The 254,972-nt window shown below is 46.3% G+C and overlaps 4 protein-coding genes, 1 non-coding gene and 1 pseudogene across 12 annotated transcripts; 3 read left to right on the top strand and 3 right to left on the bottom strand.

Annotated features, from left to right (window-relative positions):
* Positions 1 to 6,376: 6,376 nt before the first annotated feature.
* Positions 6,377 to 7,188, bottom strand: LOC112839887 (small ribosomal subunit protein uS5 pseudogene; annotated as a pseudogene).
* Positions 7,189 to 20,075: 12,887 nt separating this feature from the next.
* ABHD2 (abhydrolase domain containing 2, acylglycerol lipase) lies at positions 20,076 to 116,162 on the top strand. Of its 3 annotated transcripts, none has more exons than XM_025893269.2 (11): positions 20,076 to 20,232; positions 44,195 to 44,295; positions 46,534 to 46,733; positions 77,679 to 77,854; positions 80,310 to 80,477; positions 92,843 to 93,026; positions 101,605 to 101,697; positions 104,632 to 104,742; positions 107,165 to 107,234; positions 108,752 to 108,836; positions 110,685 to 116,162. In XM_025893269.2, exons 3-11 carry the CDS (start codon positions 46,540 to 46,542, stop codon positions 110,879 to 110,881), a joined length of 1,278 nt encoding a protein of 425 aa, XP_025749054.1. In that variant the 5' UTR covers positions 20,076 to 20,232; positions 44,195 to 44,295; positions 46,534 to 46,539; the 3' UTR covers positions 110,882 to 116,162. The 3 variants fall into 3 exon arrangements, with proteins under 3 accessions (XP_025749054.1, XP_073738365.1, XP_073738366.1); XM_073882265.1 differs by lacking the exon at positions 20,076 to 20,232 and adding an exon at positions 42,248 to 42,400; XM_073882264.1 differs by lacking the exon at positions 44,195 to 44,295 and having other exon boundaries at positions 20,083 to 20,232.
* A 5,477-nt stretch (positions 116,163 to 121,639) lies between these two features.
* On the bottom strand, positions 121,640 to 133,056 carry RLBP1 (retinaldehyde binding protein 1). Its single transcript, XM_025893260.2, has 8 exons — positions 132,907 to 133,056; positions 130,127 to 130,218; positions 129,721 to 129,849; positions 128,269 to 128,473; positions 126,589 to 126,767; positions 123,408 to 123,566; positions 122,400 to 122,510; positions 121,640 to 122,099 (listed from the first exon to the last, which is right to left on the bottom strand). Exons 2-8 carry the CDS (start codon positions 130,136 to 130,138, stop codon positions 121,941 to 121,943), a joined length of 954 nt encoding a protein of 317 aa, XP_025749045.1. The 5' UTR covers positions 130,139 to 130,218; positions 132,907 to 133,056; the 3' UTR covers positions 121,640 to 121,940.
* An 8,080-nt stretch (positions 133,057 to 141,136) lies between these two features.
* Positions 141,137 to 224,380, top strand: FANCI (FA complementation group I). 5 transcript variants are annotated; one of them, XM_025892949.2, is made up of 39 exons: positions 141,168 to 141,236; positions 142,900 to 142,932; positions 144,657 to 144,759; positions 156,333 to 156,405; positions 161,882 to 162,012; positions 162,430 to 162,586; positions 162,666 to 162,723; positions 166,561 to 166,602; positions 166,978 to 167,101; positions 167,597 to 167,682; positions 169,244 to 169,370; positions 172,759 to 172,851; positions 173,885 to 174,021; positions 179,473 to 179,653; positions 181,323 to 181,410; positions 190,674 to 190,804; positions 191,294 to 191,364; positions 192,533 to 192,647; positions 193,711 to 193,833; positions 195,692 to 195,760; positions 201,630 to 201,731; positions 202,901 to 203,065; positions 203,266 to 203,387; positions 203,894 to 204,055; positions 204,649 to 204,828; positions 209,782 to 209,948; positions 210,514 to 210,590; positions 211,536 to 211,652; positions 214,093 to 214,144; positions 214,984 to 215,111; positions 215,207 to 215,275; positions 215,461 to 215,554; positions 215,852 to 216,039; positions 217,115 to 217,168; positions 217,251 to 217,310; positions 221,061 to 221,132; positions 222,486 to 222,581; positions 222,857 to 222,964; positions 223,713 to 224,380. In XM_025892949.2, exons 3-39 carry the CDS (start codon positions 144,676 to 144,678, stop codon positions 223,791 to 223,793), a joined length of 3,984 nt encoding a protein of 1,327 aa, XP_025748734.1. In that variant the 5' UTR covers positions 141,168 to 141,236; positions 142,900 to 142,932; positions 144,657 to 144,675; the 3' UTR covers positions 223,794 to 224,380. The 5 variants fall into 5 exon arrangements, with proteins under 5 accessions (XP_025748733.1, XP_025748736.1, XP_025748734.1 ...); XM_025892948.2 differs by lacking the exon at positions 142,900 to 142,932 and having other exon boundaries at positions 141,137 to 141,236; XM_025892951.2 differs by lacking the exon at positions 142,900 to 142,932 and having other exon boundaries at positions 141,137 to 141,236; positions 223,570 to 223,784.
* POLG (DNA polymerase gamma, catalytic subunit) lies at positions 223,949 to 240,936 on the bottom strand. Of its 2 annotated transcripts, none has more exons than XM_025892952.2 (23): positions 240,765 to 240,936; positions 239,204 to 239,983; positions 236,231 to 236,426; positions 235,229 to 235,393; positions 234,977 to 235,123; positions 234,750 to 234,829; positions 233,762 to 233,944; positions 233,522 to 233,676; positions 233,229 to 233,355; positions 232,038 to 232,274; positions 231,079 to 231,199; positions 230,816 to 230,908; positions 230,405 to 230,512; positions 229,369 to 229,529; positions 228,649 to 228,702; positions 228,427 to 228,544; positions 227,815 to 227,950; positions 227,436 to 227,682; positions 226,128 to 226,250; positions 225,830 to 225,998; positions 225,492 to 225,700; positions 224,605 to 224,765; positions 223,949 to 224,144 (listed from the first exon to the last, which is right to left on the bottom strand). In XM_025892952.2, the coding sequence occupies exons 2-23, from the start codon at positions 239,821 to 239,823 to the stop codon at positions 224,086 to 224,088; spliced, it is 3,669 nt and encodes a 1,222-aa protein (XP_025748737.1). In that variant the 5' UTR covers positions 239,824 to 239,983; positions 240,765 to 240,936; the 3' UTR covers positions 223,949 to 224,085. The 2 variants fall into 2 exon arrangements, with proteins under 2 accessions (XP_025748737.1, XP_073738364.1); XM_073882263.1 differs by having other exon boundaries at positions 223,991 to 224,144; positions 233,576 to 233,676.
* Positions 240,937 to 241,162: 226 nt separating this feature from the next.
* Positions 241,163 to 241,235, top strand: TRNAR-UCG (transfer RNA arginine (anticodon UCG)). The gene has a single exon. It is a non-coding gene; the product is annotated as a tRNA-Arg (tRNA).
* The last annotated feature ends 13,737 nt before the right edge of the window (positions 241,236 to 254,972 follow it).

Below are 254,972 nucleotides of genomic sequence, written 5' to 3'. Positions count from 1 at the left end.
GCTCCCCAAGCTGAGCTGTGCCGCAGTCACTCCTTGCTGGTGTGGCTTTGGCCTTAATACCTGGTGGGGCTTAGACTTAGGTCTTGCAGAGACTGCCGTTTACTCATCTCCATCATCGGTGTGATTTTCCACCTCCTTCAAGGAAGCCCCCCCCCCCAACTAGGGTGGTTTCACCTTAGAATCCCTCCACCTTCCACCGCCATTCCCGTTAGGGCAAATCCATAGGAACAATAATTTCCCAGAGTATATTTTCCTGAGATCTGAATGATGGGTCTAGAACAACACTGTGCTGGAGGGCTTCAGCAGAATTGCCCAGGGTGGACTCTGGCATCCCCTAACTCATCACTTTGGAGACCCCTCCTCTTGGGTAGGACAGCCCTCCTCCTTCCTGCTGAGGTCCTCCTGATTCTTTTCCTGACAACCTGTAGATAACTCTAGGGTAAAATGAATACACAAACACTCCTAAGAATAGTATCCCAGACACTATATTTTTTAATGCACATTGAGGAGATATTTAATTAAAAACAACACAACATGGAGCACCTGGGGAGCTCCGTCGGTTAAGCATCTGCCTTCGGATCAGGTCATGATCTCAGGGTCCTAGGATCGAGTCCCACATCGGGCTCCCTGCTCAGCAGGGATTCTGCTGCTCCCTCTCCCTCTCCCTCTGTGCTCTCTCTCCCTCTCTCATTCTCTCCCAAGTAAATAAATAAAATCTTAAAAAAAAAAAACCCAAAACACAACAGCTTACAATTTCTGCTATCCCAAATGAATATAGGCTTTTTCATGATTATTCAGATAAGTTTTAGGTCCCCCCTTTACCTCACTCTCCTATCCAGACTATAGTTTTCGTTATCCTCAGACATCTGCAAATCCCTTCTTTCTTGCTTCTGTCCTATCGTAAGACCCTGTGAAAAAGGAAAGCTTCCTTGGTGATCACAGAGAATGGAGTCTGGGCTAGCATGCTAGTGTTAGCTACTAGCTAATTAGTTAGAACATGGTCATGCGGGCGCCTGGGTGGCTCAGTTGGTTAAGCGACTGCCTTCGGCTCAGGTCATGATCCTGGAGTCCCGGGATCGAGTCCTGCATCGGGCTCCTGAGTCTGCTTCTCCCTCTGACCCTCTTCCCTCTCGTGCTCTCCGTCTCTCATTCTCTCTCTCTCAAATAAATAAATAAAATCTTCAAAAAAAAAAATAGAACGTGGTCATGCTGGCCATGTTCCTGGCAGTTTACACAGATTATCTGAAAACTGCATTTCACTAGTTTTTGCATTTAAGGAACCTCAGGTTCAGTCATGCATCCAAAGACGCTGGCTGGTGGGTGATCGGTTTGGAATTCGGATCTGGTCGTGTGTAACCACTATGCTCTATGTTCTTTCTTTGGGAAGGGTTAAAGTCATGCAACAGCCAACATTTTCCCCCCGGGTGTTATTAGTTAACAACAGCTGCTGTAACAAAGTACCAAAAACCTGGCGGCTTACAACAACAGAACTTTATTCTCCCACAGTCCTGGCAGCTGAACTCCAGGTTTGGGCAGGATTGGTCCCCTCCGAGGGCTGTGAGGGACAATCTCTTCCCCACTTCCTAACTTCTAGCAGTTGCCGGCCATCCTTAGTGTTGCTCACGGTGCATCACTCCAACCCCCCCCTCTGTCGTCCCAGGGCCTATTTCCCTATGCCTCCCTGTGTCTCTCTATCCAAAATTTCCTTCTTTCTCGTTTTTTTTAATTTTTTTTTTTTTTTTTTTTTTAGTAATCTCCACACCCAACACACCTGTCATTGGATCGAGGGTCCACCCTAACCCAGTGTGATCTCATCTTAACTTGATTGTATCTACAAAGACCCTACTTCCAAATAAAGTAGGGTTGAAGGATCTGAACATATCTTTTTGGAGGACACAATACTTTTTTTTTTTTAAGATTTTATTTATTTATTTATTTATTTATTTATTTATTTATTTGAGAGAGAGTGTGCGCACGAGCAGGGGGAGGGGCAGAGGGACAAGCAGACTCCCCTCTGAGCAGGGAGCTCCATGCGGGGCTCAATCCCAGAACCCTCAGATCATGATCTGAGCCTGAGGCCGACACTTAACCGACTGGGCCACCCAGGCGCCCTCCTCTGGGCATTCTTCTCGGCAAGACATCCTCCTGCCCTATATCCTTTCCAGGGGGTGCCAGAGCCCTTTCCTGAGCCAAATCCACAACAGGAGTGCTGGATACACACATGTGCTGAGCCACTGAGTGAGACCTCTTTGTTGCAGTCCAAGAGAGCCAGCAGGCCAGCAGAGAGACTGAGCAAAACCCGGGGTGAAGTGTTTCCCTCTGGTGTCCGCAGCCGAGCTCCTGAGGATGTGGTGATGGTGACACGCCCGACTGTGGTAGTCATCCCTCCTCCAGATGCCTTGGCCTCCGGGAAATGTGGCTGGGCCCTTGTGAGGTCACAGGACTCAGGGAGTTTGGGCTCTGAATAATAAAGAGGCAAAAGTTCTTGAGAGTCACAACTCTTCCCCCTCCAGATTCTGGAGGGCCAAGGAGGGAGGTTTGTTTTGCTTTGTTTTATTAGAGAAGTCTGTTTTGTTAGCCCAGCAGGCGACTCGAGGGGGCGTGAGGCGGGAGGAGTGAAGGGGGCTCCCACGCCAGGGACACCCAGTGCTTCACGGGTTTGTAGGTGATGGAGAACTCACCCAGGTCGTGGCCCCCTGGCTCTCAGGGTCCAGACCACCAAGGTAAGCCAAACCACCCGTGGCTCCCTGGGCTCTGCACTCTGGGTGACCTGCAATTGTTTGGTGAATGAATTAATTTGTAAATGAGTAAGCAAGGGAGTGCAAGAATCGCAGTTCAGGGCAACTCTCTGGTCACATCTACTAAATAAGCTTCCACCTCCTTCACCACAGAATAAGGGAGAATTTCCTTCTCAAAGACCCTGGCCCTAGACTTCGTGGTCTGTTTTGTCTTCTTCCCCTGCAGGGCATTCTGTGGGCAGCCTGGCGCCTTACATACACAAACTCACTTTAGGAGGGCCCAGGGAGAGATATTTATAGTATGGAATTGAAACAGTTTTCAAAATGTGTGTGCGTGTTTTAGCTGTGTCAATTATCAATGGCTCCATGACAAACTGTCTCAAAACTTAGTGGCATAAAACAACCATTTTATTGTGCATTCTGCATGTCAGCAGTTAAGACGGGGCCTAGCAGAGGTGGCTTGGCTCCCTGTCTGGGGGAGTTCGGGGGCTCCGCTGGGAAGACTGGAAGGATGGAGGGTGTCTCAGTCGTTGGGGGCTGGAGTCACCTGGAGGTGTCTTCAACTCATATGTCGGCCATTTGATGCTGGCTGTTGGCGGGAACCTCAGCTGGGCTGTCAGCCAGAGAACACCTACGCGTGGTCTCTCCATATGGGCTAGTTTGGGCTTCCTCGAGCTAGCCGGTCATTGGATCCAAGAGAAAGTGTCCAGGAAAGCAAAGCACAAGTGCATGGCATTTTCATGATCTGGTTTCAGGAGGCACAGAGCATCACTCCTGCCATAGTGTATTGATGGAGGCAGTCATATAGTTGCCCAGGGCCAAGGCGTGGGAGAGTGGCAAGTTTCTAAAAGCACACGTCGACAGGAGTTACTGTGTCCATCTTTTGGCAAACACGATCTGCCGTGCTTTTGCTTTCTTTTTCTTTAGGTTGTATAATTCACACACAAAGGAGAAAATATAACAGGAATAGTTTAGAACTCTATAATTTTACGTCTCCCTGACCCCCAACCAAAAGCAAGCACTCCCCTAAATTTTGCGTTAATCATGCTCTTGTTTTCTTTATAATTTTGCCACCCCAGGTTTATTCCTAAATAATATACTCTTCGGCTTTGCCTGTTTGCAAACTTGGCAAAAACAGAATCATACAGAGGTATCTTGGGTGATATTGCTCATTTGCTTTTGTACCTGGCAGGATGGGCTTAGTTATGCTTATGGTTACAAACATCACCGGCATCTCAGCGGCTTTACATCTACAAGCACTTACTTCTCACTCATACTACATATTTGGTATGGAGCGGCAGCTATTCTGCGCTGGGATCCAGGCTGAAGGAGCAAGCTCTGTCTGGAACATGGCTAATCTCAGGGCAGAAGGAAAAGAGAAGATGGTGGGCCAGGTGCTGGCTCTTCAAACTCTGGCTCAGAAGTGACCTGTGTCAGTTCTACTTACATTCTGTTGGCTGAAGCAAGTCACACGGCTAAGCCTAAAGTCAGTGGGGTTGCAAATATAATCCTCATATAGGTAGGGATCCCAAAGGAAGTAGCCCTGGAGAAGCAACAAACATTTTGGATAATAACACAATCTACCCTAGTATTCCCCATTGTTTGCAAATATTTGTGTCCCTCTTTTCTGGAAAATAAACTCACTCCTCTCGGGAGACAACTTAAATTCTCATCTAAACATGGCACCAGACTTTGAGCCCAGCATTTCATGATACATCAGGTCTGGATGTGGTTCCTCTAGATCTGGAGATCTAGAACTAAAAAGACGTCATCCATTCCTTTCGATGAACACAGGAACAACAGGGATGGAGTAATCCCAATCCATTTAGAAAGGAAAGAGTGGGGAACATAGTAGTCACTGATCTATGGAAATCTTGAAATTCCCCTGGGCTGTCACCGATCCTGCGTGTGAGGAGTGTTTCTTGATTAGGTCTTAGTCCTGCTCCCAGGGAGAGGGGAGATCCTTAGGCTGTTGTCCTTCATGGCCCTTGGCTCTGACATCTTGGAGGTCCTTCCTGTTCTATATTCTTCCCAAAGAGGGGACTGTGAAGTTTCCCCAACCTGCTTTTTTGTGGAAGATTGTATTAGTACTAAAAACATTAATTGCCCATCTCTGTGCGTCCCTCACTACTGGAGGCTTTTAAGTGCTTGTCCCATCGATGACAAAGTTGGTGATGTGACTCTCTTGGCCAATGGACTGTGAGCACAAGTGACCAGAGTCACTTCCAAGTAGAAGCTTTATTAGGATAGCTAACCATCTTGACCTGCCCAGGACTACTCTAGTTTTAGCGCTGATGTCTTAGGTCCCAGGAACCCCTTAGTCCTGGACAAAATGGGACATTTGGTCATCCTAGCTTTAAGAATCATTCTTAAAGAATGATGAGACAAAGATGAGAATCAACCATTCTCTTTTATCCTTTTCCATGAGGCCAGAAACGTTCTAGGTTAGAAGCCTCCCATGAGCCTTAGTCACAGAATGAAGAGGAGATGCAGCTGACCTTTACGGACATGTAATGTGAGCAAGAAGTAACCTTTTGGGGTTGTGAGCCACTGAGATATCGGAGTCATTTTTCTGCAGCCTTAGGCATAACTCAGCTGAAGCCGACTGAGATAGCACGACGCAGTGTTCTTTGTAGTCACCCATCCATCCATCCATTCCTTGTTGATGTCCTGGCAAGCTCTGCCTCATCGCCCCTTCCCTAAGTTTATGCCGAATTTCTCCTTGAAATTCCGGGACTGTTGTGAGTAGGGTTGCCAGAAAAAATTCAGAACACCCAGTTCAATTTGAACTTAAATTGAATTTAAATAATAAGCAATATTTTTTAGCAATTTTTACCAAATTTAAATTGACCAAATTTACTAAATTTTGTTTTTTTTTACCAGCAAATACTCTAAATTTAAAATTTTTACTCCTTAAAATAATTCTAACTAGTATATTCCAAGCAATATTTGGGATATTCTTACACAAAAAATTTATTTCCTGTTTATCTGAGATTCAAATTGTACTGGATGTTCTGTATTTTCACTTGTCAAATCTGGCCAACTTAGGCAACCTTCCGAGGTGACTTGGAAAAGAATACTCAGAAAATTCCTTCTACAGAGAGGCAACATTATGGAGTGGAATAGTCCCTAAAATTAACTGATCATCAGATTTACCAGGGGGTTTCACTTTTTTTTTTAATTTTTTGAAAAAAATTTTAAAGATTTTATTTATTCATTTCAGAGAGAGAGAGAGAGAGAGAGAATGAGCAGGAGATAGTGAGAGAGAGCACACGCAGGGGGAGAGGGAGAGGTAGGGTCCCCCCCCAGCAGGGAGCCTGACACAGGGCTCCATCCCAGGACCCCAGGCCCATGACCACCCAGGGGCCCCTACTGGGGGTTTTTAAAGAAGGAACTAAGCATGACCTCAAGCCTAATGAATTTGAAACCTGGGTAGGATACCTAGAGAATTTGTACTTTGTGTGTGTGGTTTTTTTTTTTTTTTTAATTTATTTAATTATTTATTTTTAAAGATTTTATTTTTTTTAAACTAATTTCTACACCCAATGTGGGGCTTGAACTCATGACCCCGAGATCAAGAGTTACATGCTCTACCGACTGAGCCAGCCAGGCGCCCCCCCCCTTTTTTTTAAGAGGCTTTAATTCCCTTGAATTTTTCTTGGATAAAACTGTGTGGTGGCCACAGGTGGAGCCTGGGTCCTCTGCACGGAGACTCCAGTGTGGCTCTTTACAAGATGTCGGTGAATTCCTGATAGGGAGACTTTGTGAACATTGTCTCTTTCCAGAGGTCAGGGGCGAGAGAGCTGTAGGTCTGGGGAGTGGCACCAGAAGGGGCCTTGGCAAAGCTACCCAGGGTGGCAGGGCAGCCCGTGGCTGAGGGGTAGCCATCGTCAATACTGGCCATCATCAGTAGCTTCTTGGGCACAGAGACAATGCCAGTGCCCCTGGTGTCAGGGATGAGGCACACCAGCACAGAGCCACAGCGGCTGGTCACCTTGCATGAGCCGCTGTGGGCCTTGCCCATCTTGTTCCCCCAGGAGCCTTGCCCACCACACAGGGATGATGACAAGCTTGGCCACGACGATGACAGCAGCTACCTCCTTGGAGCACTGAACACCCAGACCGACATAATCTCCAATGGCAACAAACGCCTTGAACCTGGGCTGCTGACCAGCACAGGTCTACTTCTGCACAGGTAGAGTCTTCGAGACCTCATCCCTGAGGGATGTCCCCCAGGAAAGAGTCAGTGATCTCAGATTCCTTGATGGGCAGGAAGAGATCAATCTCCTCCCGGGACCTGATCTTGTCCTTCTCGTCGTGGACCCAGCTTGCTGATGGGCATCCGCTCCTGGTCCTCAGCCTTGCATCTCCCAGCTCTGGGCCGAGCCCCACCCCCCAGCCAGGGCGTCCCCTGCCAGGGCCCAACCACAGCACCAGCGCCATTGGCCATTTGGTATTTTCTCGGAGGCAGAGCCGGAATCTGTACCTTTTTTTTTTTTTTTAAAGTAAGCTCTACACCCAATGTGGGGCTTGAACTCATGACCCCAAGACCAAGAGTTGCACGCTCTTCCGACTGAGCCAGGCGCCTTGAGTGTTTGTACTTCAAAACCCAAAGCTCCAGAGTTAATGCTATCTGTCTGCCACATTTGGGAACTAGTGGTTTAAGGCAGTGCTTCTCAAACTCTAATGCGCGGATGAAGCACACAGGGGTCTTGCCAAACACAGATTCTGATTCAGGAGGTGTGGGGTGAGGCCTGAGGTTCTGCATTTCTAACAGGCTCCCAGCTGATGCTGATGCTGCATGCCAGTGGAGCCAGGCTTCTGGGCAGGGGTTCTCAAACTTGAGTGCGCATCAGAGCTATGTGCAGGGCTTGTCCAACCAGATTGCTGGGCTCCACCCAGAGTTGCTGATTTAGTAAGTTCACAGGTCAGTGGGTCTCTGCTTGCTAGAAACGGTCCAGCGACCATACCTTGAGAAGCACAGCTCTAGGGGGAGATGTGTAGGCTTCAGAATCAGGCCCACAGGAGTTAAATTCCATCCCAGCAAGTGGGCAGACAGATTCCTTATGTTTGCTCTCCCTCTGACTGTATAATAGAATCACCAGAAGGACTTTAAAAATTCAGATGCCCGTGATCAGATTAAACCAGAAAAGCTGGGAGACCCAGAACCACATTTTTACAAGTTCCTCAGGCGATTCTGATGTGTAGCCAGGGTGGAGAGTCACTGACACGCTTTGAACCATCTCCTCATTCCAACACGAACACTGTGAGAATTAAGTAAAATAAAGATGTAGGGATGCCTGGCTGGCTCGGGTGGAGGAGCACGTCACTCTTGATCTCAGGGTTATGAGTTTGAGTCCCACGTTGGGTGTAGAGATCACTTAAAAATAAATAAAAATAAACAACAACCAAAAAACAAGATGCAAAGGATCTGGCCTGATAGAGCCACTCCAGGGGGCTGTGACGACTACTCCCCCTTTTTATCGCTGCTCTCTCTGGGCCTGTCCCAGGCCCACCCTCCCATCCCACCACCACCAAAAATGGCAAACCTATCTTCTTTGTCATTTTGCTTCTGGATGGTTGCCTCCTCTCACTAGCATCTTTTTTTTTTTTAACCTTGTTTTTAAGTAATCTCTACACCCAACATGGGGCTCAAACTCACGATCCCAAGATCAAGAGTCACAGGCTCCACCCAGTGAGCCAGCCAAGTGCCCCTCACTAGCATCTGAAGTCTGTTTCCTACTGGCTCCTCCCAATGCCTTTTAAAATACTCTGAACACGCCCATCACTCAATCTTGCTGCCATCATGTTTCCACGGGGGAAAGGGCTTATTCTGTCTACCCTTGATCCTGAACTTTACCACATGGACACCCAAAGATAATCAAGAGTGTTTGAATAGTCAAACCCAAAGGGCTTTTCTCAGTGACTGTTCTCCTTTAGTTCAACCGAGCAAACATCTTTAATGCCTACTATCACTGGGGTATAAAGATGAATAAGTCACTATCTTTGACCTCAAGAGGTGGGGTGTAGGGGTGGGAGCGGCTAGTGGCTATCATATAAGTAAGTCAATCCTATTGGTGAGATAAGAGCCATGACATCAAGTGTGAACTACGTGGGTTCTTGACCTCAGCACCCATAACCTTAGCACAGGGCCCTGAGGATAAATATTTTTTGAATGAATTAATGAATGATTGACTGCATGAATGAACTCCACAGGAAGATGAGGAAAGGCTTTACCCATGAAATGACCCTGTAGCAGAGTCCCAAAGGATGAGTCGAGTTTTCCAGGTGAGGTAGTCTATAGGTAGGTATTCCAGATGGAGTCAAAGGTATGGGAGCAAGAAATAGCATGGCACATTCCAGAAGTGTCAGTGATGTAACTGGTGGACATGGAAGGTGTGAAGCCGAATGAGAGGCGGAAGGCTGGGAGGTAGTTGGAAAGGAGGTAGAGGAGCAGAGAGATGCTGAAAGCCCTGCTGTGCCTCTACGAAGAGTTAGAATGTGGTCACTGGGGAATGGGAAGCCGCTCCTGGGTTTTAGTGAGGGAATCAGGTGAGCAAAGTAGCATTTCAGAAAGACAGCCTGGCAGCAACTGAAGCTACTAGGAGGGGTTGAAACCACTTGGGAGGAGTGTACGGGGGAGAAGAGTAGAGGCCTGAGGACAGAACGCATGGCTGAGTCAGCTGCGGGAAGAAGGGTCTGTAGTGCAGCCTGACGGGGAGGCAGGGGAAAGCAGGGGTGCCTGCCACTAGTCCCAGGCTACCCAGAAGTCAAGTAGGGGGGCTGGAAACCAACTGCTAGGTGTGGCAGTGACTGGGGGTCATGGTGACCTGGGCCAGAACTGTGACAGTGGTGCACTGGGGGGAGAAGCAGAACCTCAGCCATGGGCACCACAAGAACATTCCCTCCTCCCTTGGTATCCAGGACCATGCACCTGAGCTCTCCTCTGTCCATCTTAGTGCAAATACAAACTTAAAAATATGGAGCCATGGACATCAATTACTTTACGGGCACACTGAATGTAAGTTTTCTTCTTTAAAAAAAAAAAACTTCTTATTTACAGAGTGCCTGGGCGGCTCAGTCGGTGAAGCGTCTGCCTTTGGCTCAGGTCATGATCTTGGGGCCCTGGGATCAAGCCCTGCGTCGGACTCCCTGCTCGGGGGGGGGGGCCTGCTTCTCCCTCTCCCTCTGCCTGCCTCTCCCCCTGCTTGTGCTCTCTCTCTCTCTCTGTCAAATAGGTGAATAAAATCTTTATTTAAAAAAATGTTCAAACATATACCCAAGTAGAGAGAATAATACAGTGACACCCGGGTAACCACCTCCCACCTTCAACAGTGATCAACTTCTGGCCAGTCTGGTTTCATCTCTACACTCACACCCACATTATTTTGAAGCAAATCCCAAATGTCACGTCATTTCACTCATAAACATGTCAATATGTACCTCTGAAATATACAGCCATTTAAAAATCATCACAATACAATTAACATGCCTAAAATCAACAATACCTTAATGTCATCTGAGATGCAAGGTGTTCAAAGTCTCTGATGGTTTCATTATTTTTATTTTTTTCCAGTGTGTCTTAATAAGGATGCTAACAAGTCCCATATGTTGCATTTGGTCAATTTGCCTCTTAAATTTCTTTTAAATGTATAATTTTATGGAATCCCCTCTGCATTTTTCTTTGCATTTTACTCGTTGAAGAAGAAAAGTGCAGCTGCTATCTTGACAGTTCTGTGGTTAAAAGGGTATGTCCTCAAATCATATGGCCTCATTCCCTTCTGCTTTCTTTTGTCTTAGACCTTGTAGTGAAGTATTACCTATCCACAGAAAAGTACATGATCTGTAAGTGTGCGGCTTGGTGAGATTTCATAAATGAACACACCTGTGTAACCACCACCCTGATCAGGAAACAGAACATTACTGGACCCCCTCCTCATGCCCTCTCCCAGTCTCTACTGTCCCACAGAGGTGACCTGACTTATTCACACTATAGATTCGTTTTGCCTCAATAGAAGTAGAATCACGCAACACGGTCTCTGTTGTGACTGGCTTCTTTTGCCCAACATTATGTCCGTGTTGCTGCTTCTAGCAATGGGTTTTTCGTTTTCACCGTTGTGAAATATTCCACTGAATATGAAGATGCCACAATTTGTGTATCCGTTCTAGTGTTAATGGACATGAGGGCTATTTACAGTCTTAGGCGATTACCACGAACCACCACCACCACGAACATTGCCATATGCACGTTTCTTTGGGTGCACACTTGGGAATGAACGTTATGTATGTCCATGACTGCTTAGGTTTTAATTTGGGCTCTATTGCATACCACCTGTGTGAGCCCCTTGGTTCAGCTCTCTGGTCTCAGTTTTCTGATCTGTAAAATGAGGGTAATTATCATTAACACTGTGGTGTTACTTCGAGGATTAAAAATAAGAAAACATACAAAGTTTTTAAAACCGGGCTCGGCTTTTAGTCAGGGTTAATAGGCATTAGGTCTCATGAGTTCTACTTTTCCAGCGGTAACTTCTCAATCTCCCTCACTCCTGCCTGCTAAGAGTTCTGTTCTCCCACATTTAAGGTGACCTGGTCTGTTTTTCTCTCTCTCTGGAACTTATCTATTCTCATGACTTCTGCTAGCTTGTGTGTGGGCACCATTGCCAAGTGTTACACGAAATGTGTGATGGCAAAATTCCTTGTCTACAAATACAAAGCTCCACCTTTCGCCTGCTCTCCAATCCTACTTTCTTGGTCACAATGCACTATTTGCCCTTTCCCTCAAATAGATCTGCTACTGCTGTCTCAAGAGAGCACATCCTCTTACATAATAGAATCACCTTGGAGTCCTCTCTGACCCTTCCCTCCCCTCCAGGCACCCCAGATTTAATCTGCAGGGAGATCTTGATGAATCTGGCTGTACCCACACCCGTTCTTGTCCTTTTTACGCTGTCACATTCAGATCTTTATCACTTTACGTCTGAGCCCGTGCAGTGCCCGCCACTTCTTCCACCTGGCAGCAGTCTCTCCTACTTCTATATTACCCTGAACACTACCTCCAGACTAATTAGAGTACTGCCTCATGATAAATCATCACAACAGGGCGCCTGACTTCTGGAATGGTGGCATGAGTTGCTCCATGAACCCTCTCCATAGGGAAACAACAGTAACCGGTGAAAATTAAAAAAAAAAAAAAAAATCAAAACCCAAACCATAACAATTCACAGTCTCTGAAAACCATCTTCAGAGCACAGAGCAAATTAAGAAATTTTATTCAAGAAAATTCACTAAATCTCGGTGAGAACAGTGAAAGTCAGCAACATTTGAGCCTCAAACCTCTTCTTGCCTCTCTCCTGTCCCAGCTTGGCGGGGTGGGAGCTCCACGCTGGGCAGGTGAAGCCAAGAACACAGAGCTCCCTCCTCCCTCGGCTCTCAGTAGTGCCCCCCAGAGGGGGCAGGCTGCCAGCATTTCTCATCCCCTCCAGCTTCATGTTGCAAAAGCTCTATTCCAAGCAAGACTGGGGGAGAAGACTGGTGCTCATCGCCTCTACCTTGCTCCCACTCTTAGGGCATAATCTCTACCCCAGGCATCACAGGCTGAAAATACTGGGGCCTCGATCGCCTTTGGCCCCAGCTTGCTCACAGGGTAGATAGTCGGTGGTAGGGCAGGGAGGCAAGCCGACAACCACAGAGCCTATCGCCCTTGTCCAGCACTCTGTTCATAAAGCATTGTTGTCACTCCAAGAGAAGAAGGCCATTGTCCCTGCCCACGCTCCCCATGTTCTGGAGCAGTGGTTTTGCCTAGGAGGAGAAGCAGGCCATAAGAACAGAGAGCTCCAAAGCTCACCCCAAGGAAACTGAATTTATTTGGAATACAGTGTGGGGAACTTCAAGCATGGGGTAGTCTCAAAAACAATGGAACGTTGTTGCTAAACAGCTAAGAGGAGTCTGGGAGCTCCGTTTGAGCAAGAGGTTAAACTGTCGACTAGCTAGATGTATACCAGAGAGAACCAGGGAAAGAGACAGTTATGGAGAGCCTTCTTGGCTGGAATTAGCCTCGAAGACTACCCCCGGAAAGGGGCTCAGATTTAGCTGGACAAGATTGTGAAGGAGTTTATGCCCCAGGACAATTTTAAACCCAGTAGAGCAACCAGCCAGCACCTGGGGAAGCTAACAGCTGGATGTGATACCACAGGAAGCAGATGGCTTAACAGAGAAATCAGGTAAAGAGACAAAGTCTTGTTGAGTTTTGTTTTTTTTTAGATTTTATTTATTTGCCTGAGAGAGAAAGAGCACAAGCAGGGGGCGGGGCAAAAGAAGGAGAAGCAGGCTCCCCACTGAGCTGGGCACCTGACATGGGGATTGATCCCAGGACCCTGAGATCATGACCCAAGCCAAAGTTGGACACTTAACCGACTGAGCCACCCAGGCACCCCAAGAGACAAAGTCTTGTTAAGACCACTGTCATCCCAGAGACTGGGCACATATCCAAGGCTGTGCCTTCTGAGGAGTGACATCAGAGTGCACCTTATGAGGGAACTGATTTCACTAGTCAAGCCAAGTCACTGAACAAGTAAGCAAGCAAACAACAACAACAAGCCCCAGAGTAGGGAGGAATCTTTATCCAAAGTTACTTAAAATATCCAGTTTTCAAAGAATGCTATGATACATGCCAGGACACAGGAATGTATGACCTATATACAAGAAAAAAATCAGGTATCAGAAACTGCCTTTGTGAGGGTTCAGATCTCAGACTTAGCAGACGAAGACTTCAAAGCAATTGTTATAAATATGGTCAAAGAAATAGAGGAAACCATGTTCAAAGAAGTAAAGAAAGCTCTAATGACAGTGTCTCATTAAGGAGAGAATCTCAGTAGAGAATTTATAAAAGAACCAATGGAAATTCTGGAGTCAGAAAGTTCAATAACTGAAATGAAAAATTCTTTAGAGGACCCAAAGGGGCAACACAACCTTGAAAAAAAGAGAACAAAATTGGAGGACTCACACTTACCAATTTTTAAAATCCTACCACAAAAGCTACAGCAATCATGACAGTGTAATACTGACCTAACGAGAGACATATAGATCAGAGAACTAGAACTGAGAGCCCAGAAGCAAACCCATACATCTCTGGCCAACTGATTTTTGACAAGTGTGACATTCAACAGGAAAAGAAGTGTTTTTCAGTAAATGGTGCTGGACAACTGGACACTCGCATGCACAAGAATGAAGTTGGGTGTCTTTCTCACATGACACAAAAATTAAGTCAAAATAGGTCATAGACCTAAACGTAAGAGCTAAAACTAGAAAACCCTTAGAAGAAAATATAGGAGTAAATCCTCATGGATCTTGGATTAGGACAAGCTTTCTTCAATATGACAACAGAAGCACAAAGAGAAATAGGTAAACTGAACTTCATCAAAATTAAAAACTTCAGTGTTTCCAAGGATACCATTAAGAATATGAAAAGACACCGCACAGAATGGGAGCAAGTATCTACAAATCATGTATCTGATAAAGGACTTGTACCTAGAAGATATAGAGAACACTTACAACTCAATTAAAAAGAAAGGAATAAAATATGGATACATGTTACAATCTGGATGAACCTTGAAAACATTATTTTAAGGGAAAGGAGCCAGTCATAAAAAGACCACATACTGTATGAGTCCATCTACATGACATGTCCAGAATAGGCAAGCCCATCAAGACAGAAAGTAGATAACTGAGTTGTCTAGAGCTGGAGGGGTTGTGTTTGGGGGAAATGGGGAGTGACTTCTAGTGGACAAGGGGACTCTTTTTGGGGTGATAAAAATGTTCTAAAATCGATTGTGGTGATAGTTGCACAGTCTGTAAATATATGAAAACCTGTTGAATTGTATACTTTAAATAGGTAAATTGTATACTCTAAATAGGTAAATAATATGTGAACTATATCCCAATAAAACTGTTAAAAAATAATAATGATAATAGCAATAGTCATCACTCATAGAGTACAAACAATATACTGGATACTGTAATTAAGCATTTCATGCACATTACGTCATGTTCCAACATTATGAGATGGGCATTATTTTCTTTATACTATAAATGAAGAAATCGAGACTCATAAAGTCTTAGTTCACTTCCTTGAGAGAACACAACCAATAAATGCCACAGGCTGAATTTAAATTCGGATATTTCCACTTCTAAAGCACAGGTTCTTCAACTCCTTCTTATGGCTTAGAAGAAGATAAATCTAACTCCTTTCCATTTCATTCAACAAATGTTACCATCTACTGTGAGCTAGGCCTCATGTTTTTCAAAGCAGGTTGAGATATATCACAGATGGTCTTGAGAAAAAGCTTAACGTTTCTTATTGTGGTAGAATATACAAAATATAAAGTTGACCCTCTCACCCACTTTTAAATGTACAATCAGTGATATTAAGCACATTCATATCATTGTGTAGCCATCAGCACTCTCCAACGCCAGAACTTTTTCATCCTGCAAAACAGAAACTCTGTACCCTTTACATAACGACCCATTACCCCCCGTCCAGTCCCTGGTAGCCACTATTCTATTTTCTGTCCCCATGAATGTGACTCCCCTAGGTTCCTCCTATAGGTGGAATCATGCAACATTTGTCCTTTTGTGACTGGCTTATTTCACTTAGCGTAATGTCTTCAAGGTTCACTCATGGTAGAGCATGGGTCAGAATTTTCTTCCTTTTGAAGGTTGGACAATATTCCATAGTATGCATATGTTACATTTTGTTTATCCACTCATCCGTCAAAGGACAGTTGGGTTGTTTGCACATTTTGGCTATTGTGGATAGTGCTGCAGTGAATGTGGGTGTACAAATATCTGTTTGAATCAAGTAGCACAGGGAAGAACATTTTAAAGTTTAATAGTTGTGACATTATTTCCATGTAAAGTAGAACCAAATATAACCAGCACATCAAGCCTGTAATATCACAGACATTATTGCTCAGGTGTGCAGGGTTTCTCACCTCAGCGCTACTGGCATTTGGGGCCAGATGATTCTTCATCGTGGGGGCTGTCCTGTCCAGCAACACCCCTGGCCTCTTCCCACTAAATGCTAACAGCACTCTCTTCAGTTGTGACAACCAAAAAACACCTCCAGATATTGTCAATGTCCCGGGTTGGGGTGAACTTGCCCCCAGTTGAGAACCACTGATTTAGTATGAGGCGGAAGAAGGTATTTAATTTAAAAAGTGGGTGAGTTTAATGAAACTATTAATAATAACCAGGTAATAAAGAGATAAGTTCAAAATTATGAAGGTGATATGCAGATGCCTGGAGCATGCTATAGACCGTGCTAGGAAGTCCAAATACTCAGGCAGCTGAGATGAAGCCATGAACTCAGATGGAGGCATTAACTGCCATCTATCACGAGCCCTATCTACTTTTTCATCTTCTCTCCTGCTGATTCTCCACTTGGACTCTTCTCCAGACAAAACAACTTGTATTTTTCCACTTAGAGGCCTCTGTTTCTGTTGTCCTCACCTGCTGGGAATGCCATCTCATTCCCACCCCAATTTCAAGGTCCAGTTCAAATCTCTAAGAATCTAAATCAGAAGAAATTGTTCCCTCCTCTGCATAATTGTTCACAATGTTGATTATGCTCTATTGCTTACTGCTCAGTCTTTTTGGTATCTCTTCAAGTATTTGTCCTATATTGAGATAGGACTTTGGCTTACTGTTTTGTCTATCTCATTCATATTCTATGTCCTTTGCAGTAAAAATATTTACTCTCTTGTTAATTAATTCCATATATGGAAAAATAAAATAGGGATCTCTGGTAGGATGTAAACAGTTTTAAAATAGCTCAGTAACATGAAATTATGCAGGAAAGAGTGTGTGATGCACTTATTTAATGCGCAAGTTTTATTGACTCCTTTTGAGTTGATAGCATGAGGAACTCAATTTTTATTACTGTAATTAAGGATGACGTCAAGAAGAGGAATGCATGGTGACGAAGAAGTCATCTTTAGTTAAACACCTGTCTGATACTCTGTATCTGATTATAAGGCTGGAACAGCTTTTCACCTGTGTGTGTGTGTGAGTGCGTTTTATGAGCATTTTCAGTGCTAGGTCCTATGTATGTAAGTACTACCGTATCATTTATCATCTAAACTGAGACCATTTGAGATGAAAGGGGGGCACTATTAAAAATTTTCCAGGGCAAGAGGGATAACCCAAGACTCTCCTGGGCATAAAATCACCCTATGCATTTTTTATAGACAACTTCACATGTAGGTTTAAAGAAGCAGCCTAAAACATAAACTTGCTATTCATCACTGTTTTAAATAGCCAGTGGGAAGCTTTTTCCAGTAACAAAACAAGCCAGACCCTTGAATTTCATCATAGTTTGTCCTCATGCAATTATTGCATACTGGGACATAGAACTTCCAAACAAATTTCATCTCCATTATCAATGAGTAGCTAGCCAGGAAGTCTGGCCAGGGAGAACTCTGACCTCCCTTCCTAGACTTTACATAGGCAGCACTGGGTGTGACAAGAATGTAGCAATCTTTGACTCCTGAGAGCGGGTGCTCTCAGGCCCTCTGAAAAATTTCATGAGCGTCCAGGTTAGCACTGTTTTTTCAGCCACATCCTTTCGACTTCCCTCTCACTGATTATGGTGATGAGGTCTAGTCTCAAAAACCTTAACTCAGTCCTGGGAACCCTCTTTTAGTAAGGATATTCTAAAGGAAAAGTTTCACCAGCTGGTAGATATTGCTAGTAAGAAAATCCTGCCTGTGGGGCCTCTGGGTAGCTCAGTTGGTTGAGCGTCTGACTCTCGGTTTTGGCTCAGGTCATGGTCTTGGGGTTGTGGGATTGAGCCCCATATCTGCTCCACACTCAACGGGGAGTCTGCTTGAGATTCCCTCTCTCCCTTCCTCTCCCCCCACTTGTACATGCATGCTCACACACTCTCAAGTAAGTAAATAAATCTTTAAAAAATAATAATCCTGGGCTCCTGGGTGGTTCAGTTGGTTGAGCATCTGACTCTTGATTTCAGCTCAGGTCATGATCTCAGGGTTGTGAGATCGAGCCCCACCTTGGGCTCTGTGTTCAGCTCAGAGTCTGTTAGAGATTCCTTCATTTTCCTTCTGTCCTTCTTCCCACTCATGTGCTCGCTCTCTCTGACATAAATAAAACCTTAAAAAAAAATAATCCTGCCTGTGTTGGGGGGATGGATAAATGGGAACTTTCTGTACTTTCTACCCAATTTTGCTGTGAATCTGAAACTATTTATTTATTTGTTTATTTATTTATTTTATTTACTTAATCTCTATACCCAATGTGGGGCTCGAACACACAACCCCAAGATCAAGAACTGCATGCTCTTCCAACTGAGCCAGCCAGGCGCCCCGAATCTAAAACTATTTAAAAAATAAAGTGTATATGAAAACAAACCCTGAATTCTGTGATCTCCACTTCTGAGGGACTTAAAAAACTCTCACCTTAGAGAAAGGTTCTTAAGTGGGCTCATTCTGTGCATTTTTGTTTTTTAGACGGGGTCGCATAGGGAGACCAAGAGAGAATTTTAGGCAGGCTCCATGCCCAGCCCAGAGCCAGACCTCATGACCCTGAGATCATGACCTGAGCCGAAATCAGGAATCCGAAGCTTAACTGACTGAGCCGCCCAGGTGCCCCCCACCCGCCTGTGCATCGCCCAAGTACTGTACACACACGCAACTGGCAACAGGTCTAAAGCTCTTTTCTGGTAGCCCAAGCTGTGTTAATGCAAGAGCCAGAACCCTGGGGGTCCTACTGAAGCCTGGGTTTTTCTTTTCCAAGCTGGAAGAGAATATAGAGGAATAAATTAGTACTGACCTGTGACTTTTTTTTTTTTTTTTTTTTTTTTTTTAGGTAAGGTGGCAACTGACTGAAAAATACAGCATTGGCAAAGGATTCTTTCTTCTCCTTCACCCTGGAACACCGTGGGTGTGGGTTCTCTCAAAGGCAGACCCAAAGGGTCTGAGGCTAAATTCAGGCCAAAGAGGCTAGTTCTGTGCACACTCTAGGACTTCCATGCCTTCAGAATGGGGACTGGACTTCAGGAGTCCCTGAAAGATTTTATGCAGTGGTTTCTGCCTCAGTGCTGATCACCCTTCTATGGGCTATTTGGTCATCCTCCATGAAACTTGAGCCACTGGACACTTGGAAGGCTGAACAGGAGGAGGAAAGTTCCATTTTTCCTTGTCATAGTCCTGACATGTTCTGGAAAAAATGTAACATTGCTACAAATACCACTTCCCTTCTCTCACTTAAAGGCTCCTCTCCCACCTCAGCCCCTGCTCTCTCTCTTCCAGCCCTACGGTGCTCTGGCAGGGTGGCCTCGTCCACCCTTAAAAGGGGTTGCATTTCAAGTCATCAAGTGTTCTATTCTTGGTAAAGCACATGCCACTGCAAAAGCAGTTTCAGGCTCATAGAATAGAATTTTAGAACTGGGCCAAGTTCCACGGACTCATGGAGGTGAATGGGTGGGGAACCGGTCTTGATTACATGCCTGCTGAGTGCTTACCAGGTTTATTTAAATCTCCTTGTCAACTACTATTATTCCCAGTTGCCAAAGAAATCAGGGTGCATGCAGAAAGCTTAAGTGACTTCCTCAAGACCACTCACCAGTCTTGAGTCAACAGGTCTGACTCTAAAGGCCCCTTTCCTCCAGCTGCCTCCCACGGGGCTAGGGTCATCTTGAGAGCTGGAAGGGCAGTGGGACAGTGACAGGTGGTCCACACTGCCCGGCATGTCCCCATCACCCTAACCCAGCTGGAAGGATACAGAGGCTGCTGTCTCCACATCCTTTCCTCTCCATGCGGCTCGGTGACTCACTATCCCCCCTCCTCTCTCCCGGTCACGACCGGTGTTGTGCGCTGTATTCTGGGCTACGGGTGTTAGTGGGTCGGCCTGGAGCCGGCAGCCTCCGCAGCTGAGCTACCTAATCGGCCTCCCTTCTCTCAACTTCACAAGACACCTGACCTTACCCAGCCCCCAAAACAAGCTCGCAGTCACAATTGCCTCCGTCTCCGCACCCCGCCCCCATCAACATCAAACACGACCCATCCTTTAGCCCCCCTCCCTTTTCCCTGCCCCCTCCGGGCCGGCCTTATCCAATAGCGTCTCAGCCCACGGGCTAAAGACGTCAAAGCTAACCAATTGTGGAGGGCTTCTTCGCCGACGGTTCCGCCTCCACTCTGAGAAGCAGCTCCACTGACCAATGAGCAACCAGCCGGGTGCAATGAGCTCGCGGGGCTCGTAGAGCAACGGCTGGGCCGCCCAATGAGCGGGCGGGTTCCGTGTCAGGGGCGTGGCAGAAACGGTCGTCAGGGGCGTGGCGGCAGTTGCTTGGGCGGGGCCGGTAGCGGCGGGAGCTGCACTGGCCAGGGGTTCCGGCTGCATTTCCATGAGCGCCGCCGGCAGCCGCGGAGCTGCAGGAACCGGGCTGGGGGCAAGCCGGGCCGCGGTAGTCAACCACGCGCAGGTAAAGCCACGGCCGAGCGAACTCCGCTAAGCCGGGATCGCGCCCGGTATCCGTCGGGCCAAACCCCTGAGCCCCGAGGTCTCCGTGGTGGCTCGGCCCATCGCGCCGCCTGCCTGCGCCTCTGATCCTCCCGGGCCTGTCACCTGGCGCCGCAGGGGTCCCCAGGGCCGGCTCGCCCAGTGGCGGGGAGGGAGGCAGCCTGGACCGCAGCGGGTGGGGTACGCCTTTCTGAAAGCCCTTTGTCCCCTCCTACCTCGGGTACCGAGGATGGGGACATCCCTGACTGCGGCCTCCCTGCCGGCCATCCCTCCATCGGTGCTCACTCTTGGGACCTCTGGGGTCTGGGGAGGGGGTCTGCCGACCCAGGCCTGGTGATAGAGGTCTGGGATCCGCACCTGGAAGGAGAGGGCCGAGGGGCCTGATTACAGCTCCAGGTATCCGGGGCGCCTACGCGTTTCAGGGCTCCAGGGGAGCACCAAGGACCCATAGGTTCAAGTTGTAAAGGAGGCAGCTTTTGACCCAGTCGGAGGCGCACTTATTGAGCTTGGCCCCACGCCAAAGACTGTTCTAGGCGCTTCGTGGGCTTTACCCACAGAGAGCTGTCCAGCAGTGCAAGCCGCTGCCTGCCCAGTGAGGCAGCCGGTGCCTCGACCTTGGAAGTGTCCAGGCAGAGGCCAGATGACAGCCACCTGTCAGGGATGCTTAGAAAAGACTCTCAAAAGGAGGGCTGCATGACCCACCTGTAAGGCCCTTCTCCACTCAGATGCACTCTGGGTGACCTTTAATGCCTAGCTTGAGAAGGATATTTCTGGGCGTCTGTTAGTTGGGAACTGGGTGTTGAATTCACCATAATGAATTTTGTGGTCTCAAAATTTTGTGGTCTCAACTCTGAAGAGTGGGTGTCAGCAAAGAGAATGGAGTATACCAAGAAGATAAGGTTTATTTAGCCATCATGAAACTCTGTAATTAGAACAACCCTGGACTGCATTTCTTGATCTCCCCCTAATTCCTCTCTTTTGGTTCCCCCCCTCCTCCAGTGGGTCAGTTTCACCTGCATTCCAGTAACCACATCCAAGGGCAGGTTCCAAGAACAGGCTCAAGAGAGGGGGCCTTGGAGACTGTAGGTTTGGCACAGTTAATGTGCTCTGCGCCCAGAACTTTTCCAGGGCCGTTTCATTACAACCGCATTAAGTCGAGTCCAAAGGAGAAATCATACAGTACCCCTTTCATTACTCCCTGTCATTTGCCTGAATGGAGAGGACATAGTAATCTTCTGAAGGTCAGGAGACAGAGAAAGAACCTGAACATAACTTGCTGCTTGTTTCAGGATGAATTGATCTTTGAATAACCAGTTAGAAAGCAGACCAGGTCATAGACTGTGGATGGTCAGCACATGGACTTGGGGGCGTTTTAGAGCTGACGATCCCTTAGTTAGAGCTCACCTAATCTGTCTTTTCAATGCACAGGTGAGGAAACTAAAGCCCGCAGAGGTCACAGGGCTGACTGGTCATTGCAGAGCCATGACTAAAGGATGGTCTGTTGACCCTGGAGTTAGCCAGTGCATGACTTGTATTTTACTTGCACTCTCGGTCTATAAATTCTAGAGGGGTCCAGACAGTTTAGGAGCACAGATTTTGGTGTGAGTGCCCGGATTGGAATCCTAGCCTTACTTCTTACAAGCTGTAACCTTTGGCAAGTTAGCTAACCTCTCCATGCATCTGTTTGCTCATCTATCAAACAGGAATAATGATGGTACTTAGATTGGAAGGTTGTTTTGAGGATTACATGAGTTACTATATCTGAAGCATTTAGAACAGTGCCTGGCACATAGTAACCACTATTGATTTGCGAAATACGATGTTCTGTTGCCTTTTTATGCCTTTTTTTTTTTTCCCATATCTACCACGCAGTATTTTCTATCAGGAACTAATTTTTTTTTCCTGTCTCCTGCCCCCAATTCATTAACCATATTCCAGATTTCATTGTCGCATAAATGTCTGTGGGGTTTTCTAAGTCACGCTGCATTTAAAAAAAGTCGTATCATTCATTTTCTCTGTTAGTCCTCTCCTTCTAATTACACTGCTTTTAGGCGACAAATCTCTCTTATTCTCTTTAAAAAGATGGAAAGAAATCCTTCAAAGTGATAAACAAAGTCCCTGATAATACAATTCTTCACAGCATCCTTCCAAATATCAGTTCCCTCTGTTTGGCCCTCCTGCCCATTTGTCAGTGTGATGCAGCTTGATTATAAATGGATGAACATTTTTAGATTAAGATTTCATGAGCCACTGTATTAAGTGCTTTTTGGAAGTTCAAGGATCGTGTGTCAAATGCATTTAAGCAAGTTACTTAGTCATTCAAGCAGGGGGAGCACCAGCAGCGCTGCGTTGCCTGGCAGGAACACAAGTGTGTGACTGATTTCTGCTGGTAATGTAGCTTCACCGGTTTTTCTGTTCTCTTCTCAAGCTTGAAATAAACGGGATGGCAAGTACAATGGAACAGTTTTTCCTCTCCCTGTAGTTAGAAAAGTTCCCTTTCTTTTCTTTTTTCCGTTCAGCGTCATTTCCTTTATTGTCTTCATGGTTTTGATAAACTTTCTCTTGGTTTGCCAGCCAGTTCCCTTTGAATTGGAAGATACCTGTCACCTTTATTTGCCGGCAGGAATCTGGTCACCTTTGGTTTTCCCTTCTCTGTTTTTATGAGTTTTCTAGGATGTACCAAAGATTATCAGATTCATTGATTGGAATCTTTCTAAGAGTTGATTCTGAGTTTTGGGGTTTTGTTTCCGGACATTCTATAGAGCTCGGCCATCTTAGAATAATTGTTTTAGTTTCTTTGTGTGTTAATATGGGCCCCTTTCTCTCTACCTCGCTTTCTTCTCCATAACATCTTGGCGAAAGGCTTCTCGTTTGCTGTTATTCCTTAATTCTTCCACTTAAACCTTTTTCCTGGTCATCTCCAACAGAGCCCACAAAGAGTCTAGTGGTTCCCCTCTGCCCAGAACACAAGATAGTCTTCTTTGGTCCTATGGGAGACAGGGGTGGAATCTGTCTTATTTTTTGCCTAAATCCCGATTCTTTGAAAAACCCTAGCAGGGAGACTTCCAAAGTAATAGAATTTCGTGTGGCAGAATTTCTGCTATGATCTTCTGCTAGCAGTATTCTGGTGTTTATTGCAGTGTGGGTTTTGAGTACTCCTTGACCAATTCGAGAGTGTGGATGACTCGAGCATGGGGTGTTGAAGACTTCCTGTTCCATTTTGGACTAAACTGTCCCCAGGAACAGAGCCCTAGGGGTTCAGGCTGCCTCTGGATGTGGTCTGGCTTGAGAATTTTATGTAGCAGCTTTCCGTGTTCCAGTCTCTTTGTCCATGCATGGACATTTTTAACCCTTGTGCTGCTATTTTTGTGTCGACACTGTGTGCATGCTGACATCATCTCCCCGAAGGATCATTTTTCATATCTGCATATTTATTTTTGTTGTCTTGGTTCTAAGGCATCATGTTTTTGGGATTAAACATTTTCTTTTTATAAAATGGCTGGTGTGGACAGGTGATCAGGCCTGTCGTTATCCATGAAGCTTGGGCGCTGGACCCCATTTGCAAGGCCTCCTCTTCCCATTTTTTTTTTAAGATTTTATTTATTTATTCATGAGAGACAGACAGAGAGAGAGAGAGAGAGAGGCAAAGGGAGAAGCAGGCTCCCAAGGAGCAGGGAGCCCGATGCGGGACCCGATCCCAGGACTCTGGGATCATGACCTGAGCTGAAGGCAGACGTTTAACCATCTGAGCCACCCAGGCGCTCCCATCTTTTGTAACAGTGAAGTAGCAGACAGGTGAAGAGCTTACTAGAGAATTGGAACATTGATACCTTGGGTTTGCCCTGTTTCTGATTTTCTTTTGTTGCCTTTAAGTGGAGGTTCATTAAGTTCAACAAACAGAGCATCTGGTTTGCACTAGGAAAACAGCTGTGCGTTCCGTTTGCTGCATAAGGACTGTTTTGTTTTTCCTTTACATTGAACACATTTTTAATATTTTTACTTAAATTTTTAAAAATGGGTAATGCATTTATACAATGAACGAAAACGTTCGAAAGGCACAAAAGGCGAGACGGTAAACACATCTCCATCCACCCCTGACTCCTGCTACCTACTTCTGTTTCCTTAAGAGACGATCAGCGATACTGATTTCTTCTCCTCCAGGGGTGTTCCATGCACAGCCAGGACATTATATACAGCCATTAGCAAATTCATCACGATTATCCCCTTCCCTTTCACACACATGGTAGCATACTATCCGTGCTATTTGGAACCTTGCTTTTTTTTTCACTTAATATTTCTTGGCAGTATGGAAAGAGAGCTCCAGTGTCATTTTTTATGAAGGTGGTCTATTTTAGATGTCTCCTTTCCGTTTCTAAGGATGCTAAGAACCAGTCTTACTTAGGCAGCAGCCTCCCGTGGAGATCCTAAAGCATTTTGTGGATATTTACGGGCAACTATGTTTCTTCTCTGCATCCCCTCGCTCTAAGCCTGAGAAGAGGCCAGGTGAGGTGGAGCGCTTCTCTCAAAGGTCATCCTAGGGAGGGAGAATGGGAGCGTTGGAGAATGAGGAGCAGTGGACCTTGTGCCCTTCACCTTGCCCTCTGCGCAGAATGTGCTGGAATTTCCAGGGAAAGCTTGCTGTGTTTTCTCTGGTCTCCAGAAGGCTTCTGGCCTTCCTGATACACATTTCAGCACCCCTGTCACATCCAACACTGGCTCCTGTACCACGGCACTGGCTCTGTTGGTCCTCACCCCGGAGCATCCAGAAGGAACCCCGCACCTCACCACTGGCCTTCCTGTTTGGGTAGCTTTGTTCAGTGCCCCACCTCTTTTCTCCAGGAAAGACCAGCTCTCCCGCCTGCACCTCTGTGAAGTATCTTTCCTAAACCAGCATTTGGGAATGTAATTTTGGTTGTTCTTAGGAGTGTTTCCCAAATTCTCTAAACCACTTTATCATTTCCAAGGTGTGAACCTGATATGGTCTGGCCAAACTTTCTCTGACGGTGACTTGAAGAAGAGAGTTTTGGGGTTCTTCCTACTTGGATTTTCTATGACTGCACTTATGTGTTTTATAACTGCACAGAATTAAACACGGCCTGTGGTCTTCTGTGGCTCCCAGATCTTGCCTGGTGTTCTGTTGCCCTCTTTTCTTCAAATGTGCCTTAATCTTCATCATGCTTTCATTTACCCCCGAGTCTAATTTAGAGTCACCTTGAAATTGAACTGAACCACTAAGGTCTTAGTCCACCAGTCTAATCAGGAGTCATTGCTTTCTGATCTTTGCTCAGTACTGGGCGTCCACATTATCAACCAGTTGCACCGTAGATACTGTGCTATGTGATAGGAGAGGGAGGTGGCCTTATCAGTTATGCCTTTTCCAGTCTCCCGGGGGTAAAAGAGAGAAGCTTTGAAAATCGCCCCATTTGTGCACAATCAGTCCAAACATCCATTCATGTACTGTTCCCTTAGTCATGTCAGAGCATAAAAAACAAGGCAGGAAGTCCAACATAGGATCGCCAAATTTTCATCTTTTCAGAGAAGGAAATAAAAAAGCCCTGTCATCTCCTGTGTTGCCATCTTTTTATTTATCTGTTTGTTTGTTTTTATAAGATCTTATTTATTTTAGAGAGAGAGGAGCAAGAGAGGAGGGACAAGCAGACTCTGTGCTGAGCACGGAGCCCGACGCAGGGCTGGATCTCACAACCCAGAGATCATGGCCTGAGCTGAAATCAAGTCAGATGCTTGGCCGACTGAGCCACCCAGGCGCCCCTTGTTTGTTTATTTTTAAGTAAGTCCTGGGCCCAGTGTGGAGCTTGAACTCACGACCTCGAGATCCAGAGTCGCGCGCTCCACTGACTGAGCTAGCCAGCCGCCCCTGTTGTTGCCATCTGTCGAGAAAAGATATTTTAACACCAAAAATGTGGGAAGGTCAATGTCCCAGGATAAAGAGCAACCTTGTAAACGGAACAGATTTAGATCAATCAAAAGGTTGAGCTGGTGGAGATGGAATCATGGCGTTGTGGGGCAGGGGCGGGGGGCGGGGGGCGGAAGAAGAGGATTCTGTTCAAGAAGGTTTCTACTTGTCCGGGTTCCTTAAGCAGTGCCGGCTGGTCTCTCGCTGGGACCCCAGGCCATTCATGCGGCCCAGCTGGCCTACTTGCAGCATGGTCTGCTGTGGGTTTGTGTCCAGTGTTTTCAGGTGATATGGACCACACAGAGTTGATCCGCAGTTGTAGCACCTTAGAGTGATATGAGCCAATGCACCGGGGGTCTTGATTTGTTCATGTCCAAGGCGTCATGCTGTGGTTCTTAAGGACAAGGAGAGGGGGAGGCTGGGATGGGACCCCAGCCACTCATTGGAATTGAGACCCTCCAGTGTACTTACACGTCGGTATTTTGAAGCATATGCTTAAACTTATTAAATTCTCAATTTACTATGTCAGGTGGTGCCTCATATTATTTCTGAGATAGATTGTGACTTCTCATCTGCATCCCCATGGCACTTTTTGCTCTACTCCAGTAGCACCGTGCCATTCCATCCCAAGTCAAGGATATTTCCTAGAGATCCCTTGGGTTCTCCTTAAATTAAGAACATTCAGACTTTTTGGTTTTCATGTTAACAATAGTTGGAAATATTTCAAAAGCCTGTCCTAGATCATTGGGATAACCTCATTATATCTGGGTCCAGCCACACAGCCTCCATGCCCCCCAGTTGTGTATGAATTTCTCCTGAGTTGGGGCCAGGTAAACTGCTACAGAGAAAAGTACAGGAGGACTTAGCGTGGAAAAGATGAGTAGCATCAGGGGCGGCCAAGGGATAGCGCAGAGCCCTGTGCCGCTGAAGGGTGCAGTGGGCCTCCCAGCAGAGAGGAAGGGACCCGAGGATGCAGTTGTCACATGGTGCCTGGTGCTCAGCCACAGGACCTGCCCAGGACGGGGAAGGAACACGGTGCCATGGTCGCGGGATTTCAGGTCTGAAAAATGGCGTCAGGGTTCCCTGGCTGGTTCAGTGGAAGAGCTTGCACCTCTCGATCTCGGAGTCGTGAGTTTGAGCCCCACATGGGGTGTAGAGATTACTTAAAAATAAAGAAACAAGGGCGCCTGGGTGGCTCAGTCGTTAAGCGTCTGCCTTCGGCTCAGGTCATGATCCCAGGGTCCTGGGATCGAGTCCCACATCGGGTTCCCTGCTCAGCAGGGAGCCTGCTTCTCCCTCTGCCTCTCCCCCTGCTTATGTTCCTTCTCTCGCTGTGTCTCTCTCTGTCAAATAAATAAATAAAATCTTAAAAAATAAATAAATTAAAAAAATAAAGAAACAAAAAGTTTTTTAAAAATGGCATCAGCCTCTTTATATTAATGTAGTTAATCTGACCTTTACTGTTTGAATAATATTATTTGTATTTATTCGTACATTTGTCTTGGTCCCCATCATTGTAAAAGTGCGGGTTTTATGTTTGTACATTTTAAGAAATAGTATGATAAATCATAATTGAATAGAAGTAACTCAACTTAAATTTAAGAATTGTATAAAAAGCCCTCAGGGGATCTGGGAGGACTATTTTTTCCCCCCTCAGAGGGGGCAATCTAGCACCTGAGTTTAAAAAACCCCAGTGTAGGAACCCTATGCTCTGTGGAGCAGAGGTTTCCAGTCATATTTGTGTCGTGAGCAGCTCCTTTCTGTGTGCTGAGCACTTTGGAAATACTGAGTTGAAATGAAGAGTTAGTTTGCGTCATTGGTGTCCTGCCTTAATAAGAGCCTGTTTGTACATGCAGCTGACACTAAGTGTCTACGCTAATAGAAGGGAGCCCTCCAGAAGTAATTTCTTTCATTCTTTTGGCTTGTTTAATTTTGGAGTTAACTTTGGAGTTCATTTTCTATTGAGATTTGCATGACCTGCACGCTGTAGTGGGAGCAACCTGCGACTATTTGCCATGAGTGACTATTATTTACCATAATCGTCCCAAAGACAAAGGAGTCTTGACTATTGCTGAAGTTGGGTGTGCACTTGAACCTCAGTGACTATGGGAGACTCTTTGTAATGTAGCTAAATAATCATTCATTCATTCATTAGCTTTGGTTATGGGAATTTGAAAGATATACAGAAATAGAATCATATAGTGAACGCCCATGTACCCATCACCTGTTTCAACAGTGATCAGCTCATGACCCCTCCTGACTCCTCTGTTCTCCTAGCCACTCCCTAGCCCACATTAATTTGGAAGTAGATCCCAAACGTCATGTTGTATCTATAAATATTTCCATGATACCACCTAAAAATAAGGATCCCTTTATTAAACATGATTATAATACTATTCTTACACTTTAAAAAGTAACAGTGATTCTTTACTATAACTATCTAATCAAATTTGAACTAGCTGTTCAAATTTCCGATTGTTTTAAAATGTCAGAAATGCTTTTCTTCTTTTTTTAAAGGTTATATTATCATTATTGTTATTATTATTACTTTGAGAGAGAGAGTGCTAGCAGGCAGGGAAGGGGCAGAGGGAGAGAGAGAATCCCAAACAGGCTCCACACCCGATGAGAGGCTCGATCTTATGACCCTGAGATCATGACCTGAGCCAAAATCAGGAGTCGGACACTCAACCGACTGAGCCACCCAGGCGCTCCTCTTTCTTTTTTATATGACTGGCAGCATTTTGTGCATGTTGTCTTCACTCTTGCTTTGTTCACTTAATGTGGAGTGATGTGTTTTAGCAAATTTCCACATACATTGTGCTTCATCCTATTAACACTCTCAGGTATCTAATTATGACCTTATTCTCACTAAAAATTGAGGGAAACATAGTTTTCTTAGGAGCGTGTGATTGTACCGGAGGCTTTCATTTGTACAGCAAACATTTATCAAGCCCTCCCTCTGCTGGGCCTCTGCCGTCCCGCCCTTCCGTGGGGCCTGCACACCCTCTTCCCCACCACTGGCCCATGCTTGGCCCCGAGGCCACTATCCATCAATGCCTGCTGAGCTTCCAGGTCCTCACAGCTAGCTCCCTGTGTGGCCTGAACTGTGTTCCCACCATGGACTTTAGCTTCTCAGCCTCCAGATAACTTGGCTGCGATGCTCTTCTCTATTCTGATCATGTAAATAAAGCAGTCACCCTCTCTTGTCAATGACATTGAAAAATGTGCCCTTCTAAATAGTAAGATTATGGGAAATGCCACATAGCTTATAGTGAAGGATATTTTCCCCAATTTGGAAAACACAGCCCCTTTCTCGGGTCTATCATTTATATCACTCATCAGGCTTTTTATGGACTCTACATAGAAAGCTGGATGTTGCCAGAGAAATCTTATCTTTGCCACCAAGGAGCTTCTAAGAGGAATGCAGATTTTTTTTTTTAAAGGCTCTCTTTGAATGGGAGAGGCCTCAGAGAGCATCCATCGATGGGGCTGGGTAGTCAGGATCCACCCAGCTCCACAAAGGGCTTCTGAGATGGGTAGGTGCCTCGCCTCTCTCTTTGTATTCCTAGAGCCTTACCCACGGACTGGCACCCACCCTGGGCCTCAGTTTCCTTACATGCATTAATAACTCACAGAACTATTGCAAAAACTAAACGAGGTAATGTCTGAGGATGCGCTTTGTAAACAGTCGTCTCTACTGTCAACTTCAGGGCATTTCGTGACATGTTTGAGGAATAACTGAGGTAATGTATTTAAATGACAAGCCCTTGATAAACTGTAGGGTTACACAAATAGGCATTTTTCCTATCACCTTGTTCTGCCCCTTCATTTTCAAGATACAGTGACTTAATAGCATCAGCCGGAGCTACTAGTAGGTCCCGAGATGAGGGTCTTCAAATCCTAACCTATGGTTTGCAGATTTAATCTTTTCTCTGGGTGGCTGACGAGAAGCTCATGGTCTGGGATGGAGACAGGAGTGTGTACACGTGGCACTCACTTGTCCCCCCAGAGGAGATGGTTAGATTGGATCGGTCGTGATCACTCACAGGCAAGTCTGGGAGCTGGACTAACCAGGTTGGACGCCCCGAACCTGTGGCTCTGGACTGCAATTCTCCAGCCTTGTTGGATAAAGCCAGCCCCTTCTCTGCCTTCTCTGGTGAGGACACCACTGCCAAGTTATCACTGTGTTTGCGTTTTTAATTTTTATTGTAATAGCAAGACATTCTTGTTACCCCCATTTCATGGGTAAGGAAACTGAGGTGCAGAGAGATTAAGAGGCTTGCCCAAAGTCACACCATCAGTAAATGGGACAGTTGCCCTTCCAGCCAGGTCCGTCTGTCCCCAAAGCCTGTGACTCTCTCTGCCCTGTTGTGAGTGGCCTCACTACCCTGACATCATGCACACCCAGAGAAAGCATCTTGATGAAGTAGAAATCTTTGCAACAACATTTGTTCTGACCTATTTACATAGACTTGTTTCAGATACCATAGATATTTGAGGAGGGATTTTTCCATTTTCCTTAGATGCCAGAAAGGATCCCTATGTTACAATTCCACCAACATTTCAGGGCGCCTGGGTGGCTCAGTGGGTTAAGCATCTGCCTTCGGCTCAGGTCATCATCCCACAGTCCTGGGATCGAGTCCCGCATCGAGCTTTCTGCTCAGCGGAGAGACTGCTTCTCTCTCCCTCTTTTGCTCCCCCTGCTTGTGTTCTCTCTCTCTCTCTCTCTTGCAAATAAATAAATAAAATCTTAAAAAAAAAATTCCACCAACATTTCAATCTAGGTTAACCTAGGATTAATTGTATTCAAATTTATATTTTCTGGATTATGTCATAAGCTCATGTGTGTTGGAAAATACCATAGACACTTTTGTTGCATTGGTTGTTTTGGAGGAAGTTAGCAGAAATTTGAGTCTTCTAGTGGTATTTCAGTATTTAGCTGATTGCCCAACAATCAACGGGTAGCTTTCTGTCTACCTTTTCTTTGGGTGCCTTTCCTTCCTTCTGCTACCTAAAACAGCCTGTTTGGGCTTTGAATTCTCTTTCTTTATGTGTGAGCAGTTTTTGAAGTAGATTAATGTATAGCTCTTTGGACCTGCTAAGATATGCTTTAGACAAACAAGGGGAAATGGTAAAAGAAATAGGGTATCACACAGTAGCTTCTCTGAGTGATGGAAAGGAGGAAACTTTGATTTAGATGGCTAATTATTTGCCTGAACTCCAAGATGTTCTTTAAAATATCCCAAAGCTGCTGACAGCCCAGGTCACTTTGAACTTTTTCTTTTGCTCCACAGTAGTGTGGCAGGTACTCACAAAGACCTGTACCTTTCAGCCTAATGTAGTAATCTCCTCGTGAGAAAATTCTGCTCAAGGAGTCAGAATGGTGATGCGTTAGGCCTTGCCACGGACTTGGCCAGTAAATATGTACAGAGCGCCCCACTGTGTGCTCAACACCATTACATTTAAACTTGTGTAGAATTTACACGAGGATTGAATGAGAAGGGCATGGACCAGAATTCCCAACAGAGACAAAAGGAATATGAATCATTACTTTTATGGAGAGATGAGGCTAGTTATGAAATTTTTTAGTTATGAAAGTGTGTTTGCAAAATGCAAAGATGGGAAATGGTATGATTTTTAGGGCCTTAAGGGGATGGACCCCCAAAATGAAGATTCCTATATAGTTCAGCAGGTCGTACAAAACTATTTGCATGGTAACATTTTGTGTTAACTATATTTTAAAAAAAAAAAAAAGAAAAACGATTTGGATGCCACTGAGGGCTTGCAGTGATATTCAAACGGCAAATGACAACGCTCGTCCAACGTCCCATGGATTGGGTTACAAATAAAGGCTTCTCACACCTCCTGCCACGTGCACGCAGACCCTCAGTGTGCCTGCGCCACACGCAAAGCCAGGGCCATATAGGTGTGGTGCTATCTTCTCATCGTAAGTAAAGCCCTAAAGCTTCATTCCACAATGACTCACTCCCTCTGCTCCCAAACCCGTCCCTCCTGCCCTGTCTGCCTGTCTCCTGACTGTCCAGCATTCTTGGGCCTTAGCTAGCTCAGCCTGGGAGCCCAGCCTGATGTCTGCACCCCAACCCTGCTTCTTACCTTCTCTCGTGTCCCATCTCTTCCGTGGGTCCCTAGCTATCTGAGCCCACCTCCTTCCTTCTGCTTCCTTTGTTTGAATTCCTCTAGTATTTGTAGTTGGCACTGTAGGATTCTGTACTTAAAATATGCGTGGAGTTGCACTATTTCCCAATTATTTCATAGATACCATGTATTATACTTACTTCATAGTCCTCACTGAGCTTAGAATGAAGCTAATGCTTTTGGTACCCTTGGGGAGCAAGGTGGAAGGTCAGAAGAGGGGTGTGGATTTGCATAACATCCTCCTCAGCCCTGTGGTATTGACACACTTTTTGGGGGAGAGGGGACAGTTCTGTCCTCTTTACTTAAACCGCTTTATCCGAGTGTGCTTCCAATTTATACAGGTAAATCAATTTTTGAGAAATGGGATCACTCTCTTTCCCAATTATGGAGAAGCAGTTCCCTCATTTCTGATGAAAGAATCTTCCTTGATGGCTAGTTCCTCCTCTCAGGAGACATGTGTGCATGGGGGAAGCCCAGGAGAGGAGGAACCCCCATAAAGTGAGCTAGTGGCTGAGACACACCGGCCTTGTGGTACGCAGTATTGTACAGATTTCTCCCGTGGCGTTGGGTGGAGGTAGACTGAGGTGGACTCCAAGCAGATGCATGGCTGATACAGGTAAAATACAGGCTGATGGAGACAAAAACCAGAGGGGGAGACCGCTGGGGTAAGGGGTAGCAGTTGGGACTTGCCTTTGGGCCTTAAAAAAGGCTGAGAAAGCTTGCTTCCCAAGGAGGAGGCAAGACTGGGAGAGGCTGGGAACAACAGCGAGATGTTTGTGTTGGATGAATGAGGAGACAGAATATGTGAGGGTGTGAGCCCACTTCCGTCTGTTTACTTCAAAAAGCAATCTATTTAGCAGAGACCTCAAGATATATCAACCCTTTCTGTCTTAGAGCTTTTGAAATTAACTTTTCTAGCTATTTCAGTGTCATCAGTGAAGGATCTGATAAAGCCAAACTCAAGACAGCCTGGGGGACCAATTCCAGCTCTTCATGTGTTTAAAGTCCCTAGCTATTGCTTTAAAACTAACATTTTTATAATCTTGAAATACTTAATAAGGCAGCTTCCCTCTAAAAAGCTCAAGGCATTTTACAAACTTCATCTTGAGTATATCTGTGGGTATTTCATAACCATAAAGCTTTTTTTTTAACCTACATAATTTCATTAATTACTTCCCCTTAATATGTAATTTTGTAAACCCTCACCCCCCTCCCATTTCATAGAAGAAAAAGCAAACTTTCATAAAGCTTAGATAATTCACCTAGGGTCGCCCAGAGTCATTTGGCAGAATCTGAACTCAAACCCAGGTCCTCCGATTCTAAAATCTGTTGTTTGATTATAGCACGTGGGCTCCTAGGGTAAACTCCAAAATCCCGAGAAAGGGCAAGTGATCTGCCCAGAGTTGCACAGCGCAGCGTGTTTAGAGGAGAGAATAACTCCAGATGCCCCTGGAAGCCACTGGTGTGGAGACACAAATGGGATCCCTTCCCTCTTCTCACAGCCAGAATGGTGGTGGTGACCTAGAGGCTGGGGACGAGGCTCCGTTGAGTGCCCAGAAAGAGCAGGACTGATGGCAGGTGCTAGGTAGGGCCTCCATGGAGGCCCAGTGTTGGGGCTGGCTTATTTAGTACCCCCAGGTGGTGATTATCTCACAATATCCTTTCTTTCATTTTTAGCCCAAGGGCCTGAGTGTGGTCCTTCATATTAGCATTTGACCAGTGGAGTTTATCTTCTGAGACCCGGGCGTTTGTCACGTGGACTCCATGTGACCTTTAAGCCTGCTGCCCTAAGCTGGCAGGAGGTCCTGTTTCTACTCACAGAGTCCGAGGTACTTATAAGACAGAAAAAAGTAAAGCATGCCTTAAAATGCCATGCACATTGTGTACCCTTGCCTCCCGAACCTTCTTGGTCTTGGAAGGGCAAAGAGCCCAGAACCTTTCCTGCTTTCTAGGCCTGGGTTGAAGGGTCTGGTGGCTGAACCCGGAGAGGAGCTCTTGCCCCCACAACTGACAGAATTCATCATCGGAGAGCCCCAGATCCCAGAGGAGCTGGAGGGCTGGCGAGCTAGCCCGGCGGGCCAAGTCTCTCTCCCTTGGGGAAGGGCAGAGGCCTTCACCTGCTGGTCAGGTCTTCTCACACGTCTACTTCTTGACACTTGCGTGGTGAAGGGCACATGCCAGAGGTACCGTGGGCTGCATGTGTGATGCTTTCATCGTGGGGTGTGCCCTCTGGATGTCTTAGCCACACAGCCATGCTCTGCTCTGGCCCTGGGGGCCTTGGGAAACCAGACTGCTCAGAAATAGGGATTCCCAGTTACTTTCGTTTTCTCTCTGAGGGTAGCTTGTAAGTGTCCTGTTTTAGCTCTGGGTGAAACTTCCCTCTTCAGCATCAAGGGCTGTGCCAGGCACGAACTAGGTCTTGCCCTCCCGCCATTTCCTCCAGTCTCCTCCTGGTAGTTTGTTTGCAGACCTAGAAGACTGGGCGGGAGCCATACTGTTCCCAGGACATGCCCAGGAAATTTCTTTTGTGCAGTAAATCTGGAGAGGCTCTTCTCTTCAATTGTACCCTTCTCTTAAAAATTCCAGGAAACTGGGCGCTTAGGTTTCTTGGGTTCTGGCAAACTGAGATTTGCTTTTGATATTACAGAATTTACTTACAGTGTAAGTTTTGTTTTCTTTTGTTTTTTAACTCATGACCCTCAGATCAAGACCTGAGCTGAGATCTAGAGTCAGACACTTAACCCACCAAGCCACCTAGGCGCCCTACAGTATAGGCGTTTTAACACAATGTGTACAGCGATCAAATATCTTCATTAAAGTGCCTGTCCTTTTAGAAGATTCTAGGCTCTCCATAAAGGAAACACCCGGCTTACGATTTTTTTGTTTGTTCTCAGGTAAGGATTGAATGGTTTCTCTGTGGTAGAGAAAACAATTTTGCTGGTGATTTTCCTAAGTGCTTTATTAACCCCTTTGTGTCCAGTGGGAAGCACAGCACTGTTCCAGCAGGGCTGCTCACTAAGGGCAGAGGCCAGCCTCCTTTCTGTGTCTGAGTCAGGGCCTGTAAAAGTGCTAAGTTAAATGTACGTGCTTAACTGTGACTCAATCTCCAGCTATTTTTAGGTTAGTGATTTTCTTTTGGGAAAACTCGTGGGTTAGTAGCCATTCCTGACATTTAAATGTGAGGTTTACATTTGCTCGCATAGGGTAACTTTCCTCTTACTAGGAACCTGTAGGACATTTTCCGAAATTTCAGCAGGTTGAGTATGCGACCCTATGAGTTTGTGGAAGACTATGGTTAAATTAAACAGCTAACACACGAGTGAGCTCACACAAAGAGGCGATCTCAAGGCCTGAATTGTGGCCGCAGCTGAGAACAAAGTGAGCATACATGTATTTAATTATCTGTAGATTCCTCCCCTTCTCTTTATCAAATTGTGTGTGACTTCGGACAGTCCCTTCATTTTGTAGCACCTGATTCGTAAGAGCTGTTGTGCTAGATCACCAAGGGGCCTTCTCGTCTCCCTCCCCTCGGCCACTTCCCCAGTGCCATCAAACCGCATGCCGGTGGCCACCCAGTCTGATTTGCTGAAGGAGATCTAGTCGAGGTCCGTAGTGCTCGATATTCAGAAATAAATAAACTTCTCGTGGTGTCTGTTGGAAACAGGATTGGCCGTGTCATTGCCAGGACCCTCCATCACTTCGGGCTTGAGGCGGTCACCCTGGGGACTCCTCCAACAGAACCCTCCTGGGGAGAACAGGCAGGCCTGGCACAGCCTGCACATGCCGAGGTGGTTCTGTGAGCTGCCAACAGAGGGGCTCACCCAGGGCACTGAAAGCTCACCGTGAGCGAGAACAGGGCCTGAGGCGGCCCAGCTGTCAGAAGGGCACGGTTCTGGGTAGCCCGGGATGTCCCTTGGCGCCTTCCGGCCATGCCCCTGACGCGTCCCTGCCCTGTGGCAGTGAGGGGTTGGCTGGGCTTTCTCCTAGCATCTGCTCTGCGCTTGTTTCTCTCCTGCTAGGGAGTTGCTTTTCATTTTTATTTTATTTTTTCTTCTCTAACTGCTGTGACTTCTTTAGTGAAATGGCAGATAAAGTGGGGGGAGAGACTGGCCCTCTTCCTCCCGGCTTTCTCCTCAAAGATGTCATGTTGCCTCCATCTAGGGTCAACGGCGTTTTTTTCCTAAGCTGCCACCAACAAAGCTCACGGATTGGGGTGAGCAGTGTGCTGTGGCCTTCCGCTGTCCTTCTGACACTACTCACGGGGCCGTTGGGAGGAGCAGAGCCTGTCCGAGGCTTCCGGTGCTGGCCTAGGGTCTTGTTTCAGGGCACTGAAGAGGTGTGTCAGCAGATCCAAGCCAGGCAAGAGTAGGTTTACCTGTTTCAAAAAAAAAAAAAAAAAAAAAGAGGAGGTTTCCCTGCAGGAAGGGGGGAGGGGTGAGGGGACAGCCCTTTGGGGGGAAAGGGGGGCCCCCCCCCCCCCGGCAGGAGAGAGAGGGCTCCGGGCTGTGCACTGCTGGAACCCCTTTTAGCACAGAAACAAGAACACGTCTTGGAACTGTTAACAGAACTTGGTGAAGAACACTTACTATCCAGTGATTCACTAAGTTCAACATCGTTCCCCATTAGAAGAATCAGGAAGAGTGTGTTCTGGGGGTAATTGCAGACTTGTTAGAGGAGGCCCACCCAGTCAGCCAGCCAGTTACTTGTTGTTGGTGAAGTAACCCCTCACAGTACCTCTGTGTCTGGTAGGAAAGAATATCTTTTGGGGTAACTTCTGCCAGATGGAGGAGTTTACTAAGGAAAACTGGAGGAGAACTTAGTAGTGGTGATGGTACAGCTAGTATTTGGGGGCACTCACCGTACCTGAGGAGTGTTATAAAATCCCATCTCTCTATCAACACATTCGGATGAGGCCCAAGGACAAGCTCCGTAACTGGTGGGGCCAGGATCTGATACTGGGCCAACTCAGTGCAGGACCTGGACCTAAACGAAATCCCCATCCACACCAGAGTGGAACAGGAAGAGAGAAATTCTTTAGGAGTTTGGTTCGGTTTGGTTTTCCTTAAGAGGTATTTACCGTGGGACCCACAGAAGTACTGGAGCTTATTCGTCAGGCCCTCTTGGGTTGCAAGGGAAGGAGACACCCCCTCCCCAGATGTCTCTGTCTCGGGGTTTCCATAAGTCACTGGTACTAGGAGAGGAAAGGGTGGTCTGACAGCTAAATCACAGAGGCAAAGAAGCCAAGCCAATAAATATTTGTGCACAGAATCCCATTTGTATTGTGTTAATAAGTAGCCCGTGAGTGTTCATGTCAGTTAGCTGCTTTGGATCTGAATTGGTTGGAGCTTGTCTGGGTAACAAGGAACCTTTCAAGAGGACATGGCAGAGGGTCTCTTCAGCCTGGAAGGACAGAGGTGGGAAATTACTGAGTCCTGAGAGGCAATTGGGGCATATTCTCTCACAGCTCTGAGCAAGCCTGAAATCAAGGTGTCGTCAAGGTGGGTTCCTGCCCGAGGGCTTGGAGGGACAGTCTGTTCCGAATTTCACTTGGTCGCTGGCAGTGTTTGGCATTCCTTGTCCCGGCGATGCTGCACTCCAGTCTCCACTTCTACCTTTAAAAGGTCTTCCCTGCATGCCTGTGTCTCTGTGTCTAAACTTCCCGGCCCTTACAAGGACACCAGTCCTGGGCTTAGGGCTGACTCTAAACAGTGTGACCCCATCTTAACTTAATTACATCCGCCAAGGACTGATTTCCAAAGGAGGTCACATTCACAGATCCCAGGCGGACGTGAAGGGCGGGGGGAGGGGGGACACTATGCATCCCACTGCACCATGTAATGAATTTTCCATGTGTGAGGGCTCTGCTTGGTTTTTTCTTTCTTTCCTCACTTTAAGTTTTGTATTGTCAGTGAACACTAATATGCTGAGGCTGAAATCATCGCTCACCCATGCAGGTGGAAGGAATATGACAGAATCATGGGCATAAATGGCACAGCTGAAAATGTATAACTGTTTAACTTACTTGAAGGAAGAACAAAGGTCATGAGGGGTGTCCTTCTTGGGAGTTTTGTTGTTAATGGTCCACAGAGTAAGCTGGGAGGCGGGGGCTGTCTCTTGTTACAGAGCCCAGAGAGATTGTCCTGTGCTATTTAGCCAAGGACTGCAATTCTATCCCTAGAATCTCAGAAATTTCAAGCCGTAGGAGACCTTTGGCATCATCTGCTTCTAACCTAATCCTCTCATTTTACGGATGAGGTCCTTAGGGTTAAGTGACTTATTCAAGGTCACTGGCTAGGAAGGAGCAGAGCGGGCGCTAGGACCCAGGTCTCAGAACCCCAAGGTTGGAGCTTCTCCCAGCCCAGCGGCCCCATCTCTCCCTGCATCTTTGTGTCCATCTCAAAATAACACCCTTAGCCATGGGAGAGCGGTGAGAAGCCTGGGCCCTCGCGGTGGTGGAAAGACGAGTCAAGGGCATCCTAGAGACTGAGGCACTACTGAAAGATCCTACACGGGTGGGCATTTTGTGACCCCTTGCACCTTAGGTTGCCTTGTTAATGTAGAGCCGACACACAGAATTTTAACTATCAATTACAGCATTTTATGAGTAAATGCACTCATAAAATGCCCGGTGGGAGAAGGGGAGGTGTGTGGCTCTCTGGTATGCGGTGAGCCCAGCCCTAGCCCTTCCTTTCAAGGAGGTGGAAGTGGGGTGGGGGTTGGGCGATGCTTCCTTTCTGTCTTGCACACACCCAGCCCTCCGGCTGTTCTGTGTGCCTTCTTTTCCCCACCTGGGCTGCCTGATGTTCCCATTAACCGGATTTTGCCTGCCCAGAAAAGGGTGAGGGGGCACACAAAATAGTACAATGGCAGCTTACTTTGTTATGTCTGGAAGAAGTTCAGAATATTAATATTTTGTGGCAGGTCAAACTTGGAAAGAGAGAGCCCCATAAAATCAAATGCTGCAAGATAAATTAAAATGAATGTCAAGGGTTTTGTTCTGAAATTGCCAATTCATTAATGCCTGGTTTTATACACGCACGCACGCACACACACACACACACACACACGTATATATATGGATTTAATATGTGTATTAAATATGTATTTATATATAATTGATATAAACTGTAAGTGCACATGCACATGCACTCTCACACTTACATGTGCTTCTTCTAAATCCTATACTCAAGTCCCAGTTGTAGATCTAGCTTCTCCATGAGTCTTTCCCTGCTTAATTTTTTCCTAGACAAATTTATTCTTGTCCCCAAGTTTCTAAAGTATAGAGAGCCTTAAGATAAACTTCTTTTCGAACCCTCATGCACTATTGGTGGGAATGCAAACTGGTGGAGCCACTATGGAAAACAGTATGGAGGTTCCACAAAAAGTTAAAAATGGAACTACCCTACAATCCAGTAATCGCACTACTGAGTATTTACCCCCAAAATACAAAAATACTAATTCAAAGGGATACATGCACGCCTTTGTTTACTGCAGCATTATTTATAATAGCCAAGATACGGAAACAGCCCAAATGTCCATCAGTAGATGAATGGATAAAGAACCTGTGGTACACACACACACACACACACACACACACACACACACACACTGAAATATTACTCAGCCATCAAAAAGAATGAACTCTGGCCACTTGCAACAACATGGAGGGAGCTAGAGAGTATTATGCTAAGTGAAAGGTCAGTCAGAGAAACACAAATAACATTTGACTTCGCTCATGTGGAATTTAAGAAACAAAACAAATGAACAAAGGAGAAAAAAAAGAGAGAGACAAACCAAGAAACAGATTCTTAACTGTAGAGACCACACTGATGGTGACCAGCAGGGAGGTGGGCGGCTGGATGGGTGAAATAGGGGATGGGGACGAAGGAGGGCACTTGTCGTGATGAGCACCGGGTGTTGTGTGGAAGTGTTGAATCACTATATTGTACACCTGAAACTAATATTACACTGTATGTTAACTATACTGAAATTAAAATAAAAATTTTTAAAAAGGTCAACTTCTTTTCTCCCTAGGTAAAATGAGAATTCTATTTCATTGTGGTCCAGCGCAATGTTTAGCATAGTGCTAGGCACACAGTAGGTTGCCGGGTCCTTGAGCCACTGAAGTTCAAGGGAGGTAGCCCTGGGGACATGTGGTAGAACTGCCCTGCTTCTTGGGACTTTGGGATCAAGGGTGCATCTTTGGACCATAATAATTACAAATCTCTCATAGGATTGCCTTCACTGAACTGAATTCCATTCAAAACTCTTGGCATTTTTTGAGGGTTGAGGAAATTAATTTTCTACTGCATTTGCTATTAAAAACGTTGTAGGAGGACATTGCCTATCACATCACTCAAGGTCCCCTTATATAAAGTCCCACAAGGTTTTTGTTTTTATTTTTGTTTTTTTAGTGATTCTGTGTCAGAAAAGCCCTGCTTCCCCTTCTTATCTGTCTCGCTTTGTGGGATAAGAGCACAATACACAGTACCTTTCTTTCCACTTTGGAGAACCAGGGGTTTGACTGGGGTTCCCCTCTTTGCTCTTGTAGTCAGAAAGCTCAGGTCCGTTCTAGGCTTACTCACATCCATAATTCTTGTGTGTGTTGACAGAGGTATTTTTCTTGTCTAGATGTTCGTAATACCTTCTTAGATTTTTTTTTTAAAGATTTTATTTTTTTATTTGACAGAGAGAGAGCGAGAGCACAAGCAGGGGGAGCAGGAGAGGGAGAAGCAGGCTCCCCCCTGAGCAGGGAGCCCGATGCGGGGCTCGATCCCAGGACCCTGGGATCATGACCTGAGCCAAAGGCAGCCACTTAACCGACTGAGCCACCCAGGCACCCCCCTTCTTAGATTTTATTAGTTGCTATCTTAAGGCTTTTCTCTGAGAATATTATTTTTTTTTAAGATTTTATTTTTATTTATTTATTTGAGAGAGAGAGAGAGAGAATGAGAGACAGAGAGCACGAGAGGGAAGAGAGTCAGAGGGAGAAGCAGAACCCCCGCCGAGCAGGGAGCCCGATGTGGGACTCGATCCCGGGACTCCAGGATCATGACCTGAGCCGAAGGCAGTCGCTTAACCAACTGAGCCACCCAGGCGCCCCTCTCTGAGAATATTATTATTATGAATTTTGGAAAAGAAAAAAAAAGAAAAATTACCTATACTCTAATGACCCAGTGATTGTAGCATCCAGAAAGATTTGAGTATATAGTATTTGCTTCTGTATTTTTAGAAATTGCAGACGAGGGGCGCCTGGGTGGCTCAGTCAGTTAAGCATCCATCTCTTGGTTTCAGCTTGGGTTGTGATCTCGGGTCAAGCCCCACATTGGGCTCCACGCTCAGTGCGGAGTCTGCTTGTCCCTCTTCCTCTGCTCCTCTCCCCACTTGCACGCTCTCTCTCTCTCAAATAAATAAATAAATATCTTTTTTAAAAATTGCAGACTAGAAAAGTCTAGAAGTAACAATGGCTTAAACATGCGAGGGATTATTCTCTCCCATAAAAGAAGCCCAGAGGTAGGCAGTCTAGGTCTGACATGGTGGCCCCATGAAATCATCAGGGACCCCAGGGTTCTGTCTTTCTACTCTGCCGTCCTCTTAAATGTGGCTCCTAGGGCAACCTTAAGGTCACTTCATGGCCCAAGATGGCTGCTGGGGTTGCAGTCACATCGTTTGCATTCCTGGGATACATGAAGGGAAAAGGGTGGAAGAAGAGTTAACCTCCTGCCTTTTAAGGAGGCTTCAGAGAAATCAGACCAGCACCTTCAGAATTGGTTAGAATTTAGTCACATGGACTCACCTACCTGCAAGGGCAGCTGGGATCTACAGTTTTTTTCCAGCAAGGCAGGCTCATTTTACTGGTCTCTGTTACTAGGGAAAAGGAGAGACCTTTGGGAAGTAAAAAAGAAGCCCTCTGCCACATATCTCAGTTGTTCTACATGCATTTCCATTCAGCATTTTGTTGAAACCTCCTCAAATAGTTTGTGGAAAAAGTCAAGATAGATAAACATCCGTGTGAATAACAACAAAATGCATCACTTCTTATGTATCACTCTGTCTTTCCGTAAGTTTTTCTGTGAATTTATTATTTATACATATTCTGATGAGTGTATGTTTTGAGTATTCAGTGACTTATCCAGGGCCAGAGGGATCTTAACACAGGTTTCTCCAAGGGTCCCGTATTTGGATGGCCACAGGAACCACTCCAGCACCATGGGGGGTGGGGGAGGGTGTCAGTGTTGGGGGCCATGATAGGGAGTGGTGGGGACTGTGGCAGTGCAGAGATCGCAGGCCCTGTCTGGAGGGGGCAGCCCCCTCTCAGCTCCATCCCTTGTTCTCAAGTGGGAACACAAGCTCAGTATTGCCATATCTTCTAGTTTTGTTTTTGTTTTTTTTTTTCAAGAGAAACCAGAAATTCAGATTTTTATCTGAAGTCCCCTGGTGTTTATAACTTGGTGGCTAATGAACTTAATTTTTTAAAATGCTAGTCAAACACAATGCAATCCCTTGGGCTGCTGATTTAGGATCTTTGGTCTGTTCCATCCATGTTTTCCCATTGGCAGCCGAGCCCGGGAAAGGTCAAGTGCCTTGTGATGTGGCTGGAGACTTTGCTTTTTGGTCCCCACCTCAACAAAGCCTGGTCTTCTGTGGCTAATTTGTCTCAGAATATGAAGAAATAATAAAAATTTGAGGTTGAGCAAGACTCCACTGAAGGTTAATTGAGTCTCCCCTTCAACTGGCTTTCATTTCCTTTTGAAGTCATTTTGATGTGATGGAATCAGAGAGCACTGGGCTCGGATCCCAGCTCCGCTCTCACCGCTGTGTGACTTTGGGCAAGCTGCTGGTGTCTCCTCTGTGTCTTCTGTCCTTTCGGTTTTCTTTCTTGCCTGCTTTTGTCTCTTTCTCTCTCTCTCTTTACTTTTCCTCCTTACAAATAGCACAGCGTGGTGGTGAAGGGGAGGGCTTCCGGAGCCAGATAGGAATCCTGGTTTCTCTACCTACTAGCTGGGTGGCCTTGGGCAAGTCACTCAAATTTCCTATGCCTCAGTTTCCTCGTCTGTGAAATGGGGATAGTACCAGTACCAGCTCCACAGGGTGCAGTAAGGATGGCAGAGGTAAAGTAGCACAGACAGGCCTTGGTGCACATAGGTAGCACTATATACACAACCACTGTCCCCTCCACCCCCACCCCTTTCTGTTTTCTGCTTTGGAAGCCATGCATTTGCAGCACAGTGGGCCCAGCTCTGGGTCCCCACTCACAGAGAGCACTTTCAGTTCCTGCCACCCCCCCCCCCCCCCCCCCGCCCCCCGCCCCCCCCCCGACCCCTGGCAGGTGGTGTGACTTCCCACTCCGTGCCTTCAGCGTCCTTCTGCTCCCAGTGCTGGGCTTCCAAGCCCGTCCATGCTCACAGCCTTCTCTTTCTCAGCTCACATTTTGTCTGTCACTACTCGATGTTTGGGAGACAAGGGATGCATCAACCCACTGCTGTCTTGACCTCAGGCCTTGCTAATAAGTGGTGTCCTCGGTCGCCCAGATGATAACTCTTCAGGCATTGGTGAAGATGACTTTCTAAGATAAAGCATGAAAGTCGTATGGGTTTGCTTTAGCCAGCGTTCTGAAGGCAGCAGATAACTCGTCCTGGAAACCAGAGAGCCTGTCAATTTGTGGCTCCACAAAGACGTCCCCCAGCAGGTTTGTTCAAACGGCCAAGTGGCCAAGAGTGTGGCACTTGTGTTAATGAAAGAAATGGTCTCTCTCCCCAAAGACTTGAAATGAAGAGCGACTTATACCGTACTTTTAGTTTAATTAAATTGCTTCTTTCTCATCCAATGGAATGTGACCATCCAATCTTTTCAGCTTTTAGGTTAATTTGAATAGGAGATCTGACCCAAGCGGCCCAGCTATACAACTCTTCAAGGACAGTCAATATTTGCAGTAGAGAGGAAGAAGAGACATAGGTATGTATGGCCCAGACTTTTGTTTGTTTCTCCTTTTCACTTCCCCTTATGTTAGGAAGTAATGAGAGGAAGTGGGGCATGGTGGGAGGAACTTCTTTGTTTAATTCCATAAAATTTCAATTCTTGACCAACAAGGAAACCGGTAAAGCCACCTGCTGCTTTTCTCGGTGTCTTTCCAACAAAGGGGATGGGAAAGAGCGTGTTACCGGCTTCGTGTCAGAAAGACTTTGGAACTCCTTCTGGACCTTGTTTGGGGCCTTGAACATCCATATTAATGAACAGCAGCGTCCTGGGTATTTGTCTGCCTCCGGTTTGACTGGCTTAGGTGGCAGGGCACCCGAGAGGTGGGGGACCAGAGCTGCAGGGGAAACCTGTGGAGCACTTTGGGAGCTGTGTACGTTTTTAGGCCACATGCCCCTTGGAGAACCTGATCAAATCTGCAGGTCGTCGATCTCAGGGTCGTGAGATCGAGCCCCGCGTCGGGCTCTGTGCTCAGCGAGGAGGCTGCTTGAGATTCTCTCTCTTCCTCTGCCCCTCCCCAGAGCACATGCTCTCGTGCGCTCTGTCTCTCAAATAAATAAATCTTGAAATCTGCAGATTCTTGCCACAGAAAACCACACACATACAAACCTTTACATCTAATTTCAGGGGGTACCTGGACCCTGGAATCCTGTAGGGAACCCACAGACCCCAAGTGAAGAATCCTGTTTTAAGGGTTTATAAATAGCCAGCCTTTCGGGGACGTGGCCTCAGGAGCGAGGTGACACGTCTCCAGAAGTTAGGTTTTAAGGCAACTTTCAGATCGTAAAGGTTCAAAGGCTGATACAGCTGAAAGTATATTTTGATTCAAAATCATGTAGGATCCATATTTTAAAATTCTTTTCTTGCCCCCATGGTGGAAGGCTAGTTGAGCCCTGATCTTTCATTGCCTTTCCTCACTGAATTGGGACCTCTGCCAGAGGTCATCGGCAGTGTGTTCAGTCCTGTATTTGCCAACGTCAGCTTGACCTCAGGAAAGGGTTTCTCGGACCCCTTTGGCTTCATTGCAGGTCTGTAGAGAGTTCATTTGGTCATGCCCCGCACACGTTTTTGGGAGATTGTTTTGTCTTGCCCATTCTGGCTGCACTGTGGGCCACCAGAGTTCTTATGCTGACTGTTTTTAGCAGAGGCTACTTGATACCGTTCGAGGGAAGCTGTTGCCATAGCTACCTTGGCTGTGAGTTACCATTTTCTCCTTTTCGTTAAGCTCGTGGTTTCCCTGATTTTTAAGGTAACAGCTAATGTTCTGCTTTTCTCCTGAGCAGCAAGGAAAAGACTGGATTTTTGTTGCTGTTACTTTTGTTGTTGTTGATGTTTGGAAGGGGTGTGTGTGTGTGTGTGTGTGTGTGTGTGTGTGTGTGTGTGTGTTATATAAAAGGTAAAGCTACCTCAAAACATAAAATATCAGGAGAGCTCGGGGGCAAAGCCAGACCTGCATACACGTTTTCTGCACTCCCAATTTTTAATTTTGGTCTGGATTTTGGACTAATGGCTGTCGTCGTCAGGTACCTTCAGTGGGGAAAGAAATTGGCGGAGTTCCATTTCACACTGCCTGAAACCCAGGCTCAAGGATCGCTGCCCCCTCCCCCCAACCCCGGGCCGAGTCTGCACTTGACTCCAGCACTGGGGCTGCCCCCTCCCCGCCCCCAACCAGGAGCAGATAGGACTGAGTCAGACCCAGCTTGCTTTGTTTCCTCCTGCTCTGGCAGTGGGGGGGGTCGGGAGGGGGGCGGTGAGCAGTACCATCACACCTGTGGGCAGTAGTGGTCCCTCCCACATCTCTGTCCTGGGCTGTAAACATGATGCTTCACACACACCTGGTGCAGAGCCACTCAAGGCTACCAGCCCATGGAAATCAGTGGGCCACCTCTAGTCCAGCTTGAGCCTCTTTGGTGGGACTTCTTTCTCCTGCTCCCCAAAGAATGCTATTCTCAACATTTTCTAATTTGCTTCTCTTAGAAGAGCTCATTCGATTTAAAACAAAACAAAACTTTACCCAGTGTATCAGTGCACAAGCCTGTTTGTGATTTGGGTTGTTGCCTGCCCACTGGCGGCCTGAAGGTGCTGATGGCCATCGCCCTGGGTGGCCCGATGGACATATCCGGATTGTGACTTGTCATCAGCTCTGCCTCTTAGTGCGGTGGGCTCCGCCCCTCCTCACTGTGCTTCTAACCCTAGCTGTGTGCTTCTGCTCCCCAGGTCAAGATGAATGCCATGCTAGAGACCCCCGAGCTCCCGGCCGTGTTTGACGGGGTAAAGCTGGCTGCCGTGGCTGCCGTGTTGTATGTGATCGTCCGCTGCTTGAATCTGAAGAGCCCCACAGCCCCGCCTGACCTCTACTTCCAGGACTCAGGGCTCTCACGCTTTCTGCTCAAGTCCTGCCCTCTTCTGACCAAAGAGTGAGTAGACCCCACACCCACCGTATGCCCACCTGCTGGTCTGTTTGGCCGGTGCAGTGTGCAGAGAATCTCTTCACATTGTGTCCTTAAGGCATCCAGGTAAAGTTGTGTCATTGGTGTTAAAATAGCCACAGTCTCAGTGCAAGTCTGGTGTTTGAATCCTGGAAGGTAGGGGACAGGGTGAGCTCTTTGTTGCCTGGAAACATCCCTTCCTCCACACGGTGGTGTCAGCATCCATGACAGGGGCCTTGCAAAAAGCAGTAGTCATTTTTAGGTAGATACAGAAAACTTGGACAGTGTTCTAGCCCTTTATCAAGTGCACTGTTGCCAGTCCTAGGACAGAGGAACCATCCTTACCTAAAATAATTAATAAGCCAAAAAAAGCACAGATTTACTGGTTGGGTACTCTCCATCTGCGTTACTGAAAAATGTATTGAACATCGGCTCAGAGAGTACTTGAATTGTGAGTGCCCCGGGTTTCCCTGTGAAGCCCCAGGACCGTATTTTGGAGGTAGCAAGGGTGAGCACTGCTTCTGAGACAGGAAATGTAGTGGTGAAGTAATGGCAATCTGCATTCCCTGTCACCCTGTTTTCTAGAGGTGCGTGGCTAAATTTTTCCCTGTTGATGTCCTCTGAATAAATCTGTTTTCCCTCAGGGCTCAGGCCAAGCCTGGGGCATGAAGCATTCCCTGCTCTCCTGGGTCTGAATTCCTTCCACCTTGCTGATTATTGCTGCTTCACTGTTTGTGCCTCTTCAAATGGATGCTGTTCTGCCCGGCGTGCCTTAAGATGGGAGCTACTTCTAGAACTGTCTTACTAAACAGTGTCCCCTCAGCATGAGGACTAAACTCAGTGGAGTTTCTCATACTCAGTGGATAGTAGTAGGGGCTTTCCCCCTCTCCTGATATAACTTTTCATCCCCTCTAGGGGGTTGGTGACATTGGGTAAATGATTCTCTTCTAAGAGTGGACAAGTGGGCAGCAGACGCATCTGAGAGGTTGGGTTCTTGCTTTGTCTTGTGCGATTGTCTAGTTGATATTTACGTGCTCTTAGCTAAGGCCAAAGAGCTGCCATCATGGGCTTTGGGTGTTTAGGGTGTTGTGTGGAGTTTTCTTACTTTTAACAGTGGTATCAGGACCCAGAAGCTACTATGAAGTTGAGAGTGACTCATAAGTCAGTCATGTTGCCTAGTATTTGTGGGGAGTGCTACGTGTGGTATGTGTCATCATGTTGACTTTGGAACTGCCCCTACTTGGGGGGGGGGGCGCTTTATATCACCACGGGGATAGAGTAGCCCCACAACCGGGCATTAGACCAGGCATTCTTATTCAGCAGGGTATGCACTGAAGAAGCTCCTCACCTAATCGGGGTGCACAGAATCTGTATGCTTTCCACTTTGGCTGGCATTTTTCTTCATTACTTAGAGAATTCACTAGTCCTGACTGGCAAGTGACATTTGCACCCATTCTCATATTGAGTGGGACCCAGCTGGACCCAAGTTCCTGGGCTATCTCATTTTTAGAGAAAAAAGTTAAAGTATTGGGTCAATATGTAAGTTAATAACGTAGTTGAGTGCAAAGTTCTACCCAGCATGGGTTCCTGAGTAGCTAGGGGAAGCCACGGAAAAGCTGCTGATGTCCGGGCTCAGGAAAAACATCATGAATGGTTGATCCCATACTAATTGTTCAAAGAAAAAAAAAAAAAAAAAAAAAAAAAAAGTTGATTATGGCAAGTTTTTACCTCTTTTCATGTTTTCCTTTTAAAAAACAACCCAGAAACATTAAATCCAACAGTTCTCTTTGCTCTCTTTTCCTCCCTGGCACACTCTCTCCCTGAACCTAAGATGCTGGTAGGGCGCCACATGACACTGTTGAGATGGCTGCACCCACTCTCCTGGTGTGGAAGTGTGTCCCTGGCCACAGACCTCCTTGAACCGTGTGGCGGTGTCCACCGCTGCACCACCCCTGTCGTTAACCAGTCACCTGCTCCCTCCTGGTAAAACCCAAATTAGGGAAGGGTAGAGATCAGCCTTAGTTACTTAGCTATGGTTTGAGGGTAGGTGCAAAGGGACAAGTTGCCCGGAAACTGTTCCCTTGCAAGACCCATCCCTTTGAGAATAGGACCAGCCTCCTCTGAGCATGTTGGAACATTACTTAAACAGCTAAATTCTAAACATCCAAGCTCTCTTACTTGAACATGACAAATGATCAGAGGACAAAAGGATCCACTTTTTCCCCTCCATCTTTTAACTAACCTCTTATTTTATTTATTTATTTGTTTAAGTAGCCTCCACGCTGGAGCCCAACACGGGGCTCAAACTCACAACCCCGAGCTCAAGACCTGAGCTGAGGTCGAGTTGGATGCTCAACCAACTGAGCCACCCAGATGCCCCAATTAACCTTTTATTTTTTATTTAGGTTCTAATTTTAGGAATAACTATATCCTCCACTCAGGTAGCTTCTCAGCAGAATATTTTCACGTTACCCTCTTTTGTCCTTCTTCCTGCATTTTAAATTTGTTGCGTATCTCTCGTAGACATTATGCATTTAATCTTCTTAATGACTTTTGAGGTTGGACTGATTTTTCCTCTCATTTTGAGGAAACTTCCCAGGAGCAGAGAGGATAACTGAAACCAGCATTGGTCCCCCTCTTTTTCTTTTTTTGTTTTGTTTTGTTTTTATTGTTTTTATTTTTTATTGTTATGTTAATCACCGTACATTACATCATTAGTTTTGGATGTAGTGTTCCATGATTCATTGTTTGTGCATAACACCCAGTGCTCCACGCAGAATGTGCCCTCTTTAATACCCATCACCAGGCTAACTCATCCCCCCACCCCCCTCCCCGGTCCCCCCCTTATCCATGGGGAGGTGGACAGACTCCTTAGGGTACGGAGGAGAGAAGTAAGGGTCCAGCCCGAGATGAGAGTCTTCAGCAGGACTGGCCCCAGAGTGGCCTTCTAATTCCCACGTGACCCTCTTTCTATTTTAATCACTCTGTCGGAAGCCACTGTCCTTGATGTTCTTTCTCTGTGTCACATTTCTGAAACAGCCTCCCATATATCTGAAGCTGAGGGCAGGAAACATGTCTGTTATGTGTAAAAGTGCTTCTCCTGAGACTTTGAAGATTTTTTTCCTAGAGGAAGCCTGTCTGCAGCCTTTGCAAACAATTTTCTGGGCTAGAAAGTTCAGTTAACTGATTTACCGCAAGCTAATGGTGTTACTCAATAACCCTGACTGAAGGCAGCCGGTTATTATGACTTATGTGTGGAATCAGAGCATATCCCCCTGCTGTTCTGGTATAGAAAAAAAAAAAAAGCTGATGAAAGGTGAAGATTGAAAACATGAGAATAAAGTTTTTTCTTCCTCCCTTTCAGCATTAAAGTTAGTTTTTGAATCTGTTTTATGATTATCTATCCAAAGATACATTAGAAATGCATCTTTTAATGTCCGGAGGAAAACTTTGCTTACGTGGGATGATGTTTCTCTTGTTCACTTAGCAACAGATCAATATTTACCTAGTGATTCACTTTTTTTGTTCTCAAGAAATGTTTGCTTTCAGTGGAACAGGCAGACTAAAGCTTGGTTCAGAAATTATGAGAAGATCTAGATGATGCTACAAATCTCCACTTTTTTCTGAATTAAAAATTTAATGTGTATTCATTTTCTAAAACTGAAAAATGAAGCACATGAAAACCATCTATAATTCTCCTACTCGGAGATATATCCCATTATTACTTAGGTGATCATCCCTTTGGGTCTTTTTCTTCTGCAGACTCCCCCTCACCCGCCCAAATCAGGGGTCTGTATAGTGTTGGGTGGCCTGCTTTATGCCATGGACATTTGCCCACAATGCTGTGTATGTTCTAACATTTGACTTTTAACAGCTGCAGAACTCTGTCAACAATTCAAATTTCCTAATGGCTGTTGGGCAGCAGTGGTGTAGAGAAAAAGCCTTGAATTGAAATTTGGACTAGAATGGAACCCTAGGTCTTCTACTTCCAAACTAGCCACAGAAACCTGGACCAAGTGACCACCCTCCTGGCCCTTGGTTTCCTCCTGTGTGACTTGAAACAGGCAGCGCTCCTGTGATGCCCTTTAGCACTAGTAACCTGAGTCTAGTACCTCTGTTGTCACCAAGCATCAGATAAGTCCACTTAGATGAAGGACCCTGGGGGTGGGGGTTGTGGCTACAGAATGAGGACAAGAACCCAAAAAGAAGGTTTTCTTGTGTATCTGCCCTCTTCTGTTTCCACCCCCCGTGTTCTAGGAAGGGCTGTCACTAGCCCCCCTGGACTTTTGTTTTTTTAAGAACTTCTTTCCCCCCAGTCATTTTTTGTGCATACAGGTTTATTATTTAACAAAATTGATTGATACTTACACAAACTGTTGGGCAACTTGAAAATTTCAATTAGAAACATATTGTGTAAAAAATTCCATTGATAAATTTAATGCCATTTCATTGTATAAAGCATCATAACATATTTAACCAGTTTCCTGTTTTACTGGGCATTTTTTTCCATTTTTACATCTTTGTAATCATAACCATTGCTGTGGTGGATGCATATATAGATCTGATTGCTCCCTAGAGTAAATTCTAGGAAGTTAATACTTAATACACGTATATTTGTTAATATATTTGCTATATAAAAAGATGTGCTCAGTTTAAGGAATTTTACATATATTGCCAGACTGTTTTCCAGAGGGATTTTTACAGGTTGTAATCTCAGCAGCATAGTTGGTTTCTCTTTTCTTCATATTTTAGCCTCTGTTTTCTCATCTGCAAAACAGGAATAATGATAGTAATACAGTTCTTTCCCACTTCCTAGGCTTGTTGGGAAAACAGATTGCAATAGTATGTGAAAATGGTTTATATAAAGAATTAGAAGCTTGAAGTTCCAAGGTCCTGGTGGAGTTTTTTCCAATAACCTGCCATTCTGTGTCTTCCTGTGGCTTCCTTCAGCCCCTCCTGGGGTTGCCCCCTCCACCATTGACTTCTTATGTGTTTGACATCGAGCCAATCACTTTACATTCAGTACAAATAAGAGATAGAGTCTGAAAAGGTGATATTGTGACCCACTTAACAAGTCAGCTTATGCAATCACGTCTCTTATTTGTCTACTTTATCCTTAAAGCTCCACATGCCTTATTAGGTTGAAATAACATCTCCCCTCCCAGATTTTCCAGCCTGCTCTGTGTAAGGCCCAGAAAAACCCAAGGGGTTGTGTAAGCTAAAGGAGGGGAATGGGTCATTCCCTCTCTTTCTGTGCTCTAAATACAAAGGGTATTTTGAGCTATCGTGTACAAATAGTACAATGCACAAACCTTAAGTGTACAGTTGAGGACCTTTTGCATATGTATTCACTTGTGTGACTACCACTTCCTTGGGCTTTTACAGGAGTGTCCTGAGTCACCTCCTTGCCCCTGCACCACCCCTGTGTCGCAATACCACTTGAATCGACTTCCTCAAGCAGGCCAGCACCTAACACGCTGCAGGGTGACCCCAACCTACCTGTGGCATTCTCCCATTGTCCACTGAGTGTCTGCCTCCTGAGCTCCTGCCCCGGGCTAGTCCCAAATCCCCTCCTTTCTCTCTCTCTACCAAAGTGCCTCTTCTCCTGTAAGAAAACCTTAGCGTCTATTCTGAGAAACTTTTCCTGATTTCTTCCCCGCCCCCCCTTCAGTCAGAATGAGCCTTTCTTCCTTCTCCCTGCCTGTCTGTTTCCCCAGCTTGTACCTTCTGTGTCCATGTAGCACATCCTACCTTGTCTTGGAGGAATTCGTATCTATCTCTTCATCGTCAGTAAAGTAGGTGTATCCCAAATGCAGAGCCACACTCTTGTTGAGACAGAACAAGATCCCTAGCGCTCCCAGATCTTAAGTATAATGCCATTCTGTCTCTTGTTTTCCATCGACAGGCGTAGGTGTGGGATGTTCCCCTTTTGGTGAGTGCCTTGGGTGGCTGGGCAGGAGAAACCACACTGCTGTCTCCTACTCATGCAGCCGGCACCGCCCAGGGGTGCAAGCGCTCCAGGAAATCAGGTGTGCCTTTAGCTCTGATGGAATTTTATTTTGGGGGAAGTCACTTACCCTGTTTCTGAAAGAAGATGGATTGTTGTCTCAGTCTTAAATTAAAGCAGGGCAACCCCAGATAAGCATAAAGGCAGTTTGCAGCCTCCATCCTTCCCTTGGGCCTCGTTGAAGTTTCCATCACCAGGCCCTGGTTAGGAAGTGAAGATAGGAAGCAGGTGCCCCATCACTGGAAGCCTGCTGTTGAAATTTATAGATTCCCTGTGGGAATCCAGGCTTCTGGTTTTTCACTCATGAGCAAGCCTGTCGGTGTGGGTCGTGGTCTAGCTAAAGATGAAGGCATTCAGGAGGAGCGCGGTAGAGGGCTTGGCTAATAGACCAGCCAAGAAACAGATAGTTGAGGTGCTTTCACTGGGCACAAGAGACATCCAAGAGCCGCTGCAGGGTCTGGACAAGGGAAGCAGTGTGATCAAAACCACAGCCACATGTCTGTGGGCCCTTTCTTTCCTGGAGACTAAAACGTACTAGCTTTCTGCTGCAACCAGCTGCCACCTGTATTCGGAAGAGCTGGGTGTTAATTGTCCTCTGTGGGGGTGAAAGTACCTGAGATGTGGGGATGAGGGCCCTACCCATTCCAAACCGAGCTGAGAGTTGAACATCGTAGCTGCCTCCGCATGCATGGTGCCCTCCCTGCACATTTCCTCTTTGAGGCTGCTTTAGATACTTGGAAGAGAATGGCAGAAACATCATGACCTTTTTCATAGACAGTTCATGGATTTGTGTTCTGTGCTTTTCCCAGTTTCTTCTCACTCACCAGAGTGCAAACTCCAGACAAGAATCCTATTGAACTATTCTGTTCATTATAATTAGTCCCCATGTTTGGTTTCCTGCCCTGAGTCTTGGTTAACCAATGTCTGAGGATCTACTCCTCTGATTCCATTGTTGGAGGTGTTAAAGAAGGATGTGTGGGGTTTTTTGGGTTTTTTGTTTGTTTGTTTGTTTGTTTTAGAGAGGGTGGAGAGGGGTAGAGGGAGAGAGAGAATCCTAAGCAGGCTCCACGCCCAGTGTGGAGCCCAACACAGGGCTCGATTTCACGACCCTGAGATCATGAGCTGAGCCAAAATCAAGAGTCAGAGGCTTAACCAACTTAGCCACCCAGGTGCCCCAAGGAGGATCATTTTTAAAAAATTTTTCACTGTAGAAACTTTCCAGAGGCACTTTTTTTTTTTACTTGGTTTCTGCACCGCTATGCTTCCTAATTATTTCTGAGACAGCAGAGCAGATCAGCTTTTGATTTTTCTCTCAGTATCAATTCCATCCTTATTGCTTCATACGTCTTCTACTTCCTAACAGTAAATACTCATTTTTCTTTTATCTACCCCCAATAAAAGCCTGATTCTGTATATAAAGACACTGTATTTGTCACAGATGTGCAAGATACACGATTTTAATGTACCAAGGACGTATTAAATAATTAGAGGGGAGCCTGGGTGGCTCAGTCAGTTAGGAGTCCAACTCTTGATTTCAATTCAGGTCATGATCTTAGGGTCATGAGACAGAGCCTCGAGTGGGGTTCTGTACTCAGCTGGGAGTCTGCTTGAGATTCTGTCTCTCACTCCAACCCTCCCCCTGCTCGTGCACATTCTCTCCCTCTAAAATAGATAGATAGATAGATAGATAGATAGATAGATAGATAGATAGATAGATAGAAGTACACTCCAGAGAAAAGTACTAATTCAGATCGCTCTGATAGTGCAATATATGGAGTTATTAGAGACCCTCCAGTCCTTGCATTTTCCTTCCTTGCCTCCTCTGATAAGGCTATTTGCAGCGGTGGTCCGGGGAGACGTTAGGGCGAGGGGCTTGGGTACGGACATCTGACGTTTGCAGTCTTCCATAAAACACTGTGTAAACGCAGCTTCGCACATTCCCTTCCAGTCAGATTGTCGCCCCCTAGGCCCCCTCCTGGGTGGAAATTCTGGAGACAGTGCAGCTTATTTACAGTGAGTTCAAGTTGAAAAGAATTTCATTATTTTGGGCTTAAATTCTTCTTAATTCCCTCTTGTTCACAGAGACATTCCAGATTGGATTTAGATTTTTTCCTCCTTGGCCGAACACTAAAGCTTTGTGCTTTTTATAGGATAAACTCCTAATTGCCAAGTGACTTAATTCCATTGACCTGACGTTACCCATTTTAAGAACTGTGCAAATATTTCCTTAGTTGCTTGTGGTGAACCATTAACAATTGATAAGTCGATCTGTAGCGCTCCCGATGTGCTCTTTCTGTAGGCACCAGACCTTCAGAGCACGTTTACAATCTACATTGTAAAAGAGCACCTGAAAGATGAAAGACTGCAAATCACCTTTACCGCGACCGATTATTGACGGTCAGCATCAGTGAGGTCACGTTTTCGGGTGACTTCATCTTAAAATTGCTTGTGTTTCTAATGAAAGGACCCCAACCCAAACTGTCAAGATGAGAATCGCCAAGCCCGGGATACCATCTTCTGTGCCTATGCTGACCGAACATCCCAGTTTTCCCAGAACTGATGGTTTTCCCAGAACATGGGTCTTTCAGTGCTAAAACCAGGGAAGTACCGAACAGGGATGAGTTGGTCCCTCTCCCTGTTACTCACTGTCTTCTGCCATCAGATATTGTGGTTTTGATAAGTGGGTAGGCATTTGGGAGCAGGTGGTTAGTTCACCAGTGGCCAGGTTTAATTTAACTCTTAGGTGTTGCCCACCTGCACTGTCTCTGCCCTAGCAGGTCACCTATCCAGGGGGCCAGGAGGAAAGTGCTACTTGTTTTGAATTAAGATGACCAAGCTGAGGCTATGGAGAAATTCATTCATTTTCTCTAACCTAGGTAGAGACTGCAGCTGCTGCTGCTGCTTCTTTTTTTAAGTAGGCTCCAAACCCAGTGTGGAGCCCAATGTGGGGTTTGAACTCATGACCTGGAGATCAAGACCTGAGCTGAGATCAAGAGTCAGATGTTTATCCGATTGAGTCACCCAGGCGCCCCAAGATTGTAGCTTCTTGTTAGAGACTGTGCCTTCATGCACAAATTGCTAAAAGATCTAAAAGATTCAGAATCCAAACTATTCAAGACTCCCTTGATTTAATTCAGTTGGAAAGAGGCTCATCTTCCATGTGCCTTGCCCTCCTTAAGGCAATCGCTTCCAGTTTCCAAAAATTTATGACCAACCCATTGCCCTATTGTCGGCCGGGGTTTATTCTTCAGGGCTCTATGTCTTTTAAAAAGCAAAAGAGGCATGTGCTACCAACTGATGCCATCACACAGAGTTAGACCCAGCACCTACAGATGGGCAGATGGGCCTCTGCTCCGAGCAAACCTGTCTCATTGCTGAGTCATCCCCCCTTCCAGTCTTTCCCAGACTAGGATCCAGAGTCCATATTTGTCCACCAATCATCCTTAACTTTACTCAAACTACAAAACCAAATTTACTTTATAGGACTTGCCAGGGATCAGATCCATTTTGTGGTCCTTCTCACTTGGGCTGAAAATTGGCCCAGTATCCAGGAGCAGGAAATGAACCTTATTTTCTAGGGGAAAGTCTAACATTTCTAAGAGTGGCCACCTTTTATCAGCTTCTGATGTTCTGTTGACCCGGTAAATTCAGTGGTTATCAATTTTGATCTCAAACTGTTCTTTTTCTCTGCCCGCTGCCTGGCACATCTCCCTTCATTATGACAGATAGTGTACTTCATACTATAGAACAGTTATCTGCTTTTTTTAAAAAAAATTTTCTTAAGTGGGCTCTGCGTGGAGCCCAGTGCAAGTTTGAACTCATGATCCCGAGATCAAGACCTAAGCTCAAATCAAGAGTCGGATGCTCAACCGACTGAGCCACCCAGACAGCCCAGAACAGTATCTACTTTATTGGTAAAGTATAATTAAGACAGTAACGTGGACAGTGCTTTCTAGAGGGTGAGTGAGAGTGATCACTGCTTCCATGCAGCGCGGCGGGGCTACCAACTGACTGCAGTTTGCACTTCATCCTCGTCTGAAGCACAAATGCAGGAAGTCCAGTCCTCCTCAACAGCCTGGAGAATAACTTCCCTGCAGATGGATTCTGTGGGGGGCACGGGGCCTTGGGATCACAATCTACCAGGTGGCAGAATATTTACTCAAGGAAGGAATTTTCCAAGGTTTCTAAAGGAGATCTGCCCCTCCACAGGGTCCTAGGACACGAAGCTTTTACTGCTGCAGAAAGCTGTAATCCTTGACGGATTGATGTTTGGTGTGACTGGGTGTGATGCCCCCTGTGGTCACCCCACATGACTGTCCACCAGGGCTGTGCGCCCCTCAGAGCTGTTCCGCCGCGCAAGGTGGCTGCCTGCGGTGCAGTGTCACCATGAGCCACGGAAGTGAGTCAGCCCTTGCGGCAGCTTTTGAACCACCCTAAATCTCTGCCCATGCCAGTTTCTAATCATGAAGGGAGGGCTCTCGGTCAGCATGGGTGCACGGCATCAAGCCAGACAGCTTCCCTTCTGAGGCAGCCATTAAAAGAGGCCGTCCCCCAGAGCATTTGGGAAACCATCTCGCCTGGAGGTCAGTGGTTGATCCAGAACCATCTGCGGCCTCCTCAGAGGGGAGAGATCCATGAGAAGCAGCAGGTCACGTATTCTCCTCCTTTCCGCTGACTGCTAATGCCGCTGCCACAACCAGCCTGACATTTCTGTGACTTGTAGCACCAGATTCTCCTGCTGGCAAGACCCTTGAACTGGTGTCTTCGGTCAGATCACAAAAGTTTGAACACTAATTCCTTACTAATAGGAACTGAGAAACTGTATATGTTTCTTTTTAATTTGAAATCTGCCAAGCCATAACAGTTGGGACTTTTCGTTCCTTGGCATTTCAATAAAGGAAGATTCCTCTCAGTGAATAAATAGACATATGTATCTTTTGAGCTAGTCAGTTACTCGTTAGTAACCTGCTCTTCCAGTCTGTTCACCCTGTGGCACTCACACTCGGTCCCTCTCTCACACACATAATGCTTGTTCTCATATTTCCACCTTACGTGTCCATCAAAATCCTGTCCGTGCCTCAAGGCCGCCTCACATGCCGGCTCTTCCGGAACTCTCTAGCCCTTACCCTGTGCCATCCCTGTGGCTCCCACCTGACGACAGGAAGGTAAATGATATCTTTCCATGTGTGTATCTCTCTACAACTCTACTCTGAAAGGCTTAAGGAGCGCAACTATCTTCAAATTTTCTGAATTCTCTATGGCCGCTACGTCGCACACATTGAGCGCACGCTAATGTTTGGAGATAGTTTTGGTGGGAACCCATGTGAGGAAGTGTCAGAATGAGCAATTCAGTTAAATGCTAAAGGAGTTTAGAGAAAGAGGGAGAGAGTACTGGGGAGACTTGGGTGTTGAGGTTTTGAGTGACCCTATGAGATGAGTTGATCTGGAGGAGTGGGACAATAGGAGAGAAGGCAGAGAGGTCAGCGTGAGCAGGAACCAGCGGAGCTGATCATTTAAGCGAGCACTTCTGGTCAAAAACGGACTTGGCTCTCCAGGCCAGCACTCCTCATCTACCCACTTTCCTTTCTTTGTCCTGTTGGCCTTCCAGCCAGCCTGCTTGGGTGATGATTTAGCACGTTTCCCCCTTGTCACTGGTTTGCCCTGACCCCACAGCCACTCTGCTCCTCCCCCACTGCCCCCAGATCCATGGATCATTTGGCTGTACTCGGACCATCTCTCTTGTGATTCCTAAAGATCTTTTTGGTGCTCTTTGTGTGGCCTTTGGACCTGCCACTCTCTCTGCCCTTTGCTCACTGTGCCTTGATTCTGTTTGCTTAGGTGCTCTTGCCCCATCACCAGTTTGGTCTCCGCAGCTGCTTCCTGGCCAGCTCCATGCCAAGTCCCTATGTCATGGTGTGGCGTGCCAAGAGCTGTCTGATTATAGCTGAGAGCCCCAGGTCTTTGGGGAAGAAAGAGGTCAGATCACATGGGATCTCACATTTCCAGAAAGGAGAAGTTTGGGTTTGAGCCCATGAGCACTTGTGGCATTAGGAAGGAATGGGAATCAGTAGGTGTGGTGGGTGATGGAACGTCCTTGGGTGTTGGCAGAGAGGGCTGACTCACAGAGAATGTTAAGATTACTGAGCAGCTGAGAGAAGAATAGATTGGGGAACAGAAATAGAGAAGTCACAGGGAAGCTGCCTTCTGAGGGAAAGTGCTTTAGTTTCGGGCGCTCCGTGGGACGTGCAGGCGGGCAGGCGTGAATGTGAGAGCAGAGCTCAGGTGTGAGCTGACGGCCAGACGTGCAGGTCCCAGATCAGCCGCCAGCCCGGGAAGGCAGAGAGCGGAGCAAGACTGAGGATTGGTGGCTACAGCAGGTTAGGCTGAGAGGAAGAGCTGGCGAGGGAGCCAGAAACAGGCAGGAAGACAGGTTCAGAGGGCAACCAGGAACCTTGGGTGTCACAGAAGCCAGGGAAGGAAGGCATCAAGCGCAAAAAGTCAGGAAGGGCGAGGGCGGACCAGAGGCCTTTGAGCTGGGCCGGAATGATGAAGGGATTTTGAGGCTGACTCTTCCAAAGTAGGGTGAGGAGAGAAGTCAGCTCACAGCCACCAAAGAAATGGGTGTGGGAACAAAAGCTGAGGAAGGAAGGAGAAAGACAGTCAACTGATTGGCTGAGAAGAAAACCAGACTGGCTGAAGTTGGCACCATGATCACGAAGGGGCGGGCGAGGTGCCAGGGGGAAGTTAGCCACCCAGAGCCCCAGCTCTGCCCCCCACTGGCCAGGCCACCCCACCCCGCTGAGTCTCTACTTCTTCACTTGTAAAATGGAGGTCATAGTACTTCATAGGTTTGGTATGAGGATAAGGAGAGACAGCAGGTGGAATGATTTCTAGGATGCTTAGCATGCATAAGACTTCAGTAAGCGTAGCTATTATCGGAGCTATTTTTATTTACTTTTTAAAGACTTATTTATTTGAGAGAGAGAGAGTGAGCATGAACGGGGGGAGGGGCAGAGGGAGAGAGAGAATCTCAAGCAGACTTCCCCCACCCCCGAGCCAGGGAACCCCGGCGCGGAGCTCAATCCCAGGACCCTGATGAGATCTTGACCGGAGCCAAAATCAAGAGTCAGACGCTTAACCAACTGAGCCACCCAGGCGCTCCTGGAGCTATTTTTATACTAAGAGTATTAGCTTGAACATTGGTGAGACCGCCATGGATAAGCGGGTACAGGATATGCCTAGCTACTTTTCGCAAGAGGAAATACTAGGCGGGTGGGGCGACATGGCAGCAAAAGTCACCACCTCCTAAGCTGAACCTCCTCAGTCTGCCTTTCCTCCCCATTCCATTGCTTCTGCCTCCATCCCTCGTCTGGAATGACGCCATAGCCGCATCTCTGTTCGCTGCCCCTTCTAGTTCACCTCACAGGCCACTAAGCTACCCTTTGATGCACAAATGTGATGGTGTCATAGCCCTGCGTTAAGCTGCCTGTAGGGTGAGGTCCAGCATCGGCCTGGCTTCTTCTCCTCACGCCTTGTGTTCTAAACACATCAGGTCTCCCTACATTTCTCTCCTGGGGCTCACACTCGCCGAGCCTTCCACATGGGATCCTTCCACACCTTTGCACAGCCTCCTTATTTGAGAGCGCACAGATGGCACCTCTTGGACGAAGCCTCCCTGGACATCGTCCTCCACACCCAGAGTGTGTGCTGCTTCTCTCTGTTGCCTTACAGCATCTGGGACTTCCATCACAGAAGCACATTCGTTTGCATTAAGGTTTTCTATTAGCCTGTATCCCATGAGTTGTTGTGAAGTAAGTTACTGTTCACAACAACAAAAATAGCAAATACTATCATGACTTGGGTGGCTATTATCCTTTAGTCGTGAAGTTCAGGGCGTGAAGTTCAGGGATCTCAGTATGTTTCCTTTCATCTTCAGATTAAACAATGGATGAACGGCTGTCGTTATTCCTCATTCCCACCTCCACGCTCCGGTTTTTAACTAATAAGTAAATGTGACCCAACAGAGTGAATTGACTTGCCCAGAGTTGCAAAGTGTCAGAATTGAGACTGGACCCTGGTCTCCCGGACCCTGTCGTCCCTGTTCTTTTCCCTGTACCTTGTGTCCTCACTGCCCAGTGTAGGATCTGGCACATAGCAGGTGCTCCAAAAATGTTTATTGAGTGCATAAATGAATACACAGATCCTAAATAAAGGAGTAAAAATGTTGATTCCATTACTATGAATTTAACCCAAAGGAATCATTTAAACACAGGGAGAGCTAGAAGTCTTGATGAAAAGTGGTAGATCGAACACATGTTGATTTTCACCACTTCCTGCATCCCCACCAAAGTGATACTAAAGGGTAAAAAGGCACAAATTCTCAAGAACATAGAGAACAGGAGAGGAGACAGGAGCAGATGGGTGCAAAGCAGATGAACGAGCAGAAACTTAACTTAGAAGTCCAGAGAAAGCAGAAACCCAGACCTGCAGAATGAGAACCCTACAAGAATTGGGCTGAGTTGAAGGCTCAGGAGCCAGAAGCTCCAGGTGCCTCTGCGGATGGGGTGTGAACCACATCTGAAAATGTGCAGATTGGAGGAAAGTCCCCCAGCCTCCTCCCCTCTCACACAGCTAGGTGATGACAGGTTAAGAGTGAAAGTGAGGCACCAGGCCATAGAGTCCGAGCGTGGAAGGCCCCAGCCATGACCAGGTTCCCCCAGGAGATGAGAGGCTTCCCCTCTGGGGAAACTGACCGGCCTAGGAGAAAAGTCCCAGAGATACTCTTATTTGAGGGTCCTCTAACAGAGAGGCTGGAACCCACAGGCGGACAGGTCTGCCCATGGAGTCAGCGCGCTGTGCATCTGCTTTTTGGCACCTCACCCTGCAGTAGGAGCAGACAACCAGGGGTCGCTGGACAGAGGAGGAAAGCCTTGAACATGAAAGACAGATCGAAAGCAAGCAGAAGAACGGAAGCGGAGGAAACGCAGTGAAATGAGCCAAAGTAAAGAAAACCTGTAATGGGCATACTTGCCGTCCGTGTGGCAAGAAGAGACTAAAATTGGAACATTCTGAGAACAGGAAGAGCTTTTGGAGCACAAATGAAGAAGGTCAGTAGAGGGATTCAAAGATAAAATTGAGGATCTCTTCCAGAAAGTAGAATAAATAGACAAAGGATGGAAAGTGAAAGAGAAATCAGAGGATCAGTCCTAAGAAATCTAATATCCAAATAATAGTAGTTCCAGAAAGAGGCTAGAGAAAGTGGAAGGGAAGAAATTATCAAAGAAGTATCCCCTTGCTGGCCCATGAGTGTAGGGCTTGAAACTCCAGATTGAAAGAGCTTCTGAAATCCAGAGAATGAGAAAGACCCAGTAGAGGCACTTGATGACATTTTGGAACCCTGGCAACAAAGCAAGATCGCAAAACCTGCGGAAGGTAGAGGTAGATGGCACATGAGGATCAGGTGTCAGAATGACCCCAGATGTCAACAGCAGACCAGAAACTGGATGACAGTGGAGCAAGGCCTTCAAAATCCTGAGGTAAAAATGGATTCTAACTTAAAATTCTATACCAGCCAGACTCACCCTAGTGTGAGGGTAAAATAAAGGCATTTTCAGACATGGAGAGTTGTTCTCAAAAAAAGGCCTCCCCCCCCCCCCAATTCATTTTTTTCTCAAGAGGCTAGTGAAAGTCAGCCAGCCTCCACCAAAGGAAGGAAGGAAGAGTGGCCATGGGGCCCAAGATGCAGGAAGGAGACGAGGGGCCTCACAGGATGGAGGGAGGGCTCCCCAGATTGATTGCCTCATGCCTTTGTGCAGAAACGCAGTGTCGCTCAGAGTTTGGAAATAAGCTGGTGGTTGGTGCGCTCAGCTAATGAGGGAATGCCAGAAGTGAAAACCTGGGGGAAATAAAGAGCTTCACGAAAAAAAGGATACAATACATGACTTAGTTGTGACTAATATTTACATAATCATATGAACCCTGAAAATTGCTATAACAAGGTTGAAAAGAGCAGAGGAAGAGACACTGTGTGTTCCGGGCGGTGGAAGGGAGCCGACAGCCTCCGCAGTGGCAAATGCAGGAGGTGACACAGAAACTGGCGTGGAAGAGCCAGCGGGCCAAGCCTGGCCTCCAGAAATACAGAGACAAGGATGGGGTGACAAGGACCCTAAAAGACTTGAAAATAGTTGTCTCTCAGAAGCAGGAATTGGGAGTGGAGAAAGGTGAGGAGGCATCCTGTTGGACTCTGGATGCAAATGTTGGCAGAAATGAAAAAAAAAATCTAGAAAGAGAAAAACGAAATATGGGAAGATAACTCCTCCCGGCATTGTTTCAGGTCAGGCACACCATGGGGTTCAAAGGCAGGGCCTACTACTTACTAGATCTTTGGACACTCGGTTTCCTAGTCCATAAATGAAGGGGGGGGTGGTTCCCAACGGTAAGATTGCTGTAAGGGGTAAGTCAGATGATGTAATGCGCCCATGGAAGGTGCTGCATAGATGTCTGCTCCCTAAACTGTAGCTGATAAGCAGAATAGAATTGTGTGTGGTCATCTGGAACGTAGGGTGATGACCATGTGTATGAGGAAACAGACAAAGGGGGTACAAGCATAAGACAAAATTACATATCTGTGTATTTTTTTTTTTAAGATTTATTTATTTATTTATTTATTTGACAAAGAGACACAGCGAGACAGGGAACACAAGCAGGGGGAGTGGGAGAGGGAGAAGTGGGCTTCCCGCCGAGCAGGGAGCCTGATGCGGGGCTCGATCCCAGGACCCTGGGATCATGACCTGAGCCGAAGGCAGACGCTTAACGACTGAGCCCCCCAGGCGCCCCTGTATATTATTATTAAAACTACATTAAATCCTCTGTATTCAAATAGACACGGGTAAAAAGGAAACAAAAAATAGTTTCATAAAGGTTGTGAGGATTTGGGTGAATTTTAAATTTTTTATTTCTTCTAGCTGTTTCAAACTGATACGAAATAAAATCAAGAGGCCTCTGAACATACGTTTCATCCTTCACGGTTTTGAAAGTCCCGTACAGTTCGTTGCCGGTTATAAGTATAAGCAGTGACATCAGCTGCTTGCTGCCTTTCGCGTTTGTCCTTCACGTGCAAAGAGAGATAGACTTTGCTTTAGCAGAACGTTCTAGAACATGCTTATCTGTATGGTCTTGTGGTGCCCCGTCTTGTCATGTAGACAAGAATGAAGTTTTGGTGCCTGAGCTGTGGCGAGTCTTCACAAGGGTGGAGTTGTTGACTGTTTGAGGAAATATTTTTCTGCGTTCTCATGCCGTGGGAGAGGGCGGCCATTTTAACCAACAGTGGCTTCTTTCAGCTTCTTTGGAACTGTGTTCTTCTCATTGAAAGCTCCAGAGCAGCTGCACCATTTCCTTCTTTTTACTTTCAGCTCAGGGCTCACCTAGCTCAAAAAGCAGTGGCTGTTTCCCAGAAGTTCCCCAAGCAGCAGAGCGTGTGACCTTGTTCTCTCCTGAGTGGTGTCCTTGCCGTCTGTGGGCTCCCACGCTTATCAGAGGAACTTTATAATCAGCCCGCGTATGCCTTCCACCAGTGTTCCCAGTTTTGTGATTATTCCACGCAAAAACAGCACTCATGTGTACAATACACACATATTTCTTTTCCTTTTGTTGCACAGAGTAGCATACCATATACATACTCTTGTGCACCTTGCTTTTCTTCATGAAATATCACCGCAGGACTCTTCCACACGAGTGTATGAAGCATGTCCGCCATGTATGTCTAGGCTGCTTGGTATTCCATAGTGGGGAGCCCTTTGTTTCATCCGTCTGCTGACGGAGGTTTCACTTGTCTCTAGCCTTTTACTTTCACAATGCTGTAACATAATTTTGCATTCATGTTATGACGCACATGTGTCCATATAGGATACACTAGAAGCATTTCTTTCCCCCCATACCTTGCCAACAGAAGGGGTTCTCCTACTTTTTTCTATTTGCCAGTCTGGTAGGTAAAAAATATTTCCCTGCCATTTGTATTTCCTCTTATGAAAGAGGCTGTGCATCTTATTTACATTTAAGAACTATTTTTATTTCCATTTCTATGAATTGCCTATTGGGAGCCACCACCCATTTTCCTGATGGTCATTGGTCTTTTTCCCCATCACCTGGGAGAGTTCTTTATGTGCTGAGGAAATTAGCCTTTTGTGGTATGAGTTGCAAATATCTGTTCTCAATTTGTTCTCTGTCTTTTGATTTTGCCATGCAGATTAAGTATATATATATATTTGCATAGTCAAATCTTTTGATTGTTTCTTTTGGCTTCGGGGGTTTCTGTTTTTCTCAGAAAGGACTTCATTGTACTGTTTTTTTTTTAATTCCACACTTTTTTCTAGCACATGTATGGTACTATAGTCTCTGTTTTGAAATGCTCGTTCTCTCTGGAACGTATCCTGGCACGAAGTGTGGCTCCAACTTAATTTTTCATCAGTGGCTACCCTTTACCCAACGGCCTTTATTGAACAGTCCAACTTTACCCCATTTGCTGAAATGCCACCTTTTTCTCCTACTACATTTCTTGGATGTATTTAGGCACATTTCCAGTCTGTTCCATTCTGTTGATAATCCTGAATATATACCATTCGCAGATTTGTAGTTTTTAAATATGTTTTACTATAGGCAGTGCGGGTGCTGCTAATCCCCCCTCGCTACTCTGCTTTTTCAGGATTTCCTTGGCAGTTATAGCCCGTTCAATTTTCCATATGAACTTTAGAATGCTTGTTTGATTCCAAATACGATTTTTTTTTTTTACTGTGTATCTGTTAGACTTATAGATAATTTAGGGAGAATTAACATGTTTGTAGTGCTGGGTTTTCCAGTGCTAGTTGATTTGTTGCAATCTCTCCAGAGCCTGAAGGAGCCTTACACAATTTCCTTCTTAACTTCTCGTGATTGTGAACTCCCTGGGAACAGGGATGGAGTCAGGTTTTGAATGTGGGTTTTTAGTAATGATATCAATAATTACTGACCAAAGAAACATTTTTTTTAATCTTTTAAGAACCCCTCTTTTTTCTAATGTCACGGCTTGCCATTTTGTGAATTATTTTCTGCACGTGAAAGAAAGCAAGACACGTGCTTGATGTTGCATGCCAACATTTTAACTCTTAGACGCCATCTCTTGATTCAAGGGTTTCTAAAGATTTTTTTTTTTTTGACAGAGAGAGACACAGCGAGAGAGGGAACACAAGCAGGGGGAGTGGGAGAGGGAGAAGCAGGCTCCCTGTGGAGCAGAGAGCCCGATGCAGGGCTCGATCCCAGGACTCTGGGATCATGACCTGAGCCGAAGGCAGATGCTTAACGACTGAGCCACCCAGGCGCCCCTTGATTCAAGGGTTTCTGAAGGACATCTCAGGTGGATCTTCCAGGAACTTCACATTTAGAGAGTCTGGGTTTCCCCCACTGGGAATAGTAGCAAACGCAGTGGGACTTTTTGGCTTCCATCTTCCATCCTGCCCAGGCTGGGCACAGATTTTGAGGTGGCCTTGGGCTGAGAAGCGGACAAAAGACAATCGTGGATTGGGCAAAGAGCAGATGGTTGACATCTGTGTGGGTGACAGGAGAGGGGTCCCTGCGGGGGAGACGCGGACAAAACAGAGGTGTGCAGTGGGCCGTGCGTCAGCACACGTCCTGTTCAGTCAGCAGGAGCAGGTTTTCCAAATCTATAATTTAGCAACAGGAAGGGTGAGACCAGGAAGGATTGGGTTCTGGGCAAAGTGTGGGTGAGCCGAGCGAGTTTGCACTACAGTCTCCTACTGGCTCTTGGCGGGACTAGCTCTCTCATGGATGGCATTTGTCACGTGGAACCCTGGATGGAGCCTCTTAATAAGCTCCCAGCCTATTGAAAGCAGTGTCAAGACCAGGTTGAGATAGACAGGAAAGAGGATCGTGCTTTCATCTCGAGGGGTGTGGCCAGTCCTAAGAGCTGTTTATTTAGCAGAAAGATAATGGGATCAGATGCATATAACATGGGAATACAATTCTGAGGATTTCTGACTGGTTTTCTTTGAACTTTAAAACTGAGTTTATTTTTTCCTTGAAACAAAAGAGTGTGGTTTCTTTTTAAGCGGCTTTATTGTAACTCCTGTGCCTGTCCTGACATTCACGTTTTATAGCTCGCACAGGATACAGGATGGGCCATAGGTGTGCCCCCGCAGCCTGGTGGCCTCCGTCCCATGTTTAGAAGCCAGTTCCAGGAACAGAAGATGATTTCTCTCTTGTTTCCTCAGGCCACTTTTGGTCATTTTGGGCAGAAACAAAACATCTCTGCCTTGGAATTTTCCTGTGCATCATCCTGCAATTCAGGAATAGAACATCTAGCAATGACAGTGAAAATGTAATGTGTGACATCTGTGAAGATGTATTTGCCTCCAGTGGGGGAAAATGCTGTGTGCAAAGCAGATTTCTGATGAGCCTATTAATGGGTGTTTGGGAAGCTGAATATGCCACTTGCCACTTCGAGATGAAAGGCTCGAAGCAAATGATGAAGTCCTTTCCCTGCCTCCCCAGCAGGACTGGGGTGGTGTGTGCACGGTCTGCTCCACATCTGGAGAAGGCTGAGGCCCAGTGGGGTGGGCTCACACAGACCTGCGGGCTTCCGGTCAGCCAGGCTGGATGAGGGCAGAGAGGCCACAAAGGGAACCATAGGGGTCCTTGGCGGGGGCAGCTGGAGGTCCTGGGCTCAAGGCCTGTGGAGAGGAAGCTCTGGAAGGTCAGGATCCAGGATAAGTATCTATAAAATGTCCTCCTGACCTCAAAAGGTTTCTACACTTTCCCTGTTTCCTTACCTCCCCTGTGTGCACACAAGCATGTACGGACACACACACACACACACACACACACACACAGAGGAAGGCCTGGAGCTCAGTTTTCTGACTTCTGAAGCTGCCACAAAGCTTTGCTTCCTGTGTGCACACCCTCCACCTCCCCCCCTCACTGATGCTCGTCCTAATTAATTTATTCTCCCTCATTAATGTAGGATAAAAAATGCTTCCCCAAATCAGACACCTCTCGCCTCCCCACAGCACCTCCCATCCTCTCTCCTGGGTCTCATTACCTTTGGGGAATATTCAGTATGAGTTTATTAACATTCTGGCCTCGTCTTAGAAATAATCAAACGTGAGTATTCAAATTAGTTACCCTCCAGATGGATCTCCGGCATGAAAAAACTTCACTAACATTAGGGAGTCGGTTACAATTGTGAAAAACACGCAAAATCAAAGATGGTTTTTTGTTTAATGTGTGTGAAGAAAACCTAAGAGAAGTTCCAACAAATTCAATTCTCGATTGGGAGGAACATGATTTAATATAACGGTCAGACAAATGATCAGATAGGAAAAACCAGGCGCAAAGATGTTTATTACTTTAGCCTCTGGTTGAGGGAGTTTTTATGTCTTGACTGGGGTGCGGTGAGAAAGGCTCTGAACTGAAGCTAGACACATGTCCTCCAATCCTGACCTTGCAACACAAAGCAAGTCAAGGCTCTGTTTTCCTCATCTGTACACTGGGGGCGATGTCCTCACTCAGAGCTGTAGTGCGGACTTGGTGAGAGACCGGACTAGTTCAGTACTTGACACAGAGATTGGATGCTCAGCAACGTCTCTGCTCTCTGAGGACCCTAGACTCCCTGTCTTAAGCGAGACTGCTATAACAGAATGCCATAAAATTGGTGACTTAAACAACACATACTTATTTTTAACCGTTGTCGGAGGCTGGAAGGTCCAAGAGGAGGTGCCAGCAGATTCGGTCCCTGGTGAGAGTCGTCTTTCTGGCTTGCAGTTAGCTGCCTTCATGCTGTGGCCTCACATGGCAGAGAGGGAGAGCTCTAGTGTCTCCCCCTCCTCTTATAGGGACACCAGTCTCATCTTGGGGCTCCACTCTCATGACCTCGTCTACACCTGCTGACCTCCCCGAGGTCCCACCTCCACATTCCATCACATTGCACGGCAGGGCGTCAGCACATGAAAGTTGAAGGGCACATTCAGTCCTCAACACTCCCCATCATGCACTGAGTTAAACGGGTACTTCTCAGCTGCGTGACTAAACCTCCCCATCAGATCACCCCATTCTGCCTTTCTGACCCCAGTGCCCACTCCTCTCTGTGACAGTGGTTGTCTGTGTATTTCTGACGTGCTTCCACCCCCAGATTGTGAACCCTACAAGGGCAAGCACTGTGTCTTGTTAATCTCTGAATTTGCTTGACTCAATTTCGAAGAGCCAAAAGAACATATAGGCCGAGGCAGGCCATCCCGATAATAGGTCTTTGGGTTTGGTCCCGGATGCCAGCCTAGAGGCCTTTCTGGTCCATGTTGTCGCTCTCAAAACAAATTTCTTGGTCAGAGTTCTTTCTGTTCAGTGGACACTTTTCTTGAAATGGAAAATTTGTCTCTCTGTGTGTGGGCTCTGAGCAGAGCGGAGGGCCTTTTGAGATGGGCATTCTCTGTGGCAACTGAGGAAGGGGCCTGAGCTCATGTCTCCTGAACAGTCCCAGCACCTGCCTTGCTCCCTGGCCGGTGCTTGGCACAAAGCCAGCCAAGGACACGATCAGCCACCTGAAAGCAAGGTTCCCAGGACAGTGTAACTCCTCTGCTTTTTGCCCGGTCACTGAAGTATCCCTTTGGTCTGGGCTTGCAAAAGGAGAGGGAAGCATGAGGAGCAGAGTATAAAATGGCGGACCCGTGTCTGTGGAGTGAGCAGCCTGCATAGGGAACAAAGTCAAGGCCTGTGAACATGTGAGGCTTCCAGTCAAGTGCTGTGTTCACAAATGCTAACATTTTAAAGACACAAACGCTTGAGAAAAGGGCCGTTTTCTTGGGTGACCTTCTAAACCTCAACTAAGTTCTAGATGAATAGCCAAGGTGGCTGTGGATGCCCCATGGAATCCTGCAGATAGATTGCTCTGCATTGAGAGTTCTTTCTTCTGCCCAATGCCTTTGGATTTTGGCAGGGTGTAAATTAAAGAGGAACTCCTTACTACCTTTTTTTTTTTTTTTTTTAGTATTACAGTGTTACCCTGGTATTCTTTCTAGTCTATAGTGGAGCTGTAGTAAGATTCCAGCAGCTTTGGCCTTCGCCTGTATCTCATTGTTGCCGATAATTAGAGCATGGTAACTCTTCCCTTGCATTCCCTTTGTCTCCATGAAACCATGAGCCCTCTAATTTCCTTCTTTTTTTTTTTTTTAAAGATTTTATTTATTTATTCATGAGAGACGGGCGGGGGGGAGAGAGAGAGAGAGAAGCAGAGGGAGAAGCAGGCTCCCAAGAAGCAGGGAGCCCGATGCGGGACTCGATCCCAGGACCTCGGGATCATGACCTGAGCCGAAGGCAGACGCTTAACCATCTGAGCCACCCAGGCGCCCTACTTTCCTTCTTAATAGAGTAAAAGCAAGACTACTCAGGTGACCTCCCTGGAGTTCCCGAGCAAGTGGCCTGCCCAGCCACCCCTGCACAGACCCCGAGTGGTCCCTGCATTATAGACTTTCTCCCCTGTCCAGCTCCTTACTCTCCAGTTCATATCGTCTTCTTTGTTGGTCCCAAGTCTCTTGCCTTGGTTGGCCCGGGAAGGGGGAACATGCAGCAAGAGAGTGTGAGCTGAGTTCCAACTACCTGTACCCGCATCGGGAAAAGTCAGGAGGGGCTGAACCCAAGGATATTTAAAAAACAAATATTTTCATCAAAGTTAGGCTAACATTAAATCATTTCAGAGAATATTTTCTGGAACAAATTCTACTGAGACAGTTTGATTCCGTGATGATTTTTTTAATATGATACAGTTAAATTTTATCTGCATCAGGCTTGTTTTCCATTTAAATTTTTCTACAAAGCTGGAATTGGTTTTTTGTCCGTATTATAAGCTACCGACTCTAACTTCTGCTGTAGCAAGTTCTCTCATGGCTGTTATTCCCAAGTCCCATTCTCTAGGTTAAATTTTGCAAGTCTAAATGCTTTTATGAAAACTGGATTATAATATTTTTTTGAAGACTGGATTCTTTTGTCAATTTTGAGCCAGTACTAAATTATACCACATGCAGTTTTGACTACTGCCAATTTTATTCCGATTCAATCCTTTCTACTGCTAATAGCCATTGTGAAGTGAACAAGACTGGTTATGTGTATTTATTTATCAACAAATTCATTTTTAAAATTGTGATAAATATTAAAAGTAGAGATGGAAGTAAAGACAGAGTGGAAGGAAATGGCCTCGAGTCAAAATAGTAGGGATGTTCAATATCGCTAGGATGGTTGTAACAATTAAAAAAAAAAACAGAAAAATAACAAAGGTTGGTGAGGATGTGGGAAGACTGGAACCCTTACGTATTGCTGGTGGGAATGTAAAATTGTGCAGGCACTATGGAAAAAATTTGGAGGTTTCGCAAAAAGTTAAGCATAGAATGACCATATGACCCAGAAATTCTGCTCCTAGATATACCCTAAAGAACTGAAAACAGGTATTCAAACAAAAACTTGTATACAAATGTGCACAGCAGCACTGTTCACAATAGCCAAAAGGTGGAAACAACCCAATGTCCATCAGCTACTGAATGGATACAGAAAAAGTGGTTGCTATATGCATACGATGAAATATTATTCAGCCGTAGAAAGGAATGAAGTACTGGTCCATGTTAGGACATGGATGAACCTCAAAAACTTTATGCTAAGTGAAAACTCACGAGACAAAAGTCACATATTCAATGATTCCATTTATGTAAAATATCCAGAATATGTAATTCCATAAAACAGGAAGCAGATGAGTGGTTGCCAGGGGCAGTAGGGAGGGGAGAATGAGGAGTGACTGCTTAATATATATGAGGTCTCCTTTGGGAGTGAAGAAATGTTCTGCAACCGGACAGAGGCGGTGATTGTGCAGTATTGTGAATGTACCAAATGCCAGGGAATTGGAAGCTTTAAAATGGTTAATTTCATGTTTTGTGAACTTTACCTCCAAAAACTAGTGGGGCAAAGTGATGGGTCGCACAAAATGTGCTGCTTTAAGACAGCAAAGATCATTGACCAGGAGTCATAAAAACTCTACTTTTCTAGATTTCTCCTTTAAAGAAAACAGCACAAACTCTTGTATGTGATAAAGTTTGCTTTCAGAAAGATGGGTGTGTGAGAGAAAAGACCACTTGAACAAGTAAGGTGCCCATTTCTGATCTACACTGTGTTATAGGGGAAGCAGATGCTTCAGAGTAAATACATTTAGGAATTATGGGAAATGCTGAGTTGGGACCAACGTTGGGAACAAGGACAGAAAGAAGAGACTTTGGAGGAATTAGATGGGAACATGATGGTTTGAAGAGGGCTATGGGATATCAGGGGCATGAAAGCAGCCTCTTGAAGCAAAGACAAGTCTAGCCCAAAACCCTGTGGGAAGCATGTGTCACTTTCTGGCTGCCCAGCGTCCATTCTTCCTCTCCAAGGGCACACAAATTTCCTCTTGGGGAAGTCCTTCTCTCCCATTGCATGCAGGTAATAAATCAAGGTGCCCCGCCCCCCCCAAATTCCCTTCTGAGACACCCCACTCCTGGAGCATGCCTCCTGGGGGTGCTGCTGACTGTGAAAACAGCACATTCATACAGCAGCCCCAGTTTCTTTCCTAGAGCCTACCCGCTTCAAGCCTGGTCCTCCAGCCTCTTGTCCATTTGGTGAGCACCCCAGCATAGTTCCTTCTTAAGTTAGTTGGGGTCGGATTGTGTTACTTTAACCCTAATATCTTGTCTGAAACAAACATAAGATTTTAGCCAAGGAGTAGCTGCTGCTGAGCATCTGGTTCTCGGAAAGGGACCTGCATGTGGGGAGTGGGGGTGGGGGGCACAGTCTCAGATGACATATGTGTGCCAGCCCTCTGCCAGTTTGCTAGAGGGCTGCTGGAGAGAATCAGAGGGAATGACAGCTAAGTCTGGATCTGATTGCTATAAAGTAGTTTGATGTCAACCAAAGAACCCAGGTCCCATAGGAAAGAATTGATTGGTCACTCACAGATTGAGGGCAAAGATAAGCAGTAGTCAACTTTTTTTTTCCAGCTCTTTTGTAAACAGCCCAGCAACCATCTGTCCTTGCTGATGTGAACTCCATCTGCCCGAACGCCGTGTGTGTGTGTATATGGAGGGACATGGGTGGGAGGGGGGTTCCTGATTTTCCCTTGTGGGCTTTCCCATTGGGCAATTCTGTTAGTATAGCCAGGTGTTGCCTACAGATAGGTTCAGAAGATCAGGACATGCCGGCCTCTAGATTTTGTTGTGGTCTAGCTTCTTTCTTAGTAACATTCGTTTATTTATAATAAGCATTTATTAATCACTGGCCACAGCACAACACTGGACAGACTAGCATATGTGTTAGTACAGAAGACATCGCCTCTGCTTTCAGGGAGCTAGGAGTAAAACATGCCCAGATGCTAACTCTAAGAATAGCTTTTTTTAAAAATGTAGAAATGCATGCAAATTAGTATAGTAAAAACAGTATTGCAATGTGAAGCAAGCTATAAAGTTTTACGGTAGGACATAAATGCCTGAATAATAGAGAGATACAGCATGTCTTTTAATGGGACAAGTAAAAACTGTAAAGATGTCAATTTTCCCCAAGGTAATATATAAGTTTGGTGTGTTAACAATTAGAAATCCTGAAATTTTCATGGAACAAGCTAATCCTGTAATTCATCTGGAAAATAAAATGCCGAAAATCTGCCAAAAAATCTTTGAAAAGGAAAAGTACAGGCCTATACTGTCAATACTCGAAATAGTCCATAAAGTTGTATTAATTAAGCCAGAGTCATATTGGCACAAGAATAGACAAATAGATCAATGAATCAGGAAAGAAAATATAGAAAAATATCTACATGTTTAATTGGGAACTTGGTATATATTAAAGATGACAGTTAAAATCAGTAGGGAAAGGATGAACCATTTATGGTAGAGTTAATTAGCTAACTGTCAGGAAAAAATGAACTGTCTTTACTTTGCATCATTTACAAAAATAAGCAGATTTAAGGGTGATACATTTTTTTAAAACTATAGCATAATAGAAGGAAATACTGGGGAATATATTTAAAAAGGGGTGCTAGAATAGCTCTTTTTAAAACAAAATGTAAAACACAAAGGTTTTAACAGAAAAACCTAACAAATTTGGGGCACCAGCCTGGTTCAGTTGGAGGAGCATGTGACTTGATCTCAGGGTCGTGAGTCTGAGCGCCTTACTGGGTAGAGAGATTACTTAAAAAAAAAAAATCTTGAAAAAAAAACTAACAACTTTAACCACAAAATATGAAAGTTATATAATATAAAATTAAAATATACGATAAACTGGGAGAAAGTCTTTGCAACATATAATAGAAAATGACATGGTGTAGGGGTGATAAGAACAGTACCTATGAGTCAATTGGAAAAAGATAAAAAATATAACAGGAAAATGGACAAAGGGTACAAACAGTTTACATAAGAAAAATAGGAATGCCTGGTAAACATATGAATCAGGAAGATGCAAATTCAAATAAGAAACTTGTTTTCCACAGATTGGTTCCATCTTAAGAAACACAAATTGAAGTTAGATGCCCATTTTTTTGCCCATCAAGATGGCCAAAATGTAAAAGATTGACAGTGCTAATTACTGATGAAGGTGAGGAAGACAGGTACTTCCATGCAAAACTGTTGCAAATGTAAATTGCTCCATCCGTTTTGGAAGACAAGTTTGATGGTGCTCGGAATTTAAAACACACACAGCGCTCAGTTCTGTGTCTCTAGCCCCCTAGGGGATGCTTCACGTCACTGGGTAGTCAAGCCCTGGCTCCTTTAGAGCATGGAGCCAGGTTCCCAAGGAGGTAAAGGCAGAAGCTGCTAGGCTTCTCTCTGAAGGGCCAGACCCAGAGTAAAGCTGATGCCTCCATGTACACTTCCCAGCATCTCTTAAGTGCTTATATGTTTCTACAAATTACAAAATATTCTATTGTTTTGGTCCATATTTCCTCCTTGACCCAAACCATGTAACCAGTTATACCCATTCTGGTTTTTCGTTTTTTAATTTTTTCATGTGACCTATGGATAACTTATATAAACAAATGAAAACACACAGCAGAACTTCGCCACAGTAAATGCTGTCTAAAAATTCAATTTGGTAAACTCTGGTGTCGTGTTATTGTGACGTTCGCTGAAAATGGCGTTTTATCAGTAGGTGGTATCGTCATAAAATTAAAGATTGTGAAACGCCCACTGTGCACAACTGACCTCACACTGAAGTGAGAAAGTCCCCAAGTGATCCTGAGGCAGTCACGTATTCTCACGCACACATGTGCACACACACACACGGACACACGTGCACGTACACACGCACACCCTCAGGATTTTCTCTGAGAATGGTGCTGGGTGGCCTGGAAAGAGGACAGTAACCAAACACCAATCATGCTATAGCCCAACTCATATTATTAGGGTGCATGTTATTTTTTCTGTGCCTTCTCAGATCTACTATGTGGGTCTGCTCTCTGTTCATCCAGCCGTCCTCCCTTCGTGCTCAGTGTGTGGAGCGCCCCGGGGATAGACGCAAAGATGGACAAGCCTGGCTCCTGCAGGTGTTGGGGAGAAATGTGCTTGAAAAGAGCCCTCATATCAATCAAGCCCTCTGGATGCCAGGACGGAGCTCTGCACAGAGTGCTTTGCCGGGGGACACAGCAAAGGGGCAGCTCCCCCAGCAGCCTGATTGGAAGGGAGTCTTAAAAGACAGATAGTAGCTGGGGAGCAGAAAAATTGGGTGTGCAAGGAGAAAAAGAGTATTCCAGGCAGAAGCAACAGCTTGAGCAAAGGCTCTTGGGATAAAAATAGCGCACCAGGAGGCTGCGTGCCTCTTTGGAGTGGAGATGGGCCAGTGGCTCAGGTTTATCGGAACTTACACAGAAAGATGTAAGCAGGAAGGGCATGGCGGGCCTCCTAGGCCAACTTAGGACCCGTGCGGTGGAGGGGGATGGCCGGGCTCACGTGTTTTGTTTTCCCTCCATGGGCAGGCAGAGGCCGGAGAGTAGAGGCTGAAGGCCACCTCAGAGAAGTGACATGACCCTGAATCACAGGGGCAGCATCAGGATGACCACACGTGTCATCATTACATCGGAAATCTGGGACTAGCCAAGAGAAGATTTTATTTTATTCTTTTGTCATTTTCTGACATTATATTGCATTCTAAACAAGATCAGAAGATACATATATGAAATTTAATTCATTTTTCTTCTGTCCTGTTTAACCTCAGCACATTTCTATTTTTAATTTATATTATAAACAAAATTATCTTTAAATTTTCCTCCAGGAGCAACCAGGAATTTGGTTTCTTGGCTCACTTCTCTCCCCCTATGCATAATTTATTGTCTGAAACCCTTTATAAATGATGTAGCTAATCTTGTGTAATACTGAGTTGTCCAATTGATGTTATTTTTATAGGCTTGCTTTTTGTTGCTGTCATAATCCACTCATCTCTTATAAACTCTTCTATCTGCTTCCCAAATGCCGTGGCCTCGGCACTAAGATTTGCACCTGTGGTGTCATGCTGGCAAGTGGCTTCATGTCCTAAGGTCTTAAAATAATCTTTCCTCTCCTCCCCACCCTCACCAAGGAAGTTTGCCTGGGAATTGGCTAGCTTAAGGTGATAGCTTCACTTCTCTTAAATTTGTGGAGACTTACTGAATTAGTAAAAAAAAAAAAAAACAAATCTGGTTTAATTTAAGGAGGGTTTTTAGGATCAACTGATATGATAGAAATGATAGGCATGAATTGGGAAATAGGTTAAGGTAAACCCTTATGCTCACCACGGGGCACCTGGGTGGCTCAGTCACTTAAGCCTCTGACTCTTGGTTTCGGCTCAGGTCACGATCTCAGGGTCCTGGGATCGAGCCCCACGTCGGGCTCCCCACTCGGCAGGGAGTCCGCTTCTCCCTCTCCCTCTCCCCTCCCCCTGCTCTCTTTCTCTCTAAAAATAAATGTTTAAAAAATGCTCACCACTGTGCTAGAATACAGAGATGAAGGATGGATGTCATTACCATATCTTATGTTCTATGACTCTAGTTTACGTAGAACATAAATCCTGGCCAACCACCAGGCCTGGGCTCAAAGCTGGGCAAGAGAAAACAGTGGCAGTTTCAGGAAATGGGATCATCCTGCACTGTGGTTGTGAACTATAATCATTTCTTAGTTGTAACAGAGTACCTTGTTTTCCCAGTAATTAACTAGTTTGGGATTTTTGCATTGACTCCTGGGGACCAGAGTCTCTCTGTGTTTTCACGAAAGATGGTTGTTAGGGTGGCGTCATGACTTGCTTAGGCTAACAAGCCTTTACCCTTCATTTAGCCCAACAAATATTTACACTGCTCTGCCCTTCCAGCACGTTCTCCAGAGCGTACAGTGCACCCCACAACACCCACACAAGGCACTTACAGGCTCTTGGGAGAGCAGCACGTTTGGTTGACAGGGTAACCACTGTAGCTGGGGCCAGTCTTGTCGGGGAAGGCAAAGAAGTGAGCATTTACTGAGTGTAGGCAGTGTGCTAACTATTTTATATACATTAGCTCATTTGATAATGAGGCTAACTCTGTCACGTAGCATGTGTTCAAAATGTATTAGTTGCTTTCTTTTTCATCTACATTACAGAAATAACTCATATTGAATTACTTAACACTGTAAATTTGAAATCCTGTCTGTATAAGCATGTTCCAGTGATTTCTAAAGCTAATCTGATACAGGCTGTATTAGTAAATGGGGAAAGGAGGCCATGGATGTAAGGTAAAGAAAATCCCATATCTAAGCTTCGCATACAGAACTTGTCAGGAAAAGAACTCAAATAGGTTGAAAGACGTTTGCTCGAAAATGTTTCCATGTATTGTTCAAGGAGGGTGGTGGAAATTGAGCTCTCCTCTCTTGCTTTCTTAGATACATTCCACCATTGATCTGGGGGAAAAGTGGACACATCCAAACCGCCCTGTATGGGAAGATGGGAAGGGTGAGGTCGCCACACCCCTACGGGCACCGCAAGTTCATCACCATGTCCGACGGAGCCACTTCGACCTTCGACCTCTTTGAGCCCTTGGCTGAGCACTGTGTTGGAGGTGAGCTAGTGCAGGAATACGATGGGGCCATCACGTGGAAGGGGGACACTGGGCAGTGAGGGAACATGGTGTACGCGCTCATGCCACCGACTCCGCGTCACACCCAGGGGCTGGGAGGAAGCCCGCCGCGGTACCTGTCTCAGGGGCAGCCCGCAAGGATTCGCGCTGTCACGTGCTTGCCAGTCACCACGTTGGGCCCCTCAGACAGCAATGCTGGACACAACTGTTAGTCCTCTCGGAAATACAGAAGCTCGGTGTGAGGGGACGAGGGAGAACGTGTGGAGCCCAGGCCCCTCAGGACCAGGCCTCTGGTTTGATGACAGCAATAGAAGCCAGACTCGTCTAAGAACTTTATAGATACTGTTACCTCAGTTAAGCCTTCCAGCACCCCTAAGAGGTCGGGACCTCATTGTCCCGACTCTACCGATGAAGAAACTAAAGCTCAGAGATACGGGAGAGGGTGGTCTTGTCTGTTGGGCAAAAGCAGATAGCGGAGGCTCTCAGGCACCCTCTGCGTAGGTTGCCGTGGACAAAAAGACACATTCGGGTCCATTTATGCAGGGCTCTGGGATACCTGTCTGTCAGAAACCACTGTGATCGCTGCCACTGCTGGAACTCGGCCTTGCTGTGTCCAGCCTACATAGTAAGCAGGCGTGATAAAGAGCTTCGCAGTGAGGACTCACGAGCGAGTGGACTTAGGATGGCACCTGCCTCTGACTGCCACTCCTAGCAGAGGAGGACGTGTCTGCTCCGTTCTGTAGTATGCAAGGCACCTAGGTTGGGGGGGGGGCGGTGTGTGCTTTTTTTGGTAAAGATTTTATCTATTCAGAGAGCGAGCATGCATGCACAAGGGGTGGGGGAGGGGCAGAGGAAGAGAGAGAATCCTGAGCAGACTCCCCGCTGAGCGTGGAGCCCGATGAGGGGCTCGATCTCACGACCCTGAGATCATGACTGGAGCCAAAATCAAGAGCCAGACGCCCAACCAACTGTGCCACCCAGGCACCCCAAGGCACCTTGGTTTTTATAGGAGCTCGGTAACTACTTGGGAGGAGGTTCCAGTAAACCTGTTGTACCTTCCAGTTCTTTACAGTAACCAGCACTGCTGACGAGCTGGTGACAAAGGTTTAGTTGACGTTCCCTTTGTCTGGAACACTCATCCCCACACCCCTGCATGGCTGCCTCCTCCTTGTCATTCGGGTCTCAACTCAGATGTCACCTCCTCAGAGGGATGGCCCCTGCCTCCCCTCGCTAGTGCTCCTTTCCCAATACATCCATCACACCTTCCTGTGTTAGTCCTTCAGAGTACCTGCCACTCCCTCAGTAGGTAATTCATGGTCATGATAAAAAATTCAAAAGGTACCTTTAAGACAATACAGAGAAGGGGCACCTGGGTGGCTCAGTCGTTAAGCGTCTGCCTTCAGCTCAGGTCATGGTCCCAGGGTCCTGGGATCGAGTCCCACACTGGGCTCCCCTGCTCCACAGAAAGCCTGCTTCTCCCTCTCCCACTCCCCCTGCTTGTGTTCCCTCTCTCGCTGTGTCTCTCTCTGTCAAATAAATAAAATAAAATCTTTTTTAAAAAAAAGATAATACAGAGAAAGTATAAGTCTCTCTTCCACTCCTACTCCCCACCCATGCTCTTCCCCAGTGGTACCCACTGTTAGGTTTCTCGTGTATGTTTCCAGAGCTAGTGGATGCATTTCTAAACATAGATGTCTTTTTTCCCTCCGTGCAAATGGCAGCATATCATAACCCTTTTCGGCACCTTGCTTTTTTTCCACTTAATACATGTTGGAGAGCTCATCCTATCAGTACATGTAAAGATGTCTCTCATTATTTTTAAGGGCTACATAACATTTCATCACTTGGATGTGCAATAATTTATTTAGCCAGACCTCTGTTTCTGGGCATTTAGCTTGTGTTCATTCTTTTGCCATTATCACCTCTGCTGTACGTATCTTGTTCTGCTTATGTACAGGTGTATCTGTAGACAAATACCTGGAAGTAAAATTGCTTGATCAAAGAAGTCTGTGCAAACACTAGTTTTTATTTTTCTGCTCATGCGTCCTGTCATTCATACAGAAATTAAAAGTAAGGTTTGGAAACTTGTACAGCAGTGTGGCCAAGTAATTTTGTTATCTGCTGAATCTAGTAATAAAAAATTGAGATTTAAATTGTTTTCATTTCATCTTTCTAGTAATTAATTTTTATCGCATTTTTCAAAATTATCTGTCCATGATCGGAAATTTTAACAACTGACCCTTCACCATAAATAGTTTGAGAGGCACTGATCAGGACAACTCCAGCTAGAAGGGAAAGATGCTTCTTTCCAGAGACTTGAGTAAAAAGATGTATGTCAGGTTCCCTCCTACTGTTTTCTAAGCCAATGACGTGTCATCGTGGCCATTTATCATCACTACTCATCAGCTATGTTGGGATGTCTTTCTTCACCCTGTAGATGACGTTACCATGGTCATCTGCCCTGGAATTGCCAATCACAGCGAGAAGCAGTACATCCGCACCTTCGTTGACTACGCCCAGAAAAATGGCTACCGGTGCGCCGTGCTCAACCACCTGGGTGCCTTGCCCAACATTGAGCTGACCTCACCGCGCATGTTCACCTACGGTATGTACTGGCACGGCCAAGTGGAATCCCCCTTACTGTTCTCACCACAAGCGTGCTGCTTTACCCTCAGGGAAATGCCCATCTGGAGGGGCAGTGGGGCACGTGGTTATACCGGCAGCCGGGGTGTTCTGGGCATTTATGATGCCATACTTCACATCAGCCTTTCAGATGGGCCCCGGAGCTACCCCCAGCTCATCCTGCCTCCTGGAGACAGAGTGAAAATCACAGGGGCTGGGCTCCCCCGAGCCCCCTGCTGGTAGATAGGTGTCAGAGCAGGGCCAGGAGCCCCATAGCCCATGCCCTGCACCACTGAGCCATCCTGACGCCCATTCCTCAGGACTCCTGTGACTGGCGGGCAAGGGTTGTGATGAGGCACATGTGTGGCTGTGGGAAGGGAGTCTGGCACATCAACAACTCATTGAATTCCAAGTTCCTTGAAGAGAGGAACTGGATCTCATCTTGAGACAGATGCTTCTTGCCTTTAATTGAAGTCCCGCATTGGCTAAGGCTCTGTCTTCCAGATTGCCCATTCTTGATTCTTATTTAAATCTCCCTTCATATTATAGATGCACACATAAATAATAAACACATAAAATATGTGTTTGAATACGCACAAACAGTGGGGTTGCTTATAACCAAATAAATTACTGTGTATTTTAATGGGAAACAACTGAAAGTTGCACCTACAATCTCACCATAACTATAATTTCCTATTTGTTTATCTTCCCATTCCTTCATCTGTGTGTACATAGTTTTTATTTAGATGCAGTCAGAGTGTGTATATCTACGGTGACTTAATTTAAATAATCTTATATTCACTAACATAAAGGTGCGTAGTCACTACATTTAATCTTTTTAAGGGCCACGTGGCTGTTATTACTCTGTTATTTATCTAACCATTCCTCTTTGTAGTCCGTTTAGCTTATTTAGAGTTTTTCAGCATTTTAAATAGTGATGCTATAAATATCTTTCGCCTAGAATTTGTTTTTCTCTTTAATGACTACCTTGGGCTGAATTTCCAGGACTAGAATTTCAGAGTCGACATTTTGTATGCCTATTTGTCCATATTGTCAGATTGTCCTCCAGCAAGGTTGTTCTGGTTTATGCTGCTACTGGTGATGTGTGGGGTGCGGGTAGGGGAGCGTGAGCAGGGGCACCTGCTCTGTGCCAGGGAGGCTGTCCTGCACCCTACTGCTTCTCCACACTCATTCCCACGACTGAAGACACCATGTTACAGACTCTTCTGTTCAACAGTGTGGTTGGTGGCCGGAAGATCCAGATGTACAGATAACTCAGGAACAGGAGAAGAGTGAGCATGTGGGAGACGGATCGGATCCAAAAGGCGGAAACAGGCAGAATCTTACAAAAATGAAAACAATGGGGAATGATTATAAGGTCCTGCACTTGGATATAAAAATCCGTCTGCACAAGTTGAGGATAGGGAGGCATGGCTTAGCCTCACTCAGGACCCCAGACAGAGACAGACTTGGGAGTGCTATCTAACTGCACGATCTGCCAAAAACAAGACAAGAAGTGCCGCCGAGGGCACTTAACGTGTGCCCGACCCAGTGCTGATGTCTCACACAGACGTAATCCCTTTAATCTGCACAGCAACCAGCGGGACACTTCGTGAAATTGTGATGAAAAGGCACACGGAGGCACAGAGAGGTTAAGTAATTGGGGCAAGATATAGGGCCAGTAAGCAGGAGAGCTAAGAGAAGGGCCTGGATCTGGCTGCTCCAGGGTCCAGGATCATCTCAGAGCTAGTAGAAGCGCTGGGTGTGTGTGGTCCAGGTCCCCTGCCTCCGGGAGTGCCGTGCTAGGGGCCGTGGGGGAGGGACACTAGATTGGGAGACATTCACACACAAGCCGGGGGATTGGCTAAAGGAGCAGAGAAGAGTAGGCTCGGTGTGGCACAGAGACGGTCCCCACCCCTGCCCTGCCGCCGACTTAACCTCAGTTCCAGATTCTTCAACAGCCCCAAATGGGGGTTACAACTGTACAATTAAACGTGGGTTACTAAGGACTCAGTAGGTAGCTGAGCACCTCACATATAGTAGCCATTCATTAAATGTTCAGTTTATTCTTCAAATACTGGAAGATTGTTCATGCAAGCAAGGGATTAGCTGTGCTCTCTGTGGCCCAGATAAATAAGATACGTTCCATCAGTAAATCATCACACCACAGGGTGATGGGTGAGGCCGCAGCAGAGAGAAACCAGCCTGTCTCTGTAGGCAAGCGGTGGTGTTGCGGAAGGAAGGATTCTTCCAGGAACGGCATTTGAACTGGGTCCTCAGGGTCCCACGGGTTGGAGCTCCTAAACCAAAGGGAGCGGGCTCCGGGGGAGGACGGCACGCACAGCTTCCTCTTAAGAGTGTGGTATGTCAGGGCTGGTGAGCTGAATCCCAACAAGGAGAATCCACAGGGCGAAGTCAGCCCGTCCAGGGAGAGCTCAGCCCCTCAAGGTTTTCGAAGTCAATTAACTCTTTCCTTTCATTTGTTGTTACAGTTTGTTTCATCGGAATTTTAGAAGTAAATTCCTATAGTTTGTTGTACTCCGGTAGTTTTCCAGAAAGGCGGATGACCTAGAAGATACGTTTCCTCTTCAGTTTTTAAAAAAACCTTTCTGTTAGAGAAATGTTCCAAATATACAAAAGTAGAGAGAATAGTAAAATGAGCCTCTGTGTGCGCACCATTCAGCCTCAATTCAGTTACTCAATTTATGGCCAATCTCATTTTATCCACAATCCCCTTCCTGCCCTTTCCTTCCCTTTCGAAGATTATTTTGGAGCTTGTCCCGGAGAGCCCTTCCTTCCATCTGTGACTATTTTAGTGTATGATGCTAAGCTACGCAGACTCTTTGTAAACTGTTTTAGTTCGCTAGGACTGCCCTCACAAAATACCACCATCTGGGTGGCCCAAACTACAGACATTTATCTTCTCACAGTTCCAGAGGCTGGGAGTTCAAGTTCAAGGTGTGGGCAGGCTTCGTTTCTTCTGAGCTTTTCTCCCAGGCTTATAGGTGACTGTCTTCTTGTCTTGTGCATCCGTGTGTGTGTGTGTGTGTGTGTGCGTGTGTCCCTCTGTCTGTGTCCTACTCTCCCTACAAAGACATCAGTCAGGTTGGATTAGGGCTCAACCCTAATGACCCTGTTTTAACTCAGTTATTTCTCTAAAGGCCCTTTCTCCAAATACATTCATATTCTGAGGGAGCAGGAGCTAGGACTTCAACATATGAATTGGGGAGGACACGGTTCAGCTCGTAAAAGAACATAAGCACAATGCCATCATCACACCTAAGACACCAGCGTTCCTTCACAGCAGTTCATTTTCCCCAACTGACTTCTTTCTTTGTACTGGATTGGGGATCCAGATCAGTTCCATACATTGCAGTTGGGGGATAGGTTTCTTAAGCCTCTTTTATTTTATCATTTTTAGTATTACTGTCCCTCCCTCTTTCTTCCCTTCCTCTATTTTTCAGTGGAAAAGGTAAAAGAAAGCAGAGCCATCTTAAGCCTCTTCTGAATCTCCTTCCCTTCACTTTTCATAGACCCCCAGCCATGTCGGCCTTGTCCGTGTGGGAGGACCGGATGTGACATTAAGGGGGCTCTGGTTCCCAGGACATGCAGCGCATCCGCCAACACCAGGCACCGGTCTGAGGGCCGCCGATCACAGGTCTGCCCCAGCTCTGTCTGGACGGCCCTTCTCTGGTCTTGACTTAGCTTCTTCTTGTCGTTCGGGTCTCAGCTAAGATGTCACCTTGGAGGGTCCTTGTCCCCTGCCCTCACCCTCCAATCATTCTCTAATCTCCGGTCTCCCCGAGTCCGTTCCATGGGAGCCAGTGGTGTTTGTGCCCAGAAAACTGCTCGGCCCTAGAAGGTGCCCGCTGCATCGGGGCTCACTGGGGACCAAGGTGAGGGCCATGAAATGACTGTCTGTAAGGTGATCTTGGCAAACCAGGTCTCAAACCCATGCCCCTCATGGTCATAAGAGCCTTCCCTTGTGCAAGCCACACTGCTCTTGAGCAGATGGTGGACCATTGAGTCACCGCGGACACCTCTTTACGGCCATTGGAGACTGATCTTGACCAGAGGAAAAACTACAGAGAGTGTTAACAGGAAGCCTTCCATTCTTCTTTTCCTGTTACACAACCCTCCTCAGATCTCTCCGAGAACATCCTAGAGGACCTTTCCCCACATATCAGACTCACTGTTCCAGACCACATAAACGCCAGTCCCTTGCCACTGGACGTCTTGGCTGATGTGATTAGAAACTGTGAAAAACAGATCTCTCGCAAGCAGAAGAATTTCACATTCTCGTGACTTAGAGTCCTTCATGCTGCCTTTGAAGGATGAAGTCATTAAGGAAAATCCTGCATGACAGCAGTTCCCATGTAGCTTACACTGACTGATGAGGGCCAGGGCACGTCGAGCATGCACATGAGCCATTTTGCCTGAACCCCGCTGACAGCCGGAGGTGGGTGCTAGTGTCCCCACTCCACAGGCTTGCCCGGGGTCCCACCACGCGTAAGTGGCAGAACCAGCCTTCAGACTGTGTGGTTCTCAACCCCAGTCAGCAGCAGCTCTGGGGTGGTGCATGTTTCCTATGCAGGATATTGTTCATGAGGACTAGACAGGAGCAGGGAGGCAGCTGAGCATTTCAAAAGACTTTTCCCCCACTTTGGTGGCAGTGGTCATTACTGTTTATATGAATAACATTTGTTGTGGGGCGGGCACTGTTCTGAGTACTTGATAGGATGTATTAAGTGAGCCACCCCCTTTTACAGACGAGGAACCCAAGGCCCAGCGAGGTTGCACAACTTGCTCTAGATCACAAAGCTGATGAGCAGGTGGCCCAGGTTTCCCACCCAGACAGTCAAGTCCTGAAGCTCGTGCTCTTGAACAACGGGCTACATCGCCTCTCTATATGACAGACCGAATCCTGCTGATACTTCTCAGGAGCAAGGAGAGAGTTCCCACTCAGACACATTTTAGGTTGAAGGCAAAAGTGCATCCGGGAGCTTCTCAGAGCCATAGCAGTGGGCCTGGTGGGTTCGGGCTCCGCTCTTTTGTTCATCTGGCATCCCAGAGACATTCGTGGGGCCAGCCCCTGTGAGGAGAACACAGGGGGTGTGCAGAGTACCTGCCGCCTTGATGCTCCCAGGCTGCTGAGGAGCTTCTCACCATGGGATGGGGAGGTGGGGAGCACAGTCAGAATCAGTGTGAGCTTGGCTGCGTTTGTCTAAAAAGAACGTTGACCAGACCTTGTCCTTTTCAAGAACAGGGACCAGATTTTGGTTTTCAATTTTTATGTGATTTTTTTACATTCATCTCCTGCAGGTGGTATATCACTTAGAGATGCTCAGGAAATGCCCACATAAGGAAAGAGCCTGTGTTTTAGAGTCCAGCAGATGGGGGTTTGCACACCTAGTTCCCACAGGTTGTTGAGAAAGTTAGCATTAATATAAAAGTGCGTAGCACGGAGTCCAGCAAATAGCGTAAATAGCAATGACTTTTTCTGTTTTCCGCTCTGTGTTTTCCGGGAACCAACTTAGAGGAGAAAAGGCGGACGTTGACTTGAACAGCCAAATGATCTTGCCTCTGCCTCAACCTCACGCAGTTGAGCGCATGTGAACTTTTGCAAGGACCTGTTGAGAAGCTGTGCTTGCCAAGCAGAGAATTCTGTCTTGAGTATGCTCTAAGTTATGACTCTGTACAGAGACAACCAGGCCCTGGCGGTGACCTTGAAGGATGCAGTTCGTGCTTTCTGACTGCCTTGACCCCCGGGGCTGGGGCTGGGACTGGGGTCACCCGCCTCCAACTCAGACAGTCACTATGGGCGAGTTGTTTGTATTGTAGCACATGCTCTTTTCGCTGTATTTCAGCCTTCTACAAATTCGTTTCATTCATAAAAATTTTTTTTCACCACTTGCTGCAGTATAGTTTTATATACATATATATATATATATATATATATTTTTTTTTTTTTTGAGAGAGAGCAAGGGGAAGGTGCAGAAGGAGTGGGAGAAAGAGAGAATCTTAATCAGGCTCCACACCCAGCATCAGCCCAGTGCAGGGCTCCATCCCAGGCCCCTGGGGTCATGACCTGAGCTGAAGGCAAACGCTTAACTGACTGAGCCGCCCAGGTGCCCCTATAGTTCATATGTTTTTTAAGCTAGAAAATATTAAATATTTCTTTTGTGATGAATTAAATTGGATTAAATGAAATAACATTAGCTGATCTGACCATAAATAAAATGTGAAACCGTTAGGATGACAAGAGTGGAACCCACAAGAGGAAATTTATCAGTCTTTTAAATTTCTTATTGAGCTTGGGTACTGTGCCGGATCAGACCAAGTACACAACCCTATCACGTGGATGAGAAATGACACTTAAGGGGCGCCTGGGTGGCTCAGACGGTTAAGCATCTGCCTTCGGCTCAGGTCGTGATCCCCGGGGTCCTGGGGTCGAGCCCTGCATCAGGCTCCCTGCTCGGCGGGAGGCCTGCTTCTCCCTCTCCCACTCCCCCTGCTTGTGTTCCCTCTCTGTCTGCCTCTCTCTCTGTCAAATAAATAAAATCTTTTAAAAAAATAAAATAAATAAATAACACTTAAAAATGACAGAAGATGTAGAAGTCTTGAAGATTTTTTTGAAGTGTACTTATTCTACAGAGCCTAATCTTTAATTGAAACACTATAGCAGTGGACGTGTTGGCTGACTCTTTATTGACTGAATTGCTTTTCCAGCCCAGACACTGAATATAAGTATTTTTGTCAGTGGTAATGCAGGAGACAAGTAAATTAAGGAAGCATTCTGTTTCATCTTTCTGTCTTTGGCTAAATGCCTTATCCTAATCGGCCAGGATTCATGTTCAGAGTAGGGTACAACTGCATCCAGTCCACCAGCCAAGGAAAGAACTGAAAACCAGCATCATCCAGCTGTGGTTATTCTGACCTCCGTTTCAAAGATTGCTCTTGAAATTGAGCAAGGTGACAAAGAGACCATGAGTCTGATCTTGAGGATAAGAGAGAAAATTGAGGATTTTTAAAGTCACTTCTGTATCAGGTGAAAGGAATAAAAACGGCCTGGCATTGGCCCCAACAAGGTGACCAAGTCCTGAGGATCACAAGCCTCCTGAGAACTTAGTACCCATCTCTGACCGAACACCGAGCTGGGGCATTGTGACGTTGAACATGGTCTCAAAGATTTAAATTGCCTTCCCTAGGGGTTTATACACAGAAGTGGGCCCTTCCCTTTTTCTAAACACTTGAATTTCTGGCATCGGACGTCAAGCTGAGAAGAGGTGTCTGAAATCCCAGCACTGTCTTCTGTGGCTTGGAGGAGGAGTTCTGTAATGTCCAGCTGAGTTTAATACTGGAAATTTTTTGTTTTGTAAACTCTCTTTTGGAACCACAAGGGAAGGCCAGAAAACTTCGCCTTGCTCAGAAGGCAGCATGTCAGTCTTAGAAGGGAGGGAGTTCCTGTACCTGGGGCGACCCCATAATTTAACATCCCAAACTGCATTACTTTTGAGAGTGAAAGAGAACCTTACTAATGACTGCATCAGAATGACAAACTCCAGGACTCTCCTAGGCAAACTAGGACGTACAGCCACCCTACTTAGTTAACATGCTCACCCAGGATCACCCAGGATCCAAGACATCTTGCCGTAAGGAGGTGCAAACAGCGATTTTTAAGGAACTTCTGTTTTGTTTTTATACTGCTCAATCGATCTGAAGATCTTTGATGAGATCGTGAACATCGATGTTTTGATAAGCTTCTCCTATCTACCATTTTAATTGATGCAGACTCAATTTTGAGTCATATTCATGATTCCAGATTGACAGCCACAAGTTGCATGGCCTCTACAACAGTTGAGTGTTGTGATGGCAGAAGGACATGGTGGGAAGAGGAGGAAGGAGGAGATGGGTGAAGAGAGAGAGAACGTGACAGTGAAGATGGTGAATTTGCAGAAGCTCAAGCATCTTGGTAAACCATCTGGCGAGATCATATGCTGGGAGTCACTGCGCATCGAAATGGTGCCAAGGAGCCAACGTTAGGAAGTGTGAGGGGGCGGGGGCAGTTAAATACCCAGAGTAGAACTGTGGAGAAGCCAGCTTCTGGCTTCCAGCATCAGACCTGGATACTTAACCCGAAGAGGGCAGGGTTAGGTAATTCCGTACGTGCGCACATGAAGCTAAAAGCGCTCGTTTGTGAAGATCCGTTTCAGAGATAAGGACGAGCCCAGCTCATCTACCGCACAAAGAGGGCTCTCGCTTTATTCCTGCCGCTGTTTTCCTCCTGAGTGACTCAGCTGTGCGGTGGCTTTCACAGCTCCGAGAAACGACAGGGCCTGCTGGCCCGCAGATGCCCGCCGGGAGCCACCTCGTTAGCCTGTCCAAATCATTCCCTTGGCTTACACTTAGTGGGAAAGATATTGAGCTACTTCTTTCCTGTCCGCAGCACAGTCACCACACTCAGACTGGCCAGTGTCGTGTGCTTCCGTGCCACGGGATTCAAACCTCCTCCTACGCCAACGTGTGACACACCCACCACGGTCCCGGCCCGGGCCTGGCATGGGGAACACAGAGATGACTCAGAGTCTCCATCCACAAGGAGCACCAAGTCTGCATCCCCGTATTCGAGCCCACTTAGTCACGTTAGCACCACTGGGAAATGGCTTTCGTGAAAGTAGCTTTCGGGTAGCTTTAGCCTTATTTTTCTTGAGGGGTGTGAGGCTGAAGAAAAGGTCTTTCCTGTTCTCAGCAGGTTGCCTTTCCAAGATGGCCCTGTGGTACGCATCTCTCCAAAGCCAGGTTAGTGTCTCATGTTTCGTCTTGCCTTTAAAAGCTGCCACAAGATTAGATACCCAAATCTTGTTACCGGTGCTAATCCTGTAAGGATTAAGTACCCAGAGCCCCCATTAAAATCCTCCTCGTATGAAAGAACAGATCTTGGTAGCTTTTAGTAGAACAGTCCAGGGAGAGGCTCCCAGCCACTGAGAGTGTCTGGTAAACTCTCATCAGGTGGAAATCCCAGGAGGACCCGGTGCCTAGCAGAAGGCAGATCCCAGCGCTGGGCAAACCCTATACCCTTGCCTGGGAGAGATAGCAGCTCTTCACACAACACCCAACAGCTTATCCAGCGTTAGGCAGAGCTGGCCCTTTACCCAGATCAGGTATATTTGGAGTTAATTAAATTGAGGCTCCCCAGGTACCTACACGATTAGCTATAATTGCTCCCCGGTAGCATAGCAAATCTGAGTTTTGTAACTGCCCCACTGACATCTGAACATCTGCTCTAGGCCTCAAATAATTAGTCGCAAACCTGAGTAAAGACAGACAGGTCCAGGAGCACCTGGCTGGCTCATTCAATGGAGCACATGACTCTTGATCTCGGGGTTGTGAGTTTGAGCCCCACACTGGGTGTAGAGAAATCACAGAAATAAATCAAACTTAAAAAAACTATTTTGAAAAAAAGACCGGTCTAAAAGGAATCAGGTGATGAGAAAGCAAAGACTTAATAATGAAAAAGTAAATCCCTGCAGTACTATTACTTGTGTCGGTTTGTGTTATGAGGCAAAGGACTTCGGTTTGGGGTTAGATGTGGTTCCAAAGTCCTGCGCTCCCACCTGCTCACTGTGTGAGGTCAGGCAAGTCATTTCATCCCTTTGGATCTGCTTCCTCCGCTGTGTTTATGTTCCCAGGACAGGGCTTGGGACACAGTGCACCCAGGCTTTCGTCCCTTCATTTAGGTGGTACTGACCCACGGGCCACCCAGCACCGGGCGCCACAGATGCAGTGGGGAACAAGACCGAGCATGTCTTTACTGTACAGAGCACATCACCTAGTAGAGGTTCCTTCCATATTAGAACAAAACATAGAGTTGTAAATAGCCAAGGGATGAATGAAATTAGGCAGAACCCCAAGGAAATGGTGGAAAAGTGAAGATTTTAGTAACAATTTAAAATAAGTCCCTTGATACCATTTCTCATGCAAGCAAATGATGTTCCCATCATAAGCTGCACAAACCTCTTCTCCAGCCTGAGGGACACGCTGCGTGTCTGGAGCCTAGCTGAAACTGGCCTAAAGGGACTTAAACATATTTTTTTTATTCTTTATTTGTGCCGGGTTTTTTAACTAGCTGGAATTTTATTGAAAAACTGGTGTAGGTACATAATAAAATCATTCCCGGGGGGCGTTTGGTGGACCTGGAGGAGGTGTCTGGTTGTGTAGAAACCTGGCTTTGAGGAGATACCAGTCCAACAGCCCTGCTGAGGAAACTTCCAAAAGTGGAGTAGCGCCTCCCTGTGGGAAGGTCGCTTACTGCAGGCGGACAGGAAAGGAGGTCTGTGAAGGGATGGCCCGCAGGCAGAGTGAGAGTAGCTCCAGAAACACCTTTCCCAGATTTGTCGGAGCCAGAGCGGTCCCTGTTCCTACATCAGTGGTTCTCATGCCTGGCTGCACTTCGGAGGCACCTGGAGATCTGGTAAAAGACCAGGCCCCACGCCCAGACATTTCGGATTTAATGGGCGGGGGTGGGGGGGGAGGCGCAGGCATTAGTGTTGGTGTTTTACAAGATCCCCGGGTGATTTTATGGGTGTCAGATCAAAGCAATCGGATCAAAGAACACTGCTTTGGAGAAAAATCTAGAAACCTAGATTAGCCTTTTTGATTGTTAAGCTACAATGACTTGTTTCAAGTAATTTAAACCATGGTTTACATGGTTTGGGCAGTGTTTACGTGGGTGTAAGCGTGTACAAATTCATCGTGCACTTTCCTGAGTGTTATGTTATGCCTCGTCAAATAAAAATAAAAAAGGGCAGGGGCGCCTGGCCGGCTCCGTCGGTGGAGCGTGCAATACTTGATCTCAGGGTCATGAGTTCGAGCCCCATGTTGAGGGTAGAGATAACTTAAAAAAAAAAAAAAGAATAGGGCAGATTTCTGTGTATTGTTACACAGTGGCTTTCAAGACATATTGTTAAAAAAAGAAAAAGTAAACAAGGTACTAAATCTGTGTGCTACCACTGACATTTTTTCTAAGAATATGAGAAATTACCGGTTACCACATCTCTAATGTTATTTGAATTTTGTGCCATATGCATGTTTTACCTATTCAAAAAATATAGGTTCCTGGGCCTGGCCCCATCTTACTAAATCAGCTCGTCTGGGGGTGAAGCCCAGGGCTGCCCATGTCCAATGTCCTCCCAGGTGATCCTGTATCCACTGTAGTTTGAGAACCACCCCCCCAACCTGGGGTTGTGCTGGCCTGCCTGAGGCTGTGTCCCTCCATGAAAGGAAGCTGTAAGAGGCTGCTCAAAAGGCAGCATTCCCCATGGCCTCCCGGTTAGGGAAGAAGCTGTTCAACTCCCATGAGGGATGGCCAGACCTCTGAGCAGGTGCCGAGGTCCACAGCCTGTTCCCACTGTAAACCCACAGTCTCCTCATTGCCGGTCTGTCATATGCACGTGTCTTGCCATCATCCGTTAACTTTCCCTGTTAGGTTTTATTTTAAGTTGGCTCCCCAAGGAGGCTGGGGTCGGGTCTCAGAAGGATGTGACAAATCCCTTCACCCATGGATGGCACTAACCTCCTCTTCTTAGCAAAGCTGCGGAGAGAACACGGCTCTGCAGGCTTCCCAGGGGGACCAGCTGAGATCGTGCCTCCCGGACAAACAAGACCCTCCCTGCACAGAGGTCTCCTCTGTGTGTTTCTCAGTGAGCCTGCCTCCCTTGGCACTCTGTCCTTACGTCACCAAGGACATTTTATCTTAATCCTATAAAGCATCCTGGCCATCCCTCCGGACTGAAGTTTGTCTTTCCTTCCTTCCCCCACGCTGACAAGAAAGTCCCATAAATAACATCCACTTGGTTCTTTTCTTGACACCATGAGTCATTGTACACATGGGTATAGCATCCTGTTTTGTAGCCGAAGAAGCTGATCCCAAAGGTTTTTGTTGTTGCTTCTGTGTGTATCCGTGTGCAAACTCCTGTTCTCACGACACCCTGTGTATCTGTTTTGATTTCCATGTGCCTCTAGACAGGTTTTTCCACAACCCACCTTCAGAGAGCATTGCACATCTGTGTGATACATGGTACCTCCCCTCATGGGCACCACTAAGGTTGGGTCTCCTCTATACAGAGGATCATCTGGAAACTTCTCTCCAGGTAGCCAAAGAGAAGTGTCTCTGTCTGTCTGTGTATATGCCTCCCTCCCTGCCTCTCTCTCCACACACACACACACACACACACACACACTCCTCTCTCGGTTAGCATCTTGGCACCCAGGAACCCTCCAGCTCTCTCTCCAGGGCAATCATGTTGTTGCACCTAAAATGATTGAGTGGTCTTACCTCTCTGCCCACAGGTTGCACCTGGGAATTTGGAGCCATGGTCAACTACATCAAGAAGACATATCCCCAGACCCAGCTGGTCGTGGTGGGCTTCAGCCTGGGTGGTAACATCGTGTGTAAATACTTGGGGGAGACTCAGGCAAACCAAGAGAAAGTCCTGTGCTGCGTCAGCGTGTGCCAGGGCTACAGCGCTCTGAGGTGAGTGACGCCCGCGCCCCCACCTCTCCCCTCCTCGGGTGTTTGTTGAGATGCCCCGGGACGCCGGCACACATCTGTGAAGACCAGAGGGAATGTGGTGGCGGACTGAGCAGAAGTGTGTGGGTCCTGGAGTCACCCTATCTTGCTTTTACGTCATACACTGGAGCTGTCTTACCAGACTCCTTAAGCCCGATCTGCAGCTATATTTGGGGATCAGATCTGTAACTGAATAAGCCAAAGGCCCCCATAACATCTGCGGTTTCCCTATGGAGTCTCTGTGAGGTGACTTAATCTGTTCATGCTCCAGAAGTTTTGTAGGACCGTGGGTTTATGGAAGAACTCAAGAGCCAGAGTCTGAGAGCTGGGCCTTATGATCGCAGAGCCCTCCTGCCTACAGGAGCGTTGAGTCTCAGATGGCATGGGGAAGGGGTCTCTTGAAACCACTTAATCTGTGCCCTCACCTTAAGTGCCCACCTCTCATAGACATCCCAGACATCACCACAAAGGAGATGACCTGGCGGATAAAGGTTTACCTCGCCCCTTAGTCTCCTGCCAACAGAGCCCCACGGGATGAGCCCTAGGAGGGCATTATCTGCTCTGCCTCCTCATCGAGAACAGTGCTGTCCCAGATCTCTCGAGAGTCACCAAGCACACACACACACACACACACACACACACCTTCATTCACACACCTCTCCAGACTCTTCAAATGCATTCACATTTTTCCCCGTACTCCCTCTTCACGATAATGTCTTCTATATTTCAAATGGGTATGACCAGTTATTAAAGATCTCTTGAAGAAATCCAGAATTGCCTAAGAAAGTAAAGAAAGTCTCCCTCATTGATCCAACCCAATGCCAAACAGTCCTCATAGTTAATAAGTGATTCCTCCCTTTTTGCCTCACCTCTTCTCTCTCTCTCTCTAGTTTCAACCTGTTTGAGCATTTTCTGAGAGAGAGAGGCTGCCTGTTAGTTCCAGAAATATATATTACTGGAATTTGAAGACAGCACATCCAAAGGGCAATTGCGGGCCCAGAATTCAGGCTCTGCCCGTGAGGCATCAAGTTGGCCCAGAGGGAGGATTTACATGTACCCAAAAGAAGACTTAAAACACATCCCCGATGGAGCCTTTCCTGAGTTCAAGGGCCGAGGCTTGGGCTCCAGTTGTCCTCACCTGCATGATGGGGATGACAGTAATGCTAAGTAGTACCCACCTCATAGCACCACGGTGAGCGTCCAAGCAGGGAATGCATATGCAGGAGAGGCATGTAGAAAGTAAGTCGGTAACCGGTACTTATCCTCAGTCTCTGTGAGACAAGAAGTGTAGGTTAGGCCAGTGGGTCACAAAGACCAGTCTGGGGAACTGGTGACTGTTTCGCTTCATTAAGAATCACTTGGGGGATCATCTTAGAAATAAATTCAGTTTCTTGGGCCCCAGCCCCGGAGATTCGGACTCAAGAATCTGGGGCATGGGCCCAGGAATCTGCATTTGGATGCACATCACAGGTCACTTCTGTTATGTAGCCACATTTAACAGCCAGTGGGCCTGGGGACCTCAGTGGCCCTCCAGCTCTGCTGTCACCGGACGAGGTTGGTCCCCTCATCCTCCTGCTGGGAATCCTCCCTTTCAGTCCCCTCTGCGCTCTGGAGAGCCAGCTGAAAGCACTCGCCCTTTATCTTGGCTTGACTAGAAATATCCAGTTCCCAATTCGTAGCCATTATGTAACCGGAGTTAGCAGAAGTCCCACCGCACCCAGTCGCTGGGAGAGTAAAGGGCCTACCTCAGGATTCAGGGGAGCAGGGCCTGGCATGAGGACCCTGCCTGCTCTCACCTGACAAATGGCCCAGTTTTCAGCAAGCCTGCTATCACCTGTAAAATTGGAATCGCTCGGGTCCCTTCCTAAACCCAGTGGTGTGAAATCACTGTGAGCACGGACTTTGTGTTCAGAGATCACAGCATTTGATAAGTAGGAGGATTCAGGACCAGTTTGTTTTCTCCCCCCCACCCCACCAAAGCCCAAAATCTTAAGTGACAGCAGCTGCATTTCATTTTGCTGCACGAGCGCCACCTGCCGTTGGCAAGAGCGCGTGAAATGCGTGTTTGGTGAACTCTGGAGGGGGAAACTCAAGATTCTAGAGTCTGTGAGGCGCTGTCCCCACCACCCCTCTTTGAGACCTCCGAGATCCTCACACTCCTGATTACCTACTGTCACATCAACCTCATCCACTGAGGAGAGAAAGAGGCAGCTTCGTCCCCTGGAGCACAGAGAAGTAATATCCTGTGGCCCGACATACTGGAAGGGGTGGGCCCTGGGTATGTGGGCGCTGCCCAGGGCTCAGGTGCCCTCAACAGCGTAACCAGACCTACTCACCGAAGGACAGTGCCTTACTTTAAACCAGTGTCACCTTTTTTTCCTGCCAAGGCTTGAGGGCGATGAGCCTTTTCAGCACTGGGACGTGGCAGCCATGCTTCGTTTACGCCGAAGCGGAGCAGGGAGGGCTCGCCTGCCTCTGCAGGGGCCGCACGGGAGTCCATGCCGCTGGTAAATCTCGCCTAGTTGAGTCCCGGGAACCGCTTGTCAGTGACCCGTCCCCTCCCGCTGGCTTCTCACCCCAGAGCCGACCCGAGGCCCAGAAGCCAGCGCCCGCTTGCCGTAGTTAGCAAAGCCTCGCTGCCGCTAGAGAAACCCATGTTTGTGATGTGCTGAGCCACTGAAAGGGGGGTACAGGTCCCCCAGACTTAGCCTCCTTCCCTCAGCACAAACCGCTGCCCGCTAGACCTGGAAGTGTGTGTGGTCAGACTCAGTCTAGCTCTGGGTGAATTCATCATTTGAAACTTTGTTATGAAGACTCTTGCTTATAAATTCGTCCAGTGAGTGGTGACCAGACAGGAGTGTGAGAGGGAAAAGAAGTGGTACCAGAAGATGACCTGCAGATAAGTCATCCCTTGACTCATTTGGTTCATTCAGCTAGACACCCTTCTGGGTAATGGGGACACAGCCCCTCGTGGGGCTTAAAGAAAAGTGAAGGGAAGCTTTTTTTGGACCAGTTTCAGGTAAAATCAATTCTTCATTCCTAAGGAAGCCCTCAACAATCTTGCATTGCAGAATCTGCCGGCTATAGGAGATAGTCTGCATCGGAGGACCTCACAGCACTTCCCGACTATAGAATGTTTGCCCAGCAGCAAACCAAGTACATGTCACTAGTAGATTACACACTAGGCGGGGCGCCTGTGGGGCTCAGTCTGTTGAGCATTTGACTCTCGATCTCAGCTCAGGTCCTGATCTCAGGGTCATGGGGTCGAGCCCCACATCTAGCTCCACACACAGTGTGGAGTCTACTTGGGATTCTCCCTCTTCCTCTCCCTCTGCCACTCCCCTTCGCTCTCTAATAAATAAATAAATAAAATCTTTAAGTAAAATAAAATATTACATGCTAGGCATATGGTGCTGAGGAAGTCCTCAGTCCAGTGGGGAGGGATTTGGGAAGGAGGTGAGGGTAGAGAGGTCAGTGGGGTAGGACCCAGGCGGGGTTGAGGGGGGGGCCCTTCGAGGGTAATGGAGAAGTTACCAGATCTCCCTACGTCTAGTCCTTCTCCTGGCTGAGTGGGTGTGTGAGCACCGCTGGGTCTTAGCATGGTGTTTTTAAGCAGGCTTTCCTGCTGCAGAGAAGGCCAGGCCCCACGTTTCTGGCCAAATGGTGTGTATATTCTTTGTTTTGCTCTGAATGGGCGACTCCAGGCTGTGGATGCATTTATGACAGGAGCAAGGGGCAAGGGCTGCCATTCATAAAGTCCTTCTATCCAGTTACCCCTTCATCAAACCTGTTCACAGTGGAAGAGCTGTATGACAGTTTTAGCAATCAGTAATTTTGTATCAGAGCCAAGCGAAGGGGGAGAATCCGCTGAGTGTAGACAAAACTCTGTGGGCAGAACTCCAGCCTAGGACACAGCTTGGCTTTTCCACCAGTGGGTTGTGAAGCTGACCAAATGGCTTGCCTGTGGCATCTTGGGGATTTTTGCTTATTGTTTTTATTGCTAATTTTTTTCTATCAGAAAAACAAGAGTGTGTGACAGACCCTTTCACTTAGTAATCACATTCCTATAAAAAGTACATCCTAAGGGAAAATATCCTTATCAGGCAGAGAGCAGGTTAGTGGGTGGCCATCCCTACCTTTGTCTGAGCTCCAAGCCCCATCCTGCCCCAAAGCTTGGCTACAATGAAGGATTCTGGGCCCAGTCCCCAGTACAGAGATGGTTTTCTTTTGCCTGCACTCTCAAGCTGACCTCTCTGCCCCAGAGCTCCCTAGCCTGGGTCTCTCGGGTCCAGAAGCTCCACTCTCCTTCCTCCCAAAAGCCACACTGTCCAAGGCTGGTCTTGGTTTTGCCCCCACTACGGTATAACTCTCTTGTAGGGCCAAGCTAGAGATAACCAGCACAGGTCCAGCATGAGAGAGAATTATAACTTATGATCCACAAAGTACAACGGCAAACAAGGAAGATTTTATATTTTAAAAAATCAAGAAAATATGTAGCATGACTGAATGTATATATATATTAAAAGTAGTGAGGGGGGCGCCTGGGTGGCTCAGTCAGATAAGCATCTGACTCTTGATCTCAGCTCAGGTCTTGATCTCAGGGTCGTGAGTTCAAGCCCTGCATTGGGCTCCATGCTGGGCATGAAGCCTACTTAAAAATAATGATAATAAAATAATAAAATGGGGAAAAATGTAGTGAGGAAGGCAACCATGTAAAAGTATGATAGTAGGGTGGAGGAAATGGGAAGTCCTACTTTAATGGATATAGACCTTCAGATTTGCAAGATGGAAAAGTTCCAGAGATCTGTTACACAACAATGTGAATATAGTTAACACTACTGAACTGCATACTTAAAAATGGTTAAGAAGGTAAATCTTACGTGTTTTTTACCACCATGATTAAAAATTAAAAAGGAAAAAAAGATTGTAGATGGGCAAAGCCTGGAAGAGAAACTCCCCTCCCCAAATAAAAACAGTTTTCTTACATTGGTGTGGTAGCATTTCAGGAAAATACTTAAGGTACCGTGATTTTGCAGTTTTGTTAGCATATTACTTTCAAGGTGTGTTTTAATATTGCCTACATCCACACCCTGTAAATTCATCACCCGCCTTAATTTGCAGCATGCCTGCCTTCTCGTCCCTTTCTGGACTCTTAGAGTCAGAGACACCTAGTCTCACAGAAACTCTCTCCCACTGTCACCCTCCGTGTCTTCTCGAAGACTCCAGAAAAGCGGTTTGGCCACTCTCACAGCCTCTCAGCACTCTGAGATCTTACTTGAGTCAGGAGATTTGAATTCTTTCCCCAGCTCATTCTCTTCTGACTTCAGTTCCTTTTAGTCAGTGCTTGGTCCACTCACTGTGCAAAATATGAGTTGGGAAGTTGAGCTTTCTCTGAGCAGCCCCCCAGCGGCATGAAGCAGTTGGCTCAGCCCTAGTGGATTGCCCTGGACGTGACTATAGATGCCCATTTCATTTGAACCCTCTTCTAAATGATTTAAAAATCCATCTCCTGGGGCGCCTGGGTGGCTCAGGCGGTTGAGGGTCCAACTCTTGGTTTCGGCTCAGGTCATGATCTCAGGGTCATGAGATTGAGCCCCTCGTGGGGCTCCACACTCAGTGGGGAGTCTGCTTGGGATTCTCACTCTGTTCCCTTTACACCTCATGCACACCCCCTTTCCCAGAACCTGAATTATTTTTTTTTTAGATTTTATTTATTTAGGTGACAGAGAGAGCGAGCGAGCGCACAAGCAGGGGGAGCGGCAGGCAGAGGGAGAGGGAGAAGCAGGCTCCCGATGCAGGGCTTGATCCCAGGACCCTGAGATCGTGACCTGAGCCAAAGGCAGACGCTTAACAATCTGAGCCACCCAGGCGCCCCGAAACTGAATTATTTTAAAGCAAATCCCAGGCATCATATCATTTCATCTGAAAGTACGTCATTAGTTTGCACTAAAAGACTCTAAGGACTTTTTCTTAAATATAACCACAATACCATTATCATACTGAGAAATGAATGATTCCCTAATATCCCATTTCTACTCAGGGTTCAGATTTTCTTGATTGTTTCACAGAAGTTTTTTAACGGTTGGCTTATTTGAATCAGGATCCACGTAATGCCTATGCATTGCATTTGTTGGTCTGTCTTGGAGGTTTCTTTGAGTCTCTAGATTCCCTTCTGTGATTGCCTTCCATATGTTGTTGGTGGTGGTGGTCTTGAAGAAATCAGGCCTTTTAAAAAATATATGGAGGGGCACCTGGGTGGCTCAGTTGGTTAAGCGTCTGCCTTCGGCTCAGGTCATGATCCCAGGGTCCTGGGATCAAGCCCCACATCGGGCTCCCTGCTCAGCGGGGAGCCTGCTTCTCCCTATGCCTCTGCCTGCCTGCCTGCCTACTTGTGCTCTCTCTCTCTCTCTCTGTCAAATAAATAAAATCTTAAAAAAATAAAATAAATAAAAAATATATGGAATGAATGTATTTATAACACATTACTCTTGATTAGGTTTTATAAAGCCAATATAAAATTAAGTTTCAGTTCTGTAATTTTATACCCAAAGGTGGTGAAAGCCCCTACGTATGCTGAGTGGTAAAGCCAGAGATGCTAGGAATCCGTGTCAGCCAGCACTGAGCGGGGATAATGGTTGCAGCAGCCTCATCCCGGGCCTCCTTGAGCCCTGAGCCACTGGGGGTCCCCAGAGCCTTTCAGGGAGTGGCTCCTGTGGTGGTCGTCAATCTCAAGATCCTCTGCAGTGCTGGAGCTGCTTTCATGTCTTACGTGTATGACCAGCCCCCCTCCCCCTGCTTCCTTCCCTCTGCATCCCCTCCATACGCAGGACATACTAACCAAAACAGGAAGTCAGCAAAGGCAGAAACAGCCCAGGGCCAAAGAAAGCTGAGACAATGAGACTGTCAGCTCTCTGAGGAAGGGGAGCCTGGGTCCAAGGTCAGAGGACGGGGTGCTGGCAGGGGAAGCAGGTTTTGGTTCATGGATCGGGTGACTTCGGGTGACTTCCCTCCTCCCTCCTTGCTCAGTCCAGGGTCCAGATCCCTGCCTTAGTCGGGCTCCTGCTTCTAGTGATCTGGCCCATCCTTTCTGTTTCTGCAGTGTTTGGGGAGCCCCTTGTGCATTTATAGGATGGACTTTTGACCCTTGAAGGCAGTCTTAGTCTTCCCTTTGAGCCTTAGCCCATGGCGTAGGAGCATGTCACAGACCATGAAAGCCACAAACCCTTTCACTTTTAACATCCCATTAGCTCTTATTTTTTAACCACAATATTACAGGAAATGTTTGCCATTCCAAAACTGAAATGTGGCAGCCTTGGGGAAATGACTTTATAAACTCCCTGGATTTTTCGAAAATAGCTGTGAACCACCCAGTCCCCTCCTTGGCCGTCTGGGATATGAAACCAATGGATGATGTCTGGGAATGGTGAAACCCAGATTCATTCCCAGGGCTGGAGCAGGCCTTGAGACTCAGCGCAGAGTGGGGGTTAGCATGGACTCCGTGGCACCTGTGGGTTCACATGCAGGGAAGAGAACACTGAGTGGGAAGGGCCGATCCAGGGTCGGCGGGGAGGTAGCACATTGCCATTTGCTCACCTGCCATGTGGCCAAGGAAATCTGCCGTGCCGGCACAGAGAGAAGGTTGCACCTTACTGCCCTAGTGTGACCCGCAGCCAGTCTCTTGACCTCCCTGAGTCCATGGTAGTCTCCTAATCTGGAGTGGGGAGAATATTACCTGCCTAGTGCCGCTGCTGGGGTGTCAGGCGATGACCCTCATGTCAGGTAGGCCGAGTCATGCCGACTGCACACACTAGCTCTACTTCTTCCGTTTCCTTGCCCCTTGAATATTCTAAGGCTAATCAAAAGAGAGCTCAAATGGGGCGCCTGGGTGGCTCAGTCAGTTTAGCGACTGCCTTTGGCTCAGGTCATGATCCCGGGGTTCTGGGATCGAGTCCCGCACGCTTCGGGCTCCCCTGCTCAGCAGGGGAGTCTGCCTCTCCCCCTCCCCCTGCTCATGCTCTCTTTCGCTTACTCTCTTTCAAATAAATAAGTAAAAATCTTAAAAAAAAAAAAAAAACAGGTTTCCCTTTGCTTCTCAAACAGCAACAAAAGAAGTTCTTTTAGGTTTTTCCCTGCACGGTACCTCTCCACACCCACCCTCCCCTTACACACTCCGTTATTAAGCCAGAAAAACCTTCCTGCAGAGTAGGGAGCCGAATAGAGGTGTTCAAACACCAGTACTGGCAGGTTCTGTGACAAAGAGAAGGCCGCCGTGCTGGACGAGGGTGTCGGGACTGTCACCCTGCAAAGGCTGTGCCCCTAGAGAACTTTCTCACTGGGGCCTCACGTTCAGCAAGGCTGTTTTGGTGTCTCCATCAGTCTCTCTACGGAGAGTTTGAGTCCACGCGCAGAGACCTGTGTTTCGGGGTCGGGAGCCGGCGCCGCCGCCTCCGGGGTAGAAGTGCTTCGAGCACCTTCTCCAGGGTGGGGGCGCCAGTGTGTCCCTCCCGGCGTGGTCTCTCACTCTGGTCTGCCGTTCTTTCAGGGCCCAGGAGACCTTCATGCAGTGGGATCAGTGCCGACGCTTCTACAACTTCCTCATGGCTGACAACATGAAGAAGATCATCCTTTCACACAGGTACCAAGCCTCCCATGTTCTCCCAGGAGACGGTTCCTTTCTGAGCTTATTTTTGAGTCACTAAAAGCCAGAACTCTGGTTTTTCCAGAAAAATATAATGAAGGCAGGGGTGCTTCCGCTTCTCTGCCGGCTGCTTTGTGACTTGCTTAGAAACAAACTTGTCCCGAGCTGCCAAATCCACCAGATCGCGTCCTGCCTTCATGTTTCCCGATATATCCAAGACGAGAAACCCTTCTACACCAATCTTTCCCTGGTTGGAGCAATCCTGACGGTGGCTTGTCATGGTTTAGGAACCTTTCTCCTTGGGCTACTCTTGTGCTGCAGGATCAAGCATCGTCATCCTCTGTGGGCTCGTGGGGCTCTGACCAGCAGCTGCAGGACAGGAGTCTAGCTGCTGGGCACCACATAGTGTCCACACTGCCCTGTTCCCACCTCTGCATGTTCCCCATGCTCGTTTTGCCTCAGTCCTGCTCAGAATCCTTCGGTGGGGTAGCTTCTGACCACCACTTAGAGAAGTCAGTAAATATTAGCGATGGTTTTATTGTTATGATTGTTATTATGGATACCGTCCCTCCCGCTTCCCCTGCACCTGCCTTCCCTCGAGCTGGACTGGGCCACATGGAGGCTCACATGCCCTCTGGCCCCTCCCACACCACTGGGGCCTTGCCCAGAATGCCCCTCCCGTCATGTTTGCCCACACTCTAGGTCCATCTCAGGTCTCCTCCGTGAAGCCAACTCCCCCACCCCCAAGTTGTGTTTCTGTCGCTTCCCCAGTGTGAATCCTATGTCTTGAACTAAACTGTAAAGCACTGGAGGGCCTCGGCTGGTTTTGATTTCCCCCAGAGCCTGGCACATCATGGGCGCTCAAACAATACAATTTTAGGTAGGGGGTTGATGTCATCCTGGGAAAGGCAATCTGACTGAATGATCAGCTGCTTATTCTTTTTATTTCAGTGGTTGAAAGAAAACAGGGTACTGCCCATCCCAGCCAAGCACCCCAGACTGGGCTTCCTGTGGGCGGTGTTCACGGGGAGTCTGGGCAAGGCTGGTGCTCGCAGGCTCCTCAGGCTGCCAAGCTGCTGGGTCCTTGTGACGGGTGGGTGGAGGACAGGAAGAGACTTCTGTTCCCTGGGCTGACTGGATGTAACCTGTCTTCTCTCAGCTCGTGGTGTTTGGGCCCTGAGTCAGGCGTGGCTCAGCTGAGGTTCAGATGGGACTGGGGGTTTGCTGAGGTTCCAGAAGGGACCAAGCCAAGCCTCTGACACCAAGTGCCTCTGTCAGCCTCTCCACACCTCTGGAATGGGAAGCAGTTTCCTCCCAGAGAACGTTTGTTTTGCTACAGGGCCCAGTCTTGCCACTAATTAATTAGTCCAGAAGGTCCAACGTGTAATTCTTAACAAACTGAGAGAGTCCTCTGAACGTATTCTAGGTGTATTTACATTTTTAAAATTTACTACAGACAGCCAAATATTTAGAAATTTTTTTTTAAAGATTTTTATTTATTTTTTGACAGAGAGAGAGAGACAGCGAGAGAGGGAACACAAGCAGGGGGAGTGGGAGAGGGAGAAGCAGACTTCCTGTGGGGCAGGGAGCCCGATGCGGGGCTCGATCCCAGGACCCTGGGAGCATGACCTGAGCGGAAGGCAGACACTTAATGACTGAGCCACCCAGGCGCCCCAAATATTTAGAAATTTTAGGGCCACTTTAAACTGTGAATTCTAAACTCTGGGTATATAATCTTCCCAGTAATCTTTGGGGGGAAAAATGCTAAGGGCATGTGTTCCTCTTTGAGAGAGGTTGTGAGTAGATACCAGAACATTTAGTTTCCATGACGACCTTTCTCACCATAGGGCCAGGCCGCAAACTCAGTCCTCCATCAACTGTGTGCCTGAGACCTTGCAGGGAAGGAAAAGTCTAAATGTGCACATTTTGATCCCTACCCTTATTATCATCCTCTCAAGATGGATCTTTTTCTTAAGAGAAATGACGACTCTTCTGAGTATACATCAGCTTTTGAGCTGACATGTTGGAGAGCCATTGACTAGCCCCAACGCTAGATGGGTTTACTGCTGTCTTCCTTGTTAAGTGACAAAAACAGCTCCTCAAGAGAAAGGGGCAGTGTCAGCTCCATTGTAAAGACAGGCCCCCACAACCGTAGATGAAGGCCCCCACACGGTTTGGCTGACCACCTCCCACTCACCACAGAGCCCATCCTAAAACCTCCCCTGCAGCGAAGGATTTGTAATACAGTCGACCCTTGAACAATGCGGGTTTGAACTGTGTGGGTCCACCTATGCGTGGATTTTTCTCAGGCCAGTGCCATAAAAGTATTATCTCTTCCTTACGATTTTTTCAATAACGTTTTCTTTTCTCTAGCTTTCTTTATTGTAGGAATACAGAGTATCATACATGTAACATACAAAATATGTGTTAATCGACTATGTTATGGGCAAGGCTTTAGGTCAACAGTAGGATATTAGTAGTTAGGTTTGGGGGGAGTCAGAAGCTCTATATGGATTTTTGACTGTGCCACAAGTTGGTGCCCCTACCCCTATATTGTTCAAGGGTCAGCTGTATTCACCTAGGCTCAAACCCGATCTCTGCCTAGCTGCCCCTGAAAAGGAAAAGAAGATCTTGACAATCATCTTTCTGCAGTTATTGAAAAGTCAGCATTACCAGCTTATCCTCTGGGACATGCTGAAAGCTGAAGGGATCTATTTCTAACTTGCCCCCATATGCCTTCCCAAAGACTCTCCTGGCTTGCCTCTGGGCCAGGAAGTGGGCTTTGCTGTCGGTGTTTATCATCCGTTCTTTAAAATATTTTTCAGCTTTATTGAGGTATAATTGACAAAATTGTCAGATGTTTCAAGTGTACAACATGATGATTTGGTTTATCGTCTGCTTTTTATTGTCTACTGTTATGTCTCATTCTAGGCAAGCTCTTTTTGGAGACCATGTTAAGAAACCCCAGAGCCTGGAGGACACAGACTTGAGCCGCCTCTACACAGCCACATCCCTGATGCAGATCGATGACAACGTGATGAGGTGTGCACATGCTCGGGGACGGGACTGCTGGGCAGGAGGCTGCAGGCCAGCACTGCCCAGCACGAGGGCTTTCTTCGCCCACTTTAGTGTTAAGGGGTTTTTTGTTTTGTTTTTTTTTGTTTCTAAAGATTTATTTATTGAGAGAGAGAGAGAGAGAGAGCACACGGGGGGAGGAGCAGAGGGAGAGGGAAAGAGAAACTCACGCAGACTCCTTGCTGAGCGTGGAGCCCAGCGTGGGGCTTGATCCCACGAACCACGAGATCATGACCTGAGCCAAAACCAAGAGTCAGTCGTTTAACCGACTGTGCCACCCAGGGGCCCCAGGGCTTTTTTTATTCTTTGAATAAATGTCTGATGTTTAAAAACTGAAGATCGCACAGAAAAATCCAGATTTCTAGTTGCTCTTAGAAAACAAGGGGAGGATCTCACTGCTCATTCTGCACTCTTGTGTGGCATAACTGAGCTGGAACTGGGGAGCTGGGGTGCGTACACCCTACTGTTCATAGTCCTTACCCTACCTGCTGTGCTCTGACCCTGGGGCAGGGATCAGTTGCCACATAATTTGCATTGGCAGGAAAGGGAAGTATTTCTTGTACCTGCCCATGTCTCTATCAAAAGTAAAACAAAACAAAACAAAACAAAAAATAGACCAAGAGGGCTGTCTGTTGCAAGAAAACGGAGTCTCTTTCTTTGGGGACAAAAAGTCTCTCCTCTGAGTGTCCTATGCAAACCCCGCCCGCTTTGTTCCTTTACCCTTCACCTGTCCGCCCCCTTCAGGCACCTGAGGCTGAGACCCTAACAATGTCCTCTTCCCTGGTACATGTAATTTCTGATTGAGCTTATTGAGCTTAGCCTTCGCTGGAACCTCAACTGTTGATCTCTGACCTCACTGTTCTCTTTAAACACCTCATCCTTGGGGCGCCTGGGTGACTCAGTCAGTTAAGCGTCTGCCTTCAGTTAAGCGTCTGCCTTTGGCTCAAGTCATGATCCCGGGGTCCTGGGATCAAGCCCCACATCGGGCTCCCTGCTCAGCGGGGAGCCTGCTTCTCCCTCTCCCTCTGCCTGCTGCTCCCCCTGCTTGTGTGCTCTCCTCTCTCTGTCAAATAAATCAATAAATCTTAAAAAAAAAAAAAACAACCTCATTCTTTTGACTTAGTGACCATTTGATACCTTCAGGCGTGGTCTAAAGCAAGCTAGGGTTCATCCAATAGATAGGCGGATATTGATCTGAGGGTACTTATCTTCCTTATGGCATTTTAGTAGCTTTCTTACACCAGGCAACCTTGAAATTTGCCCATAGTTAGGCAAAGAAAACAAACGAGAAAATCGCTGGTACGTTGAGAAGGTGAGAATGGATTCTGCCCAACCTCACTGGATCGTGTGACTTTATTGTGGTATCTAATAAGACAGAAACCAAACATTTAAACTCCCATCCATCTCCTGAATTGGTGTAAGCCCCAAAGAGAATGTTCTTCAACTCTCCCTAAAGCTCTCCCTTTTGAATTGTGCTGGCTTGTCGCAGTTTCCGTGAACATGACTGGCTGGGCAGCCTCCTCATCAGCCCGTCACCAGGAACACTGGAGGACTGGCGTGCTTCCCAGCCCGCTGAGACCGCAGAGGGACTGCTTTCATGAGGACAGGTGCCCCAGAGATGATAGCTGCCCTTGGCCACTCCCCGTCGAGTGGGCCCTCACAGTGCAGCCTGCACTCCCTGGGTCCTTCTGGGAAGGACATCCACAGCTTCCGGGGAGGCATGGTCTCGTGAAGACCCCAGTCAGAATAGAACAAAACCACCAGTCAGAAACCAGAGGCCCTAAGGTGTGTCAGAAAGAGGTTTCCCGAGATCCTTCGGCCTGGGGCTGAGTCGGCCTGCTGGTGTCAGAGCTCCAGGCTGAACAGAGCATAGGGCAGAGCCGAGCTGCTGGACTTCAGGGCGGGAACAGGGAAGGTTCTGTTAAGCCTCTCTGACTGCTGCTCCATGGGTTTGCAGAATTGGCAACTTTGAATCTGTCTCGCATCCATTACCTGAGACATGTTTCTTTCCAGTTCCCAGGGGTTGGGGTTCCTCTGCCAGGAAGAATTCTGTTGAGAAAGTTCTCATAAATGCCTTTGAATGTCAGTTTCCTAGTGTCCACAGTGACCTCTGGTTTTATCCTGACTCGAAGGGTGTTAACATCTGCTCATAAATACTGTGGATGGCACTTTCTGAGTAATGACTCTGGGCCAGGCACGGTGCTGGCATGCACTTTAATGCCATTCAGGAAGGTACCGCCTTTAGCTCCATTTTACAGAGGGAGAAGCTCAGAGAGGTTAAAGAGTTTGCCTCAGGTCACGGAGCCTGGAGGTGGCAGAGTCAGCTCAGCATCCGGTCTTGTGACAAGTACTGCTTTGTCCTTCTCCTTTGCATGTGTGTGTGTCGCAGGAAGTTCCACGGCTATACCTCCCTGAAGGAATATTACGAGGAGGAAAGCTGCATGCGGTACCTGCACAGGGTGAGCATGAACTCGGAGCGAGCAGCCTCTCCCAGTCAGTGGCCCGTCGTCCTCCAGCGAGCACACGTGCAGCGAGCACGCTCCCCAGTGCCCTCGGTGGAAGAATCGGGCTCGGACCCCTGCAGCTGTTGGCTTGGGTTTTGTTTCTGAACCAAACCCTGTCCCTCTGTGACCTCCGTATATTAATCCCAGAGCTGCCCCTCGGTGCAGAGCGGGACCAGTCTGCTCCTATGGCTGTGAAAAAGCCCTGGAAATTGCCGCAACACCCATTTGTCCCTCAGTCTCCCTTTAGCATGAAATCTTGCCCCCTTCCTGCCATGGCTCCTCATAGACCTGTGTAGATTTCCTGCAATCTTGGACCCTTGTTTTGGCCCCCGTGCATTTTGTTAGGGTGGTGGCTAGGACTAAACTCAACATTCCTGCCATGATCTGGTGAGCGCAGAGGAGAATAGATGTATTTCTGTATCCAAATGAGGAGAAACAGGTCTGTTGACAAGGTAGACTGGCTTATATGAACGCAGTGTTCAGCAGCTGCAACCAGTTCGGAGTGGATTCGGTGAAGGCTGTGGCCAACCATAAACTCCCTATGTTTTTCACCTGCACCACCACCAAACCGGTCTCTCATCATTCTTTGTACAGGTGCTCCTTTTACTCAAACACAGGACTTCCCGTTTATCCCCGTCAGTGTCCACCTGCTGGTTTGGCCCACTGCTCGCCCAGTGGAAGCAGGTGATTTGTGAATTGCAGTTCTGCCATCTGCCATATTGGCCACCCCCTCCCCCCACCCTCAGTTAGCATCCTCCCCCAGGCTTTGGGCATCTTCCTTTAAGCCACTACAGCCGTTGAGCGGCCTAGAGCCGGTGTTAGAGGCCTCCGGCTCGGCACAACCAGCCTCTGTTGTTGTGGGCCTCGCTGGCCCACAACAACTCCCCGGGCCTCGCTGTTCAGGAGCGTCTGAGTGCCCCCACCACCCTGTCTGCACTAAAAGGAAAAAGCCTGTCTTACTAAAATGGATGTTGACTGCTTCCCAATATCCACCAGCCTCCTCCTGTTTCTCACCTTCAGATTCCTCTAGAAAGTCTCCCTTGTCTGGAGAGGAGCATACTCCCCTTTTTCCTCCCCCACAGTATAAACGGAATGAATAGGTACATAACTCTTCGTAAGGTCATTTTCCTGAAAGCTAGGCTAACCTGAGATACTGTGAGGATCATCAGAAATATTTTGCCAGGGAGCCCCACTGAGCCCTGCCCTCACTCCCTCAGAGCACGTGGGTCACCTAGAACACCAGGAGCTTTGCTCCTGCACCCCCCTGCCAGGCAGTCACAAGAGCACATGGTTAGGATTCATGCTGCCGCCCGGGAAGACGGGGCACCCTCAATCCACCCGTGCGGCAAACTGAGTAGCGACCCTCTTCCCTTTGCTTCAAAGACGTGGCTGGTAGTGAATTTGAGCCTTGAATCAGTGGAGTCTAAAACAGGGGATCGATCGTTTATTTCTGCCTTATTTTCTTGTTGCAGATCTATGTGCCTCTCATGCTGGTTAATGCAGCTGATGACCCCTTGGTGCACGAAAGCCTCCTAACCATTCCAAAATCTCTTTCAGGTAAGTGTTCCTTCCTGCTGCTCCCTCGGCCACTCAGCACATTGCCCTGGTAAATTCTGTGACCTTCACCCTGCTGTCACCTCCTGAAGGCCAGCTTCTATGGGGAAGGACATCCCATGGCAGAGTTCTCATTCAGCCTGGCCTTATAGTCCTGCGGCTGTGATGGGGCCCGGGCAGAGCCCTCTCCTGTCCTATCCTGGTGCCGGAGATGACCATCATTTATATCCACAGCCAAGAGGGATTTGGGGGAGTCCCCTGGTGTTCTCTGAAATCATCGTGTCAGGCTTAGGGTTCCATTAAGTCTGAGAGTTGGACTTAGATATTTCGGCTTAAAACCTGACATGAAACGCAAAACAGAAAAGCCAGTTCTGCTACCTCTTCGGACAGACAGCCTCTCCATCTGCTTTGAGGATTAAAAATATAAGCAACTGAGAAAGTAAAGAACGTTGCTCATGGGAATGTCGCTGTGCTTCAGGCGGGCCGGGTCTCGCTGCATGCTGGAGAGGAGCTGAGGGAGGAACGAGAGGGGGGCAGCTGAGGGAAACACTTGGGAATTCCTGCAAGGACACCCTGCGCTGTGATTCAGATCCCCGCCCTCTGTAGCCCTCTGTGGTTACGTCTCCCTTGTTAATATCCTGTGCATTCACCAGAGCAGGGGGCACTCCGGGTTCTCCCCAACCCCAAGCTAGAGGAGTACATAATACGACGGGCAGAGCTCAGGGCCCTGCTCCGAGGGGGTGTTGCATGTGATGCAGGTGTGTTGGGTGCTAAAAGCCAGCTCTCGTCAACCTGCTAGCAAACCGTAGGCTCCCTGCGCAAAAGGGACCCGCTCAGCCGCGTGTGGCCGTGAGAAAAAGCAGCCGCGCGGTTTCCTTCTGATGTCCAAAGCAACACCCGTAGCTCTCATGCTGTCACGCAGAGTTTATGAAATAATAAAGAATAAGGGGGAGCAGACAAGAAAAGGGCCCTGCAGAGCCAGAACCGTGCGTGCCAGGCGGTGCCTCCAAGGCCTGGAGCAGCCTGACCCCTGTCAGTCCATCCCGTGGGAAGACAGATGTGTCCTGCGCTCCCCAGTGACACGCAGCTGCCCACTTGGCCACATCTCCAGTAATGGTCTTTCCTAGCGCTTGGGGGACTAACCCGCATGTGGACTCCTGAAGTCAGGCCCCAGGGTAGCCACGCTCGGCATGGCCAGTTTGTATATGGCGAGCATCTTCGATACAACGTGCAGCTTTAAGTTCTGGTTTAGTCTTAAAAGATAAGTATAAGGAAGAAACATGGACTCCACTGAGTTGACCTGGTTCTCTAGTAAATAATAGCATAAAAGCTAGGAATCCCTTCTCAAAGCCTGGCCCCCACCCATAGCACCTAACATGGGCATCATCTGGGAGCTTGTTAGAAATGCAAAATCTCAGCTCCTCCTCCGGGCCTATTAAAGCAGAATCTGCATTTTAAGGTGCTATCCCAGCGATTTGGAGGCACGGTGAAATTTGGGAAACATCTGGCTATATCACTGAAATCACCTGGTCAGCTTTAGCAATACCAGTGCCTGGGCTCACTCACGTGCTGTCTCTATAATCTACGTCCAAGTTTGAGAACCACTTAGATTTCGAAGTGTTTCTTAAGCTGGTGCCCATTCTGTGCCAGAGCCAAGCTGCTGCTCCCATACTTGCTAGATCCCACCACCCTGCCCAGCCCACCTAATCTCCCTCCCGCTCTGGTGAACGAGGCCGAGTGGGTAGGAGTCAGATGCCCTCTTGCTGACCTGCACCTGTGGGGAAAGCCTGGGCCACCCCGGCCCTGGAGCTAACCGGTCACTGACTCACTCCGCTGCCTTCCCCCCCGCAGAGAAACGGGAGAACGTCATGTTTGTGCTGCCTCTGCACGGGGGCCACCTGGGCTTCTTTGAGGGTTCCGTGCTGTTCCCCGAGCCGCTGACGTGGATGGATAAGCTGGTGGTGGAGTACGCCAACGCCATTTGCCAGTGGGAACGTAACAAGTCCCAGTGCTCTGACACTGAGCAGGTGGAGGCCGAGCTGGAGTGAGGCCTCCCGGACTCTGGCGCGGCCCAGCCACCTCCCCTGGAACCCGCGTCCCCCACTGGCTGTTTCAGGTCCCCCATCTCCCTCGGTGACCTGGATCTGACCTCATGCCATCAGCGGGGACAACCCACCAGGCATACCTGTGCCGGAGTAGGCCTCCGTCCCTGGGAGCTCCAGGCTATTTTTTGTGCTTAGTTACTGGTTTTCTCCATTGCATTGTTATCCATGGTGACAAGCGACAGGGCTCTCACCCTCCTGTCCACTTTCAGCGTTTGATTGCTTTTAAGCCAATTACATCTAGTTTCCCTATTAAAAATGTGTCTGAACAGCAGTTTTGCTTTGCCAATCAAAAAGGCTTGTCCCCAAGAGCAGTGAAGGATGTATGCTATTCTGTTGTGGTCGTGTGTGTCCTTACGGAGACCCTGGTGAGCCCTCGCCCATCTAGGCCGATGCTGAAGAGGCAGGTCAGCTTGGGAGTGAAGCACCTGGGCCTCCCACGCTGCCGTGTGGCTCCTCACGTGGCCAAGAAAGTTACCTGGAGTCACGAGCCAGGTTCCTCCCTTACAGTCTCCTAAGACAGTCTCCCCACACCTTTGCCAACGATGAGAGTTACCTGGGGCACTTGTTAAAAATTCAGCCTCCCAGGTCCCTCCCCTGGGAGAGGCCAATACAGTGGGTCTGGGAAGGGGTCTGGAGATTTTAATTTTTGACAAGTGCCCCCGGTGATCCTCATCACAGGGCAAATTTGGGAAACACTGTTCTACTGCAGGGCCTTTCAATGAGAAACATCTCGGTAGCTCATTTTATGGAAACGTATGGGTAGACGTGTCCCTTAGCTCCCAGGGGTCTCCGAAGCAGCAGCCCCTGTCATGTCCAGCTGCCCTGGCATGGCCACAGTGTGATGTCTCGGGAGAGGGCCTGGTGGGGAGGGAAGGGTCTCGGTGACACCGGACTCTGCCTTTCCCTGGCTGTATGACCCTGGACAAGTCCCTCTGAACTTCCGTTTCTTCACCGATAAAACGGGGAACTTGGACCAGGCGGATGGCCGAGACCGCTGCCAGTTCGAACGATCCGTGACAAACTCAGCTTGCTGAGGTTTGAGAGAGCACCCCTCCAGGGAAGCCTGGGAGTTACTCTCCTCGTCTACACCTGTGGATGTCATCATTTGCCTTTTTTTCCTGTCCCTCATTTTCATAGAAAGAGGTGTTTGGGGTTTTGGGGGTTTTTTTAGACATTCAATGGTAATTTTACTTTTTTAACCCAAGTCTTTCTAGCTCTGGCTTTTGATAACCAAACAATTCGAAAGCTGGATCTGAGTTTGGAGAAAGATCTTTCCAACCGAAAAGGGTGTTATTTTGAAACCAGATTTTTAATTTAATGGCCTATATTTATAGTCTGTTGGATAGATTTTTCCAAAATGTGTCTTTTCAAATGAAAATGTTATTCGAGGTTTCAAGTACTCCTTTTCTCTAGTCCTGTGGTACTTGAATATCTAAAAACCCTGCACTTTGAAAAATCAGCAGTTGCTATCTGGAACTAAATGGAACTATGAGTGAAATTGCCTGGATACACTTTTTTTTTTTTTTTTTTTTTTTTTTTTTAGTGTCCTTGCTTCATCTCCTTTGCTCCAGGACAGATAGGATTATAAATAGTGGGTCTGTGTGGATGTTTCAGGGCTAAAGGGAGCCACCCGAGGGCCTGGATGTGTCCCTCACGGGTGCAGGTGGATGTGGTTTGGGTGTCGGTCCAAGTGACTATGACGGTCTGCAACCTGAAGTTGTTTTCTGACAATCACCAGATCATCCTAATCAATACCATCGAGAACTGCCAGTGTCTCAAAAGATTGAGACTTCCGTGGTCCCCACGATTGCTTTGTTGTAATCACTTACACACACCAAATTCGTCATTGTGACTCCCCCCGCCCCGCCCCCCAACTGTTGTTTTTCTGGTACATTTCCTTTCCATGTTCTTTTAGCACAAATTGGCACTTTATCATCTACCCCCTCCATTTGGAAGCTGGTCCCCTCCCCTCCATTGCTTTTCCCCCCTCCAGCTCTGATCTAGAAGATTCATAGTCCTGTTTCCTACAGACCCTTTGTGAAAGTAGGTAAACAAAGCAGTAACTGAATGGGGCGGAAACACCATCCCAGGAAGCGAGAGGTGCCTTTGCCTTTGCCTTAGGTCACATCTCTTGATCTGTTTTGACAGAGTAGTGGCCAGGTACCAGCTCCATTCAGGAAGAGAAAAAGTCCTGTTGTCGCACCCCGGGGGGCTTGGGGGCTTGGGGGCTTGGCGTCTTGGCCAGGGACCAGAAGTCCCTGGGGCCTGGTGAAGGAGAGGCAGGGCCTGGGGCCTGGCCTTTGTCACCACACGACCGGAATTTACCCCACAGGACTGTGGGGGCCGCTTCCCAGCTGAAATCTTTCTAGTGTGTGACTCTGAATGGCACTCACATTCCGTTTTGGCTCACATGAAATTAACTGAAGTCCTTTGTTCGGGCTTCAGGCTCTCAGGCATGGAAATGAGAATGTGACCGTGGCGGTCTTACAGGAAAATTCTTGTTTGTCCGTGAGTGAGAGCACAGAGCATTGAATTTACAGAGATGCAAACCTGCCTAATAAACAAGGGAGCGGCACTTTATATGTAGGTCAGCTTTTTCCTTCCTCCAGCTTTCTTTGCTTTTCTTCCTGAAGTCATTCATTCCTGATGATAATGGGAGCGCTCTTCTTGCTATGAAGGTCCTCTTTGGCCTAACACAGGGCCGAATTTTCAAAAGTGTTCGAATATTTTAAAAATCAGAATAAAGATAGAAGTTGCATGGATCTAGACAATCCTGTCGCAGGGGTAACACATTAAAAACCAAGGAGGAAAAGCACCCACATTTCTTCTGGCCATACTCCCTGCCTCTCAAACAATTTGAAGACCACTAATGAGTAACGGATCCTGGCCAAATTAAGATTATCTAGAAAATGATGTCACGTCCCCTTGATACATTTTGTTAGGAGGAAGTTTAATAGACTTCAGGAAAAGCCCTTCTCTTCCCTGCTGTGATTCCAGAGCAGAATGAAAGCAGGGAGTTGTTTGGTGTCACTAGATTCTTTTAACCTCTCTGCAGCATTATGCACTTGCAGGGAACCCTGTGACATACCCTAAGAGGGGAAATATGCCTTGAAAGAGGAGCCTTCCTTTCTTGACCCGGTGTTAGGGAGCCAGGGTCCAAGAGACCTGGGTTCTCATCCCAACTGTCTCTAATTCACGTTGGATTGAGGGCAGTCACTTCACCTTGCTGAGCCCCAGTGCCCTCACCTTAGACCACTTGAAGACCAGTCATCTATTTACACATCATTTGCCTGAGCATTCCCACCTGCCTTCCATGGCCCTTGCAAGTGGCAGTGGCTCTGTCAAGGCTCCAGCCTCATCTTGGGGGGAGGGGGGACTTGGAGAGAGGGAGCTTCTGCATTAAGCCTTTGCCAGTGAAGACCCTTGATATGACCCAAAGCCCTGTGTCTTTGAGTGGCTTCTCTTCAGAATCTCTGTTGCCATCTCAATATCCTTGCTGTCCCAAGGGTGGTCTTGTGACCGGGACAGGTGCTGACCATTGGAATAAGGCGAATGTCCCCAACCTTCCGTGGGACTCAGGCAGAGCTTTGAGATTCACAGTCCTGTTTCCCAAGGCAGAAATCCTTCCCGCTCAGGCTTTCATTCTGAAACCACAGCCTTCCTTAAAGCCGAGCCTTCTGGATAGCTGAGCTCCGATGCCTGACATCTGAATGAGGGCTCCCTTTGTAACTGTGTGACTTGAGATCGCCTTTGCCAGCTCCAGAGAAACAATGTGTGGGTTCTTGTTTGTGTTTGCCAGGCAAGCAGATGTCTGAGATGTGGGGGGCTTTTCTTTTCCTGTGCCATCGATTCTTAGAGCCCAAGATCCCTGGAACGTCATATGGAGTCCAAAGAACTCAGGGCTTTGTCCTCCAGGCATTTCTCACCACAGCACGCCGCCCCCCCTCCCAGCATCATCTGGCATAGGATGCCCACCGTCATCACCCAGCGCATTGTTCTCTGTGCCCAGAAAGCCTCACCTTGCCCCTAGAGGGTCCCCTGGTGTTCCAACGATACTGTGGCACTGGAATTCAAATTCTCTTGCTGTGGCAATTTGAAGCAAAGCCACAGCAAAGCCAGAGAATCTCTTCATGTGGCCTGTGTGCTCCTCGTTATGCCAGGCACCCCCCACCCCCCGACAGTACTCATGATTCAGAACTGGCCAAATGTCTTGTCCCCCCACCCCACCCGCAACGCCTCTCTAATGAACCGGCTGGAGTCCGTTTCGAACCAGGGGGTAAGTCTTCTACCTTGACTCCAGTCAGTTAGTAATGAAATCTAGAACCTACCTTCTCCCCATTCTGGTCCCCACTAGCCAAGAAATCTATTGCCATAAACTGGGCACAGTCCACTTCTAGCACCTCCAGAGAGACCCTTCATCTCAAAGGCCTGCTCCCTCCCGACCACCCACATTGAGGAGTCCCCAGTCACTGAGACTAATTGCTGACCCCCTCGGTCCCAGCACCGGCCGCTTCTCTCCCAGACCGTTCCCGGGGACCTGGTCCATCCTGGGGGTAGGACTTGGGTTTTGTCTGGCTTTTGTTTTGGCCTCTTCCATTTTCCTAAAGCACAAGTCCACGTAGAGTCCTGTCACCTCTCCATACCAGTTCCAGAGATGATGTGGGTCTCTCCCACTGCCTCAGGAAGACCTTCACTGTACCTGAGCTTCTGACTTCTGCTGTTGCAGCTGCCTTAGCAACACCAGGGCGGGGGGGCGGCAGGGGGTGCCAGTTTCATCTCTCCTTTCCCTGGTTGGACTTGCTCAACCACGTTCTTCGGTTGGCAGCTCTGCCTCCAGGTTGATTTTTGAGAACCATCACGCTCACATTCCTAATTTTTGGTTTGGTTTGATTTTCTGAAACATCCGATGCTGCCCTGAAAATCATGTGTTTTTGAGTTTGTGTTCTGAAAGCCTCCATGCTGCCGGATTTTGGGGGATCCTCCAGCACAGGGGCATATAAGATTTGCAACTAGCAATGCAATTTTTTCTAAATATGAGGATATTTACCTTTATTAAGAAATGATACTAAACAACGGTGTCCTTGGTCATTTTATGTTCTCATATTACTTTTGGCTCTATTTTGATTCTGTGTGGTGGTAAACAAAGATCATTACAAACAAAAACTGTAATTTTGTTATCTTTGATTCAATGGAATTTCTTTACTTAAATAAAAGGCTAAAAATGTGGCGTGGCTGTGTGTCCTTTGTACAGGGGGAGTTTCTGTCTAAAAGGATTCTTCCTGTGCCTTCACCGAACATGAGCTTGAAGGAAGCGGGCAAAACCACCAAGTTCTTCTCACAAGTGATTTTATCCCAGCCTTACAAGCAATTACCAAAGAAATGACCAGGAGACTTAACCTCTCCTGGCCAGAAAGACAGGGCGTGAGATACCACCAGTTGAATCACCTGCTCTCCAAAGTGAACCTTGTAGATGAAATGCAAGGGGAGATGGAAATGGTAGTTGCCATGCCTGAAAGAATGTTCTTTGAAAAGACTGAGTGAACATCACCTAAATTAAGATTATATTGGGTTGTGGGCGCCTGGGTGGCTTAGTTGGTGAAGCGTCTGCCTTCGGCTCAGGTCATGATCTCGGGGTCCTAGGATCGAGCCCCGTGTTGGGCTCCCTGCTCAGCGGGGAGCCTGCTTCTCCCTCTGCCTCTGTCCCTCCCCCCGACTCGTGCTCACTCTCGCGCGCGCATGTTCTCTGTCTCTCTCAAGCACATAATAAAAATATATTGGGTTGGAAAAAAATATATATTGGGTTGATGGTGGTGGTTTTTTTCTCCTTCGTATCTGTCTGAATCCAAGCTAAGGGTCTTCCAGGGCCAGGGACTGGCCCCACCGGGAGAGTTATACTCGTCCATGCTCTCCCACCCAAGAGCTTTGCACTCAGTTTTCTTCCCTCCTCGGCTGTGCAAAACCTCTGACAAGTTGGCGGGGGAGGGGGGTAGGGAGTGTTGGTTTTGGAGGATGTGCATTAACATGACCTAAGAATGCCCACTATCCAATTTCACAGCGCATCCCATTCTAGTAAGCAAGCTTCCCCTACTTCCTTTCCCCCGCAAAACAACCAGATTCTTTTGATCCAAGAAAACCAACTTGTAAAGAATCCTACCTATGAAAAGTACCATATGGAAGAGATCTCAGGTGCAGGGTCTTGGGTTGGTTGATGCCAGCAGCTTGCCAAGGTGGTCAGCACATTAGCTGAGCCTCTCCCAAGGCAACCCTATAGATCTGTGATCAATGACATTTACCTACAGTCACTCGCCATCCCAGCGGTGCTATATTTTACTATACCTTTCATCAAGAGGCCGCTCTGCTCTAGCCCTATGGCGGAGGACTTTCCCATGGTAAGGACCAAACACCTAACTGGATGGCTGTGCACATGTATAACAGCCTTTCTCCTCATTTCTCTCTCGGGTGTCCCCCTTTGAGGGGGTTACCTGTATCTGTGTGGTTGGGAAGACATTACAGGCAGTTTGGCCTTGAACTGCGGAATGTCTCCCCCAAAGGGGTTAAGGTAAACCCCCCTCCTTGTGACTGTGCACACCCAGAAACTTCCTTTTGATTCCTGCTCTCTACCCCATTTAGAAATGCCCAGTATCTCTACCGAAGACAGTTTGGTTTCCTCTTAAAGTGACTTCCTCCTTTATCTGATGATGGTTGATGAAATGGACTGGAATAAATGAAGTTCTGATTTCACTGTGCCTCTCCCCCTTACTACCCACACCACCCCTAGCCCCAGAAATAAACATCCGATGCAAAGCACGAGGAGTGATAGGGCCAAACGGATTTGGAGCCAGAGTTGCTGGTCAAGGTCCCATCCTAGTCGCTTCCCGGCTCTCTGATCCTGAGCAAGTTTAACCTCAGGGTTTTTTTGGGGGGGCGGGGTTGTTTTTTACCCGTAAGATGGGAATAATTATAAGAAGAATGCCTATCTCTGAATACTGAGAGGATCAAATACAAGAATATTTTTCAAAGTGAGAGTGTTATTTTGGGCAGTGGTTTTGGCTTCATCCGCTTGGTTCCCACTCAAATCACTTCCGGGGACAGTGTAGAAACCAGAAGACAAGAATGTGCGGCCCCAGCTGGGCTGTCTCAACTGCTGGGTCCAAGGGGAAAGCTGAGCTGGGCCCGGATATGGTTCTCAAAAACATTCCTGGGCTTGGGCGCCCGGGTGGCTCCGTTGGTTCAGCGACTGCCTTCGGCTCAGGTCATGATCCTGGAGTCCCGGGATCGAGTCCCGGGATCGAGTCCCGCGTCGGGCTCCCTGCTCGGCGGGGAATCTGCTTCTCCCTCTGACCCTCCCCCCTCTCATGTGCTCTCTGTCTCTCAATCTCTATCTCAAACAAATAAAATCTAAAAAAAAAAAAAAACATTCCTGGGCTTGGCAGTGCTGACCAGCCACGCGGATGCATCATCAAACCCCGATCCCAATCTTTTCCTTCCTTAGTATGGTCACCTTCAGAAATCAAGTGTACCCGCCAACACATTTCCTGCCTGAAGGCAGGGCAGCTTCTGGGCACAGCCCCCAGGGAAGATTCTGGGACAGATAGCCAGCATCGACTGCTGCCTTCTCCCCCACAAGGGCTTTTGCAGCCCTATTCCTCTGCCCTCTCGGCTCAGGAGAAAGAGCCAAGTGCAAAGTTTGCTCTTAAATCCTTAGATAATAAAACCAGCCTGAGTGGCTTCCTCCATATCCTCGCTTCCTCCATATGTCAACACACAGGACTTGCAGCAGTGCATATCTGGACCACCTGGGAAGCTTGGAAAGCTCTTGATGCCCAGGCCTCACTGTTTTAAAGCTCCCCAGGGAATTCCAGCCCACAGGGATCTCGTTAAACTGAAGATTTGAATTTAGCAGATCTGAGGTGGGGCCTAAGATTCTGCACTGCTAGCAAGCTCCCAAGAGGGACAGACACCACCGTCCTGGGACCCACTGTTAGTAGCGAGGTTCCTGGGGATCCTGTGAGCTGCTTTCTCGACCCTGCACTGCCGAGTTTGCTCAACACCAGAGCCACACCCACACCATGGGAAGTGGGATTAAAGGATGGTCCAGTTCACCCCTCAGGTGACCCTTCAGCCCTTTTCCTGGCTGGCTTAAGACCCGGCCTTCCCTCTTCCAGGAAGCTCTGCAGACCCCCAGGTAGCATTAGACTCCTCCGGCATCCCTTAGGGTAGACAAGAGAGACTGAGCAGTGTGGCCAGTCTCGTTCAAGGCTCTCTGAAGCTGGTGGCCTGTTTCCCTACTGAGACCTCCACCCACACCTTCACAAATTGCCTCCATCTGCTGACAACATTCCCCAAAAGTCCACGTGAGGCCGGCAGAAATGGATCATTGTGACTTCGCAAACCCTCACTTTGTTCAAATTACTTCTAAGTGGCAGAATCCCAGCCTCATCCCAGATGTCTCCAGAAAGAAAGCCGTTCTGGGCAGCAAACGGCTGTCATAAAATTCATGTTTCGTTGTCCCCCTTCCCATACTTGGTGGCTTTCGAAAGAGTATTTTATTGTCCCTCTTCCTCTCTCATGAACATGGCAGTGGTGGTCACATAAAGGAATCCAGCATGTAGGCAGCTGGGATTTTGTGAGGCTGAGCATGGCTGATTTTAACGTTAACATTTATGGTCTTCAAACACGTTCTCCCAAAGCGGGCACCACTCTTTCTGGACAGATAGCTGGCCCATCCCCCCACCTCTCTGTCGAGCCCGGCTGGTCTCTGCGCCTGGAGGGGCAGTACCAGGGCAAGACCGGCAGGGGGCGATGCCAGCCCACAGTCGGAGCTGACTCTCCGGGTCCCAACCCCACAGCCTCTTCCCCGACCAGACCCAGACGCTGAGTTGAGGTGCTAGCCCTGCTGACTGTAGGGGCGACGCCAGCGTCCTGTTTGGATCTGAGTGAGAGCCAGAGCCGCCCTAAGAGCCTCCTGGTCAGCGTCTGCCTGTGGTTTTCTCCACATCCTGATCCCATTTGTAAATTAGGGCTCCCATCAATCAGAGGGTGGGCCTGGGCTGCATTTACAAGGGCTCCTGGCAATTCGGGACCAAGGGAAAGATAGAAGTCATTCAAGAGGGATCAGCCTCTGTTTCCCTCAGATTTGGGACACAACTCTCTTGCGAGACAACTAGAAGGACATCCTGAAAGCTTTAAAAATTTCTTTAACTGAGCCTCACCCCCGCCCCCACTCTACCAACAGCTCTACCGTAGGTTCACCAATGCTCCCCATCCTGGCGAATGCAAGCCTCCGTTCTCTGATCACTTGACCCCTCGGCACCCCTGCACAGGGGTTCACGCCCTCATACTCGAAATACCTTCTTAGCTCCAGATGTTACCAGAGTACCCTCACTCTTTTAGGCTTAACTACAAGAGTTCCATGTAAGATTTGACTTGGAAAAGGGGACCCTCACCTCCGAAGGGGTTTTGAAGGGTTTGAAGAAAGGGTTTGGGGAAAATCCTCCCTGGTCAAGCCTCTCACCCCTCCACCCACGATATCATCTGCTATGATTCCTCCTCCGGCTCAGGAGGCCTATGGAAGGATCATTTATGACCATGGACTCTCAGAAGCTACTGGGATGATAAGCATACCGTGCACACCCTAGAAATGAAAGAAAGGATCTAAGAAGTAAATGCGTGTGTATGTGTACATTTACACGTACACACACGCACACGTACCCACACTGGAAAACAAGATCGAGGGCTCTCAGTGGATCAGGAAAATTTCTGAAGGAGTGAAAGCAGATGGGATCGGATTAAACCTACAGCCCAGGAAATCGCTGAAGGTCCTGCGCCAAAAAGTGGGTGCAGTCCCCAGGGGGTTGCACGCCCACAAGGAGGGGCAAGTGTGGGAAAGCCTGCGGTGATCACTAGGGTCCTGGGGTACCCGGGCAGGTGCAGCCGGACCAGCCGACCCTCAGCCTCCACACTGACTACAGGAACAAGAGTGTGCCCCCAGGTGGGAAAGTCAGCGGCAGATCTTGGGAGAAGCCCCTGGCAATGCCCGCAAGCCCGGTGCCCAGCAGCCAGCTTCAGGGGGAAGAAGCAGGCTCAGTACACAGAGGCCTCTAACGGGGAGTCTCACCCCACACTCAAAAATCGCCAAGCACGGGGCGCCTGGGTGGCTCAGTCATTAACCGTCTGCCTTGGTCATGGTCCCAGGGGCCTGGGATCGAGCCCCGCATCGGGCTCCCTGCTCGGTGGGGAGCCTGCTTCTCCCTCTGCCGCCCCGCCTGCTCGTGCTCTCTCTTCTCTGACAAACAAATAATAAAATCTTAAAACAAAAAACAAAAAACAAAAAAACCCAACACTACCAGTCAAGGCAAGGGGTCTGGAGGAGAGAGCCTTGGGTGGAGAGACCCCTCAGACGACGGGACACAACCGCCACCCTGGAAGGGGGTCCCAGCTCCTGACCACTGCACACATCCCACCCCGCCCGACTGAGGGGACCAAACCACCACAAGATGGAGCCACTTCGAGACCGCTTCCATCCCAGAATTCCATGTAAAAAAGCCCTCTCTTGCCTACAGGCCGCCAAAATTGCCGTGTTTGCCAGGTCGTTTTATATCCCTCTTCTTTTATCCTTTTATTGTATTTTACTTTGGCAGCGGAGAGACCTTTAAATCAGCCTCCTTGCCTGTTTTCACAGACCCTAAGAGGTAGAACTGCTAGAAAGGAAATCATCGAGAAGCTTAGAGTCTTTGAAACTCAACCCCACACAAGTCACTGTCCTCGGCTTCAGAGGCAGTAGGAATATAACTGTCCCCAATTCTTCGTGTTCAAGAGAATTGCCCCTGCTTTATTGCCCCCCCCCCACTTGGGAGGAGGGTGACACCTGAACTCATCCAAGCTTAAGGGGGTTCAGGGGAACCACAGCCACCTCAGGCAGCCCTTTTCCCAAGCTTCTGGGCCCAGGACGGCTGAGGAGAGTTGGGGGTTGCTAACTACAGGTGGATGGCAGGAGACGTCCTCAGAAGGCTGTGTTCTCAGCTTGGCCCCGGGGGCCAAAGAGATGCTCAGCAACGACCTTGCCGTCATACTTGGGCAGTGTGCCCCCAAAGTCGGAGGGCAGGATGTCCTCATCAATCTCCTGGAAGAAGCCAGAGAGGTCATCTCCATGGACATAGACCTGCAGGGAAGCCGGGGAGACAGAGCTGAGTGGGGGGGGTGTGCCCTCAGGATGGGGGACAGAGGGGAGAAAGGCACAGCATGCCCCGTCTGCCTGAGGGTGTCCGTCTCCACAGTCCTCTGTGTCGTGCTGTCACTCAGCTCAGGCCCAGGGCACAGAGTCTGAGGAGGGCTCAGGTGGGGTCCCCTCCCCCTCCCACCCTCATCCCCCTTGTCTCGTGAACTCTTTCCTGCTACCGCCACCATTCCCTCACTGGCCAGAGAAGTGGTGAGCACGCTCCCTGTGTGACCACGCACTCACCCGTTGGAGCAGCTTGTTCTTCAGAAAAGGCTTGACCATGTTGTAGGTGGTAGTGAAGTACCACGGCTGGTGGATGAAGTGGACGGCTTTGAACCGGGCTGGGAAGGAATCCTGCAGTGACAGAGAGTGCTCCAGCCCATGGCCCCAGTGGCCTCGGAGGCTCCCACTCCCTCCCCCACTGCCTCCCCCAGGACTTGAGGACGCACTTGCCTCATCACATGATTGCCCCAAAGGATAGCCCAGTAAAGGTTCCATCCCTGGGCCAGCAACTGGGGAGCCTTGGCTTCACCAAGGCTCCAAACTGCAGGGAGGAAGCCCCAGAGGCCATGCAGCCCAACCCTGTCCCTGCTGATGTGTAACACCTTGCCATTAGGTGAAGTGAGGAAATGAAATGGTAGCCTTGCTTGGTTTTTAGGTGACGAGCTTTTTCAAACCCACTTGCCTGCTGAGTGGACTGAAAACTATTAGAGACCCCAGGGACACTACCCACAGCCCCCTACGACCCCCATCTCCCACCCCTCCTTTCCCAGATATACATAAAGCAGATTTCAGACGGACTTCTGACACATCAGTATGTACCGGAGTGAGCTGTCAGGGACATTAACGATCATCCCTTTCTTGGGACAAATTCACCTTCAAAGAGAAGCCCTGTGACATGTGCGGACAGAGAAGGGGATTCCAGGTCAGAAGGTGCAGGTTCAAGTCTGGCCTCTTCCACTTTAGAGTTTTATGACCTTGAGAAGTCACTCAAGTCTCTGAGCCTCGGTTTCAAGGTTTGTAAAATGAAGCAGAGGAAGAGTCTGCTCTCAAGGAGTTAAGGAATGAATGTGAATGCTTGGCACACTGTTGATCACCATGCAAGCCTTTGTGCTTGTCATTCCTCATTATGGTGCTAGGTGGTGGTCTTCTAGGGTCCTGGGCAGCACCATTAGGTGGGGCACCTGGGCCCAGCTTCCCAGCCTCCTGACCTGTGAGAGGCTCCTGCAGCACAGAGGGCGGAGGCCTCACCTGGAGCATGTCCACCATCTTCCTAAGATCAGAAGCCCGAAGTCCGGCAGCCTGCTGCATGGTAAAGCCCTTGAAGTTCTCAATGATGCAGAAACCATTAATCTGAGTTTCCTCGTTCTCTAGTAGCTTCTCCAGGATGAAACAATATGCCTGCAAGATCTTGGACACAGAGTGGACAGGCTGTAAGACCCAACATGCAAAGATAATTAAGGCTTAAGGTCCTGAGGGGAGAACTAACTGGTACATCCCTTACCGGAGGAAATTTGTCACAGGCTTTAAATGGGGACATTCCACCTCCTGGGGATATGTCCCAAGAAAATAACCTTGAATGTCATATCCATGGTTAGAGGCTAGGGTGTTTTTCCTTGTACCCTTTTAATAGTAGAAACATTGGAAACAATCTAAATGCCCAATAAGAAGGGACTGGTGAAATTATGGTACATTCATGCCATGGAGTATTCTGGAGCAGTTAAAATTATATATATACAATGAAATGATACAAAAAATATTCATTCATGATATATTACTGTAGTGTATGATCCCATTTTTATAAGAAAAAATTGTGTGTAGTGTGCATGTGTGTGCATGTTTCTAGAAAAAGTAGATTGGGGGGTGCCTGGGTGGCTCAGTCAGTTGAGGGTCTGCCTTCAGCTTGGGTCATATCTCGGGGTCCTGGGATCAAGTCCCATGAGAGGCTCCCTGCTCAGCGCGGAGTCTGCTTCTCTCTCTTACTCTCCCTCTGTGCTCTCCCCATCTCTCAAATAAATAAATAAAATCTTAAAAAAAAAAGAAAGTGGATTGGAAGGATGTCAATGGTAGAAATTTCTGGGTGGCAGAATTGTGGATGATTTTTAATTTATTATTTTTTTGCGTTTTCTAATAAGTAGATATCACTTATGTAATAAGAAAAAGTATTTTTAAATAGTCTTTTTTGTAAAAGATTTTATTTGGGGGGTGGCTCAGTCAGTTAGGCATCTGACTCTTGATCTCAGCTCGGGTCTTGATCTCAGGGTTATGAGTTCAAGCCCTCCATTGGACTCCATGCCTACTTTTAAAAAAAATTTATTTTATTTTATTTTTTTAAAGATTTTATTTATTTGAGAAAGAGAGAAGAATGAGCAGGAAGGAGAGAGAATCTGAAGCAGGCTCCGCACTGAGTACAGAGCCCGACACGGGGTTCGATCCCATGACCCTGAGATCATGACCTGAGCCAAAACCAAGAGCCAGATGCTTAACTGACTGAGCCACCCAGGCACCCCTAAAGATTTATTTTTAAGTAATCTCTACACCCAATGTGGGGCTCGAATTCACAAACCCACGATCAAGAGGTGCATGCTCTTCTGACTGAGACAGCCAGTACCCCAAGAAAAAATATTTTTAAATCTCTCCCACAAACACATACACGCCCCTCAGTCCTAAAGCCAGTATCTTAGTTAGTCTAAGACACCATGCCTGCTCCTAATATCAGGAACAAGATAAGGATGTTCGCTAGGTCTACCCCATTTAACCCTCTGTTGGAGGTGTTAGCCAATGCAACCAAGTTTAAAAAAAAAAAAATGCATAAGTAGAGGGGCGCCTGAGTGACTCAGTCGTTAAGCGTCTGCCTTCAGCTCGGGTCATGGTCCCGGGGTCCTGGGATCGAGCCCCGCATTGGGCTCCCTGCTCCGCGGGAAGCCTGCTTCTCCCTCTCCCACTCCCCCTGCTTGTGTTCCCTCTCTCGCTGTGTCTCTCTCTGTCAAATAAATAAATAAAATCTTAAAAATAAATAATTGAATAAATAAATAAATATAAATTAAAAACATAAAAAGTAATAAAAATAAAGTTCAAAAGTAGGCATGTAAAAGGGACGGTGAGGCACCCCTCATTCGTGGGTGGTATGGCAGGACATGATGTTGCATTCATAAAGATGCTAATTTCCCCCAAGTTTGTTCGCAATAAAAATACATTCCTCCTGGAACTAGACAAGTTAATTCTAAAGTCTATAGGAAAAGGTAGACATAAAAGAATAGCTAGAAAATCCCTGAAAAAGAGGAGTCATAGCACAGAACTAACCTTAACATATTAAACGTTCTACACGATCTCTGTAATTAAAACTGTGTGCATTGGAGTGTGAATAGACAGAGACTGACGGCACAGAATACAAGTCCAGAAATCATCCAAATGTACATTTCATATACATCCAAATGTATATGAAAATAGAGACTGTGATAAAGATGGCATCTCAAGTCACTGGGGAAAAAAGATGGACTGCTCAATAAATCATGCTGAGACAACAAGACAGCATCTTCGAAAGTGGGTCTGTACATTTTTTTTTTTTTTAAGACTTGGAGGCACATGCCAAAGTTCTCCTGAGACAAACCCTAATTCCCCCCACTTAGGGTAGCTCTCTTAAGGGCCTGACAAGCAAAATCACACACACATATATAAATGCAGAGACCAAAAAATACAAAAACACTAATTCAAAGGGATACATGCACCATTATGTTTATTGCAGCACTATCTACGATAGCCAAATTATGGAAGCCGCCCAAGTGTCCATCGAGAGACGAATGGATGAAGATGTGGTACACATGTACAATGGACAAATTACTCGGCCATAGAAAGGAATGAAATCTTGCCATTTCCAATGACATGGAAGGAGCTAGAGAGTATAATGCTAAGTGAAATAAGTCCATCAGAGAAAGACAAACACCATATGATTTCACTCATATGTGGAATTTAAGAAACAAACGAACAAAAAGGAAAAAAGAGAGAGGCAAACCAAGAAACAGACTCTTAACTCTAGAGAACAAACTGATGGTCACCAGAGGGGAGGTGGGTGGGGGGAGGGGTAAATAGGTGATGGGGATTACAGAGTACCCTTATCATGAAGAAAAAAATAAAATCACATGATAAAAAAGAAATAAAACGAATACCCTTCAAGTCATATGGTCAAGTAAATAAATACACGCAGAGAACTCAGGCTGCTTAATAGGTTGAAAGTTGGGCTTTCCAGAATCTCTCCCAACCCACAGTCCATTAATCCCCGTTCTCTGTGTCACTCTCAGCTTTCAGCATTTGGCAGGGCTGACCCACGGCTGCCACTGCCACTGGGCAGGGGTACCAGGGAGGAGCCATGTATGGGCCCAGAGGGCTCTGCCTGCAAATTCTCCCCTGCCCGGGAAGGTCAGCCCCCACTGACCTCATCGAAGGTGATTTCTTCAGAGTCCCAGTTCTCGATGTTGAAGAGCATGACCACCCGGCCATACTTGTCCCGAGTGGAAAGGACACCAGGGTAGCCGGCCTCCACGGTGCAGCGGACCGCCTCCAGGGACAGGCTGTCGAAGAGCTCGGGGTACTGCAGCCGGAAGTTCACGTAGCCTGGCGGAGGGAGAGTAGAGGAGCCCCTCAGGGAGCCAGCCCCTCAGGGAATGGCACACAGCAAGATTCCAGAGACCCGGACTCCTGCCTGGCTCTTCCACAAGCATCCTGTGTGTGACCAAGCAGGGCACAAGCAACCTTTCTGAGCCCCTTGTCTCCTCTCCAAAACACGGGAGGATACTATTGGCCTATCTCACCAAACTGCTGCAGTAATCAAATGCGATTCTAGGTATGAACTTGTAAACCGTGCCAACATGAGGTGTAATTCTGAACCTGAGGACGATTATTACTTGTTATATTCTCTTGCCCACGGGCAGAGATACAGGCTTCCCAGTTGGGCACAGGGTTAGCTGAGTAGAAAAGACCCCAAGATCGAACCTCAACCCCACACAGAACCCAAAGGCCCTTCCTGATTCCAGAAGCACTTCTCCCACCCACAAACCCCACCCTTACCTGTCCTGAACAAGTCCCCGCCTCTCGACCACCGAACCCTAGAGAGCCCAGGCCCAGGAGAGGTTCTGGGGGAGCATTTGCCTAGGGAATGCCACTGACCTCCTCACCTCCTACCACCCTCCAGGTATACCCCCACCCCCCTGCAGTTCCCACTGCCCTATTGCTCTTCCCTCAAGGTATCTCATTTCCTTTGCATTTTTCTTCAGAAGTTCCCTTTGCCCTGGAGCCTTCCTGGCCACTTTACCTAAAACTCCAACCCCTCAGGTCTTTGCATCCACCTCCTTTATTTTTTCCTCATTATCCTTTCTTACTACCAAACAGTCTAGGTAATTTTATTTTATTTCTCTGGTTTATTATTCCGCAGTTAGCATACGAAGTCCATGAAGGCAGTTCCTGTCTGCTTTGTTCTCTGCTGCATCCTTTGGCCTAAAAGAGTGGTTGGCACAGCGTGGCTGTGAATTCACTTTTGGGGAAGGAAGGAAGGAAGGAAGGAAGGAAGGAAGGAAGGAAGGAAGGAAGAAGTAAAAAAGGAGAATCGTTAGCCTGCAGAGGGCCTGCTCGGACACCCCCTTCTCCCCCCGCCCCCCTCCAACTAAGGATTGGATTTCCTTAGGAAACCTGTATTGAGCCAGCCAGCAGGCCTAGGCAGTTCTGTCTTTAGGGCTCCTTCCCAGGGCGGGCACCATCTCCAGCCCCACTCTGCATGAGGCTTAGGTACCTGCAGGGCGACGGGCACGCGCACCCCCTTTCCTGCAGCCATGGTCAGCCAAAGCCTAGGCTGCGGTGGGGGTGACGGGAACGCTCTCCAGGACTGGGAGAAAGGGGAGGGGAGCCAGACCTCTAGGAATGCGGAGGCTGTTGAGTTCACACCCCATTTTCCAGGTAAGGAGAAGGAGGCTCCGGGTAAGGATAAGGACTCTCACAGGGCAGGGAACGAGTGGGGAGTGGAGGGGACAGCCTCCTCCGTGCCTGGGTGAGAGTCAACGCCACCCTCACCACCTGGGCGCCCCAGCCTTCGGGAGGCGGTGCCTCGGGGCGCGGGTCTCACCTCTGAGCAGGTCGTAGGCGCGCCCCACGTGGAACTTCCGCGCGCGGATGAAGCGCAAGAAGAAGGCGCTGTCCCTTCCCCGCACGCGCTCGGCCACCGCCCGGGCCAGCTCGTGCCCGGAGGCCGCCTCGGCCTGCACCAGCTCCTGCAGCTCTCGCACCACCTCCTCCCGGGTCTCCTCCCGCTCGTTCAGCTCGTCCTTGGCCTGGAACGGGGTGGGGTGGAGGCAGCGAGGCCCAGACAGGCGCGCGCACGCGGGTGCGGAGCAGGACGCCCAGGCGAGGAGGCCCCTGCCAGTGCCAGCCCGGCCGAGGGGCCGAGGGGTTACCGCTGGGGCCATGGCTCCTCTGCCCCCAAGAGCAGCATCTGCACTGGCAGCCCCTGAGACTGCCAGTTACTTCCGCAGAACATTGGGTCAAACTGCGCATCCTGGGTTTGTTGGCAGGAGACCGCCAAAGGGGTCACCGTTTCTAAGGACAGCAGCTTCCCCCTCCTGGAGCCCTTACGTAGCACTCTGCTAAGGCCTTGAAATACCAAAGGCCGAAACCCACCGCCATAAAGTAAGTAGCCACATCCCATTTCTCAGGATGAGCGGACTGAGGCTGCTAGACGTGAAGGTGACCCAGGCAGGAAGGGGCGGAGCTGGGGCTCACACTCAGGCTGGACTTTCAGTCCCTTCTCTCTGCAGCCTCCCAGGCTTGATTCTGATCTTTTCAAAAACAAAGATACCCCGCAGACCACAGCCTGCCCCCTGCCCCAGAGCCTCTTATTCCTCCCCTTGGCTGGGTCTGCAGAACTCTTGTGCATGCCTCAGGCAGCTCTCTCCTTGGACAGCAGGAGTTGGGGGTGAAGGCAAAGGAGGGGGACTCAGGTCTGGGGGAACCCAGAGCGCCTTTCCCTTGGCAACAGAGATGCAAGCTAGGAGCCCAGGCTCAGCTCAGGCCAGGACAGCTCTGCCACTTTCCGCAGAGCACAGTCTGATCCTCTCTGAGCTGGTCCAACAGCCTTCTTTCAGAGGTACAAAGGGCAAGACCCAGAGAGGGAAAGCTACTTGCTCAAGGTCACACAGCAAGTTGAAGGTTAGGTTCTGATTCTAGAACTCAGGCTTCTTGCCTATCCAGTGGGGGCAGCAGTTGGATTCCTGTGCCCCTGGGCCACTTGCAAACCAGGGTTCCTCATATCTGACTCTAGTCACCCAGGGGCCCTAGGTCCTGGCATTGATATCTGTTGGTGCTATAGTCTTGTATTGGGCTGGCCTGGATGCTGGTCAGCCCAGTGTTGCTGCCATGGCCCTGACCTCCAGAATGGCCCCTAGAACAGTCCAGTCCATTAGCTCCAGGATAGCCTGGAGAGCTGGGCCTGGACCCGTCCTACAGGAGAGAGGATGCTGTCAACATTCCCCCTTGTTCGCCCACCCCAGCCCACCCCTCCCTGCACCCAGGACCACCTCACCTTCTGTAATGTGTGGCGGGGGAGCTGGCTGCACGGGCCAAAGACAGGTCCATGGTCCTTGGTTGTAAGCCGCTCCAGCTGGGCACGGAGCTCCTGTTCCTCTTCAGGGACCACTCGGAACGTGCCCACCTAGGCAGAGAGAAGTCGGGAAAAAGCAGGGAGAGCCCCCCCACCCCCATCAGCTTGAGCAGGCCAGGGCAATGGGCCTGCTCAGACCCTAAACTAGTACTTTTGTCAAAGGTCACTGTTAAGCCTTCTCCCTTTGGGTGGGGTCACGGACCACAGAGGGATTGTACGGGTGAGTGCCCATAAGGGACCTGAGCAGACCAAACAATAGAGAAATGGGGAGGGAGAAAGGGAGGAGGGAAGGCAGATGGAGGGGAGACCAGAGCACAGGGGTACTCACGCCCTCTGACATGCTGCCTCTCTGGAAGACTCAGAGTCCTCAGAAAAATAAGGGCCTCACTTCTGTGCTGGCCTCTCCAGGCGGCCTCCTCCCTAGGGCAGGAAGTCAAGGGGGGCAGTAGTCTGGACAGACCATTCTCTGATTGTCTCAGAACAGATCTCGGGGCGCCTGGGTGGCTCAGCTGGTTAGGCGACTGCCTTCGGCTCAGGTCTCGATCCTGGAGTCCTGGGATCGAGTCCCGCATCAGGCTCCCTGCTCAGGGGGGAGTCTGCTTCTCCCTCTGACCCTCCCCCCTCTCGTGCTCTCTATCTCTCATTCTCTCTCTCTCAAATAAATAAATAAAATCTTTAAAAAAAAAAAAAAAGAAAAAAAAATCAGAACAGTAGATCTCAAACTTTTGAGTGCATAAGAATCACCGGAGGAATCTAGTCGAAATGCAGGTGCCTGGGCCCTGCACCCTGTGATTCTGACTCAGGAGGTCTGAACTGGGGCCAGGAATCTGCATTTTAAAGCAGCACCCCCACCCCCACCACCATGGCCCTGAAGAAAATGATCCTTGGGCTACACTTTGGGAAACACTCCTTTGAGAAGGAATACACACAAATACCTCAAACCTTAGTTCTTAAGATGAGCTGGTGCAGCCAGGGAGAACCTAGTTTTGGCCTCCATTCGGAAGTTACATGATCACTGCAGAATAAGGCAATCCCTCCTCCTCTCTGTGGCCCTCCTTCTCCAGCCCAAAGGGGGATCTCGGAAACTTCCCAGCCTAGTGGATGGCCCCTTCTCCGGTGCATTCATTCTCAGGAGGGGTGATGACTAGTTAGGTAACCAGAATACTGGGTGTGTGTTCTGTGCTCTGTGATGCACTAAGTAATTTCAGATCAGTATCTCAGAGCCAGAGCCGGCATTATTTTCCCCATCTTACATGGGAAGGAGCAGACCCCGGGGAGAGTAAGCGACTTGTCCACTGTCGCACAACCAGAAACAGCCAGGGATCAGGCCCAGAGCCCAAGCTGTGACTTCCCATGAGCACCAAGACGCAGCCTCTTGGGGCAAAAGTTGGGCCTGGGTTCAAAATCTGTCTCTTCCACTTGCAAGCTCTGTAATTTAACCTGAGTATTGGTTGTCCCCTGGAAAAGGGAGGTGGAAGGAGGGTAATAAAGGTTCAGTTAAATAATGTGCAGAGAGGGAGTGCTTGGCCACCAGAGCAAATCTCATCCATTGCCCACATGACAACCTGCTCAACCCAGTGAGTATTTTTGGAGACAGCTCTCCTGTGGCCAGGTTTTTTCCTCTCCCCCCTAAACATCCCCATCGCCTTTAAAGGAGCCATCACCACCCTGCTCCTGTCTCTGACCAGGTTCGCACTTGTCAGTTCTGTCACCTGCTCATTATTGGAAAGTGACAAAGGTGAGACTTGAACCACTGCTTTGACAGCCAAGGCCAAGGCCTCTCCAGGCAAGCCCCCTAGGAGAATGGGTGTTACAGAAAACCCTTTAGGGTCAGAGAAACCTGGGTTGGAACCAAGAGTTGTCATTTACCACCCACATGACGTTAGGCAAGTTACTGAACCGTTCTGAGCCTCAGTTTCCCCATCTTCAAATTAGGGATAATAACTGTACCTACCAAATAGAGTTGTAATGAAGTGCCTATCATTTCTGTAAGGTACCTAGCACAGTGTTTTGCCCTAGAGCATGATTTCCCTTCCCTTTCTTAGCATCAGACTGATCACTGCCCTGGTGTGCCCAGAGAGACTGGGAGGATCCCGGATCCCAGGGAATATCTGAGGATCTCCTAATTCCCTGCCTCTCCCACTCCCCAGCCCCAGCCAGGGCAGGGAACCCACCAACTGGAATCAAATCTAAGCCTTCTCTCTGGCAGGGAGACTTCCAACTGTGTGGACACAGAGACAGACTGAAGTACTGGTGTGGCCTCCCTCGCTTGGGTTTTGCTGGAACAGGAATGGAGAGGCTGAGAGAATTAAGCTTCGGCAGTAGAGATAGGGGCTGGACACCCCCAGCCAGTTAAGCAGATCATTAGGACAAGATCCTAGAACCTCAAATTAGAGGGTGAAAGTCAGTACAGAAGCTCTTTTAAAAATATGCCCAATCCAGGGGCACCCGGGTGGCTCAGATGGTTAAGCGTCTGCCTTCAGCTCAGGTCGTGATCCCAGGGTCCTGGGATGGAGCCCCACATCGGGCTCCCTGCTTGGCGCGGAGCCTGCTTCTCCCTCTCCCTCTCCCTCTTCCATTCCCTCCACTTGTGCTCTCTCGCTCTGTCAAATAAATAAATAAAATCTTTAAAAAAATATAAAAAATAAAAAATAAAAATAAATAAAAATATGCCCAATCCAGTTAATTTTGAGTTTTTAAAATACTGATTTATGAACTATATGCAACGAAAACACATTCACCCCCATTCCGTGGTGAGGCTGTTCCCTGCCACCCAGGGTTGCCAGATCAAATACAGAATGCCCAATCCCGGGTCCATTCCAGATGAACAACAAAGAGTTTTGAAGCATAAGTATGTCCCATGCAATATTGGGGACATACTTACACTAGAAAAGTCTTTGTTGTTCATCTGAAATTCACATTTAACTGGGTGCCCTGTATTTTTATTTGCTAAATCTGCCATCAGGTTGATCTAGTAGTGCTTGGAGCATGGCCAGTTGGTTTCAGTTTTACAGGCAGCTTGGGATGTGGTCTCCCCACCCCCACCCGCCGACTCCTCATTGCAGTCCTGGGCTCCCTGGCCCGGCCAGACCCCTGCTACTGACTTACCTACGAGCTCTCCTTAGGGCTTCCTGGTGCCTGCGTCCGCCGTCCTCCTGGGGAGCCTGGAGGTTGCCTCCGCTGGGGGCGCGGGCCAGTCAGCAGGCTGGGATTAGTGTGTCACAAGGAACTTCTCAAGGCCCACGGTTTCGCCGTTAAATCAGGCTTACAGGGAGGCCCAGATCGGGGCAAGTGAAGCACCAGGGGGGTGGGGGGATTGGCCTGGGCCTGGCTGCAGCCACCGCAAAGCCCTCTTTTGTGTGCTTCGGCTCCTGAGTTCCTGCTCAGCCATGTGGAAGCTGGGCAGCGGGGGTGGGATCTGGGCCGGCCCCATTCCCCCCCCCTTGCCCCCCCTCTCGTGGGGGGGGGGGGGGGGGGGGGGGTCTGAGAAAGCACATCGCAGGGTAAGACATGCAAGAGATGGAGGGAAATTTTAAATGTGATTGTGGGGGCACCTGGGTGGCTCAGTTGGTTAGGCCACTGCCTTCGGCTCAAGTCACGATCCTGGAGTCACGGGATCGAGTCCCGCGTCGGGCTCCGTGATCAGCGGGGAGTCTGCTTCTCCCTCTGACCTCCCCTCTCTCTCTCTCTCTCTCAAATAAATAAATAAAAGGGCAAGACAGGCTGAGCCGCCTTCGAGGCAGTACGGCGGAGTGATAGGAGCCTGCTTCGGAATCGGGCTGCCCACTTTTAAATCCCAACTCCAGCACCTTCTAGCTGTGGAATTAACTTCACCACTCTGACTCGGCGTCCTCCTCTGAGAAGCTGGGATGATTGGAGGACAGGCTCGGGGCTTTAGTGAGGATGAAAGCGCTTAGCTCAGTGCCTGACACTTAGTAAATGTAAATGCGCAGTGAATGCTGACGGTTACCCCAAATGCGCAATTAATATGCATCTGGGTGGAGGGACCCACATTATCCAACCCTCCGGAAGATAAGAAACCCCTCTGCTGCCTCCCCTCAGCAGGTGGCTTCCCAGTCTCCGCTTTGATATTTCACTGCTGGGGGTGTGGTGGAGGGTGGGCACGGGATGATTTCTCTAGAGTATTCTTTCTCTGGGATTCCAAGGGCAGGGAGCTCCCTGTTTTTACTACTGGATGTTCCTCCTTGTTTTAAAACTCATCCTTGGTCTGACCCCCAAGCAGCCTTCTGTAATGTCACCCTCGGTCCTAATTTTGCCTCCCGAGGGTGTCTGGGACAGGGTCAAGATCCTGTGCACGGGACATTCTCCAGGATCCATCCCCAGAAATGCTTTTTGGTTTGCCCCAAAATAGTTCTTGGTTTTCAACCGATTCCTACTTGGGTAGGTTTGGGATCCCTTCACCCTCTTATGCTGTCTCCAGACATCCTGGGGCTTATGAGAGTGTCACGGAGGGGCAGTCCCTAGGAGCAGCACCTGACCCCCACTTGTCTCTCTAGACCCCTTCCTCTAGAGCAGACTGCAATGCCTGGGCTTGGATCTTGGGCTGCAGCTAAGTAAACTTAATCTCTTTTCTTCTGACAGCCCCTTTCCTGGGCTCCTGCTCAGGCTGCCGTCTGACTTTGTTTCCTCCCGAGTCCTCCCTGGAGCTGCAGAACCCCTCATTTCTATCTTTCTGCTCCCTGAGGGTCTAGTCCTGTACTGTCCACTAGCCAGCTGTAGCTTTTTAGCACATGAAATCGGATAATGGCACCAAAGAATTGTAACTTTAATGAACTTAAATTTAAATAGGTTGGTACTAGATCCAGTTATTGGAAAACTGTGAAGTATGTTTAGAATAACTTAGGTGTGTGCTTCTACTTTCTCAACTGTAAATTCTGTGATCAAGTATTTAGAGTCCAATGTGAGATGTGCTGTTAATATAAGATACCTACTGGATTTTGAAGACTGAGCACAAAAAAGAGCATAACATTTCTTTTTTTTTTAAATTAAGGATTTGTATTTTTTTTTATTTTAGAGAGAGAGAGCACGCGTGCACAAGTGGGGGGAGGGGCAAAGGGAGAGGGAGACTCTCAAGCAGACCTGCTGCTGAGCACAGAGCCCAACAAGGGGCTTGATCTCAAGACCACCGTGAGATCATGACCTGAGGCAAAATCAAGAGTCAGATGCTTAACTGACTCAGCCACCTAGGCGCCCCAGCATAAAATTTCTTATTAAGGATTTTTACATGACTTAATATTCTGAAGTGGTAGTGCTTTGGATTATATCGGGTTGAAAATATATGAGTTAGGGTGCCTGGGTGTCTCAGTTGGTTAAGCGACTGCCTTCAGCTCAGGTCATGATCCTGGAGTCCCGGGATCGAGTCCCACATAGGGCTCCCTGCTCAGCAGGGAGTCTGCTTCTCCCTCTGACCCTCCCCCATCTCATGTGCTCTCTCTCTCTCTCTCATTCTCTCTCTCTCAAATAAATAAATAAATAAATCTTTAAAAAAAAAAAAGAAAGAAAATATATGAGTTAATTTCACTCCTTTTTTTCTCCTTTTTTTTGATGTGGTTATTAGAAAATTTAAAGTTTTCTAATTTTAATGGCTCCCATTGTATTTCTCTTTTTTTTTTGCCAATTTTTTTTAAAGATTTTATTTATTTATTTGACAGAGAGAGACAGCGAGAGCAGGAACACAAGCAGGGGGAGTGGGAGAGGGAGAAGCAGGCTTCCCGCGGAGCAGGGAGCCCGATGTGGGGCTCGATCCCAGGACCCTGGGATCATGACCTGAGCCCAAGGCAGACACTTAACGACTGAGCCACCCAGGCGCCCTCCCATTGTATTCCTAATGGACAGTGCTGGTCTAATCCTTACTATTCCTTGGAGTGTGGCCTGTAGACCAAGAGCATCAACATCATCTGGGAGCTTGTTAGAAATGCAGAGTCTCAGGCTCTTCCCCAGACAAGCTAACTCAGAATCTGCAGGTTAACAAGGACCACCCCCCCGCCCCCCAGTGATTCCTATGCACAGAAAAGTTTGAAAAGCGCTGCCCTAGAGTATCTGGCCCTCTCCCCCTCCTGCCTGTGCCCAGCACACTACCTTGCCTGACCTCTCATGCCCCATCGGCTCTGAGGATTGGTGGGAAGTAGATTGAGGATTATCCTTCCCACCAACCTCTTCCTCTTTGGGGCTGGCCAATGGTGAGGTGGGTGGCGGTGCAGGAAGCAGAGAAAGGGGGGGGGGAATCCTAACCTAATTCCAGGCCACGATTGCTCTCAGGGGTGTGCTAGACACCTGTAAAATGGTGTCCTTATATGAAGAGGAAATTTGGACACAGAGAGTTACAGAGGGAAGACGATGTGACGACAGAGGGAGAAGACAGCTATCTATACGCCAAGGAGAGAGGCCTGGGGAGAAACCAGTCCTGCCAACGCCTTGATCTTGGATGCCTAACCTCCAGAATTGTGAGAAAATACATTTCTGTTGTGTAAGTCACTAAGTCTGTAGTACTCTGATACGGCAGCTTTAGCAAACTAACAGGTGTGACTCGGGACTTGTCCTCCGGTGCTTCCAAGAGCGTGAGCTTCGTGGGAGATAAGGGAGGGTGGGCGAGAGCGCCAGAGGAAAGAAGGACAGAAGGCCCAGCATAGCCTCAGTCAAAGCCAGCTGATAGAGTGCCTCGCGAGGAACACTCCTGTGCACCAAGAACACTTGCGGGTTAAAGACCCAAACAAGAGCTTTTCAGGATGCTAGCAGGCCACGAGGCCCTTTTTAGGGAGCAGAGCTTCCTGTAACATTATTTTCTGCTCACAGTCCTGCCTCTGCCCTCTCCCCTTCCCCCGCCCCCAAGAGTCACGTTCATGTCTAGCTCCTGTGCTAGAACAATAGTTCCCTTGTGTGAGGGGGGACACTGCCCTCACTGGCCCAGACACCTGTGCTGGCCATGTTGGCAGACAACCTCAGGCTCCCTGGCTCGCTCTCCCAGGCTGGAGGCAGGCAGGGAGGGGGCTCGGATTGGCTGTGCCCCCATTCTGTACTGCGACAGGTGCCTTACCTGCGGTATCGCATTCAGTCCTTCTAGATGTGAGGGAGAGAGGATCTTCCCCTTTTTTACAGAATAGGGAGCTGAGAGTCGGAGAGATGGGAGGCCCTGCCCAAAGCCGCACAGTCGGTGGGGAGTGGGGTCCTGGTCATTCGAAAGCCCCTTTACCGTGCAACACGCAGGCTGCGCTACCTCCTCCAGAAGTGAGAATGACACCAGTGTGACTGCTCAGGAAAGTCACACCTGCCCCCTGGCTTCTGGGGAAGGTGACATCACCTCACTTTCCTGGGGGCAAGAATCTGGTCACTGCCATTCCCTTTTGGCCAGTAATAATTGTCCTGGGCTCAACCCCTCCTTCGGAAAATGGGAAAACCCAGCTCGAGGGATATTCTGCACCCTCCTTACAGTTACACAGTGGGAATGAGGGTGCCTTGACTAGCATGGGCTGTCCCACAGAGCTAAAAAGCTGCAGGTCTCCCAGAGCCATGCTCATTCCCCAAAGAAGGGTCTGCCCTGTGGCCGTGGGGAAGTGCGCAGTGCCAGGGATGAAAGCAATGAGGATAAATAAAATCTATCGGTATGCTTGTTCAAAGGTTATTTTTTGGTGAGGTAAGGTTTAACAATATGAGGAAAAACAAACAGCGTGTATTTCCAAAAAAAAACAGGGACATTCTCATAATGAACCGCAGTATAATGACCAAAATCACAAAATGAACGTTGATGTAATACAATTGGATAATCTACAAACCTTTACTTAAATTCCAGTTAGTTAGCATACAGTGTATTGGGATAATCTACAAGCCTTAATCAAATGTCACCAATTGCAAAAGGCCAGTTTTTAAGGATTACGTGCCCCCCCCCCCCCGTCCTGTCTTTCAGGCCTCTGAGAAAAAAGAGACCGAGTAGGGGAAGGGAGCTAACATTTTTGTTTGTTGTGGTTGTTCTGAACTTTTTTCTTTCTTTTTTTTAAGGTTTATTCATTTATTTGAGAGAGAGAAGGAGGGGCAGAGAGAAAGAGAGAGAGAGTCCCAAGCAGATTCTCCCCCACCCCCCAAACATGGAGCCCGTCGCGGGGCTCGATCTCCTGACCTGAGATCAGGACCTGAGCCAAAACCAACAGTCGGACACTCAACAAGTTGCACCGCCCCTGGTGCCCCAGTTTTGGACTTTTAATCTTCAAATGATTTCAAATTCACAAGAAGTTTTAAAAGTAGTAATATATTAAGTCAAAATTTTGGGTTTGAACTGTCAACACTTCATTGAGATAATTTAAAACCGTATTTTTCTAAGGATGAGTTCATAATTCTGTACCCATTTAATAAATATTTATGAGGTACCCTGTGTGTCAGTTTTCTAGACACTGGGGATACGCATAGTAAGCTGTTAAACCTCTACCTCAAATCCTACCAAGTTGGAATTTCTTCAGGGTAGACTCAGCTGGTTCTCCTTAACAATCCTATGAGCTGCCCAGATAGTATTGTCCTTTTTTTTTGGCTAATGATCTTCACCATTTTCAAATGTACACTTTAGTAGTGTGAAGTATTCATATTATTGTGAAACAGATCAGAACTTTTTCATCTTGCAAAACTGAAACTTCGTATCTATTAAGCAATAATTCCTTATTTCTCCCTCCTCCCCAGACCCTGGTCAAGCATCATCCTACTTTGTGTTTCTATGAATTTCACTCCTTTTGATACCTCTTATGAGTGGAATCATAGAGTACTTGTCTTTTTTGTGACGGGCTGATTTCACTTAGCATAATGTCCTTTGGGTTCATCCCCGTTGTAGTAAGTGACAGATAGCATTTCTTCCCTTTTTTAAGGCTGAAGATTATTCCTTTGTATGGATATATCACATTCTATTTATCCATTCAATGTCCATGAAGACTTGGGTTGTTTCTACCTTTTAGCTTTTGTGAACAATGCTGCTGTGAACATGGGTGTACAAATATGTGTTGGAGACCCTGAGTCCAATTCTTCCATATTTAGACCCAAATGTGGGACTGCTGGAGGGAACTAACGGTATGAAGGGTTTCTAAATGTTAGGCTTTTGATACGTGCTACCTTGATTATTCTCTTAATCAAGTCACCCTTAAACCCAGACAACTAGAGCTCTTGGTCCGGGTGGCTGCCTTATTAGCCCCCTTCCCAGATGATGAGATCAAGAAACCTAGAGAGTGTAACCACCAAAACCCACATGCCTTCCTTCGGACCACGCTCTGAGTACCTTCCAAAACATCCCCAAAGTCGCTTCCTTGGCCTATACAGTCCCCTTCCTCAGTCCACCCTCTCCAGGGTAGGCCTGCTGGTGTGCACAACTGTAGACCCAAAGGGTAGCCAACAGCAGCTCTAGGAGGGAGGCATGGGGTAGATCTTCATGCAAACATATGAAGCCCCTCACACTGCAAGACCCAGTATCCTGAATGAAAGGAGGCCTCCATTTGTCCTTTGAAGCCCCTCACACTGCAAGACCCAGTATCCTGAATGAAAGGAGGCCTCCATTTGTCCTTTCTCTCTAGACTCCTGCAAATATCAGTAGTTATAATGTTACCACACAAATGAGAACTGCTGATAAGGTTTGAAGAACATTTAGTTCCACTATTGTAAACCCGTTTTTAATTGGCTGTTTCTTCTAAAGTCAATGTTATCACCAGCTGCCCAGTGTAGGAATCTAGTTGGTTGAAGCAGATGAATATGATTTGTTGCTTAGTAAGGAAGCTTGCACCAGGTGGGGAAAGACTGTTATTCATTTGAGTCCGGTCTTTTCCTTTGCATGTGTAACAAGAGGGAGAAAAGACACTGAACTGTCAATGCCCTGGGTAGACACTCACACAGGCAGTTCAGTAAGTGCTGCTGGGATGCACAACTGGAGGCTCAAAAAGGCAAATGAGCCCGCTGGATGACACAACCACATATTTTTGTGGCTGTATGGCTCAGTCCCATAAACAGCTGAAAAGGGAGGCTTTGTGGGGAGAAGATGAGGTAAAGTCATCTGTATCCTCGGCAAGCTAAAGGATTCCTTTCAGGAATCATCTTCCAACTCAGCTGCTGTGTTTCAGCCATATATTACAGCTCAGTATTGGGCCAGAAACGTGATAGAAGTAAAAGTTGCTTCAGAAGGGTCATAAGCAAGGAGCAGGCCTGGACAGCTGAGAGGCATCCTTCTCTTCCAGGGGTTGTTTCTCCCAGTACTGGCCAAGTAGACCCATCCCACCCCTGCGGACGGAGTGGGGGGGGGGGGTGGGGGGGGGGGGTCAGGCTCCACACGGAATACCTCTGATTTTAGCATTCCTTCACATGCCATTTGGCAAGTCCAAATCTGAAGGCCTCCTCATCACCCTGTCCCCAAACCTGCAGTTTTCCCTGTGCTCCCTGTGTCAGTTCCCTGGCATTATCAACCCACCCCCACCTATCACTCAAGCCTGAATATTCCTCAGCTCCTCCCACCTCTCCCCCAAGCCGGTGCACGCTACTTCCTAATCTCTTTCACATGCAGTCGACTCCTTTCCGCCTGTCTCCACTGCAACTACCTATTTCCAGGGCAATTTACCTAAAGTGTCCTGCCTTCAGTCCTCCCCGCCCCTCATCATCTCTTTTTAAGTCTCTGCGGCACTCACCTACCAGAGAGATTCTTCTACAGTGTGAATACAGTCACGTCCTTCCACTTCTGCTGTTTTTCCACACTACCTCTGATGTGAAAAGGACTTCCAAGCCCCTGCTTTCTCACCCCCACCCCAAGCACCTTCACCTAGTCAGGGGCTTGCTTGCTTGTTGCTCTCAGGCCCTTTGCCCAAGCTGCTCCTTCAACCTAAAATAGATTCTAGATCTGCCCCTCCATTGCTCTTTGCTCTACTGTCGGTTGTTCAATTAATAAATATTTACTGAGCATTTACTGCTTTGCCAGACTATGCGCTAAATGCTAAGGTTTTGCGGGGGTAAGAACAAAAAGCCGCCTGGCCACTTGGGGCTTACATCTTGGGGGTTACTGGTACCTCCCCTAATGCAAGGAGCGCGACACCTTCATCTGCCTTCCAGGTGCTTCCAATGCAAAGACCTGTAGGTCCCTTGATTCGGCCCATCTCGCACTCCCTCTTTCCCTAACAGTAACCAAGAGGTGTTAACCGGTCAACACCACGCTCCAGGTACGTTCAGGCCACACTGCGCATGCTCTCTGCGGTCCTGAATGCGCGTTCACCTGCTGCGCCTCCCCGCAACTGGGAGTGGGAACGTCCGAGGACTCCCGACCCCTTCTGCCTTAATGGTACATCCCACGCGCGTGCGCCCGGGCAGCGGAACTAAGGCGCGGGGGGGCGGGGCCTGTAGTGTGCCGTGACGGAAGTGCGGCGGCGTGCGGTTGAGCGGGGTTTTTGGAAGTTTGTTGTGGCGGTGAGGCCGAGGTAACCGTACGGGGGGCTTCGCTCGCTGCCCGGGCGTAGGGACTCAGCGCCTTAGGGAGGGAGCGGGTCTGTGAGGACTGGAGGACTGCTGTTGCGAGCTGGCGTTCTGGTGTTTCCTCTGGCCTGTCTCCCGCCGCATCCCTCGGTTTCCGCGGCTCCCTCCTCCCGGCCGGGCCACACTCTTCGCCTTCCTGTTAGAGTCTTCTCTCCGTCAGGGTTCAGCTCCTGCGTCTGAGACATCTCACCCCGTTTCACTTCTGTGGCCCGGTCACGGCCCGCTTCGCCAGCCGCTTTGCTTCCAAGTTTGTGTTTACGTGTTGCTCTCGGGGGAGCCCCGGCCGGAAAACCCGCGCGTTTCGCGTCCCTGAGCCGCGCTGGTCTCTGGACAAGAGGTGCTGCGCGCTTCGCAGTCGCTTGGTAGTTCATCTCTGGTTTTCGGCCGAATTTAGCAAATGCACCCGCTGAGATAGATTTCAGCGTGTTCCCCCTCTGGCTGCAAGTCTCTCTTGGTCGGTATGCCCTTTCTGCATTTTCTCGGCCCTCCCCGCTCCCCCACCCGCCTAGGCCCTGACGGGGGCGGGGGCGGTAATTAAGAGCATGGGATCTTGGGGTCTGGAGCTGAACAGGCCTGGGTTTCATTTCTGCCTCTGCTACTACTGGCCTTCTAACCCTTGGGACAATTATGTAATCTCTCCAAATCCCGAAAGATCTTCATCTAAATTGGAACTAGTAACACCTACTTCATGGGGTTGGTATGAGGATCAAATGAGTGAATGTAAAGGGCTGGGCCCAGGGCCTAGGGAGTTCAGTAATTCATTTGTTCAGCAAATATTTATTGGGCACCTATTACAAGGGAGGTGCTGGGGACGCCTGGGTGGCTCAGTCGGTTGGGAGTCTGCCTTCCGCTGGGGTCATGATCCCAGGGTCGTGGGAGGGAGTCCCAAGTGGGGCTCCTTGTTCGGAGGGTAGTCTGCTTCTCCCTCTGCCTGCCATTACCCCAGCTTGTGTGCTCTTTCTCTCTCTCTCTGACAAAATCTTTAAAAAACAAAACAAGGGAGGTACTGTGATTAAGTGCGGGAGGTTCGGTGGTAAACAAGACCAGACATGCCGCCCCCTCCCCCCACCATGGAGTTTATAGTAAGTGGGAGATGCAGTCCTAATCTAGTCATTACAAATGTCACCTTAAAGGTGTAGTGAGGGTAAGAGAAACTACTCTTGCCTTGAAAAGGTATAATAAGGGAGTATTTAGGGGTGCCTGGGTGGCTCAGTCAGTTTCTGCTCAGGTCGTGATCTCCAGATCCTGGGTAGGGCTGAGTGGGGAGTCAGCTTGAGATTCTCTCTCCCTCTCCCCCTACTCGCTCCCTCTCTTTCTCTCTAAATAAATCTAAAAAAAAGGGGGGGGGAGCGTTTAACCTAGACTTAGCTTCTTGGGAAGTGTAGATTGAGCTGAGATCTGAAGGATTTGTAGGAATTAAAAGACTGGGGGGCAGGGGATGAAAGGAGGGGTATGTATAGAAGTTCCAGCCTGAAAGTTAAGTTGTAAGGGCCTGTGGCAGGAGAACTTGGGGGTTCGAAGGAGTGTATAGTGATGAAGGGGGGGAGTTAGGTGCGGGCCAGACCCTGCAGGACTTTTTAAACTGACTTCTGGATATTGGACTGATAGGAGAGCAGTGGAAAGGCTCCGAAGAGTTTTAAGGTGAGGCTGGAGGTGGAAGGAGTGTAAGCCACGTAATCTGGTTTGTGTTTCAAAACGATTACTTCAGTTGCTGTGTGGGGGACAAGTTAAAAGCTTTTGTAGTAGGTCAGGTGAGAGATGGTGGTGGCTGTGGAGTGATACGGCAGTAGTGGATCTGAGAAGTAGATTTGAGAGATGTTTAGGGGCTGACATTGCCAGGACTTGTCAGTGGATATGAAGGATGAAGGTGAAATTGTGAAGAATGTTGTCCGGGGGAAAGAAAAAAAAAAGGATGTCCAGGCGTCTGGTTTCAGTAGCTTCATGGAGGATGGTACATTTTATGGGGATGGGAAACAAGAAGAAATACAGGAGGGGAACAGGTCTTCTTCGCACAAGTTTGCATTTCCCCCTTCCCATTATATTCCCATAGCTGCGCACTAAATCCTGCCTCCCAATAGGCTTCCATTTCATCTCTTCCTTTCCACGCCCCAGAGTCACCACCCTAATACAGGCCTTTGTGTCTATCACTAAAATAGCCCCCCACAACTTCTTAGTCTCTGCTCTTTGTCCTTACTCTCTCCCCACTTTAATCTATGTGTTGATGCCAGATTGTTTGCTCAAACACTTGTTCAGTCTGAAACAGGGAGAATCTGAATCAGGCAGATTTTCTTTTGCTCCAAAAATTTTGGTTGTTATCATTTACAGAATAAAATCTAAATCCCTTAATCTGTCATTTAAGATCTTGCACAATTTAGGGGCACCAGGCTGGCTCAGTTGGTAGAGCATGTGACTCTTGGGGTTGTGAGTTCGAGCCCCATGTTTGGTGCAGAGAATACTTAAAAATAAAATCTTGAAAAAAAAAAAAGATCTTGTACAGTTTATTCTCAGCCTGTCTTTCTAGCCTTCATACTCATTGCTCCCCTACTTGAACTTCGTACCTCTGTCCCTCATTTTCCCTAAATAGGTTTTTCAGATTCTCCTATGAAGAAGTCCTTTGTTCATGACATTCTCCTTCTTAGTAGTGTATAAAGCATACCATCTGGTTATCTTGACTATCTAAATTTAGTTTCTAAGTTCCAGTTCAAGCTCTCTGCTGGGAAGCCTTCTTGACCTCTAGGCACACATTTATTTCATTAGTCTTGTTAACTTCTCATTTGTTTTTATACCATTTATTTTTTTTTAGTTTATTTTTTTAGAGAGAGCAAGAGAGTGTGCACAAGCGAGGGGAGGGGCAGAAGGAGAAGCAGACTCCCCTCTGAGCAGGGAGCGTGATGCAGGACTTGATCTTAGGACCCTGGGATCATGACCTGAGCCAAAGGCAGATGCTTATCCAGGCACCCTGTTTTTATACCATTTAATTGGCACTTTGCATTTACAGTGTTGTTGATTTATTCATTTATCAAATATTACTTTAAGCTTATAATACATATTCTTGTGTATATGTTTATAATTATTTGATATACTGTTATGTGGCAGCTTTGTTCTAGTCAGTGTGCTAGGTAGATGCTAAAAAAATATAAAAATGGGCAAAAATTATGAAACTACTTGATTAGAATACAAGTTTCTAATATGGAAATTCCAGGGAATTCTCCAGATTATTTTGGCTTGGATAAGTATCACCTACTCATACTAATGAGTACCCACTGTTACATATATAATATGTATGAAATAGTTAACAGGAAAGAAAATAATCAAGGTTGTTTACTTCTGGAAGTTTCATCCACCTCTGATACTTTCCCTTACAGTTCCCTGATATGTGCAACAATGGACCAAAAAATAATATCTCTAGCATCAGAAAAAACAGCAGATAGACTGCAGGAATTTCTTCGGACCCTGAAAGAAGATTACGTAAGTATTAGGAAGCCTGTTCTCCTAAAACCAAATGTCAAACATGATGACAAATTCAAAGGACATGTTAGAAAAATTATTCTGCCACTTCATCTATCTCCACTGTCCTTAGGAGACAAGGATTTATTTGATAACAACTCAGATGTAAAGAAATAAGGAAGAGAAGTAGACAACATTCGTCTACAACTATATAACACTTAAACATTTATGCAATTGTATGTATATAAACAAATTAGTGTACTTTCAAGGTTCTTAGAACAATCCTATTTGAAGAGACTATCCAGACTATAGTTACGTGTGAGACATTTTGCCTATTGACATTCCTTTATTAATATTTTCCTTTAAAGAAGATAAATTTATAAGCAGTAAAATATTTTTAAGTTATTATTTGAATCTTCTTACTCTCCTGGTAGGCTTCCCTTTTTCCATAGTAAGTGTTCTCAGCTTATTCAGATTCCTGCATGGAAAGGAATCCCTGCTTAACATTAACTCTAAACATTAATATACATGTCTGAACAAGTTAAGACTTTGAGTGTCATGTTTTTAAAGGAATTTTTGCATGCTTGTGTTGTGGTCATTGAAGCTAGGTATAATTTAGCTTGTAATCTCTGTTAATATGTGACACAAATTGGGAATTGATGCAGGGATGGGCTCAGGCTGTTTTTGGTTGGTTGGGTATTTTTGTTGTTGTTGTTACACAGGATTGCTTTTGTAGCACCTTTTTGAGACAATCCATTGCATGAGTTTCAACTTGGATCATTCTGTAGACATTGAAGATTTGGTTAAAACTAGCTTTTAATTAATGTATTGATTTAGAATTTGTGTTTTTTTGCTTCCAAAAGGAGTTTGAAGAGGCTTTAACATTTTAAGTAAAACTAAGAACTAGAACAAAATTCATGATATAAATAGATGCTGTGAATTACTTCTCCCATTCTTGCTTATCCCTAGGAAGGATCCCTAGCTCTTGGTTTTGGTAAAGATGAAATGAGTTAATGCACGTAAACCATCTAATATCTAACAGATACTGAGGAAATGTTAGCAAAGTTCCTTCACCAATATGGACACAGTCTTCTGAACATTTCTGTTAACATTTCCATTAAAAGTTTTATACCTTAAATTGAACACAGGACTTCACGTGTTTTCTGCCACTAAAGTAGAATGGACTAATGTTTCTCTTATTTCTCCATTAATGCAGAATCAACTTGTTGGCCACAATATCATACTGTTGTCTCATTGCTCTTACAAGCAACTAAAAACCCCAACTCATTTTTGCACGTGTTGATACTAGGCTAGTTCCTTCATCTCTGAATTTCTATAGTTAGTTTTTAGAACCCACATACAAGATTTTATGTTTATATCTGTTAATTATCTTTTTAAATTAATTTCATTTCACTCCATCAAGATCTTTTTGGATCTGATTCTGTTGACCAGTGTATTAGTCATTTTTTTATATCTTCTACAAATTGTTAAGTATTCCAGCAGTATATGCTTCACTTTATTTAATAAAATGTCTAAAGAAGATGTGCTTAAAATAAAAAAGTATAAAACACATAAAGAAGTCCATGGCAAGACAGACTGACATATCCAGCAGTAGGAAAATTCACATTCGAAGATTTAGAGAGACTAGAGGAATCTAAAAGGGACTTTATATTTCACACAAATCTTAATGTGATTTTTTTTAAAAGATTTTATTTATTTATTTGAGAGAGAGAGAATGAGAGATAGAGAGCACGAGAGGGAAGAGGATCAGAGGGAGAAGTAGACTCCCTGCCGAGCAGGGAGCCTGATGTGGGACTCGATCCCGGGACTCCAGGATCATGACCTGAGCCAAAGGCAGTCACTTAACCAACTGAGCCACCCAGGCACCCCTTAATGTGATTTTTAACATTTTCAAATATATCAATGAAGAAGTAGAATCCATAAAATAAGGGATAGATTTGGAAAACAATCAGAAAACTTCTAGAAATGAAAACCTTGATAGTTAACAGTAGACTAAACACTGCTAAAGAGGAAATTAGTGACAGTGGAATACAGACCTTGGGATACCTAAACAAAGCAAAGATTGTAAAGAGATGGTAAATATGAAGAGTACTTAAAATATGTGGGAATACTTTAATAAGAGAATATATCTTCAGGACGCCTGGCTGGCTCAGTCAGTAGAGCATGCAACTCTTGATCTTGGGATTGAGTTTGACCCCCACATTGAGTGTAGAGCTTACTTAAAAAAATAGATCTTTAAAGAAATATATATATATATATATCTTAAACATGTAAAATGTTCACAAAAAATGATCATTGTGTCATATACTAGAGCACAAAGAAAACATTGATAGGTCCCATAAGGTAGAAATATATAAACCACCCTCTTTGATCACAATTCAGTAAAAACTAGAAATGAGAAATGAAATAAAAAGTAAAAAGGTGGTTTGTTTTGTTTTGTTTGAGAGAGGAGGGGCAGAGGGAGAGAGAGAAAGAATCTTAAGTAGGCTCCCCACTGAGCGTGGAGCCTGATGCTGGGCTTGATCCCCAATCCTGAGATCATGACCTGAGCCAAAATCAAGAGCTGGCACTTAACTGACTGAGCCACCTAGGGACCCCAAAAAGGTTTTCTACCCTGAAATAAAATACCTTCTAAACAACTTTTTGATAAAAAGGAATATACCAACAGAGGGGCGCCTGGGTGGCTCAGTCGTTAAGCATCTGCCTTCGGCTCAGGTCATGATCCCAGGGTCCTGGGATCGAGCCCCGCATCGGGCTCCCTGCTTGGCGGGAGGCCTGCTTCTCCCTCTCCCATTCCCCCTGCCTGTGTTCCCTCTCTCGCTGTGTCTCTCTCTGTCAAATAAATAAATAAAATCTTTAAAAAAAAATAAAAATAAATAAAAAAAAAAAAAGGAATATACCAACAGAAATTACAGGACTTCTAAAAAATAATGAGAACACTACATATCAGTCTGTGGAATACTTTTAAAAATCACCTAAATCAATTAAATAAAATAAATGAATTAAATTATTGAAATAAAATAAATGAATTAAATTATTGAAAGAGCAGTAAACAAAAGAAAGACACAAAGAAGAAACTACTAAAATGAAAGTGGAAACTAATCAAGTAGAGAACAGAAAACCAGTAGATCAAATTAATACATCAAAATCCTGATTCTTTGAAAAAAATGGACAAAACCATTATCTAATCAAGAAAGTGATGTACTAAACACAAACGTACAAAATAAGAAATGAGAAGGGGGAAAAACCTTTTTTTAAAAGATTTTTATTAGGGCGCCTGGGTGGCTCAGTTGGTTAAGCGACTGCCTTCGGCTCAGGTCATGATCCCGGAGTCCCGGGATCGAGTCCCACATCAGGCTCCCTGCTCAGCAAGGAGCCTGCTTCTCCCTCTGGCCCTCCCCCCTCTCATGTACTCTCTCTCTCTCATTCTCGCTCTCTCAAATAGATAAATCTTTAAAAAAAAAATAAGATCTTTAAAAAAAAAAAAAAGATTTTTATTCATTTGAGAGCAAGGGGAGGGGCAGAGGGAGAGGGACAAACAGACTCCTGGAGCCCAAGGCGGGGCTTGATCCCAGGACCCCAAGATCATGACCTGAGCTAAAGTCGGATGCTTAACTGATCGAGCCAACCAGGCGCCCCTGAAATAACTATTAATAAAGAGAAAATGTCAAAAATACTAAGAGACTACCTTGTACACATTTATGCAAATAAATTTGAAAATCTAGAGGAAATGGATAATTAAGAACATAGAGGTTAATAAAATTGACCCAATTTGAGATGGAAAGCTTAACCAGACCAACTTACATGGAAGAAAAAGAGTTAAGCAATTAATTCACAAGAAACACCAGGCTCAGATAATTTCACAGGAGACTTCTACCAAACTCTTAGAAATCAGAGATTAGAGATAGTCTCAATGCTACAGAATTTTTTGACAGCATATATAACACAGAAAAAAATGTACATATATAGGGAAAACGTCTAGATGCTTTTATAAAGCATAACCTTGATACCCTAAACCCAATAAAGATAGCATACAGGAGGGGAGCCTGGGTGGCTGTGTCTCTCCCTATCAAATAAATAAATAAAATCTTAAAAAAAAAAAAAAGCATACGGGATGCCTGGGTGGCTCAGTCGGTTGGGCATCTGCCTTCAGCTCAGGTCATGATCCCGGGATCCTTGGATCGAGTCCCGCTTCGGGCTCCTTGCTCAGCGGGGAGCTTGCTTCTCCCTCTGCCTGCCGCACACTTGCTCGCTCTCTCTCTGACAAATAAATAAAATCTTAGAAAAAAATAGAAAATTAAAGGGTATTTTCACTTATGAACATTGATGCAAAAATCTTAAATACTAGGGAACGGATTCCAATACCACATGAAAAGAAAATATGTCATGACTAAGTGGAATTTATGCCAGAAATACAAAGTTGGTTCAATGTTAGAAAGTATATTACTCCAAAGACCCTATGATTATCTTCATAAGTTATAGAAAGCCTTTGATAAAATTCACCCATTCCTGGTAAAAACTCTTTGAGAAAATGGGAGTAGGGGCCTATTTCCTTAACATAATAAAATGTATGTGTAAATCCTAAAGTCAGCATCTTAATGGGAGACCCTAGGGGCATGGTAATGAGACCGTTGAGACCAGGAACCAGGCAGCCTACTCTTTCCACTGCAATTTAACGTTGTCCTGGTCTGTTAGCCAATGCAATTAAACTAGAGAAAACAATGAAAGGCACAAGAATAGGAAAAAAAGATATAAAACCATCTGTCTTTGCAGATGTCATACTAGTGTACCTGGAAAACCCTGAAGAATCTGATCAAACCATCTTGAACAAGAAGTCAGCAAGGTAGCAGAATATAAAATTATGTAAAAATAGCATTTCATACACACAGCAGAAATGAAGTTCATAAAGAAAAATAGGCAAGAATAGCTAGGAAAACACTGAAATGGAAGATCTCTGAGGAAGGACCAGCCCTACAAGATACTAAATGCACCAAAAATCCTAATTCAGTGTGGTATTGGTGCATGAAGAGAAGAACAGATAATGGAATAACAAAGTCTCAAAATAGATCCAACTACATATAAAATTTAGTATATATGATAAAGTGGTATTCCAAATAATTGGGGCAAAGATTGTATTTAATAAATGGTGTTGGGACAACTAGATAGCCATTTAGGAAAAAAATAGATAAAATTAGATTTATTCTTCATATACTGTTCGAGAATAAGCTCCACATGAATCAGGTCTAAATGGAAAAAAAAAAATCTAGGGTACCTGCGTGGCCCAGTCGGTTAAGTGTCTGATTTCACCTCAGGTCATGATTTAAGGGTCCTAGGATCAAGCCCCGCCCCCTCCTTCCCAGGCTCTGTGCTCAGTGGGGAGTCTGCTTGTCCCTTCCCCCTTGTGCGTGCACTCTCTCAAAATCTTAAATCTAAATATTAGAAGAAAACGGTTGAGATTCCTCTTTAATTTCAGTGCAGAGAAGGCTTTTCTAGGATTCAAAATCTAGATACACTAAAAGATTGATAAATTTATCTACATATAAGTAAAATTTACATGACCAAAAACACAATACGCAGCATCAAAACACAGATGACAAATTGGGAGAAGATATTTGCAATGTACCACAGATAAAGGATTAATATCCCTAATTCATAAATAATTAATAATAATTGAGGGAGTGAGGCCAAAAATCCCATAGAAAAAGAGCAAAAGGAATGAAGAGGATAATCACAAAAAGACATAAAAATGGCTGTAAACAAAAGATGCTTTACTCATAAGAGAAATACTAATTAAAATGAAGCAGCTACTATTATCTGTCAGAGTAGGAAAAAAATGAACACCTTGTCTATACACTCTTGGTCAGATTGGGGAAACAGTCACTCATACATTGCTGGTAGGAATGCAAAAATGGTAAGAATTTGATGCTATCTAACAAAACTACTTAAATGTATTTCCCCTCAACCCACTCATCCTACTTCTAGGAATACCTAAAGATGTACCTCCAACAATATGAAATCATATTATGCACTATGTTCTTGAATCTGTAAAAAAGAATGAAGTTCACTATGGACTGATAATGATTTCCAGGAGATATTAAGTTAAAAAGGCAAAATGAAAAATGTGTATTATTCTACCTTTTCTATAAGAAAGAAGGGAAATAAAGCATACATGTATCTGTGTATCCTTACAAAAAAGAAACTCAGGAAGAATTCCATAACCATACTGAAGGTGAGGAGGTAGAAAAAAAGAACTAATCCAAGTATTTGACCATATACCCTCTTGGGCAGAGGATTGAAGGGAGAAATACAAATAAACCATGAACTTTTTAAATAGGATTATTTAATGTAGTGATATGCACAAAGCAATTCTGAAATGATTTTAGATGTATTACAGGGTTCAGCAAATGAGTAAATGTGTTGACGTTGGGAAGTCAGCATTTTTACTGTGGTAGAAGGGACAAATATAGGATATAGGAAGGCTAGAGAGAACCCTGTGGGGATAAATTAGAAATGGAAGTGTTGATATGAACTTAATGACTTCTCACATATGTGTACTTACATGCATATCTACACACACGTATATTTGTATGTATTTGCATATACATGCATATATATATATATATATATATATATATATATATTTTTTTTTTTAGCTCTGTTCACTGAAAGACCCAAGATGTGGCAACAAAGATGGCATGGTATTAACAAGCACAGCCGTGACTTAGATCTTTGGTCTCTAATAATCATTCCCTACTAAAGGGAACCAGGGCTTTTCAGAGAAATGGCTGCTTTCAAGAGTGGGCATGATAGATACAAGATGAGCCTGGAACATCTTGCTAAGCTAGAAAGTAAAGTGCTCAGAAAAAATGATGAGGGCATGTCACAAGGACATATGATCTAACTCAGAGGGGTTCTGTCACCTAGATCTGAGGGTATTAGAACATCAAAATAATAAAGTTCAGTTATGAATTATAAGACTTTGAAAAATAAATTTGTGACTCCGTACTGGTAATAAAAAAATAAATTTTAGGGAGAAGGAAGGTCTCTTGCTTACTGTGCTAGCGTTAGAAAATCATCATTTTGCAGCTGTCATGATGAAGATTGGATCAGGCAAGAAACCAGTGGTTGCTAAATCCAGGGAGAATTTTCTTTTTCTTTCTTTTTTTTTTGCCTTTTTTTTTTTTTTCTTGATTTTTTTTTTTATTTATTTATTTGAGAGAAAGAATGAGAGAGAGAGAGAGAGCACATGAGAGGGGAGAGGGTCAGAGGGAGAAGCAGACTCCCTGCCGAGCAGGGAGCCCGATGCGGGACTCGATCCTGGGACTCCAGGATCATGACCTGAGCCGAAGGCAGTGGCTTAACCAACTGAGCCACCCAGGCGCCCTGCCTTTTATTTTGAGCTACTTTTAGACTTACAGAAAAGTGTGTATCCCTCCCATAGCATCTTACGTAACCTTAGTCAGAATTTTAAGAATCAAGGAATTAACATGGGTACAATACCATTAGCAAACCTAAAGACCCTCTTCAGACTCTATATGGTAGTTTTTCCACTGATGTCATTTTTTTCCCCAAGAATCCCACTCAGCATACTACATTGCACTTGTTATTTTTCCCTGATTCTTGCAGTTTGCAACAGTTCCTCATGATCTTGATAACCCTGAGGAGTATTGATCCGTTATTTTGCTGAATGTCCCTCAGTTGGTGCCTGTCTTTTTGTGTCTCATGATTGGACTGAGGTCATTCATCCCTGGTAGAAGGACCCCAGAGATGGCGCCTTGCCTTTTTCAAGTGTATTGTATCACTGGGCTCATGATGTCTGTGTCATTCCTGGTGGTATTGACTTTGATAACCTGGTAATGGTAATTGTTGCTGGGCTTTTCCATTATACAAGGGGAAAACTAGATGAGGAGCAGGATATGTGCATGGTCAAAGTGTCTCCCTACAAACTGCTCACTGGCTGTAATTATAAAGTGGGAAAATCAAGCAAAACATTTGACTGAGCAACCAGAATTAATATTACCCGTGAGGGATAGATGGACATCACATGCCTCCAGGTGTGATACTATGAGAAGGACACAGTATCACCTGTGTTCTGACAGAGAATGCATAAACTCAGTGTAATCGTGAGGAAACATCAGATGTTGCAAAATGAGGGCTGTTCTATTAAAAAAAAAAAAGTCTATATCTGGACTGTGCCATTAACTTGATAGTTTCAGTCTACAAATTAAAAGAAAAATGTTAAAGCCTTCCAAAATAACAAGGCTATGTAATCTTACTTCGTTTACTTTTGTGTTTTAAAATGCAGTAAAAAGCATAAAGTCAAAAAGGAAGGGAAAGATCATGTAAGTGGAGGGAGGAAGGAGAGCGGAGGACAGAGGGAGCAGGAGGGAACTATTCGTTGAGCACCTGTGCGTTAATTTTCTACCTGTCATCCAACTGAATCCTCCTGTCCTCGGAGGTAGGGAAATGGACACACATACAGTGAAATAACTTGACGGAGATTATGAAGCCAGTAAATGGCATGGCCAGGATTCATCATCTGATTGTAGGTCCGTTTTTTTTCTCCCCATGCCATACTGCCTTCTAATGAAACTGAAATTGTTTCAAGAAGAGTCAGGGTTTCAATGTTTATAGCAGCAATGTCCACAATAGCCAAACTATGGAAAGAGCCCAGATGCCCATCGACAAATGAATGAATAAAGAAAATATGATATATATACTCAATGGAATACTAAGCCATCAAAAAAAAAGGAAAAGAGAAGAAATCTTGCCATTTGCAACGATGTGGATGGAACTAGAGAGTATTATGCTAAGAGAAATAAGTCAATCAGGAAAAGACAATTATATGATCTCACTCATGTGGAATTTAAGAAAACAGGATCATAGGGGAAGAGGGGGGCGGAAAAAGACGAAATCAGAGAGGGAAACAAACCATAAGAGACTCTTAACCATAGGAAAAAACTGAGGGTGGCTGGAGGGGGAAGGGGTAGGGGAATGGGGTAACTGGGTGCTGGACATTAAGGAGGACAAGTGATGTAATGAGCACTGGGTATTATATTAGACTAATGAATCACTGACCTCTACCTTTGAAACCGATAATGTATGTTAATTAATTGAATTTAAATAAAAAAAATGGAAAAAAAAATTTTAGAAATGCCATTGGAAAACCTACAGGATTTTTTTCTGTTTTCTTTTGAAAGGCCAAATACGAATTAGAAATTTGTGGTGTATTTTATTTAAAAAAATAAAGTTAAAAATGAATTAAAATAAAAGGATAAAAATTTAAAAAAAAAGGGTAGAGTCAGGTTTCTCAGCCTTTGCACTGTTCACGTTTTGGACTGGGTAATTCTTTGTCAAGGGGTGTTGTCCTGTGCCTTATAGGGTGTTTTTGGAGCATCCCTAGTCCTATCCGTTAGATGATCGTAATACCCTTCCAGTTATGACAACTGAAAATGTCTCCAAGCATTGCCCAGTATACTCTGGGGGGTGGGAGGAGGAACAAATTTAGCGCTGGTTGAGAACTACCCTTCTCTGAGGGCTATGTCAAGGGCTGAGTATTCTGCTGGCAGTTCCAGGTGGAGCAGTCAGGTACTTCCTTATTGCCTATTTAAGAAGGGAGATAATACAGACTCCAGTCAGAAAGACCAGGCCCGTGTAGTTGCGGAAGAGAACAAATTCAGTTTTATTTGTCTTGGCTTCTGTGACATTCATTTCTCTGGGTATTGTCACCTTCTCCGTCTTTGCTGGCTTCTGCTTCTCTTTTTAATCCTTGAATGTTGGTGTTTCTCCTCTCTTTACGTCTCTTCCTGAATGATCTCCTGTGTTCCCATCGAGCTCTTCCCAGGCTCCATTTTGGTATATCCAGTTGACTGCTTGGCATTTCTACTTGGATATCTTAAGAGTAGTAGTTCTGAGTCCCATGTCAGATTTGCTAAATCAAAAACTGGGGCCTTGCAATTTGTTTTAACAAGCCCTCTGGGTGATTTAGATGCTTAATACCAGATTTTCACCATGTCAATGGCTAGTGCCAGCATCTGTCCAGTTAGTTGCTTAAGCCAGAAGTGTAAGAGTTCTTGATTTCTTTTTCTTCAGCACCACCCCCTTTTCACTTCTAAACCATGTGGAGGTCTGTCTTAGTCCATTCAGGCTGCTATAAGAAAATATGGCAGGGGCGCCTGGCTGGCTCAGATGGTTAAGCGTCTGCCTTCAACTCAGGTCTTGATCTCCAGGTCCTGGGATCAAGCCCCACGTCGGGCTCCCAGCTCGGCAGGGAGTCTGCTTCTCCCTCTCCCTCTCCCCCTGCTTGTGTGTTCTCTCTCTCTCTCTCATGAATAAATAAAATCTTTTAAAGAAAAGAAAATATGACAGACTGGGTGGCTTATAAACGAGGAACATTTATTTCTCATGGTTCTGAGGCTAGAAGTCGGAGATGCCAGTATGGTCAGATGAAGGCACTCTTCTGTCTGGGTTGCAGGCTTCATGTTGTATCCTCACATGGTGGAAGGGGCTAGAGAGCTCTGTGGGATCTCTCCTAAGGGGACTAATCCCATTCATGAGAGTTCTACCCTCATGACCTAATTATCTACAAAGGGCCCACCTCCAAATACTGTCACATTGGGCATTAGGATTCCAACATGTGCATTTAGGGGAGGACATAAACATTCAGACCACAGCAAAGTCCTGTTAATTCGAGCCCTCAAATATATCTTCAGTCTACTTTTCTTCATCTTCATTAGTTTGTCAGGGCTGCTGATTATAAAAGTACCACAAACTGAGTAGCTTAAACAATAAAAATTTATTTTTATAGTTCTGGAGATTCGAAGTCCAAGATCACAGTGCTGGCAGTGTTAGTTTCTTTGAGGCTGTGAGAATCTCACCTAGCTTCCGGTGGTTTGCTGACAATTTTTGGTGTTCCTTAGCTTCTATCACCCTGCTCTCTGCCTTCATTTTCACATGGCACACTTGTTGTGCATATGTCTCTGTGTCCAAGATTCCCCTTATAAGGATAGTCATATTCACACCAACTGTAATGACCTCAACTTAACTAACTACATTTGCAAAAGCCCTATTTTCAAATAAGGCACATTCTGAGGTCCTAGGGGTTAGAACTCCAACATGAATGGTAGTGATGGGGCGGGGGGACTTTAAAAGTTCAACCAGTAATATCTCCCCTGCTATTTGGTCTAGACCACTATCATATCTCACTTTTGAACACTATAGCAGTCTCCTAACATATCCCTATTTCACTCTTAAGCCTCCCACAAGCCATTCTCTATATAAGGAGCAAGAGTGATTAAAAAAAAAAAAAAAGTATCCTATCACTATGCTCTTTTCTCTTTAGTAAGTTCTGTTGTACTTAGACAATTGTAGAGTGAAGATATGAATAAATTTCAGTCTTGACAGCCCTGTATCATGTTAAGTTCTATGCTGCTCTATCTAAATCAGTGATATTTGTGATACCTGAAGTCTCTGAAGGGTATGAACCTGACAGATGATTCATATTGGGAATTTCGGTCATTGGGGTAGAGAAATTGTTGCCAGAGACTTGTAGCTTTTTCTTTCTTTGATTGCAGTTGGCTAATCTCCTTCAGAATCAGGCAGTGAAAGGAAAAGCTGCTGGAGCACTCCTGCGAGCCATTTTCAAAGGTAATAATTAATGCCACTTCTACCTGCCTGGGTTCATTAGATTTGTTTACTTTGGGCACATATTGCTGCTTTTCTTACTTTTGAAGCCACACTGAGACTTTCTGTGTTTAGGGGTTTTTACAAAATCAACTAAAGCAGCAGTCTCCTTTCTTAGGGACTCAAATAATTTTACTTAAGGGAATTGAAGCGGGTACTTGAGATTGTATCGCTGGTTTGGGGCCTATAAAGGATGCATTTCATAAAATGCACTTTGGTTTACTTGTGCTTTTAAAATTGTGGAGAAGAGAACAGCAATGTTTACTACTTAACCTGTGCTTAACAAGGGTCAAAGGAGCTCTGGGGTTTAATGACCTGGAATACCTCTTTTGATTTCTATATTACATTACCACCAGCACTGAGTGAGGATGATGATTTTTCCATATCCTTGTCAACCTTTGTTACTGTCTGTCTTTTTCACTGTAGCCATACTAGGGAGTGTGAAGTGGTATCTCACTATTGTTTTTTTTTTTTTTTAAAGATTTATTTATTTATTTTGAGAGACTGAGAATGAGAGAGAGAGAGAGAGAGTACATGAGAGGGGGGAGGGTTAGAGGGAGAAGCAGGCTTCTTGCTGAGCAGGGAGCCCGATGTGGGACTCAATCCCGGGACTCCAGGATCATGACCTGAGCCGAAGGCAGTCGCTTAACCAACTGAGCCACCCAGGCGCCCTCACTATTGTTTTGATAAGCATTTCCCTGGTGGCTGATGATGTTGAGCATCCTTTCATGTGCTTACTGGCCATTTCTGTATCTTCTTTAGAGAACTGTCTATCAGATCATTTGCACTTTAAAAAATTGGGTTATTTGTCTTTTTATTATTGAGTTGTAATAGCTCTTTATATGTTCTAGATACATGTCCCTTATTAAATATATGGTTTGCAAAAATTTTCTTCCATTCGGAGTTGTTTTTCACTTTTTCGATAATATGCTTTGAAGCATAAAGTTTTTTGATGTCCATTTTATTTTCTTACAGCTTGTGCTTTGAGTGTTTTATCTAAGAAACCGTTGCTTAGTCCAAAGTCATGAAGATTTAAATCTGTTTTCTTTTCAAAGTTTTATAGCCTTAGCTTTTACATTTAGATCTTTGATCAATTTGAATTTATTTTTGTATATGGTGTGAGGTCGGGGTCCAACATCATCTTTTCTTGTTTTCAGTAGCATCCTTACTGAAAATCAATCACCCATAAATGTGAGGGTTTATATCTAGACTCACAGTTCTAGTCTCTTAATCTATGTGTCTCCTTATGTCGGCACCACACTGTCTTGATTACTATAATGTTGTAGTAAGTTATAAAATTAGGAACTTTGAGTCCTCCAACTTTGTTTTTCTTCTTCAGGATTATTTTGGATATTCTGGGTCCCTCGTGTTTCCATATGAATTTTAAGATCAGCTTGTCAGTTTCTGAAAAAAAGGAAACGGGTTTTAGTAGGGATTGTGTTGAATCTGTATATGAATTTGAGAAGTACTGCTATCTTAGCATAAGTCTTCAGTTACATGAACATGGGATGTCTTTCCATTTACTTAGGTTCTCTTTATTTCTTTCAGTGATATTTTATAGTCTTCAGAATACAAGTCTTGTACATACTTTTCTTAAATTTATTTTTTTTTAGATTTTTTAAATTTATTTATTGAGAGAGAGAATGGTAGAGAGAGAGCATGAGAGGGAGGAAGGTCAGAGGGAGAAGCAGACTCCCTGCTGAGCAGGGAGCCCAATGCGGGACTCCATCCTGGGACTCCAGGATCATGACCTGAGCCAAAGGCAGTCGCTTAACCAACTGCGCCACCCAGGCGCCCATCTTAAATTTATTTCTAAGTATTCTATTTTCTTTTGATGCTATTATAAATGGAATTTTCTTAATTTAGTCATCTAATTGTTCATTGTTAGTATATAGAAATGCATGGGGCAACTGGGTGGCTCAGTCGGTTAAGTGGCTGCCCTTGGCTCAGGTCATGATCTCAGGGTCCTGGGATCGAGCCCCACATCGGGCTTCCTGCTCAGTGGAGAGCCTGCTTCTCCCTCTCCCTCTTCCTGCTGTTTGGCCTACTTATGCTCTCTATCTCTCTGTCAAATAAATAGAAACCTTAAAAAAAAGAAATGCAGTAGACTTTTTTTTTTGGATTTTATTTTTAAATTTATTTATTTGGAGAGAGAGAGAACGAGCAGGTGGGGGGAGGGGCAGAAGGAGAGAGTGAGAATCTCAAGCAGGTTCCGTATTTAGCACAGAGCCCGATGCAGGGCTCAATCTCAGGACCCTGGGATAAGATTTTATTTTAAGTACTCTCAAAAGGAGCACCTGGGTGGCTCAGTCAGTTAAGTGTCTGCCTTTGGTTCAGGTACGATCCTGGGATCCTGGGACCCTGAGATCGAGCCCTGAATCAGGCTCCCTGCATCAGGCTCCTTGCTCATTGGGAGTCTGCTTCTCCCTTTCCCTCTGCCTGCTGCTCCCCCTGCCTGTGCTCTCTCTCTCTTTGTCAAATAAATAAATAAAGTCTAAAAAAAAAAAAAAGATAATCTCTACACTTAACATGGGACTCAAACTCACAACCCCAGATCAAGAGTCCAGTGCTCCACCGATTGAGCCAGTCAGGTACCACCCTCTAATAATTTATTTTTTGTGGATACCTTAGGGTTTTCTATAAACAAGATTATGTCATTTTTGAATAGGGATAATTTTACTTGTTTTTCAAACTAGATGCCTTTTATTTCTTTTTTTCTTTTTTTTTTTTAAGATGTTATTCATCAGAGAGAGCATGAGCTGGTGGGGGGGCGGTGCAGAGGGAGAAGCAGGAGACGTGGGGCTCATCCCAGAACCCAGGGACCATGACCTGAGCTGAAGGCAGATGTTTAACCAACTGAGCCACCCAGGCGCCCCTCTCCTTCATTTTTGTTTTGTTTTTTTATTTTTTTATTTTTTTATTATTTTTTTTTAAAGATTTTATTTATTTATTCATGAGAGACAGAGAGAGAGAGAGACAGAGAGGCAGAGGGAGAAGCAGGCTCCCAAGGACCAGGGAGCCTGATGTGGGACTCGATCCCAGGACCCTGGGATCATGACCTGAGCCGAAGGCAGACGCTTAACCATCTGAGCCACCCAGGCGCCCTTGTTTTGTTTTTTTAAAGATTTATTTATTTTTCAACAGAGAGAGAGTGAGAGAGGGAACACAAGCAGGGGGAATGGGAGAGGGAGAAGCAGGCTTCCCGCTGAGCAGGGAGCCCGATGTGGGACTCAATCCCAGGACCCTGGGACCATAACCTGAGCTGAAAGCAGACGCTTAACGACTGAGCCACCCAGGTTCCCTCCTTCGTTTTTTTTTTTTTTTAAAGATTTTATTTATTTATTTGACAGAGACATAGCAAGAGAGGGATCACAAGCAGGGGGAGTGGGAGAGGGAGAAGCAGGCCTCCTGCTGAGCAGGGAACCCGATGCGGGGCTTGATCCCAGGACCCTGGGATCATGACCTGAGCCGAAGGCAGATGTTTAACGACTGAGCCACCCAGGCCCCCCCCCCTTCATTTTTGAAGGATAGTTTTTCTGGTTGTGGAATTCTTGGTTGACAGTCCTTCTTTTCAGCAGTTTGACTATGTTATCCCATCTCCTTCTGCCTTTCAATGTTGTGGGGGGTTTTTTGTTTGTTTGTTTTTGTTGTTTTTTTTAATGAGATAACAGCTGTTAATTATATTGAATATCTGTTTCCCAGATGACTTGCTCCTCTCTTATTGCTTTTAAGGTTCTTTCTTTGTCTTTGACTTTTTTTTTAAGTGTACAGTTCAGTGGCCCTAAATACAATAATTGCTCTGTCTAGAATTCCAATACTATGTTGAATAGAAGTGGTAAAAGTGGACATCCTTGTATCTTTCATGTTTTATGGAAATGCTTTCAATCTTTAATAATTGGGTATGATGTTATGGGTTTTTCACATATGGCCTTTGTTATGAGGTGTCTTTGATTTTAACTGTTTGCTAATATGTCTAGGTGTACTTCTCTTGTGTTTATCATTGGACTTTATTGAGTTTCTTAAATGTGAAAATTAGCGTTCATTAAAATTGGGAAGTTTTTGGCCATTTCCTCTTTTGCCCCTTTCTGTCTTTTTGAACTCTCATTATGTCTGTGTTAGCACTCATGATGATATCCCACAGGTCTTTGAGGCTCTGTTCATTTTTCTTTTTCTTTCTTTCTGTCCCTCAGACTGGCTAATCTCAGTTGCTCTATCTTTGAGTTCTCTGTTTCTTTCTTCCCCAGATCAGATCTCCTGTTGAGACCTTGTTGTGATTTTTTCAGCTCAATTATTGTACTTCTAATTTCAGAATTTTTTATTTACTTATTTACAATTTCTTTTTTTCATATTTATTTGAGAGAGAGTGTGAGCACACATGAGCGGGGGTGGGGGGAGTGGGCAGAAGGAAAGAATCCTCAAGCAGACTCCATGCTGAGTGCAGAGCCTGATAAGGGGCTCAGTCTCATGACCCTGAGATCATGACCTGAGCTGAAATCAAGAGTCAGATGCTCAACCAACTGAGCCACAGTGGCACCCCTGCTTATTTACAATTTCTCTTTGTTGATAGTCTCTATTTAGGAGACATTTCCTTTAGTTCTTTAGGCATCGTTTCCATCTTTGAACATACTGAAAATAGCTGATTTAAAATCTTTGTCTAGTAATCTAACATCTAGTCTCTGTCAGGGACAGTTTCTCGTTCTCTTTTTTCTTGTATATGGCCCATACTTTTGGGACATTTTAAATGATATTTTGTGGGAACTCTGGACATCAGATACCATTTTCCTCTCCCAGGATTGTTGTTGATGGTTTTCATTATTTTGTCAGTTTTCTTACTGCTTTTATGGAGGAGAGGATTTTCTGAGGTCATTATTATTCTGCCATTCCTGCTGACATTACTCAGTTATGTTTTGAAGTGGAATATGTTAAAGACATTTAATTTGGGTTACTGGACCCAAAAAGGCTCGAAGGTATTTCTCCGGGGTGCCTGGGTGGCTCAGTTGGTTAAGCAACTGCCTTCAGCTCAGGTCGTGATCCCAGGGTCCTGGGATGGAGCCTTGCATCGGGCTCCTTGCTCAGCAGGGAGCCTGCTTCTCCCTCGCCCTCTGCCTGCAACTCCGCCTGCTTTTGTGCTCTGTCAAATAAATAAATAATCTTTTTTTTTAAAAAAAGGTTATTTCTCCTTTTGTACTATGAACTTGTTTTAAAAATTAATGATGTAAGTGGAAGAAGAAAAGATGACATTTCTCATCTGCCTAATTTAAGTACTTTTGTAAAGCTCCTAAATATTGCTATTCTAAACATTCTGGTCATCAGTAGTTTGATAATTCTACTTCTATATTAAACTATAAAGCTGTTTGTTTTTCCTGTTTGCCCTTCAACTTTTTAAGATTTCTTCCTTTATTCTTTCTTTGTTTCTGTACCACTTGTTTAAAACAATAAGGTTCCCCCTGCTCTGAGGAAGCTGGAGCTCTTAGGAGACTTAAGATATACATTTGTTGTATCCACTTAGTGGAATCAGGGGATTTGCAGAAAGAAGTAGCATCTGAGATCATAGGATTACTAATGCTAGAGGTAAGTTGGAAAAGAAAAACTTTTTTGGTTTTGGGTAGATTTGGGGGCGGGGTTGTAATTTGTTGAGGGAGGGTAAACTTAAATGTGCCAAACCTAGCATAGTTCCTACTTATGAATAAGAACTGTTAAAAAAACAGAATAGATGATGGATGGGCCATAAACCCATGTTTATGTTAATTTCTGATACTGTGGACATCTGATATCTTTGAAGAGTATTTGAAAACATTGGAGAACTGTTGGAGGATTCTGACCTTTGAAATCTTTTACAATTACAAGTTTGTACCAGAGCAGGATCCCTTACAGGACCAGTTCAGGGTTTCGGTGCCAGTTCTATTAATTCAGCAAGAGACACTTTTGTGGAAAGAGTTACCAAACATCTATTCTGCTTAACATTTTCTTTATCCCATGAATTTTTAGGCTCACAATTTTCCAGGATCATTACTGCTTGAATTAGCCAAGGAGTTTATTGGAGCTATCAAAGAGGGCAGCTTAACCAATGGAAAGTCTTTGGAGTTATTACCCATCATTCTCACTGCCCTTGTTGCCAACAAGGAAAATCTGGATTATGAAAAAGGTAATTTTCTTCCAATTTTAGTGGCTTTTTTGCTCGTTACTTAATCAAGTTCATTTCTCAGTGTATTTTGCATTTCTAGGTGAACTGAGTGGGGAAGAATGTAAGAAGCAGTTGATTAACACCCTGTGTTCTAGCAGGTAAGTCTTATTAATGTGTAGCACTTTCTCAGTTGTACAAGTGGCCAAAAAAAGGATTACAGTTTATTTCAGGAATTTATATCACTAAGTCTTTAGTATTTTTTTTTTTTTTTTGGTTATAATGTACAACTGTAAAACCATTTATGTAGTCCGCGATGAATTTTTGAGAGATTACTTACTATATTTTCTGTTCTAAGACTACCTATAATTTCTATTTACTTGACTGTTCATCTTTTTTTTTATATTTAAGATTTTATTTATTTATTTATATTTTTTTGAGAGAGAAAGAGAGACAGAGCAAGCAAGGGGAGAGAGAGGAACAAGCAGACTCTGCACTGAACATGGAGCCCGACACGGGGCCTGATCCCAGGACCCCCAGATCACGACCCTAGCTGAAATCAAGAGTCAGACATTCAACCAACTGAGCCACCCAGGCACCCCAGCTTTGCTTAATATATTGTTTACATTTATTATCACCCCATCACAAAATGTAATTTATCTACATATACGTCTGTCTATGCATGTGCGTGCAATATATGCTAACTACTCTACAGACTTTATTTTTAAATACTGGAGCTTCTATACACACACACACACACACACACACACACACACACATATTATTTGTGAACACAACCACTTTCAACTACATTTTAGTTCCTACTTTCTCAATTTGGTGAGAATATTATTTTTACCATGACTATATTCCTGTGATCAGAGCAAAAAAAAGATCTTCAATGGAGAATTTCTAAACTTAATCTATACTGTTCACACTAGCATAAGATCTTTCACCTTCAGTGAAATAAACTTTCAAAGCATTTCTTTTGATTTCAAAATTGAAAAAAAATGAATTCTCAGAATTAGCTAAATGCTTTTCAAAATAAGGGCATAATGACACTAACATAAAAACTTGGACTGTTTAACTCTTCAAAGTTCAATTTCTGGTAGTAAAGTTAACACACTAAGTGTTATAATTTGATGATACATATTTGAAAATCTTAAAGGAGTAATGTTAAATTAGAAAATGTTCATTTGATGTGAATGAAAAGTCATGCTTCACAGAATGATGTGTAAGCATACCTTCTGAAGTTGCAAGAAGTTGCTGTCTTTGAGCAGTCTTCTGAAATAACCATTAACTTTTCAAGACTGCTATATTACACAGTCCTTCCTAGTTTTATGTGGTCCACATCACCATGGCCTCTTTGGTGAGTGTTATTTGTCAACCTTCTCTGCAAGTTACACATCTATTAATATTCTTGATTAGCAGAAATTCAGCATTTTTTTTTCATTAACATGAGGTTTTCTTATCTTTTAGTTTGTTGATACAAAACTGATTTGTCACAAAATAAAAAGCATTACCAAACAATAAATCAAATGAATTATTTTAGTTTTACACATCACAATAAATTACAAAAATGCAGTAAGTCAGTCATTCAGACTAGCCCATGTTCTGTGACAGGATCGATCATCCTATTGCCTGCATATGCTTCACAAAGACCTAGCCTATAATTTCCACGTTACAGGATTCAAAAAGACTGGCAGCCTAGAGAGCGGGCATCTTGCAGATTGCTGCCATAGGGAGGCATGACTGCCTGGTACAGCAAATGGCCATCTGGCACAGGCTAGATTACTTTTCTTACCACCAAAGGAGACTGGAAAGAGTTATTTCACTCCAATCCTGTCCAAGTGTAGTTTATCTGTGCATCCCCTGCATACTGTCTTTCAAAGTGAGATGCCAATTTAAATCTGTTGGAAGGTAGGACGTGCGGAGAAGTGAATCCGAGGCGATATTCGGGAGGATAGATGGCAGGGGAGGGGGCCTCCGTCGGTCGCTTCTGGCAAGTGATGGAGCACAGGGATCTGCTGGGTTTGGAGACTCCACACAGGGTCGGGTGCCAGAGATAGAAACGCTGGGTCACAGGCCGGGTGAGCACGCAGTGCAGCTGGAGACCAGGGAGACGGGAGTGACTGCTTTTCTCTGGGAGCACACTGAGGAGCGGGGCCCCGAGTTCTCAGCTCCTCCGAGTGGAGATTGGGAGGCCACCATTTTCACCCTGGTCCTCCAAAGCTGTACCAGAGCTTGCAGGGAACAAAAGCTCCTTACTTGACTGTTCATCTTAACACAGTTTCGTCCTCTACCATTAATTTGGAGTCCCAAGGTCCTTAAGGCTGAGAAGTCATCCTGCTGCTATATCTTTTATATTTTTTATTTTTATTTTATTTATTTTTTTAAAGATTTATTTGAGAGAGAGAGAATGAGAAAGAGAGAGCACATGAGATGGGGGAGGGTCAGAGGGAGAAGCAGACTTCCTGCTGAGCAGAGCCCGATGTGGGACTCAATCCTGGGACTCCAGGATCATGACCTGAGCTGAAAGCAGTTGCTTAACCAACTGAGCCACCCAGGCACCCCTTATATTTTTTTTAAATGAGTAGGATATATAAGTAATGGTTATATCTTTAAGCCAGAAATATGGGAATCTACCTTAAGGAAAGACTCCAGCATAATAAGAAAATCCTCATACATGAGCATGTTCAACCCAGAAAATTGTGACCCACTTTATATGTACAATAATAGAGAAATGTAAGTTAGGGTATGTAACCTATGTAAATTAAGGTAGAGCTACTCCATGAAATTTAAACCCATTAAAAGTGAAATATATAAAACCATCAAAGATGAAAAATCCTTACTATAGTCAGTGAAATAAAGAGAATACTAAGTTGTGTAATACAATGATTACATTTGGGTACATTAAAAAGAAACAGAAGGGAGCACCCAGGATTACCTAAATCAGAAATAACAGTTTTTATGGTTCTTTACATACGATCCTTAACATACATAACTTTATTTTTTTTTTAAAGATTTTATTTATTTGAGAGAGAGAGAATGAGAGATAGCACAAGAGGGAAGAGGGTCAGAGGGAGAAGCAGACTCCCTGCTGAGCAGGGAGCCCGATGTGGGACTTGATCTCGGGACTCCAGGATCATGACCTGAGCCGAAGGCAGTCACTTAACCAACTGAGCCACCCAGGCGCCCAACATACATAACTTTAAATATGTATCAGCTCACATGTGCTTATCTATTCATTTGTTTTTAAATTAAAAAAAAATTTTTAAAGATTTTATTTTTAAGTAATCTCTATACCCAATATGGGGGTCACACTCAGCCCTGAGATCACAAATCGTATGCTCCTCCAACTGAGCTAGCCAGGCAACCTTCATTTGTTTTTAATACACTGAAGAGTTTATTCCATACACATTGTAATATACCTTGCATTTTTCATTTAACACATCTGTTCATGTCAGTATACACAACTCTACATCATTCTTTTCAATAGTTCCGTACTGTTCTGTTATAAATGGCTAATCTCCAGTTAAGAGTGGTTTTTTTTCCCAATAAATAATATATGGTTATTTGGTTTTTTGCTATCATAAAAAGTGTTGCAATGAACATCCTTATGTATCTAGGTGACTTTTTATAAGCATGGACTTGGGATATATTTCTAATACTATAGAAATTAGGGGGGGTCTGTGGTTATGTGCATTTTTAAACTTGATAAGTATTGCCAGCTTGTCTTTCCAGAAGGTTTATACCAGTATACTCTCTAAAATAGTATGTGGAGAGCATTTGTTTCCCAAAATTCCCAGCATTGAATAACATCAGACTTTGATTTTTGCAGTTTTATAGGTTAAGAGCTGTTATTTCATTGATTCTTTGATCTTGTTTTCCAGTGGTACCAAATCAAACTTGAAATGACCTAATTTTTTCCCTCATTAATTTTATAAAGTAATATGCAAATAAGTTAAATTGAGATATTCTTTGTCCTTTTCTTTAATCAGATGGGATCGGCAATATGTAATCCAACTCACCTCCATGTTCAAGTAAGCATCATTGTTCCCTTCCCTTGTTTTACCCTGCTGTGTGAACGTGCCTGCTAGAAATTGAAATTTAGCAAGCTCAGACACTACTGTCCTCCAAGTAAGAGTATTGGTGCCTCTCTTCTTTGTTATAGGATTTTCTCCCCTCCTTTTTACTTTAATTGCTTATTTAAACTATAACTATGAACTATATTTAAACTGTATTATTTAAACTATGACTATATAAACTATGATTTTTTTCCAATATGACTTTGCTTATGTAAGGCTTTGGCCCCCTTTAAGGTTCTCTGTTAGATAAAAACCAAAGAGGCAGTTATAATATTCTAATATCTCCCGAATTAGTCCATAGCTCTGGCCTTGAGAGTCTTTGATCCACAGGGATGTCCCTCTCACTGCGGAAGAGGTGGAATTTGTGGTGGAAAAAGTGTTGAGGATGTTCTCCAAGTTGAATCTTCAAGAAATACCACCTCTGGTCTATCAGCTTCTGGTTCTCTCCTCAAAGGTATAAATAAATAAATAAATACACACACACACACACACACACACACACACACACACACACACTTTAAACTTCAGTCGAATGATCAGTTAGGGCCATTTAGCTTATTCATACTCTTGATTTACATACTAGGGCATAGATGCTTTCATTTCATGTCTGATGATATGATGGATAAAAGGGTCATACTCCTCAGCCAAGGAAAGCATACATGACTCTTGTACTCCCACAGTCTGTGTGTGTGTGGGGGGGAAGCAGAAGGGATAAAGATCTCACAAAAGGGTGGACTATCAGCCCCTTAACTTAAGTCTGACACTAAGATGCATTTCAAACCCAATCTCAACATGAAAAAGTGTTCTGTAAATGCTTAGTGTGATTTTAGGTTGTAATTTACCTGTTTAGGTTCCTATTTGAGAATCCTCTAAGCTGAAAAGTACTTTAAGTTCAACTTGGTGATCTTGATCTTTATGGGGAGACCTTACCTATTTTGTATTTTTTCAGGGAAACAGAAGGAGAGCTTTGGAAGGAATCATAACTTTCTTCAATGAGCTAGATAAGCATCACAATGAGGAACAGAGTGGTGATGAGTGAGTAATACAGTACAGAAATAAAATCATTTTGACAGATGCATCTTCTTATGTGTGTTTTATTTCCTTGTTAATTAACCTTTCAGTCCCTGCCTTCACCTTAGCACAGAACTTCCCTAGTCCTCTCTGAGCTGCTCAGTACTAAAGCATCCTCTTCACCTCCCTCATGTGTAGCTCTCCAGGAGAATAGCCATAATTGTTGTGTAAGGTGTGAGTTTATGAGCTGTTTATGAAGTGTCTACTCTGTGCCAGGAACTGTTTGGCCCTGGGACTCTAGTGATGAACCAGTCAGACAAGGTCCCTGCTCTCAGAGTTTAAATACTGATGAGAACAGAAAATAAATAAGAAAAATATTAGAAAGTGCTATGCAGATAACTCAAATGACATAATACTGACAGTGTAACTACTTTAGAGTGGGTGGTCAAGGAAAACCTCTTAGAGAGGGTCTACTTTAAAGCCTGAATGGTAAGAACTACTATATGCAGATCAGGGAAAAGAACATTCTCAGTTAGTGGAATAGTTAGTACGAATGCAGGACATAGCTTGGCATGTCTGAAAAAGATTTTTCCTAAAGCAAATAATGTGTAGAGTGTTTACCTGTGCCAGGTGCTGTTCTAAGCACGTAAACCTCACAACTACCCTATTTTGCCTCTATGCATGTGGGAATTGAGGCACAGAGAAATTAAGGAATATCCCAAGGTTATATAGCAGCGGAGCTGAGATTTCAATCAGGGCAGCTTGGCTGCAGAGCTCATGCTGTTAATCTGATTGCAGCCCACCACTTCTACTGTAGGGTAGCTTTTTGTTACGTGGCTTGAGCAATTGACTAGTAGGTGGTCTTATATACTGAATTAGGAAAGACTGATAGAAAAGCAGGTGTAGGACAAAATAAGCTCAGTTTTAACCATGATAAGTTTGAGAGGTACATTAGCATCCCATATGGAGGTGTTAAGCAGACAGTCTAGAGCTAGAGGGAGAGGTCAGGACTGGAGATAAGAGATTGGAAAGAACTAAAACCATGGGACTGGTTAGGGAATCCTAGGGAAATGGTGAAGAAAAAGAAACCCAAGACTGAGCTCAGAGGATTCCACCATTTAAAGGGAGGATGAGCCCCCCCCCCAAAAAAAGAAAGAAAAATTGGAGAAGAATTCAGTGACAGTGCCTCAGAAGAGAAAAAAGTGTTTCAAGAAGGAAGTGGTCAGTTGTGTCATATCTGTTGGGGTATTCATTAAGGTGGGACTCAATTATTGGTTTTGGCAACATAGAGGTCATTTGTAACCCTTGCAAGAAGAGTCAAATGGCATTGAGGGGAGTGGGTAGGGAGGAGACAGAAGCTTGGTTGAATTGGATTAAACTGAGAACATGTAAAGAAGGGGAATTAATGATAATAGACAATTCATGCTTTCAGGAAGTTTTGTTACAAAGAAGCAAGGAATGAGGCAGTAGAATTTACACGTCCTGCCTCCAGTGATGGTATGAGTTCAGCTTGAGTTCATCTGAGTATCTGCACCCTTGTCTCTTGCTCAAACTGTAGCTCATACCTTTCTGTTGAATCTTGTAGGCTGTTGGATCTTGTTACTGTGCCATCAGGTGAACTGCGTCATGTGGAAGGCACCATTATTCTACACATCGTGTTTGCCATCAAACTGGACTGTGAACTAGGCAGAGAACTCCTGAAACACCTAAAGGTAGCCCCGGACTCCTACGGTGACCCAGGAGCTCTTTATGAAACGGGTGTTTCAACTCAGGCCTCTTTGATGCTCGTTAATGACAGGAGACGGAGGGGAAGCTTTGTACAGTGGCCCTAGATCTAGAGGATGCCTTTTATTTTGAAAGTAGAAAATATATGTCACCACATTCTTAAGCAAGTTCCATTCTAAAACCATGCTTAAATGTTTGGGTGTTTAAAAAGAAAAAAAAGAGGACTGTTCAGCAGGAAACTTAACATTAAATCATAACTCCCATCATCTGTTTCTGACCTCTGTTTCTCCATTTAAGAATTGGCATAGTGCCTATCTCTAGTAGTATATTACAGAGTTTTGTGAAACTAAGTCATGCATCATTAAATATTTGTGAAGTAGTAAGATTAAAATTAGAAATGTTTTGAGCTTTTTTAAAGAACAGTAGTGTACAGATAAAGGACTGTTTTTTCTTTTGGTTAAGACAGTGACCATCATTTTTCTTCATTTGCAAAGATCTATGTTTCCTTTTGTAATTAGAAAGTAATCCATGGGCTCATAATTTAGATCACGTGAAAATCCTTTTCCTCAGTAACCTTTCACACAGTGGTTTTCATTTTCCCATCTACTGACTATGCTTAGCCTTAATCAGTAATTATACTGGGAGTTGCAAAATGGTAGAACTAAAATAAAAAATTTTCTAAGTCTGTTAGTCCTTCTACATTATTAGCTGGCTTTCTTCCATTAAAAAAAAGCCTCCCCCTCCTATTTTTTTGAATATTGTTATGCACCAACTAACCTTTTTTAATTCCTTATATTCATTATTCATTACTCCAAATGTCCCAGTTGGATCCTTCGAGTTGGCTTCTGTGTCCTTCTGACATGACCCTTTGAACACTGCTATCCAAGGCTCTCCTTGTACTTGGTTTGCCCCATATGGATAACATTTCTTCAAGGAGCCCTGGGTCCCTTTTGTAGGAAAGGATATTTAAAGACCATGATGTGGAGCTCGACTTTAAGGCTTCTTGATCTCCTCTGTATCTGTTCACTCTTCTTTTTATTTAGGTTTATAGTAACTACATTATTGATCTTTCCAAAGAACCAGTTTTGTTTTTTTTTTAAGATTTTATTTGTTTATTTCAGAGAGAGAGATCCCACGTGCACGAAAGCATGGGGCGGGGGGGCAGAGAAGCCAACTCCCCACTGAGCAGAGAGCCTGATGTGGGCTCGATCCCAGGACCCTGGGATCATGACCTGAGCTGAAGGCAGATGCTTAACGACTGAGCCACCCAGGCGCCCCACCAGTTTAGTATTTCTTTAAAGATTTTATTTATTTATTTGACAGAGACACAATGAGAGAGGGAACACAAGCAGGGGGAGTGGGAGAGAGATTAGAAGGCTTCCTGCAGAGCAGGGAGCCCGATGCGGGGCTCGATCCCAGGACCCCGGGATCATGACCTGAGCCGAAGGCAGATGCTTAACAACTGAGCCACCCAGGTACCCCCAGTTTTGTATATCTTGGTCTATTCCACTGTATTATTTTTGTTTGTTGGTTTTTTTTTTTAATTTATTATTTATTTATTGTCTTTTGGTATCATTTCTTTTAGGCCTCAGAGACCTATTTTTTAAACTTTATTGAGATATATTTTTTTATTTAAATTCAATTTAGTTAACATATAATGTATTATTAGTTTCAGAGGTAGAATTTAGTGATTCATCAGTTGCATATGACACCCAGTGCTCATTACATCAACTGCCCTCCTTAATGCCCATCACCCAGTTACCCCATCCCCCCACCCACTTCCCCTCCAGCACCGTTTGTTTCCTAGAGTTAAGAGTCTCTTATGGTGGGGTGCCAGGGTGGCTCAGTCGTTAAGCATCTGCCTTCGGCTCAGGTCATGATCCCAGGGTCCTGGGATCGATACCCACATCAGGCTCCCTGCTCAGCAGGAAGCCTACTTCTCCCTCTCACACTCCCCCTGCTTATGTTCCCTCTCTCACTGTGTCTTTCTCTGTCAAATAAATAAGTAAAATCTTTAAAAAAAAAAAAAAAAAAGTCTCATAGTTTGCCTCCCTCTCTGTTTTCATCTTATTTTTCCTTCCCTTCCCTTATGTTCATCTGTTTTGTTTCTTAAATTCCACATGAGTGAAATCATACGGTATTTGTCCTTCTCTGAGATATAATTTACATAACATAAAATTCATCCATTTTTAAGTTTACAATTCAGTGATTTTTCGTAAGTTTACCTCGTTGTGCAACCATCACCATAATCCAGGTTTAGAACATTTTCATCACCCTGTAAAATCCCTCATGCCCATTTATAGTAAATTCACATTCCCAGGCCCAGGCCACCACTCATCTACTGTCTCTATAAGATTTACCTTTGCTAGACAGTTCATATAAATGGAATTATACAATATATGATCTTTTGTGTATGGCTTCTTTCATTTAGCATGATGTTTTCAAAGTTATCCATGTGTTGTAGCCCATGTCAGTATTTCATTCTTTTTTCTTGTTTAATAGTATTCCACTGTGTGGGTCTATCAGTTGGTTTAGCTGCTCACCAGTTGATGGACATTTGAATTGTTTCCACTTCTGGGCTTTATGAATAATAAATTATGAATTTATTATTATGAATAATACTGTTATGAACATTCACATGCAGGTCTTTGTGTGGACATATGTTTCACTTCTCTTGGATAGATACCTACAAGTGGAATTTCTGGGTTATGTGATAAATGTATATTTACATTTTTAAGAAACTACCAAAGTGGCTACATCATTTTACATTCCCACCAGCACTGTGTGAGGGTTCGTTTCTCTACATCCTCGCCAACATTTGTTCTTGTCCGTCTTTTTTATCATAGCTGTTTCAGTGTGTATGAAACAGTATCTCACTGAGGTTTTGCTTTGCAGTCCCTTAATGATTGATAATTGAACACTTTTTCATGTGCTGATTAGCCGTTCTGATATCTTCTCTGGGGAAATGTCTCTAAATCTTTTGCCCTCTTTTTGATTGCATGTCTTACTGAGTTTTAGGAATTCCTTATATATTCTGAGTATAAGTCCTTTATCGTGTATATAATTAGCAAGTATTTCTTCCAGTCTGTGGCTCATCTTTCTATCTTCTGAATGGTGTCTTTTGAAGCACAAATGTTTGAATTTTTATGCGGTCCAATTTATCAATTTTTTCTTGTATAAATTATGGTTTTGGTATTATATCTGAGTAATCTTTGCCCAGTCCAAGGTTTTAAAGATTTTCCAATATGTTTTATGTTTAAGTTTTATAGTTTTAGGTCTTAAGTTTAAGTTTTGATCCATTTAAGGACCTGTTTTCAGTAGATTATGTTCTACTTTTAAGATGTAAATAATGACTCTTTTTTGGTTTCTCTGTAGGCAGGACAGCAAGGAGATTTCAGTAATAACATATGTCCCTTCAGCATTGCCCTCCTGCTCTCTGTAACAAGAATACAAAGATTTGAGGAACAGGTATTTATTGGACTTTTTGGTTCTGTAGTTGATAAAGAGCACAAGAGCCCTTTTTTATCCCATTCTGCTAGCAGGAAATTCCTCTGTAAGGCATGTAGGCCCACGCTGTTTTCTGGGGGCTGCCTGGAGACTTGTTCAGGTACTTCATTTATGTCTTTACTTCCTATGGTGTGGTAAGCCAGGTGGTGAGTGGGAAGAAGGATAGAAACATACCACACAGTCCAGGTGGCAAGAATGGGAAGTTTAGCTGGGAATTCACCAGCAGTTTTATTATGTTGCAGTTTTCTAAGAAATTATCCCTGATTGAGTTGAAATTAATGAGAGCAGTGTAGTTGTAAGGTTGGAAATATAAAATCCTTTACCGTTTTTTCTCATATGTGTTCCCTGATTGTGGGTAATATTAACATTGATGTTAGCCCTTCTTGCTCTTTTTTTTTTCCTTTTTTTTTAGAGCGAGAATGAGGGGGGAGGGAGAGGGAGAGTGAGAGATCTTTTTTTTAAGATTTTATTTATTTGAGAGAGAGCAAGAGTGAGAAAAAGCACAAGTAGGAAGAGGGGCGGCAGGAGAGGGAGAAGCAGACTCCCCGCTGAGCAGGGAGCCCAATGTGGGGCTCGATCCCAGGACCCTGGGATCATGACCTGGGCCGAAGGCAGATGCTTAACTGACTGAGCCACCCAGGTGCCACAGAGCGAGAGAATCTTAAGCTGACTCCACGCTGGGTGTGGAGCCCGATGTGGGGCTCGGTCTCACAACCCTGAGATCATGACCTGAGCCAAAATCAAGAGATGGACACTTAACCAACTGAGCCACCCAGGCACTCCTGCCCTTTTTCTCTCTTAAGGAATGCCTGCCTGTCTTCAACTCTTAAGTGCCCACTGAAAGTCATAATTTTTGTATATTACTCATCTAGTAAAACAACTATCTTAGGAATATGAGTATATGGCAGCAAATAGGAACAGTTAACAGAGTTAAGATTCTATTGCATGGGCTATCATTTTTTGTTTCATTTTCCTCTTTCTTTCGTTATATTAGGTGTTTGACCTTTTAAAAGCTTCAGTTGTAAAAAGCTTTAAGGATCTTCAGCTTCTCCAAGGCTCAAAGTTTCTTCAGAATCTAGTCCCTCATAGGTCTTGTGTTTCAACCATGATCTTGGAAGTCGTAAAGAATAGGTGAGTTTGTAAAAAAAAAAAAAAAAGAATAGGTGAGTTCATGAACAAAACCCCAGTAGGTTCATAAATTATTTAGTGTTAGAAAATGCAGTGTGATGCCATACTTGGGGCTCATCAGAAAATTAATGACTATGGCTGTTGACTTCACATATCACTGTTTAATCCCTTGAAATTGGTCATGCGAGCTTTTCCTATATTGAAAAGTCCTTAAATCCCAAGGCTTGATTTCTTGGCCACCTTGATAGCAAGAGTACAAAACTAAAGCGGGTGCCTTTGATCCTGTCATGATATTACACCTTTCTTGGCCTGAGTCTTCATTGACTTTTTAGGTGAGTAAAAAAACATTAAAAGTTTTATTTACTTTTAACTGTTGAAGTTTGGGGCTGATGGATAAAATTGAATCAGCAGTTTTAGACAAACCCATTATATTTATTTATTTTTAATTTTTAAAATATTTACTTATTTGAGAGAGAGCACAAGTGGGGGAGAATGGCAGAGGAGGAGAAGCAGATTTCATGCCAAGCAGGGAGCCTGATGCAGGGCTTGATCCCAGGACTCTGAGATCATGACCTGAGCCGAAGGCAGATGCTCAACTGACTGAGCCACCCAGGCGCCCCTAGAAAAACCCATTTTAAACCAAATTGAAAAGACTGGTGTAACCACACTGGTTTTTATTTTAATTTCAAGTTACACATTAGCTGTTGTAACCGTCTTTACTGTGTCATGTTTGCTTTGTGGATTAAATGTTTTAAAGTTTTATAATTTAAGCCATAATTTGATGTAAATCTCATTCCACGTCCTGGAATTCTGATTTAGATTGAATTTACATGAGGTTGACACATAAGACAAATTTCAGACTAGAATCCTTTGTTTCTGAGTGGTTTACCCATTGATAGGCTTTAAAGCTCCTTTATCTCCTCTGTATCTGGTTATTCTTTTTCCTGAGGTTTGTAGTTGTATCTCCTGTATTTTTTCAACCCAGTCTCTTCAGTTTGGACTAAAGATACAGGCATATTAGCTAGCCAGGAAATTCATGGAAAGCGGCGCTTCTGGAAGTCCCAGTCAGCCAAAGGACCTGGAGTCCTATCTCCGTCTGTAATTAGGGTGGAGTGGGCTGTTAACACCAGGTAGGGCCAAACCTCAGCAGGGGGGGATTTGGAGAATATTACTAGACTCCCTAAAATAACCAGCTGGTTAGTTATACATGCTTTCCCTAGTCAGTTAACCTCTAAATAATTTTATGTTGTATGTGATTAAATTTTTGGACCCCACTTATCACATTTTAATGGTATTTTATTGTATTTAGACTTAGACTTGCCTGTTAGTGTGTAGAGTTAATTTAGTAGCGTTGATTTTTCGCATTTCTGCTGTAACACAGTATATTCCTGAAAAACCTTCTGTTTTTTTAAATCAACACTCTAAAAATGACGTTATTTGTGGGGAAGATAGGGCCGAGAAGACTTATAATATATTTGACATTGTAACCAGAGCACTGAGATTATTTTTAATTGAGATATATCTGACGTATAGCATTATATTAGTTTTAGGTGTACAACATAATGATTCAATGTTTGTATCATAAACTGATCACCACAGTAAGTCTAGTTAATATCCAGTTTGTTTTTTTTTAAGTATAATCAGCATGCAATGTTATATTAGTTTCAGGTGTACGGCATATTGATTTGACAGTTATGTACTTTGCTCAGTGCTCACCATAAGTATATTCACCATCTGTCACCATACAACGTTATTATTATTTATAGACTATTCCCTGTACTATTCTTTTCATCTCTGTGACTTACTTATTTTATAACTGGAATTTCCTCTTAATCTCCTTTATCGATTTCTCCATAGCCAAGATATGAAAGCAACCCAAGTGTCCATCAATAGATGAATGGATAAAGAAGATATGACACATACACTAAAATATCAGCCATAAAAAAGAACAATTGATATATTCTTTTTGCATATATTCTTTTTTTTTAAGATTTATTTATTTTAGAGAGCACGTGAGGGGGAGAGAGAGAGAAAGTCTTTTTTGTTGTTGTTCTGTTTTGCTTTGAGGGACAGAAAGCCTTAAGAAAACTCCACAGTGAGGGTGGAGCCCAACTCGGGGCTTAACATTACAACCTAAGCCAAAACCAAGAGCTAGAAGCTTAACTGACTGAGCCACCCAGGTGCCCCTCCCATATATTCTTAACATAAAAGTTCTGCTACAGTAAATATGGGACTTTACCTTAAACAAGTTGTGGTAACCTGGAAAGACACAGTACAGGAGTATTGAAGCTGAATTATGGAGACTAGAACCAAATGCATGAATATTGGGGAGAACCACACAATAAACACTTCAAAGATATCAGTTTGCATGTGGCCTAAGCCAAAAGGAAGAAAATAGGCTGGGGTGCCTGGGTGGCTCACTCAGTTAAGCATCTGCCTTCAGCTTGGGTCATGATCCCGGGGTCCTGGGATTGAGCCCCGCCTCAGGCTCCCTGCTCAGCAGGGAGTCTGCTTCTCCTTCTCCCTCTGCCCCTCCCCTGGCTTGTGTACTCGTTCTCAAATAAATAAATAAAATCTTAAAAAAAAACAAAATAGGCTATAAAGGGCATCATGATCATAGTATTATATTCCTCTTTGGTTTGCTGTGTTCAGTTCTGTTCATATACTTTGTGTTTACCTGCAGATACTTCGAGGTACAAAACATTAAATGTGCTAGGAAAAAATCAGTTGTGAACCAGTTCAACTTCCAGGTTATATTTACTCCCCCAGTTAACAGTCATGTCTGAGCTCTTTCCTGTAACTGTTACAGATAGACATTTTCTAGCAAATGGACTGTCTCCTTTCTGCAAGATTAGAACCTTAGTACACATATTATTTCTCCACTTCCTTCTTGCTAAGATTGTTATTAACAGTTATTTAGATTTTGTAGTAAATTTTACTGGTTTCTTTGTTTATCTTTTGAATTTGGAAATATGCCATTAGTATATAATTTTTACTATAATCTTTTCTGATATGGTTTATGGATAGTAAACTTTGAGTCTTGTCATATCTGGAAATGTCTTGATTTGCCCTCCCTCTGAACAGTAGTTTGACCAGGTAAAAATTTTAAGTTTATAATCATTTTCCATGGTCTTTGCATCTAGAATTACTGGTGAAAAGGCCGATGATTATCTGATTCTTTGTACTGTTGTAGATAATCTGTTATTTTCTTCATGGGAACTTCTAAGACTTCATTTCTATTTTTGATGTTCTGAAATTTAACACAATTTATATAAGTTCCTTTTTAATTCATTCCTGCTTGATACCTGGTGTGCCTTTTCAGTTGGTAAGGATTCGCATCTTTCTAAACTCTGTTTTTCTCCTTATTTTCTTTAATTAATCCCTTCCTTTTTTATCTCCATTCTCTCCTGTTAGCTGTTGGAATGTCTTTGTATCCCGTGTCTCTTAATTTTTCTTTCAAGCTTTCCATACTTTTGTCTTTTTATGTGAAATTCTACAAAAAACCCTTAGTTCCTTTACTTCATTAATTTGCTCTTCAGCCCTGTTTATTTTACTCTTAGGTTTACCTATTGAGTTTCACACTCCAGGAATCATGTTTTTCATTTCTAAAATTCTAGTTGGTTCTTTTTTCATAGCAGTCTGTTTTTTGTTTCATGCTGTAATATTCTCATTTAAGGATATTTATTAGACTTTTTAAGTCTACTTCTTTGTGTTCCATTAACCTTTTTCCTCAGGTATTCTCTTCATTGAGTTTTGTTGCTTCTCTTTCAAGGTGGTCTTTTTTTCTTATATTTGGCGATTATTGGTTGTCTCCTTGTTATTGCTGGTGTTCCCCGTTACTCTGAGAGTTCCATATTGTTGAATACAGTTTGCCTCTGATGTGAATAGGATATGCCAAGGGCTGACCTCTGTAATTGTCCAGCATGTTGCCATACTCAGAGTGCTTCTTTGCGTCTGAGGCCCAAGCTCCTCTACTCACAGATCCCACCTAAGGACAGCCTCATTGTTACTCACTTCTTCCCATAAACTGGGGGTGCAATGGGCTATTGGAGAAGAAGATAGAGAAGGATGCTGTGCACCTAACTGTTCATGCTGGGGAATTCCAGCCAGTTAATCACACAGGTGGCCCCAGAGTCCCTTCCAGTTCCCAGCTTATCTGCCCTTGGTATCTGCTTTTGGAGCCACCCCTTCATTTTGCACTCTGTGGTCTGTGGCTTCATTTTTCATTCTTGTGTTACATTTCTTTCACTTTTTAAGGATTCTTTATAATTTCTATTCAGTCAAAAACATCTCTTATTTTTCCACATTATCATGGATTGTATAAGTGCACCGTATATAGGCGTACACATACAGATGTGTGTATCTTTTCCATCATTTGTAGGTTTGGGGGATGAGAAGAATAGAGCACGTGCTCAGTCTATTATCTTGATCCCAGATCTCCAAAGTATGAATATTACTAAAATCTGTTGAAATGTTTTGAGAATCTGTTCACAACTATCTCCTTTATTCTTTAATTCTGTATTATAATTTGTTGCTCTTTAGCAGGTAGAAATAAGGATACAGAGGTTATTATAAGCATATCATTTCCTCTATTGTGGGTAACATTAAATAGTATAAAATCACCAAGGATTGGGCGCCTGGGTGGCTCAGTTGGTTAAGCGACTGCCTTCAGCTCAGGTCATGATCCTGGGGTCCCAGGATCGAGTCCCACATCGGGCTCCCTGCTCAGCAGGGGGTCTGCTTCTCCCTCTGACCCTCTTCCCTCTCGTGCTCTCTGTCTCTCATTCTTTCTCTCAAATAAATAAATAAAATCTTTTAAAAAAGTAAAATAAAATCAAGGATTCTGCTGCTGTGCAAGAGGTTATTTGTAGGTTTGGTTCATGCTTTTGAAACCAGATCATGCATTGATTCATACTATAAATGTGAATATGATATAAATATGTGGATATATAAATTTGAATATAAATATTCCTGCTATAAACATTTATTGCGAGCCTTCTAAATGTTAGTCGTATGTAAGGCTGTATGAGTAAAAATATGACTACAAGATGGTCTCTACCATGGAGAAATTCATTCTGGGGAGTGAGGCAAACTTGTGTGTATAGATTATAAGTGTTGTTAGTGTCATGGGGGAAATAAAAGAAGCAACAATTAGCTTCCAGTCATGAAATCTTGAACGGAAATGTGTAATGGTCAGTACATTGAGATAATCCAGTTTCATCTGTATGTTTTTGAATATTCTGTAGTTTCTGGATTTTTCCCAGTGTTCTGTCAGTGGAAATACTGACAGGAATTCAGAATTCTGACAGATAAGGATGCATGAAAAGAAAAGGTTCATGTGAAGAATGTTGGTGATCCAGGTCAAATTTGGGAAATGTGTGAACATGACAGTGAGTATAAAGGTAAGATATCTTCCTAAGTTTTTCTTTTTAACTAAGCTTTGTTTTCTTGCAGTGTTCATAGTTGGGATCATGTTACTCAGGGTCTGGTGGAACTTGGCTTCATTTTAATGGATTCATATGGACCAAAGAAGATTCTTGATGGAAAAACTATTGAAACCAGCTCAGGTCTTTCAAAAATACCAAACCAGCATGCATGTAAGCTGGGTGCTAATATCCTGTTGGAAACTTTTAAGGTGAGTCTCTAGTTTGGCAACCATTCCCTAATTCTGTAAAATTGTATTATAAACAGGGCATGACATTTGCTTGGGAGCTTGGAGGACAAGGCAATTTGAATATGCAGCAGTTTCCAGGCACAGAGGTTGGGATAGTAATTGAAACTACTACAACAAGTAATTGATGGAATATTTGCTTTTTCATCCTTCATTTATATGAGGTTTTCATTTATTTTAATTTCTCCTTTTTCTCTTTCTTAGAAGTTTGAATATAAATTAGCTTTTTATGATTTACTCTTCTTCCTCTGGTAGTAAATAATTTTTGATCATTTTCTGTTTTGGGCCATGCTTTTGGATGCTATTATACAAAAAATAATCTTTGAGGTCACTGTAGAACATCAAGCTTGAAGAATCATGCTTATCGGTTCATTGTTTTTGAAGAAACCAAAATAGTTCTTAAATTTTTAAATTCATTACCATATAACGACTGTCATCTCAATCTTAATTTCTGAAACAGCTTTCAAAAATGCATTTCCTTTCAATTAAAACAAAAGCTAGGTTATGTCTGAGGCTAAACAACTTTGCTAATGATTCCTCTATGTCATTTTCTTGACATTGAATTAATGTAGCTACATGCCAAAAGTGTCTGCTGAAAATGTTATTTGGAGGCTAATTTGAATGTAAATCTAGTGTTCTGATCCAGAACTATCAAGTGAATGTGTATAATAGTCCTTTTTTTTTTTTAATTTATTTATTTGACAGAGAGAGACACAGTGAGAGAGGGAGCACAAGCAGGGGGAGTGGGAGAGGGAGAAGCAGGCTTCCCACAGAGCAGGGAGCCCGATACGGGGCTCCATCCCAGGACCCTGGGATCATGACCTGAGCCAAAGGCAGATGCTTGACTACTGAGCCACCCAGGCGCCCCTATAATAGTCCTTGAGAGTTGTCTGTTAGATGATATAAATGAGCCTTTTTAATAGTAATCTGATTAAAAGAGTAAGAGATTTTAATATTTTTTGTTTTAAGATTAATGCTTTTTTAAAACTAGTGAGGTTCTCTTTGGTTTCACAAAGATGTCTTTGTCAAGGCATCTATAAGGCATATAATTGACTACTAATCTAGTGTTAGTCTGAGGTCTGAAAGAAATTAGTCTGTACCTTAAAGTAATCAAGTTGAGGTAAGAATTTTAATGAAAATTTGAGTGAAAATTCAAAATAGGCCTTTTTTTTTTTTTCCTTAGGTGACTACTGTGCTTCTAGAAACTGAGGAAGGGTTTGGTGAAGATTTTTCAGATTTCCAAGCCCAAATATTCATGGGCTTTTCAAATTTTAAGAGGAAAGTCATACATAGCATACTGTCAGAAATAAGGGTTTTGGCATGTAATGGATACCTAAGTAGAATTATTCCTGTTTGATGCTGAACCTAACACATAGTAGTACTTTCATGTGAACTCTCTTGTAGGCTAATAAACATGGTAGTTTGCCCTGCTAATGAATCTTCTGAGCACAGAATAAGGATAGAATTGAGTGATTCTGTCTTTCTAGACGATTCACAGTATATTTGTCTTTGAAATAAACAGTCAAGTTTTACCCATATCCAAACTGTTCCTCATTCTGCCTAACATGAATTGATGCAGTTGTAAGCTGAAGGTCACCATGGAATATTTTATTGACTGTTCTGTTCTTTTTAGATCCATGAGGTGATCAGACAAGAAATTCTGGAGCAAGTACTCAACAGGGTTGTTACCAGAGCATCCTCTCCCATCAGTCATTTCTTAGGTATTGAACTGTGAAAGGGTGAAAATGTGTGAAAGTTCTAAGGAATATTTTCATGTAAATATCATACTGTTTTGGTCCTGGAATTTTTTTTTTTTTTTTTTTTAATAGGCTCCATGCCCAGCATGGAGCCCAATGTGGCACTTGAACTCACGATGCTGAGATCAAGACCTAGGTTGAGATCAAGAGTCAGACTCTTAACTGACTGAGCCACCCAGGCGCCCTGGTCCTGGAAAAAAAAAATTTAATGATACAGTACTTTAATGATGTCAGTGAGACATAAGTCCATTTACATTGTGGCCGTCAAGGAAAGGAGCATATATAACTAATGAGTAAAACTTCTATCTTGCATCAGCTCTCTCTCTTCTGTTTTACTATTTCTCTAGTGAGTGTTGTTCTTATGCTGCAACTCATTGACCATCCATCTCCTTAACCCTTGACGTTCTAGCTTCAGTACTCCACTCTTTGTATTTTAATACAGATCTTCTAATGCCAAATCCCCTGGTCTTTTCTTAGCCACCGACTTTCCTAATTTCTGTATCATTCAACACCGTTTACAATTCCCCTGGAACTTTCTTGGATAGGTTCTCTGGTAACTAACAGTTTGCTTCGTATCCTGTGTGTGATCAGTTCTTCTCTTCCTCCTTTAGTGGTTCCTTTTCTTCTAACCTTAAGCATCAATATTCTGCAAAGTTCAGTACTTGACACTCTATTCTACTTTTTTCCTTCTTTACAGCTTTATTGAAGTATAATTGAAGTACAGTAATCTCTACATATTTAAAGTCTAAGAGTTTGATGACTTTTGACATGTGTACAGCTGTGAAACCATCTCCACAATGAAGATGAACTATCACCCACAGATGTCTCCTGGTGCCTCTTTGTAATTCTTTCCTCCATCCCACTCTTGCGCCCCACCTCCTGTCTCCCGTTGAGTCTGCTTTCTGTCTATAAATTAAATGCCATTTTTTGAATTTTATGTAAATGGAATCCTGTATGCACTCCTTTTTTTGTCTGGCTTCTTTCACTTAGCATAATTTTTCCATGGTTTTTGCGTGGGATCAGTAGTTGGTCCCTTTTTATTATTAGTGGTAATACCTGGTGAGAATATAATCTCAATTTATTTATTCATTCGCCTGTGGACAGGTTATGTGGGTTGTTTCTGTTTTGGGGCTATTATGAATAAAGCTGCTATGAACATTCATGTTTAAGTCTTTCTGAGGAAATATGCTTTCATTTCTCTTGGGAAAATACCTGGTAGTGGAATGGGTGCGTCATATGGTAGATCTATGTTTAATAGTTTAAGAAACTGCCAGACTCTTTTCCAAAGTGGTTGTACCATTTTACATTTCTGCCAGCAGTGTTGCTCATCACTCCACATTGTGACCAATACTTGGTATGGTTAGTCTTTTTAATTTTAGTCATTCTGATAGGTGCATGATAGTATCTCATTGTGGTTTTCAAATGTCTGTTGAAATCTTTTGTCCATTTTTAAAAATTGAGTTGTTTGCCCCCTTATTTCTTAGTTGTAAAAGTTCTTTATATATTCTATTTTTTTTAAAGATTTTATTTATTTGAGAGAGAGAGAATGAGAGATAGCACAAGAGGGAAGAGGGTCAGAAGGAGAAGCAGACTCCCTTGCTGAGCAGGGAGCCCAATGTGGGACTCGATTCCGGGACTCGAGAATCATGACCTGAGCCAAAGGCAGTCGCTTAACCAACTGAGCCACCCAGGCGCCTTTTTTTTTTTTTTTTTAAAGATTTTATTTATTTATTTGAGAGAGAGAATGAGAGATAGAGCACACGAGAGGGAAGAGGGTCAGAGGGAGAAGCAGACTCCCTGAAAAGTTCTTTATATATCCTAAACACAAGTCCTCTGTCAGATATGAGGGGTTTTTTTTAAGATTATTTATTTATTTGAGAGAGAGAGAGAACGCAGAGGGAGAGTCAGAGGGAGAAGCAGACTCCCCGCCGAGTGGAGAGCCCAATGTGGGGCTTGACCTCAGAACCCCAAGATCACAACCTGAGCCGAAGGCAGACTCTTAACTCACTGAGCCACCCAGGCACCCTTGTTAATGTGTTTTGCAAATACTTTCTCCTAGTCTGCGGTTTGACTTAATGTTTGTAAGTGTTGTTTGAAGAGCAAGTATTTTTAATTTATCAGTTATCAATTTATTAGTTTCTTTTTATATTTCCTGCTTTTTGTGTCGTGTGTTAAAGAATCCTTGCCTACACCAAAAAATCACTAAGATTCACTAAGATTTTTTTTCCTCTCTTTTCTAGTAGAAGCTTTATAGTTACAGCTTTTATACTTTTATCTGTGATCCATTTTTGTTAAATTTTATATATGGTGTGAAGTAACCTAGTCCCCCCACCCTTTGGCTATTCAGTTGCTCCAGCACAGTTTTTTAGAAAGATTGTCTTGGCATTACCATGGAATCTTGGAATTACCATGGATTTTTTGCTGAAATCAACCAACCAAATATACGTGGGTCTATTTTAGGAATCTTCTGTTCCAATGATCTGTTCATTGTTTTGATTAATATACCTTTATAATAAGTCTTAAAATCAAGTTGTAAATCTTTCAGCTTTGTTCTTTTTCAAAATAGTTTTGGCTAATCTAGGTGCTTTGCATTTCCAAATAAGTTGTAGAATTAGCTTGCCAGTTTTTATAAAAGACCTGCTTGGGTTTTGATTGAGATTGCCTTGAATGTATGGATCAATTTGGGAGACAGTTGGCATCTTAACAATATTGAGTCTTCTAACCCATCCATTAACAGAGTACATCTCTCCATTTATTTAGATCTTCTTTAATTTCTTTTAGCAATGTTTGTAGACTTCAGTATGGATCTTGCATGTCTTTTGTCAGCTTTATCCCTAAGTATTTCATTTTTTTGATGCTATTGTACATGATAATTTTTAAAATTTCAATTTCTAATTGTTAATTGTTAGCATGTAGAAATGGTTGTTTTTTTATACTGATCTTATATCCTGCAACATTGCTAAACCCATTTTATTAGTTATAATTGCTTTTTGACAGTTCCTTAGGATTTTCTACATACAAATCATGTCACCTGCAAATCAAAACATTCCTGATATCAGCAATTTGCATCTTCCTTATCAATTTGGGTTAGAGACTTGTGAGTTTTACTGATCTTTTAAAGAATGAGCTTCTGGTTTGAATTCTCTCCATTGTTTTCTGCTTGCGATTTCATTGATTTCTGCTTATTTTTTTTTTAATTCGATTTATTTACTTAGAGAGAAGAAAAAACAAGCAGAGGAAGGAGCAGAGGGAGAGGAAGGGGGAAAGAATCTCAAGCAGACTCTGTGCTGTGCTGAGCTCAGAGCCTGACACAGGGCTTGATCCCATGACCCTGAGATCATGACTTGAGCCAAAACCAAGAGTTGGATGCTTAACAGACTGAGCCACCCAAACACCCTTCTGCTTCTTATTTCTTACCTTTTGCTTGCTTTGGGTTTATTTTGCTCTTGTAAGTGGTTGAAAAAAAATCAAGAATATTTCATGTCATTTGAAAAATTTAGATTTCAGAGTTCATAAAGTATTATTGGAATATAGCCAAGCTTAATCATTTATGTGTTTTCTATCTTGCTTTTACATTATACCAGCAGACTTGAGTAGTTGTCATTTATACAATGTGGCCCATAAAGTCTAAAATAGTTACTGTCTGGCCCTTTACAGAAAAAGTGTGCCAACTTGTGGTCTATTATATTTACCTGAATGTTTACATTGCTTTTTCTTCCTGATGTTCCAGGTTTCCTCTTGTTTGTGTGAAGGGTTTTAACTAACATTTGTTTAATAAAAACAGAGCTGTTCAGGTTATCTAAATCTTCTAGGTGAACATTGGTAGTTTATGTCTTTCAAGGAATTTAACCATTTCATTTGATTTATCAAATTTATTGCCATAAAGTCATTGAGAAGATTCCTTTTAATGTCTCTAGGTTCTGTATCGATGTACCCATTCTTATTCCTGTGAGCCATGATGTGCATCATCTTTTTTTTTTTTTTTTACCACTGAAGCACAAGATTTACCAATTTTATTAATCTTAAAAAACCAGCTTTTGGTTTCACTGAATTTATGTTTTTGTTTTTAGTTTCATTTATTTCTGCTCTTTTGTTTCCTTTCTACTGCTTGCTTTGGGTTTAATCTGTGCTTTTTTTTTTGGTTAGAAGCTTAGGTCATTAATTTGAGACTTTTTTTTCTAATACAAGCATTAAACTATAAATTTCCATCAAAAATTGCCTTAGCTGCATCCCATAAATTTTGTTTTTAATTTTCATTCAGATCCAAATTCTTTTTAATTTCCCTTGTGATTTTTTCTTTGACCTTCGTGTTATTTAGAACAATGTTGTTCAGCTTTTGAATATTTGGAGATTTTCCAGGTATTTTTCTGTTGTTGATTTCTAATTTGTTATAAAACATACTATCTATGACATGAGTGTTTTTTTAAGTTTATTTATTTATTTAAGTAATCTCTACCCCCAGCACGGAGTCCAAACTCAAAACCCTAAGATTAAGAGTCACATTCTCTTGTGATGGAGTCAGCCAGGCGCTCCTATGACATGAATTTTTAAAAATTCATTGAGACTTGTTTCATTCTCACAGTATGGTCTATTTTGAAAAATGTTCTGTGTGAAAAAAAAAAATGTTCTGTGTGCTTTTGAAAAGAATAGGTGCAGTTTTCCATAACTCAAATTAGATGTTTGAAGTCTTCTGTATCCTTACAGATTTTCTGTCTACTTCTTCTGTCAACTATTAAGAGTGTTGAAACCTCTGACTTTGTAATTATAGATGTATCTGCTTCTTCTAGTTCTATCAGTTCTTGCTTTATGTATTTTAAAACTTTGTTAATAGGGACATACTCATTTAGGATTGTTATGTCCTCTTGGTTAATTGACCTATTAATTGTTATGAAATGATCTTTTTTGTTCCTGGGAATATTATTTGTTCTGAAGTCTACTTTGATATTAACATAACTTCTCCAGTTTTCTTTCTTTCTTTTTTAAGATTTATTTATTTTAGAGAGAGCATTGAGTGGGAGGGGCAGAGGGACAGGGAAAGAGAATCTTAAGCAGGCTCTGCACTGAGTGCAGAGCCCAATGTAGGGCTCTGTCTCACAACCCTGAGATCACGACCTGAGCCAAAATCAAGAGTCAGATGCTTAACCCACTGTACCACCCAGGCACCCCTCTCCAGTTTTATTTTGGTCAGTGTTAGCATGGTATATTTTTTTCATCTTTTTAGTTTTAACTTATATATATCTTTGTAGTTAACATGGGCTTCTTGTAGAAAACGTACAATTGTGTCTTACTTTTTTAATCTTTTTTTATAATCTTGTAATTTAAGTTGGGGCATGCTGTTTACATTTAATGTGATTTTAAAAATGAGATTATTATCTGGCTCTTTGTTTTCTGTCTATCTTTACTTGGTTCCCTTTTTCCTCCTTTTCTGCCTTCATTTGGGTTGAATTTTTTTTTATTTCATTTTATCTTGCTAATTTGATTACTTCTACCTCTGTTTTATTTTTTTTTGGGTTGCTTTAGGGTTTATGGTACATCTTTAACTTACTATAGTTTACCTTTAAGTAGTGGTATACCTCAACAGTATATATACATCCATTTCTTACCTCTATTCTTATGACTTGTGCTATTCTCATACATTTTACTTCTCTATTTATTGAATTATATCTGCGTGGTTATGTTTGCTTTAAACAGTCAGTTGTCTTTCAAGAATTTTTTAAAATAAGAAAATGTCTTTTATTTTTACCCATGCATTTACTATCTCTGGTGCTTTTTCCTTTGTGTAGATCCAGATTTCTTTCTTTCTTTTTTTTAAGAGTTTATTTATTTATTAGCACAAGCAGGGTGAGGGGCAGAAGGAGAAGCAGACTCCCTGCTGAGCAGGGAGCCTGATGCAGGCCTTGATCACAAGACTCCAAGATCATGATCCAAGCTGAAGGCAGATGCTTAACCGACTGAGCGACCCAGGTGCCCCTAGATCCAGATTTCTATCCAGTAGCATTTTCTGTCTGACTGCCTTTAACTTTTGATCTGCCATTGTTGGATTCTTCTGTATGTCACAAAAAGTTTTCATTTAGTGTTAGTTTTTTGGATTTTTTTGTTTTAATTTTTTTAATATTTTATTTATTTATTTGACAGAGAGGGAACAGAAGCAGGGGGAGTGGGAGAGGGAGAGGCAGGCTCCCCACTGAGCAGGGAGCCCGATGCAGGGCTCGATCCCAGGACCCTGGGATCATGACCTGAGCCGAAGGCAGACGCCTAACGACTAAGCCACCCAGGAGCCTCTAGTGTTAGTTCTTTGAAAGGTATTTTTGCTTGGTATAGAATTCCAGATTGACAGGATTTTTTTTTTTTTTAAGATTTTATTTATCAATTTGACAGAGAGACAGCAAGACAGGGAACACAAGCAGGGGAGTGGGAGAGGGAGAAGCAGGCTTTCTGTGGAGCAGAGAGCACAATGTGGGGCTTGATCCCAGGACTCTGGGATCATGACCTGAGCTGAAGGTAGATGCTTAATGACTGAGCCACCCAGGTGCCCCAACAGGATTTTTGTTTTTTTTAGTGCTCTAAAAATGTTACTTTACTGTTCTTTTGGTTTTCATCATTTCTAATAAAAAGTTAGCTTTCATTCATACCCTTTTCCTCTCTATATAATTTTTTTATTTTCAGATTTTCTCTTAATCAGTGGTTTTAAGCAATTTAATTATGATGTGCTTTAGTGTAGCTTTCTCCATGTTTCTGGTGGTTAGAGTTTGTCAAGCTTCTTGGATCTGTAGGTTTATGGTTTTCATCGAGTTTAGAACGTTTTGAGATTATTTCTTCAAAAATTTTTTCTCTCATCTCCCTCCCACTAGCACACACTTCCCCCACCCCCACCCCCAGCCCCACAGCAGTACGTATGTAGTAGGCTGCCTTACATTGTTACATAGCTCACAGGTTTTCATTTTTAGTCTTTTTTACTGTTTCATTTTAGATAGCGTGTATTGGTGTAACTTCTAGTTCCCAAATCTTTTCTTCTGCAGTGATCTTTTCCTCTGCTGTTGATCTCATCCAGTAAATTTTTCATATTTAGACATTTATATCTTTCTGAGCATAGGACCTTTTATATTATGAGGTGTCTCCACTGTGGTTCTTGTGAATGTGAACTATTTCCTGTTCTTTGTGACCTCTGAGAATATATCTGCCTGCTCCTTACTGGTGAGTCTTTCCTTGGCTTATGGTAGCTTCCTTACAGTCATACACCGACCAAAGCACAGCTGACCTACAAAGGGGGCTTCTTGCACATCTCCAGAACATTCTTCCCATAGAGGTCTTTCCTTTCTAGGACTCTGCCCCGTGAATTCTTGCCACCTTAGCTTTCCTGAATTCCCATCTCCATCTCTTTAAATTGGGAAAACCACTGGACTCGGAGTTTCCCCTCTCTGCTGCTGCCTCACAACTCTCCAGGCAGTAAGATGGGACAGTCATAAGGCTCACCCTTTGTGTTTCCCTTCTCTCAGGGGTCATGGTCCTGTACTACTTGTTGTCTGGTATCTGAAAATTATTGTTTAGTGTAATTTGACCTTTTTCCTTGTTATTGTTTAAAGTGGGAGGACAGAGCACCTGGGGGGCTCAGTCAGTTAAGCATCTGCCTTTGGCTCAGGTCATGATCCCAGGGTCCTGGGATCGAGCCCCGCATCGGGCACCTTGCTCAGCGGGGAATCTGCTTCTCCCTCTGGCTGCTGCTCCCCACGCTTGTGCTCACTCGCCCTCTCTGTCCCTGTGACAAATAAAAATTTAAAAATAAACAAATAAACTGGGAGGATAAATGTATTCACCATTATTCCATGATGGTGGGAAGCAGAAGTCTGTTCCTGCTTTTATACCTTCTCTTCTTATAGATGTCATGCCTATTTTCATGGCTTCGGTTATTTTTGTGGACTTTGGTGGACACGGCTTCCAAATCTTTATGTCAAGACTGTCTTCTTTCCTGAGTTCAGTGCCTCCATTCCAGTTGGTTATTTCTAGTTAGGTTTTTCTTTTTACTTTTATTTCAAATGCAATACAGTGTCCTTCAAACAAATTCCCCTTTCAATTATTTGTATTTCTATTATTTAAAGCCTGGCTTTCCAAATTCCAGAAGCTGGAATTCCTTTTTATCTTCTCCAGCATACTTGATACCTAAGTTCTCTCTTTTTTTTTTCTCTTACTGTTCATTTTTTCTTCATTTTTGTACCCTTCTTCCCCACCCATTGCCTGGTTTGCAGTCTTACAGCCTTGCACTTAGACCATCACCACAGCTTCCAGCTGATGACCCTGCTTTCTCTTCTCTCTGCAGCAACTCAACCTGCATATGCCACCAGATAAGTATTCCTAAAATAGCTCTCTGTCACTCAAAAGTCACCAATACCTTCTTTAATAAATGATCAGCTCTTTATCCTGGCCCTTAAAGTCCTTGACAGTGTGATCCATCCTGCCTTTTCAACATTCACTTCACTTATTTATTTTTCTGAATCCTTCACCCTGGCTTCACAGATTTCTCACTGTTTTCTGAATTTGTCCTGTATTTACTTTTACATATTTTGCCTCCTACTTTTCCTTTTACATCTAGTAGGCCTTTCTGGTTCTTGGTGCATCTGAATGTCAGCCTTCTTTCAGAATCCAGCTTAAGTTCTTCTCTTTATTCTCCAAAAGCACACCAACTCATGACAGTCTCCTCTTCCTTTGAGCTCCTCTTTAGACTCTCTCTTTAACATTTAAGGAATGTTACGTTTGCTAGGAATAATAAACTGTGTTTGGGATTATTAGATATTTGGTGTTGATCTGTTACTTACCTCTTCCATTCTTTCAGAATGTATTTTTCTTGACTCCTAACTAAATTAATATTCTTGAAGGAAGAGAGACCATGTTTTATGGTTAAGACTATACTATGTATACACATAATAAAAGTTCATTTATTGATTTACTTTAGCTTGGAAATATGAAGATGTATGCTACTTGTCAGTATAATGGATTTCTTCCCTCCTTTTAGATTAATTTTTATAGTCTTAATATTATCACAGAACAAAGTTTGAAGTATTTTGGTTACACTGACCATAGAGAAAGTATATAGGATCAGTAGAAATTTATTTTGCAGTATACTTTGGAAAAGAAACAAAAAATTTTTACCATTTCATTTCCCATATTTATTTTCCTTTTACTTGTTAAATCTTTATTGTTTGAGGCAACTCACTGTAGATTCTGTTTTTCAGATCTGCTTTCAAATATCATCATGTATGCACCCTTAGTTCTTCAGAGTTGTTCTTCTAAAATCACAGAAACTTTTGACTATTTATCCTTTCTGCCCCTTCAAACTGTACAAGGGCTGCTGAAGGCAGTGCAGGTAAGTCTTCTGACTCCGAAGGAATTTGACAAGACTAAGGTTGAAGTGCCTAATGGAAGTCTGATGTGATTCTTCATAAATATAAATGTCTGAGAAATTTTATATCTCTTGATTCTTAAGCATAAAGTTTTGTATTAAAAGGGCAGGGGCACTGAGCTAGACTCTGTTTCCAAGTTTACACCTTCTTCCTGTCACAATTCTCTTTCCTTTGACTCATTTTCAAGTTAGTGAAGTGATTGAAAAGCCCTTAGAAAACTGAGGACAATAGGTTTAAAGGCATTAATGATTAGTTTAAATTTAGTATTTCAAAGGATACTATTGCCCTTATTACTAAGTGTAATAAATATTGAAACATGTATTTAAAAACAGAACCAGATTTCCCTCTATAAGCCTAATTGTAACAGTATTGGGTAGAAATGAGCTAAGGCTAATAAATTTGGGTTTTTTTGTTTGTTTCTTTGTTTTACCCACTTATTCTTTGTCTTTCAGCCCCTTCTCAAAGTCAGCATGTCAGTGAGAGACTCCTTGATACTTGTCCTTCGGAAAGCCATGTTTGCCAGGTATGGAGCATCCCGTGAGACCCTAGCAAGTAATGCCTTCTGACACTACTCACTGTCCTCTCTGGCGTCTCCTCGTATAGTCTGTTCACAGTGGTCATGCAGATGTCTGACCCAGCAGAACAGCTTCCATCAAGCAAGGCCTTGTGCAGCTTTCCTTCTCTCATTCCGTCTTCAGATTAACCATATAAAGACAGAATTATTACAGTTTTCACCATACAAATCAGGAAACTCTGGCTTAGAGACTTTCCAAAAGTCAAACGGAGGTTGGTGGGGCTAGAACTCGAGCGTGTGATCTCAGGTACACTGCTGACACCCCTGGAATAATCTTCAGGACAAGGTTCAGTGCCAGTTGGCAACAGTTCGAAGAGGAAAACACCTTAATTAAAATATTCAGGAAACTTAACTCTAGTGAACATCGATCGGAATTGTGGTCTGGTGACTGTAGACCACATAAACTGTTAAGCAGTCTGAGGGATTTTTTTTGGCTTAGCCAATGCCTCCTGACCTCTCTTCCTTTATTTCTTAGTCTATAAGCTAGAGATGATGATATTACCTCCTAAAAAGTATTATGAGACCAGTAATGGGTAGAAAGCATTTGGTACTTTAAATATGAGTTGCTCAATATCACATTGGTTTTTTTTTATAGTGCATTCGTGGATATCCAGGGGAACAACTAGTAATTATCCCTCTTCTAGAATTGACAGTTTTTTGTTATTGCTTACCCAGGAGCATGTCTGCTAGGCCAAGGTTTGTATGTTGTAGCTCTCCTTGAATTAGAGCCTCAGTGAGATGAGTGTATCATTTTTCTGAATGGAGGGTTTACAAAGCACCAAGCACTAGACTCCTCTGTGAGGAAGGGAAGTACTCCTTCAGACATTTGGCCCGTTGGAGAGCTTCTCAGTACTCCTGTTCTCACTCCCCACATAGAAGAAAGTATAGATAGTGCCATGAGGTTGAGTAGACAGTGAAACGTTTGAATTCCTCTACCACTAACTGCCAGGAACAGCTGATGCTTTATTTTGAGTATTTAAATTCATTTTATTTCGCTCTGTGCTTCCTGGCTTATTCCTTCTCTGTATAGAGCTAACTGGACTTTTCTGACCCAGAAGCCTATCCCTGTGAACTTAGTACTGTTTGTTAACTACTTCTCTGTCTATTCCCGAGCTAGCCAGCTTGGTGCCCGAAAATCTGCGGTTGCTGGCTTTTTGCTGCTCCTGAAGAACTTTAAGGTTCTGGGCAGCTTGTCGTCCTCTCAGTGCAGTCAGCCCCTCGGCGTCAGCCAGGTAAGCGGTGCGCACACGGCACCACGGCGTGTATCAGTGCCGGAGTTGATGATGGGCAAGCTGTGCTTTTCTCCTCCTGTTCAGGTTATACCAGTGATCCTGAGACTGAGAGTCTGAGTCTAGATGCTATTATTATCCCCATTTTTAATAGTTTATTTACTTTGCACATGAACTTTTATCAAGCCTGGTAATCTGAGAAAATAAAACTTTTCACAATTTTTTGGTAATCCAGACTTTGGAGCAATAAAATTGTTTTTATAACTTAAATTACATACTATATGACTTGTAAATAACAAGTTAATATGACAGTTTTATCAGGAATCCTTTATTGCTCTAGTGTAATTATACAAAACTTCTGTTTATAACATATGGCACAGAGTAAATATTAGGAGCACGGGGTATCAGTTCATTGTTATCAGCATCCCCATCTTACGTATGAGAAGACTAAGGCCCAGGAAGGTTAAATAGCTTGCCCAGAGTGATACGAGCAGCAACAGGTAGAGCGGGGATTCAACGGCTCTGTATGACCTACCTCGAGGACAGGCCTGTAGTAATGATTAGGAGTCTTGGTCTACAGTTGCTGGATTTATTATATAAATCAAACAAGGGCTATTCTTTGTCTTGTCCATTTCTAAACTAAAAATTACCCACCTCTAAACCTCTCAGGATTTTGTGGAAGCAAAAAGAGCTAGATTCTGCTAGCTACTGAAGACATTTAAAGGAAGCACTTTAGGCCCTTTAAGTAAAACCAAGTATGTTATGACTCCTGGGTTCTAGAGGCATGAAATCATCTGTGTGTCTTCCTAAGCAGCTGACTTTGTCAAGGAAGACCTTAAGGGATGGACAAGAGTTAATGTTAAAATGCTTGAAAATTGTTACTCTAAACCAGAATAAGAGTGGCACTTATAGCCTCGTGACGATTGTAATGTCAGCCTCAGTCCTGGGTTTTGGCATGTGAGGAAAGCTAAGTCAAAGCTTCTGACCAAGAACATAGGTTCATTTTACCTCCTTTATGAAAATTAATTTGGTAAAATGCATAACAACTGGCCTCTCCTCCTTTCAGGTCCATGTGGATGTTCACAGCCATTACAGTTCTGTTGCCAACGAAACTTTTTGCCTTGAGATCATGGACAGTTTGAGGAGATGCTTAGGCCAGCAGGCTGATGTTCGACTCATGCTTTACGAGGTAAGTCAGAATGGAAGGAATGTATAGTTCACTCTTATTTGAGGCAGTTAGGATTGGTAGTTTGTGATGGTTAGCCACAATTCCAAACACCCAGAAGAAAATCAAGATATTAAGCATAAATCACACTGTACAGTTTACGCACAATAAACCTATCATTTAGGGAATGCTTTGTATCGGTGTAGGAGACTTTCCTAGCCAGATTCCCAGCCACCCCACCAGGGGTCAATCTTGTAAGCAGCCTTTACTGAGGATAACAGTCTCAGACCTACTATGTTGACTCTTTTCTGTAGTCATCCATGTGCAAAAAAGAATCTCTGCCCTTATCTAGCTCCAAATTTTAAAAATTAACTTGATATGGATCATAGACTAATCTGTTAGGATATTGGAGTTCATTTATTCATTGAAGATGTTACATCATCAGTTTGTAAAAACTCTTATATATTGATATTAACATTTTTGGTCATATTCATTGCAAGTGTATGCCAGATTGCCATTTGCTTGGTGGTGGTGGTGGTGATGATGATACTTTCAGACCTACAAAAATACCAATTTTTGGTTCTTTTTTGATCTTTCCTTTAAGATATGCTATTTTTATGTGTGAAGAGTCCATAGCCTTCCAATGAATATTCACTAATATTGTCTTCTAGTTTTTTATGATGTTGTTTTTTATGTTTAGCTGCTTAGTCCATCTGAAATTTGTCTTTTTTTTTTTTTAAGATTTATTTATTTATTTATTTGGGAGAGAGAATGAGATAGAGAGAGAGCATGAAAGGGGGGAGGGTCAGAGGGAGAAGCAGACTCCCTGCTGAGCAGGGAGCCCGATGCAGGACTCGATCCTGGGACTCCAGGATCATGACCTGAGCCGAAGGCAGTCGCTTAACCAACTGAGCCACCCAGGCACCCTGAAATTTGTCTTTCTATACTATATAAGGAGTTAACTTTTCTCCAGGTTAACCAGTTGTCCAGACATTATTGCCTTCTTTATGTGTACTAAGTCTGTTTCTGTTCATATGCTCTTCCTTGATTACATCTGTAGATTTTTGTGCCAAGACCATAAGTATCTTTTATCATTATACATTTATAAAAAATTAGGGCTAATTTTCCTTTGTGTCTTTTCTTTAACAGATTATTTTAGGGGGTCAATTCTCATTTGCTTTTTCTCAAAGATGAACTGTACAGTCTCTTTTCCTGGTTCCAAAAAGAAAGTTCTCCCCAGGATTTTAATTTAAATAGGTTGGCAGGGGGGCAGAGGGAGAGAGGATCTTAAGCAGGTTCATGCCCAGCACAGAGCTTGACATGGGGCTCGATCTCACGACCCTGAGATCATGACCTGAGCCAAAGTCAAGAGTCAGATGCTTAACCGACTGAGCCACCCAGGCGTCCTTTAATTTAAGTAGGTTTAAACTATGATTGGGAAATTTGGGATGGGAAGAAATATCACAGTCATTTACATTAAGGTGCTTAGGGCTAGGAGACACTTTTGAAGCCCTGGAAACTAAGTGGACATAAAGTCCTGGAAGAGAAGACTTAATGAGGGATGAGAGAAAAAGAATGAAGCTTGGGACATTCTTGACTGTAAAAGAGCAAAGTACTCCAAAGCCTGAAGTGACCTGTTGTTTAAAAATTATAACAGTTATGGTCAGTTTATTAATCCAGTTCTTAGTGATCAGAGATCTCTTTTTAGCTCTTTTTAGGCAAATAATCTAAACTTCCTGAATCAGTTTCTCCTTCTGCAAATATGGTCTCAATCTTTTTCAAAGAATTGAGAATAGGGTAAAGAAAGAGTATTGTTTCAAAGTTATGATTGTTCAAATCACTAGTATATCTGTTAAAGAGCTTACTATTTGTTTCCTCTTAGGGTTTCTACGATGTCCTTCGAAGGAACTCTCAGCTGGCTAATTCAATCATGCAGACTCTACTTTCACAGGTAATACATGTTTTTTATTTTATGGCTATACAGAACAGATAAGAAGGCATGGAGAGATGATTGACATTTCCCAAACTTAAAAATATAAAATAATTCCCAAATAGTACCCTGGTACATTGTGAACATGTCTGGGTATGTGATGATGTCCTGATGTTTTATTTTAATTACCACTTATCTGTCCGCCGTATTGCCATCATCTGAACGGTTATCCTCCCAGTTAATGGTGTGCACCCTAAGTCAGAAGGACATTTTAAAGAACCATTTGTATAAGGGCTATCAGCAGCTGTGTCTGTTTGTTTTACTTCTAGAAGAAAAGAGAGATCTGAAGCAAATGTAGCAAAATATGGGCATGTTAAATCTGGGTTACAGATCCATGGGTGTCTCTTGGTTATTTTCTGTACTTTTCAGTTAAAAAAAAGATTTTTTAAATTAAGAAATTTTTCATAGGATGATCACAAGGAGAAGAATTCAGCTGGAGAATATTTGGCATAAATAAGACCTTTTACCCTGAACATTTATTCATTAAACATTATTTGAATCTTTTTTTTAATTACTTTATTGAGAAATAATTTACATACTATACAATTCACCCATTTAAAGTATACGACTCATTGGTTTTTAGTATTCATAAAATTGTGCAACCATCAACACAATCAATTTTAGAACATTTCATCGCCTCAGAAAAAAGCCTCACACCATTTAGCTACCACCCCGTAATTTTCTCATCCTTTTCCCAGCCACCTAACCCTAAGCAACCACTAATCTGCTTTCTGTCTTTATAGATTTGCTTATTGTGGACATTTCATATAAATGGAATCATACAATATGTGATCTTTTGTGACTGATGTCTTTCACTTAATGTTTTCACGGTTTATGTTGTTGCATCTATCAGTACTTCATTCCCTTTTATGGCTCAATAATATTTTATTATATGGTATTTGAATCTTTTTATATATTGAGAGTTTGTTGGTTTGTAACCCTCACAGAGCTTCCCGGGTATAATCTGAAACCGGACCTTATACTCAGAGGGCAGGGAGGGACCAGCAAAAGAGGCAGGCTACTCCAAGTTGGTAGGTAGCAGCTTTAAAAAGCAAAAGGAACTTATATGTCAGGCTTGTCTTGGGCAGCAGCAAGACCAGTGCATCCCTGTGCAGTCACCTGCCACATCCATAGAAGGTTAAATAGAGGCCTTAACTGAGCTTAGTCACATATACTGTGTAGATATTCTCAGCATCATCACCATCTCAAGGCTATGGCCTTGGAGCAGCCTCTGGGAGCAGGAAGGCAAGCAGAACCCACATTCCAAGGACAGGGGAGGGGAGGATGAGGACTTCTGATCCCCCAGGTCCAGCTCATGGGTAAACTGGTGGTCACATCTTCTTGGTAACTTCCCTAACAAGAGTTCAGGATGCAATTATGTACTAATAATAACAACAATACCATACTGTATTATAGAGAGGGCCAAGTGTGTATGAGGTACTATAAGGTGGGTGATCTCATTTGATCCTACAAAACCCTGTGAAATAGAAATTATCTCCATTTTAGATTCTGAAAGGTTAAGTAATTTGTCCAAGATCACATAGGTAGGAAGTGGCAGAGCTGGGATTTGAACTCAGGTCTTCCTGGCTCAAGAGCCCAAGGATGAAAATCCTCACGTAAAAAGCACTAGATTAAAAACAAGGAGAATCTTGGGGCACCTGGGTGGCTCAGATGGTTAAGTGTCTGCCTTCGGCTCAGTTTGTGATCTCCAGGTCCTGGGATCGAGCCCCATGTCAGACTCCCTGCTCAGCGGTGAGTCTGCTTCTCCCTCTCCCTCTGCCCCTCCTCCTGCTCGTGCTCGCTCTCTCTCAACTGAATGAATGAATAAGTAAGTAGCTAAGTAAATAAATAAATAAAAACAAGGGGAATCTTTTCAGCAAATGATGTTAAATGATGTTGTGAAAACTGGATGTTCACATTCCGAAAATGAATTTGGATTCTTACCTTACACGGTATACAAAAATTAACACAGTATGGATCAAAGACTAAAACATTAAGAGCTAAAATTATAAACCTCCTAAAATATAAGGGAAAGGCTTCATGACATTGGATTTGTTAATGACTTCTTGGACATTGACCAGAAGAACAGGTAACAAAAGAAAAAGATAAATTGTCCTCACCAAAATTAAAAACTTTTGTACAGTCAGAGAACACTATTTACAGAGTGAAAAGGCAATCCACCGAGTGGGAGAAAATACTTATAAATCATATATCCAATAAGGGACTAATACCTAGGATATACAAAGAATTCCTACAAATCAACAACAACAAAAACAACCCAATTAAAAAATGGGCAAAGGACTTGAATAGACATTCATCCAAAATATGTATATACACAAATAGCCAATAAACACATGAAAAGATGCTCAACATTACTAGTCATTAGGAAAAAGCAAATCACACCCACAGTGAGATACCACTTCATACCCATTAGGATGCCTGCTATCAAAGTGAAAAATGGTGGTATGTATATACAGAAATTGGAACCCTTGTGCATTAATGGTGGTAAGGTAAAATGGTACAGCTGCTGTGGAAAAAAGTATGGCAGTCCTTTAAAAAAAAATTAAGCACAATTACCATTTGATCCAGCATTTCCCCTTTGGGTATATACCCAAAAGAAGTGAAAGCAGGGATCTTGCATTTTTAATCCAATATGACACCCCTCCTTTAGATGGGAATGTCTAGTCAGTTCACATTTAATGTAATTATCGTTATGTTTGGATTTAGGTCTACTATTTTGCTATTTAATTTTTTTTACTGGCTTTTTACCTATATTTTAAATATTTTTTAATTTTTTTTAAAGATTTATTTACTTTAGAGAGAGCACGTGCATGAGAAAGCAAGTTGGGGGAGGGGCAGAGGGAGAGCATCTTCAAGCAGACTCCCTGCTGAGCACGGAGCCCAACATGGGGCTCCACCCACAACACATGAGATCATGACCTGAGCCGAAACCAGGAGTCAGACGCTCAACGCACTGAGCTACCCAGGTGCCCCTTTTGTTGTATTTTAATTCATTTTTATTTATTTATTTTTCCCCCTTTTGTTGTATTTTTAATTTTGCTCTGGAGGTTACAGTGTGTGCCTTTAATTTATTACTATATATTTAGGTTAATACTGACATACTTCCAGTAAAATATAGGAACTTTGATCCGTCCTCCTGCCTTTATGGTATTGTCATACATGTTACATCTATCTATGTTAAAATCCCAGCAAGATGGCGTTATATTTTGTTTTAAACAGTTATATGTATGTCTTCTTTAGAAATTAAGAAAAAACAAAGTGTACAGACACAATCTTTTATACATACCAACTTTTTACCATTGCCAAAGCTCTTCATGTGGATTCAGGTTTACCATCTTCAATAACTTCTGTTCAGCCTGAGGAACTTTTGTTTATTATTTCTGTTGTGCAGGTCTGCTGACTTCTCATTTTTCAACTATATAAAGATACATCATTTTGCCTTCATTTTTGAAGCACAGTTTCACTGGAAATAGAATTCGTAGTTGACAGTTTCTTCTTTCGGTACTTTGAGTATATCATTCCAGTGTCTTCTGGTTTCCATTGTTTCTCAAGGAGCTGATTCCTGAGTGAACCAATTATTGTGTCTTTGGTTTCTGTATTTTCTATGTCATTTTTCTCTTACTCCTTTGAAGATTTTTCTCCTTGTCTCAGGCTTTTAAGAGTTTGACTTATGTTTACATGTGATTTTTTTGTGTGTGTGTTTCTATTTGAGTTCATTAAGTTTCATGGGATCTATAAGTTGATGCTTTTCATCAAATTGAAGAAATGTTCACTCATTATCACATCAAATATTTTTTCTGCCCCCTCTCCTTTCATTCTGGGACTTCAGTTATATATATATATTGGAATGCCTGATTTTGTTCCACAGATCTTTGAGATTTGATTCATTTTTCTTCAATATTTTTTACCCTTCATATTTGATATTTTCTCATTATCTATCTTCAAGTTTACTTATTCTTTCTATTGCCATCTCAGATCTGTTGTTTTACTCTTGAATGTGTCTTAAATATTAGCAAATGGATTTTTGTATCTATTGAAATGATCATATGATTTTTCTCCTTTAATGTGTCACTGTGGTGAATTGTATTATTTGATCTTCTAAACCAACGTTGCCCTCCCAAGATAAACTCAAATTGATTACGATATATTACCTTTTTTGTACATTATTGGATTCAACTTAATATTTCATTTAGAATTTTTACATATGTTTATAAGAGAATGGCCTGTAATTTTTATTTCTCATACTGAACTTCTTGTTTTAATATGAGCTAAATGATTGTTAACATGAGTTAAAATGATTGGGAAATGTTCCCTCTTTTTCTAGTTCGTATGAAATTTGAAATTAGTTATTTCTCTTCTTCCTTCTCTTCCCTTGCTTGGAAGCTATGTACTATGTTTCTTTAAACTTTAAATTTTTGGCTTTTGATTCTTCAGACCACACAAGTGGTGTGAATTCTAGCCCAAACTACATTTGGAGATTAGCTTATGGTTAGAAATTCCCAGGGGAGGCTTTTTGCCTTTTCCATACGGAAGATTTATTTTTTGTTTTGTTTTGTTTTTCCATAAGGGATATCTCCTTTTGAGAATTCCAGCTTTGTGTGAGGTTCTCCGATTCAGCCTTCACCCCATGAGGGCCCTAGAAGCTTTGTCTTCAGGTCCATGAGCCCTACAACTATAGTTCCTGGCCTCCAGAATTGGCAGGTGCTGGCAGAATGAACACCAGTTTCAGAGTTCATTTGCTCATGTAGATGCTAGATTCACGCTTTATGACATTTTCTAATATAATGAGATGTCTGAGGACTTCTCTTACTTTCCATCATCTTAGCTATCTATTTAAGATTTTTAATACATTTTTTAAATTGTTCTCTACCAGGAGGGTTTCTCTAGACCCCTTGTCTCCCACTTTGCTAAAAATGGAAGTTCTTTTGCTCTCCCTTTTCCCCCACTTTTGTATGCCATTGCTTTGTTATAGTTCTGCTGAAGAAGCTGCATTTGAAGTTAAGATTTGAGAGGTGTAGAAATTATTGGAAGGTACTATACTATTTATTAAAAGCTTTCCATTGGGCCTCAAGCCTGATCCCATATAAAATTTATAACCTGATAACTATAGTGTACCCTTCAAACTGTAATAATCAGCTCATCGACATTCACACACTTAACAAGCATAAAAAATTGTGATGAAAGCATAGAGCAGTGCTTCCCAATTCAGGGTAGTATGTAGACCAGTAAACTTGTGCAGACTCCAAAGGTAAAAAAGAGAAAAATAATAGCTAATGTTTCTTGAGCCCTTAAGTAGTCTGGTTTTTTGTTTTTGTTTTTGTTTTTTTTTAGCACTTTACATGTATTAGCACATTCAATCCTTATACAGCCTTATTTGTTTAGAGTAATAATAATCTCATATCACAGATGAGGAACCAAGGCATGGATGCCTTTATCAAAATTATTAATAGGTGGTCGTACTGGGACTTAGACTCAGCCATTCTGACTCTGGAGCCTATAGTTAACTATCAAGCTATACTAAAAATGCTGATTCCTTCTGCAAATTTAGGAATGTGTGTGAGAGAGTATGACGTGTTTTGGGGGAGTTAGTAGAAATGGAGTAAGAAAGAATATCTCAACATGATGCCTGAAGCAAGGGTAAAGGATGTGCACGAGCCCAAGCAACACAAATTTTGCTGGGTTTTTCTTTGGACACTTGGGAAGTACGTCTTAGAAGATATCAGACATTAAAGGTGCCATTAGTTTGACCAATTAAAGAAGTGAAAAGCATTCATGAGCTGTGGTATCTTTTTTTTGTTATCATATATAGTTAAAACAGTTCTATGAGCCAGAACCTGATGTGCTGCCGCCTCTGAAATTAGAAGCCTGTATTTTGACCCAAGGAGATCAGATCTCTTTACAAGAACCACTGGTGAGTCTTTTATTCCTTCTATAACCATTATTTTTACTGTTAAGTAAAAACATCAACCCTGTTGATAGAGTCAGTCTTCGGGAGGAGATACTTTCCTGAAAACACTCTTCTGGTACTCGCAATGAAACTTTACTCTTAAATCTTCCCTCCTTTCCTTTTCTGATCCATCACCACAGTGGATCTGTTGGTAAGATATCTCCATGTCAGCACTTTACTAAATCAAGGCATCCATCACTCCCCCAAGGAGCATTTTGTCTCCCGTTTATGGCTCTTTGACTATATAATATACTAAAATATGCTTTGGAATGGGGAAGAGAGGTCACCCAGTAGCAGACGAACCTGCTAAGGGAACCTACCTTATTGGTCTGGGGGGAGCGTGTGATTTATGCTGAGCTAGAATTGGCATTCTTGAACCTTCAGGGGAACTGGGACAGGTTGTTTTTCTATTCCTGTGCTCTAGCCTCAGAAAGACAGGAAAAAGAGGATAAAAACTGAAACCTCACCATCCCAAGTAACTTAGAGCTCATGACAGGGGAGGGAAGTGCTCTTGAAGTTGTCAGATCCTGCCTTCATAAACGGACCTTCTTGTGCCATGAGACGGAGGTGCTCTGTTGGTCTCCCATAGATACCCTCAACATAAGCCTCTCTTTATTTTTTTTTTTAAGATTTTATTTATTTATTTTTGCCAGAGAGAGAGCATATGAGCTAGCATGAGCTGAGGGAGAGGCAGACTTCCTGCTGAGCAGGGAGCCCGATGTAGGGCTTGATCCCAGAACCCTGGATCATGACCTGAGCCCAAGGCAGACACTTAACCAACTGAGCCACCCAGGCGCCCCCAGCCCCTATCTTTAAAACAGCCTTTGGGACTCAGGAATCAGAATTTAACTTCACAACCTCCGTGGTGTGGCCACTAAGTCAGAAGCAGCACATTCTGATGTTGCATTCTGAGGTGTCTGGTACTTACAAAGCCAGTTTTGGGGAAAGGTCGGGAAAGAATGCCTTTGTTGGTCCAATTCATTTTTTCCAGTTTTGCTAATTCAGGTTGACTTAATTTGTGATGCTAATGAATAACTTATTTTAGCCTTGTAGGTAAGAATTATTTGTTGATTATCAACAGCCTCATAGGTTGTCCTTAAACACTCAAAACTGTTTACTGTTGTCTTCTACAGGATCATCTGCTGTGTTGTGTCCAGCACTGTTTGGTCTGGTATAAGGATAGAGTGATGCCCCTACAGCAGGAAGAGGAGGAGGAAGAGTTCTACCAAGACTTAGAGGATATGTTGGAGTCTATTACGAGAAGAATGATTAAGAGTGAACTAGAGGACTTTGAACTGGTAATCGCTAGGTCTCAGCTGTATTGAATGATGTAGGTTTTTAATAGCTTATTAATTTTTTAAAGATTTCATTTTTAAGTCATCTCTACACCCAGTGTGGGGCTCAGACTCACAACCCTGAGATCAGGAGTCGCTCGCTCCACTGACTGAGCCAGCCAGGCACTCCAATAGCTCATTAATTTTTATCTTGTGTCTTTTAGGATAAATCAGCAGATTTTTCTCAGAGCACTGGTGTTGGCATCAAAAACAATATCTGTGCTTCTCTTGTGATGGGAATTTGTGAGGTTCTAATAGAATATAATTTCTCCATAAGTAATTTTAGGTAAGGTATTGCTATGACTCTCTTTGCAATTTGATGAATACTCCCATTTTATGTTGTGTTTTTTTTTGTTTTTTGTTTCTTTAACAGTGCACTAGGCACTGGACAGACCTCAGGCCGTGACGCTGTCTCTTAGGTAGACATCTAGCCTAAGACCAGACTGTGCTCTTTCTACCAGAGAGCACCAAACATATATCACAGGGGTAGCAGGCTTTCATTTATAACAGATTCCCAAACACTGAACTCAAGAAGTTCTGATTTTAATAGAGAAATTTTGTTTGGTTGGTAGTATTAGACTTTCATGCTCTGCATTGACTGGTATAAATAAGAGAGAAAAAAATAACATAGATGGATTAGAGTGATCTGGAAGTTAATGCAAATTCATTCATTTATAATGTGTTTAAAATAGAACACCTAAAGAAACATTGTGATGTCCTTATTATTAGGTGTGAAAGTTAAATCACAGTATTCTGATGCTTGTCCTTAGTGGCCTCTTTCCTTTTATACAGTAAGAACAAGTTTGAGGAGATTCTGAACTTATTTATGTGTTACAAGAAACTCTCTGACATCCTTAACGAAAAAGCTGGTAAAGGCAAAACTAAAATGGCCAACAAAATGGATAGTTTTTGGTCCATGAAGTTTGTGTCTGATCTTCTCACTGCTCTTTTCAGGTAAGTTTGTAACAGAGCACTTAAAGACATCTATGCAGTAAAGATAGTGACAGGTTCACTAGTATTATCTAGTTTGGATTCACAATTCTTAATATATATAAGAAGTAAGTCAGGAGGTTTGTAAGTTTCTTGACATGAAAGCTGGATAGTCCTAGGTAGGCACTTTAAAGAACTACCTTGAATTATTAATAGAGAAAACTCAGAAACAATGGACTACTGAAGAAAAGAATGGATTGCAATAAGGTATTGTAGGAAAATGTACCTAAGTAGCTTGAACACTATTAACAGATAAAAAGGGAAGAAAGAAAAACCTGAATTGAAAAAGTAGGAATAACAGCAACAAAAAAACATAGGAAACTAAGACTGACATTTAAATCTTATCAAAGTAAAGGGACTGGGGAGGGGAGAAAAGGAGATCACACTGAGAATGAGGGCTGTAAAAGGGAGCTGAGGCAGTGACAGGGGCTGCCTGGGGGCTGTCGTTAAGAGCTTACTAGGTCCTGCTCTTCTAAACAGTCCCCAGAAAATCTAATTCCAGATCCCAGGAGCAGTAGTGGACTCTCCTCTCTCTCTCCCCCCCTCTGTCTCCCTAGGGACAGTACCCAGAGTCACGAAGAGAGCCTTTCTGTTCTGAGGTCCAGCAATGAGTTCATGCGCCACACAGTGAGTGTAGCTCTGCAGAAGGTACAGCAGCTCAAGGAAACAGGGCATGTGAGTGGTCCTGATGGCCAAAACCCAGAGAAGGTCTTTCAGAATCTCTGTGATATAACTCGGTAAGTCACTCTCACCCTCAGAAACCTGTTCCACTTGCTGTGGAATCTCCAAGAGGGGAAGCTGGGCGTGGGGAGGGAGGCAGTTTGAAGTTGGGCATGCCTTAAGAGTAAAAGTGCACTCATTAATATCGAGTCTTTTTTTCTCGTCCTGCTTTGATGTGGGATGTTAGGTAGATAGAAAATGTTATTCTGTTACCAGGAATAAAGAGCGATATTACATAACGACTAATTCATCAGCTGGTAGACATAACTTTAACTGCATACGCACCTAACAACAAAGCACCAAAATACTTGATGTAAAAATTGATAGAACTGAAGGAGAAATAAACAATTCATCCCCTCTCAGAAATCACTAGAGAATTGGTAGGTAGACTATCAGGAAGGACATAGAAGACTTGAGCCACACTTGTCATCCAGCTTAACTTAATGGGTATTTATACAATATTTAACAGTGTTTCAGAATGCACATTTTTTATGTGCACATGGTGTATTCATCAAAATGGACCATATTTTGGACCATAAAAACAAACTAAACACATTTTTAAAATAGAAATCAGTATGTTCTCTGAACACAACGGAATTAAAACAAGAAAGTGGTAACAAAAATATTTTTAATTTTTAATATTTATTTATTTTAATAAAGATTTTATTATTTGAGAGAGAGAGAGACACAATGAGAAAGGGAACACAAATGGGGAGTGGGAGAGGGAGAAGCAGGCTTCCCACAGAGCAGGGAGCCCGATGCGGGACTCGATCCCAGGACCCTGAGATCATGACCTGAGCCGAAGGCAGCGGCTTAACGACTGAGCCACCCAGGCGCCCCTAATTTTTTTTTTTTTTTTAACAACTGGATTATCCTTGTGTGTTTGGAAATTAAATGCATTTCTAAATAACTCATAGTCAAAGAGGAAGTCAGAAATCAGAAAATACTTTGAACAGAATGAAAATGAACACACTACATTTCAAAATTTGTATGATTCAGCTAAAGCAGTGCTTAGGTAGAAATTTGTTACCGTCAGTGGTTATATTAGAAGAAAAATATGAAATCTCTCAGCTTACACATTAAGAAAAGAAAAGATTAAAATGAAAGTAAATAGAAGGAAGGAAGTAATAAAGACAAAATAGAATCATTGAAAAAAGAACAGAGAAAAAGGAATGAAACCAGAAGCTGATTCTTTGAGATCAGTAAATGCAATAAATTGTAACCAGACTGATGAGGAAAAGAGAGAAGACACAAATTACAAATAGCAGATATGAGGAAGAGGCAATAATCACTACTAATTCTACAGACTGCAAACATTGATAATAATAGAATGCTAACAACTTTACGCCAATAAACTGGATTAAATGGACAAATTTTTTGAAACTCAGGAAGAAACAGGTAAGCTGAATAATCCTGTGCCTGCTTAAAAGAAATTGAGAGGCGCCTGGCTGGCTAGTCAGTGGAGCATGTGACTCTTGATCTTGGGGTTTGTAAGTTCAAGCCCCATATTGGGTGTAGAGATTGCTTAAAATCAAAATATTTTAGGACGCCTGGGTGGCTCAGTCGGTTAAGCATCTGCCTTTGGCTCAGGTCATAATTCCAGGGTCCTGGTATCGAGTCCCACATTGGGCTCCTTGCTCAGCGGGGAGCCTGCTTCTCCCTCTAGCACTCCCCATGCTTGTGTGTGCGTGTGCTCTCTCTCTCTCTCGCTCTCTCCCCCCCCCATCAAATAAAATCTTTACCAAAAAAATTAAAATCTTAAAAAAAAAATTGAATTTGTGGTTCAAAATTTTCCCTCAAAGAAAACTCCATACCTATATGTCTAATTGGTGAATTTTGCCAAACATTTAAGGAAGAAATAATACAGGGTACCTGTACCTGGGTGGCTCAGTCAGTTAAGCATCTGACTCTTCGGCTCAGGTCATGGTCTCAGGGTCATGGGATCAAGCCCTGCATCAGGCTGTGCGCTAAATGTGTAGCCTGCTTAAGATTCTCCCTCTCCCCCCGACTAAAAAAAAGAAAGAGAGAGAGAGAAAGAATACCAATTTATGCAATTCTTCCAGAAAATAGAATAGGAAGGAACGTGTCCTGACTCATTTTATGACGCCAGCATTACTGTAATGCCAAACCCAAAGACCTGATAAAACTATTGACCAACTTCCTTTATGAATATAGATGTAAAAAATATTAGCAAACAAGCCCAACAGTTTGTAAGAAGGATGATATAATTATGTGGAATATTTTCTCAGGAATGCAAAGTTGGCTCAAAATTTATAAATCAGTCATAATTCATCATATCAACAGACTAAAGGAAAACACCCTATCATCTCAATAGGTGCAGAAAATTTGACATAAATCCGTGATCAAATCTCTCAGGACACTAGGAATAAAAGAGAACTTTATCAATCCAATAAAGGGAATATGTCAGCACCATACTTACTGATTCAATGGACTGCATGCTTTTCCCCCTGTGCTCTCACCATTGCTATTCAACATTATACTGGAGGCATAGCCAGTGCAGTGAGACAGGAAAAAGAAATAAAAGGCATCCAGATTGGGAAGGAAGAAATAATAGTGTCTTCAGGGATATTGTAATTGTCTACATAAAAAATTCCAAAGACATTTTTTAAAAGCTTTTCAAAGCTTTTAAAAGATATATTAAAGAAGCAATTTAGCAAGGTTGCAGGAAACAAAGGCAGTATTTTTTAAATTGTATTTTTATTTACATGCTAGCAGTGAACATTTGGAAATTGAAGTTTAAAAACAGAACCACTTGGGGCGCCTGGGTGGCTCAGTCGTTAAGCATCTGCCTTCGGCTCAGGTGGTGATCCTAGGGTCCTGGGATCGAGCCCCGCATCAGGCTCCCTGCTCCATGGGAAGCCTGCTTCTCCCTCTCCCCCTGCTTATGTTCCCTCTCTTGCTGTGTCTCTGTCAAATAAATAAAATCTTTAAAAAAAACAAAACAAAACAGCATCACAAAATATGAACTTCTTGGCGATAAATCTAACATGTAAGATTTATGTGATGAAACCTCTAAAACATTTGAGCAATCAAAGAAGACCCAAGTAAATGTAAAGATACGCAGTGTCCACAGATTCGAAGGTTCAGTATCGTCACGGTGTTAATTCTTCGCAGATTGACCCATAGATGCAACACAGTTTTAATCACAATCCTATCGAGCTTTATTTTAGTAATTGACAAGATGATTCTAGAATTTATGTGAAAACGTAAAGGACCTAAAATAACTAAAACAGGTTTGAAATAAAAGAACCAAGTTAGAGGACTCACTACCTGGTATCAAGTCATATCAAGGTACTTTATTTAAGATAGTGTGGTATTGGCAGAATTGTTGGAGCAGAATAGATCAGAAATAGATCCCACAAATATGGTCATTTGATTTTTGACAAAGGTGTTGAGGTAATTTAATGGAGAAAGAAAATTCTTTCAACAAATGGTTTTAGAACAGTTGGACATTCATTTTTTAAAAAAATGAACCTTTATTCATTCCACATGTCTTAAAAAATTAGCTTCAAATGGGTCAAAGACGTAAAACCAAAACTTGTAAAACATCTAGTGGAAAACAGAAAAATCTTTGTGATCTTGTTTTCAGTAAAGATTTCTTAGAACACCAGAAGCGCAAGCTATATTTAAAAAAAAGAAATTTAACTCTGCTCTTTATCTCTTAAGGAGATTAAAAGACAAGTCACAGATGAGGAAATATTTGCAAAGCACATGGCTGATGAAGGACTGGTAACCAGAGTATATAAAGAACTCTCAAGTTTAATTAAGTTTAAAACAGCAAACAACCAAATTTAAAAATGGGCAAAATAGGGTGCCTGGGTGGCTCAGATGGTTAAGCGTCTGCCTTCGGCTCAGGTCATGATCCCAGGGTCCTGGGATTGAGTCCCGCATTGGACTCCCTGCTCCTTGGGAGCCTGCTTCTCCCTCCGCCTCTCTCTCTCTCTCTCTCTCTCTCTCTCTCTCTCCCCCTGTCTCTCATGAATAAATAAATAAAATCTTAAAAAAAAATTAAAATAAAAATAAAAAAAAAATAAAAATGGGCAAAATATTAGAACAGATACTTGACCAAAGAAGACCTATAGATGGCAAATAAGGACACAAAAGGATGGGCAACATAATTAGTCCACAAACTTTAAAAAATAATAAAAAGACTGACAATACCAAAATGTCATGGTTGTGGAGGAATTTGAACTCTTATACACTGTTGATGGGAATGTAAAAAGGAACAACCACTTGAGAAAACATTTTGGTATTCAAAAGTTAAACACACACCTACCATATGATCTACACATTTCACTCTTAGGTATTTACCCAAAAGAAGTGAAAGCATATATCCGTATGAAGGTTTGTGATTTGCAACTTTATCTGTAATAGAATTTGGAAACAACCCAAACATCCGTATCCATTGAATAGAGAAACTGGTAACATCTATACAATGGAATGCTACTTAGCAATAAAATGGGATAAACTACCCATACATGCAGCAACATAGGTGAATCTCAGAAGCGTATGCTAAATTAACAGAGCTAGACTCAGAAGGGCTACATACCGAATGCTAGCATTTTTATATGCTATTTTGTAAATAGTAAAACCATAGGGAGAGGGATCAGATCAGTGATTGTTCGGAAAATTGGGGGGAGAAAATATAGTACAGCATAAGGGAACTTTTGGGATGACAGAAATATCTTGATTGTGGGGGTGATTATACAACTGTACAAGGTTGTCCAGATTCATTGAAATATACATGTACAGGGTGTGAATTTTACAACATATAAAATTGAACCTCCGTGAACCCGACATTAATAAAATCACTTTTCTGGGACGCCCGGCGGGCTCAGTCAGTAGAGTGTGTGACTCTGGATCTCGGGGTCATGAGTTCCAGCCCCACGTTGGGTACAGAGATTACTTAAAAATAAAATCTTTTAATAAATAATTACTTTTCTTTTCAGGGTCTTACTTTGGAGATATACTTCCATTCCTACTTCAGTGGAAGATTTGGGAAAGAAAGAAAGAGGAAAGAACATCTCACTGCTGTGCTTGGAGGGTTTGCAGAAGATATTCAGTGCTGTGCAACAGTTCTATCAGCCCAAGATTCACCACTTTCTCAGGGCTCTGGGTGAGCATTTCAGCTTTGATAAATTGGCTTGTCTGGGTTTCTCTTTCTTTCTTTCTTTTTTTTTTTAAGATTTTATTTATTTATTTGACAGAGACACAGCGAGAGAGGGAACACAAGCAGGGGGAGTGGGAGAGGGAGAAGCAGGCTTCCCGCTGAGCAGGGAACCTGATGCGGGGCTCGATCCCGGGACCCCGGGATCATGACCCGAGCCGAAGGCAGTGGCTTAACCAACTGAGCCACCCAGGCGCCCCTGGGTTTCTTTTTCTTAACCAAACCTCTTGATTCTATTTGCTAATCTACCAGAGGACACCTGAGAGCAGTCCTGATGTTGCTAAGGAGTGACATCTAGTGGATTTAGAATTGGCATTTACTGGCTTTTACACGTGACCACAAATAGTGACTAGAAATTGAAAGATAGTGCTAAGAAACTGCAGAATGTTAGGAATACATTTAAATCTGCCCGCAGACTTCTTTTGGCTTTCTAAAAATTTAGCTTAATATTAAAAGGCCAAAAAAGCATCGTGAGTCAGTCCATTTCAAAGGTCACATTCTTTTCCTTTCCTAGATGTCACAGATAGTGAGGGAGAAGAGGTGGACAGCAGTGTCAGTCACAGAGCAGCGGTCCAGATCCGGCAGTTTCAGGTAGGAAGCCTGGGCACGCTGCCCTGCTTGCCTGAGGCCCTAGAGGGACTGTCAGCACAGCCAGTCGGTGGGGCGGGAGGATGGTGAGCCATTGGGACAGGATTTCGGGGTCATCTCCAAGCAACAGGGCATAGCTCTGCTGGGTGGACGGCAATGCATCCAGAAGGATTCTAGGGAGGATGGGTGTTGAGCCACCCCAGCCTGTAGCACTGTTGCCTCCAAGAATCACTGTTTGAGTTGATAAGAGACAGCCAGGAGCGCACTAAGGTATGGAGTGTACGTCTTTGGTTCGTGTGCGTGGGATATAGTTTGGCTTTGTCGGATTGCATGAGGACTGGACAGTGAAGCCTGTTAGTTTCTAACCAGTTGTTGTCACACTATCAGGACCTTCTATCCCAGAGGATTTCTTTGACGAATAAATTTAGAGTTCCTACTATGTGCCAGGGACTGTTCTAGGTGTTGGGGATCTAGCAGGAAACAAAAGAAACAAAATCCCTACCCTTGGGGAGCTTACACTGAGTGGGGAAAGAGACTGACAGAAAATAGAGTGTATTTCAGGTGGTGAGAGAGGAACGGGGCAAGGGAAACAGGGAAAATGTGTGGGCGGTTCTGGGGCTGGGGCCCCATCTACGCCTGAGGTCAGTGGAGGGGCCTTAGGAGGTGACGAGCCACCCAAAGTTGGGTGCACTGTTCACTCCTAACGTACATTTGGCAGGGGGTTGGAGGAGGAGGAGTCCATAGTTTTCAAGGAACACTCAGATTTGTGGTCGGGAACAGGGTAGGAAACTACTTGTTTAATCCAGGTTTATTTTCACATTTTGTCCTCTGGAATTTTGATAGCTTGGAATCCTTTCTGTCCCCACCTTAGGAATCGCTGGCTAGATTCTCTTCTCCATGACAGGAACATTATCTGTTGACGTTTCCGTGTGTACCTTCCTTTCCCAGAGGTCCTTGTTGAACTTACTTAGCAGCCAAGAGGAAGACTTTAACAGCAAAGAAGCCCTCCTGCTAGTCACTGTTCTCTCCAACTTGTCCAGGCTGCTGGAGCCGTCCTCCCCTCAGGTAGAAGCACCACTTCTTCAGTCCCACGGGGCAGCCCTCGGAAGGCCAGGAGTATTGCATCTTCAAAGTACAGTTGACTCTTGAGTAACACAGGCTTGAACTGTGTGGGTCCCCTTATACATGGATTTTTTGTGATCAGTACAGTACTGTAAATATATTTTCTCCTTATGATTTTCTCAATAACCTTTTCTTTTCTCTAGCCAACCTTATTGTAAGAATACAGTATGTAATAACACATAGCATACAGAATAAGCGCTAATCAACTGTTGATATGATTGGTAAGGCTTCTGGTCAGCAGTAGGCTATTAGTAGTTACAGTTCTGGGGAGTCAGAAGTTCTACATGGAGTTTTGACTGTGCAGGGGTCAGCGCCCCTAACTAGTTTTCAAGGATGAACTGTATATACCTGAAGGTCCTCTTTAAATCTTATCTTTAAGTAATAGAAGATCTGGAAAATGTACCCTTCCTCACATGATGCTTCCACCATGACGTAATTACGTGCAGCTGTGGAGGGCAAGAACATACTGCTTTTTGTTTGGCCACTGCCCTGACCCTTGTCATCAGAAAGCACTATAGAAAAAAGTCTTGTTTATCTTTGGTGCCTTCAACATTCTTAGTTTGTGTTTTTACTCACTCTTGGTGTTTGCTCTTTTCTAATATGAAAGTATATTAATTATCATGAAGGTAGCTGACATTGAGCACTTGACTTTCTCAGCAAGGTTAGCTGGTACGAAGTTTGGGAGAAATTCAACAAAAGGTTATGAAGTCAGAAAGCGAGACTACAGTCCCAAAGCAGAAAGAACTCTGTGAGATGGGTTGTGTGTATAAGCATGTAGGTATGCACACATCCAGAGAAATGTGTACCACATGAGCATTCACACACACGGAAGAGAAGGGCCACATTTTGTGGGTCTGTTCCGTTCAGGAGTGATTTCCCTATAGGGTGACCAAGAGTGTCCTTGATGCCTAGGGTTTGTGCTACCGCATCTGCTTCCTGATGTGTGAGCAAGACCGGCTCCTCACGTGAGCCCTTGCCTCAGGAAGAGCTAGTCCTTAGGAGACTGTAGCCCAGGAGCATGGTGGTGTCAGAGTGCTGAAAAGTGAGCCTGAGCTTCCGGTTCTTGTTCTTGGGAACCCAGAGAAAGTCCCTCTTGCTAGCTACCCGCATCATCCTAGTGCCAAGCCGCTCCTCCCCGCTTCACTTTCTGCTTCATTGTTTCCTGCCGCTGCAGCGAACAGAGCATTAGGAAGGAAACAGCCACAGGGAAGTAGGGCTGGGGGAAGTTTGAGGGAAAATAGATGGATTTGGAAAGGCTCATATATACAGGAAAATATTTTCATTCAAAATTCATTACCCACCCATCCCTGTAACTTCAGGTAATCTCTTTCAAAATAAAATTTTTTTTAATTAATTTTGGATGGATAATAAAGTCCTGTGATTTAAAAACCAGAAATGATAAGATTTGCAGTGAATGGTCTCCCTCCTGTCCCTGTCCTCCTCCACCTGTTCAGTTCTTTTCCCCCAAATAAGTAAATAACCTTTTTTAGTTTCTGATAGATCCTTCAAGAGTTCCTTTCTTCCTGCGGAAGCAAATATGAACGTAGATTCTTATTGCCAACCCTGTCCGTGTTCGCACAAAAGTTTGTTTGCATCCTGCTTATTACATTTAACACCGTATTCTGGAGACCTTTTTATAGCCATTCACAGAGACCTGTCAGAATTAGCCTCTGAATTTATTTTTTACCCCAACAGATCAAAATTTGAGTTTTTACTGGTCATTTTGCACTTAAGCACACTGCATTTCAGTGCCTTTGTGGCTGAAAACCTGTTCCAAAGAACTGCTGAAGCAGCGAGCTTAAGCGTGTATCTGGCAGCGCAGGACCCTGCCATCCCAAGACCTAAAGCCACCTCTCCTTACCTGAGGAAACTCCATCTGGTGGTTTGCCCCTTTTTCCTTTTTTTTCCCTACTCCCCTCTAACCTCCTCTGGCCTTTTGGCTCCTAGAAGCTGATTCTGCCGCCTTTACGGCCTGGATCTTACTCTCCTCTCCTGCATCTCTCCATTTGATTGACCTTAAAGATGTCTCCGATGCGGAGAGTGTGTGGCATGGGAAGGGAAAAGACGCATCACCCCCTAGACCGTGGTGGGAGTGGGGAGAGGAAGCTCGGGGTTGGGGGTGGGGGCAAGAGCCCAGATGCCAGGACCTTCTGTCCTTAATGCGGGCACAGACTGAGAACTGAGTCATATGTTACTGTATTATGAGAGGAGGATCAGTAATTCTTCTTATAATTCTGGACTTATTTTTATGCTGGTTTTAGTAGATTACCACTTTGGATCCAGGCACATACTTTGGCAGGTGATGAGAATTGGAAAGGTCTGTGTAGTCTGACACCTAGATCTGTCTCATGGCATGTTTCTTTAATATCTTAATGCTCTCCAGTTTGTGCAGATGTTATCCTGGACATCGAAGATTTGCAAGGAAAATAACCAGGGTAAGTTTCCTTTCTTGTTTCCTTTTAGACTTTATGTAAAATCATCATTCCCAAATAGCATTTAAAAAAGGAAAGGTACTCATTATACAGTCACCAGAGTGACCAAAATGAAAGAGCCACGCCCATGGCTGGTAAGCGTGCAGAGCGGTTGGCCCTCCCGTCCAGCACCAGCAGAGGGCTAAATTCAGGAGCTGCCCGGGAGGACTGTTGAGCGGTGTCTGGTTACGGCCTGGCAGTCCCACTCCAGGCCCCCACAGGTGGCCGGGTTCTCCCAGCAGCACTGTTTCTGGAGGCAGGAACAAACCCCTGTGTCGGTCAGCAGTGGAGGCGGTCGAAGGAGTGGCAATGGCGCACACGCAGCCGAACCCTGAGCAGCAGTGAGGACGGCAAACCACCGACACACAACATGCAGGAATTGCACAAACCTGCCATTGAACAAACGCTAGGCACAGAACGAGTACTTCCTGCATGAGTCCATTTAGATCAAGTTCAAAATCGGACACAGCTAGATGCGATGGTAGAAGTCAGGAGAGGCAGGTTCCTTGCTGGGGTGAGTGAGGTAGGAGGGGGTTTCTGGGGCGTGGGTAGCGTTCTGTTTCTTGATCGGGGTGCTAGTTCCTCAGCGATAGTGACTGGAGAATAATAGGAAACTTCTGCCTTCTTTGGGCCTATGGACAGGAGTGTAGCTTTGTGGGAGAGCTGCCTTGGATGGACTGTGTCCAGCGCTGGGATAGCGTACGTGGGACGTGGCAAGCTGCATTTCTGGTTAGGCCCCCTGTCCCCTGAAGACTGACCGGGTTAGAACTTACCTTTTAATTTTCTTTCCTTCCCGCTCTTAGAGGATGCCTCGTTTTGCAAGGGCTTGTTGAATTTGCTCTTCAGCCTCCATGTTTTGTACAAGAGTCCTGTCATCCTGCTGCGTGACTTGTCCCAGGATATCCATGGGCATCTCGGAGACATAGACCAGGTACTGCAGCGAGCCTTCACTGCGACACCCTGAGTGGGGAGAGGGGTCGGGGGCAAGCCTTCCTGCAATTGCATCCCCTGTTTCTGCCTCCTCAGGATGTAGAGGTGGAGAAAACAGACCACTTTGCGTTGGTGAATTTGAGAACAGCTGCCCCTACTGTTTGTGTAAGTGTGGACCCCTGAGCCGTGGGAAGTGGCCTCGTCACTCCTTCCATTTTATTCCCTGTGAAGAGCACACTGTAGTGGCTCGTGTGCTGGGGCCTGTAGCCCACCCGCCAGTGGCCACGGTGGTTCTGTTAAGCCAGCAGCTGTGCACAGGGAACCATGCCAGGCATTCTTCTCTTTCACAGTTACTTGTTCTCAGTCAGGCTGAGAAAGTCCTAGAAGAAGTGGACTGGCTGATCACCAAGCTTAAGGGACAAGTGAGCCAAGAAATTGTATCAGGTAAGATGCATTCAGGGTGGAATGGAGAGAGTCCACCAAAATCCAGATTGGACGGCTGCGTAAATGTGCAGCTCGATTTGTGTCGTTTTGAGCCAGATTTCCAGTGTGATGGACAAAGTAGATGGTAGTGTGGCTTCTGATGCAATGGCTGTTGATTGACTCTGCATGATGAACTACATGCTCGTTGTCCCTACAGACTTCCCGTTTAATCGCGGCTAGTGGATTTCTAAATCTCCTTCATTTTTAACTAGAAAATAAGGTCAGTTGGTTTGAATGTGCAATTTCATTTCCCTTCAGACGAGGCCTCTTCTCAGGCAACCATACCAAATCAGCCCATCGAGAAAGCCATCATCATACAGCTGGGAACTCTGCTTACCTTTTTCCACGAGCTGGTGCAGACAGCCCTGCCATCGGGCAGCTGTGTGGACATCTTGTTAAAGGACCTTTGCAAAATGTACACCATTCTCACAGCACTTGTCAGATATGTGAGTATCTGAGAGATGACCCGAGTCACTTCTGCCACACTGCCCCAGCCAGCTGGAGACTCGGCCCGGGCAGCAGCTCACCGTACTGGAGTGCCCCTGTGCAGAGCTCTTGCCTACCCCTGTGCGTGCAGGTGGTGGTTTGATTCTGGTTTGGTCGGTAGGTGGCAGGTGTCTCCACAGGTCAGGAAAAAAGAAGCATTTGGTGGCATAATTCTAAATCTGCTTTTAGAGTCCCCCCCTTTTTTTTTTTGGCATATGAATATGTGGCATCTAATTGAGAGCAAATGCCTCTTCGAATGCTAAGACTTAATCTAATCTACAGCTATAGAATTCGATATGATGCCTTATTGCACACAAAATTACACAATTTCAAACTAGTCTGGGCACTGAAGAGCTGTTTATTCCTTATTTTGTTCCTTTAACAAGTAGGCGTTAAATGCCTTATAGGTCAGGTACATGGGTGGGAGAAAGTTTATTATTTTTAAATACAAGGCATACTCTGCCCTGAGTTTGAGTTAATGCTCCCTAGTATCTGTGAACAAGGAACTCTTCTCTTGCACTTGGAATAGTTTTGGTCCTCAGCAGACATTCAGAAGGTGGTAGGCACTGGGTGACATAGTCCTGATTCTAGCAGTGATCCGTATTAAATACTTAGAAGGGCCTAGACAACCCAAGAAAGATGGTAGACCGCCGGATGGTGTCCCCAAACACCAGTGCAGCCATCTCTGAGAAGGTGCAGCTCTGGCCGTGCAGTGTGGTTCCTAAACTTCCTTACTGGAAATACTGAAAGCCTCTTCTCTTTACTGGCATTTTTTAAAGGAAAAACAGGAAAGTCATTGGTTTTCTAGATGTAGGGGCCATCGGCCTGAAGAGCTTTTAAAGCAGTAAGCTGAACAAGTCAGACACGGAAGCCCTTCATTGTCTGTTGCCTGGGAGGTTCAGGAGCTTTGAGGAGGGGACAGAGGAAGCCTGGTGTCTAGGGTTCTCCATGAATGTGCTGGCTTGTTCCCTTTTCCCCCCATCCCGTCGGGACGTTGATAGAGGATGTGGGCTAAATCTGGGAATCTTTGGTTAGTATCTCCAGGTGTGTCAGAGCTCCGGAGGAATTCCCAAAAATATGGAGAAGTTGGTGAGTTGAAAATTCCTTTCCTAGGAATGGGGGAAGCCTTCTATTCCTCAAGTTACATTGGTTTCCTTCTCTTTTGCTGTAGGTGAAACTGTCCGGTTCTCATCTGACCCCCCTCTGCTATTCTTTCATTTCTTACATACAGGTAAGTGATTCAGAGTCAATACCAAAATAGATCTTCCAGGAAGAAAGGACTCCTTGTGTCCCCAGGGGACTGCTTGATCCCGTGAGCCCAGTGTCCATGCAGTTTCTTCCCTACTTACCATAAGCCAAAGGTGCCCACTTGGGACCAAGCCAAGGCTTGAGGTATTTACAGCAAAGAAATCTTTTAGTCATACGAAGAAAGTTTTTCTTAATTTGGAGAAAGTGTTTGATATGCTTGCATTTGGAGCAGGGAAGGAACACACATGCTGGGGCCACGACTTGGTTCATTTCTGGGTGATTCTAAGTCTGTGCCATGGACCATCCTTTGGCGTGAGGAGAGTAGCAGTGAGCACATAAAGGGCTGAGGTCAGATGGTGCTGTGTATGTGGGAGCACCAGCCCTTTCAAGGAGCAGAGGGCAGCTGGGCTGTTCTTGTCAGGTGCCCAGACCCCTTTTCTTCTCTTCCTAAGTTAATTAAGTAATGGGCTCTTTGAGGATTGGAAATTTTAAATGTCATCGAGTCACAAACGCCACCAGGTTCTTGTCATACCTGACGACTGTTACTGTTGACTTAAACCAGGGATTTTAGGCCTCTGCATTACTGACATCTCTTGAGCCAGATAATTCCTTGATGTGGGGTCTCTTCCATGCATTCTGGGTTATTTAGCAGCATCCCTGGCCTCTACCTACCAGATGCCAGTAACAGCCCTCCAGTTGTGACAACGGAAAATGTCTCTAGAAATTGCCAAATGTCTCAAAAGGGCAGAATCATCCCCAGTTGAGAACCTCTGGCTTAAAAACATGAAGACCCATGGTCTCCCAAGGCCACTTAGTCTAGTCACACGTCAGACGAGAAGAGTATTGCAGGGCGGTTACTAATCTTCAGAGAACCAAGCAGATACGCACTAATCCGTCAACCCCAGCCAAAGCCCCAACCCCAGAACCAGTTGTTACAGCAGTGAGTTGGAACCACTTTTGTAGGGATGCCCCATTTGCTCTCTGCCTCTGTGTTGTGCACAGGCACATCTTCCGGTCGGTAACTCCTTCATCCTGTGCATGAAGGGTGCTTCCTCCTCTCCCCTGGTGAATCTGTGACCAAGTGGCCGGTCATCTGGGTTTGGCCAGAGGAATTCGGAGTCATGTGCTGATAGTTGAGGTTCTGTCACCTTGCCTTTGTACCAGGTTTGTGATCTGGGTCAGGCCTCCTTTCTGGCCACAGGGTATGGCCTACTCTCACCAAGCTGTTGCTTCTGGCCCTCTCCTTTAACCCCACCTGCGTGCTTGCTCAAAACATTCACAAAGGTGCCATCCTGTCAGACACATCTCTTGTCTAATAGAGGATGTATCCCTCTATTCCTCAGGTCAGGTTTGGAGTTCGCCATCTCCACTAAGGCCCCATTTCACAGAGTGCACTGTATAGACCGAGACGGTCCTCATAAAAAAGGATTCTGTGAGAAGTGCTTGTACATATTTCTCATCTTAGAGATTCATGGTACCCCTGAACATAGTAAAGTTGCCGAGAGGTCCAACAATAATTAAATATGTTCAGTAGTGGTTTTCAAATCTGTTCAAGAACTTTTCTTTTTTAAGAACAAGTGCTGTTTGGCAGAATAGCGGTCCAAAGCGTACAGCCTGGGAACCATCTTCATCTCACCAGAGCAGCGGACATGCAGAGAACCCTCACCTGGCTCTCTACGACCCTGGCCTGGTGTCATGTCAGGCTCTTCTCACTCAGCCCCTCATTCCTCCTCACCACCCCTCGTGATCGGTAGTTGCCCCATGGAAGCGAGGGGAAAGGAGAAGGCGAATGCAGAGAACAGAGAGCTAGCTCAGAGGCAAAGACTTGAACCTGGGTAGTTTGACCCGACAACAGGGGTCAGCAAACTTTTCCTCTAGAAGGCCGGAGAGTAAGCGTCGCAGGCCGTGGGCAGTCGCACTGTCCACCTCTCCCATCGCACAGAGACCGTGTGCAACTGCGTGCAACCGCTCTGACGAGACTGCTTGGGGGAAGAAGCAGTGGCTGTGGTTTGCCAAGCCCCGCTCTAGAATCACAGCTACTGTTAGGCTATTGGAGGGGTTTGAGTTTGTGTTTCTGACCCCCATTCTCAAGCATTGTCTTATGTGAGTTACCAGGCATCTCCCAGACTCTTTCCCCCCCCCCCCCCGCCCCCACCACATTCACAAAAACCAATTTGTGTGTTCTCAGGCCGCTCTTCCCCCTTCCGCCTCTACATTTGACTTAAAACTGTACTGACAAGTCAGCTGATCCACAGGCAGACATTTTTCTCTGACTGTGAGATGTGCTTCGTGAGCGACCCTGGGCAAAAAGCCTATGGTTCCGTTAATTCCAATTCTTATCTAGAAACCAGGATTGCATTTCCCACATCTTTCAGGGAGCTTTTGATTCTCTTACAGCCCCTTCTTTTTTTCCCCTACAGCCTTGGCTCTCAGTGGGAAGCAAGCAATGAAAACCAATATTCCCAAAACCCTTAGCATTGTGCTCAGAGCTGTGCACCTTTAAAAGATGCCTCTTGGGATGCTTGGGTGGCTCAGTCGTTAGGCGTCTGCCTTCGGCTCAGGTCATGATCCCAGAGTCCTGGGATGGAGCCCCGCATCGGGCTCCCTGCTCTGCGGGAAGCCTGCTTCTCCCTCTGCCTCTGCCTTTTCCCTCTGCTTGTGCTCTCTTTCCCTCGCTATCAAATAAATAAATAAAATCTTAAAAAAAATAAATAAAAGATGCCTCTTCTGGCTAGGATTTTAGTCATCCTGAATCAGCAGGAACGGGCAATGGACAGGGATTGATTTAAGGAGTTTCAACAGGGTCCCATCTTGGGTCTCACCTCTGGAGACACCTCGCTTCCCACTTGGTCACGAGTTGTCTACAGCTGCCTCCCTGCCCATCTCTTAAAAGGGCCTCACCCTCTACCCTGTGTTCCAGGGCTAAAGGTAGACTTCTTCACACCAGCCCCTCTGGAATCCCTGCCATTTCTGTTTCCAGAATGTGCCACGTGGACTAAGCCTCCTGCCTCTCATATGGTTCCAGTGGTACGGCTCTCCCCATTTTCAGGTCTCTGTTTTTCATTCTCTTAACTTGTCCCATGGGGCAGGGGTGTTCATTCCTAGCAGACACAGACACCCCTTCAGGTAAAAGTGTCTATGTTTTGTGTAGCTCACATGTGGCGCAGGTCTTGACTCTCTTCTGTCTTATCCTTGGTTCCCTTATTCTTTCTCCAGGAGCTCTTTATTCTGTGACATTGAAAACATAAGGAAGTGTTCCTCTGCCCTTTAAGCCCTTCTCAAGCATGTAACCACATGGCACACAGACATGGCTGGGGTCTGCCTCTAAGTGGCAAGACAGAAGGCCCTGGGAGCAGCCTCTCCAGCTTCCTCTCCTTCATGGAAACCCTTTGAACCAACTGCTCAGTTGGGAAATCCCTATTCCTCCAGTCATCCTGACAGCCCCCATTGTCATCATCCTCTGGCCTGGTGCAGGAACAGTCGGTCCTGCCCTCACTTCCATGGGCTAGTTGTAAGAGCAAAATTGTAAGCCTCCCAACAACAGAACCTCCAGAATATCTTGAGGATCACTAAGTGTCACAAAATGTTCCCCATCTTCCAGCATCTGCCACTGGTTCTCTCTCCGCCCAGACTTGGTCCCCTTACGAGCCCCCCATAGTCTGCTGTAATCACCTTCTTAGAGAATTCCCACCAGCGTCTTCAGAAATGAGAGAATTTGTTTCTGTGTCTTTAGAACAAGAAGAGTCAGAGCCTGAAATGTGCAGGAGAGAAGAAGGGGAAAGCCGCTGCCGTTGCCACAGCCGTGGTAAGCAGCCGCCGACCGCGTACACAGCCGTGCTGGGGAACTGTGACGACATAACGGTGACAGAAGCCAGTCACCAGGAGCCCACGCGAGGAGGCATTCCATGTATAGGACAGGTCCAGGACAGGCAGGTCTAGAAAGAATGTAGATGAGTGATTGTCCAAAGCTGGGGGTGCCTCTTGAAATGGGGGTACGCGATTCCTGCAGGGGATGGAAATGCCCTGAATTTCACCGTGAAGGTGGTTGCACAAGTCTCCATGTACCGAGCACTGGACGGTGCAGTGTAGATGGGTCATCTGTGGGCTGTGTGCATTGTAGCTCATTAACGCTTACAAAAACGTGTGTGTGTGTGTGTGTGTGTGTGTGTGTGTGTGTGTGTGTGTGTGTGTTTCTCAGCTCACAGATTGTTCAGAGGACCACACATTTAGGAAGCACCTGAAAATCTTAAGTTCTGTCTTTAAAAAATGGCAATGGCTAAGGATTCTCATTGGGAAGGAATTGTTTTAGGAAAAGTTAATGAGCCCAGAAGATGCTCCCTAAAGGACACATAAGGGGTGGGTGCAGGGACGAGAGCGCTCTAGGGCACTGCTGGCGAAGGTGCCTGTCTGCCGCAACAGGGGGCAGTTGGGCCGTAACCGCTGAATTTCAGGAGTTCCGCACTCCTGTGCTTTCCAGCAGTTGTTTGCCTGGAGTGGAGACTAAAGGCCTGCCGCGTACAGGACGGTCCTAAGCAATGTTTGTAAAAGCGAAGTATTGGAAAAACCAAGATGCCCATCCAGTGGACTGGCTAAATGGGTTTTATAGTGCATTATATCGTAGGACACAGGCATGAGAAAAATACAAAGGTAAATGTTCAGATATAGAATGTTCCCATCTTTTTTTTTTTCCACATCCTCGTTTGTGGCATTAAAAAAAAAAAAAGATTGTATATAGTTTGTTTGGGAGGACTTACGAATTATGAGTCCGATTGGGAGAAAGAGAATCCCAACAATGAAGGCCACATAGACCAGAAAGGGGAGACAGAGCTGGTGCAGAGTGAGCTTCCAGTGTTCGAGTGTCAGTCAGGTTAGGGCGGCAGCCGGATTTCTACAAGTAGCCCTTCTTTCAGCCAGTCTGCAGAACAGTAAATATCGAGGAATTATTGACGGGAGGATTCGGTACTCTGTACCATCCTTTGATGAGACTTAACTGCCAGCAATCTTAGATTACCAGAACATAAGGAACCCTGCATTTGATTGGCAGACAGACTAGCTTTTTCCTGCCAAGCCCAGAGCAGTTCGGCTACTGACTGCTTTGGAGGACAACTTCAAAAACCTCTGAACCTGGAATTGAGGTCTTCTCTTCTTTGCCCTGTAGGCCAGAGTTCTTCGAGAAACCAAGCCAATCCCTAATCTCATCTTCGCCATTGAACAGTATGAAAAATTCCTCATCCACCTTTCGAAGAAGTCCAAGGTAAACACACGCTGTTCTTTTCTACCATTTGTTTACCTGGGAGGGGCCATGGCACACTGAAGCAGCACTGGGCCGTGGGGAAGAAACTAGAACCCTTTTCGCTCTTTGTGATCTGACGGCCTGAGTTCAGACATCATGTAGGAACTATGGAAAAACAGGCCAAGTGGGTGTGCGTGCTTTAAGGAACCGAAGGGTCTGTTAAAAGCAGTTGAGGCTGTCCCTGGTGGGACCTTTTCTAGCCAGAGAATGTGCCCACGCCTATGGTTCTGTCGTAGGTGAACCTGATGCAGCACATGAAGCTCAGCACCTCACGAGACTTTAAGATCAAAGGAAACATCCTGGACATGGTTCTTCGAGAGGATGAGGACGACGACCACGAAGAGGTCAGCGCCGGCTTCCGACCAGAGCGCGGGTGGGGGGCAGCCTCGCTGGGAGCAGCACCGGGGAGTACGGGGAAGAGCTAAGGCGGTCAGGCCAGGAGTCGGGCACGGCTGAGACTAAGGCCTCTAGATTTCGGAGCACACGATTACCCACATGGGTGCCATGTGGGGTAGACCTTTCCAGAAAGGGGGTGAGGACACAAGTTCTTAGTTTGGGTCTTTCCCGTGACCTTTTTAAACCATTAGAAAATTGGTGAAGGCTCTCCGTGCAGCTTCCTCCGGTGTGTCCCCTCCCCCCCCCCCCTCCTCCCCGGCCTCCTGTGCCCTGTAGTTGTGCAGTCAGAGAGCACACCCCAGGGAGCTCCCAGATGCTTCAGCAGCTCAGCTGTGTCCAAGACGGAAGTTTACAAAGACACCCTCATTTCTGGCTTCTCCAAAGTGTGAAGCTCCCATTCTAGGCTGCCCCGTGCCCGGTCCCATCACCGATCCGGCAGGGGGCTCGCAGAGGGCACAGAGGCGCCTGTCCTCTCACCCCCTGCCTTTGCCCCAAGGAAGGGCCTCAGCGCTGGCTGTTCAGCCCCTTGGGAGGCTTCCCTTTTCTTCCACAGACAGAACCACCTCCTAGGAGTGGGAAGGAGGAGAAAGCAGGACTACCACAGGCTTTGATGAGAAGATAAAGGATTTTTGTTTTTATTTCCACTGCCTCTGAGCAGGCTTATCACATTGGAGCATTACTTCTCCCCCCCGCCAGGGCACTGCATCAGAGCACGAGGGACAGAACAAAGAACCAGCCAAGAAGAAAAGGAAAAAAGAAATGAAATGCCTGAGTTAATGTGAACTTTGGGGCTTCTGCTTTCTTTTTACCCAACAAGCAACAGTGCCCCCCTGTCCTACAGCCTGCACCACTGTTGGCATCTTGGCTCTGAACCCGCTGAACTCCACTGCACCTTCCCTCGGAGGCCGTCGTTCTTGGCAGGTCCTGCTACTGAAGAGGGCTGGCCTCCCGCGAGCCCTTTTGCAGAAAGCACAGCTGCGAGCCTGAGTGTGGGAGCCTGCGCCGCCCCGACCGAGCTCCACGGGAGCAAATCCGGGGCCTGCAGGCAAAGCTACGGTCCAGGCTGGCTTCACGGTTCCAAGGAGCCTTTGGTGAGTTCAATTATCTGGTAAATATCCAGCGCTTCACCTGAAAGACCGTGCAGAGTAGTTAGCGGGGCCCAGGAGCCAGCAAGGAGTGGGGAGGAAGGCAGAGCAACTGCCAGGGATGGTAAGGTGCTGTTTGGGAGTGTCTGCTGTCTTTCTGTATAAGTTTGTCTCAGCTTATTTTTCTTTTTAAATGTATCTTTCCATTGTGCTTGTTTAGTATTCAAAGCACAGTTGTTTGTACCTAAGAATGCACTTTGACCTTATACAAGAATTCTTCTTAAAATAAATACTCCCCTCTTTAACCACACCAGAAATAGGAGTTCTGGTTTCTTCCTTCATGTGCTGTGAACATCCCCCCTTCACTGTGGGCCCAGGGCACACTACCCACTGGAACCTGCCTGCACCCAGGCAGCGGCTGTCGCAAGCCTCCTGTGGTCCCAGACCACTTTCGAGTCCACCTTACAATCTACGCGTAGTGAACAGAGAGGTGTGGAGCTCACCCTGGGGAATCCCGTATCTCCTTTCCATCCCAGTTGGGTTGGAAGGGGTTTTACAATCCATGGTCACTTCCTTCCTGAGGCACTGGTCAATATCGACTGTGCTGAAAAAGGCGACTGACTGGGGCAGGTCATTCAGACCCAGCTTGTAGGCAAACATGCACCTGCAAGAGACCCAATCTCCTCTCAGGCCCGGCCCCTCCCCCCGACAGACGGCCATGCAGTTAGGGGTTCGAAACACACCTTTCCCCCCCAAAGTTCAGTCTGCTTCATTGATGTAAAAAAAAAAGCCCTTCCTGAGCCACTCAATATCCAAATACACGAGGACTCTGTTAGCTTTGCTAGGCACAACCCACCAGGGGAAGTTAGGGCCGTGTTATTAACAGTGTTAAGTACCGTGTACGCTATCTACCCATTAGGAGAGATCTGCTTCCCAACTAGTTCTGAATGGCACACTGACACAGAACTCTAATTTCTGAATTCAACCACATAAACTAGAAATTTTACTACAAGAAAATATTTTTTAAGCCATGTCTGAGTTTCAGACTACCACTGGAAAACATTGTGAATGAGGCATTACAAACTTTTGGCACTGAAGGAAAAACATCCTAATTTTGCATGAACTGAGAAAAGCTTTCTGTCGTTTGATTTTCAAAACAAAGGTGTGTGTCTACAGGAGTCCACGATGGCAGCTACTCTTGGAACACCTCCCTGACCTCCTCACTTCCTCCATGATTTCACTTAAAAGTTGAGGCCAGTCTTTTTAGCACAATTTTTTGTTTCAACTAGAGCTAAGAAACGGAAACCTTCATTCCTAGAGAGATGCCAGGGCACAGAGCATGCTCAGCCCGGGGAAAGCCCGAAGCAGGGCGGCCCCGGGCCCCGCGTACCTGGTCAGGAGGTTGGTGATCTGCAGGGCCAGGGCTGCGCGGTAGCGGTCCTCCTCCCGCACCAGGTAGCGGACCTCATCGTGGATGCTGATGCAGAAGCGCCCGTCAATGGCAAATTCCTCAAAGAGCCACTTCATGGCCACGAGCATGAGGTGTAAATAGTCCACGGCAGAACTCTGCACCACCCAGTTCACCCGGCTGGTCATGAACTGGGGGAAAGGGGCCACAGGTCAGAGGGGTTCTGCCACACCCCAGCTCCCCATGGGTGGGGGAGGTGGCATGGGAGGCTCACCCCTCCCTGTGACCCCTCTCCCCGGTCTCCAAGGACAGCGAGCTACCTCCCCCTGGACAGCCGAGGGCTCCAGGGCCCGGCTGATGCGGCAGCCCAGCACCGGGGTACACGGGGTGTCAGACATGGCAATGCTCTCCAGCTTATTGAACATTTCTGACTCCGTGCCCCCCATCCACGCTCGTTCGGCAACCACCTCCCACTTCTTCCAGCGTGACCTGGGCACCAAGACAAAAAAGGGGGGGGCAAGCTTTGCCTTTCAGCATCTCCGAGCTACAAACAAAGCATCCCAGCTCTCCCGGGGCCAGCCCGGACCCTCCATCTGTAAGACACAGGAAGGTTCTTACTTCTTCGAAGCTTCTCTCTGGATCTTGCGCAGATCCTGCAGGGAAACCCAGCTATCTTCAGTCCTGTCCACGGGGAGGTCCAACTCCCTCACGAGCCATTCGCCCTCCTCCGACAGCCGATACCTGGGGGCAGTGTCACCACCATCATTCTGTGGGAGTGCCTGCGTGCCTAGCGCCGGGCTCTAGTGTCCCCGGATCCCGGGGGGCTCATGTGGCCCCCCACAGGCTCTACCTCAGAAGGGGAGACAGGCTGAGAGGGGCTTAAGTGACGTGCCAGGAAGAGGTACAGCCAGATGGGAACCCAGGCTTCTGTGCCATGACAGCCCAGTGAGGAGCCAGCACTGTTACTAATGTCCTCATGCCACAGACCCAGAACTGCCCGGTGACCCCCCCCCGGCGCCATGTTTTAGTTCAGGAGGCACAAGGGCTCCGACCCCAGAAGAGAGGGATGGGAGGAAATGGGATACTCCTTTGAAAGGAAAAGGGCATTTGGAGAAGACGACACAGAGCCAAGTGAGGCTGACCTCCTCAGTTCCCACCGCCCCAAGACTCCCAGCTCCGGTGCGGCCTCAAACACCAGGCCTGACCCGAATGGCTCTGGAGGCCCGTCACTCACCTGCTCCAAGCTGCACTGGGGCTTCCCCACCCCCTGTGCCCTCGGTCCAGACTCCCGTGGGACGCCTTCAAAGGTCTCAACTAAGGCCCGACCTGTGTCATCACCGCTCTGCTCCCCGCCCCCCCCCCAAGCACACAGCAGCTCCCCCGGTCACATGCTGCACCCCTGCACCATCACTTGCTTACCCTTCAGCCTACCCCGGGGGGGGGGCCCACTAGTTAAATATGGCCTCGGTACAGTGCACCTATTTAAGTTAGAAGTGCCCCTCTCCTCCCCCACCCTTGCTTCAGGAGCCCTCCCGGGAGCCCGCGAGGGCCCTGAGCACACACAAGGTGGTACTGCCGGAGGAAACAAGCTGGAGCCGCCAGGGCTCCACAGCCCGCCGCCCCCGCCCGCTTCCCACACTCGCTCCCTGGAGGCGTGGGAGCTCACACCCCGCACCGCTGTTCGTGTTGCACCGCGGCTGCGGACATGCTACCGCTTGGTAGCAACACAAAAGTCCAGCCTTAACTCTGACAAAAACCGTTCAAGGTTATTCAATACGCAAACGTCCCAACCCCAGGGCCAACCATCCTGGAGCCAGGTCAGAGGTCTGGAGGGAGAGGGGCCGAAAGAGGGCTCAGGTAATGGGGAAAGGGGAGCAGAGCAGGCCTAAGGCCCTGGGGGTGAGTGGATGGGGGAGGGCCGCTCACCGGCGAAGGCCCTTGGTGACCGCGTACATCTGCTGGGCCTTCTCGGCTGCCTCCTGCCGGCTGAGCCGGTGGTTGAACTGCATTAGCAGGCGCTCAGCGAAGGGCTGCCCCGCCCCGTAGATGCGGCCGTAGTTGAAGATCTTGGCGTGCTCCCGGCTGATGCCCACGGTCGCAGCGGTCTTACTGTGTAGGTCGGTGCCCCTGCTCTTCCTGCCCTGCAGTGTCATCCAGCCAAAGGCCGTGCAGCCTGGGGGGGGAAGGAGGGAGGTGGGAACGGAGGGGGTGTGCGGGGGGGAGGCAGGTATGAGAAAGGTGGCTCGGAGACGTCCTGCCAGCGACGCAGCCGCCTCGGCTCTGGCCCGGCCTGGCTCCCGCTCACCGTGCATGCCGGCGAAGTGGGCGTCTCCGAGCACGGCGGCAATCCACAGCTCCTGCGAGTCCACGTCGGCACCCACGAGCACGTAGCCAGGCGGGGCCTGCACCATGGCCTTCAACTCACTGCCTACTCGGTCAGGCTGCAGGAGAGGGAGGTCAGGCCCTACCCAGATACCCCAGTGAGACTCCTCCCGCCCCAGTCCTGCAGCCAGGCTTGGCTGAGGATGCTGGGCCCTTCCTGAGGGACGGCTTTCGGGAAATGCCAAGCGCTGCCGGTAACTCCACTCCCAGGTGTAGCCGGGACGGCCGCCTAGCAGCAGTGGGGGGTGACAGGCAAAGAACCCCTCCCTCCACACCTGGCCTGACCCCCGGGGCCCCACCTCCACTCCACCACAGCTGGGCGCATCGCGCCTCGTCAGTGTCTGGCTACGAGGGGGGGCTCGGGTCAAGTTTGCTGAAGGAACCGAAGAGCTGCGGAGCTAGATCCGAACCGGAGTCCTGCCTGCCCCAGACCTTAGGTTCCTTTTCATGCTCCTCACCGAACGCCCTCTGCGCCCCGGTCTCTGAGGGACACAGGAGAGGAGGAGCAGGGGCCCGAGGTGCAGAGGGCACATACCCGGGCGTTGCTGGCGGTGAGCCACGTGGGCTCCACAGCCCGGCGGGTGATGGTGCCGGCGGTCACCACCTGAGGCAAGATGGCCCCATAGCGGCCTTCCTCGTCGTAGTCGGGGTGCCTGGTGGGGCGGGGGACAGCAGGAGTCTCGGCAGCTCGCTGTGGTCCTAGGTCCTCCCCTCCCCTCCGGCTCTCCCGTCCCCATAACCGCTTGGCAGGCCATACCTGGTCACGGCACGGGGCAGAGCCGACCTGGGCAGCCACACCACCATCTGGGAGCTGTGCGGACGGATGGACTGAGGCTTAGGACGGCCCCGAGGAGCAGAATCCACCCCCACGCCCAACTTTGGGGGATACTGCGCCCCGTCCCGGCCCCGCCCTCACCCTCTCCCCACTGACTTCATTCAGGGTGGGCCGTAACACGGTCAAGGCCTGGGGCCCTAGAATCTACCACCCAGGAGCACACGGACGCCATCTGAGAACCGGCCAGGCCTCCCAGATAGCTTCTGCCCTACCCCGGAGTGTCTGTGAGGAGCCCGGCCTCGGCCACGAGCGCCTCAGCCACGCTTGGGGCAGACCTCAGCAGCCAGGGCCAGCGGGGGAGCCCCCTGCCGTCGTCGGCCCCGGGACCCGGGCCAGCTGCCCTCCACGCCCCTCAGCCACATCCAAGGCTCCAGCAGCTCCGCCCCCCGGGCCCTACCACACCCCTTTCTACGGAACCACGGAAGCCAAGGCTAGGGAGGAAAAGGGACCCGCCCACAGTCACACGGCGCGAGAGCCACCAGCAGCCGAGCCGGAGACTGCAGCTGAGCTGGCCCTCCAGGGCAGCATGGGGCTGGGGGGGTGTCGGGGCCGCTGGCTGGGAGATGGCAGAAGGGGGTCTCAGGACTGCCGTAACCTGGCCAGGGCCAGACGACGTGTCCCCACCCTCCCACGGTGGCCCACCTGATTCGTTTATGGGCATTCCTCCAGAAAGAAATCATCTTGTTGATTTCCAAGGCACGGGGCCCACTGGCACCTCCTGGGCCAGCCTGCAGGGTGCCATCCTCCATCTTGGGCAAGAAGTCCTTGGCGAAGGGGCTGCCCACATTGCAGCTGCCACCATCCTGAAAGGGCAGAGGAAGTTAAAGGCTGGAAACTGGCGGCAGACCCATGACGAGGGAACCCATCGAGCCCTGTGCACCTCAGCTCTGCCCACCACTGAGCCCAGAATCTCGAGCAGAGCAGTCTGGGGCAGATCCCTGAGGGCAGCACGCACACGCGGGCAGGCGCACAGACAAGCACGGAGACACAAACACGCCTGGCTCACTCCACAAGGCAGCCGTCCCCCCGTCTGTGGGGGGTACCTTCCAAGATCCCCAGCAGATGCCTCAAACCGCAGAGTGCTGACCCATACGGGCTCTGTTTTCCTACACATACGTGTTTATGATAAAACATAAATCACGCACAGCGGGTGGTGAAATTATCACGCATAGAAACATCTAATAAAGCTGAAACGTAACAATAAACTGCAATAAAAGTTCCACGAAAGCGGCTTCTCTCCCTCAAAACATCTCATGTACGGTCTCCGCCCCTCCTGTGCCGACGGGATGCTAAGACGCCTCGGTGAGCGACAAGCACGGTGCCGAAGCCCCAGGCTACTAGCGACCTTCTGAGGACGCGTCAGCAGGAAGATCATCTGCTCCTGAACTGAGGTGGACCCGGGTAACCGAATGCCATCAGTCACAACCCGTCATGTAACACGTGTGGTGACAGACACCTGACAGGCCCCGTCACTTAATCACACCACCCCGCCCCTCGCCACCAAACTTTCAGGGGCAAAGACTCGGGAGAGACGGGGAACTGCCTGGAACCACACTCTGCCCCGCCACGGGCGTGTCGTTCCTGCGCAAGGGCGCTTCTGGGCTGAGTCATTCCGGGGACCTGGGGGCCCGGGCTACCGTGAGGGCTGCGCGGGACAGGCATGCAACAGGACACACACCTTGTGAGGCAGCTTGAAGAACCAGCAGCCGGGGACATCCACGTCGTTGTAAGGTCCGTTGCCATGGTGATAGGCTGGCTGGCTGGCTTTGGGGCCACCAGCGGCAGTCTGTGGGGGCCACACACCTAGATGAGGCCCTGCTCCAGCACCTGCATTCGGCGAGGGCCACGGGGTAGGGCATGGGAAAAGGGCCTGAGGCAGCCAAGGGCGTGCTGAGAAACAGTACCCTCCTTGGCCTCCAACAAACACGGGGCCACCCAAGGGCAAGGTAGCGTCTCCCCACCCCCGCCCCCGGGGGCCTTGGGAACTCTCTGGAAGGGGCAGAGCTACTTGGGCACAAGAGCAGGGCCCTGCCACCCAGCGCCCGCCGAGCACCCACCCAGCCAACCCAAGAGCAGAAGCCCCGCTCACCAGAGCCGGGGGCTGACCGGGGACTGCCGCTCCACAGCACTCCGCCCTGGCCTCCGCCTCGGCCTCGGCCTCCAGGCAGCCCAGTTCTTCCACCTGGATGGGCCCAGGTGCCCAGGAAGTGAAGCAGGGGGGGCCGGCCTGGGGCGAGCCACCCAGTGCCCCCTGCCCACCCCCCACCCGGGCCGCTGCCGCCCCCACCCCGGATGCCGCCCGTCCTTGGGAGGGAGCAGGACTCCAGAGCCCAGGTTCGGGGCCGCCCTCACCGTCTGCCACATGGCACCGCCGTCGACGAGCAGGAACTCCTCTGCCAGGCCTGCGGGCTGGGGCTCCGGCTGCTGCTTCCCCTGTTCAAGACAGTGCCTCCTATACAGGGACTCGATGGCTCTGGGCAGAGAACAGCAAGAGCAGCCTGGTTAATGGGGGCCCGCTCCGCACGTCCCTTTGCTTAGGCCTCAGCACCCGCTCTGAGGCAAAGGCCACAGCGCTCCCCCTGATTTTCAGACAGGGAGTGACAAACGGCAAGCACAGCACAACACGCCGGTGGCAGGCGAGGGTGCAAGGGCTGGTCTGACGCAAACCTGAGCTCCTCGCCAGCTCGCAGCTGCCGCCTCCCCTGCAAAAGCTCTGGGAGCGGAGTGGCCGTCCCCACTTTTGTCCCAAGTGCCCCATTTTGTCCCAAGTCACCCCAAGGGTGACTCGGGCTGTCCTACGGAGCCGGGCCTCCCAACCTGGGCCACGTCAGGTGCCACAAGCTTGTCCCCAACACCTGCCTGTCCAAAGCTCGGGGTTTAGGATCTCAGACAAGTCAAAGCACCGTCCCAGACCTTTATTTTGCCAACTGCCCGGTGCGGACAACCACTCTGTCTGCGAACAAACAAGGGAGCGCTACAAAAGGTTTCGGATCACGGAGTAGGACCAGTGCCCAATAAGCTCTACACAACAATGGAAAACGGCCCATCTCCCCTGCTCCTTCCAACAGCCCCCCGCCCTGCAAGCTCCCAAGAAGGGAGCTATGCCACTGGCCCCAGGGGCAGGGCCCCAGGCCTCCAAGCCCCCGCGGGCTCGCACCCCACAAGGAAAGGGCAGCCGTGGAAAAAAGGACTCACACCCAGACTCTGAGACCCCAGCTCGTCCCACTGGCCTGAGCCAGGCCTGGGTTCTCCACAGCAAGAGGAAGGGGTCCCTAGACCCCACCCTTTCCTTCCCTGAGCCTGAGCCTCACCTGTAGGGGCACGCCACCCCAGTCGAGGCCGTGGCGGCTTCCGCGGGCGCCTGGGCCAGGTTGTCCTGCCGCCCGGGCACCAGGTACCCCCAGCCATGCCGCTCCGAGTAGTGCAGGGGGAAGCCATCCCAGGTCATCGCCATGAGTTTTGGAGTGACCCGCATCTGCAGGCTGAGGAGGCTGGGGCCCGGGGTCCATGCAGGGTCATCTAGCCGGGGGCAGAGCTTCCGGTACCACCTACACCCCGCCAGAGGAGAGCAGTGTCACCGTGGTGGGGGGAGGACAGCATGTGACAGCAAGCCAGGCTCCCTCTCCTGTGACCTCACCCACCCACCCATCCTTCAAAGCCCCGAGGCTTTCTGGTGACCTCAAGCTACAGTCACACTCTCCTCCCTCTGGGGGTACACCCATGACCCCCATGAAGTCCCCTAGAATAATGCAAGTATCTGAAAAGGAAGATCCTAGGTCAGGCCCGCCGGACTAGTCAGAAGCCAGGGCCCACAAACATGGCCCAGCACTGGGCTCCTTCCCAAGCTCCATTCCGTACAGGGTAACTGGCCAGAGGAGACAGCAGATCTGCCCCACCGCTGCTCCAGGGACACACCAGGGCCTTCAGAGCCCCATCTCTCACATGCTGTTCACCACAGCTGACCCAAAGGTGAAGCGAGTAAAGCACCCAACTTAAGGAGACCACCCTCTCAGGGCCCTGGAAGTGCCAAGTCCGCACCCTGCTATTCACCCTGGCTGCCCCTATTTTCTCGTCTCTGCCAGTCCGTGAGGCTCGATTTAAAAGTCCCTTCCTCAAGAAAGCCCTCCCTCATTTCTGCAGGCAGAGTCAGGGACTGCCTCAATCTTGCTCACTCTTCCTTCTCATCCTGAACATCAAGACCAGCTGCATGGGTTGGTTTTCATGCCTAGCTCCTCCTAGGAAAGAAACTGTGTTCCTATCTGTACCCCAAGCGGCTGCGGGGGGACCCAGCACACAGCAGGTGCTCAGTGCACTTGTACTGAATGAGACCAGTGTGCCGGGGTCAAGTGAGCAAATGACTGGAAGACAGAACGAACGGCAGCAGGTCAGTAAGGGCCCCCCCCCCCCGCGCCCCCCGCCACACCACCCAGTGCTGGGGCCCAGAACAAGGGAGTCTTAAGGCAGAACGGGAGACTCTGGATACATGAGGGGCTGGGGCTCACCCAGGGTGTCCAGGAAGGTGCTGGGGCCGTTTGGGCAGGACCTCTGCAGTCCCCTTCAGGTGCTCCAAGCAGGCGCGAGCCATGCCATCTCGCTGGACCTCCTCCTCCTCACTGGGGGGGCCAGGGTCTGCACAGGGTGGGCAGGGCCCTCAGCACCAGAAGGGTCTCTCCGGAGGACCTGCCCACAGCCTACTCATCTCCGCAAGGCCAGAGCGACCCCTTCCAGTGGCCCCCTGGGTCCCAGGACCTGCCCAGGGACCGTCCCTGCCCCACCTCCCGCCCATGCTCCCCACCTTCCTCATCCTTGGGGTCCCCAGGGGCCCCAGCCCCCTCGATGGGCAACTTGCTGGCTGCAGGTGGCTCCTTCCTCTTCACCTTCTTTGCCTTCTTCTGCTTAAACTCTTGCAGGTCCCACTCCAGGTCCCAGAGCCAGGGGTCTTCCTTGTACCTGCAGAGCCAGGCCACCAGGGCAGGGTAAGGCAAAGCCCGCCCGTACTCACCGAGACCCTACCCCCCCCCCAAGGCCTGCCTGCCTCTGTCCGGAGCACAGCAGACAGGCGTCGTTGGCCAGCTCCATCAGCGACTTCTTCATCTCCCGCTGGAGCTCCGCGTACGTGCTCTGCGCCTCCGCCACGTACCGCTCCCAGTTGTGGTTGACGGGCAGGTAGGAGACCCCCATCTCCAGCATGCCAGCCAGGGTCACCGGGTGGGGACACCTGGGGGGAGAGGGGGGCAAACACCGGGGCGGTCAAAAATGGCCACAGAAAGGCCTGGGCCCAAACCCTGAGCCAGTCTGGCAAGCCTCAACCCAAGCACACAGGTGGCGGAGCTCTGACATCAGACCAGGGTCTCGGGCCCTTCGGAACCACGAGGCGCTGGGTAAGGCGCTTCGCCTCTCTTAAGCCTCAGGTCCTTTTATCTACCAAGTGGATACAGTATCATCCCGTCCTCAGGGGGAACGTGGCAGTTATAGGTAAAAGTGAAAACAGGTGTCATCTCCCAAGTCACGACTAAGTGCCAAGCACTGTGCTAGACCGCAGACAAACCTCACAACTGGGGTGCTCAAGTATTATTTGTGTATGCTTCACAGACAAAAACACTGAGGCTTAGAGAAACCAAGTGACTTGCCCAACAGCAAATGAGTTAGGTAGGACAGTCAACGCAAACCAAGTCTAGGTGACATTTGTGAAGAGCCACACCGTTTAAGAGTGACTCACTAGCAAACGTGACCAAGATGGATGTGAAGCCCTGGGCGCAGGATCTGGGTACAGACAGGGTGCTGAATCACCCAGGACCACGCACATGAGACTCCAGCACAGCCCTCTCTCCCCTCCAGGGCCTCCGTAGAAACCCAGAGTCCAGGACCCAGGTGGCCACCACTCCACGCAATGGCTCCATTCTTTCAACCCAGAAAGGCTAAGGTCCGCAGGCTGAGAAAGAGCTGGCACCACCTTTTGACAGAGGACCCAGGTACCAGGACCCTGCTGATCCCCTGGGGTTCCCATCGGGGCTCCCCCTCACCTCTCCAAGAAGAGCGGTAGCTGCTGCTGGAAAACCTCATAGGTGGCCCACACGTCCTGGGCACAGTACTGCATCAGGTCCTGGCACAGGTGACAGGAAGGCGCTGGGTGGGCAGCCATCCCACTGCCATTGCCGGGCCTCGGGGTCAGGTCAGCCAGCTATGCTCCCTGGGGTCAGCTAGGGGCTGCCACAGCCCAGCCCCCCAGAGCCCCTCTCCAGCACTGTACCTGGAAGTTCTCACGGATGTCCTTCATGCTACCCTTGACAAACAGTTCTCGAGGCTCCTTCTCTAAGGGAGGCCCCCCCACATAGAGGCTGTGCACGTCTGCCAGATTATTGACACTGCTGATGTCCAGCCAGTCCCAGGATGAGATCTGGGGGCCACAGCAAGGGATCCAGATCAGCTCGGCCTCGGGACAGGCAGGCTGGTTAAGGCAGTCCCAAGCGCCCCACTCCAGCCTCCCAGAGTGAGCTCTCACCACTGGGCCACTGGCTTTGTGTGGGGACTTCTGGCCTCGCTGCGTGGGGTGCCGGGCCTTGCGCTTGCCCTGCTTGGCTGCCATCCACAGACTGCGCTGGAAGCCGCTGAGCCCTGAGATGGCCATGTGCATGCTCATGGTGTCCAGGAAGCGCATGCGGGAGCCCTGAGGAGGAGAGAGGCTGGAGCTGAGGCCACTCGGCACTGCTTTACTGGTGTCACCCCACCAGCCCCACCCCAGCCTCCTCTCATCACACGGCCTTCCAACCCTAAAGACTCTCCTCATGCTTGTTCACGCTTAGCTCTCCGGCAGTGACAGGCTCACCACCTAGGAGGTGGCTCCTAGCCACCCTCGAAGGGGCAGGCCCGGCTCAATCCCAACACACAAGTCCTTCCCAGCGTCCAGCAACAGCTCCGAGGGCTGCCTTGGGAACACGGGGGCCAAATCAAGGCCTCCTGAGCTCCCGGGCTCAGCCTCCACCCCAGCCCTGCTGCTCAAGCTCTGTAGCCCTGTCCAGGTCAACAAGGCTGCCCTCCTCTGGCCTGCCTTTCTGCCGGGGTGGTTATGAGGATGCACTGTTCAAACCTCCCCAGCAATCCTGCCAGGTGGCTTCTGCTAGCTACCCCTTTTTGCAAATAAGGACCTGAGGCTGAGGGACGTTAAGGTGCTCACGCTGCTTGTCTCTGGCTGAGGCAGGATGTGAGCCCAGGCTGTGTGGCTCAAAGCCTCCAAAGACCCACGCTAAGCTCTAAAACTGCACACGGAGAGAAAGGGTAGGAGTACTCCTTGACAACTCAGGTCCTGTATCAGGCAAGTCCTGGGGAATGAACAGCTGGGCACAGGGACCAGGGGCGGGGCAGGACTGGTCAACAGGGGGCCCCCGCAGCTGCTACAAAGACGAAGGCGACGCTGACCGGGAAAAGCAATGCCTTCCCTAGCCCCTGGGATCAGAGCTCTTAGGCCACCCCCTGCAAGAGGCCACCCTGGCCCCAGGAACCTTACCTGGATCAGGTACTGCTCCCTGATATGGGCTCGATCAAAGCAAACGTTGTGCCCCACCACCAGCTGCTCCCGCCAACCACGCCGGGTGGGGCCGCCGGCAGCAGCAGGAACCTCCAGAGGAATGAGGTCAGCCGGCGACAGCCGGCTGGTCCAAGAGTAACGCTCTTCCACCAGCCGCCGGCTGCACCAAGAATACCTGAGGGAGTCGAGAGGCAGCCGGGCTTGGCACAGAGGCGGCACACTTCCGCTCCGCAACACCCACCGCACGCCTACCGCCGCGAGCCGGCTCCCGCGCTGGCAGCTGGGACCGAGCAGGACCAGGGGGTGCTCCCAACCCTCACAGAGCCAGAGAGCGGGTGGGCCCCGTGTGAGGGAGGTCATAAAAGAGCCTTTACTTTTCCCTTCCACAGATAAAAACGGAGCTAAATGCCACGGCGCTGGGTGTCCTACCCGGGCACCCGGCCTGGACCCCGCGCCAAGGTGTCTGCTGGGTCCAGCGTTCAGTCTGGGCTGTTTACGAGCACTGTCTACCCCTCGGGTCTATAAGCACCAAACAGCAGGTGTTCAAAACGCTAGTAAGGGAGACAGACAATTACAACCGAATCCAAAGTGGAAATTTTTTTTTTCTGGTTGAAAGTGGCAAAAAAAAAAGAAAAAAGAAAAAGACAAATGCTGCACATGTACAGGATGAATCATCGAACGGCTGGAAAGATTCTTGAAGGACAAAGAGCACATCACGCACCTCGGAGCAGGTGCTGGGCCTGAGCCACCCCGGGGAGAGCCGAGGGCAAGCGCGGGACTGGAGGGGCCTGGAGGGGCCTGGAGAGCTGGCCACCCGTGGGCTGGGGCAGGCTGGGAGGGCAGAGGAAGAGCGCTGCCTGCGGGCGCCTAACCCCGACTCCAGAAAAAGGCTGAAGGGTGCTCAAGATCCATGAGGATGAGCACGGGGAATCAGCCACTGAAGAAAAGCCCACAGTGAACCGCAAATGACGCCAAAGGGTCAGAGCCACTCAGCATCAAGCGGAGTGACGAGGCCGCATGTGGCCGCGTCAGCTGGGCAGGAGCTTCCAGGCAACCCTGGCCGGGGGGGCGGGGGGGATCTGCCGCCAGAGTTTCAACAAACACAACAGTGGTTTCCACAGGGGAGGGGGCTCCCGGCAGAAAACGGTTCCTCGTTTGAAACCTGCTAACGTCTAACTCACACTCCAAATGATGGCGATACACTCAGGGGCTCAGGCCGCAACCGCCGCCCCCTTCGGAGCCCTTACAAACAACACCGAAAAAGAGGCTGGAAAATGTCCAATGTCTGGGGCTATGGTGACGGCAGGAACTGTAGGTGCACTAAAAAGGCCGGACTGGTGTCAAGACCCAGGTCTGCAGCTGCACACAGCCGTCTGACTGCACGTTTGTGATAAAAAAGAAGCCAACACGCAAACACGTCTGGTACCTTCAAGAGGATTCAGGCCAATGCCATTAACTCTCTACACTTGTCCTGTGAATCTCAGACAAATGCCGGCACCGGTGTGATGTCCCCCTAGTGTGACGACCACAGTCCTCAGCCACAGCCTTTGGGAAGCTGCTCTGTGAAATGTCTAAGCTGCACCTCCCGCCCCACCCCACCCCCGCCCCGCTCCGAAATTTCAGGCTGGCAGGCTGGCCTGGAACGCGTGAGGTTACACAGCCACGGGACTGCTCGGAGGGCCCCATCTGGCACCCCCGCCCCCATCAGGCTCCCGGGAGGAAGGCCCCCAGGGGCGCCCAGGCCTCGGCAGGGACTCCTGCCACCACGCAAACCGAACAGTGCCGCCAGTACCGCTGGCAGGAATGGAATGAAGATGAGGATGGGGAGGACAGGCAGCGGGAGGAGAAGAGAAAAGGGGACTTGAGGTAAAATGGCCAAAAATGACCGAGAGATCAAAAAACAAGTCTTTCCTCGTCACTGGTTTCCTAATTTTCCTTCAGCCACCACAGCCTGCCGTACCTTCTCAATGGTGGGCGGTACTCCCTCTATTTTGACCATCAAGTTACATAGTAAGCACTGAGATTCTCATCTCAACTGGAACTAAATCAATGCGGAATCTGGTTTTGCTCTTGTCAGCCATTAATGCCTACCTTATCTATTTAGCCATGTTTTCACCATTTTCAACTGCATATTTAACATTTCGCAGCTTTCTTTACAAAGATGTAGCTTCCAATAGGAATAAAGAAACTGCTAACTTTTGTGCTGGCCATGCCTGAAAGCATTAGGGTTGTAAATAGTATTTTAATCCTGGAACGAAGAATAAAAAAGGGGAGAAACAGGACTGCCATCATTGTTTGAAAAAGAAACGTGGGTAGCACTTAGAAAATCATTTAAAAAGGAGAGAGAGAGATTTGGATATACCTTTCGGGGACCAAAATGCCTGCTTGGGAGGCTGGGGGCAGGAAGCAATGTCTCTCAACCTGCTACCTCGGGGTGGGCGTGTGTGTGGCGACATGGCAGGGATATTGGGTCTGGCATTTAAGGGGGTGCCTGGGGACGCTAAATGTCTTGTACCGTCGGGGACAGTCCCGCAAAAGGGAGCTTTCTCCTGCCCACGATAACCAACAGTGTCCCCAGATAGAAACACTGTTCAAATGTCTTGGATTAACTTCTCAGGAAGCTATCAGGGGAGGAGGGAAAGGCACCAAATCAAGGTGGCCTCAAGTGGTCTCCCCTAGGATCCCAAGTACAAGCTACTGTTGTTCTCCACATAGCCCCTATCACCACCTGCCATTTGCTTGGGTGTTTGTTTACTGCCTGGACCTTCCCACCAGAAAGTAAGCTCTGTGAAAGCTGGGGTCAAGCCTACTTGAGTTCACCACGGAATCCGCAGTCCCTAGAAAAGCACCCGCAAGGCACGAAGTGGGAGCTCAGTAAATGTTCACTGACCCGAACTATTAAGCTGGGCTCCCCACCTGTGCTAAAGTCCCCTGAGCCCAGCCCCTACTTACCAGGCCGAGGGGGATATGGCCACCGCCAATGTGGGGCAAGTTCCCTCTGCCAAGCAGACCTCCACGTCGAACACCAGGGCCCGCTCCTCGGGGATGGCCACGGGTACGGCCTCCCCCGCGGGGCCGTACCGGGTCCAGCCCTCCGCCCAGGCCCAGCTCGGGGGCCGGGGGGGCAGCTGGGCCTGCAATAACGAGTTGGCCGCCTCCAGGTAAGGCAGGCTCTGCTTCTGGGCCAGGAGGCGGAAGTGCTGGTCCAGGCTGCCCCCGTAGAGGGGCGGCAGGCGCAGGTCCACGTCCGGCAAGGGCGTGGTCGGCTGCCCCCAGAGCCCGTGCCTCTGCAGGTGCTCGACGCTGCGGCGCACCGCGGCCTCGCCGGGCGTCTCCCCGCCGCGCCCGAAGATTTGCTCGTGAAGCCCTCTCGAGAGCATCTGGATGTGCAACGGGTTGTACCGCTGCTGCCCGCCCTCCGAGGATGGCACGTGCTGCGGCGGCGGCTGCGGCTGCCCGTCGCTGGGGACGGGGGCGGGGCCGGAGCTGGAGACCCAGCGCCCCGGAGCTGGAACTGGCCCTGGCCCGACGGTGGTGGCGCCGGCCACCCTCTTCCAGAGCAGGCGGCTCATGGTTGGTGCAGGGAGCCCCCCGCTGGGAGTCAGGACACCTGGCTTTGGGCTCCAGCTTGGCTGCTTTTACTGGCCGAAAGACGTGGAGGGAGACACGTCCCGTCTCTGTTTTCCAGTCAGTGAAATGGGTCTGACCATGCCTGCCTTCCACCCACAAATCCTGAAGGAGACAGACGATATCAAGCGTTATTTCTTACATGTGCGTTACGTGTTCCGTGACGAGCCGTCACTCCTCGAGCACTTACTGCGTCCCAGGCAGCGTGCCAGGAGCTTTGAGGGACATTTTCTCAGTGAAGCCCCAACCAACCACTGGAATTACCAATACCCCTCCTGAGGACACTGAGGTTCAAGCAGGTGCATCAGTGAACTTGGGGGAGGAGGAGGCAGTGGTTAAGAGCGACGGTCCCGGAGGAGGACGCGGCGGGTTTGAATCCCGGCTCTGGCTGTTAAGAGATGCGTGACCTTGGACGAGCTCCCTAAGGCCCCAATCTCCTGCTCCGTAAAATGGGGTTACGGATTCTATCTGTCACACGGGACCGCTGTTTGGGTGACTCAGGGCGAACAAGTAGCGAGACCCGACCCTCCGCAAACGCTCGCCAAATGGTGGCTGCCAGCACCGCGACCGGCGCGGCCCGAGGGCCTAGCGCCGCCAGGTGCCAGCCCCCGGATTCGAACCCGCAGGGCGGGCCGCCGCCCCCCCCCACCCACGCGCGGGCCGTGGCCCCACCAGCCCAGGGCGCCCTGCAGGAGGCGGCGGCCCCTGCGCGCCCGGCCGCCCGCCGGTGCCCGTGCCCGGCGGCGGCGCCGCGGTGCGCCCTGGGACGAGCCTCCGCCCAGCTCCGGGCCTCGCTCCCTGACTGGAGAGGGAGGGGCCGCGCCGCCGCTCGGCGACCCGGCCTCACCCCCCCCCCCTCCGCCCCCGGGCCGAACCCGCCGGAAACCTCGGTCCGTCCGGTGCTTCCCGGGCCGCGGCTCCGGACCCCAGGCCGACGGAGCGGTGTCTCCCTCCGCGCGGCCTACGCAGCCTCGGGGTGGCGTGGGGCCTCCACCCGACCAGTCCGCCTCGCTGGCAGCCGCAACTTCCCGTCCGCGCCCCGCTCCGTCCCGCGGCTGCCCGAGAGGCAGGCGGGAGACTCCCGGCGCGACCAATAGGAGGGCCGCGAGTGGACCGGTCCGCCCGCAGGGGGGAGAGGGAGACTTCCGGGTGGGCTCTCCCTGCGAAACTCGGGGAGCCAAAGTCCAACCTCCCCTGCCCAAGAAACGAGTGGATTGGTCCCAGGCAAGCTGGTGGGCGGTAGTGATACTTTTCAGATTGTCCAAAGAGCGTTAGATGTCGAGCGGCCGCGTGGCCTAATGGATAAGGCGTCTGACTTCGGATCAGAAGATTGCAGGTTCGAGTCCTGCCGCGGTCGCAAGGAGTGTGTTTATCATTTTTGGTCTACTCCTCCCTAAAAAGGTAGTGTCGGGACCGTAGGAAATGTTGTCTCGGGTTTCCACCCCACACTGAGATCTGGGAACGCCCGGATCCTCAGAAGTACCGGCTCCCGCCCAGCACGTCCCTGTGAAGTTACTCGCCTACCTGTCCCAGGCGCGGGGCGCATTTCCTAAATTGCACCAGCCGCGCGTACCCCCCCACGCAGGTGGAGGAGAATGGAGAGCGAGGGGCATCCTTTACGGAAATCCCAGTTCACAATCGATTGCTTTGTGGGAATGACAGGGGTTCGCAGCTAGAAGGCAGCCGCGTCCTCCCCCAGCCCCGGGCTCCCCGTCTTCATCGTGGGCAATCCTGGTGCGTAAACATGCTGCCTTTCGTGGAACCCGAATCTGCACACCGGTCGCCAGCCCCCGCCCGAGCGCCTGCGGCTCCCGCCGGCCGGGGGAACCTTCCAGTCTTTGCGGTCTCCCGCCTCTGTATCCACCTCCTCTTGCTCCAGGGGCCGCAGCCGCTCTGTTTTCCGTGCTCCTTGGTCCGTGGTTGATAAACTGTAAAGTACCTGGCGGAATAAGGCCCACGTGAATAACAAGAGCCTGAGGGTTGGAGCTCAGAGAGCCAGCTGCGCGGTTTTGAGGTCAAGAGAGATTTGAGGTCGACTTGAGCTCGCAGAGCTGATTAGGGACCAAATTCAGGCCTCGCTAAAAGTCAGTCACCACCTTCCAGCCGGTGCATGTGTTCGGGACACCCTGAACTTACTTGACAAACTGACTTTGGTATTTTTCATGGGTAGGGTGGGGAGATACCCAGGCAAACACACTCCTGGTGCGGCGGATGATGCAGCCCCGCCGGCCCCCTACCCCCCTGCAACGAGAAGCCCCCGGCCAAAGCTTGGGAAGGCAACACTGAGCCTCGATTTTTCCATACATTTACCCTTTATTTTTAAGTATGACATATTTTTCATACACTGTTCTAGGTGTATTTAATATACTCATAAATGTTTGGTTTATTTTGTTTTTCTTTTGGCAAAAAATAATATATATGTATATATATACATATATATATACAATCAACTGAAAATCCACTGTATCATAATCTATTTGTTGTTGGGTTTGTTTGTTGTTGTTGTTGTTGTTTTTCACTTAATCTGATACTGTTCACATTTTTGCAAAATGCCAGAGGATCTCAGCTTAAATCAGGGAGTCCCTGAGTGCAGAAAATGCTTGCCTTATTTCTCCTAATCTCCTAGTGAAATTTAGCTTCTCCTTCAAATGTGAGGTTAGGTGACCAGCCATAGTCCTAGGAGCAGTACCTGAGACTTTCTTCCCAATAGCAATCACAGATCTTTTCATAACACATTCCAGTTGCTGCAGATTTTTCAAAATATTGCTTGCACTCAACTGTCCTTCAAAATAACAGTGTCACTGGGTTACTGCTAGATCTTGTCATTTAATTAATTAGAAATACATAGTACCCATTCTTTCTAATATTTCATTATCTTTGGTTTCCTTTGTAATCCTATGTGTTCTGTGCATTTAAAAACATTATTCTCAGAAGGTGTCTATGGCACACAAAAAAAAGAAAGAAAAAGAAAAACTAAGAACCGACCCCTGGCCCAACCAAATGTCATTTCCAGGGGATACTGTTTGTTGGGTCTGCCTGGCATCCACTGGGAGAACAACCCTCCCCTTAGGTTCAGTGCCAGAAATATCCATCAAGATGCCTGCCCCTCTCACGTGGCTAGTTCAGGCCAGTCTGGTGCCCTCACCCCAGAATTAAAATCTTCTGCAAGGACAAAATTTGTCTTCACGGATTCCTGACCAGGGAGGGTACCCAGAGGCATGAGCCCTTCCTGCTGAGCTGCACCATTTCTAGGATTCTGAGCCCAGTTCCTCCACCTTCCCTCTCTCCTTTTTTTTGGGAGCTCTCTCACATCCTTCTAGAAAAGTCTATCCTGCTGGTAATACCTGAGAAACCAGATACATTTTCCCACAATATCCCGGACTTCTCTTCCCATGCAGCAAAAGACAAAGTTCATTAGAAGCCCCTTCCTAATGAAAACACTCTGTACTTTCTTGCAAAGCATGTACCTCAGTTGTAACAAACGCTGATTTTTGAAAAATCTCCCCTTCCACTACCTCTGTAAATTCCCGTGAAGACCAACTTGTGTCTCCTTGTATGTCCTATTCCAGGGCCTGGCTGGAGCTTAGTAATAACAACCAGCACTTAGTAGATGCCAGGTCCTGTTCTAAAGGCTGACACAGTCAACTAAATTAATCCTCACACTGACCCTAGGGTAGAGGTACTGTTATTATTCCCTTTTAGTGGTGGGGAATCTGAGGCACAGGGAGGTGAAGTAGTGTGCCTAAAGCCCTACAGCTGGGATTTGAACCCAGGGAGACCTGCTTTATCGGAAGGAACTCGATAACTGCATAATACAGTGAATACCCGCTGACCTTGAAAGCGGGGAACCCCTGCTCCAAGGTTGCGTGCCAGGCACCTAGCTGATGCTGGGGATGCCGGTTGGTGCAGACTCTACATCACTACTGCTAAGAGGGACTCCCTCTGAGGGAGAGACTCCTCCAGGTCCCTCTAGTGAGCTTACTTCCTGGTGACCCTTTTCTGTACTGTTTGCTAAGCCCAGCTTCGGCAGTTTCTGTCTCCGAGAAAAAAAAAATCTCTTCCTTTTTATGAAGAGCAGAACCACTTCCAAATGAGCCAGGCTAAACACCTACGGTACCGTCTCATTTAATCCCCCTGATAACCTTATTGGTACTACTGGTACATAGGTACTATCATTAATTCCACTTTGCAGAGGAGAAGAGGAAGGCTTTCATAACAAGTGTGAAGTTGGGGCGCCTGGGTGGCTCAGTCGTTAAGCGTCTGCCTTTCGCTCAGGTCATGGACCCAGAGTCCTGGGATCGAGCCCCACATCGAGCCCCACATCGAGCCCCGCATCGGGCTCCCTGCTCCGCGGGAAGCCTGCTTCTCCCTCTCCCACTCCCCCTGCTTGTGTTCCCTCTCTCGCTGTGTCTCTCTCTGTCAAATAAATAGATAAAACCTTAAAAAAAAAAAGTGTGAAGTTGACTCACTCACCCAAAAACCACACAGTGAATAGGGGGCCTGGATCAGAATCCAAGCACTCTACGATTCCAAAGCCACCAGGCACTTCAGCAAGCCCCCTAAACAAGAAAAGCAAGTTTGGGGAGACAGAAAGCCACCCCTGATATTTGGTTTGCCACCATCCCACACCAGAGTGATTGGGGTAAGACCCCAGGTCACAGGAATAGCAGCCCCTCCAGTATTTGTCAGAAAGCAACATGCTTTTCAGGGCGCCTGGGTGGCTCAGTCGTTGGGCGTCTGCCTTCAGCTCGGGTCATGATCCCAGGGTCCTGGGATCGAGCCCCGCATCGAGCTCCGCATCGAGCCCCGCATCGGGCTCCTGCTCGGCGGGAAGCCTGCTTCTCCCTCTCCCACTCCCCCTGCTTGTGTTCCCTCTCTCACTGTCTCTCTCTCTCTGTCAAATAAATAAAAAAATCTTTTATAAAAAAAAAAAGAAAGCAACATGCTTTTCATGAGACTTCCTCCTTTATGCTTGACCAATGGGAACCCCCCCAAGGGAGTTGAGCAAGGGGACCAGGATGAGGAAAAGGGGGGGTGTCTTTTAACTAAATAGTATTCACTCTGCAGTTCATTAGGTTCCTCGTCTGTAAAACGGGGCAATTAGAGCACCAACCCCATGGAGTCACTGTGAGGGTCAAATGAGTCCTGTGTGGAAAGTATCGAGAGTAATTGCTCACAGATCGTAAGGTAGGATTATTCTGTGTCAGCGCCTTCATAAAAGCTGTGCCGGGGCTGAGCACCCCTGGGGCATTTGTCCCTGAAATAACCAGACCGGTCTGACCAGGCTTCAGAAGGTAGAAGGCACCAATCTCTTCGGAGCCGTTTCTAGCAGAAACATACGGGAAAGGGAGGGCTCCTTCGGGGTCAGCTCATGCCATGCTGGGTCTCCATCTACCACCTATGGGAGCAAACTGGCATGTCTATGAAATTCGGGATGAGAGTTAATATATGTTTTCACAATATGCTTCTTAGTTCAGGGGGATACTTGGTTCTGTCAGACCCGGGTAGTTTAGGGCCAGAAAAAAGGAAATGGATGGAAGTGTAAACCATTGTTTCTGTGGATGAGAAGCTCCCTGACGGGAAGAGACTGTGCCCCATCCGTTTTTGCATCCCTAGCATGGAACTGATCATGGAGAGGCAGACGCTTGTTGACCCCACCGCCAATGTCCCTCCCTGGCTCCCGGCCAAGGGCTGAGGAGCTCTCTGTCCCCCGGAGCCAGACACAGGGCTTATTAACTGAGCTGAGCCAATCAGGCATTCCACCAAAAAATGAACAGTATTTCCTTCATATCATCAAATGGCCGTGAATGTTGAAATTTCCAATGGCAAGAGCCTCTTTTTGCTTTAGCTAGTTTGGGTTGGATTTTCTGTCACTTGTGATGGAAAGAGCTCTCACTGATTAAGTGCTCGTTAAATATTTGCTGAACAAATGATTGAGCTTTTTTTTTTTCATGTCTTTAGCTAAATTTCACTGAAGTAAATTTCCCTGAGAGGAGACTAGGCTATACAGAAGATTCTTAATTTGCAAAGCGCTCTGCAGTTTGCAGTTTGCAAACCTTCGTGATTCTGCCTTATCCCCACCACTATTTATGATACCAGAGGTGTCTCTGACACAGGTAAGTATTTTAAAAGAAAGCTTGAGGGGCACCTGGGCGGTTCAATTGGTTGCGTGTCTGCCTTTAGCTCAGGTTGTGATCCCAGGGGCCTAGGATTGAGCCTTGTGTTGGGCTCCCTGCTCAGCGGGGAGCCTGCTTCTCCCTCTCCCACTCCCCCTGCTTGTGTTCCTGCTCTCACTGTGTCTCTCTGTCAAAGAAATAAATAAAATCTTTAAAAAATAAATAAATAAATAAATAAAAAGAAAAAACAACTTGATATATTTCTACCATACATTGAAAACTATCTCATCGTACATATGATTTTAATACATACGAGTAACTACATATTACTGTATCATACATAATTGACATATCAAATACACATTGAATATATCACACATTTTAACTTCACATATAAAATTTCAAAATCACAAATACCAGTAAGAAATTCAAGCAGTTTACAGAAATTCATGCCTGAAAACCTGAAAATAACCCTCCATCAGAAGAATGAAACTGTGAACAGGACATAGAATGGAGATACTCAGTTAATGACTTTTAGTTTCAGATAAAGTTCTGGGTCAATAAGACAATTTCATTTTTTAAAAGTTTGATGTTAATCAGCCTCAAGAATCTCAATTCACATGTGTATGTCACCAGAAAGGCAAAAGATACTGAACAGCCTCCTCTGACCCGCTTTCGCATATTTACACATATGTCACATACTCAACGAGTGTCAATTTCCGAAATGGACATTTCTACAAACTACTGAAAAAAAGTCCCCATAAAGGTGGACGCGTGCCCACGAGGACCCATCCTGGGGGCCATGTCATCAGTGTAGGCTGTCCTTCCAGACAGAAGGGCAGAACCCTCAGTTTTTTGTTTTTTAAAGATTTTTTAAAGAGTTTTTAAAGATTTTATTTTTTTAAAGATTTTATTTATTTATTTGACAGAAAGACAGCGAGAGAGGGAACACAAGCAGGAGGAGCAGGAGAGGGAGAAGCAGGCTTCCCGCTGAGCAGGGAGCCCATTGCGGGGCTCAATCCCAGGACCCTGAGACCATGACCCAAGCTGAAGGCAGATACGTAACGACTGAGCCACCCAGGCGCCCCAGAACCCTCAGTTCTTGAGGGATGAAACATCCACGGGCTCTGAGCCCTGGCCAGGGCCCTGTGGCCTGTTTTGCCAGGGGCAAAACTGCAAATCCCATGTCCTTACGTATTAGATCCCAGCCAGTGCCAGCCTGGTGAGCAATGCCCTTTGTGGGATGAGCAAGGGGGGCCCGTTGGAGATGGTAATTAGGTTTCTTTCCTTCTTCTTCCTTTTCTTCTTCTTCTTCTTCCTCTTCTTCTTCCTCTTCCTCTTCTTCTTCTTCTTCTTCTCAGTAAATAGGTTTCTTGCAAATTGTTTATCACAAAAGATTTTAAGCTCAAAACATAGGCTGTAGGATAAAAAGAGATGTATATCTCTCTCTGCAGAGACATCTCCTTTAAGGAGTACGTTGGGCTAACCTCTAAGCACCAAGAACTTTCATAGAAATGGTCTTCTTGCTCTCCTGTTAAAAGGGGACAGACTACACCCCATCCCAGGAACAAAAAAAGAATTAAGGAATTAAGTCATTCACTCACGTGGGGAAAAATGAGAGCCAGACTCCGACAACAGGTGTTTCCATGTAGGGAGGGGAACATCTCCAGCATCCTGTATCTGGAAGAAAGTAGCTACCTTGCTTTGGCATTTAATTGCAAGGATTTTGAGAGAAGATTCTGCCTTTTATCCTTCAGGGGAAATGACGAACAGGTTTGGTAATTGGAAAGTACCCTTCAATTTGGATTGGTCTGGTTATTTATTTATTCCTGCTTTGTTCCAGAAAGACTTTCAGGTGGCAGAGCTTAGTGGTGACCACATAATCAATTAGCATCTGAGCATAAAGCAGGGCCGAAGCTCAGATTGGCATCTGGTGGGGTCAGCAGCCATGGGGGCCTGCCAAGAGGCTCACCAGGGCCTGCCACACTGTGCTCCCCAGGAACCTGGCCATGCTCCCCTAGCCACAACTGGCTGGACCCGGGCTAAGGGAGCCATAGACCAACCAGGTTTAAGAGAGACTGGATGTCAAGGAAGTGGGCTCAGCCGGTAGGGGTGATCCAAACCTGACGGTGATGTTGCATGAGAAGGGACAGTGGCCATTCTGGCTGTGAGGACAAGTGGCCACTAGAACCACGGCTGCCTCCACACCAGCTCTCCCCACATCGCTCGGAGCGCCACATGGATGCAGAGTCTGCAGTTCCAGGCATGGCCGTGACCCTAGCAGGGGTGGTTGCTTTGCTAGAGGGCTAGTTCTGGAAGTTGTTCTGGAGGCCCAGCCGAGGGCCCACCATCCAGCCCTTCCAAAGATTTTTAGGTACCTAATGTCCTGTTCTGAGTCTCTTTCATATCACAGTATCTGGAAAGGTCTCTGTTTTCTGAAACCACGCGTTGCTGGAGGCCGGGACCCTCCCCTGGGCTCCCACCGCCCTGTGGCACGGATCCCAGGTCTCCTCCCCACCAGCCGAGGGCGCCCTGGTGTCTCTTAAACCCCAGCACCTAGCACAACACCCGCACAAAGGAGGTGCCCAATCTACATGTACTGCCTGAATTGGTGACCCTGCCCAGTGGCAATAAAATCTTTCACCTCCGCATCCGTCATATCATTCAGATTTCAGAGCAGGAACGAGGAAACAGTCTGGTTATTTCGAAAAGCAAAAAGAGATGCGATACAGGGCTTTACCCACATGGGTGAGGACGGTTGGGAGGGCTGGAGGGGCGGCCACCAGCAGGTGACTCGCTTCAAGGTCACACCACCACCACGGCTGTGATCTGGAGCCTGATTCTAGAGGAAGGGAGGCTGCCGTTACCACGGCTACCACCGTGGCTGCCACCACAAAGCAAAGCCGGGGACTGGAGGATGACATCCCGAGTTGGGCTGTGACAACAGTCTTGTCAGCCAGAGCTTGTTGATCTGTGCCAAGACCACAGAAAGGTAGTCCCTGCCTCTCTTTGGCCTTTCAGATCTCTCCTGTGTATCCAGGGGCTGAATATCAATCCCAACCAGAACCCTAGCTGCAAGGGCATCTGGGAAATGTAGTTCTTAGCCTTCTACCCCCTGTAATTCTTAGGGAAACAGAAAAAAGGATGGGGATGGAGGCCAAGTTCCAGCAGACACACCTGGACCATTGTATGTGTTGACATGTGTTGTCTTCTGCCTGGCCCAGGACCTGGGAGTATGCACATGGCTCCCAGAATCGAGGGAAGGGTCTGGTTCTTCATCACCTTGGACCTCCTGAGACAGGCACAGCGTCTGAGGAAAACAAGTGCTCCATTGATGTTTTGGGACAAGTTCTCCACCCATTTCTGTGGGTTCCCAGAGATTAGGATCCAGGAGAGGGGCTGCCTGCCTCCCCTTAAAAACTGCCAGCAAGGGCGCCTGGGTGGCTCAGTTGGTTAGGCGACTGCCTTCGGCTCAGGTCATGATCCTGGAGTCCCAGGATCGAGTCCCGCATCGGGCTCCCTGCTCGGCGGGGAGTCTGCTTCTCCCTCTGACCCTCTTCCCATTCATGCTCTCTATCTCTCATTCTCTCTCTCTCAAATAAATAAATAAAATCTTTAAAAAAAAAAAAAAACTGCCAGCAAGCCACCACCACCCCCTTACCCTTACTCCCAGGAATCAAGAGGCCAAGGGGAGGAGCTGCTGAGCACCAGGGCCTGGGACCGGAACCCCCTCAGCTCAGGACCAGCAGCATCTTGGAAAGCAGAGGGCAGGGGCTGCAGGAGATCAGGACTGGACCGGGCAGAGGGAGGAAGCTGGGCACCCTGCTGGTGAAGCCTGGTGGCTCCAGACAAGGGGTGTGCCCAGTGTTGGGGGGGCCTGGGAACAGCATATTACCGCAGGAGTCCACAGGAAGAGAAGACAGGGGTCAGCTCTCCCTCTTCGGGTTTGCAGAGAGGCTTCATGGCCCCCAGATGGAAGCAAAGGCCACTGAAGTGTGACTAGCAGGGACCCGAGGAGGACTATGTCCCTATGTCAGAGAGAACATCATGGCTTCCCTGACCTGCCAACCTGGGGCTCCTCACCCCTCAACTAGAAGTTGGTGGAATTTGGCTGTTCTGGTTCATCCTCACTCAGTGCCTCAGGAGTGAGTCAGCGTGTGTTGGGTCCCCTCAGTAACCCATACCTGGCAGAGGGCAGACCCAGCCCACCCAGTCAAGGTTCTTTAGCCTTCTACTAGTCCTGGGTCTGATAGGCTATGAAGAGACGGGGTTGGGGGGTGGGGGGAGAGACAGAGAATCTAAGATCCAGCGGGTGGGGGCAGAAAGGGGAGGGAGGGCCTTGTGGTAGCTGCTGACTCGCTCCAGCTCTGGTCAGGAATGGCAGAGAGTCCCCAGGGCCTCCCCCAGGGCATAACTGGGAGCACAGGGTTGGGGAGGGGAGGCTGGGTCCAGCAAGGAGCAAGCGCCCCCAAAGCCAGATGGGTGCAGCTAACACTGGCTCTCAGCCAACTCCTGGCCTCACCTCCACCCCAGAAGTCCTAAGGGGAGTGCCAAGGCTCCACCCCTTCCAGAAATGCAAGAAATGGACACCATGATGCCTCCAGGGGGCGAAGACAGAGATTCCTCAGTTCAATTCTGTTGTAGCTTTTGAATTGTGATTTGTAAACTTCTTCCCTGTTCAAAAATAACGTATTCAGCTAAAACTTCATTAAAAAAAAAAAAACCAACAGTGGTTTTCCTTCTCCAAATATAGTTGACACACTTGCAGGGGGCGGGGGGCACTCAGGTCACTGTGATTCCTCTGGCAGGCCTGCTGCTCCCCGCCCACCCCAATATGCACCCCCGCCTCCCATGAGTGGCCCCGAAAAGAACCACAGCTGCCACTCTGGTTGCAAGGACTGATCTAAGGGTGGCAGGTGATCCAAACGAGGGGCCCATCAGTCTGTTTGCTTGGGATTTTTTTTTAGATTATTTATTTACTTATTTATTTTTAAGAGAAAGAGAGCGCGCGTGCCCAGACACCGGAGTGGGGGGGGGGGGGGGGGCCGGCCAGGAGGCAGAAGGAGAAGCAGACTCAACGCTGAGCGAGGAGCCTGATGTGTGGGACTCGATCCCAGGACCCTGGGATCATGACCTGAGCCGAAGGCAGACGCTTAACCGACTGAGCCACCCAGGGGCCCTAGGGATTTTTTTTAAACGGTAGCTAGAAAAGGGGGTCAGGTCTCAAGTAATTAAAGCTGCGACAGCCGTGCACCTATGGTGTGAAGAAAGCTGGTCTGATCTGCAGAAAGGAAGGAGAGGGGCCAGACAAGACCCCAATGACATCAGGTTCCCAATGGCCCTTCTCTTGCTGCAGTTTGACAATAGGAGCCAATAAATTCCCCGTTTGTCTGCCAAAACTGGTTTGAATCAGGTTTCTGGTGCTTGTAGCCAAAAGAATTCTAAGGGATTGCCCTTCCCTTCTGCAAAAGAAAGGGGCTGATGGGTTGGGTCTGTGGGGGTGCCAAAGCCCTTGCACCGCCCCCACCCCGTGCCCGCCCCCACCCAGCCTGGGTCTGGCCTTGCTATGACTGCCCCAACCCAGGGGCAGAGGGACCTCAATATAGACCGTTCCTCTCAATGTCAGGCAGACTAGCTCAGTCTTGGAACACTGCAGTCAGGAGGTTGGGCCAAGTGAAGGTAAGGCACTTGGCCACCTTCTCTGGCCCTGACATTACCAGCCCCGTGGCTGGGCCAGCCAGCTCAGGGGAAGTGGACACACAACCAAAGCCTCCTCTGACTAGGGAATCAGCACACATCACAGTGGCTAAACCTCACAAACTCCCTAGGAGGCCATTACTTTCCCATTCTAGAGATGAGGACACTGAGGCCCAGGGAGATCCAGTATGATTTGCTTGAGGTCACATAGCTTGGACAGGTGGAGCCAGGATTCAAACTCATTTCCTTCCAAGACCTCCACTTGGCTGCGCTGCAGGCTCTGCCACTCTTTGGGGACACTTACACCCTCAAGGTTTCTAGCCAGACTCTCCTGGAAGGGAGAAGAAAATCCACTCCTTTCCTGTGGCTTGGCCACCAGGCAATAAGGTGACGCTCTGCCTTCTTGTTTCAGCTCTCACACCGCAAACAAGTGTCCTTTTGGCAGTTTACTCGGGACCGCGTTTTTCATATCTTGATGCTTTTTGTGGGTGATTTTGCTGCTTAAAATGACCCCCAAGCATTGTGCCAAAGTGCTATCCGGTGTGGCTAAGCCCAAGGCTGTGATGTGCCTTACAGAGCAAATACAGAATAGACAAGCTTCATTCAGGCATGAGTCATCATGAGGCTGACCCAGAGTTCAATGTTAATGAACCAGCAATATCCATTAAATAAGATGTCATTAGGTAGAAACACATATAAAAGGAGCTTATGTAGTTATGTATTGATCCAATGATAAAGCTGTTGTGACCAGAGGCTCACAGGAACCTAACCCTGTTTTGTCCTAGGAGCAACGGTTCAGCATTTGCTAATTCAGGGCTCTCCGTGACTTTCTCCAGCATGACCGTCGTGAATAAGGAGAATGGACTGTCCATCTGTCTGGAGGGGTGACTGTGATACTCAGTTCAATGAAAACTGAAGGTTGCAGAGCGCTGGGTATAGGATGATCCCACCTTTGTTAAAAACAAAACCAAAAACCAACCAGCCAAAAAAATTGAGCAAAGTTATCTATATATTTAATTTCGAGCATTTATCTTTTTTTAATTTAAATTCAATTAATTAACATATAGTGTATTATTCGTTTCAGAAGTGGAGTTCGGTGATTCATCGGTCTTATATAACACCCATTGCTCATTCCATCGTGAGTCCTCCTTAGTGGCCATCACCCAGGTACCCCATCCCCCACCCCCTCCCCTCCCTCAAACCTGTTTGTTTCCTACAGTTAAGAGTCTCTTGGGGGGCGCCTGGGTGGCTCAGTCGGTTGGGCATCTGCCTTCGGCTCAGGTCATGATCTCAGGTCCTGGGATCTCAGATCCAGAGGTGTTGCAAGGCTCCCTGCTCAGCGGGTAATCTGCTTCTCCCTCTCCCTCTGCTCCTCCCCTCCCCCACCCCCAACCCCTCCTCATGCTCTCTCTCCCAAATAAATAAATAAAATCTTAAAAAAAAAAAAAAGTCTCTTGGGACACCTGGGTGGCTCAGTATGTTAACTGTCTGCCTCTGGCTCGGTTCATGATCTCGGGGTCCTGGGATCAAGTCCTGCAAGGAGCCTGCTTCTCCCTCTGCCTGCCCCTCCCCTTGCTTGTGCTCTCTCTCTCTGACAAATAAATAAAATCTTAAAAAAAAAAAAGTCTCTTATGGTTTGTCTCCTTCACCAATTTCATCTTTTTATTTTTCCCCTCCCTTCCCCTATGATCCTCTGTTTTGCTTCTTAAATTCCACATATCATTGAGATCATATAACTGTCTTTCTCTGATTGACATACTTCACTTAGCATCATACCCTCTAGTTCCATCCACGCGATTGCAAAAACATATATATTTTTTAAAGCCCTCCATGTGTGTGTTCTGGGTTTGTTGGATCATGGAGAACAGAGTGGGGGAGGGAGCAACCCGGCTTCCCTGGGTGGAGCCCGGGTGAGCAAGGAGATGGAGGATGACGAGGTATTGTCTCTCTCCATGGCCATGTATTACTATGAGAGGCAGGTATCGCTTTTTTCATTTTTAGAAGTTTCATCCAACAGAAACAATAAGCAGGAGCTGCTGCCTGCTGGAGGCTTTCTTTCTGGGTGGCACCACCCATGGGTACAGATGGAGTGACTGTGACAGTAGAGATCCTCACTCGAGCCCCTGGCCCCAGCCCTCACCCTCAGGATTCCCCTGGGGACATCTCACCTGGGTTAAAGGATGAGTGGCACAGTGTGAGCCCCAGTGGGCCTCCAGCAGGCACCCTGAGAGTCCGGCTTCTCTCCTGGAGAGATGGAGGGGAACTTTGAAGGGTGGACATGGTGAGGCGTTCAAAGCTGGGTTCTTGGGGCGCCTGACTGGCTCAGTCGGTGTACCATGTGATTCTTGATCTCCTGGCAGTGAGTTCAAGCCCCACGTTGGGCATAGAGATTACTTCATAAAGAAAGATTTTTTTAAAAAATTAATTAATTAATCAAAGCTGGGTTCTTAACACTGTGTGACCTTTGATGACTCACTTAAGCTCTCCTGGACTCAGTTTCCTCATCTGTAAGGTGGGGATACCAATGGTACCTATGCATCAAAATCAAAGCAAACTGCTTGGCAAATACCTGGCCCCTCGTTAAGGACCCTATAACGGTTAGCTATTATTATTGTTATATCAGAATTTATAAACTTTCAGAAGGTTCCTGTGATATTGAGATTTATAAGAAATACTGTATATATTTGGTCCAGGTTTCATTCAGCTCACAGAGTCCAAAACCCTTGGAATTTCCTGAACGACAAGGGCAATGGGAACATCTTTTGTTACAGTATTTGGTCTCTGGTCCTCAGTTCCTGAGATCACTTCAGAACCATAAAGGTGAACCAAGGGTCTTGTCATTCATAACAAGCCCCTTTCAACCACAGCTGAGTTTAAGCTAATGAGATGACTTTTGGAAATCCCCTAAGATGGGTGAGTTGCTGGTTGCCAGGGGAACCGACCACAAAGAGAGGGGTGGAACTTTCTGTCCCACCCCCTGATTTCCCGAGAGGGGAGAGGATTGGAGGTTGAATCAGTCACCAATGGAAAACGATTTAATCAATCTTGCCTATGTACCGAATCTTATGTAAGAAAATCAAATCGTTGGGGTTCCCCGGGTGGCTCAGTCGTTAAGCACCTGCCTTCGGCTTAGGTCATGATCCCAGGGTCCTGGGATCGAGCCCCGCATCGGGCTCCCTGTTCCACGGGAGGCCTGCTTCTCCCTCTCCACACCCCCTACTTGTGTTCCCTCTTTTGCTGTGTCTCTCTCTGTCAAATAAATAAATAAAATCTTAAAAAAA

Source organism: Callorhinus ursinus, unplaced genomic scaffold, assembly GCF_003265705.2.
Source record: "Callorhinus ursinus isolate GAN/ISIS: 27379988/994484 unplaced genomic scaffold, GSC_fseal_2.0 scaffold45, whole genome shotgun sequence".
NCBI lineage: Eukaryota > Metazoa > Chordata > Mammalia > Carnivora > Otariidae > Callorhinus > Callorhinus ursinus.
Note: the sequence above shows the minus strand (reverse complement) of the source record. Positions and strands in the feature narration are given on the sequence as shown.

Excerpts from the sequence above, each read along its gene's own strand:
- ABHD2 (XM_073882264.1), top strand. The coding sequence starts at position 20,155 with ATGAGCGCCGCCGGCAGCCGCGGAGCTGCAGGAACCGGGCTGGGGGCA. Across the intron at positions 101,698-104,631 it reads AAGATCATCCTTTCACACAG|GCAAGCTCTTTTTGGAGACC; the intron begins GTACCAAGCCTC and ends GTCTCATTCTAG. Across the intron at positions 107,235-108,751 it reads GCATGCGGTACCTGCACAGG|ATCTATGTGCCTCTCATGCT; the intron begins GTGAGCATGAAC and ends TTCTTGTTGCAG.
- RLBP1 (XM_025893260.2), bottom strand. Across the intron at positions 126,768-128,268 it reads CGCCTACGACCTGCTCAGAG|GCTACGTGAACTTCCGGCTG; the intron begins GTGAGACCCGCG and ends TCCCTCCGCCAG. Across the intron at positions 123,567-126,588 it reads AAGAAATCACCTTCGATGAG|ATCTTGCAGGCATATTGTTT; the intron begins GTCAGTGGGGGC and ends TCTGTGTCCAAG.
- FANCI (XM_025892948.2), top strand. The coding sequence starts at position 144,676 with ATGGACCAAAAAATAATATCTCTAGCATCAGAAAAAACAGCAGATAGA. Across the intron at positions 190,805-191,293 it reads GGCTGCTGAAGGCAGTGCAG|CCCCTTCTCAAAGTCAGCAT; the intron begins GTAAGTCTTCTG and ends TTTGTCTTTCAG. Across the intron at positions 193,834-195,691 it reads TTCGACTCATGCTTTACGAG|GGTTTCTACGATGTCCTTCG; the intron begins GTAAGTCAGAAT and ends GTTTCCTCTTAG.
- POLG (XM_025892952.2), bottom strand. The coding sequence starts at position 239,823 with ATGAGCCGCCTGCTCTGGAAGAGGGTGGCCGGCGCCACCACCGTCGGG. Across the intron at positions 231,200-232,037 it reads GGGGTGGCGTGCCCCTACAG|AGCCATCGAGTCCCTGTATA; the intron begins GTGAGGCTCAGG and ends TTCTCTGCCCAG. Across the intron at positions 224,766-225,491 it reads ATCACCAACCTCCTGACCAG|GTGCATGTTTGCCTACAAGC; the intron begins GTACGCGGGGCC and ends GGTCTCTTGCAG.